Source organism: Takifugu flavidus, chromosome 5 (genome assembly GCF_003711565.1).
Source record: "Takifugu flavidus isolate HTHZ2018 chromosome 5, ASM371156v2, whole genome shotgun sequence".
In the NCBI taxonomy this organism is placed as follows: domain Eukaryota; kingdom Metazoa; phylum Chordata; class Actinopteri; order Tetraodontiformes; family Tetraodontidae; genus Takifugu; species Takifugu flavidus.
The window spans coordinates 3,085,274-3,364,677 of record NC_079524.1 but is presented as its reverse complement, the minus strand read 5'-3'; the positions used below and the strand labels follow the sequence as shown (position 1 = coordinate 3,364,677).

Sequence of the window (279,404 nt, the reverse complement as noted above, 5' to 3'; positions counted from 1 at the left end):
TCGATAGTTCAAAAGCCAATGAGAGCCCCGCATGTGAGGCGCCTGGTAACTGAAAGAGAACGTCATTCCCAGACGTCGGCAGAGAAACACGTTCGGCCGTGTTCTTGGCCCTTTGGGGACAAACGCTGCAAAGGAGTGACTGCTGTGCTTTGAAAGCATCACCACAAATAGGATTTAACCATCTGCTTAGAATAAAATTCTTGCCTCAACAGTCAGAATCCTGTAAGAGCCAATTGAATAATGTCTCTAATCCCATTACAACATGTTACTGATCTCAGACACTGGTTTATTTTCAGTAAATAACAAACAACCTCCTGCGGCGCCTTAAAGTGCTGTAAACACAACCAAAGCTGATCTCATTATAACCTCCCTCGACAACCCTCAGTTCTTTGGTTGTCTGCTCTGTATTTGCGAACGTGCACATTTACCTTATCACAGTGGAGCTCAATGTTCAGATCTCCTTTGTTTGTGTGCAGACGGACGTAACCCTTTTTCTTCACATACTGGTAACGGACAGTGTCATCCGCAATGGCATCTATTATACAGAACAAACAAAGACAAAAATGAATTCTCTTAATTTGCTAGCAAGACTTATGTTTAAGAAAAAACGCTAATAATTTATTGGGAACCCGACGACCATTATTCTCGGTAACAAACAAAAAGTGATGAAAAGCCATTGAAGATACTTGGGATGCCACCCTTTCAGGAAGAATGAACTAGGTTATTGAATCCGACACTGCTGCCCTCTCCGCTGACGAGCACTGAAACAGTACAACGCAGTTGCGTAACAGCGAATGTCATCCGTGGAGCAGCTCAGACACTGACAGGGGAAGACAACGGAGCTGAACCGAGCAGCTCATTTCAACTGTGCAGCCTCGGAGCTGCGGAAGCACAGGCGTGACTTGACAGTTTAGCGGTGGGGAAAAAAAGGGGGGGTTGAAGTAAAAGGCAAAGAGATAAGGTGAACGTTTCCATCTGCTGGGAGCCGGGCAGTCTTTTGAGTGAGACGTCCACTTGCCTGCTTCGTGTACTGTGATGGGGGTCATAGCTGTGGAGGTGAAGGATGCACAGACTCTGCCTGTGGAATAGTGAGCCTGGAGGAGGAAATAAACATTTTATTGGTATTTCACTCAATTCTTAATAGATACATTTATAGTGTTGTATAGCATTTTAAAGAAATATGCTCCCAAAACAACCTTGACACAAGTATTATAATAAGTCAGAAATTATTCTTAATATACTGCGCATCTCGACCTAATCAGCCGAGGCAGATGGCAGTGCAGCCAGTGCCAGGGTCTGCTCGGTGCAGTCGGAGGTTTTTTTACTTGGCAATGATGTTTGTAGGGGGAATTTGGGCCCCCTGCTAAACATATTAATCAAATGAATTTCAATGAGAGCTAGTCTGCCCTAGACCTGCTCTGGGGTGAGTTATGAATTTATTTCTGGCTCCTTTCATTCTATACAAGTAAATTGGACCTTAAAATATTGACTAAGCACATAAACACATACAATGATTCAGTATGTGAATACTTGGATATTCATTTGGGACAAATAAGTAAAGGTTGAATGAGGGCTGACAGCTAAAGGAGTAAGTATCATCTTCTGGGTGAAAAGATATCTCTTCCTTAGAACCCAACCACACCTCTGCCCAGCCACATACTTGGCTGATCTTCTTGTTTGTGTCAACTGGCGCATGAAGTGCAAACTGGCTTAATGAAAGCTTCTGCAGAAACTGTGAGCATAAGGGATAAGTGAGAAGAGAGCGGGATCTTCTCATACTTAACAGGGAATATTGGCTATTTAACAGATATATAAGCTTAAATTACAATACAGTACCATCAATGAATATTACAACCGTTGGCATGTGGCTGGCATTCATTTATTCCAGGGAGATTAAAAGGGAGGAAAATACCTTTGAGAAGCTTAATCCTCTACTCTACAGTCCTGGCTGGACATTCTTCTGCTCCAGTTCTTTATGAAGGCTCATTGAGGCACAGGGTTTACCTTGTGTGCTCTGTCTGACCTAAATTTCCCTGACTCTCTTAGACGATGTCAAAGCATCACTTTAACGGTGAATTCCAGAGAGAGAGAGAAACCATCTAAAGGTTCTGGAGTAACGAGAAAGCATCTCAAAGCAAGCTCATGAGAAAGATTTAAATGCCACTGAAATTCAATCAATGCCATTTTGCCAAGTATTTACATCCCCAACTGTTAAACTCAATCCAAAGTAACTGACACCATAACATGAGCAATTTGGATTTTACCATGAAGACAACAGTCTGAGTTATAAAATGGCCTTTGTAGGTAATCTGTCCTTAGTTAACAAGCATGGCATGGACCATTGATATAATAACTGTAAAATATTTGTCTTACCTTTAAAAATCATCAAAAAGGCCGTTTGAACAATTTTGGTTGGTATTATTTTCTCAATCACGCCACCAAATTATTACAGTCTTTGGCGCCCTCTTGTGTGCTTAAAGTAAAATACACCTCACAATTGAGCCTGGCAATAATTTCTAAATATAATAAATTAAATAGCACTATGAAAATCGTATTTTTGACTGTAACACTGTCCCCCAAATTTTCTGTATACTGCAGTCATTAGTCAAGAGATAAGAAGAACAATACTTCAACACAGGGTACACTATTCATTCCAAGGGGCAATTTAGAGGCTCTTATTAACCTTTTGTGAATGTTTTACGTCGATAAAATGCTCTAAATACACCGCCATGATAATGTGTTTGCTTACGGCATTTAATTTGTCTGTCTTCTTGGCCTCTGGTTCCTTTGAGGTGGAAGCCAAAAGCTGATCCCCCTTGTAGTCTCTGTACAGTTCAGCTAAGGTCTCCCTGGTCTCCATATTTGTGGTCTTCAGGTGGTATCCTGGGTCCAGCTTGGCCTTTTCTTCATCTAAAAATGCCATGATAATAACAAGGGGTGGGATTAGCAGGCTTTGTAACACTTAATGTGTTTTGACCTTCAATTTCAGCGACTGTTTAACAAAATATTTCACCTTCATCCAGTACTTTCAAGTCATTTTTAACATGAAAGAAACTGGACACATTGAATTTATCCAGGTTTGTAGGGTCCTGTAGGGAAACAAAATTAAACTCACATTAATTTTTCCAGATTTAGAGAAAAATTTATAAATATAAGCAAAGGCTCACTTGAAGCGTTATAATGTCCTTTTTGGTAAAAGGCTCATCAGTCAGAAGATCTTTGAAACTTTTTGTTTTGAAGTTCAGTTGCTCAACAGCCTGAAGAGAAAGAAATATATGCAAGGATATAAAAGACTTTCTTCACAACACAACATATGAATCGTACTGGTGGCTTGATAACACAAAGTCATGTGAATATGGATTCTACGCTGTGTGGGCTGAGCTCGTGAGGTCACCTACCTCATGAGAAAATACATTGCCCGTCACCTTGTTGGCAACAATATGAGAGTTATTTGTGAAGACGTTGTACAGAACAGGGCAGTGATACTTTCCTACAGCAAAACAAAAGGACAAACAAACCGAGCGTCACAGAGCATTATGTACATTTTTCACATATCCTCGATACAAGAGTGAATATTGAGTGCTCGTAAAGGTACCATCGTTGTTCTTGGCAATGTTCAGTTTGAGTAGAGACTTTGCTTCCAGTTTCTGGGGTCAAGAGTGGGAAAAAAAATAGTATTAATAATCACATTTAATACACAACATATAAGGATGGCAGCAGATAAACACGGCACTAGAAACACACCTCTCCAGAGATAGGATTAGTACCATATTTCTTGATCCACGGGATAATACTCCTAAAAAAAAAAATTAGGAGAAATTTACCTTTGGGGAAAACCAGATGTTTCTGTAGATGCCAAAATTGCATATTGTGACTAAATTAGGGCTAATACCCCGACAATACACCGGTTGCATGGTGGAGTGGTTTTGCTGCACATCCACTCCGTCCTCAGTGGCTGCATCAGCATCATATTAAAGTAATTTTTCCCCATCTAGAGTTGGACAAACTTGTTTTCGAGCAGATTTAGGCACCTCTGTCATGACTAATTCCAATAGCTCCAATCAAATGTTGAATCGATAAATGTATTATATAAATTTTATTGTTTAGTGTCAATTTGACATGCACGCAATGATCTAAATAGAAACGCATCAGCTCTGCTGTCACTGCAGAGCAGGCACAACGCAACCTGTGTATTATCAGGGTTACATATCCTTGTTCACTAGATATGTGTGCCAACAATTTGACAAAAGTCCTTTTCTGTTGAATTATCAGTGACAATTGACAACCAACAGAGTATAAATACTTGACGTTTACATATTAAAGCTCATCTCAAGTCAGTTGAAATATTTGTTATCAAGAACTTACATCAAGTCAAAAATGACCCCCTCCTTAGTACACACAGGATACTCAAATGGTTGAAGGGACAAGCTGAAATAATTCAGAAAATTTAAATGATTGTATGATTCAAATATTACAATACTTCAAGCATTAGACTGAGCCAGAGTTAAAGAGTTTGCACAACTTAAATGTAAAAATGATGAACAGCAGTGTGGCAGACTTTAAAACCTTTAAGTATTAAACAATAATGACATCTCCTCTTACCTACAGTGGTCAAATGGAAGCCGCCGGAAATTTGTTCGAGGGACTTCTGTAAAAGCAAAATACGAAATGAAAAACAACCAAAATCATTTTAAAAAAACCCATTTGTTTCCATAGGCTTACTTTTCTTTTTTTAAATTTTAAACTATCCTACAAATAGTTGTGGATAGTGATGATTAAACTAGTGGATATTACTGTTTTGATTTCATCTAACTTTATGAATCTTTTCCACCATTCTAAAGAACTTGTGACCTCAAATCTACAGGCTACAAAAATGATATTGTTCAAATTATAACGGTAAAAAAATACCTGCTCGCTTTCCTCCATAAAAGTTTGTGTACTCTGTACATGTGATGTACCTGTATGGAAGAAAAAAACCACATAAACAAAGTTAGAGACACATTAAACTGGAGGGGCAGCAACTAGATTGCGTACTCTTAACTCTTAATCGGTGTGTGGGTATTTGTGTTTTTTTTATTAGGCTATCATTATTTTTTTTAATAAAACAGGACCCATACAACGTTTTCCACAAATTTTAACTAAAGGTAACCTAATAATTGCCGAATTTAGACTAGATTAAACAAAACAAAAGTGGCTGGATCGACAACGTTAGCACATAATTTAAACTCACGTTAGCTTAGCACATGTTTCATTTCCATAGTAATCGCCGAAACTAGGCTCACAGTGATACTTACATTTTATCTTTTTGATGTTGTCGCTTCCCCATTTTGCAGTTCTGTTTGATTTTTTTAAATGTTACTTGGATTAATAGACAGATTTAAAACGGGAGAATCCGCTAACGCTCTTGGACTTCCTGTTTATGCGCTTTATCTTCTTCTTTTATGGTGGTTATGAAACTGCTTGATGGCGCATTACTGCCACCTTCTGGACTGGAGGGTGGAGCCAAATTATGGGCGTTCTTGTCTTCTTCTTTACTTTTTATTGCGGTTGGACAACTGTCTTCGAGGTGCGTTACCGCCACAGACTGGACTAGAGTGAGAAACGAGATATTCAACATTAAAGAAAAAAATCCGAAAATGGGTTTCTTCATTTGAAAAAGAATATAAAAATTAAAATATGAAACTTAGACTTTAGATTCTGTTGTTGAAATGAAAGTGTCATGTATTTTTGAAAAATCATTTTCCATAAATTGTTTCCAGATTTAATTTCTATATGTCCACCCACACCCAATCAAGGATAAGTTTTTTGTTTCAGCAGGTTTCTACATCATTTACGACACCTTCACAGAATTCAAATCTAGAATATTTTAAATTATTGCATCTGCATTAATTCTACATTATTCTTTGAAATGATACACCTATAATTTTAACTTCTCAAATTGTCAATATGGGTAAATAAGACAACTGAACAATTTACATACATGTTTATTTAGTATTTTTGTCACTAAAGCTTATTCTCACATTTATGGCTAATTGTTTACTTCAAAAAGACTAAAACAGAGGCATTATCCAAGACCATGGAATTCATACTGTGTAGCAGGAGGTACATTCAGATTGCCTGTTGCAGGCACGTCCTCACGTGCGCATCTGCATGGACACATTTCACGAGTGAACACGTACCACCATTCGACAATGGAAAAAAAAAAATAATAAAAAGAAAATAACACAAATAATTAAGAAATAACAACATGACAACACATTAAAGGGGATCCACACCAAGAAAGTGATTATATTGCAAACAAATCAACTTTAAGATATTCGGGAGTGTTAGTGTTTGTATATAAAAATATAACATACAGAACACTGCTTGCATACCTGAGTTACAACTGGCTTTCCTTCCTCTGTTTGTTTCCATGGCTAACAGAACTTCTGCGGGCTAATGAAGGAAACCAATCAACAGAACGAAGACACAGACACGCTTCACGATGTGCGATGCACACATTGTAACATTCCTAAAACCTTCCTTGGCACTTTGTCTGTCAGGCAGAGACGAACTGTGATTGCAAACTTGACAGGATGAGTTTCAGGAAGCCATCACTGACAAACAGATTTTATATTAATGCCAGAACGTGAAACAACAAAGCCACACATTAACAGAAAGAATAAGGTTGAAGAGTCAGAGCTGTAATTGTCCGTCAAGCAGATAGGTTTTTTTGTTGTTTTTTTTTTACCTCTGATGTATTTTTTTCTGAAAGGGCAAAAAGCAGGAAAAGATTCACAATGTTGTTCCCTTTGAGAACAATTCAAATCCATTTAAACGGTAAACCTGTGGGCGGCATTCACTTATTACCGCTTATTATTTAGAAAGTAAATAGAGCGTTTCCTCCATAAAAATATCTGCACTTTGCAAAAAAGCAGTCTGATTGATCGAATGACCCCAAAACAAAAAATCATCGCAAGTCTACCACTGCCACAGTGCCTTCGGTGATGGAGACGTGTCCCGCATGCTGAGGAGCAGAGAGACGCACATTAGCAAATATGGACGCAGACTGAAAACAATGTGAACTGGAGTTAAATAAGCCCTGCTCTTTTTGTATAAAGCAATAATGTATAAAGATATAACGAGAGCAAGAGCTAAAAATGTAAGAATTTCTTCAACAAAAGCAGCTTCATAATAGTAGCACAGTTCTGTTGTCAGTGGATTAGCAAAAGTAGATAACTTCCAGCCCTGATGTTCCAGTGAAACATCATGTATATTTGCATCTATAAATATGAGCAGAATAAACAGTTTGTCATCACCTTTTCAAGGAAATCACACAGAGACTCATACTGACCGTAAAGAGAGGTGGATCTTTGCTGTGAGGGTGAAAACCTTTCTGTTTACACGTGGATATTTCCTTTGTTCCCCGATCTGTTAACTTGAAGTACCCAATTCTGATAGAACAAGCAAACAACGAACACAGACATAATCACATCTTTGAAACAATTAGAAGAAAATCAACAGCATTTGGTCAAACATGCCACAACGAGACTGTAAATGAGACACCATTCCCGGTGACCTGGACCAACTCACTCGTTGAACTTTGGCGAGCAGACGATAGCGATAGCCTCTGGCAGCATGATCTGGTAGGAGCAGTGTGTGTGTAGGTCAACGCTGGACAGGAAGGCCGTCTGTGTCGGGTGAGTCTGGGAAATTCGAAATACGACGAGTCAGGTTTACACACACACACACACACACACAGATTAGATTAGATTCGATTAGATTCAACTTTATTGTTATTGCACATGTAAAGGTACAGAGCAACAAAATGCAGTTTAGCATCTAACCAGAAGTGCAAAAAGAAGCAGCAAGTGAGGATAATAACTTAATAAATACAGTATGTGCGGTTATTTTTATAGTCGTTTACCAGGTTGTGCTATAAACATATTTTACAGAAGGTGTTTTACATTAAATGCCTTAGACTATAAGTGCAGGAGCTATTTAGCTATTTACATAAGATAGAGAGATGTGCAAATCATAAATTACATGTATACTGATGATAGACAGAAGCATACACACCGTTAAACGTCATCTGCGTGTGAGAGATTTCTATGCTTCATAAAAAAAAAGAAAAACCTTCCTGAAAGCTTTAATTTACTCGAATTGTATTATATCAGGCAATTAATTCTGCAACTTTGTTCATTTTATCATCTTGCAAGTGATCGTTTACAAAATTCTGATGCCTAAAACACATACTTGTAAAATCTTAGTTATTCCAAGCTCTAAGTGTCAGAATTATACTTATTTACATGGAAAAACAATCTTTATGACTCCATATTGCATGATTTAAAAGAAAAAGCTTGGATTTCCCAACTCCATTCTAAACGTATTGACGCAGCAAGAATCTAAGCTATATAGGTACATTTCAGCAAAATTACGATTATTTGCCAGCAATGGTAAGAATATTCCATCTTTACTCACATGTATCCAGCCCAAGGTGATGAGATCATACTGGTCCTGTATGAGGAAGAGTTCTTCCTCATTTTCGGTGTCACAATAATCCGGCCCACCGCACTGCTTCGGTACGATGACGTGCGTCACTGTAAACGCGTTTCTGGTCTGCAACAGAAACAAGTTATTGCATTTGATTTTAAAAAACAACTCAGAGACAATTAGGGGAGACGTGGGGTTGGACGTCAGTCAAAGAAGACATTTTTCAGACAGTCATAGGAGAGAAAAAGGAATTTCTTATAATGTTATTGGAACTGCAATACAAATATTAACTCCATTCTGAACTCTTACCAGTTTGCCACACAAGATGCCGCATGTTTCTACAGCCCGGCTTGTGTTGGCTTCAGCCAACCTCAGAAAGCTTCTGCACAGCTCAGAGGGCACGGACAGCTGCCGAAGGGCATCCACCATTGTATCTGAGGAAAAAAAGGATGAAGGAGTAAACAAAAGCTGAAAGCAAAGTGGGATTCTTGTAATGTTTTGGAACAAGGCATGGTGTTAATAGGTAATAAAGTAGGTCAGGGGGAAAGAAATGAGCTCCCAAGTATAAATACTTTAAAGCAGGAGTAGGGCAGTATTTAAATCCTCTGGAGTCCTGCCCACTGTATCAGAGAAAGATTAACTCACTGTTGTTCCCCGGGCTGAATAAGGAACCGGGCTTGAGTGATCGGTCGAAATTGGGTGGGCCAGCGCTTTGGGGAGGGCGATTGTATTGGTGGTTGGTGGAAAGGTCCCCTGGGCCCTGTGGGGCGCTGGGAGAGACGAGCGAGGGGGGCTGTATGCCTGGGATGAGCGGGGCGTCGGGGGAAGGCGTCGCAGGCTTGGGAAACTCCAGGAGTACTCGCTGGCGTTCCTTCTCCAGCTCCTGACGGCGGATCATCTCCTCAAAGGCACTGAACTGCTCCTGCTCCCGCTGACGCCGCTGCATCTCGGCCACGCGCTCCCGCTCCACATCCAGTGCTCGCTGCCTGGACTGCTCCCGTGCCAACACCTCCTCCTCTGCTTTCTGAGCACGCAGCAAAAGTGATACAAGCAACAAGTTTAAACTACTGAAGGATTGTTTTGAGCAGTGTTGGTGCATTGTGTATTTATGTATATGTCCCATGCTGCTTATGGTATTGACAGTCTACTGTCACGGTGCCTATTTTAGTCCAGCATTCACTAATGTAAACTATTATGTCACTTCCACATTGACACAATGCATTATTCTATATAGTAAGAATAAGGGAATATCAGTATTAGCCTAATTTTATCTACAATACCAAACAGGTGTCATTAATATGTTATATTGTGTAGGTATAAGTAGTTAATACGTTTGTGTGTGGAGTTTACCTTTTTGGAAAGATATTGTGCATACTCTTGATCAAATCTCTTCAAAAGAGCTTTTTTTAGGATCTCCGCTTGAGGAAAGGCAACGTCCTTCAGTTTCTGGAGGAAAGAAAGAAAATTTGAGAAAAACATGCTTTTTCTTGTTTATTTTATGTCACCTGTACATACTTTTAGTGTTTCCTTCTTTTCAGGAATGTTAGCCGTCTTGTAGTCAGGATGCTTTGGAAGTTTTTCTATAAAAAGTCTTTAAACAAATAGAAATTGATTACCTGGTTAATATTTGTGCCCATTTCAGGGAATTACAACCACAATTCTAAAGGTAATGATGTCTTACAGACATACATTATGGATCCGTATGATATATTTGTAATTACGCAGCACTGCCCAGGAAAGAACCCAGCCACATCCTTGCAAACACGTACGTGATGTATTTGTTGTACAGTAAAAAGGCGTGCTCGATGTTGCCCTCCTCCGTGTAGATGCTGGCCATACGGATCATTTCCATGCCAGAACGGAAGTAGCGGCGTGGGGGCACATCATCATTGACATCCACAGAGCTTCCTTTCTTGGTCAGCGCACGGACTCTCTCCTCTGGCGGCATTGTGACGTCATTGTGGTCCGCCATCACAACAGCTCAACCTGGAACGCTGATACATAAAAAATAAATACATTTAAAAAGCTCCTAAAACATTTGCATGCATTATATCCAATAATATATGTGACGCCAAACTAATGGCGTTTGATGTCATTACAACTCAAAAAGAATAGTAACAAGTGAAGTGATAATAGCAGTACTATGGGTTTAGAGTGATGATCTTAAATATCAGCTTTATTCACCAACGGTTATGTTTATCATACATCTGCAGAGAAGCAGAAAAGGGCTGTGTCTCCCAGCCCATTCTGAACACACCTGAATAGCTGTGACTGAGTGTATTTAGAAGAAACAATGGGAATGTCAGTGACACATGGCTTTTTGAATTCAAATATGCTTTACTCATGTGTGGGAAGACAAAAGCATGAGGACTAATGCGTCAGTAGTGCTTTAATCCTTTGTCCAACAGAAAGACAGTATGTCAAAAGTCAAGCTGTGATTAAGACGTGAGGCGGTGTTATAAAGTCACAAAGCAATAATCCTTCACAAATTTCACTTTTACTTCCAAGATTTAGTCCGAAATGCTATATTACCTTTGTCTTAAAATAGACCCATTAAGTTATCTTCCAACTGGTTCGGATTCCTCTATAAATTTAAGATACAAAACCTACATTAATGAAGCAGCAGGCAATTAGTCTGCTGTCTGCTTATTGCAATCTAATGTTGCAGAATACAAAAAACGCTTTGCACCCTAATTTCCCTTAATATTTCTCCAATTGTGACCCAACGAAGGTCCATTAGCTAAAGACATAATACAACAATTTAGGCCTTACGGGAAGCGGGGGATGGCATGCTTTGAATTTTGCCTCATTCAAAAATAGAATCATTCAGAATGTTGGCTTATAGCCGGTGTGGTGAAAAGAGCGTATTATACCCTTCACATCCTTTAGATATTTGTCTGGGAAGTGATCGATGATGGCAACCACTTCGCGTTAGCCGCGCTAACTTAGCCAAGCCCGGGGACTCCACGGAACGATTTAGAAATGATCAAACTGCACACAATGGTCATCAATATGTATCTTCTTTCTTACCGTATCGACCACAAAACTGAAGTTCGCAGAGGCCTACATACAGGTAGACAAAATAGTGCTCAATTAGAGTCCTAAAACCAGATTGGTTGAGCAGGCTGCACCTACAACGTCTAGTTACTTCCGCAATCACAGAAACTTATGCCTGACATCGCGGTACTACAAACCTGGACACATTTGTTTGCCTTTTGAGTAAGTATAATGTAGCGTTTAAGTTGTATACGTTTTAATTTACCTATTTTTGCCTTCTACTCAAGGTGTAAGTCTTTTATCTGACTACGTTATTGACGTTATGACAGCTGGACTTCAGTTGGAATAAGACTCACTCCCGATCGTTCGGTGTGGCTCGTTGGTCTAGGGGTATGATTCTCGCTTTGGGTGCGAGAGGTCCCGGGTTCAAATCCCGGACGAGCCCTACTTTTACAATTCAACTGTAACCCGTAATCCACAACGAAATACAATTTTCTTTAGTTGATAAATAATAACTTAATTCATCGTAAAAAAAATAATGTAATCAGCATAATATGTATTTATTGGTTTATTCCGTTGGTGAAAGAGAAATAGTCCAGCTCTGGCAGTACCGGCTGTGTACCGCATGAGGGAGACACTGATATTTTGAAACGAGCAAACCGGCAACGTCACTGAACCTGATCTTACACATCCTCCACGCTGGTCTGAATGGAGAAAAAGGACGTAAAGGGTGAAAAAAAGTCATCTCCATTTGTGAATGACTCCACGCAACGCTGTCGCGGCCATCCGACTGCTCGTTTCTGACACTCACCCCTCTCATAGCCGTCGTTGGGAACACGACATAAATCCCACGTTTGCTCCCAACATCATCATCCGGTAAGCTAAGTGTCAAAGCTAACGTTCCAGGCTTTAGATAGCGTAGCCACGGCAACACAATCGTCTACTTCAACAAGAATTCAGGCGCAATTGTTTCTCTTATTAGGCGAAAAAAAACCCTTAATAATCCATTTTAACTTAACGCAGGCGAATGAAGCAAAGAAAACGCTGAGGAAGCTACTTTGCTAAATTAATCTTAAGTTTGACAGCGTAAGTGTTCTTTAGGTGGAAGGAGATGTGACATAAATAAACACGAACATGAAACTACTTTGCCCAGTATTGCATCATGTTGCTCTTTTAGCATCTTCTGAAAGGACATTATCATACACCTTGCTTTTAATTCAGTATTCAACCAACCGTGTAAGTCCTCCACACAGGGACAGGATTTCTTTTGTGTGTGTGTGTGTGTGTGTGTGTGTGTGTGTGTGTGTGGTGGATCACCTGCTGACCTGACCTCTAAGCTCGCCTCGGGGTACAGGAAAGAGGTGGTGACCAGTCCTCATTTAATGGTGAGGAGTTCTTGTCTGGATCAGTGGAGCACTTCGGTCCTGTCTGTGGTAAAATAGCAGCATTGTGGCCAGATAATGACAGACGTGGTTAATGAGTTCAGCCCCAGGATCGTTACAAGCTATAATTAAGATGTCTGAGGAAGGGTGATGAGCCAGACCTCGGGTTATTATAAAGTCAGCCAGGCTGAGCAGGTAGGTGTCCATAACTGAGACAACAACCTCTGAAGTGCCTGAACTTTGTGTCGCTACACAACGGTACTGTACAAGTCCTTTTATTACATCGTCTTCTTAATGCTTTTGATTTTTCAAGGATGGCACTTAAGGCACATTTTTCTCATATTCACTTTGTTATATTAAGGAATATATGCAGTGTATATTTACTAAATGTGTTTGCTGGCATTTGCAAATATGGGACGCACAAATGGATAAATGTTATATATATTCAATGTTAGAAGCACTTGTACAGTCGAAGCACTTGTTAATATAGCCCTTGGTTTTGAAATAGTTTTCTCTTTATCAGTTTTCAGGTGTACCTACATTTTATAACCTTCATTTGAGTAGATTTATTCTTAATTCAGTGGCTGTTTTTTCTGGTCATGTGCTTTTTTTGTGTACTTTTCACTGTTTGTCTGTAAACAGTCAATAGGAGATATTTTCCTCTTAGTCAGCTGTCAGGAAAGATGATGGCAAGGGAAATTTCTCAGGTAGCTGTGGGGAGGAGGGAGGAGTTGTCTGGGGGGGCTGATTGGACACCTGAGGGGTGACAGTATCATATTTTTTTAATATTTAATTATTATTTTTGGGACAAATTATGTAGTATTTTTGGTGGGGGGTGGAGTGTGAGTGAAGCTGATTCTTTTGCATCTTCCTCCTCTTCAGTTTGTTAATAATGCTGTGTCTGAAGCCTTATCATCTCTGGTAAAGATAGCTTGTCTCTCTCCAAAATGCCATTGTCATTATAGCTACAGCTAGGCCTTGGACTCTTAAAGCAGACACTCCGAATGACCTAGTGATGATTATTCTGGCATTTGAAAGCAGGTTTTTCTTTAGAGATGATGCCAAAGACCTGTGAGCTGGAAAAGCTCATGCATTTAAAGTGTTTATTCAACATTATGTGCCATGAAGTGCTTACCAGGGTGAATGAATACTGATGGGTTTTATTTCTACACTGTAATAACAATTATTTAAATCTTAGGTAAGGACAAAATCTTTTCAGATGGCAAATTTTGTGTTAATTTTGAGCACTTTCTAATCAAACACTCAATGAGATATAGTTTGCTGTTCCCTCTCGTCTTTGACAGCTTTGGGCCTCACATCAACATAATCTAACCAATCCATCCAACCACTCGACAGGAGCGCGGCCCATATTGTTGGCCAAGGGTGTGCGTTTCCACTCACTGTTATTTTTGTACTTCATATATAAACTGCGACTCTACACTTGGCTTCTTGTAACGTCCATGAAGGTCTTTTCCAGTGCTGAGCCACAACTTCATATTACCCTTCTTTCCTCTGCAGTCCAGGGCCCCCCTGACGAGCTGGCTCCTCTCTGCTTGGTTTTCAACCTCCTCCTGACACATGCAATAGGAGCCGCTACAGGGAAAAGGGTAAGTTTTTTTTTTTATCATCTTGTTTGTGCACATGTGACCTTGCTGTACTGAAATGAATCTTGCTCTGTGTGGAGGAAGAGATTGTTGATGGTAGACCTTGTTCTGCTTGTGTTATGTTTGCTTAAAACCTTGGCGCGGTGGGGGGTTTAGTGCACGTGAATAACTCTTCTCTCACACTAACTGGATTTTTGTTGCGTGCAAGTGCTTCTTTTAGACACTGTATCTGTTTTGATAGCAAATATTTAATTTGAGACTGGTAAATACAGTGTTGCCACTGTCTGTTTGTATTAAACAAAGATCTGTAATTATTCAGGATGGTCCATAAATATTGGGAGTATCGGTATCCTCCTTCTCCTCTTTGGCTCTATACACCCCCACAAAGGATTAAAATGAAACAAACAAGATGTGCTTCAATTGCAGACTTTCTGCTATAATTTTAAGGTTATTTACATTCAAATCAGGTGTAGGAATTACAACCGTTTAAACATGTGCCTCCCACTTTCTGAGGGACCAAAGTAATGGGACAAAGAAAAGAATCATAAATTGAACTTGTTTTTCTTGCTATTTGGTACCAAATCCTTTGCAGCTAACTACAACCTGAAGTTTGGAATGTATGAATTCATCCACTCATTTCAACAATTCATCCATTTTTGTCAGCAGTCACACACAATAATAATATGTTAATCTGGTCTTCCTGTTTTAAAGGTTCACGGATGTTTTCTCTCTTGTGGTGCGCTCTCTGTATTTTCTGTGGTGAAGTCTTCTCTTGATTGGTGACTCTGACGCACATGTCCCTATCTCCTGGAGAGTGTTCTTGGTCTGGCCAACTGTTGCTGAGGCGGTTTTCTTCATGAATACTTCTGTCATCCAGCATTCCTTTTTAAAGAATGCTCTAAACAGTTGATTTGGCCACGTGTAATCTTTCTTTTTTTGCCTTCCGCCCGACGATGGCTTGCTTTATTGATGGTAACAGCTCTTTGCATCTCATCCTGACCATTGTCAGCAACAGATTCCAAGTGCAAATGTCAGCCCTGGAATCAGCTCCAGACCTTTTGTCTGTTTAATCGATGATGAAATAATGAGGGATTAAAATATGTCCATAAAATAGCTTTCGAGGTGATTGTCCCATTCTTTTTGAGCCCTTAACAAGTGGGAATTCTAATTCTTACACTTAGACATTCTTAATTCTTCACATTTGGATGTAAATGTCCTCAAATTAAAGCAGCGAGTCTGCAGTTAAAACACATCTCGTCAGTTAATGTTAAATCCATTGTGGTGGTGTGTAGAGCCAAATAGATGAGAATTCTATCGATGTCCCAGTATTTATGGAGCTGATTGTATGTGTTTTGGTATTTTTTCCCTGTGTGGTTGATGCTTACGGCATCACCCAGGCCTACATGTGTTCCAAATGTCAGGTCATGCCAACTTTGGGTTTACAAAGTGCACAATACAGACCTTCTGCAGTGCACATCTGAAAATGGATTTAAATAAACTAACAAGAGAGATATCAGTTTTAAGTCGTCTTCTTTATGTCATCTTGCTACAGATTTGCATCTCCCTGTCTCTGAAGAAACATGCCTCTCATGTCCTCTCATGGCTGGGCCATTAATGCATTCAGGCTTATCCAGATGGTCATCGTCCTCTGCCCTTTGAGCCAAGTCACAGGGCAGGAAGAAAGCGAGACACAGTCGGCGGCTCAGGTGCTCCAGGACCTGCTCATCCGTCATGGAGACAATAGCACTATTACAGTGCCACAGTTGCGTGCTCTGCTGGAGCTCCTCAGCCAGGGTCAGAAAAAAGGGGATGGTGATGGCAGCACCACACAAAGTCCTGCAACTACTTCTACAAGAGCTAACATTTCCAGGGTGAGACTTCTGAAAAAACTTCATATTTACCCATCAAGACCCCTAAGGGACCCAAGTTATATGGAATACCAATTACACTGCAAATGAAGACCCATATTTATGTAACATTGATGAGTCCAGATTGAAGTTTTTCACATCATGTCAAGTGTGCTTGACTAAGGAAGTTTTAAGCACCCCATCCCAGTTTCCTGACTAATATGGTTGTTTTGTGAAATGCAAATTCTTTGACCAACTGACCTTCAGGTTTGGTCTCTTTTCCAGTGTTTGCCAGCAGACAAGCTGGCGATTTACAGCATCAGCGAACAGTCGCACTTGGATGGACAGGGCTTTCTGGAGTTGTGCCCCACCATGCTGCAGCAGTTAGAGGCAGGAAGCTGCAGGGTGCCAAGGAAAGAGGAGCTGAGTGGCGACGCCTCCCCCAGGCCCACCGATTCAGAAGGTAATCTACGACTTCTTACAAATGTAAACTGTAAATTAATGACTCTTTGTGGTACTAATAAAGATTCTGTCTGAATGACGCCCTAAAATTCAGTGATTTAATATTTACCAGTGAGAAGCTCATCTCAAGGATGAATACATCCTGATGCTGAACACATTACGCAAACATTGTAACCACTGCTTCTCCCAACAAAAGGCTTTTTAACCTCTTAGTACCTTTAAATGCTGATTTGTATCGTTTGGGCATGTTAGAATAAAGTAATATTCATGTTTTTTGGTTTTAGATTAGATCAGAAAGTGTCAGATCACTCTGAAATGGAGTTGGATTTGATCATTTACCTAGTATATTTTAAATTGACAGCGGTCACATGTCATCTGTTGCTCTTAGACGAATTGTTTGAAAATATTTCCTTTATGAAGCACCTCTTTGTCATGCTGTTATCCACCGCTGCCCTGCAGCTCATCCTAAGGGCTTGTCATCCATTCATACATCTTTATACCTAAACTCTGTGGCATTTATCAGGGGCAGAAGTAAATCTGACTTAAGAGAACCTATTGTCAGCAGAGCTACTTTTGTCACAGTTCGACCTTTTAAAGTTCATTTTCCGCCTTTGTATCAACGCAAATTTACCGTGTGTTTCCTCAAGATATGGAAGTTGTGCAGGTACACCTGAGTAGACCAGGACAAAGCCCCCTATGTTTGAATGCATCTGGCCGTGAGGTTTCAGTAAACTGTCATTGTGGCTTAATCGCCTCCTCTTTTAGCAACACAAATGCGTGACGTTTGAGAACTGCTATAAAGGACACGCTATCTTTGAATGCAAATAAAAGGCAGTAGTATTTGTCTGTCTTTCAGTAGACAAATGAGTCTTTTGTTCCTGGAGAGACTTGTTCAATCCACTGGTCGGTATTCTTTTAGGCTTTAAAAAAAAAGAACCCCAGTGATTATTCCAATATCTAGATAATCGAATAATTCTCAATGCATCACTCCCTCCCTCCTTTCTCACCTCCTCCCCTCTTTCCTCTGCCTTCCCTCTGCTCATCAGTTTGGGGCTACGGGATCCTGTGTGTGACGCTGATCTCCTTGTGTTCCCTGGCCGGGGCCAGCGTGGTGCCGTTCATGAAGAAGACCTTTTACAAACGGCTGCTGCTCTTCTTCATAGCCCTGGCCATTGGCACCCTGTACTCCAACGCCCTGTTTCAGCTCATTCCTGAGGTAACATCCTAGACTCCTTCACAATGAAAGGAGAAATACTTAATATCTCTTTTTAAAAGAAAATGGGGGTAAAACAGATTGATGAAGGCACTGCCTAGTAATAGTAATTTCAATAGTAATTTCACATCTTCCTATTTGTTGTTATGTGGCGTCTCCTCTGTCCTTCTTGACAGGCCTTTGGTTTTGACCCAATGGATAACTTCTATGTCTCCAAGTCTGCAGTGGTATTCGGAGGTTTTTACCTCTTCTTCTTTACTGAAAAAGTCCTCAAAGTCCTACTCAAACAGAAACACGGAGTAAGCTCTTATCGATTATTCCACTTGTTATATAATTTACCTGTACAATACAGATGATGATTATGATATGATAATCCTACTCTTTTGTGAATCATGACAGTTCTATTTAAAGATGTCTGGGCGGTTTCCTTTACAATGAATAACTGATTTAACTTTTTTGCCCTCAGGGCCACAGTCATGGTCAGTATCCCAGTGAAGACTGTTACTCCACCCCACACCATGATGTGGAGGGAGAGGAAACGGAGAAGCTGCCGCAAAATGGAGAAGCCAGCAATCTGGCTTTGGGCAAGGTGGATGCAGGCGAGGGTGAGCTGATGCTCAGTCCTGCACAGACGCCTCAGGTAAAGATTCTATGCTGTCTGCTCATTACTATCGGTTACTATCTCTTGTTTGAGATGGGCTATTGCATTAGCTTGGTATTAAACTGTTTGTGTCTTTGACTCTGGTCTTGCCAGGACTCCCAGCGACCAGATGGTGCAAGGAGATCGAGCACCAGGACCGGTGGCTGCTACTGGATAAAAGGGACATCCTACAGTGATATAGGCACGCTGGCCTGGATGATCACATTGAGCGATGGCCTGCACAACTTCATCGATGGCTTGGCCATTGGTGCTTCCTTCACTGCCTCCGTTTTTCAAGGCGTCAGCACCTCCGTAGCCATCCTGTGTGAGGAGTTCCCTCACGAATTGGGTGAGTCGTGATGGGATTTGGTAGCTGTGAATTCTGCCTGCCAACTGTTGCAACAACAAATCTGGCCTAAATCCATGTTTTGGTTATTGAAATCTTTTTGTCCTATTGCTAATGCAAAATATGTTAGGACCTGGATAACAGCTAATGCATAACTCCAGGATTTTTATGAATCCCTCCTTTTCTGTTACCAGGAGACTTTGTTATCCTGCTGAATGCTGGCATGAGCATACAGCAGGCGCTGTTCTTTAACTTCCTGTCAGCCTGCTGCTGTTATCTGGGTATGGGCTTTGGCATCCTGGCTGGGAACAGCTTCTCACCTAACTGGATCTTTGCACTGGCGGGGGGAATGTTCCTCTACATTGCTTTGGCAGACATGGTCAGTATGTGCAGAGGACAGTGAAGTGCACACACCATATATTGTAAGGCTGCGTGTGTTGCACTGATGGAAACATAATGACTCACAATTACAATAATGACGTTGAAAGTCTAAAATTTCCCCCCATTTTTGTGCTTCTCAGTTTCCAGAAATGAATGAGGTGAGTCGTGAAGAAGAGAATGCAGGCGGCAGACGCTTCCTACTCACCTTTGCCATCCAGAATGCTGGCCTTCTGACAGGCTTTTCCATCATGCTCCTCCTCACCATCTTCTCTGGCCAGATCCAGCTGGGCTAAGTAAAGGATCGCTTAGAATCCACCAAATGGTGCGATGTGAAATTCAGCTGATTTGTGCTGGTGTGATCAGAGGAACTCTTTAATCTTTCTTCCATCCTGATTTTGAGGAGTCTTGACTTCCGTGCGGCCGGGTCGCACGCTCCTGTGTGGGAAAAAAATACTCAAGTAGCTGCTGATGCACAGTTCCCTTATGCAGTAGATTCCAGGCAGTGTTGGTGGCAGCCTTCTTCTGTTAGTGTTTGAGGAACATTTGCCTATTAGCTGCTCCCTCAAAGAGTTCAGAAAACATGAGCCACCAGTGTGCAATACTCTTTTTCTACTACTGCTCAGTAACTTGGGTCTTCATGTTATCGTTTCCTCCTGCATCATTCCCTCTGTGAAGGTGATTTAACCTTTGATGAATTCCATCTAAAACAGCTAGAATCTCCTGGGCAGCCCTTGTTCATGAAGTGAGAGTCATGGTCAGGCTTCCACACTCTTGCTTCCCCCTCTGACATTTCAGTGCAAGTAGAAATTAAACTGGAATCTTGGTTAAGAAACTGACCTCCAATTTTACTTTTCAGAAATGTTTCACACAGGACTCAAGAGATGTTCATGTTTCGAGACCAAATCGGGCTGAAAATTATGAAGGGCTACAAAGAGATGCATTTATTTTTGGTTCTTATTGTCATCTTTAACATTCAATTTTAATTTCTGTTCTTTCTTTTTTTCCTCAAAAAGCAAAAGATAAAATCGTTGGCTTCATGCAGACTAGATGTGATGACATCTGTGGGATCTTCTTATTCAGACACATGTCTGTCCACTTCATTTATATAGCAGTTAATGATCTTTTCTATTTACTCACTCAATCGGTATTCAATCCAAAGGTTGTTTTTTGTTTGTTTGTTTTTTAATTGAAATGATCTCTTCTTTTAGTGCCACATGTTGGTTGAACGCAGTAATGTCAACTCAGCCGTGTAAACACGCACACTTTAGTTACCGTTGTAGATTACTACTGTTCGTGATCAATGATGTAGCTGAAAAATCAGGAAAAGATTTGACGGATGAATCATAAATTAAAGGGTTTTGTTAAGTGTTATAATACCCCTGCCTGTAATATCACATTTATGAAAATGTGGCTTTTTAATCTGAATGTAAACAGTAGATTTATGCTATAGCGGTTTCTATTTAGATAGATTTTGTCAAGACAGGAACGGTTTAGATTTTAACATCTTATGCTGTATATGTTGACCTGTGTTTACAGACTTCTTGCTGCAGTGTTGAGATTTTTGTTTATGTGACGTTTTAAATAAATCACATGTGAAGTGATATGTTACCAGATATTACATATAGATTATAGCTATAACTTATTTGTCATGAATGCTACAAACTGGAAGTTTTGATGGGCTGTCCTATTCTATATGTTCTTGATTTATGGTGTTAAAAACACCTGTCTCTTGTTCGTCAATAGACAAAACAAGCCATAAGCATAAGCACCAAACCTATTTTGCTTCATTAAATGTCTGGTTATTTATTATTTCTGGCATACGTTATTTATTTACTTCTTCAGTTTAAAAAAAGAAATCCATTCACATTTTTTTTTTAAAAAAACGTCTTTGCTGTTTGTCTGAGTTTTAATTTAATTTTTTTTTTTTTTTAATTGAAGGCTGCTGAAATACCTGATGAAATGTTTGCATTTTGGTATATGTGACAGTAAATTTAGTTCTGATACTGTATATAGAGCATTACCAGACAACCTGAAAATTCAAATGTACTAGAAAATGACTTTATGGGGATTTGAGTATGTCATTGATATGCTTTCGTGAAAATTGTTTCATATACTTAAAAAAAAAGTTCCTTGATGTATTTTTGGATCTTTGTTCATTTCCTCTCCATCATGGACTCTTTCTTTTTATAAACACTATTTTCCAAGAACAGTTTGTCAGACACCTTTGTTTCTTTATACACTTTAAAACAAGTTAAATATGGACAGGTAATGAGCAACTGCAGAATATTCCAAATGACAGAAAAACAATATGAAAAATGTCTCATGTTTAATCCTCTTTCACCGTATTACTCCTGCATCAAAGCCATGTGATTTAGATGAATATACTTTAGCACAGCAGGTGGACTCGGATCAAAAGAAAAATGTAATTGGATATAAATGGATTAAAAGATTCTTTGAAGTTTGCATGCCCGACTGCACCTACGTGGAATTGTTATAATACAACTTTCAGGAACCCTGTTACACAAGTTAACAAATTACCCTAGTCTATTTAGAATACATCTCAGAGTTGTTGAGTATATAAACAAACTTATTTGCCGCTTAAAAATACCTACGGTTATTGTAAAAAAAATATAAATATAAATGAAATAACATGTTTTTATTTCAAACGTTACATCCACGCAACTGAGCCCAGAGGATTTCTCCAGCGACACACGTCACGACGTGGCAACGTCTGGGTTGTTACGTCCATCCACCACTAGGTGGCGGTAGAGGCCTTTTCCAGGCTACGTAATGTCAGGTATTCTACGTCACTTCCTGTCCGACACAGGTGGAAAAGAAACCTAAAAATCTTTGAAGACTGATTAAATGGCTTGAGAGTTGTTACGGACATTCACGGTGAGCAAAGATATATTATTTTGGGTCGCTTTCCCAAGTTTGTAAAGCCATGAAATGATTTAGCCACAGCACATTAGTGTCTCAATTCATCGACATGCTGTCAGATTTGCTCAACGCTAAGAGTAATAGCAAATAGCTAGCAAATTCTGTTGTGCGTTGAGCTAAATATTACACCTACATATGAACTTTAGTGACATTTCTGAAACAACCCTTTAGATTTAGACCTAATATGTCGACGTTCTTTGTAGGGAGCCATAGCTATAGTTCATGAATGTATTGTGAAAGTTTATTTTGTCTACTAGAAAAAAAGTTATACCGTTAACTGTAGTTCATATAGGTTATATTTGCGTCAGTACTTTGGGCGATTGTAGTTTTAATACTCGGGACTTAACATTGGATGGCAGAATAGTTTGTTCCATGTAGTGATTATTAAAACAGCTTAAAGGACGATAAATGCTGAAACAAGCACGAGCAATACATTTCTAAGATGCTGACATTCACACTTTTTACACAAATGCAGTCATGGTTATTTGTTGCTTCTGTCGTGGAGTGTTGAACATTGTTGATACAGCAGCGTCTTAATATATCATATAAAACACGTCAGGATGTTTAATACCAGGGTTAAAAGCTGGTCCTAGAATGGAAGGTCATGATCGTAGTCGTCTCTTTCACATCAAAAGTGAAAGACCATGTGTTTGTTTTGCATCTTCTAACCACTTGTGTTAATCTGGGGATTTCCAATAAATTCTTTATCAGCAGTCCAGATCTTGACCATGTAACCATTTAAACCATCCACGGTTTACAGAAAGAAGAACTGACTGGGCAAAGCTATGGCCTGTGCTCGAGTGCCACTGGACGAGCAGCAAGTGACTGAACCTGGCCCATCGGGACAGGAGCACACCCTGCCAGCACTGGTGAGAGAGTGTACTGTCCCTTTTCATACAGATATTTTGACATTAAGAGGTCGGCTTTACTCTTTTTAAAAGAAACCCTGTTGATAACAACCCTTGTACTGTCTGTTGAAAATCAGCACCCGGTCAGGAAGGAGGAGCGCTGTTTTGTGCCTTATAAGCCCCCACCAGAAGATGGTTCCCCTGCACAGTTGGAGGAGTTTCTGGAACATGCCAAATTCATCACAGAGGACCTTGATTGGCTGCTCACATTACCTCATGATAAGTTCTGGTGTCAGGTAGGAGAACGACAACGCAGTAGATGAATTAGTAGCAATTAGCTCAGGTTTTCTTTGAACATTTGTGCTGTCTCTTGGATCAGGTGGTGTTTGACGAGTCTTTGCAAAAGTGTCTGGATTCATACCTCCATCATGCCCCCCGGAGTTTGGACCTTACCACGCTTCCATCCTCCTCAGTGGCTGACATGCAGCGTTCTATTCACAGAGCAGTCTTCTTGACCTTCCTAAGAATGGCCACGCACAAAGAGTCTAAAGTAGGAGCCTCTATAGAAAAACTATGGGCTGCTACTCTACCAATATATCGACTGGTCACTAACAATAAGTTTCCACAGGATAACTTCATCACCCCTGCTGTGTTTGGAGAAATTATCTATGACAACTTCCTGTTTGACATTCCCAAAATTCTGGATCTGTGTGTTCTGTTTGGAAAGGGCAACGGTCAGCTGCTGCATAAAATGATTGGTAAGGCAATTGTGAAAGTTTTGGATTTGGTCATAGCTTCATAAAGGATCATGTAGGATTTTTGTTGTTCGGCCTACAAATTGCCTGACTCGTGGACCCCTAAATCACAGAATTCCAAGAAAAGATGCTTTTTTTTCTGCTACAAATTGGTTTCTATTTAGAGATAGTTAAATATTTAAAGTATTGGTGCGTGGCTCTAACAAAACTGTGATAAGCCCCGTGTCTGTCCTGATAGGAGGGAGCTTGTTTCTAGTCTTTAAATATCCTTACCTTGATTTTCAGAAAACATTTTTACACAGCAGCCATCATACTACAGTGACCTGGAAGAGACGGTTCCCACTGTCTTACAGGTAAGATCAGCTTTCCAGACAGCTTTAAAATTAAATTCCGAGCAGCTCGACACTTTCTATTCACTTCAACTCAAAGTTAGTCAGATATATGCCCTTGTTTTGTTGTCAACTTCAGGTGTTTGAGACCATCCTGGAAAAATGTGGCCTCCGCTGTGAAGGAGCCACTGCCCTGGAGCCCATGAAACTAAGCACACAACAGCCTACTTCCCTAACCATGAGCCAGCAGGTCAGATAAAACCCATGTGCACTTGACCCAGTGCAGAATTAATGAGATTGATGGTAGTAGTTTGAACATTTTGCACAGTTTTGCACAAACATTCAATCTGCTGGTTTATTAAAGGCTGAAATGACCTGTGCATAATTGACCAATTGCCAAAGGGTGACAGTACGTCTACCTGAGGATTCACACTTTCTGTCCTGCTGTAGGAACTTGCAGATCTTATTCTGTACCTTTGCGACTCAACCACTACCATTCATGCTTTCCTGGACATCTTCCCAGCTGCTTGCTCTACCTTCCACTCCTACAGTTTCCTCAGCAGGTAAACAGGTGACAGGTGAACAGGTGACAGAAGCTGGCTGAGTTTCTGGAAAGGCTTTTGGTGATCACTTTGTTCAATGTTCTACCAGATTGTCATCATTTTATGAAACTGTCGTGCCTGAACTTGAGAAGGCAGTGAGGAAGAGAAACTTTGACGACAAAAGGTGAATTCCTGCTGCTTTTTTTTTTTTTTAACTCCTTAAATGTAATTCAAGGTGTTGAGACAAAATAAGCAAGTGTGAATAATTATTTTTAAATGGCCTTTAGCCTTAGGGAGGACTTGTGGAAGAGGTTGTCCCATTCCTGTCGCAAGATGGTGGAGATGGCTCACCTGCTGCTGCATCACACCTGTTTACAGCCAATTCTAGAAGGGTGAAATACCAAATCCTTTAATATCTGTAGCCTGGCAAATAAACACGAGATGCAACGATCTAAATGCTGTCGCTGTGCTGTAGGGGAGAGAACGTGCAGACATGTGCGGAGGAAGTCCTGCAACATTTCACTTCTTTTTTAACGGAGAAAAGGTAATCGGAGAGATAAGAATACATCATAGATTTTACTCTCCTGGCTTTATAAGGGTGACAGAGGAAATGAGATGATTGTTTTTCTTCTTTCAGATTCATGTGTGACTATGATGAGCAGTTCAACATAGCAGATGATGTCAGCCTCCTACAGCAGGCCGTCCCTGTCATGTAGTTTGATCAGCTTTTCATAATTCTATTTGTTGTAGCCAACTATATTTGATGCATAACCTTTCTACCTAAACAAACATTGCTAATTGAATCATTATCATTAATGGAAAACGATACACCAGGTGCCAACAGTGGGCGACGTAACTGGAAGTTTCAGTGCATTACTATTTCCTCCATTAGTGATGAGACGCGCACGTCCTACCTGCTCCAGGGGGTCCAAAGTGCCTGGGACAGCGTGGGCCGACGGAAGCCCCAGAACCATGTGGGGCATGAACATGTAGCCAATCAGGGAGGAGCAGATTTTGCATCTGCTGCGGCTTCGAGTTTTAAACCTCACAAGGATCAAGTCCCAAGGGAGGAGGAGGTGATGGGAGCAGAAGCTCTGGTCTGTGTTCCCCAAAGAGGAAACAATGTGAGTTCCCAAACTATTTAGGATCATTTATTAGGAAGTGTTTATATCTCGATACTGGTCATAGGCTTGTTTCTAGATTACACAAAGTGTTCCAAACTCGTTAAATGAGGGGGGTGGGAAGAAAAATCAAATTCTTCAATTAAAATATGGATTTTAGAAGTAGACCCACGGTGTATACCAAAGAAACCAATCTAAATAAGAATCCTTCCTCTCTTGGGAACACCTCAGGGCACGGTGTGTTCCCTGAGCGGGGCAGAGGTGGATTCTCTACTCTCCGCTATCAAGGACCTGCTGCCTGATTTGGGCGACGGCTTCTTGCTGGCCTGCCTACAGGAATACAACTACAACTCTGAGATGGTCATCAACAACATACTGGAGGACCGTTTGCCCGCCGCTCTAAATAAACTGGACCGGGCTATGCCAAGGTACTCTTTCAGTGTGGGGCTCATCTTACTATAAAAATATTAATCTGAACTCCAGCTTTGGGGTTAACAAATATTATGCCTTTTTTTCCTTTTTAGACCAGTGACAGAGGATCTTCCTGATCTTCTGAACAACAGATCCAGTGTGTTCGATGATGATGAGTTTGACGTGTTCCGCAGGGACCAGGTGGACATGTCTCGCATCTGGAAAGGCAAGAGGTAGGAGCATCCGGGCGATCCTCACGACTCAAACACCAGCGAGCGCGTGCTGCATTTTAATTGTAACATAAATGGCTAATATACAGACTTTTGCTTCATTTCTAATCATTTAAATTCTTTCTCAGGAGGTTCTAAATACATCGGTGCTGCCTCCTCCCTTGTGTTTAAGATTTTGCTGTTTTCTCCCACCCAGGAAAGGCGAAAGCACTCAAGAGATGCTAAATGACAAGCAGCACATAGCAGAGCAGAGAGCTCGTTATCAGACCTACGAGACGGTGGTGGACGAGATCCTCATTGAACCTGGTGAAAGCTCAGCCGCCTATGGCCTGGATGACTATGACGACGAGTACGATGACACCTACGACATGAACCAAGTTGGCGCTAATGACCTCGACAGAGACAGTTTACTGAACAGGAGGTAAGTTCCAGTTCTAGTTCTGCCGTCATAATTAACACAAGTGTAGCAGGACCTGAAAGGAAGCCACCGATGTACCTGAGACGTTTCACCTCTGGGGTTCAACAGGCCGTTCACGGTGCCTCAGGTCCTGAGGAAAGGAACCCAGGTAGAAGATGATGAAGAGGAAGAAGATGAAGAGGAACCTATACCAGTACTGACATCCTGAATTAGCTTTCCATTTGAGTTACCCCGATATGATGCCTAATTCATTGTGTTTGTTTCAGAATAATGTAAACAGGGACCAGTTTGTGCAGGACCCAGCCTTGCTGAGAGAGAGGGCTGAAGCTAGAAGAGCTGCCATGCACCAAAGGAAGGGGTAAATTCAAATTGGAAAAGCTCTGTCACTCACTCACGAGTGGGCTCCTTTAGTTGCTAATGCAAAGCAAACGCCGGCCTGGAGTTATATATATGGACATATATGATTCCCAGTTTGTGGCTACTTTGTTGCTCATTAAATTAGATCTTTCCTGGGATAAAACATTATCCTCCCTGTCTTCCAGTTTCCGACCGGAGCGCCCCAGTAACGTGGTGGGCAAACCTAAAGGCCAAGGCCAAACCCTGGAGACGGCACTGGACCGACGCAAAAAGGAGGCCAACAAGAGCCGCACGTCCAACCACAGTCGTCGAACGATGGCGGACCGAAAGAGGAATAAAGGCATGATTCCGTCCTGACCACCGCAGCCCCAGCCTGCTGCTTGAAACAGACGGATGATGTTTATGGAGGGTGGCAAAACTATGACCATAGTTTTATGTGGTAGATGAATCTCCAGAGACGCTTTAGTTCACATTCTCATAGTTCTTCACAAAGAGCTCATCCAGCATTTTGTCAAAATGTTGACTTTTTGCAGTGACATTGCAAAATCCACCAAATAAATACAATTATAATAGTTTGATATTACCAAATGTGATTTATTGTTGACAGTAATTACACACTGGAGTGTAGTTTGTTTTTGTTAAATGTCTTAAATACGTGCGGGCAGTTAGTTTGATAACACTGGGGAACAATTTAAAAAAAATCCGTTGTGTTAGATTTTTATGCTGATCAGAACTAAAATTGGCTTGCTGATTCCAAAATTGCAATCCGTATTTTTCTAGCACTTTTTTCTCCACAACTTCCCCTCCAGATAAGCAAAATTCCACTGATTCGCTGCAGTCAGACTTGCTAGCTAATCACGAGTGGCCTCATCTACACAGCGATGTGACAACTTGTTGGTACAGTCACAGCTACACAAACGTGAGGCAAGAGTTACGGCTTATTCCTCACCGATCAAATGAAGTGGGGCCCTCCATTTGGAGAGGGTCACGTTCATTCTTACTGAGGTACAACCTCAAGTATTTTCAGTTTTACGTATACTGACAACATCCACTTGGCGCTAATTCTTGCCTCACCACTTGCTCGTCGTTTCACGCTTCTTTTCTGATGTGAAAACATCCTGAAATAATGTGACAGGTTCTCGTTACTGATACTGAGCATCGCTCATAAAAAAGAGCGATACGGTTCTGTGATTTAGCAACAATCTGTTCGCAAAATGTTGAATCCAATCGAGCCATTTAACATGCAACACGTTGCAAATACAACTAAATCAAATGCACAGGCTTTTAAAGCCCAAATAAGGAAGCGCTTGTGGTTCAGTCGGCTGCATTTAGTTGTGGACATCACATCTACAGACAGGAGAACCCATTTAAATAAATTAATCATTAATTCTAAAAGTTGACTATTTCCTCACTTTGGACTTCAATATTTAAAACCATACATCAACTAATTTTGGGATTATTTTTGTTTGATAAAAACCAAATTTTTAGTAGTGCAGCACCTTAAATCAACATCAGTCAAGTAACTGGGGATAAAGAAAAGAACCCAACAGTACAGTAACAGTACTCCAGTACAGTAACAGTACTCCAGTACAGTAACAGTACTCCACAGTACCGTATTTACAGTGTCAGCGAACATGCCAGACCTGGAACACCAACCTGAACATCGGACATTAACCCTGGCTCCAGTACAGTCCAGCTGCAGTTAGATGGTTGTTTAGTTTTGCTCCCATAATCCTCAACATGAATCCGGACGTCTGAGGTAACAAACAAGAGGGCGATCGGAGTGTCACCAAGGAAGAGGGGGTGTCGGAGATGGTCCGAAAGAGCAGCGGCAGAGCGAGCCGACGCCAGCGTTAACTGTCTTTGTAGACGCTGCCTGGAGAGGATTAGAGAAAGTCAATTCAAATGTATAAAAAAAACCTGGCGGTTCAAACATCTCGGATTCCAGCTCTTCAGATATAGTTGGAGCTAAATACTTTTGACTTTTAAACTGCCACGGGATGTCAGCTGAGCTTGGATTCGACTGCTGTGACTCACTGAAGATGCTGCGTTTGCACAGAGGACAGGTGTGCTGCAGCAGGAGCCAGGGGTCCACGCACTCCCTGTGGTACTCGTGAAGGCACGGCAGCACCCGCAGACACTGAGAACAGACCAGGACGCAACAGGACCGTGCAGTGAATCACCCGTGGAACAGCCGTCGCATCTGATTCTGCAGCAAGCGCTGACCTGGTTGTTGTGGAACGGCTCCAGACACACGGCGCAGTTGTCCGCCTCGAGGGGCTGGGACGAGTCGCGCCACAGTTTGGGTTGACGATACACTTTGGTCCTGAGGGACGACATTCTCTTGAGGATATCCTGTTTAGGGAGAAGCTGAGGAAAATAGAAGAGCAGAATATCACAGAGATGTTAGAGTTGGTTAACAAAGGGTGTCCAGAAATGTAGGTATGTCACGATGAAACATGGATATTCTACTAGATGACCTTCATAGAGGGAGTCGACTGGTTCAATAAAAAAAAACAGGTGAGACCAGCTAAAGTATCACCTGTAGCTCTAAGTCATCGTTCAGCTGGGGGCCCTGGTGCTGCCAGCGAGCCTGAACGATGACGCCGGTGCTGAGGATGAGCGCCACGAGGAGGACGGTGTCCCACAGCTGCTGCAGATACTTCTACGAACACACAGGCCGGAGCGACACAACTTTATCGTCCGATTCCCTCACCCGGGCCAAAACGCAACACAGAACACGGCGGCATCGCGCCGCTCCTGCTCCACCTGTACTGGCGAGTTGGTCTCTCCCGTGCAGATGACCCCCTGCCACTCTCCGTAGCGACCACCTCGCGATCGACCACAGCTGGACCAAAGTGTGAGAGTGGCTCCCTGCTCGGACACACATCAGCAGTCACTGACAGCTCAGAATGTCGTGCGTTCGGCCACCAGCAGATGGAGCCAAAACGCGAGACAAACGCGGGGCTCACCAGGTTCTCCTGCAGGATCGTCTTGTATGTGATCTTTGCTGTTGCTTCCAGACCCCTGTAGAGACAAACCCGGTGTATTTTGAAAACTGGCTGGAATTAAACCCAGAACCTTCTTGCTACGAGGTACCTGTGCTAACCGCAAATATATCCTTTACCTTAACAGGGCTCCGATCAGCTTGGTGACATTTTCCGATGTCTGAATCACAATTATCGGTTTGGACAACACCTGAGACAGATCCGTCTGCAGCAAAAAAGTAACCTTAGAACCTAAAGGGTTCCGTTAAGCGACTGATGTTCAGTTTAGAGAGTACCTGTGGGGCATTACCTCACTCATGGTGTTTTGGTTGAGCGCCAGGATGATCAGTGCAGATGCTCCAAGGACAAGTGCTCGCTTCATCTTTAACAGAGAGGATGTATCTGCAGTTTGTACGTGCCACTCTGCACCACATTAACTCCAGCTCCACTCTCAGTTGACTTTCTTACTTTATTAACCATTGTGTCTGCAAATGACTCCTGGTTTCCAGTGGAGGCTTTGCTGTCATCCATATCCACGGGAACCACCCCGATCCACGGCTCCTGGTCTTTCCCTCCGTTCGACTCCATTTCTTCATCCTGAACCTGAGGGAAATGAAATACCTGATGTAGCACCTCAAGTCTTCCCTTACAGATGTTTACTCAAAATGGAAGTTTTTTCTCAATAAAAGTCACAAGTGTAAAAATAATGCAGCACAATAAGTAAATTATAAAAGGTCTAAATTTCAATCTTTGGTGTGTTGCTGTTCTTGATGTCTTCCTTTTCAATAAATTTCTCAATTTCACAGACATTTAGTGTTTTATTAGCGTTTATGACTAACAACAGCACAAATTCTACATTTGACAGACTGACCAGGACGAGCTCTCCCTCCAGCGTCTCTCTGTCGTGGTCTTGATGCTCGATACTGCCGCTGTCCCTGTCCCTGCTGGATTCCACCACCTGTCCGTGCAGCAAGGCACTGACATGGGGCGGCTGTTCCAGATAAACCTCCACCAGAGCCACCTCCTCCGCCTCTAGCAACAGTAACGTTAGCCCCGGACACCGCAGCAACAGAAGTGACAATGTTACCCACAGAAGGTACAGGGCCCGCGTTGAAGACATCTTCCGGACACTAACACTGACAAAATACCCCGGGAAACTGGTCAAAATATAAAAAAATCTCATCACATCTTAATCACCAGTTTCGATGCATTCTTTACAATTTTGGTCACCAAAGCCATCTTGACCCTGAATGTAAACAAGGAAGGAAGTTTCCGGCTCCAACCGGAAATGGCGGTGGGATTATTATCTTGACTACAAGAGCCAAACTGGTTGCGTTTACAATTTTTAAATGCCTATTTAAACTACACCAGCGATTATGAATAATTGATTTGTTTGGATAAAATATCACTTCCGTATAATAAAAGAGTTTTTTTATATCAACGTAAAGCTTGTTTGTAGTTTTTTTTAAATATTCAGTTAAACAGAGACGAACAACTTTTCTCAATAATCCACGAACACTTCCTTCTTCGTTTTTAAACTGTCAGACGATTACTAAACCCAAGGACGCAATGTTACGTACAGCAGTCAAACAGCATAGTCGGAGTTAATGTTTTTACATCAGGAACTAAAAAAATAAATATTCAAAAATCAAATTTATATATTTGTGCATAATCAAAGATCGTCTATGTACAACCAATGTTGAATTAATGTACAACATAAACAGAGCATTCAGAGTTTGCTGCAAAAAAATGAATCTTTTTGTTACTTGGTTCCTAATTCAAAAATAGTTTGTTACTTTTTGTTTTATTGACATATTGCTATAATGTCAGTCGAATTTTTCAGAAGCGCTTGTCAACGAACTCGTCTGCTGCGCGCGATGCCTCGCGGAGTCCTCGCTGGAGATTTAATGAAAAGGGGCGGGGTTTCAGTCTGCACTTCCTCTTTCTCGCACCGAGTGATCCTCCTGTCATTCTTTTTAAATCTGTTTGCAAAAGGCTCTGGTTGGACGAGATACCTGCGCGTCTGGCGTGTCTCCACATGTTTTTCGGGAGGAGGCACCTGACAGAGCAGATAGCAAAACCCTGAAGCCGTCAGTGAGCATCTCGGGGAGGTACCAGACACTGGATCCTTCCTGTCAGGGACAGAGCGAGCTTTCTTCCTCTTCTGATGGTGTGTCTTTTTAAACGGACCTCGAAGAAACCTCGTGTTAATCCCGCGTCCTCTGACCGGAGACATGAGCGGAAGAGTCGGAGACCTGAGTCCTAAACAGGCTGAAGCACTGGAACAGGTACATGATCAGGCTTTTTTTTGCGTGTGTGTGCGCGCAGTGAGATGCATCAAAATATTTATTTATTTTGTATTTCATATTCTAGAACGTCAGCTGATTAAGTAGGACTATGATGCAGCCCAACAAATAATTTTGAAAGGTCCTCAGAGAAGTGCTGCAGCAACTTTTAAAAAGACACTACTCATTAGCAAGCAACTAGGAAGAAGATGTTTGCAGGTTTTCAAAGATCAAATCAAAAGTCCCACATTTTCTTGTGAAAAAAAAATCAAGGAACCGCCAGTAAGTTATCATTGGAACGCGTTGATCTTCGCACACTACAGGAGGCAGCTCAGCAACCATTGAGGGTTCCAGTGTGATGACTTTGGCATAAATTTAAATTTTTATTGGTGATCACTATCTTTTTTTCCTTGTCTGCTTTATTGCTGAACACCAGCATATCAGCAAGCAGGACACACCCTTGGAAAAAGTCGGCAGCTACTCACAGGGAGCATTTCGGGGTTCAACACCTTGCTCAATGGTCCCTGGGTAGTGCTCTCCATAGATGATCTCCCCCTGCTACAAGAACACCTCCCACGTTTTGGCCACACCGGGACTTTAAACCGAGATCCCTCTGCTTCTCAGCCCAGTTATGAATATAGATGCATAAAGAGGTCTTCATAAACCTAATTGTTGCTTCCAGTAGCCTATAAGATAAATAGTAACCACATCCCAAGTTATTGGGTTTTAGGTTTGTTTTTTTTACCTCTAGGGTCAGAATTGAATTTGTTATATCAGTTGAGTTATAGATGCTCTGATAAGAACCAACCACGTGTCTTTTCTTCGCCGTTTCTATAGTTTCGACAGAGGATACAAGACATTCTTCCTCAACTGCCTGCACAACATGACCACTTCCTGTTACGTTGGCTCAGGGGTGAGTTGGAAAACCAGGGTCACTGTAAAACCTGTCTTCTGCGTTATTTATATACATTTATGTTATTTGCACTTTCCACACATGCATGGAAAATGCAAATAAACGTAGAAAATAGAATCTCAGTGGGGTTTTATTTTTTTATTTCTTCTGAAGCAGCACATGTAATCACCCCTTGATATGAGCGTGTAACGTGGAGCCTCACATGGTTTTCATGCCTTGTTATGATTCTAAAACAAGATTTTTGAAGTTGCTTTTAAAAAATCTACATAATGAAGTAAAACCTTGCTTCATGGCTGTGGATTGAGTGCATGTTGGATTACATTAGCCACATTAATTCACCCTTTTTATGAATGTCACTCCTACAACAGTCCACAGATTATCCAGAGTTGAATGGATTCATTATTTTCAGCTTAACCTATAAATCAATTCTTTCTGCCAGTCTTGTGTCCAGTTAAAAGTCCTTTCAATTTCATTACCAGAATGAATCATCACTATAAATAGAGTGTATTTATGGACAGTAATTAGGTGGTAATTACTGATGAAATGTGATGGAAAAAAGAAAATGCTGTGAAACATCACTTTGATTGGACCTGGATGACAGATAATTCATCAATAACATGATAATAAATATCAAATACTGCAGGACAAAGGGAGTTTTATACTGATTATGTGTTGTATTGAACCTTAATCAACCCTTGTTGTGCAAGCTTAATCTGGCGCTAATCGCATTAGACGGGCTGTACAATGGACGAGCCTCTTCCTCCAGACACTGTGCTTGCTTCATTCTCCCCAGGGCCAACAGATTTCATAACAGCATTTCCAAATGTTAATAGTGATGGTGCAACGATTGCTCATTAAATAATGGCAGACGTTATAAAACAGCCCAGAAAGTCCGGTGCCTGAAAGGTCCGAGTGGGTGAAAAAACGGATCCAAAGGTGATGTGGCGTTTAGAAGGTGTGATAAGTTTCGTATCTCCCTTTGCTCATGACGCGCTGCTGTACCTCCACCTGAGCGGAAGCCTAATCTGATATGAGTCACAGTCCAACCTGGAGGAGGATTTAAACCTGAGAGTAAATGACACTACTGCTTACTTCATGATGTCATCGTCACATACTGATCCGCTGTCATTTCTATCTGACTTTAGAGAGTAAAATCTTGTAATAAGTGACATTTGAGACATCAGCGGTTTGTTTTTGTTGGCTAAGGATGCTGCATGTTTGTTGAGAGGCTGTGGTTGTAGATTCTGAAGACATCTGAAAGCTTCAATGTGGTTTTCATTTCTAATCCCTTTAATCTCTTCTTAATATTTGGCCTGCCAACACTGTATTAAGTCTACCCTGAGTTTATATATGGGTTTTTAAACTTTCTTTATGTTTTTCAGCTAGAAATTTTAATGTCCAGAAGTCTGAGGCCATGCTGCGAAAGGTAAAATCCTTCATCTACTGTAATAATCTGGCCCTCAATACAACATAAATCAGACAATACTTGCAGTTCCTGTCAAGGTTGAGCCTCCATGTCCACAGTGTGTGAAAGTTCAGGCAGAACCAGGACAAGCTGTCCAGCCCATCAGCTCAGTGGCTCCAGATTACAGGAAGCCTGTTGTAACGGTTCTGTGGGCAAACTGAGTCACGGCGAATGCCTGCAGAGATAAGATATTGATAAGAGGGTTTCAAGGAGCATTCAGAGATTTAAAAACCACTTAAACATCCCACGACTTAATTAATCTGCGTGTATAAATTTGATAATCTAATGTCAGGAATCCAATTTAATATTCACAAGTGTACTTTATTGGAACTATAATAATTACTGTTACTTTTATATTAATGATGATTTTCAGCCTCAATTTCTCAAATATTTCTCTTTCAACAAAGGACCGCTGGAGGAAAAAAACACCTGTAAATGTAAATGCTTTTTGTTCCTCTGCAGCTACCGTAGGTTGTCCAACTACAGGTGTCCTAAACTTAATGTTAATCAAATTCAAATAAAAACACACATAAGGTATCTGGCCATTATTTCTACATAAGCAATGAATTAGTAGTAAATCTGCTACAATATGTGAGAGGTCAAAGATCAAAATTGAAAAAATGACACACTGGAACTCTGTATATATTTTTTAGACATTTACTTCCGCCTCTCCAGCGCTGTTGTATTTCACAACAGACACATGCGTGTTTAGATGGCGGTTCATAACTGATCCCTTATCTGCTGACGGGAGGATTTACTTCACCTCTTAAACCACTTAATCCGCCACTCTGCTGCTGCCCAAACAGCCTGTGAACATGATGAATCTGGCCCTGATCACTTCTGTCTCTTCTTGCAGCACCTGGAGTTCAGGAAACAGATGAAAGTAGATATTATAATCACCGACTGGCGCCCGCCGGAGGTAAAAGCCCCCTCTAACCTGAACCAGCGTCAGCCAACCTGTTCTGACCCACGGACTCATTTACAGGTGATAGAGAAGTATCTGTCAGGAGGGATGTGCGGTTATGACCGCGAGGGCAGTCCCATCTGGTACGATGTCATCGGACCTATGGATCCCAAAGGTCTCTTCCTGTCGGCCCCCAAGCAGGATTTCATAAAATCCAAGATCAGGGACTGTGAAATGCTCAGCAAGGAGTGTAGCCTGCAGTCACAGAGGGTACAGAACACAGCACGCACATCACCTCACCTTATTATCTAGTGATAAGCTAAAAAGAACTGCTCCACATCACATATTACAGCTTTATACGTTTCTTCCACTGTGACGCTAACCTGCCCCATTAATAAAGTTTTCATTATATCCGAGCAGCTGGGGAGGATTGTGGAGGGGATCACGATGATCTACGATGTTGACGGTCTTGGTCTGAAACACTTATGGAAGCCTGCTATAGAAACGTTTGGAGAGGTACACAGACCTGGCAACCGACCTGTTGTTGGTCGACACCATCCAGTAATGTTCTTCTGCGTCACCAGATCCTCCAGATGTTTGAGGAAAACTACCCCGAAGGCTTGAAAAGACTGTTTGTCATCAAAGGTGAATCTGGCATCTACCGTTATTGGTTTCAAATCTCAGTGTTCTATAGAGTTTTTTCCCTCCCGCAGCCCCTAAAATCTTTCCCGTGGCCTACAACCTGGTCAAGCATTTCCTGAGCGAGAACACGCGACAGAAGATCTTTGTCCTCGGGGGTGAGATGCTTTGAACCTTTCTGTCCTTCAAAAATTATCTTTCTCTGACTGTTGTGCGTGTGGCTGACAGCCAACTGGCAGGAGGTTTTACTGAAGCACATCGATGCCGAGGAGCTGCCTGTGGTCTACGGGGGTACACTGACGGATCCTGATGGAGATCCTCGCTGTCGAACCAGGGTGAGTCGGCGTACGGGCGCGACGAGCTGGCCTTGGATAGGTCCAGAGCAAAGATGGGCTGATGAGCTGGCAAAGTTCCCTTTAACAATAGAACACTTTTAACCGGGCACAAATGGAGCAAATCAGAAATGTTTGCGAAATAATTTGAATAAAAACGATTTAGGAAAGTGTTTGTGTCATATGACCAAAATCAGCATTATTTCCTCTACGAACAGAACCCGAACATACACCTACCGGCCACTTAATTAGGTAAAACTGCTCAGTTTAGCCTTTACCAAGTCCCCCCCCCCCAATTGGTTAGGCCCATTAACACAAATAGCTAATCAGCCAATCACGTGACCACAACTCAGTGCATTTAGTCACTTGGTCTTAACCTGAGCATCAGAATGGGAAATAAACGAGATCGGCGTGACTGTGAACGTGGCAGGGTTGCTGGTTCCAGACAGGCTGGTCTGAGGATTTCAGAAACTACCGATCTACTGGGATTTACACAGAAGGGTCCAAAAAGAGAAACTATCCAGTGAGATCGACTTGTTGACGTGAGTGGTCAGAGGAGAATGTGCAGCCTAGTTCCAGATGATAGAAAGGCAACAGTCACTGCAACAGCAACTCGTTACAACCCAGGAATGCAGAATAGAAGAAGATGAAGAAGAAGATGGGCTGCAGCAGAAGAGCACGCTGGGTGTCACTCCTGTCAGCAGGGAACAGGAAAGTGAGGCTCTGATTCACCACAATTGGACAGTAGAAGCTTGGAAAAACGTTGCTGGTCTGAAGAGTCTCGAGTTCAGCTGGAACATTCAGACGGTCGGGCCAGAACTTTGGCATAAATAACATGAAAGCCTGGATCATCCTGCCTTGTATCAATGGTTCAGACTATTACTGTGTAGTGGAGTGGATGATATTTTCTTGGCATACTTTGTGCCCTTGTTGCTGAGCATGTCCATCCCTTTATGACCACCATGAACCATCTTCTGATGGCTGCGACCAGCAGGAGAATTCACCAGAGCTCACATCATATTATATCTCAAACTGGTCTGGAGAAGATGACAATGGTGGTGCAACAGGAGATTCTCATCATAGATGAGCAGCTGACAAATCTGCGTGATGTCAACATGTCATGAAGGACCAAAATCTCCGAGGAACGTACACCACGAAGAATTAAAGCAGTTCTGAAGGCAAAAGGGGTCCAACCTTTTACTAGCACGGTGTAATAAAGTGGCCGGTGAGTGTATACATTTAATGTTAAACAGAATTTTACTGTTATTGTCATGATGACGACGTAACATTGATAATCGGCCAAGATAAGACCTCTAATATCAGGTCTGATTTCAGGAACAGCTCATCAGCCCTCTTCCAGTATAATTACAACACCAAATGAATTTCCTCAGAGTATATTTATATCCTTTTTTTTCATGTATTTGTATTTCCTGTCCTGTGTTTGTTCACTCAATTGCCCCCTGCTCACATAGTTTGGTGGCTTTACTTTAGAAGCGCTTAATGCACAGCATAAAGGAATATTTATATATATTGTATATTATATATGTATTGTAATTAGCCCCTCCATAGTATAGGTCATGCTGGAAGGCACCGTGGATGTGTGAAAGAGGTACTCTGACTCCACAAATAAATAATAACACTGCTACAGTGGCTAATCAAATGACCTGTTACGCATGAACACCCTGGTTTAACCACAACAGGTCGATGACCTGCTGAAGGCAGGCTGCTCATGGCAGAATACCTTCAGTAAAGCTGCAGACATCAACCGTAAAAATCAGTAATCCAACGTCAAAGGAGGCACATTTCCGCCCATCGAGCTTCCCACATCCTCCTCGCTGCACTACAATGCTTCGCTGCATAGAAACGGCCTGAGAGCAAAGGTCGGCGCCGCGCTTCAGCCTGCAGCGTACAGTAGAATCACACAGCGATCCGGCCTGACCCTGCGTCTGTCACTGTCTCTGTAGATAAAAAATTGGGCCCAGGACAGATGAGCAGAATTTTTGGCCTCAAGATTCAAGAAATTGAGCTGCCCCAGCCTCTTAAGTGTTTTCTATCTCTGTAACCAGAACTAATAAAAGTGTAGCTAGCTAGCTGTGTGTCTTTGAAATCCTCGGTACTGTTCTTAATTTAAATGTAGCATGTGGGTGTTTCACTAGACAAATGTTTATTGAAATTCTGAGGGCTCAGATCATGTTTCATGTTTGCAGTGTTTAGCCAATAGGTTGATGTAGTTTGACTCAAAGCACTGTGACCTAAAGTGAACAGAATAACCAAATAATGCTCTTGTGTTCATCCAAATAAAATAAAGAGAAAACAACCCCCCTCAAATATTGCTTTGTTATTACACGAGTCCAGAAAGTCAGAGTAAGTTATTCACTCTTTCCTTTATTTCTCTTCCCTCTTTTAATATTCTTATTAGACGGTTTTTCTGACACAACATCCTGATTTGTTTCTGCTGTTGTGGGCTGCAGATCAACCACGTCGGCCCGGTTCCCCCCTCTTACTACGTGCGGGACCACGTTAACGTGGATTACGAGCAGTGCACCGTCGTCAAACGTGGGTCCTCCCAGCAGCTGGACTATGAGATCCTGTTCCCGGGCTGTGTTCTGAGGTCAGTCCAGCGTCGGGAGTTCAGATTAACGGAGCTCTCACCTGTATCTTAGTGGATCCTCTTCGTTCTCCCCTGTGCAGGTGGCAGTTCGCCACGGAGAGCGCCGACATCGGTTTCGGGGTGTTTCTGAAGGACAGAAAGGGCGAATGGAGGAAGGCCGCTCAGATGCAGGAAGTGTTGCCCAGCCAGCGATACAACGCTCACCTGGTGCCGGAGGATGGATCGCTGACCTGCGAACAGCCAGGAGTCTGTGAGTGAGCCCATCAGGCCCGAAACGCCGATCTTTGGTGCTGACGCCGCTTTTGGTTTTGCACAGATGTTCTGAGATTCGACAACACTTACAGCATCTTCCAAGCTAAAAGAGTCAGCTTCACCGTTGACGTACTGCTGCCCGACCACATGACTTCTCCGGAGGCCGGTGGAGGGGTTCAAAGACGCACGAGCTGCGTCCACCCGGAACCGTGACGACGTCATGTGTCAGATCTGCTGCTGCTCCTGAACGCAACTTAAAATACTTGATTTATATTTACATGCTGGTCAATGTGGCGTCCTTAATGTAGCATATACTGTAAGTATTAAGACATTTTATCTTATCTTTGCCCCATCGTTTGTGGCCAAGCCTCTTAATTGTAAACGCGCACTGTACTCATTATGAAACGGGACAAACCTTCCTTTATATGCTGTCCATGAATCAGTTCTACCTCACCGATGCTCCTAATGAAGCTGTTACAAGAGTCAGTGGTGTCCACAGAAGTAGGTGCAGCCTGCTCATTGTCAGAACAATTCAAACTACAGCTGTTTCTACAGCACAAGGAGTCCGATAATGACGCACCGGTCTTACATTTGATCTTCGGCCAAAAATTAATTAACTCTCATTCACTTTTGACAAATTTGCCAATGTTTGAGTGGGGTCAGAGTTAAACCGAGAGGACCTCAAAAAGTGAGACGTAAGGTGCAAATTCCCTTTATCGTGATCAATATCTGAGCAGGGCTTCATTATTAGATCACTTGGGTTGAGAATATCTGCCTTAAGGATGTGCTTCAAAGGAAGTTTATTTATGTCTTCTTTTCTAATTTATTGCCACAGAATGTGGATATTGGCTTTTAATATATTCAGTCATGTATTTACATTTGTGCTCTTTTATTACTGAATGTAGAAAAAATGAATGAATGGACTTCCTGCATCTTGTCTGTCTTCCAAAGCAAAATTAGCACTAATGTTCTGGCACTGCTAACTGGACTCTATAGATTATGTGTCCATATGAAGAGTAAAGCATTCTGCTGATAACAGCTGAAGTGTCGGCCTGCATGTGTTACAATTACAGGAACGCTAAAACATGAAGTCAAGTTCCTCTGAAAGTGTCATCAGTCCTGCACCTGGCACCCCTGCATGCGGAGGGGAAACGGACCCATTTGGGGCTTGAATGCTGCCGACGTCTCTCCCGGCGGATCATGAAACCAATACCCACAACATTCAAAGCTCTCATGTAACCGCGGGGCCCTTTTAATTGCAACAATAAAGTGAGAGAGAATAATTTAGTGAAAGGAACTCACCAGAGTCGCGGGGACACAGGCGGATGTCTCTTTGTACCCTGACGACAGACCCCGGTAAGATCAGGGCTTTGATGGGAGCCAAACCATCCCTCCCAGGACCTTTACTGGTGCTGAATGACTTAGACACGCATGTTTCCCTGGTGACGGCGTTAACGACGCACCCATGATCACCTTGTAATCCATAATTGATTACGTTTACTTTCCATACAAGCAAGAAGGTCGTTTGCAGGCATTCAGTTACTCTAAATATGGATTAGATCTCACCACCGAGGGGAAAAATGCCAACACAAACGAGTGTTTGATTAATAAATATTTTATATACAAAATACCGTTACAAGTAAATTCAACATATGTCACATTTGAGTCATGATAACTAGTATACATAGATTTGATCTCCATATTTCACAGTACATATATGAAAAAAGTCACACTTCTAGCTATTTATTTTATACAATAGATACATGCTCTTGTTATTGGCATTTAGATTTAAATACAAACATGGTGCCAGAGCTCACGACAGCTGTGGCCATGTTGGATCCCCTGGCTGCAGAATATATGAAACCAAAGACTTGAAGTCGTTTCTAGACTAACAATTGGACGTGTGGAGTGTAGAAAAGTGCAGCTAGTTTTGGCAAACGTGCAGACCGGGATGCAACACGGCCACGGATCTGCGCACGCCGGCTCCAGCGAGTCAGTTGGCTCCCTGAACTCTTGCGTTCCTTGGCACGTGGTAAACGGGCAGGAGCACGGCTCGCTCAGACCACCTGCGCCGGAATGTTCCTTTCCATTTGTGGTGCATTTAATGCAAAAGGTTAATCAGAAGAATCGAGCAGAGCCACACGTGCACGCGTGTCACCGTTTCTAAAAGCAGAATTGTGACAGTGGAACTGTGAGTTCTACCGCTGGTGCGTCGTAAAGGTGTTTTAACCCACGAAAACAACGGATGTTACTTGATTAAAGCGGTGTTAATTTATAAATTAAATTAAAAACCTCTGACTTCTCAGAGCCTCAAACTATTACATTCTTTGATTTAAAAAAAGAAAAACCTTTTCCTGTACAGACATTACTGTAAAATTACATTTTTGGGTCGAGCACATTTCAGATAAAGCCAGCTTTTTGTCGATGATGTGATGTCACGATGTGATTTTGACTTAAATCTAGAAAATCTATGAACTCTTTACAGTGTGTCATGAGTTCGGTCACACTGATACAGGCGTTGCACAACATCTGCGAGGCTGTCTGAGGCGCAAAGGAAATCACGTTGATGCTCAGTGTGGATATTTGGTCTTCCCGGTTTTTCTCACGCTAAATTTAAATCATCTTTCCTTCAGCGATGATGAGAAATAACGCATGTGCTTGTGTCTTTAGAGTCTCTTACTGAATTATCATCCTGATCTTTTACCGTGTGTGTTGGTGGTGCTGATGAGCACCGGACAAAGACCTGAATCAGCATCGAGCGGCCGGTGTCGAGGCTCATCTGCCCTCCTCCGCGGGACGGATTTCGGACTTCAGCTTGACCAGCTCCTTCGCCACCTCGTCGGCGGGCCGCTGGGACAGGATCCGCATCACCGTCATGCCGGTCTCATCGGTGTGAACGCGCGGGCCGAGCGGGCACCAGCACACGCAGCTCTTGCGGTCGGCAACGTCTCTCAGCTGGACCACGGCCATGCCGACCACCCGGTCCGCCCGGCCGAAGCAGTAGTCCTTCACCATCACCTGGAGCTCGTAGCAGTCGGGGGACTCCTTCCCCAGGACGCTGCGGGGGGAGGGGGGGGGGGGGGGGGGCATTTAAAAAACAACCAGCTGCCATTTCACAGCGCCGAATCATGGGACTCAAACTCACAACTGAAAGGCTTCGTTGAACTTGGCCGACCAGCTGTTGTTCTTGGATTTTGTAGTGAACTTGCGCTTCTTGTCGGCCAGGAAGGGACCAATCAGGCAGACTTCGACAAACGGCCGGAACATGCCCGAAGTCTGCCACTTCATGTCGTTCACTGCAATGACTGATGGAGGCACCGCGGACAGTTACAGTGATGCAGAGCTTCACAGGGTGGCAGCAGAAGCAAAGCTCAGATTACAGGCTGATCCCAGAAGGGCTTCTCACCTCTGACGGCGATTTTGCGCTCCTTCCCGGCCAGCATGTCGATCTGCACAACAGCTTCCCCGATGGGTTTCTCAATCCCCGAGCCTGCGGATCACAACCATCCCTGAGCTCGCTAACAGCTTCTTGAAAGCGCTCTCGTGTGAGGTTTTCTTGGGTGGGTCACAATTTTTTCCACATCTTTTTGCAAATAAAGCAGTATAATGCTAAAAGTCTCCTGTTTCCCAGCACCGACTTACCCCTGTCGGGTCGGATCTTCTCATTCCCAGTGATCCTGATGCCCATCCCATTATGCACTGAGAGGGGAAATCAAAGTACAGACGTTGTAGAACAAGATGGGGCTCAAACTGAGAGTGTAAATACTGAACGGCATGCGTTTCACCACCTTGGGAGTGCTGCGTGGTGACAAACGTCTTGATGAGGGCATCGGTGCTCTGGGAGTACAACGAGAGGGCGTAACGCAGAGAAGCCAGCTCGGGACTTTTCTCGACAAACGCCTTCTTCAGGCCATTTCCTCCCGCGTGGAAGTATTGCTGGGAGGAAGACAGACCAACGGAATTAAGGGGTCAATAACTGCTCGGTGAAACACAGTGTGGTGCTCCTCACCCACCTTAATGGACTCCAGCCCCGCATCCATGATTATGCACTGTTTGGGTGTCAAAGTCTTGGCTTCACCGCCTCCCTATGGAAGCAGAGTTCACAGAGTTAAGCTCTCATGTAACAAGCTCACAGATGCAGCAGAAGCAGGAAAAAAAAACCATGACACTCGTGAATCCATATTTATGAATGAGCACAACACAACAGCGACTGAGCAGCTAATTAAAAAACCCATTTTAGCAGCACCAGAACAACAATCAAAACAGTCCGACGCGAAGCTTCAGATTACGTTATTGAGCTTTTACGGCCTTAAAAAGTAAATTTTCTCTTAAACGTTTCAACAAAGACACAATAATCTATTTCTAATATTCATATTCTCTGTGTGTTACCTTGAGATTAGACAATCCTTTAGCTGCTGTCAGGAGCTGTGCACCCTGCAGATTAAACAGATAAACACCTAAGTTCATATTGTACTTCACTACTGTTGATATTCAAAATCTAAAATCCAGCATTATGAAATGTACTGTATAGCAGAAATGAGTGGAAACTAGTGAGGGGAAATTCAAAGGCTTTCCTAACATTCACCGCTAGGCGGCAGCAGCTCACCAGACGTCACACTGAAAACTCACGAGCGTGCACATTCCACGATTTAAGGATTTTTTCATTCTAAAACTAAAAATAAATGTCATCCCAGACACCATCTATAACATTAGATTCATTACCAATTTAGTAGCGAGTTAAATGAACAAATGTGTTCAATATACAACATAAATCTATATACGATTGCCATATTTATGCATTTTGCTGTGTAGATGTGGTCTTTATTTCTAAGTTTACCAGGCTGTCATTGCTTTGTGGTAACACAATGGTCTTCTCCAGGCTGCTCAGGACGATCTTCCACAAATCCTTCAGGATTCTCTTCAGCACTGTCTTCTCACAGATGTCAGCAAAGATACTGAGACTGGATCAAACCCAAACACAAAAAGTCGTGAGCCAAAAACTCCAGTAGGGTTCACTGAACATTCACAGTCATTCGAATCTCTCCAGAGGATTGATAGAAATGCTCCAAGTGAGTCACAAAGAGAACATAAATAAACAACAATAAGGAGAAAACATCAAATTTTGACTTTCTTAAATGTCTGTTTTTCCAGAATTCAAATCATTTCCAGTAAAAAAAAAAAAAAAAAAAGGCACTAGCGAAAGACTCACTTTGGTAATTTGGTTGCGGAAAAAAAAAAATCGATGCAGAAATGATAAATGTACCCAGCACCGTGATGTGACTGTAAATTTGGCCTAATAAAAGCGTCTTTGTTATTGTCGCATAACGACGCTCTCTCCTTCCCACCAATAAAATGGGGGGAAAAAACAGTACATATTAAAAATACAAACCAATAAAACAGCAATGTCAATCAAAAATAAACGATTTCCTGATGCTTCTAAAGCACTAGACCACATTTCCAGCCACGCAGAGTTTGAGTTTGGGCGAATGTTCCGACAGATGCAGCGGTCTTGTTCTTACTTCCCATCCAGGAACTCCATGAGGGGCCTCAGCATGGTGTCGGCATCTGCCTCTGCAGTGTTGTGGTTGGGTGGCCCTTTGATCTGGTACAGGAGCTCAGCCATCTGACGCATGCAGCCGTTAATGCGAGTCTGAAAACTGGGGGGGGATGAGAGGTTGGATGAGGAAACCTCTGCAAGGTTAGCTCCAAAAATAAGCCATGGATGCCTGTGTGTGTGTGTGTGTGTGTACCTCTTAGCGAATACAGTGCTAAAGTTGTCCAGGTAGGTGCTAAGCTTCACCTGCAGCTCATTGAGGATGTCAGCTGCCTCCGTATCCAGCTGCAGAACACACAGGAGGTGATGTGTGTGTGTGTGTGTGTGTGTGTGAGGGGGAGGTTACATATATCAGAAAAAGAATAAATATGAATTTCAAAGTGAGTGATGATATTATGATGGAAAAATAGGATATTGATGATTCTTCAAAACCGTTTGGTCTTAAAAAGTATTTCAAAGCTGCCGTGTTTCCTGAAGAACGGCGTCTTTCTAAAACACCCCACAGGGCTGAAGTCACTTTTTCCTGTATTGGCTGAGGCCATTTTAACAGCAGGTTGCTGTCAATCCTTAACGGACCCCCCCCCCCCCCCCCCCACACACACACACACACACACTTTGAAACAGTGGCGACTGACACGTTTTCAGCCCACAGAAGTCAGTCAATCAAGTGAGATCCTCTGTAACCCAAAGCCAGCTCCCATTCATTATGTAAAAGTCTAAATTACATCTAATCTTTGTTTCATTTGCATACCAGGGAAGAAGCCTCTTTACATTTGACATTTGTACATTTGTACTTTCTTTGGCGTTAAAAAATAAAAACCTCCTTCACTCCATTTTTAATTGAAGCCATTGCAGTCATTAAACTTTCAATGGATGGCTAAAACATAGAATTCCAAGTAAGCCATTAAAGTGATTTAATATATATTTTGTCAGTTTCTAAAAGTGCAGTCTGCAGAAGGATCCAGCCTGGAAAACTCTATTACAATGGCTCATTATTACGCTGGGCCCCTGTTATGAACCACATATTTCACCAGTAAAAGGGCTGGAAGCTAGATGGATATTAAAGTGCATTCTAGAAAGTCCACCATTAATAACTGTGCATCTTGGTTATTAGTGAGAGGACACTGGGAGATCTGCTGCAACACGCCGTGTTATTGGACAAAAAGAACATTTGTGACAGTTTTCAAATAAAATCATGGAAGACTTGTTGCCTCCAAAGGTCAACCTGTCCACTCTGGACAAATCTGCCCTTAGGCCCAAATCCAACACCAGAACGTGGAGCCGTGTTTGTTTCAACTGTGCATGTGGAGCTCAGTCAAACATCTGAAAGTGTCGAGAGATGAATAAAAATCCCCTGTGTCCCCGGAACATGAATAGAAGAGCAAAGTGAGCGAACATACAGTTATGTCTGAAAAATGAGTGTAAGCTGTGACCCATAATGCCTGAAATTGTTTAGAATCTAAAGAAAGACCGTTATTCTTCAGACCTGAAATGTTCCTTTGTCACTTATTTCACTATACCGAGCACAGATTCTGCATATTTTACAGGAACTATGTAAAGTTACAGTTAGACTTCATTAATAGTTGTCGATGTGTGAATAACAAAACACCAATAAGGAGCTTTGTATTAATGCTTCAATGTCTGACCTATCACACAACTGTACCTTATTTGTAGCAGCAGTGGCTTCAGTCTTCCCAGAAAGGAAAAAAATAGTAGGAAAACATAAAAAAGAGGAAATAAAAGTCACACAATAAGGTCAAGCGATAATTAAAACATTTCTGGCAGCTTGTTGATGAAATGGCGCCCAGGTCTAAGGGGATATGCTCGTTATTTTAACTGATGCTACACAGTAATCACTGAATCTAATGTAGCTACAGCTTCTTTTATAGATCACCAATATATTAAAGCTGTAGGACTCATCAATAATCAATGGTTTAGGGTCATTAACTGCAATAGAAAAAGGCACTAACTGATCATAAACAACATTCAATTAGCAGAACGTCCACTCGCGATCACTCCAAATGCACAGAGATTTAGTGCTGGATTTGATTCTTATTGTTTAGAATCACCAAAGCCCCCCAGCAACAGGCCGCCCAGCACAGCATCACTTCTACCCAGCAGCCATCGGCGCCATTAGGACCTTCCCGCAGTCTGACATTTGCTAATAGTTGCCAACAACGATGCTAAATTATATCTCTGAACCCTCGAAGGTGAAAGAAAATTCAGTTTTGGTGCGATAATTCAGTGAGGAATTTCTGCTTCATTACAAATGACCTCAATCAGCTCATCAAAAACATCTAATTAGCCTCCATTTTTGCCAGAATACAGTCAAGAGAGGTGGAAACTGCACAAAGCAAGAAAAGAGACTGAGCAAACCTTGTTTTCTTCTTCCTTTAACTGAGAAAAAAAATATAAAAACAAATCAGAGAGCTGAATTCGACCCTCACAAAGTTCTCTTTTTAGATTTTAACAAAGCACCAAGGAGAAAACAACATTCTTAAACTTAAACTAATTCAACTCTATCTGCATATAAATCAGCACAGGGTTGAAAACATTCTCCATCTGTAGATACTTTACACTTTAATGCTAAAACTTTAACAGAAAATGAATTTAAAGGACACAAACTGGTCCTCTGTGGAGACTGTCTGCTCTGAAGGAGACCAACCCACCTCTTTGCTCTTAATGTCCTCCTTCAGGCAAAATGAAACAAAACAGAAATCAAATTAAAAACAATAATGTTTACAACAAGATTCAAGATTAGAACAACTAAACTGGCGAGGGGGGGGAGGGGGGACGCTCCCCTAGAGGTCTGGAGCTTCCCAGAGGTTCGTGAAGAGGCAGCAAAGCCAGGAGGAAATGGTGGAAGTGACAAACAAACCTGCTTCTCTTCGTCTTTCTTTTCAGCCTGCAAGGACAGACATCCGTGAGAACGCCGCGCACAAACGAGGCGTCAACACGTGCACATCTCCTCGCAGCTTTATCAAGTTTGAGCGTTTCGCTCCCTCAGACGTACACGCGCATGTTAATGAGACGCTTTCAGATGAGACGGGACCATAGTGACGAACACATCGTGAATATTATCAGGCTTGTATTGTGTTAGGAGCCTCTGGGGGGGGAATATTTAATAATGTAGGACTTCAGATGGTGCCACAGTAAACATAATCAGGTGATTGACTGGTTTTAAACTAAGAGGTACACACACACACACACACACACACACACACATTTGGAATAAATTAATGTTTGTTTGTTTTTTACTAAAGTTCTGACAGCACATGTTCCTGCATCCACCACAAATACTAGTGGGAAGAAAATTATTATATTGAGTAAAAGAATGAATAAAACCACCGTAAACAACCGTACTGTGGGTTAACACGTCAGGTAACCGGAATCTACAGCTTTACAGTCACCATTAGACACTGTTACAGCACCACTCACCTTCTCCTTATCAATAAGCTTTTTGGCAAAGAAAAGATAAAAAAAACAACAATAAGACAGAAAAATCATGAATAAAATGCACGAGAATGACACAAAACCAAGGCTTTTATATGGAAAGTTGCATTAAATTTAGGAGAGATTTCCGTCTGGGAAGGAGAGATGAGAACTCTCACGAACTTGAATATTCCTCCACATCTGTCCATCGCTCACCTCGACACAACTGAACACTTCGTGTCAGAAATATTCCTCACTTTTGGTGGAAATGAGCTTTTAGCATCCAACAAAAGTAGAGAGCACTCAACACTTCCTGGAAGGCTCCTTCAAACGCTATAAAAGAGGCGTTCACAGGAAATTGTAGAGTTATCAAACTAAATGTCACACATGGCAGGAGCACAGGGAGTGGGGGGGCAGTATGAACCTGAGATGAGCATGTCCATGTTGAGCTAAATCAGACCTTTTATTAATTCTAAAGGTTTCTCTAATCTAAAACACTGACTGGGTTTTAGCACAACGCACACGAGTGGAGCCACAAACACACCACAATGCAGGAAACACTAAATCCTGGCTCACTGGGTCGCAAACAACCAACCTTTTCCTCTTTCTCTTTGTTGTCAACCTACATGGACGATTCCAGAAAAGGTGAAAAAAATCAAAGCAGCATTAGTTTCCTCTAAATGCACGACAACATTGCCGATATCCGAATTGTCACTTAGAGACACTGTCAAACATCCAGACTCTTTATTATAAAAAAAATGCTAAGATAAAGCAAATATCTTCCAATTGTTCTATTTGGTTGCAGAATTTCCCTTATAGCAGCCTCAGCTGTAACCTTAATAACACATGTTAAATGGTTCATACTTTACCATTAATGGTTAAAAATGTAACCACTTGTTGAGCTGCAACAGCAAAACAAAATCCAAAACACCACCGTACGTACACACAACCCTCCCCGCCTCCACATTTTATTGCGACCCATTAATTCCGACTGCCTCAGCCCATTTAACACCAGTTCAACGTCTCCATTAACCACAACAGATGCCACACTGTCTTCATCCTCATCTACCCGACCTGCAGCACCCCTCTGCCAACCACCACACACACGCTGTAAAGACTTTGGGATGTTTAGGCACCATCAGATTCAATTATCAGGCGGGCCACCACCTTCTGGCCTAATGAGGATTCACTGGGGGAGAAGGGCCGTTCGCACGCGGCTCCTAATGGGTAGCGAGCGTGGCCCCAAGCAGGGACAGACTAACTACGAAAGGAGTGAAGAAGCAGCTCATTTAAAGGTGTTAGAACGGTTTCCTGTGGTTTTGAACCAGTTAATGGTGTCATCATTCAGCTTTAAAAGGTGGATTTAATCTCGTTGGCTAGTTTTAGCTTTTGCCATCTTACCTCAGATCCTTCAGAGTCTGAGTTAACAGACTGTTTTTAAATGAACAAAGGAAAAAAAAAACACAGAACAGGAAAATGTTAGAAAAGAAGAAAAAGACAAAGATTTCATGGCATGGAGGGAAACTCTGCAGGATTGACCCACGGTCGCTCTCACCTTGGATTCTTCTGACTGCCAGGCGTAAAGACGGTAGCAAACAGATTACAAGTTATACATCCAGGGTTAATCAGACCAAATGAAAGTGATTATTTTGTGCTTCTGCAGACAGTTTATGGCCATTCAGCCTACCCACCATGTCATCCTCCCCTGCATTGCTAGTGATAGCCTGATGAACATGATAAAAAAAAATATTAGGAAAAAAGGACAGAAAAATAGACATAGAAGGCCTTAAGCAAATGGGCTGAACTATCTTGTTACAAAGAGCTCGGAAGTACTGTAAATCCAGCAGCAGCGGCTGCATTAGCAGGAAGAACCAGAATAAAAAGAGATGATTTTTATCTAAACTGAGCAAAGAGGATTGGCATCATTGACCCACCTCTTCATCCTCCTCAGGCTCCTCCTCGTTCTCAAGCTTTCGGTAAAAAGCAACACAAAAGATTTTTTTTTCCATCCACAGGGCTTGTATTTAAAAATGAAACTTTTAGGAGTGGAAACTGGGACAGAGGGGGAGAGAGAGGAGGGTTGTTGAAAGCTGAAACTAGAGCTAAAAACCACTGGGTAGGAGGAGAAGCAGACGAGGTTCAGGGAAGGTTTCTGAATGAACAAGTGGGTTTATGGTGGATTCTTTTGTGTTTCACGAACATGAGGGGGAAATAAGAGCCAAAGAAACCTGGACATACCATTTCCTCCTCAGCAGTGAACTGGTGAGATAAAGAACAGACACAGTGACTATGACGAGGACAACGTCTCCACCCGCCACTGCTCGGCTTTTAACAGTATTCTGAATTCATTTTAAGAGCCGCGAAACACGTTCGCTCGAACAAATGAACCCAAACATGCGCTGGCACGAGCCACTGCACTGCCGTCACATCTGGAGTGACATCTGGGGTGTCCTATCTCTCACTCGGTGGGGGGGCGAAGAGCCTCAGCAACAGTGAAGAGCAACACTTGAGCGACCCAAACGATTCAGCAGGGATCTTTGGACCGGGAGCTCGGACTGTGGTTAATACTGGAGTAGAGTCACGCTATTACCCACCTGTTTGGCCCCCATTGATTCAAACATCTTCTCCAACAGCACCCTCATCTGCTGGATGTTGTTCATCAGCACGCACGGCTGGAGAAAGACACACAGGAGTCAAAGAAGCCCAAAAGGCCGAAAAGATGTTGAACAGTGGGCAGCAGTGGCAGATCAAATGTTCATCCGCTCCACCGGAGCTTTCAAAGCGCTTTAAAGCTGCGAGGAGCTCAGAGTGGAGGAGGAAGCACTCACTATCTTCTCCTTCTCGCAGTAGGACGGGAAGCTCTTGGCCAGCAGGGCACAGTACTGCAGCAGGACTTTGGTGATGGTCTGGGAGGAGGGAAAAATAGACAGAGTTACTGGAACCCTGAACGCACCACTGGTCAACAATCAAGTCTGTCTTGGGGTTTGAATAAGCTGTCACACTTATGTGTAAATAAATCATGTTAAACCTCCGTCTGTCTGTCTGTCTGTCGGGGGAATTAGGAGCCTTCAATTAACCTACTATGCATTTTTATACATTTTAAACATTAAAAACAAACCGTGGAAGGTCCTTTACATTACAACTTTACTGAATTTTCCCCATCTCATGGGGAAGGAAACTCTCGTGTTTCTCGGACATTAGGGATAAGCAGAATTCCTCTAGTTTCCAAAAAGACAAATAGGATCTCCGCGGGCTAACACTTCTATCATGAGTCACCGAGTTAATTTATCAGTCTAAACGACAAAAGTCACCCCCGTGTGAGAGATTTTCTGTGCGTCGCGCTGAGTCAGCCAGACGGCTCCTTCACACTGCTGCATTAAGCATGCTGTCTGATGGCAGCCTGCATTAGTTAGCATGCCGTGACTCAGTTCTTCTGCTTCTCCACTGCCGTGGGCCTTAATGTGCACCGCTAACAAAAGATGGAGAGGATACACAGGCGGAAATCTGGAGTGTGTATCAATAAACGGTCTTAGAAGAGAGTACAAAAGGAAAGATAAGAGGGCAAAGAGATCAAACGGCCGAAAAACAGGGAGTGGAGAGAGGACGGAAATGGACGTCAACGACTGACGGCTCACATTCGCTTTCCTGATCTAACCATAACACCCACACCCACACTCACACTCACACTCACACACACACGCTGGCACAAGCTCAGCCATGTCTCGGAGAACCCAATTCCTTTCTCAGAGAAAGGCTTATTATATTTAATGGCTCTTCCTAAAAGCAACTGCCTCACAAGAAATTGAAAGAAAAAAAAGTGATTTTCATAAAATGCTGTGTGCAGCCGGCTGGAATGTTTACAGATCAAAGGAAGGGAGAGTTCGATCGAGTTGTTTGAACAAAGCCTCATATGTGACTCACGTGTGCGTGTTTCGAGCATTTCAGCGTTCACCACGGCGAAGCTGTGCTCGCGTGCAGTGAAGACAGAAAAGCAACTAGAGCAACTGAGCTTCGTAAACGCGTGGAGCGGCTCATTCAGCGGTCTGACCTTGGCGAAGCGGCGGTTGTACTGGCCCACCACGGCGGGGTCGGGACAGTCCAGCTTCTTGATGATCTCAAAGCTCTGATTGAGCTGCGTGAAGATGTCCACCACCGAGCTGGAGAACAGCGCGTGCTCCGACGTCGGCTGGAACTGCAAACGTCAATAAGTTCTCATTTAATGGCGGCGTTGCTGCTCATTTCATTACCGGTCTCAGCGTACTCTCAGTACGGCAGACATGGCCACAGATTTGAAATGGTAACGTCAGGGTGTGGGAATCAATCACATACTGGATCACTGCACTCATATTTTACTCCCAATGAATTCATCTGGAAATGAAAGCGGTGCCCTGAGGTGCTGTTTGTTTATTCGATTATGGTGGCTGAATTCTTCCCTGGAATCCTGAAGCTGGGCTATTTCTTTACTCTTAGAATCCTTCCTATCGGTACTTTAGGCCAGAGCCCTCCAACAACTGTAATGTCAAGGTAGGAATACGTCTCCATTTATTAATAAAACTCCAATTTGAAGCATCTGTTGTTCCTGTCAACATTTCCTGCACATGATTTCCTTCTGTTGGTGGGTGCACTGCTAGCATCAGCCACGTGCTTGACTTTACTGCCTATAACTGCTGTGAGGAGGACAAGAGCTCGTCGTTAACAATATCCTCAGTTACGGCTCCCTCAGAGACGACACGTGACTTGTGGCAGGTGAAATCCAGGCAGCGGACATCTGCAGCAGTCAAGCTGCTGTTGAACAAAAGGCCATAAGGGTGTCACCGTCTCTCAGTCTGGATTATAGGACACACACTTTTACACTTAGAGTTTTTGCTTCAGTTTCTGGTGCAAAGACCTTCAGGCAGTAATAAACTGACCCTAAAGTTACATAAGAGTCAGTTTAACAGATGATTAGTAGAAAATGCATTCAACACTTATAGAATCCGCCTCTTTTGAAGGTCTGTTTCCTGCAGACAAACAAGCCAGTGCAATTAACTGTCAGCTATGATGTGTTGCTTAGAAACAAGATGCTGTAGAGTGTCACAGCGGCAGCTCCACACGCTGAATCAATATTAAACAGGCATTGACTGAAGCCTTCACGTGTGTTCCGACTCACTCCTTCTCTCTTGTCCCGCTCCAGCGCCCCGTGCATGAACTCCACGGACACCTCCTCGTTCTCAGCCAGCCAGGCCAGGACGAACTGGAGGAACCAGCTGGAGAACACAATATAGCCCATTTCAGTTCTGATTCCTTTGTCTTGCGTTACATTTATTTAGTCTGGAACTGAGGGAAGAGTAAAAAATGCAATGTTTCCTTACACGGGGTACTCAGGTACAGTGTCTGTGAAGGGGGGCAGCTCCTTAACATACTCATTGTAGAGCCACTTGACCTTGAAGTGCAGGTTCATGTAGTCGGCGGTCTTGCACAGTTTATGCTTCTCGTGTTCTGGACACACAGAAAGCGACAATAAAAGACAGAACAAAGACTCAAGGGGTTGGAAACTGTTCACACCTCTTTCCAGGTCAACTCAGATCAGGGTTGTTTTAGATTGTGATCAATAAAATAGTGAGAGTTCAGATAGTTCGAGTTCTTAACGAACTCAGCGGAATGTGGATTGGAAACGACGTAATAGCAGAATATTACTAATATTAAAACTGAATCCAGATGGCGGATTGAAAATCGCTGCGAGAGATGATGAAACGCAGACAGACAAACGGACAGAGGCGCACACGCAGTCTTACCGGCACAGAAATCAACTCTGCGGATGCGGAATGTGGTGGGAGCTGAGATGACAACAGACGTAACAAATCAATCAGACAGAGGACAGTTTAAAGCATGAGGAGACAAAGACTTACAGATGAAAAGAAAAGTAAACGCCCGACTGAGACAGACACGCAGTCAAAGAACTACAAGTGATTCAACTACAGTCTAAAGGAGTTGGTTGAAGAGGTTTCAACACAATAACGAGGAGCTAAGCAGCATTCTAAGGCCACAAAGAGACATGATAAAGGGGTTGTTCAAGTCCAGACAGCAGATCATATACATATTTTAAGGAGCCTGTGATTTGGGCCCCGATTTTATTGTTAGTAGATGTAATACTGGTGGGTTGGAACAGGTGGGTTTCGTAGTAAATCCTGCCGTCACCTGACACCTGATGTCAAAGACTTTGGGTTGTTTTTGGACTTTACGCGTTCTAAATTGTTTCTATTGTGTCTACAGTCTCACCATTGTTCCAGCGGTAGTGACCGGTTTTATGCAAAACTGAAGATGATGGCAAAGAGAAGAGAGAAGTTGGTGGGCAACAAATCTGGGCTTTAGTTACCTCACACACACACACACACCCACGCACACACACACACACACGTGCCAGTGGCGTGTATCCCTACCCTCTAAGGCATATTTAATGTCCTGGGCAAACAGCATCCACATGACCTCAGCGCTGACTTTTCCGACACTGAGCTCCTGAGGAAATCTGAAAGTTGAGACAACAGAAACAGGAAACTTTATGATTATTTCTGCATGTCAACAGTCGACACCTTTAAGTCTTGCTAACAGATGGAGCGTCGGTGCATGTTTAGAATGAAAACAGTGTGTTTTCATTTAAAAAAATAAATAAATAAATTCTCGAGGGGAAACTTGATTTTAAAATTTACAGCAATGTAGATGTTGATATTTTCAACAAAAATTACAGCTGGAAATAATATTAGACAACTCATTTAACAGAAGTGAAATCAAAATCAATTAAAATATATTAAACATAAGCAGTGAAACCTGTACTTTCTTCTACATTCTAACTGTGATATCAGGGAAGTGATTCATCTTAGAAACTGACTGGTTGATAATGGGTGTGTAGGAGTTCTTGTCCTCCTCAATGATGGAGACGATGAGTGTGATGAGTTTAGGCCAGAAGTCCAGATTCTGGATGCTGGGGCCCTGCTCCTCTGGTTGGCCCTCCTCTTTCTGTTCCTCCTCCTCCTCAGCTTCATCTTCCTCATCATCCTCCTCCTCTCCTTCTACTTTTTCCTTCTTTTTCTGCTCTGGTTCCGACTTAGGTAAAGAAAACAGAATAGGTGTAAGTAAATATTTGTGAATGCTGCAGTTATTAGTAGGATAAAAGAAACAAGAGAAAAAGCCCATTTACAGTAAATGTGTCAAACATGGGGATAACAGGGTATTATGCAGGCCTGAATGGCACCAAGAGGGAATTAGAGAGGCAAATTGGCCTGTTTTGTTTTATTCAGATTTGCTAAAACACTCCTTATCTCTGGAACTCTAAAACCATGGTGACAGTTGGTAAAGCCTAGTTCCTGGTTGACTTAACCTTTCCGGTCTGCATGAGCAGCATTGTAATGGGATGTATATGCACCAGTGAAGGTAATTAAGTTGAAAATGTTTTAGTTTTAAACTAAGTTACACATTCTATTTTATTTCAAAACAAAACAAAGACAACACCCTGGAAGACCTACTCTTGTCTCATGGGTGGTACAGAACCTGCCACAAGGGAATTTGTGTTGCAGTACCAGGTGTGGCCACTAGACGCTGTTGAGTTTGGGTCGTCTTTACAGGGTTAACTAAACCAATATTAGCTCATAGTATTTAAAATAATCCATGATTCGGGATAAATCTCTGCTCCCCTTGTAGTCTGGCAGCATGTGATCTGTAGCCGGCTGCAAAAGTTAAAACTCACTTGGCCAGTCGGCTGGAACTGGCGGTTGAAGAGTTCCAGGCAGTTGTTAAAGATGTACTCATAGGTGGAGTTCAGACAGGCCTTGATGCAGTCCCGAACCACATTGGCAGCTCGGGGAGGACTCTGCAGCTCCAAGACCTGCAGAGCAGGCAGACATGAGGGCAGTGTCAGATTCTGACCCTCATACATTCATTCATAACAGTGCGAAAGCCCCCATTTGAAATATTAAGGGAAAATATTTCAGATTTGCTGGCTCGGCAGATGTGCTTGAATACAGATATTGATGAAAAAATACCTCTCCGGTGAGGGTTGAAGATGAAAATGGGGGTGGGTAGAGTATAGGAACACTATTTGCATGTGGACAGGGTTACAGGAAACAGGAGGGTGGATTTTTAATAGGGAGGGCATGTGTGTATTAAATTATTGGGCACAATTTCTAGCCTTAACGGATGGACAAAACCCAACTCATTCAAAAGTAACTATGAAGTTGATGTTAAATATCCGTCTGGCTTCAGGAATTCCATAAACAAAGCTTTGTTGCCTTCATTCTGAAGAAGGTGATGCTGGTCAGAAGATCCACCGTTGACTTCAGGTCATGCAGTCGAGCTTTGTTGCTGGCTGGGAAATTGTTCTGCAGGCAGATACAAAGACGTGAAGCTGTTAAACGTTTCATGTCGGCGGATCGTGACAAGAGTTTAGCTTTGAAATGTCTGTCAAACAGCCAACTGACTCGCGTTTGGATTCATCGCTATAAAAACGAGGACAGGCCGAAAAGTGGGGAAAATCTGATCCACCGCGTTCTGGCGAGGATAAAAAGAGGACTCACTCGGTACATGGAAAGGTCTATTCGCAGGGAGTTGTGCAGCTGATCCAGGAGCTTGACGAAACGATCCCTCTGAAAAAGACAGGAGCCGAGAAGTTTCACTCGTCTTTGCACGTGTTCATAGAACAGGGGAGACGGAGAGCGGAGCCACCGGAGCCGGCCCGAGTGGAATGCAGAAGACGTCCCCGCTAAAATTCCCTACGCTGACGTGCACGCCGACACGCCAGGGATCAAATTGTGCTCCGTGTTTCGCTCAGAGACACCTGGACGAGAGCGGCGAGGGAAAGAAGCAGTGAGTGTTAAAATGCCACCTGATCAGCAGCCAGCGGAGGCATCCCCATTGTTTATTTTTGCCCACAGACACGGGGGAAATGAGGAGGCGCGGTGGGAGCTCTGGCACGGCGCGAGTCACGACGTGCATGATCGTCCAGTGGGGTTACATTTTTCATCGGACAGCGAGAGCAAAGTCGAGATAGAAAGAGGCGCGGCGTGTCCAGCCTGTGTAAAGGACTATAAATGCATTACTACACACAGGAACTGGGCAGCTGAGTGCAATTTGACTAAAACCACTGTTAATGTCTCGGACATCTGTTCATATCGAACATCGATATTAATTCATTATTATCATCCCTCACAAAAGCAGCCAGCAGTGGTTTCATAGCTGGAGCTTTTAAGTGGATTAGAAAGGGTTTCTCTTTCTTTTAAGCTCCAGATTAAAGTGTGAATGCTGGCTGGTTTTACGTGGCGCCAAAATCGACTTTCCCTTTCATTTGTGTCTTTTCCAGGGTGCAACACCCTCCAGCTGGTGTGGAAGAGAAAGCAAAGTGTGAAAGAACCAAACTAATTTCATTAATACAATTCTGTTCCTCTGAATACTAAACTGTCTTCAGATATTACAATATTAAATTAAATAATTAAACAGACAGAAGCAGATACGATGCGAATATCTGCAAAATGCAGCTTCCCAGCACTTTCACTTCGATATCTGCCAGTGCCAATGATCAGAGCTCTTTTCCCACATACATATTAATGTGTGGTAACCTGAGTCGGGGGGGGTTCGTCTGTGCTGAGTTTGCAGCCTTGGTGTGGTGGCTGAGCATCTCCTAATGCATTTGTGAGCACAAAACTCAGAAAGTTTGCTAGGTTTTATCATAGATTTGTCCATATCAGAACACTGGCCCAATCTAAAGTATCATCTGAATCTCTGGTTCACTCCACTTGGAGAAACTTCATTCTTACGTTCACTAAACTACGAATTAAATTGCTTTGCATTTTTAGTGAAATGGAGAGAAAAACAAAATAAAATACACATGTGCAACGGCTGTTCCTTCACCTTCTACCTTACCCTTTAAAAATTACACACCTCTCCTCAAACACCTGACCTAAAAAGACTGATGGAAGCTGTGACCTTTGAAAAAGAGCACATTGGCCTTCCCAAGAGCAGGTCTATACTCAACCTTTTTATCACGCTCAGAGAGGGGAAGAACGAAAGACAAGGGGGAAATAATCACAATCTGTGCTCTGCACACCGTGATGGGTAGCTTACTACCCCTGCGACATCATTAATGGAACCGCTACAATATTTAACGATCGTTTTAACTGAGTGAAGTGGTGACGCTTTAAGATGGAAGAAGCTGCCCTGCACCTGTTTTCAAATTCAAATTCAACTCAGTTACAGGGATTGATTGTTAATATTGAGGGCTTGTCCTGGCAGTAATTCCATTAACGATGACCTGTCTTCTAACTATACGCAGCGGTAGAGCCGAGTCCAAACTGAGTCACCGTCCAGCTGAAAATAATTCCCTCTCACAGCGGTGACAGCTGTAGGCCACGTGGAGCAGGTGCAGAATCACTGCACGCTAATAAAAGCTACCTGAAGCAGGTTACAAAAGCCGTGGCATTAAATTATGGTGAGAGGAGACGGCATGGTATGTTTTAGCCCGGAGCATGAGAAGATTTGATCAATGAACCAATAGCCAATAAGAAGTAGGTGACAGAATGAGTTAGCCAGGAGACACAGCCTCATCATTACCTTGAAAGTGGATCAGTGGAAGAAATAAAACTTTTTTGCAGTACTGAACTGTATTTAATGGAAAAATAAAGTTATGGAGTGGATAAGTGCTGCAATCCAGGGTGACCTTCCCATTCTGTTGTTTGGAGGTGTTTCTCCTGCCATTCAAAAGGCTTTTTCCCTTAAACACGCACATAAAAACCTACCTTTGCTGCTGCATGTGATGTATGGAGCTAACCTGCTCCCCTCTGACTACTACACACAGTAACTGTGGAACTTTTGCAGCTGGAAGATATAATCATGAGCCTTTTTCCTCTGGTCCACACAGCAGCATTGGCTGCTGGCAGGCTGCACCAGTGTACATTTAAACACTTTACAACTCCAAAACAAAAGCAAAATTTCCCTGAGATGTTTAGTCATTACCAACACCCACAGTACTACGCCTCCTCTCCCACTCAGGTGTAGTCACGTTCAGGGCAACGCAGCAGCATACACAGCAGGAACGAGGCCCTTTGATGAGAAGCATTTTCTGCTGAGGTAAAGCAGCTATTTGGTGTCAAACCACGACCGAACGGGCAAATGAGTCAGCTTGGTGACCTTCCAGTCATGACCACTGAATGAGCAGCAGGTAGAGAGAGAGGGGGGGGATGGGGGGAGAGGTCAAACCGTTGAGTTCAGTTTTTCACGCAAATGAGAAAATTCTTTCGTTACTTTAAAAAAACAAAAAAACGCAAAATGTCAAAAATCATGTGCCTTGTGTTAATTTGACCCCTTTTATTTTAGTATGAATGATATGAATTTGTGACACAGGTGTGGCAATGTGAAGCATTCTGTCATTTAAAGGTCACTGTACAATTCCCCCAAGGTTTACTTGAGTTATTTGTGAAGCCATTAGCTAATAGTGTGCTGTGCCATGCATCAAGTCTTGCTTGACTCAACCAGTCGGTTTAAATTATTGACAAGCGAAGCGGTGCCGACATGGTGCTCAAACAGGAAGAACATCCCGCAATTCAGTTAAATTTAATGAGTGGAATCAACTTATGCTCCTCTCATTCAGGGCCTTTTACAAAGCTGCTAATCTCAGAAGTGGAGCCACGCAGCTGTAGCTCATGGTGAGAGGAAAGCGGCCTGCATCCCCTGACCCATTAAAACGGGACCGTGCACGCTGCTGATGCTCGTATATCAGTTCATTCTAAGCCCGACACGTAGCAAACGTGAGTCAGCCCCGCTGGCAGAGATCCCAGGAGCCTCTTAGCCCAGCCTCGAACTGTCATTGCGCTATCATTGGTGGCTCCTGTGGGGCCCATGATTTTAATATTAGGCCACTGCACAGTTGAGAGACGTTTCATAATCAAATAACGGGAGGACACTTTTTAAGGCTTAAAATTATTAGCAGTAGCAGCAACAGCCTCCTCACTGTTCACATTTTTATGAAATAACAATAATAACATGAGTCACTTTCTGTGAAACTGTAGCTTTTAGATTTATATTTGAGGCTCTTAATGGAAAGAGTCCTTTCCTTGTCCAAGTATCCTGCAGACTGTCCTCGAAGACAACAGGCAGGCTTGAACAAGCCATCAGCAGAATCAGGAGGAACACATGTCTGTGTAACACCTCACCCATTCTAAAGGCCAACCTATAGGAAGGATTGTGCTGGTCATTTTCCAGAAAAATCCTATAGTTGTAAGAACTAGAGGGTCAGTCCCTTTAGCCGTGTGTACTGTGGGACATACAAGGTCCATCTTTGATTAAACAAGGACAGAATCTGCTTTCAGGCCTAACACAATGCAGAATAAAGAGCTTGGGAACCAGTGGTTTCATTCAGCGGATACAGAATTCCTGTAAAAAACTTATTTTTTAAGTTATATGGGTCGTGAACAGTTTAGTTGTTTCCACCACAACACACACAAACTGGCGTGTTTAAATCTGGTGGTCACTTACCCCAAAGTTAGAGGCTGCAAATCTGGCTGGAGCAGAGACGTTGGTGGAGGCGGTGGGGTGGGCGTAGAAGGCATTGATGTTTGCCAGCAGTGTGCTCATCACCGCGGGCAACCCTGACAGCATGTACTTAGAGGACAGGCAAGAGAAATGGCTGCAAAGGAAAGGAAAGACGAATAGTTGGAGGGAAAAATGGAGGTCCCGTTGGTTGGGAAGGAGGGAAGTCAGAGACGAAGGGGGCAGACAGAGACATCAGGAGGGGATAAATCACACAGGAGGAGGAGGAGGAGGAGGAGGAGGAAGAGGAGGATGTGCAATTGGAGAGGAGCAAGAGTTGGGAAGTACTTCAACAAAGAGCAATTACTGTTAAGTGGAGATTAAATGAATCATCCTTTTTCAAGAGGTAACATTAAGACTGTGTTTGCCACATCTACCAGGAAGCTGCTCATTCATTCATTTACTTTTGTAAATGTAAGACAATGTGTCTCTCTACCGTCCAGCTGGTGCTCTCACTCTGCTGTACTCCTCACTCCATCCACCTCCATTTCCACGCCACCACCTTCTCTGGTCCATATCACACTGCTGATCCATCCATTGAGCCTATTCTTTCGCCTCGCTCTGATTTCTTACTCACACTTTTCTCCATCCTGCCATCACCTGCTCCTTCTTCTCTAATCTACACCCCCCCAGTGCTCTAGATACCTGAGCCTCATGTACCTTTTTCCTCCTCTGCTCCCAAATTCTACCCATCCTCCTCAATAAAACATTGAAACAGACACATTTCAAAGGTTTAACTACAACAGAAGATCTCTCCCTCCTTTCTTGTGATTACTTTTTATGTGCCCTGGGTTCACTCCAAAATGGACCTTAATTGGCTTCTACTGCAACTCTGATACACCCCAGTATAACCCATTACAATTAACATTTCAGTGATGTGAACACACTGAATCATCGTTTTGATCAGCTTTCACTCCTGCAGGCAAAGAACCAGTACCAGCAGCACCAAGTGTGGATTCCAGAGTAAAAACAGGACAAAATGTTATATCTATCAGCTTCTGTGTGTCAGCCCAGTGCATTTAACTGTGTGGACTGGCTCATTATGTTAAACCCACTGGGTCATATCTGTTTACAGTGTCTTGTGTGTTTGCACATCTACTCGCAGAGCTCCTCTGCACCTTTAAGGACGAATTACGACATTATTAAGATAATCAAAACCGGGTTTGTGCTCAATGATCCAATCGGACTGCCTGGAAATCTCAGAGGTGACAGGCCATCTTTTCTCATTACGTGATATAAACTAATTTGCATGCTGTTTATAGATCATGAAATCTCCACCCTCTGCTCATCATATCCACAAACACATGTGTGTGTGTCATGTACACACACACACACACACACACACACACAGACACACACAGCGAGGGGAAAAGGTATTCAGACGGCACAGCTTACGTCATGGCCTGGTATATGGGCTCGATGCCGTAGCGCATGGCAAACTCGTCCACGATTTCCTGATGCACCTCATCGAAGTAAACCTTCCATGCGTCGTCTCCCTGGGCGCCCGGGATTTTGACCATGCCGCCTCCCTCGACATCGGTCGAGAAGTGAAAGATGTTCTGTGGGGGGAAAATGTGGAATGAGCAAACATCAGCACCAGAAAATGTAAAAAAAAACAGTTCCCCGGTGGTGCGGTGTGCATGGGCCACCTCATGGAGACACGTGTACTGCACGTGGTACGGCGCCCCCTTCTCCTCTCCTTCAATCTCGACACTAATCTGAAGGCGAATGGCGCCCGACACCGCTGACTTGTCTGTTCTCTTTTCTGTAACACAAGAAATAAATATAGTGTAGAAGTTAGCCAAATTGTAACTATACTTTATTACCAGCCCTCTCCCTCCAAATTTCATCTTGCATATTTGATGTTTTCCTACCCAGGTTGTACCAGACGTCCATCTCTCCACTCAGGTTCGGACCTCGATGATGCTCTGACCCAAAAAGTCGTCGGACTCCCTCTTCAAGCGCTGCTTCACCCGTGACTTGATGTCGTCGTCTTCATCCCAGACCCGCAGCTTGATGCGATCTGACGAGTTGTGGCACTCGCTGTGGCGACAGGGGGCACACCGTCTCAAAACCACCCTGTGATTAACTCCTTCCCGCCTCCACAAACTCAACTTACAAGCTGAACTTCTCCTCCCAGACTGGGTTCAGGTTGCCGTAGATGGTCTTGGTCCTCTTCTTGGTCTTTCCCACCTGGATGGTGACGTAAGGGTCGCTGGAACCAGTTCTGTCCTTGGCCTGGAGACCCTGAGCGCTCACAACTGGAAGAACACACAAAATGGAATGACTGAGCGTCTTGCGTAACAATAACAAACACCTACTTAGTCTAATCTTTTTAACTCATTCAGCACATCAAAACACAAGGTATCACCCACGCGGTACCCAGTAACGCAAAACCAGTGACTCACTGGCAGCGGAATAAACATTTCACCTCGTGTTCAACGCAACACGAAAAGATCTATTTTAAAAATAAGGTGATGGTGAAGACAGGTAAAACTTGCAGCCTTTTAGAATCTGGCCAAAAGACAAAATGAGGCTAAGCTGCGGGGAAGGGGCGAGGGATTGATATGATAAACGGTCAGTCCAGCGTGATGGCTCGTTCGTTGTCTCTAATCACATTTACACAAAACTGGCGGATGGGTTTCAACAGGCTTGGCAGGCAGACGGGGCTCATTCAAAGTTGGAGCCGAACCAGGGGTTTAAATTCAATGGTCTGAAGTGTGTGATTTAGTGGCTGGGAGTGATGAGAATACAGGCTGCACGAACAGTCTGCTAACAGGTAGACATTTAGAGGTCTGAGCTTGATTTTTAGATGGCAAAAGTGATGGTGCTGATGAGTAGAGCTGAAGGACAGAAGGTCTTGGGAGAGATTTCCCAGAAAAAGAATGGATCAAGAGAATAAAATCCTGCTCATTTTATCCATTTTCACACTGATGCACAAAGAAAAACACCTTTGTTGTCATGTGGGAACAACAGAAATCCTTTTAGCTTTAAAGTCAACATCAGTCCATGTTGCAGCTCACCCAGTCTTTGGAAATGGGCCATTTAATCTCCGCTAAAGGGAATTATGAATATTAAATGTCAGAAAACCTCTAATGAATCCAACAGATTCTTCAAAGAGTTCCCTGTAGAGCTCCTCCTGTCAGTCCGTGAAACAACTAAGCTCAAAGACTTGACTGTTAAAATCTGTCAGAATGAGCTGGATATGTTGAAAAATATGACCAAATTTAATATAAAACATGTCTTCAAAATACTGCCTACACACTTTAAGATTACTTATTGATTTATTACTGCCTTACAAATGTAAATAGCATCAATCTCAGCCTTTTCCTATCACATTTACACCTGGGATGAACAAAAATATGCTAGTTTACAACAAAGACACATCATGAAAGCAACAACGAGGTTTCCATCAATTCAACATCTGAAATTTTTCCATTTTTATGGAGCTAAATCCATCAGCGAACGACCGCATTTGTCAGTAATGACGATCTCAACCCGAAACTCAACCTGAATTTCAGAATTGCAGCGGCTAATTGTCGGCGTCTCCACCTCGAAATAGAGCTCATCACTTGTGATGGGGAAGACAAGGTGTGATGATCACCATGGCAACACAGCTGACACTATATGTAGCAATTAGTCTGGTTGCTTTGGCACCGGTGGCGGTCACGATAGCGTCGAAGAGGAAGGAAAGGGGATAAATTCATCATTTTGCCTGCTGTTAATCTTAACTGTTCACCTCTCAGACCACCTAAACCACCTTTAATAGAGTTTGAAAACTAAAGTAAGAATTCCACTTAGCGCACCATTGATGGCAATCTTAGCCGACCACTTGGACGAGCCGTCGAGGACATTTTGTTTGATGCTCTTCATGTGTTGGACGTGGATCATCTTGGTGATGTTGAAGATCCTCCGGATCTCCTCGAAGATCTCCGGCTTGTTCCTCTCGCGGATCTTCATCCTGTCCTTCATGGCCATGATGATGTGCTGTGTCCGGTCCTCAGCCCCCGTCTTGGAACTCTTCTCAGCAGCTCCTGAGGACGAAAAGCGGCAAAAAAAATGAATCGGGCAAATCAGAGAAATGATTTTTTCTTTAACGGTTTATGATTGAATCGATGTTTTTCTGACAAACCTTTGTCATAGTCACCCGAGCGCTTATTCAGCTAAACAAATACACAGCCTACTCTTGTCTGTTTTAACCTTTCCAGTGGCGGGGGCAAAGCTGCAGACATTCTAATGCTTTAGCCGAAACATCTTGGAATGGAACTGAGAGTTAAAATCCAAAAACCAAACGTTTGAAAGTCACCTGTTTACCATTTGGGGGTGAGGGTGAGAAATTGCCCCCTGGCCATCTTTAGCCTGTGGCTGGTAATTAGAACCTACATTTAAGTACTGAAGAGCTTCACTCACTCTGCAGGCAGTCGGCGTTCAGAAGCTCTTGGCACTTCTCGTGCACTTTGACCCCACACTCCGCGCAGCGCATACCCTGCCGAGCGATGCCCCACAGCAGACCCTCGCACTCGTAGCAGTAAGTCGGCGTGGTGGCGGTCCAGACCTCAAAATTGTGCGGCGTGGTGCAGGAGATGGGGTAGATGAGAGCCTGCAGGGTTTTCTTGTACACGTGGTTTTTCTGTTGGGTTAAAAAAAACCAAAAAAAACAGGGTGCAATGAAATGATGGTAAAGAAGAGAAGAGATTTTTGGTTTTCCCGGAGCATTTTAGCAGGAAATGATCTTTCTATATTGAAGCAAAGCAGTGAGCCGACAGAACAAACAAAGAAGCTAAAAAAAAAAGAAAAGAAAAAGGAGAAAATCAAGTGTATTTGTCTCTGCACCAATTTTTCTACCAGGTGATTTCACAGGTTTGGGACTGCAGCGTTTCATTGGAATTAAAGAAAAAATAGTTGAAATTAAACATTAATCTACTTATTTTACTAATATGTGAGAGGTTGTGTATGAAGGTTGTGTATGATGCTGCTAATTAATGTTTAAATAATTCTTGGCTTCAGTGATGAGCTCATCTCTGCTGTTTTGCAGTGTAGGAGGAATGTGGGATGAGATGAACACTTTTTTGAAGGGTGGGATCCTGAATGATTTATTTTATTTATTATCATCTCTGCTATTACTATTATCTTTGCTTTTGATTTTAATATGCATGTTTCAAGGACACTTTCCAGAACATCTGTTGATTGCAAACATGTGTCCATTGTCTAAGAGTACAATTCAAAATCAAAACATTTCACTGTATTACACGATGGTGCAATAATGGGGGGGGGGGTATTTAGGATGGGTAAGGTTGGCGTGTTTGTGGACACTTACAAGCTCTTCGTCATTCAGGGAGGACCGGGTGGCCAACGTGTGGGCAAGGCCAGCTTTCCTGGACTGTATCATTGACTGAAAACAAAGAGAAGCATCCTTCATAAAAAATGACGAAACAAGAACAAAACAGATAAAATCAGGTGAAGAGAAAATCAAAAGAAAAAAAAGTAAAACTTCCAGCTCCACATATAGCATTCCAGGCACTGTAAAGGTTGATAACGCAACACAAACCTTTCCTGTTCCCCCACCATTACTTAAATGTCAGCATGAACATCAGGCACCGGAGTGATGAGGAGAACACATAAATGCACCAAAATACATGATGTCAGGTATCAAACACGCTCACAGCTGCGCTGATGCTTTGGTGTTATTAAAGTAAACGCAGTATAAACCTTCCAGAGCTTCGTAAATGGCCCCCACCTGCATGTGAGGAGCCGCCGCCCTTCAGTGTGATGTCACTGGAGCCGCCTGCATCAGCTGAGCAGTAAAAGTTCAACTGAAGCCTTTTGGTCCAAAACTGTCACACAATCAGTCCACACTGTCCAATACAAGAATCTGGATTTTTTTTTTTTTTTTGAGGACTGTAGATTTAGAACAACGTGACCAGATCAGACTACTTGAACTGAAGACTTTCATGCTCCAGACGTTTTAATTTGTCCCAGTGACAGCAACAGGACCACAAGTGACATGACGAGACGGTTTATTTGAGCAAAAAAAAGATCTTAATTTTCAGAAGAGCTGTGCTCATTTGAAACACGGTCACGAAATTCAAGAACTTGGTGGTGGTGCGTGAGATCATGTAGCTCATCCAGGGCTCGTGTTCTGGGAAACTTTCATTTAGGGTGGCATAAGTGACTCGGCAAGAATGTCTGTAACTTATTCTAATTGCAGTTTTCTCTTTTATGACGATCCCTGCGCTGATACTTCTGTGATATTACGGACTTCTGCCCGGATTTTGCATAAATTGAATATAGTGGTGTCAAAATGAAAGTTATCATTTTGATGAGACGTAGAAAACAGTGAAATCATCACTCAGATGGGTTTTTTCGCCTGATTTGGGAGGCAAACTGCTGCAAACCAACCACAGCAGAATGATGATCTTCCAACTAATCTGAGTGGTAAAATCACAAAATGAATCGGAAACAAAATCATCAATAAGTGAAAGAAGAAACAGCAGCAACTGTAAATGATGCTTTAATTTTACTCACCATAGCCTGAAGGCCAGTGAGGAGCAAATATGAACAGACAGAGAAAGAAAAAAAGAATGTTAGAGACAAATAATTTTGTAATATTTCCATTTGGTACTCTGTGGCACCTTTAAGTGTCACCCCAAACGGAAGCATTTATTCTTTAATGCTACTATCAGCCTGACAACTGACTTCATTTGGCTGAGAAACTGCATTTTCTATTTGTGAGGGGAGAAAATCGTGAGTTTAAAGGTTAAAATCATTCGCAAATGTTGAGGGACGTCAACCTACCAGCTCGCTAACCAGGGGAATGGGCCTCCTCTTCCGCATATCTGGCATACTGTCAATGCCAAACGGTGTGCTTCCACTAGGTGAAGATAGTAAATAATACAATTATTGTAAAATTGCTGCTGTTGTTTTGTAACCACAGGTTGGATTATAACACCCCCCCTCACACACACACACACAGAGTCTGTATGACACATGCATAGAAAGCGTATTGCGTATGTTTTCTGTATCATGCAGCCCAGACAGACATTGAATTAAACCTTTACTGACCCTGGCTTGGCCCAGGGCTGTTTTTTGGGGTCGCCATCAAGATCTCGGTTCTACAATAGAAAGTCAGAGGTCACTGGTTTAGTCACAGGGAGACGGGACTTCCTGACATTGGAGTGTGCACACGTATATATTCACAAGATAAACATTTAAAAAAGAGGCAGAAAGAGGAGAGAGATGGTTAGCTAGATTGGAGTCAACTAGATTGGTTGAATTTCAAACCAGCGTGCCAAAGCTGACATTCCATTCAATTATCCCCCCACCCCCGTTCGTGACACAGGCAACATAAATGTAAGATACCACCTTGTAAATGCCTTTCAGACCTCACAAGCTATCAATAAACACACAGATATTGACTTTTGCTTCCTGAGTGTGTTTTCTGTGTGTGTATGTGACAGCTAGTAAAGCAAAACATGCTGGTCTAATGAAAGAACATCAATAGTATTTTCAATCAATTTGGTGACCCTCTGTTCTGACCTGCTGTATTGCATTCTTACATTTATGAATGAATCGGCTTATTTTAGGTGTAAAACACTTTCAGGCCTGTAAATCTTGCAACCATTTCAAAGTCAACTGACAGAATATGGAGAGGACATAATTGAAAAGAGGAATTTGTCATGCGACACTGAGAAGAGGAAGGATGTAACCTGCTCTCCATCTTGACTTCCATCTGTAAAACAAGATCAAAAGAGAAGAAAATCACAGTCGTCACAGCAAATAAAAAGCCTCGCCACCACCCGGATACAAGTTATTCTGAAATTAGAAAACTGATGACAATTCATAATTTATATGGCGAATGATTCAATGTTATTCATTTTTAATTGTACACATGTTTTCCGATGACATAATTTATGCTTTTAATTAACTGGCAAATGGCTGCTGGAGCCTTAAAGGGGAGGAACAGATTCATGAGCAGCGGGTGATTATTCTCAAAAAGGACCAAAAGAATCATGTTAAAATAAAACTGGCCTTCTCAATGTTTACCATATCTAATAATCCCCAACACTCCACTGTAGCGAGGGTTAAAATCATAACTTTATCGATATCTACCTGGTTCAAAGGCCTCCTGAGAGAAGCTCGACATTGTCACACTAGCCAGGAGGCGTCTTGACTCCCTTTTCTCCCGCAAAATCTGTTGGAAGGTTCTCAGACACCGCAGCTTTCGTTCATCCATTTGGCTCAGATCTGCAGGATGCTCTCCAGCATCTCCTTCCTCTTCTTCGAGCGGGGCCACGGTTTCAACTACAGGCTGTTGTAGAACCTCACTCTGCACAGGTTCCTCCTCCAGCTTGCTGGGTGCACCAGTGCATTCTGGAGGCTGTGATGCTACAGTTTTAATCCCGGTCATTTCTGCAGGGCCTTCGGTTGGATGTCCTGTAAGATCATCAGGTGGAGGCAGTACGGCAGTGCTACTGGAAATCGGTTCTGGGACAGATGACAGAACATCTGGAATCTGGTCGGAAAATTGGTCGGCCCCTGTAAACTCAGAGGAAGTAAGGCTTTTGTTGGCTTCTTCAAGGATTGGTTCTTCAGAGAATCTATCTAATTCATTTAGAGTGTTGTTTTTTCTCAGTTCCCCAACATAATGATCATAATCCTTTACATTGCTTTTCAAAAGGTTGTCAGAAGGTTGTTGAAATTGTACCTCCTCCTTCTCTTGAAGGTCATAAGGCATCGACAGTTCAAAGTCTGCCCCTTCTTCAGGATTCTGGGCCGCAGGTACATCAAGTTTGCGCAATGCTCCACGCAAAGCAGAGCTGAAGTCAAATACAGCCCGGCTGATGCGCTTGACGTTGAAACCACCTGCTTGGATGTCGGCACCATCAGGGTAAAAGGCTCTATCTTCCAGACTTTGGCTACCTTCTTGGACACATCCCACATCCACTCCGGCGGTACACAGCGATGCTTCAGCCCAAGTCAAGTGTGTCGAGTCTTCATAAGGTGGATAACTTTCCCGGTAACTATCAAACTGGGAGTGGGAGTAGCTCAGCGCATCTGACTGAGCATAGTTAAAGACCTCCGTTTCTCTACTTGAATGGTAATCAGGACTTTCACGGTAGGACAAATCTGCATTACATTCCACAGAGGAGGCTTCGAAGCTGGTATCTCTTGGAACAAGGACGCCAGGTTGGCTTTGGGGCCTTCTCCGCCGTGTTTGCCAGTCCTCCCTGCTGGAAGTGCTGGCAGGTGAGTTGTAGCGTATTCCTGAACGAACAGACAGACGTTCTGAACTCCCTGTAGAGCCCTGCCTCGATATAGGATAGCCAGCAGAATCTCTGTAATAGTCCCAAGGTCCAGTTTCTTTACAGCAAAGAGTGCCTTTACCCCCATGCTCCTCTAGGGACCTGGCTCTGAAGTAAGTGGGTTCTCTATGCCACACTGATTCCCCGGTGCTAACGTGAAGTAGTTCTCTGTTAGTCCAGTGTTTGCCTCCATCTTCAGGCATTTCCTGCTTGCATTTTTCTGAGCAGCATGGACCTTCCAAGTCTACCTCAGATTTGGAACTGTGGCCAGAGGACAAAGAACTTGTGCTCAGGCATTCTTGGCCATCTTGGTACCCAAAGGTAGGTTTTCTTGCTGAAGCACCTACTGGGATATCTGAGCTGTGCTCCGAGATCTCTTCTTGATCATCCAGCTCCTCATGATCCAGTGGTTCAGCAGTGGGAGGTGCAGTCGGCTCTTTTACCCTTGGTAACACTGATTCTGCATGGAAGCCGTGACTTTTATTGTAGTCATGAGATAAAAAATTTGAATGGGACTTTGGTATTGCACTTTCAAGACTGCCATATGCACTGATGGGCCTTTTGCGGGGTGATTGTCGATCTTTGCAGCCTACACCCGACCAGGTTCCTGGATGTACCCCTGAAACAGCCCTGTTGTTAGAACGAATGCCCTCAATCTCTAACAACACGGCATCCACACAGGATGACACTTCCTCAACTGAGCCTCTAACTGAGGAGAGGTAATCCCTGAGGTCAGATATTTCCTCCTGGATCTTGTTGATGCCTCTCAGTTCCTTAAGTATGTGCTCAATAACAGCACTCGACTCCTCCTCCTTATCTTCATCGTCCTCCAGCAGCATACCGGGGGCAGTTTTATTGAAATTGTAGTCCACACAGTCACCAGTGGAATACGGTCTCTTTGGGCGAATGCAAGGTGTAGGAAAACCTCTTTTAGATGGGCCTGTGGGCTGAGAACCATTCATGTCTGGACCTACAGTTCTGTAGTGCAGGGGCACTCGCCTCTGTTCAGGGGACGTCTGAATCTCTCCCTTGAATGAGATTCGTTTAAGACTTGCTGGCGCGCCATGGCTTTTGCTTTGCAAAGTGCAGGGTATTCTTATACATCCCTCTCTATTCAGCTCCACCTCTCCTACACAGGGTGGCCCCGGTGGTGCTCTGTGTCCTTTACCGTTGGACACAGAGAAGGCTTCAGCCCTCGGGCTGTGATCCTGGTAGACACTTCTGTGCCCCCTTTTTCCCTCATGCATTTCTCCCTCTGTCTCCTCAGGACCTGCATAATAGAGGTGGGATTCTGGGACATGGTGGTCCGTGGAACCTTGCAAGAGGCGATGTATTTTACCCCGAATCACTAGTGCTACTTTAGGGTTTGGAGCCCTTTTTTTGGGAGAGTGAACTTTGGACTTGGTGGCTGTTTTCGGGGTGACGCCTGTTCCGTGTTGTCCATTGAAGCGATTTCTTGAGAACATATTATCAAAGGATGTCTCTTCATCTACATTTTTGGTGGGGGGTTATCAAAAAAACGCTCAAACCTTCACCGTTCATCACTGAAGCCCGTGAAAACATTATTATAACCGACCGCTTAAAGCCTGTGGTCCATGACTGAAAGGGGAATACAAAGACAAAAAAGTGTGTAAGTCATATATGAAATAAAGCTTGAAGAGACTTGAAGACAACCATCATCAGAAATGTTCATACTTTTAGAATTTCAATTAGGAAATTATAAAAAGGGACTTGAATATCCTGTATTACACTAAATAATTCATAAAAAAAATAATGAAATGTTGAAGTTACCAACACATTTCCTCTCCTTTCTACACCACATTGACCATGCCAGAGTAGAGGAATCTTATAGATTCAATTTACAGCTCTCGCTGAACAACCAAAGGAAAGTTGATTATTATGCTAAAATCTGAATCAGTTCAAAGAACTTCAAATACACCGGAGTCTCTTTCCAAACAGATCCATTCCACATGTAATAGATTAAAACACCAATGAATGGTGAAACTAATTTGCCAGTCATACAAATCATGCAATTACTTATTTCTTGATCTACTGCTGCAGATTTACAACGTGCGCAGGTACCAGACAACAAATAAAGACTCGTATTAATGCTCACGTTCACGTGTGTTTCCAAAGGAAAAACATCAGCACCAGTGTTTATTCTGCCCACAAATCATGACTTTTACTAAGAGTATAACAAATTATATTATCTATATTATTCACTTCCTATTGTTCCCACCTTTGCTGAAGGTTTTAAGATGAAGACGAGACGTAATTGAACTTTATTAGTCCTCATTAACGCTGTGTGCAGGTCGATTTGTCTTATTCTTTCATACTTGTGTTCATTCAAAGCGTCACCATGGCTGCTCCAGTTCAGCCTCTGTTTTCTTTGGGAGCTGCTGGAGAGCAGCTGGCTGATGGCAGATTAGGAAGTCCCATCATCCCCCTCCTGCCCTCCTAATTAATGAGGAAGCTTGACCAGGTGCAACGCCCTCTTAACCATGACAGAACCACTATAATATGATGCTGATTTTGTGGACCCATTTATGTTAAAGATGTTATTATCAAGACCTGCAATTTGCATAACATCACACAAGCTAGCCTAGTTAACTTGTATCTCCACTCTTAGGTTGCACTCTTCTCATTATTCATCTCTTTTTTTGTTTTGCTTTCCCTTTCCTTTCAAATTGGGAATAACCATGGAGAATACTACATGCTGTTGCTAAAAGGGGACATTTTTGTGTGATAATTGTCTGCGTCAGTGTGTGAAACATGTGTTTTGTGAGAGAAAGGAACAAGAACTGAACTGAATCTGGAAACTACATCAGAATAATTGAAGTTTTTCTTTAATGATTTTGCTTCCCCAATTATTTATGAATCATCATAGATTTATGTGCATAATTAAGACCTGGTTTTACATCCCATTAGCACCCTACATGACACACTCAATCTGGGACATGAGACAGAATTTTATGTAAATATTAAACTCTTCTTTTATCAGAAATTGCTACAGTTGGGTAATTTGTGTGTGAGTTCATGATTCAAGACTTCATGGGAGGAATTAACTGAGGACTTGCAGAAAGGTTCTCATGCTGGTGCTGCATTCATCAAATAAAAGGAGTCGCTGCTGCTGAAATCATACAATGTTTCTCCCCCAGCAGGACAAAAATGTCACTGTTGTTTCCCGAATCAGAGACTGTAACACTGCAAAAATAAATGAATAAATAAAATGTGTTTTTTTGCATTTTACAGTTCAACACGTTGCTGTTTTTTTTGTGGTATAATGAAGCAGTCACATTTTTTAGCGAGCAGGCTTGGAACAGCCTATAAACCTCAGTCCGCATAATAAAACCCTCTTTTTCTACATGTTGGCTCACAAACTGAAGAGTCTGTACGTTTATGTACATCAGCTTGCCATTCCTTTTACATATTGAACATCCACTTTTCTCAATGGTTTTAGGTTTATGTGGTCATTTTCATTCATTAAAAAGGTACAAACAAATGGTAAAATCATGCTCCGAATGACAGATGCAGACTTTGTTGTGCCAGGATTCAGAAAAAGCTCATCACATTAATCAGAGCCTCTTGGTAAATGGATTTCTTCACGACTGGTCCAAAGGGCCTGTAAAAGCTCCTCAGACCGTTTCCGTTTCAGAGGCCATGAAATTATTGATCAGCATTTTTGCCTGCTCTTGCGTAACCAAGCAATCACCACTTTACATCAGGCCACAGACTCCCAAACACAAGACAGCATTATTGGCTAACAAGGTTCAGCGCGAGCATCATGCCTCATTTCCAGGACCAACACAATATGCTGCCAAAGAAGACCAAGTAACACTTTCACTTTATATAAAAATATTTCAGGAAAAGAAAACAGTCTCACGGGCACATGGTGATAATAAAAGAAGAAATCAGACACACATTCATCTACGACTGAAGAATATCCAGTTCATCTCTCTGAAGTCTGTGGGATGCTTATTAAAAAGCTGCTAAATCATAATACACTTACTGGATTTGTCACTTTAGGCTGAACCCAATGCTGCGTTTACTAGTCCGAGAGGTTGAGAGTCAACCCTGCATGGCTGTAAAAACACTCAATTCTGCTCCATTGACTATTACACTAATTGTTAAACTGCCATTGACATTGTTGGGAGGATCTGAATGTGTCTCCATGAGATGAGCAAAGTGTTCATCAACCTCACACGAACGTGTGTGTGTGTGTGTGTGTGTGTGTGTGTAGCAGCTATTCTCTTGATGATAAAAAGTGCCTGACAGAAAGCAAATACCACTATTAGGAGGGTGTTTGAATCCTGAAGAAAAGATGGAGGGCTGGGGAACAGTGAGCTGCTGGCTGAGAGAATGGAGGAGAATATATGAGAAAAGATGCTGTGAGAGAGAGCGACAATAGAGGTAATTTCAGACATAGATGGAGCGATTATGAGAGCGATGATGTCAATTCTGTTCGTGATTTTGCCAATCAAAAAAAAAAAATCAATGCAAAAAAAAAAGATAAAAGTGACAGATTTTAATGTAGCAGCAAAGATATTAAAAACCAACCTATGCTGGAGTTTGAGTTTAATAGACTTTGAACCTTCTTTGCTGCCCATCAAGAATAAAACCACCTATCCTTGTGCTGAAGTGAACTTTGGTCCTCCACTGACAGAAAACTGCTGTCAAGGTCTTTAATTCATTTCAATTCTGTTTAGTCTGTGTTGACTTTGAAGGGGAGAGTTTCTGTTTTAATTTCTGTGTGTGGTTTAGTGTTAGACTGTTTTCCTTAATGTGCCATCCCTCCAACCCTCACCTCGGTGTCTCCTACGTCCACTCTCTCCTTCGCTTCCTCGTTAATGTCTACAAGTTCTTCTCTTCTTCCCATCTGAGCCAGTCGTCTGGTGTGGCTGCGGCTTAAATACATTAAAAACTGCAACAGCAGAGTGGAGGCTGGGTGGGACGCTGGCCCTGCCATCATTAGCATGAATCTGTTCCGCAATCTAATTGATTTATCATCGGCATTCTAACTCCATCTAATCCCATCAGTCGCACACAGAAGACCAAAGACCTGCTTTCACATAGATTAAGTCCATCATATCAGTGACAGATGTATCCATGATGCCTTCCTGCTAATTTCTGACCCAACCATGGATGAACTTGGCCATCGTCCATTCGCTCTGATCATGGCAGTGAGTGATCCTGCTTGAAGGCTCTGTTGCACCAACTCTGCAGCAAAGTTACCAAAGGAGGAACGAGCGTGACAGGGCGTCGTCCCGTCAGTTAGCAGCTAACGCGCAGAGAAAAAGGGAGGGACGGTTGTCGCACAGCGCAGGGTGTAATCACTTTCCTGAGAAAATCCAATAAGCTGCGCCCACTGCTTCTCCATCCACTCCAGCCTCTTTCCGTGAGTGAGCGTCTGTTCCTTGAGCCACAGTTGGCCGCTTGCCACACTAACCTAAAGCAAACAATAAAGTACGGCCTCCTGGGGCTAATTAATTTAGCTTTCAGCAAACAATTTCAGAGATGCCAACAACTGAAGTGGCTGGCTGTGTTTACCACTGATGAGAAAATATGTATATACTGACGGTTTACATGGTCTGGGGCTCAAACTGGTGAGGTAACCGTTACCCCTATTTCAATGAAAGGGTATATTATAATTAACCTCTTCAGGCAGTTGTGGAGTAATCTATGCCCTGGTCACTAGTGATGATTTAAGGTAGCTCCAAACCACCCTTCAAATGTCAAGGTGGTCCCATTTCTGTAATCTTCATCGTCCTTGGCTCTGTCCCAACAGGAAACAGCCATCCCTCCAGCCCTCATTAATGTTGATGTACTGCTGGTTTCACCGACCCTTTTTTTGCATCCACGTCCCGGATTTGCCTGCTTTCAGGCATGCGCCCCATCCTTCACCTGTCATGGTTTCTGTCCGAGTCTACACACACGCTGCAGCACACACCTGCCTAAAGTCCATCCCTGCAAGGACACTGCTGTTGGCTCCTCGGGTTTCAACCCAAACACACGGCACAGCTCCGTTTAAAAAAAACATGACTTTTACTGCTGAAAAGGTTTCTCTATTATGTCTCAGCCTGATATTTTCCATTCGTCATGCCTTTTTAAATCTCGCTATAGATCTTAGAATTATGTCTTAGCGCCCACAAAGTTTGGATTTAAGGAAACAAATGTTTATATGAACTTTGACGCCCTGACAAACCCAGTAGTCTTTCAGCACCTCTGCATGGGTTGTTGTTGGTGTGAGATAATAATTGTCCTCATCTGTCACTCAGAAGAGCAAACAAAGACCTTCACTTTGTTGCAAACACAAAGAAATGCCAAACGTCAAGTTGATTGTGTCTACACGCTATGAATATGCAGCCACCAGTCTCACAACAGCAAGGGTTCAAAATAATGAACCCCGACTTTTCCATATTCATTTTATTTCGCTGCACACGACTCACTCAGCCTTTTAAAGTGTTTAAATGCTTTATCAAATGTCCATCTGTTGGTGCAAAGCATTCCGATCGTGCTGCAGTGTTTAAATGGTGTTTGCTTTTTGCATTAGTCACAAACGTCAGGACTACTTGTGCTTTTAGACATTGACTTATTTCTATAAAGACAGTAGCAAACAGTAGCAACAGTAGCAAAAAAAATAAATATGATGATATACTGTATCAAACTATCCAGTTAGAAAGAAATAATGATTGATAATCAATCAATTTTCTGTCCCAAACAGCAGGTGGGAGGTCATTCGCAACATACAGTATCATTAAGGAATGTTGCATATTGTTATGGAGCATTTTTTCCCGATCTTCCTGTTTCTTGGCTAGTTTTGTGTTTCGTGGCAGCTTAAGGAGGTACCTGAAGTCTCCAAAGGTTGTGCATGTAGTCGTGCCACATATGGATGTCTATCCAGGAGGAGCAGGACTACATGTCATGCATCCCAGCATGTCATGTGCATAGAAGAGGTACCAGGAGACAGGACCAGGAGAAGTGAGGGGGGTGTTAACACAGCTGCATGACCACTATCTGGAGGACGATCAGGAACCATACAAACTGAGCTCCAACAGGCTACTCATGTGCTTGTTTCTGCTCAAACTGTCAGAAACCGACTCCGTGGGGGGTGGAATTAGCCAGAAAACACCAGTTTTGGCAGATTCGCCATTGTTTTCTTCACAAACGAGGAGGATCACAGACACAGATAATGACAGCAGTAGGTGGGTCTGGAGATGCTGTGGAGGATGTTCTGCCACCTGCTGCATCCCCCAGCGTGACCAGTTTGGTGGTGGGTCAGTGATAGTCTAAAACGGGGGGGACATCGATGGAGGGCTGCCATCCATGTGCTAATCTACTGCAATTCTGCTCCAAATCTGTTCCATTTTATAAACACACTTTAGCTCACGGGCCTTCTCTGACTGTAGAATGCTTCCCGGTGGGTAGTTAGCATTAGCATTGTAGCTTTCATGACGCGTAGTGAAGCGTCGCTCCACATTGTGCTTCTTCGCCGTCATCACAGTCGCCCCACAAATGCAACATACACACCTTCCTTTCACAGTAGTAAAAAATTACTCTTCCTCCCACTCACTTTGAAAATGATAAATTTACTGTCTTCTTTTTGCCATGTTTTTGGGGTAGAAAATTGCCCTCCACCCACCATCTTCACTGCCCGCTAGTTTATTCTCCACAAGTGCAAAGGTTCTTTCATGCGCTCAATACTGACCTTTGAACTAGGTCAGAGTTCACCTTCACTTTATTTATATTTTTATTTATTTTTAAGACATTGTCATTTTAAAATCTATGTAAATGTAGGTGGTGTGATTTTAAAAAAAATAGCGGTAGAAAACATTTTCTTAGACGCACCTCACTTGCGAGTTTTGCTATTTTTAGAACAGGCTTGCGGGCGACTCATGTGGTCATTGCGGGCGACTTGGTGCCCACAGGCACTGAGTTGGTGACCCCTGATTTAAAACAACCCACTGATTCATCATAAAGACTAAGAAGATTATTATTGAGGAGAAATACAGGAAACTTTGGTCACCGTGAGCAGAAAATTTCCCTTTTTAAAAAAAAAAAAATCAGACAAAACACAAATCCACATTTATGATAATTCACTGTTTGTTTACCCACGAATGGTGAACTGGGATTTGCATTCAACCTTCACACCATCTGATTAAAGCTGAATCATTTTAGCAACCTGGAGATCCTTCAGACACAAGCAAAGACCCAAGAAAACACAACACCTTCAGAAATGTCAAATTTAGCCAAATTTAAAAAGAAACAAAAAAAGCTGCAGGACAAACATTCATTCTCGGTTTAAACATCCTCGACACCTTTACAACAGAGCTGGCAGAGACACAAGTGCTCAATACGCCGGTGGAATACAGTCAGATCTTGAGGGGAAGAGTGAGACACGTTCAGCAGAACTTTGATATGTTATTAGCGGCTTTTATCTGACACAGTCGTGTTGAAGAAGAGAGGAAATGTTTTTTCTATGGTGCTTCGTGCATCACATTTAGAAGCCGTAAAGATAAGAGGTTCACCAGGAGGTCTCCTTAGATCCTAAGGGACCAATTTGCCCATTAGAGCTCTTTGCATGGTGAAAGTCCCCTGATTTACTATGTACTATAACTGATCTGCAAGAATCCTCAAATGTCTTCATTTAGCTGTTGCAGTTTACTTAAAATATCGACATTTATGCACCTCAGCTGAGAAGCACAGAAAACCTACCTGGTGGCGGGAAGAGCTGAGCCACGGGGGCAAAACAAGAACCAAGTTTGACAGCACAATCCAGCCAGACGGCGTCTATGATGCACGAACCACCCTCAGGGAACCGTTGCACCTCTTTACATCACTTTTCAGCCGACACAGACGGAGAGCTTTGAAGTGACTGGCCGGGAGATCTCATGAGCTCTCCCAGCTCCGCGAAAAAAGGAGAAAATGTTACTGGATCCTTCACAAAGGAAGAAAAAAGCCGTGATTTTCCCCCAATGACCAGCGCCACAATCGCGGGAGTCACTTTGGACCGTGTTTCCTGTACTCCTCTTTGCCTTGATCTCAGCGCTCGCTCAGACGCTTCCCCGTGGACTCTTTCACTTGTGCGCACCACACAGACACCCCCTCCTCCTCCTCACTTGCTCTCTCTCCCCAGCTCTGTTTGACATCTTCCCATCCCAGACCTTTTCCCGATCCCTTCCAGGGTTTTACTTCTCCTCCCCTGTCCTCCTCTCAGCAGCTCCTCCTGCTGCAGCTTGTTGCACAGCCGTCGGACGCGGCTCCTCTCGTACTCAACGCCGCTCTCTCGCCGCCTCGCTCTCTTTTCCTCACCCACCTCTGCAGCTCGCTTTCTCACATTCTTACACTTTCACACACTCTGGCTCTCCAGCAACAGCAACACATATGCTGCAGGCTACAGCAGAACCTATGTCCTTGATACATATTAATAACAATTACCATCTCTATTTAGGCTACAAGTGACTACTTGCAATTGAAATATTCTATTAGTCACATTAATATTATTGAAGCGGAAAGTGGAAAGAAACCAAAGTCACACCTTTAACTAGAGGATACTCTATACATTATAAGGCAAAATAAAAACCCTTTCAACTTCAAAATGAGTTAAAATTTGACTAAACAAAGTAGTCTTCTAGCTTATAAATGTACCTTTTCAGAGATCTACAAATCATTTAAGTAATAATCATTTTTTGTTTCGTCCTCTAAATCTATTACGATTCTTTGATGCCTGATGACATTTCCTAATGAGTGCAACTAAAGAGGCAAATCACTAACGAGGAAAGAAAAAGGATTGATTGTTTTACCAATAACGATTAACAAACCAATAAAATAAAAGAAACCAGTAGCTTTTGTTCTGATATTAATATGGTGTATGAATGGCAAAAACATGCAAGAATCGCAAATATCAATGTCAGAATTGCATGAATGGGATTTTTCGAGTGTGCATGAGGTAAATGAAGAGGCACTCTGAGTAGAGCACCTCTCCAGCGTGAATGGCCATCGATGCAACTGCTGAACCGACATTGTCCAAATTAGGATGAAATATTTTTATTGCAAAATTGCCGGAAACGTTTGCTTTGAAGTGCGGATGCATCTGTTTGCTTTTGGCCAGTGGAACTAAACCCTTCGGTATGAACCAACAGCGGATGTGAGTAATGTCTCATTATAATGCTGTTAGGAGAATAGTGCATAAGAGCTACAGTCCCAAAGCTAAACAATCATCACTAAGGATAAAGCTCGTTCTGATGACAACACTAATATTACGTATTGCTGCTATGAGACATGAAGGGGTGTAATTAAGGACAATGATCAGCATACAACTGATGCTTACCAGCAGAGACAACTCAACATCAGGGTTTATTTTGTGCTACTTCCCAGATGAGGAAATGTGACACCTCAATTTAAAAAGAAGGTTTCCATGCTAAAACTGTAACATGACTAGAGTGTGAATAAAAGCCATATATTTATTTCTAAGAATAATTTAACATGCCGCAGAGAGCACACATAAGCGATGCCCACTGGCTGAAAGAGGGAATATTCCAGCATGGCTATCGCAGTAGAAAATGTAGAAAAAGACTCAGGCGCTAACAGCAATAATTCCAGGCGGGTGTTATTTTACCACAGTAGCTCCACACTGGCTACTTCCAGAGGCGACCTTCAGTGTCATTAAAACGGTCCTACTCTGTATTAAAAGGTCAAAAATGCTGAACTTTGAAATGTATCCAATTGCTAACAGCATTATTCCACCTTATATTCTAAAATCTCAACAGGAGTTTCTGGCATTTGAGAACGAGACACTGATATTTATCTGCCGCAGAGACCAGCCGAGCAGACACACAGATCCCACATCCTGCTGTTGACTGGAACTAATCTAATCTCTGGGAGCAATTAAAAGTTGACATATGTAATGAGATTGCAGATCATTTTTGCAAGATCCATTTTCCTCCAATACACAAAATCTCATGTAACCTGTTTAAATGAAATATGAGAAGAAAATATCCCCTCCTTTTCAATCCATACTTTTTCCATCTTTATTAAAAAAATGTTTCCCTCTTTCGTTTTACTCTTTTCGGACATCTTAAATTGAGCACTTAAACTGCAGTTTAGCTGTGAAACCGATTATAATTGAAATGCTTTAAGAGTTTTAAATATATGTTGCTAATCAAGCTGTGGGAGATTAAAGTAGGCCCTTGAAATGTACATTTCCTCCTCATAATTAAGAGGCAGGTGTGTTTAATACAGGGAGTGCAGAATTATTAGGCAAAAGAGTATTTTGACCACATCATCCTCTATATGCACGTTGTCTTACTCCAAGCTGTATAGGCTCGAAAGCCCACTACCAATTAAGCATATCAGGTGATGTGCATCTCTGTAATGAGAAGTGGTGTGGTCTCATGACATCAACACCCCGTATCAGGTATGCATAATTATTAGGCAACTTCCTTTCCTTTGGCAAAATGGGTCAGAAGAGGGACTTTACAGGCTCCGAAAAGTCAAAAATAGTGAGATATCTTGCAGAGGGATGCAGCACTCCTAAAATAGCCAAGCTTCTGAAGCATGATCAGCGAACAATCAAGCGTTTCCTTCAAAATAGTCAACAGGGTCGCAAGAAGCGTGTGGAAAAACCAAGGCGCAAAATAACTGCCCATGAACTGAGAAGAGTCAAGCGTGCAGCTGCCAAGATGCCACTTGCCACCAGTTTTGCCATATTTCAGAGCTGCAACATCACTGGAGTGCCCAAAAGCACAAGTGAGCAATACTCAGAGACATGGCCAAGGTAAGAAAGGCTAAAAAACGACCACCACTGAACAAGACACAAGCTGAAAAGTCAAGACTGGGCCAAGAAATATCTCAAGACTGATTTTTCTAGGGTTTTATGGACTGATGAAATGAGAGTGAGTCTTGATGGGCCGTGGCTGGATCGGCAAAGGGCAGACAGCTCCAGTCCGACTCAGACGCCAGCAAGGTGGAGGTGGGGTACTGATATGGGCTGGTATCATCAAAGATGAGCTTGTGGGGCCTTTTCATCCCTTTTTCGGGATGGATTAAAGCTCAACTCCCAGTCCTCCTGCCAGTTTCTGGAAGACACCTTCTTTAAGCAGTGGTACAGGAAGAAGTCTGCATCCTTCAAGAAAAACATGATTTTCATGCAGGACAATGTTCCATCACACGCATCCAAGTGCTCCACAGCCTGGCTGGCAAGAAAGGGCCTAAAAGAAGAAAAACTAATGACATGGCCTCCTTGTTCACCTGATCTGAACCCCACAGAGAACCTGTGGTCCCTCATCAAATGTGAGATTTCCAAGGAGGGAAAACAGTCCACCTCTCTGAACAGTGTCTGGGAGGCTGTGGTTGCTGCTGCACGCAATGTTGATCGGGAACAGATCAAAACACTCACAGAATCCATGGATGGCAGGCCTTTGAGTGTGTTTGCAAAGAAATGTGGCTATATTGGTCACTGATTTGTTTTTGAATGTCAGAAATGTATATTTGTGATTATTGAGCTGTTATATTGGTTTCCCTGGTGAAAATAAATAATTGAAATGGGTATATATTTGTTTTTTGTTAAGTTGCCTAATAATTATGCACAAAGTAATAGTCACCTGCACACAGATATCCTCCTAAAATAGCTAAAACTAAAAAAGCCCCACTCCAACTCCCAAAAATATTCAGCTTTGATATTAATGAGTCTTTTGGGTTCATTAAGAACATGGCTGTTGTTCAATAGTAAAATTAATCCTCAAAATTACAACTTGCCTAAAAATTCTGCACTCCCTGTATTTGGCTCTGAGGCCTGAGGTGTCATGTGGGACTGAAGTAAAAACCTTCATCACAACTGCAATAATTTCAAACGTCTTAAAAAAAAAAAAAAATCTTGCTTTTACAAAGTGACAGTCATTTTCCCCCATCAACCTAATTTCTTCCCATTTGTACAGTTTGCTCATTTCTCAACATTTGAGAAAAAGCCTGTGAATATCTCTTCGAATTCGTATCTGCGGGATCACGTCCTGGGTCTGGGTAACTATGACAACACCCTGAGGAGCTGGAGGAGCTGACTCCTGTGAGCCTCCATACCTACTCCTGCTGTTCATGTTCTCCCCCTACTGCCCTTTCTACCCCCCATCTTCTCATCTCCCTTCCCATAATCCTCTCTGGCTGCCCCTCATTCACTGTACATGGTACTGGGCATGTGCAGCGATGCATCTGGACAGGATGAGTCCCGGCCATGGGCAGGTTTATTGGGCCGCTACAGAAGGAAAACCTGGAGCTGCCAGCCTTCTATAAAACAGATAGTTTTAGAGCTGCCTTTGATTGAAGCACTTACATTTAAAGTAAAGATTTTCTCAGGCCTAATGGACAGAAATACTCTGAAGGCAGCACTTTGTAATCACTGCCATGACTCAACACAGGGAGAATGATTCTCTTAAGTGGCCTGTTGTTCCAAAATCAGCTAACTTAACCATTCAGCCGTTTCTTCGAGGCAACCTTGTTGATTTTTTATTTTTTTTAAAAAGTAATTTTAGGGTTAGTTTGAGTAAAACTGCACTCTCGTGTGGAGTGGTTACAGAGCTGAGATCTTCTTTTGTCAGATTAAACAAAATCTCCATGTTTTTCTGCCAAATGTTTAAAAATTGGAGTAATATCGATCATAAAGCCTCTGAAGCTCGTTAAGACACATCATTTCTCACGGGCATAAAAGAAATCATGTGGGTGTGATTTTTCTCAGCATCTGTCAGCAGAATTTGAAAAAACCCTGTTTTATTTGTTTGCTGTTTGCATTTTTTAAATCTTATTCGATTTTTTTTTTTAATTTTTCATGCTACTTGGCAAAATATTGACTAATCAGACAAATAATGAGAACAAGAAGGGTGTGATCTTATTAAATATTTAATTGTAGCTTACTTTTAGAAAGTAAGCTTTTTTTCGGGGGGGGGGGTATTTTTATATGTCGAGGGGATGAAAAACAGTTTCTGTTGACCTCATTTGAGTTTAATATGCTTTATTTGTCTGTTCCATTAAATTGCTCCAGTTCTGTCACACATGCATGAAACCAGAAACACAACTGACACCAAACAGATCCTTGAATTCTCAGAAAAGGAGACAAAGACACATTTATGAGACGTGGATGTGTTTAATCCTGCTTTGTTTAACCCATCTGGGTAGGCCTCTGACATGCGTGAGGACATCAAGCAGATCTGGACTTTTGTACTGATGTAACTCTGTCTCAGTCTTACCAGAGAACAGCAAGGTGAGAGGGAAAGGCAGAAAGTAGACGCCCGCTGAATCTGATGGGTTTAAGACCACGTCTCCTCCTCGTGCCACGTCAGGCATGTGCATGTGCCACATCAGATGATCTCTTCTAGGCACCACAATGGCCCCAGAAACCTTCCTGCTACTCAACGAACGCTTCACCAGGAGTTTAAACTCTTTGCACCACATTGTTTGTCAGTGCACACAGACCCTGAATGTAGCACCAGTTGTTGCAATGACACCCAAACCATAAATAAATACGGGGTAGTGTCTCCATAGAAATGTCACATTGTTGCCATGATACAACACTCGCAGCCTATTTTTGTCCATCTGATGCATCTGCTGACCAGTGGCGAACCTGCACCTTTCAGCTCAATCACTTTTTCTTTGTTATTGTGAGAGGAGACAGGCTAAATAATCCTAATGCTGCTAATCTTGCAGTTATTTATTCACACACCAAACACCCTCCTCGTCTGGGCAGTGAGGATGACAGCTGTCACATCTGCCTCAGAACTGATCATCACTGCTCAGATCACCAGATCCTACTGTGCCCAAAACAGTTGCGTTTGTTGCACCAATGCCCCAAAATCGTTTTGATGCATTCAATGGCCAAAGAGAGGCAGAGGCTAATGAGGAGGAAGCTGAAGAACTTCTGTCTATTTAGGCGTCTGACATGAGTGATGTGCTTTAGGTTCCTCCACAGGCTGTGATGAAGATCAAACGTTTATCAGAGCCAACTATTGTTGATCCGCTACGCTAATTCAGACTCCAGGACACTGAATCTACAAACTAACTGTATATTAACTGCACACGAGGTTGCCTGTCAAAAGAGAAAAAGTAAAGCAACTTTTTTCTCTCGACAGGCAACCTCATAAATCCTGACGCTCAGATATTCGCCTGCATGTCGAAAAGGCACCAGGGGTCTCCTTTCAGTGGCACTAGCCAGAAGGAGAGGCCCAGAAGAAAAATGTCAATGTTTTGGCATGATTTGAAATTCAACCAACCATACAGAGGGAGAGTGGAGAGAGAGAGAGAAAGAAAGAGAAAGCGAAAAGGATAGAATCAAAAGTGTGACTCTTTCTACCTCGAGGAGCTGTGATCTGACTTTGTTGTACGCTTTCAGCCAGCGGACTCTGGAGGGGGAGCAGGGCGGCGGGCCTTCTTCAAATAACCTGCAGAAACAATCTTATCAGTTCATCCTGAAGTGACTAAAGCCTGTAGCTGCACAACGTTTATGACTGGATTATTTAAATCCCTGGGAAACAAACAGCTATTTAGTGTCTCAACACCTCGTGTATGTTTTTTGCAATATTTTGACTAAACACAATTTTCACAATGATCACGTGAATCTTTATATCATACCAGGTTGAAGGCGGAGGTTTAGTGTCCAACACTGGTTCAGGCTGGATGACTGAAGAATCCCTAACATCTCTGTTGGAGTCAGGCTCTGGTCCAGGATGTGGTTCTTTCTCAAACTCTTCCTCCTGATGCTCTTGTTCCTCCCAAGTGGTCGGCTGGCTGTTGAGAGAAGGTCGGCGCTCACTTGGATCTCGGTGCTCTTCAGGTTCCGAGCTGAGCTGGGAGCTGGCCAGGCTGAGGTTGCCTGACGAATCAAAGTGACTGCTGTCTGGTGGACTGTAGGACATTAAGAGTTTATTTATTGGGGGCTTTTAATTTAGATAAAGAAGAAATTAATTTACTCACTGCGAAACTCAGGATAGTAACAAAGGGGGGGGGGGAACTAACAGGATGAGAAGTGGAATAAACTGAAGGAATGAAGCAGAATATTTGTTGCACGGACACATATTTCATAATATATTAAACGGAGGGTTGAACTCTTAATTTGAGTAACACATTCTTGGGACAAATATAAGCGGCTGAGTAATTGTACCATTAGCTTAGTGGACGACTGAAACTGCAGAGGCAAAGGGACTAAAGTGCGCCTTTTGTCTTGGATGTAGGCCACATAACATATCACGGCTCCTTTTATTTAAGTGTCCAGCCTGCCTCCACGGTGTTCACTGCCACACAGCCATAAATCTTGCAGCGTTTGGTTCAATTAAACTAATTCGCAAAGTCATAGAGCTATTCAGGGAATTTAGGTGCAGGAGTTCATTTACACCTATTTATATTTATATGGAAATAAAAAAAAACTCTTTTGGAAAATTGTTTCAGTGCCAGGGAAAGGAAAAATATAAAAAACCTGGAAAACTACTGGATTAATGTGCACACAAAACACTAAAGGTTGAAGGAAATGTTGGAGAGGTTCTAGACCATTATTGACATCAGCATGATAAATGAACAGGCCATTTATCATACAAATTGTACTAGCCTTTTGGCAGCCTCTTGTTTCAATAAATCCTTTGGCTGATCTCTGACTTCTGCATTCGTAGTGTCAGTCGTATTCTCGGCTTTCCCTGCTATATCACATGAAACAACTTTGGGTTGAGGTTTGTCCAAGGCTTCGGTAAGAGAACCTGAGAGAGAGGGGAGCCCAGACTGCGGCGACTGAGCTAAAGTATCACAACTTCCTGTCTTTGAAGTTTCTGTTGGTCCCTCTGTATCACTGCCATCTGCACTTTCAGTCCCTCCAGATCCTGGAGAAGGTTTCTCAGACTCTGGTTGGCAGGTTTCTTCTTTGTGTTCTGCCTGAGGTTGGACAGTGACTGCTGCAGGAGGGGATTCTGCTTTGGGAGGCTCATTGCTTCCAAAGATTGATCCAAGTTTCATGCCAAACATGGAAGAGGCAGTTGATTGTTCATCCTTTCCACTTGGTTTTTCATCCTGTAAAATACTAGCTGAAAGGTTTTTAAAGCCAGAAAAGAAACCACTGTCAGTCTGCTCAGGTTGTGATGACTTCACAGTAGATGAGGGAATGGCGGAGAAAAGGGAGCCAATTGACGGTGTTCCTTCAGTTGCTGCAGACATAAAGCCAAATTTAGGTGCGGTCAGGCTTGGTAATTCAAAGATTCCCTTGGTTTCATGAGCTTGTGGTGGATCTTTGTCAGGCACCGACGAACAAGGCATGTTTATGTTATCAGTGTGTGTTTTATCGTCTGGCTCCGCTTGGGTTTCACTTGGGGATTTTGTCAGGGAAGCTTCGTCTTCCTCAATTTTGTCTGCCTTTTCTGCCTCTTCTATTAATCCCTTTTCAGGAACACCCTGGTCTTGGATTATTTGAACATCACCCTGGGGTGATGAAGGTGTATTGTCTTTCTCTGTCTTCTCAGAGTCCTCAAAGGGTTTTCCAGGTTGAGTACTTTTCTCTGACTCAGATCGTTGATGTTCCTCACATTTTGTAGTTTCAGAGCCCTTAAATATACCAAATAGATCAGTGGTTATTGATTCAGTTGCAATGTTACTTGGAAGTCCAAAAAACGAGCTTTTCTGCTGTTGCTTTTGTTGTTGCTGGTGTTGTGAACGAGGAGTAGATGATGACCCAAAGATTGAGCCAGGTGAGCTTGAAAAAAATCCACCCATCGATGGCTGCCTGTTAGACACATTTGGGGTTGAAAACATAGACATAAAACCAGAAAATGGAGCTGGTTCAGGTGGCTTCTGTGGTCCTGGATGTCTTGGTCCAGGCATTCTTGGCCCAGGCATTCTTGGGACTCTCATTTGAGGTCCTCCAAAACCTGGTCCTGCCATTCTTTGCCCCGGCTGAGGTGGTCTGGCTCTTCCTTGCATAGGCTGTTGCTGTGGTTGATGAACAGCAGGTTCTGATGGTAAACCTTTCAGAGAACCTGGAATGGTTGTGATTTTTTCTGAATCAGGATCAACACTTTTCTTTTCATCTGAAATGAGCACATCAGAATTACTATCAGGTCTCATCAGTCCACAATCAGATTCTGTACTGGCTCCTTCCTGCTCCACTTTAGGCTCAGGAGGTTCTGTTGCAGGCTTGACAGGTGAGGTTTTCACTTCCACATCAGTTGTTTGTTCTGACTCTGAAACAGCTGTAACTGCATCTAACCCAGTTTCTGTAGAAGGCTTCTCTTCTGCGGCTCCTGCAGAGCTCTCTAAAGTAGAATCTTCAGGTTTCTCAGTATCTGTAATAGATCCTCGTTCGTCACCTACAACTTCTGAAGGGCTCTCAGTTAATTTTTCCATATCTCCACCTTCTGCCTGTCCTTGAGGCTCTTTGTTTGACTCAGCAAGAACCTCTGTCTGTTCTTCATTCAGAACTCTCAGAGCATCCTTGTTTTGCTGTCCTTCTAGACTCTCTTCCTGTGCTTCAGCAACAGTTGTCACCTCTTCAACTACAGATGCTTCTGGGCTCTTGTCTTTGCCAGTAACGTCAATAACAACTTGTGACCCTGGTGTTGAGTCCATTTTTTCGACTGCGCTTTGGGTGACAGCAGTCTCAGTTACATCGTCGGTCCTCTGGATTTCCAAAGTCTCAGATTTTGATATGGTATCATCTTTGCATGCATCTTCTTCTTCTCCCGGTATTTTGGACTGTGGTTGGAAGTCAGATTGTTCCTCATCCTTCACTGTTGCATCTACTTGTTCTTTCCCTGCTACTTGCTCTTTCTCTGGTGCAATAATGGTGACACTTTCCGATTCTGCTGCAGATGTTTCAATGGAATCATTTTCATTAGAAGTGAGATCTGGTTTTGCTGCCACTCCGGCGTTGCTCCCAAGATGGGAATCCTGACTCGATATTTCATTTGTTTTACCATTGTGCAACTTTGAATCTGTGCATGACTGGTCAATTTGACATTCCCTTTCGACTGATGATGAAGGCTCAGGTAATTTAGTATCAGTGAACTCATTGCCATGAGCCGCTGCTACCGTTGAAAGATCTGTTGTTTCCGGTGGTTTTTCTGATTGTCCTGAGGCAATCACCTTCTTCACAGGAACAGTTGTTTCGGGCTCTTTCATGGTTTCATCCTTGAGAGCTATACCAAAAAGGCTGAATGCAGTCTTGCCTTTATTGCTGTCAGTTCCTCCAACAAGTGAAAACACAGAGGCCCCTTTGAAAACATTGTCTGATTCAGGTGCCTTGGAGGGAGTGGGCTGTGCTTCTGATGACTGCTGATTTTGTCTGCCAAACATGGAGAAAACACTTTTTACAGTGGGCTCTTGGTCTTTGGGTGTGGGTGGACCTTTTGATCCAGGTGAGGTTGTAACTGGTCCACTCTGAGGCTGGGCACTTAAGCTTCCAAGCTTGGAAAACAAACCTACACCTGGTGTTTCTTTTTGTGAAGTTGAACCTGGGAGGATTGTCCCAAATATAGAGGAGCCAGATGAAGGTACCTTTGGTGTTGCACCTCCTCCAGATTGAACTTTAGAACTGTTTTGCTGCTGGGGTCCAGGCGTACCAGCACTAAACATTGAAAACAAACCTTTACCAGGGGGTTCTTTGGTTGGCAATCCTCTAGGTCGCACAGTGTCATTGGTTGAATCTCCGCCAAAGTTGGAACCACCAAACAAAGAGAATTTGCCTTTTGATTGGGTCTCTAGTGGCTCTCTAGGGGTGGGTGGTGGCGGCTGTTCTTTGGATATAGGTGAAGATGACACATTTGACCCAAACATCGAGAGAAACCCTGTGCCTGATGTGGCTTTTGCAGATGAGCCTGGAATAATACCACCTAGTATTGACAATCCAGCTTGGGGAGATGTTTGCTCTGTTTTTGCAGAAGAACCACTAAGCATGGAAAATAAGCCCCTTCCTGGTTGCTCTTCTGAATTTTCAGTCTCAGGTTGATTAACTTGGTCAACAGAACTTTTCTCTTTGGAGCTTTTGGTTATTTCTGTGGAAGGTTCCATAACAGTAGATTCAGACTTTGACAGTGCATCCTTCGAATCCTTAATGCTATCTGGTATTTTTCCATTCAACTCTGTTTTTAACTCATCAAGGGACTGAGCTTGTCCGGGCACTATCACATCAGAGGTCTTATTCTCATGGACTGGTTCTTTTGGAGGTTCAGAAACATCTGGAAAGGCCAGCTCTGAAATTATGTCCTTGTTGACATTGGAATCCAGTTCAGTGGTTTGCTCACTGCTGTCTTCAGTGATCTCGTCAATGGTGGTTGGACTTATCTTATTTGTGGTGAGCTCTGAATCAGCCTCATCCTTACGATCTGCAGTCACTGAAACTGCCATCTCTGTTGAGTCGATCTTGACCTGCTCTGAAATATTTAACACCCCTGTCTTAATGGTTTCTATATCCCCAGCATCACTTGTTATGTTTGACTGTGCAACAATACCAGAGGGTAAAGAATTTTTGCAATCAGAGGTCACTGTAATTTCATTGTTATCTTGTAAAGTACAGATATTTGGATCTTCTGGTTTGTCAAACTTGTGGTCACCTGTCTCTTCTTCTGGTGAAGAGGCTGTTGTGACAAAAATATGAGGTAGTCTAATAAAAGGTTGTGGCTCATTGGGGTCAAGAGGAGGTTTTTCTGAGGAATTAATGCCTATGTACATAGATCTGGGTGGAGTCATTTCTATTTTTGTTGAGGCAGCTACGATTTCGGGGGATGTCACCTGCTTGTCTTCCTCTACTCTGTGTAGCTGTGACATGCATGTTTGAGATGTAACGTCTAATGTCTTTTCGTTAGGTGCTACAGAACTATTTTTAGCAGCAGCAAGTGTCACAGTAACTGGTGATTTGGAGAAAGATTCAGGGGGTGGGAATTCATTACCAGATGTTGCTTGTTGAAGGCTTTCATTTAATGTCGACTGTGGTTGTTGAGAGTCTTGAGAAATATACGGAGAGTGGTATCCTTGCAGTGGTGTCCCAGAGCACGAGATGTCAGCTGGAAATGGTCTTTGTTCTTTGTGTGTATCGGTGACTGATGAGGGTCCTGGGGCCAACCCTACAGGATGATCTACTGATGGTGTGGATACGCATGTCTGTGAGCTACTACTGTCCTCCTGGTTACTAACTGATGCTGAAATGCAAGTCACAGAACTTGATTCAACAGGGGTTTTTTGGCATAATTCATCATTTTCAACAATGGAGGTTGCAGGGACATCAATTTCTTCACAGTGCTCAAGAGATGAGCTTGCAACAGATGTTTGAGGAGGAACTGTTGTATGTTCTAAAGCAGCAACTTCAGCTTTAATTTCAGTCCTCATATTCTGTGTGTCTTGGGGTGTCATTGCAACAGCTTTGGTAGTGCCTGGTGGATGTGCACTTAAACCACTAAATAATGAAACTAAACCTTTAACAGAGGTAGTATCTGCAGAGGCTGGCAACACCTCCGGTCCTTGTACTTTAGCTCCAGAAGTCTGTGTCACAGGCATTTGGGCATGGATTGCAGAGGACTGGGATGTAGGTACATGTCTTAACGCTGGTGAAAACTGATTCGAAGGCACAGAATTCTGGTGTAACGTGGGGGCATGACATTGCTGATATGTGACAGGGGCTGGATATGAATCGGGCTGTTTTGGTTGTTGAGAGTGTCCATTTGCGTTGCTCTGTACAGGCTGAGTACCAAAGGATGTTAGAGAAGGATCTGCTCGATGAGGTTGCTCAACAGTTGAGAGAGGCTGTGACTGTGGTGATGACACTGAATTAAATTTATTGTGCAGTTGCCAGGTAGAAGTGAGAGGTGGCACATGGTCATTCTTTGCCATTTCTTCATTATCAAATAGGGTTTCCTCTGTACTCCCATAGCTATCCACACTTGGCTGCTTAATTAAAATTTTGGGTTTAACATATGTGTCTTGTACATTTGTAGATTGTCTTTGTAACTTTGGGGCATTTGGCTGACATTTAGCACTGAATGAAGACATTCCAATTTCTACAGCTGGTGGCTTGCATCCTTGTTGTGCAAATGACCCCTGTGGCAATTGCACAGACATTTTGGATTCAGGATATCCAATGTGTGGCTGATTTATGGTGTTTAGAGGACTTGCTGATTCACCCTTCAGCATATCCTGTGAAGATTGTATTTTTTGACCAGACACCAAGAAGGAACCAATGGTCTTCATTGTCGGCGGGTTTACTACCGTTCCATGCATTCTGTAAGGCACACCGGGTTCACTATTTTGCAGTGTATTCCGACTACATAGAGATGGTGAAGACACGTTGGGAGAGGTGAGATCTGTTGCATCTTGAAGCTCAGTAACTGTGGATTTGATTTGGTCCACACTTAGGTCAACAATACCTTGCAATGGCTTCATTATTGATTCGTTTCTAGTTAACTTTCGTTCACACCATTCTTTCTTTGCTTTGTCATGAGTGAAATCCATGGGCTGTCCATCCACGTGTTCACTTTTAGTAAAGGGAATATTTACTGTATCTAAACTGTCTTTTGAGAAGTTTACAGGCTTGCCGCGTTGGTATATGTCGCCGTTGGCTGCCACTGAGGGAGAAAAGCCATCTTTGGGTTGGTGGGTTGATATCTGTCCATTCATCGTCTCAGTTATCCCTCCACTCAAGGATTGTCTTCTGCATTCAAAAGCCCATTGATCCACTCTAGTGTTCTTGATATTGGCTGCAACTGTTTCATTTTGCTCCACCATTTCTTCCAATTCAGCCATTGCCTGCTGCCTGTCTTTGGGGGGATGTGCTTCTACGATAAGAGGAAGACCAGCAGAATCAGCCAAGCTTGGTCGTCTTGTCCGAACCAGTGATACTGGATCAGAGTAGTCAAGTTCGGGCTGTGGTTTGTATACTCTTGTTGACATATCTATTGTGCCTTTAACAGAATTTGCTGGGGCTGTAGAGAGTGAACTTTGGAGACTGGATTGTGCTATTCCTCTCATCTCACCCTGACCAAGGAACTGTTTTTCATTGGAGCTGGTAATTGGGTGATGAACAACAGGGGCAATTTTTGCATCAAATGAAGGTGGTTTTTGCATATGAATTGAGTCTTGGAATCCTGTTTTTGCTTTTGATTCAATCACCAAGGAAACACCAGCAGACTCTTGACCATGAAGAGCTTGCTCAGTTTGCTTATTAACAAGTGCAATTACCTCATTTTGGGAGGTCACATGCTCTGATAATACTTCTACTGCACATTGCTGTGGCCTTGGTGACATATCCAGTGCTGCAGTGATAACAGGCTGAGTTGATGCTGACATGTGATGCCCCTGAACGATGACTGATGGGTGATGCGGTGAGTGAGTTGACATGGGTTTAACACAAGGTTTGCTTTGCTGAAATTGGTGTAAAACAGATTCTGGAGGCAACTGATCTTGATGCTTTTGTTGCATATTTGCAGGAGCACTGCTTTTGACCTGGCTGTGAGGTTCTTGAGCAGGTAAATCTACAATTAATGGTACGCCGGCATTATTTTTCAGAGCAGTCTTAGATGGCTTGCTTTTGATGAGCGGTATGACTTCATTATGAGTGTCATCTGCTTTTACTTCTGGAATTATATCCTTCAGGCTGACGTTAGATTTGCATGTCATATCCAATGTGGCAATAATTATGCTTGTTGGTGCTGCAATTTTCTGCTGTGATAGTGAAGACTGGCCTGAAAGGGATTCTTGTCTCATTATCTTTGCCCTAACGCGAGAAGATGGAATCTCCCCATTAATATCAGGACATTTAACCATCTTACTTGAATAGTCTTCACCCTGTGTTGAATCTGGATACTTGGTTGTGTCTATCTGAATCTCTGTTGATTTCACTTTATATGACAAGTCAAGGGATTCATTAGGACAAGAAATGGTGTCAGCCTTTTCAAAAGATACTGCCTTTTTCTTTGTCAATGCCAGAACGTCAGACAGAGGATCCTTCAATGGTACAACAACTTGTGGAACCTCCTGGTTGGTTTTCTTGGTTGACATATCCAATATAGCTTTAACTGAGTTTGCTGGTGCCGTCTCTTTAAGATGCTGCATTTGTCCACTAACTGTAAAGCAAAGACTCTGAGTTTGAATATTCATTGAAGGACCTTGCTTCATTTCCTGGTGCTGTAATATTTGAGACTTAATTTGTGCTCCGACCACAGGGCGCGCAAGTGGCGAGGTACCTACAGGTGACAGAGGTGCAGTTTTAGATAATTTCAGATTGTCATTCATGGTTGATGCTTTGCTGTATATATGAGCGGTGGAAGAACTTATTGTTGTTGAAATCATTATACCAGTGTCAGATATCTTTGATACTCTTCCAGATGATGTAGCAGATGGTTTGGATGCCTTTTCTGTTTCACCTTTGGTGGTGGTGGTGGTGGTGGTGACATTAGTTTGGACTGTCACAGCAGTTGAGGTCCTCAGTGACACATGCATTTTTTGGCTTGGCCTTTCAGAAGAGATATCTGGGTCGGTCGGTCGGGCCTGTGATGGCTTTTGTTGATTAAGTGGTACACATTTAGTTTGAGAAGGTGCTGTTAGAATTGTATACATGTCCATTGTGGGGTTTTCTAAATGAGGTAATTCAACATCTTCCTCATTCTTTTGAGTAAGATCGACAGCAACTGTGGCCGCATCAGTTAGTTTCACATTTGCCTCAGCGTCCTTCACTTGTTTTTCCTTTAATCTTTTCAACTTGTATTTTGTAAAGTCGACTACTTCGTCATCTTTCTTTGTGCATTCTGTATTCGTATTTGCTGCACCTCCCTGTTTGATCGTTTCTTTTTTAGTAACTGTGGTGGAAAAATCCAGAACTTTATTGACACTCGGAGATCCAATGGGAGTGCCAAAGTTGCTGTTTTTTTTGTAAAGGTGGGCTTCATTTGATGAAACAGAGTTGGCGTTCAGTATATGTAACTGGGGTCTACATTCCTGAGGAGATTTTTGTTGCTGGTTGTGGTCTATTTTACTCATGACACTCATCTCTGTGACTGTAGTCTTACTTGCTTGTTCTCTATTTTTCTCTGCCTGAGATGGTTGCTTCACAAGCCGAGGTCTTTGCGCAGAAAGGGAAGGCACAGTAGTAGAAATTACAGGTGAGCTCTTGATAGTCCCATGTGATGCAGAAGAAGTCTGAGTAACAGCTGGCATTGTGGGTAATTTTCTTCCCATCTGTACAGAGCCAGAGGATTTTGAAGCTGATGGTACTCTGGCAGTATCAGAAGATTTGTTGGACACTGATGGTGATGTAGAAGGTCTTGTGGATGACAAGTTATCAGATTTATTTATACCTGTGGTTCCTTTAATAGGTGACAACGTTGATGTTGGCTTTTGCGTTAGTTTGTCTGCCGGCTCATGATCAACATGTGCAATCCTGATTTCAGGAATTGGGTGACGTCTATTTGACGACATTTGTACCAAACGACCATTTGAAAGAGATGTCGATGGTGATGTGTGCACATCTTTTAACTGCTGATTTTTCCAGTATGGCCCTCCATGCCCTTCTTTCAAGGACTTTAAAGTAAGATCCGACGCCTCAATGGGCTCCTCCTGGCAGCAATAATTACTTTTGACTGATTCCACATTAATCTTTTTAAGCTTGTATACACTGAAGTCTACAGGGTGATCTGGAGAAGACATGGATTCTTGAAACATTTGGGAGAAGCTGTCGAAATTCATATTCATTATTTTTTCACCTTTATGAAGTGCAGAAGTAAGGTTCATGGGTGCTTGTAAAGGTGCTTGTAAACTGTCTCCTGGAACCCAGAAGTCTTCACTGCATAGGGGAATTTTAAAACCACAAAGGGTTAATTTGTCCCTTTCTTTCTGTTTTAGAATATTAGCAACATTTTCAGTTATATTTCCTAGAGCTTGGACATCCTCTGGTGCAGCACAAGAATAAAGGTGTCTACCTGCTCTGTCAGTTAAAAGGGAGTAAATATATTCTTCATCTGTATAAACATAATATCCACAGTCGCCAACCTCAGCTGGCCACCATAACCCTTGCTCCAAAAGGGACAGCCATTGTTGGTACCATTCAGCATCCTGACAGGCCATTAAATCATCCTCATCTCCTGTGGCCCCCGCAGACCTGCTTAAATCCATTGCACCACGTGTTAAGTCCATTGGACCCATTTTTTTGGAAAGTTGCTTTAAAAACTCCGTTGCTGATTTCAAGTTGAAGCCTTCAACTGTCAGATCACTTCCCGCACCACTTCTATTCACAATTTTGTTGAATTCCTGTGTACTGCATTCCGTAAGTGACTGGCATCTACTTAATCGCATCTTTGGTTTTTCCATGGAGAGATTAAGAGGTGTGCCCCGAACTATCCACGTTTTTTTATTCCTATCCAGATCATCTAAATAGTCACAGCTACTCCAGTGTTTCTTGTCCCTGCAGCTCATGTCAAACAAAACAAGATCTTCATTTGGTTCAAGGAAACGGTTTCTACTTTCAAACAGGTCCTTTGCAGCATCCTTCCATGGATGTGAAGGTATATGGAAGTCACTGATGTCCATTTCTATAGGATTTAACCTCATATGAGTTTCCAGCTCGTGTTCTCTGGCTGTTGGTGGTACAAATCCTTGGCATGTTTTGGGGCGCTCCTGAACCTGATTGGCAAAGGCTTCTGCAAGAGCATAATCGTTGAGTTGGTGCCACAGAAGGGCTTCTATCAGACATTGGTGCTCATAGAGTTCTGGTGGAATAACACCGTGTTCTGTAAAATTATATAAAAGATCCTTGTAACCATACTCATGTTCTGTCCCATACAAAAGCCGTTCAATTTCCTCAAGATAACGTTGGGTTGGGGAAATTGTCGCTTCTTGTAATACTTGAGCTTGCAGAGCCTCTCTGTCATTAACAACTGTGGTGGCTGAAGTTGTACTTGAAACAGTATCCTCCTTACTCTTTGGTAGTAAACGATCCAAAACACCGTTTTGTGTTTCTTTGCCAGGTGTTAAAGCGCGACTGTCGCTCACACCTGTTTTGAAAAGGCTAGACAATAAACTAGGAGATGTACCACTTTCACTGGTCTTTGGCTCTTCCTTCTCAGGTTGAGGAGCAGGTGTTTGACTCGTCTTTGAGGACACTTCATCCTTGACATTAAAAAGGCCAGAAAGGAAACTTTTTTGAGTTGAATCTTTTCCATCTTTTTCTGTGACACTGTCACAACCAGAATGCATTTCTACTGGTTTGGTCCTCTGAATCTGTGGTCTCCCCTGTCCTGCACGAGGCTGATGTTGCTGCTGGGCAGCCTGATCAGAGTTGGAAGACTGGTCTACAGAAGCTGATATTTTATTCATCAGGCCAGATAAAATGCCCCCTGATTCAGACTGTTCTGGAGTCTTTCCTGAATTCATGGATGGTTTACTTGTACCAGGCAGATGTTGTTGTGGTTCCTGTGGGGCATTTTCACCAGATGCAAGCTTCATAATTCCTGAAAACAAGCCTCCACTTTGATTAGGCTGCTTGGTTGTTGTGTGTTGAGGACTTGCCACTTTGCCAGACTGTGTCTGGGTTGGTTGAGGGGATGTTTGACCAAACAGACCGGACAGGAATCCCCCTTGCTGATTAGCTTGAGATGACTCTTCCCTGGGTCCAACACTGTCTGATTTATTCTGTTGTTGTACACTAGTCTGTGGCGTAGACTGTTGGGGTGGATTGTCCGTAGATGTTAATTTATTAAAAAGCCCTGATAAAAGACCTCCCTGCTGCTGTGGTTCTGGTTGAGAGGTTGCAGATTGCGGAGGTATCTGATTTTGTCTCCGTAGAGGCTGTCTGATAGCTTGCTGGGGTTGCTGGGGGGTTGGGTGGGTAACAGGTGGAGTAGAGTTTCCAGAAAATAACCCAGAGAGGAACCCCCCCTGTTGGTTTGGTGGTTGCTGTATTCTTGTTTTGTCTGCTTGTTGCTGGTCTGGCTGACTCCCCATTGCAGGTTGTGGGTTCCCTGCATCAGCAATCTTGTTTAACAAACCACTAAACATGCCTCCAGCCGTGTTTGAGGGCTGTTGTGGAGGAATATGTTTTTGCCGCTGGAGGTTTTGTCTGTTACCTGTTGGTTGACTGGGTTGGGGCCCAGACGAGCCACTCTTTTGCTGGTTTTGAGAAGCCGGTCCAGTGCTCGCTGAAGGTGAATCTGTGCCAATTCCAAATAGGCCAGAGAGGAAGCCGCCTTGTTGAGGGGCTGCTGCCTGTGATTGGTTTTGATTAGTCACCTGAGCACCAGGCTCTGATGGCCGCTGAGGTTGTGAAGGATTTGAATCCACAATCTTGTTGAAAAAACCTGATAGCACGTTACCGGATTGTGGTTGAGTTGGCTGTGGAGGTTGTGTGGCCTGGGGTTCTTTTGGAGCCTGAGAAACAGCTTCCGTAAGTTTCATCAGACCACTAAACAACCCACTAGATTGGGATGAGTCCGTTGCTGCTTTTGGGTGTTCCTTTACTGGTCCTGGATCGAGCTGCTTCAGTGGTTTATCAGAGTCTGCAGGTTGTTTTACCTCTTGTCCAGATTGATCTTTGTCAGGCAAAGATACAACTGAAGAACTGTTCCCTTGTCTTACATTTGGCAAGGCTTCGGTGGTTTTCATACTATCATCTGCTGCGTCTTGCTGTAATTCTGGAGTTGGCTGGCTTGGCTGAGGTCCCGTCACTGTGTCCGTCGCTTTTTTTAAGAGCCCAGACAACAGTCCTCCCATGGGTGTCTGTGGAGCAGCTGGTTGTGAAGCTTGTTGAACGGGACTTTTTCCTATTGGGGTTGAGTTGTCTGTAGAAGCTGAGGCACTATCAGCTCCAAGTTTTAAAAACCCAGACAAAAGTCCTCCTGACTGTTGTGCTCCAGAAGTTTGTTGCATTTGTGAAGAAGACTGGGAGGCTGACAGAAACAGGCCAGAAAATATCCCACCTTGTTGTGGTTGTGAATTGCCTCCCTGTGGTTTCTTTTCTGGAGATGGGGCATCTGCTGACCCCAGTTTCAGTAACCCAGAGAGAATTCCTTGAGCCTGGGGGCCTTGTGTTTGGGTTTTGGCTTTTTCATCAAGCTTAGAGGGACACTGATCTTTAGAATCGTCTGATTTAGGCTGAACGTCTGATGTGATGTGGAGATTGTTGTCAGATTGCTGCTTTTGAGAAGATTCCGTTCTGGGTTCGGTGCTCTCGGTGACGTCAGAGCAAAGCTCTTCGCAGCGCGGTTCGTTTTGATTATTAGGTTCAGTCAGTATCACCGTAGGGGTCACCGGAGGTTTAACTGGCTCATTTAAAGGGACCTTAAACAGATTTGAAAACCACCCAGTTTCAGTATTCGCCTTTGGTACACTTTCAAGGAGTGCGGCACGGCTCGGGGAGGGAGTTCTAGCCGGGCTGGAGGATGAATCATTTTGGGAAACGCTCGATGTTTCACCAGATGCAAATTTAAGAATCCCTGAGAGCATACCTCCTTCTGCCTTTGGTGTGGCTGAAACATTTTCTGAGGAGAAAAATGGAATTTTGACCTTGCCGCCTAAAAATGACTCATCCTGAGTCTTGTTGTCAGTGTGCGTGGGGTTTTCTAGAGGAGCTGCTGAGATGAGGCTGGAAAGAGATTTCTTGAAAGGGCTGAAGAATCCAGTTTCCTCTGAGCTGCTTTCAGGCTTCGGCTCAGACAATGGAGATGGTCTCCTCTGCTGAATTTCAGGAAGCTCACCAGATGACTCCGTTTCTGGGAGAAGTTCCACTGATCCACTTCCTATGTCTGACAAAAGCTCAACTGATCCACTTCCTGAATCCGGTCTGGTCTCACTTGATACCCGCTGCTCTGATCGTGAGCACTCTCTGCTAAGATTTGTGGGTGTGTCAACAGACGCTTCCTGGGATTCACCGGTTACAGATGATGCACGTTCCTGCTCTGTTGGTTGAGGTGAGGTCTCTCTTGATGGTGGTGCACTGGAAAAGAGTCTCATCGGACTAAGTCTTCCCAGCACAGATTCAAACGCTGATGTGGACTGGTTACCAGTTGTTCTGCTACCTTCTGCTCCAGAAGGTGGAACCTGATTAGTCTCAGTCTGCTGGACTGCTTCAGCAGACTGAAAAGGTAAAAGACTCTGAATAGAAAACTTCTTCTCTGTGCTGGGTTCCTGAGAAGCCGGAGGAACTACAGCGACAGGGGGAGAAGTACCACTGCTTTTAGGAATGAAGGAAAGCAACTTTGAAATTCCAGAGTCTGGTTGAGGTGAAGCGTGAGATGTTGGTGGGTCAGCGGCAGTGGCACTTGAAGGTTCTTTGGCTCCTGCGTTTGACTTAGGGATCAAATTCAGGAGTTTTGAAATACCGGATTCTTCATGTGGTGGTTGGGGTGATGGAGTTTTGGTAGTTTCTACTTCGCCAGTGGCAGCTTTCGCACCTGTGATTGTGCTAAATATATTGCTCATGGCATTCTTGACTCCAGCAATACCCTGTTCTACTGCACTGTCCTCCTTAACATCAGGTTTGACCTCACTCTTTTCAGTGTCTGTGGGTTCTACAACTTGAGCATCAGTGGGGAGTGCTGGAAGTTTCCTTTTTTCTGATTTAGGCATTGATTCGTACTGGTTGATCTCCTCCTCTTTGACAGCCAGGTATTCGGACACAGAATTAATTAGGATCTTCAGTTCACCCATTGCATCTACATACTCATCACCTGGCTCCTCTACAGGAGACACCACAGCATCGTCTCCATGGCCCGAGGTGTCATGGTAGTAATAATTTTCATATTCATAACCAACATCCCCTTCAGTAAATGTCAGGTCATCTAGTTCCTCCTCAGATCCAAAAGAGAACTGCATCTCATCAGAGCCAACGGAGCCATAGTCAATCCTCTCTCTGATCCTTGCAGCCTCTTCTCGGGCCGCTTCTTCTTCACAAAAAGCTGCATAGTTCTCAAGCGTGTCCTCTAAGGCAGTTTTGGCCCACAGTCTGGTCCTGTAAAGCAGACCGTCTCTGTTGATTGGCTGACATTGCTGCTTAGCAGAGGGAATGATATCAATTTCAGGTGGGGAAGATTCGTCCTCAAAGCTGCCAGCTTCCTTGTACACTAAACGTACTTCGCCGCTGCCAAAACCAGGCCTTTGTCCACGTGAGCGGTCCTTTGTTCCACCCATATCCTCAGGAGACAACGCATCACACTCCACAACCTGATAGAACCTGCTGCCTTTGGACTCACTCTGGGTGTCACCGATTCGGTAAATGATGCTTCTATCTTCTTCCTCCCAAGTTTTTTGCTCAGCGTCCAGGTAATCATCCAAGACGGCCGAGTCAGGAATTTTATATTTACTCTCCCATTCCTCGACACCCATACCTGAGTCGACGGGGATTATTCTAACGCCAGCTTTACCGTTTGACCGCCTGAGATTGAGATGGAAACAAAGCGCCATGCAGGAAGCATCGAAGCGTAATGCAAAGACAGAAAGAAAAGAAAGACAATTAAAGTGGGAAAATAACCCAAAAAAAGCTTTAAGGCATGTAAAGAAAAGAGAATAGCAAATGAAAGACAGGTGCCGCATTGATGAAACAAAGTGTGTTTAAAACCAGATGTGTCAGTTCCTTTAACTGCGTGCAGATAATAGGAATTTGTTGAGGGCATCTGTATTTGTAGACATGTCTTTACCTTGGACCTCTCATTTCCCTCATTTCCCTATAGTCTAGTTCATAGCTCTGGATGGAGCCGGGCTCCCTGGACATCATTTGGTGCTGGACCCTGCGTCCCACTGGGTACTGGTGCACTGATGAGTTTGTCTGGGAGGTGCTGTGGTACCGTGGAGGCCTGTTGCCAGTTTCACTGCGGTAATCACTGTCACGGTCATCCACCGCACTATCATGATCATCGAACGCTGTTTGTTAAAACACAAGCAAAATGATTCAGAGTGTGAAGAGATCACTTCTCTCTGGTTAGAAAAAGAGGTTTGAATTCAAATGTCACATCCGTGTCATTATTAAACAATCTTTATCTTCGTTCACGTTATACGAAATGTTTGCTTAAACATATAAAATATTTCTGAACAAAACGCTCCATCTTGTGGAAGCAGGATATCATTACAGAAAGCACAAACACCATGGTGACGTCCTGACAAACAACAAGAGTTTAGTGGAGGCGCAGAACAAGAGAAAGGCAGAGAAGCCCAAATACGACGAAGACGTACAAAGACCAGACCAAACAAACAGTGAGAGGGCACTTCCTGACCATGCATGTCTGGAGTTAATGACAAATCACAGAGGGGAAATAAAATCATCACATACTCTGTTGGTCGCTCCATCCGAAATAACTCCAATTGCCTGGTGGCACGGAGGCAAACATTAGGTTAAAATTAAGGTCAAAAACTAAACCAGTGACTGCAAAGAGTAATGTTATAACCAGGCAGTAAATCCAGATGTTTACTGGTGTTGACTGTGATGTCACATTGGACTCAAAAACAAGAAGAAAAAAAACAAACTAAAATCGAGTTTAGAACCACATTATTATTAGAATAAATCCACAGATTTGTGTACACATAAAAGGCTAATGATGATTATTGTTATCATTATATTTGAATTTAAACTCACAGCACTGAGAGGGAGCTGATGCCAACCTCCCCCGAGGAACGTCTTCCTGCAATGGATACTGTTGAGAGAAAACTCATTTAGAAATAATTACAATTATTTATTTATTTATTACTATGTTTGCGTGTGTGGGCGTGAGAATACATCGGTACAGTACAGCTTGGTGGTGTAGTAACACCAATGCCCCGTTAGGGGGCAGTAGAGTGTCGTGAAATGCAAAAATCACTGCAGTCACACAATATTTGGTAAATACAATAATGATGCAAGAATCTTAACCTAGGGGGTAATCATGTTACCAAATGACTTTTATATATATAAAAAGCAGCACTTTTAACAATACACCTTTGTTGACATTAAATAAAATTCCTGTTTATAGTTTTTTCCCCAATTGCTTTCCTCTTTTCTACATATTTTTTTTACGCATTTTTCAGTTGATTGTTTAGCATATTTTTGTTCAGTGTAAATAAATCTGATGTGCATATGTTGCACTGACTTGTTTGGTACAGAATAACAAAAATGAATATTTCAACAGCACGTCTGTATCTGCAATTATGTCCGTGCATGTGAACAATCTGAAGAATTTTCCTCTTGTTACGAAAGAAATTTCAGGATACGAAGGTCAAAAATACGCTACCGCTGCTACTCGCAGCTCGCGGAGTTTAGCAAACATAAACTTGCTTGTAGCTGCTCTGCCATTGGCTATCGCCTAGCATCTTCCTGTCATCCCATTGGCTGGGAGGGACGTCAATATGTACAAGTTTGTGTGTATCCCAGCGTCGCCTTCGTTTAACTTTTATTTATTGTGGGTGTTTGTCTGTTTGTCCATTAGATGGCGGTGTAACAACAAGTCTTAACGTTCGTTGCTAGTAGTGACGGCTAATGTAAGATTAGCCTGTAATAAAGTTCATTTTGTTGCTGGAGAAGCTTTGCACTGAATTCCTACATTTATTGTGCGGTAATCTAATTGTTACATGTATTTGTTACGTATGTATTTGTTTGTTTTGATGCATTTTTATGATTTATAAAAAAATTATGTCCGAATTTTTGGGGGTTTGGAACGGATTAGGGCATTTACATGGAAAACGCGTCTTAATTTACGTAATTTCCAGGTTAAGAAACAACTTCCGGAACCAATTAATTTCGTAAGTAGAGGTCCCGCTGTATTGTCAACCGTCCATTTTCAAGTTCATCAACGAGACTTGCACATTTGTCTTTTAAAATCATCTTCTCACCTCATCGTGTATCTGCATGGTGTTGATGCGCTCCAGTTTGCTGGTCCAGTACTGCGCCTCGTCGTCGGGGATGTCTGGACGGGAGAGTCAAAAGTGAAAGAAATCAACGATGTAGCAATTAAAAAAAAGGTTTGAACGGATGTGAGAGACGTACAGACGCACGAGGGCGGACCTCTGTTTCTGGGAGGGTTAAAAGTGGGGAAATAAATAATGGAAGTGTTAAAGAGAGCAGAAAAACAGAGACAGAAGAGCTAGAAGGGATGGGAAATCTACAGCGGGCGCGCCCTCTCCCTCACGGTCGCGTTGATGAGGAGGAACAGAAATAACATCAGCTACTGTCCCGTCTCTGCGCCCACACAGGCAGAAAAAAGTGAAAGAAATTGGTCAAGAAAAGAGTCCTGGAGTTAATATCAAGGAAAATACTGGATATTTTCTTCTAAAGACCTTTAAAATGGATAGAAAATTCCAAAATGTTCTCCCAGAGGACATCAGGCCGATGCAAATAGAGACATTACTAGTTACTCAATACTAGTTCGGATCCACAAAAGCAAAAGTCTATTATAAACAGTCCTGTAATAAACCAAAATCACTCCTATTAATATCAAACTAAAGTATGCAACTCACTGATTCAGACTCCGGTGCTGAACGTCAGGTCCTTTCGGCTTCAGATTAGGGAGAATTTATCTTATCTGAATCTTGAGACGCTGCCGTTTGTGTCTGGACACACCAGCAGCATCTCCTCCACCAGCAGCCTGTCGATATCGAGAGTGGCAGGAAATTCGATTGGAGATGAGGGGCGGCTGAAAGGCAGACCCTCGAGGCAGCCCTGAGATTAGGAGCCCTCGACCCAATCTGAAGACACCTCGCTTCTACGGCCGCGGCCGAGAAAGGCGAGGAGTGGGGAGCGGAAGGAAGTGAGCTGAGGAATATTTAGAACGACCAGGACTGCCCTGAAGAACCTCCTCATGAAAACTTCATGAACCTTAGTGGTGCTTCACGAGAACTCCTGGGGACGCGACTACCGTGGTTCCAGAGAATTGGGATTTGCAACATTTAGAAAGGACTCACTGTGTGTGTGTGTGTGTGTGTGTGTGTGTGTGTGTGTGTGTGTGTGTGTGTGTGTGTGTGTGTGTGTGTGTGTGTTTCATACCAAAGGGCAGCTCAAAGCGAGCATCCAGCAGCACCTGATGAGGGGTCGGGTTGGTGGTGCCGCAGATCTCCCCTTCTTTCATCAGGACCTCAGAGTCCAGGGACACCCAGTGTCCCGGACCCTCCTGGGACAGAGAAGAGAAGGACGAGGACGGGACCACAGCAAATGAAGACAAGAGACAAGAAAAGGGGGGACTTGGTGAAGTGCAAATGAATGATTCCTTTGCTCTCAGTCCAGGGATGTCTGAACCCGGGGCCGTGACCACGTCTTCCAGGGCCCTGATCCACCCCGGGTTTTCTGAACTACCAGGTGGACAACCACTTCACCCGAGTTCCCACCGTCTTGAAAGGACAGAAAACCCGGGGAACTCACAGACTGGGCTCAGACACACACCTGCTGTAAACTGTGAGTGGAGGCAATTAAAAAATAAAAATTTGGTTATGAAGTGAATTCTGTTCTTCAAAAAAATAAAGGGGAGCCCAACTTCTGTGTTCTGGAGAACCATATCAGACACTGGGCAGGTGTGTTACCTGTGCACGTGCCTCACCTCGTCAGACTGCTGAATGGTGTTCAGGGGTATCAGAGCCGTGCCGATCAGGGTGTCCCAGATCAGACCTTTGTTCCACAGCTCCACCACCAGACCCGATTCCAAATGATTGATCTCGCTACAGGAACAGAAAAGAACACATTCGCTGCTCAACCTGCAGGTGGCGCTGTTCACCTACCCGTTAGAATGGGATACTGCACCCCGTTTGCTCTCTTAAGTTTTAATTTTCAAGTTGAAACTGAATATACAGTAAATATGCGTTTGTTGTGGGTCATGGGCCACTTCTGAGGAGCGGCATCCGACATGGACAGGACTCAATTTGTAACACACACACACACACACACGCACACACACACACACAGCAGTTTTTATACAGGCAGGCCAGGAAGTGGACACGTCTTATTCTCCAAAGGCAGCGAGGGTGAGGAATGACAGCTGTCATTTTTGACAGATCCATCTGAGGAGAGAAGACAGCGGGCAGACTGTCTGCTTCCTTCATCTGCATATTCATAATCATACGGGGCTCAGTTTGGCTGTCAGTCATCTCTGATGACACTTCACAGCTGGGATGATGAGAGGAAGACGGGTGGGAGAACCTCTCTGTGTGTCCCTGTGTGTGTGTGTGTGTGTGTGTGTGTGTGTGTGTGTGTGTGTGTGTGTGTGTGTGTGTGTCCTGTGCATGAAAGAACACTGAAATTCAACAGGCAGAGCGACTGTCAACAAAGCTCTCGACTTGTGTCGCTCAAGAGCTCCTAAAGTGAAACCAGAAAACAACGAGAAGGTTAATTTATTTTTTTAAATGACCCGTTGCAGCATTTACAGCGTAATACTGGTCAGAATGCTAAAAATTAGGAGTCACAGCTCAACGGGATCTGAAACACTTTCCAAACTCTCTTGTGGATTTAAAAAAAAAAGTACTGAGTGGATTAGACCCAAAATCCATTTCCAAAAAATTCTAAATCACAGAGATCATCAAGGGTCACATCTGTGTGTGTGTGTACAGAATTCCATTCACTGTATGTCACAAACCATTCCATCAGTTATGGATACACACACACACACACACACACACACACACACACACACACACACACACACACACACACACACACACACACACACACACACACACACACAGAGTTCACTATGACATCCAAATCAGTCAAATAGAAAGAACACTGCGAGGCCCCGATCAAGGAATCCTTCCTGTCATTTTAACCAGATAATACATGCTGCTTTACCTGTTCCACAATTGAGGAACAAGAAATGAGAGATTCAAACCAAGGAGGTGAGAGTTTTTGGTTGTGTTTTTTTCTTCTCTTGATTTCCTCTTAATATGGTCCAAACTGAACACAAGACAGCTGCACTGATGCATTCAGGAGAGTGGGAGACTGACTAATTTTAGTATCAGTGTTGATATTTGACACATCGTGTGAAAAATGTAGCAATATATTTGGAATCACATGACTCACATTTAAATGAGTTGATTTCAGAAACATATTATGTGACCATAAATTAAATTCAACATTGTCTCTTGCTATGGTTTTAGCAATGCTAATCTGATGCTAACCTATGAGTCCAAATGTTCCAGCACGTCTAAATGTCCCATTTCCAATACGACCTGCAATTTTCTAATGTTTAAATGAGACTCATCACATCAATCTTTTCCCAAAATTGTAGCATAGCTCCAACGCTGCTGCTGATTAAAGCACATACTTTATTTTTTAAAAACCATTTAAAGCGCAGCTTGCTTTCACTTGGATTTATTCACAGAAGCGAAGGCTCCTCCAACCTCCAGCAGAGCACTTCGCACCATCAGGACCAACCGCTGTTAACGAGATTCGGCGGCTAATTAGCAGTTTAGCATTAGCGGGTGTGGGATTTTATCAGGGTATGATAATCACTTGCACCTCTGTTTCCATCAAGAGTCAGGAAAGCACAGACCTGGGGTGCTATTTACTTTTTTTTTGCGAGTTATTTTTCAGGGAGCCATGATGAAAGTAAAAAGCAGTCTGAGTGGACCTGATGGAGGACAGCGTAATGGCAGAGATTATGAGCAGCACAGAGGACGGGAGGCCAGGGGAGGAGAGGGGAGGACAGTCTTATGTAATCATGTGGATCCGTGGCGTCTCTCTTCTATCCCTCTAATCAAGTCTGGGGGAGGATCTCTCTGTAGGGGGGGATCTCTGTCTGTTTCTACCGACGATGCAAAGGCGACCTTACAGGCTGTTTGGATGCAAACCCCACAGATAAAAAAGCCCCCAGTGCCAACGACAGATGTGATTTTCAGCCATCAGTCGGAACCATGAACTAGAACGATCCCATGCACCTGTCATTAACCTGGATTAGACGCCATATGGTTTCTGTCTGTCTCGCAAGCATTCCCCACACATTTGAGAGTGCAGCATGTGCACACACTTGAGATCTGAAAACAGCTATAAAGATTATCTTAATATGGTTTGTACAGACCAGGAACTTTGATGGTGGATAAGAGAGGGCAGATGTGCATTAAAACAGTCATTAAACCGTATTTTGGATGATGAAAGGAAGGGCACATCAAACGTTATCTTTATTGTTCCCTCCAGGTCCGATTTGTTCTGTTCCACTTGGTTTCCTACTGTTGTGCTGCATTTGCCCAGGTGGGGGCGAGGGCCAGTCACCTCAGGACCGCCTGAGATTCAGCAACCTCCTCCAGGACAACAAACCTGAGACTCCAGGGCTACATGGGGAGTCTGATCCCACCAGGTCGTACTGGGTCTGGGTCTCGCCCCAGGCGGATGTGCCCAGAACTCCTGACCTGGAGGCTCTGGGATGTCTGAGCTCCTCACCAACAGCTCAGGGCTAAAGGTGAGGGTCCAGCTCTAGATCGCCCGGTTAATGGAAGGCTTCGCCTCTCGTTCCAGCAACAAGAGATGGGTCCAACACCAATCTGTCTAATTTGTGATGTTTTAGAAAGAGAACGTCTGCTGTTAACACAGAATTATTAAACAAATACTGCTTCTCTTCAGTTAAACAGCACGTTCAAGGTGAAAAGGGAAAGACCACTTTGTCCTCTCAGACGCTTCAGTTTTCCCCAAACAATTTCACTCTGGTCCAAAAAGACAGGTGCAGTTCTGCACACGTGTCGAGGAGAGAAAGCGCCACTTTTCTTTTCATCCTGTGGCCTTTTCAGCCCAGATGCACAGGGTCGAACACAAGACTCAGCAGAATGAAGAGCAGAAAAGTGAATCCCCATCAAGCACATCTGTACCTGCGCCAGACTGGGTTGGAGAATTCATTCAATTCCACAGACTCATCCACTTATCTGAACTGGCCATGTAATTTCACTTTCCATCCATCCAACCTGCTCCTGCCACAAATTCTCATTTAGCAGCCCGGCCCAGCCCAGTCGGGCAGCGGTCTCGTGCGGCTGATGTTTCCTTCAAACCCCAGCAAGGCCCATTAATCCCAGCTCCCGAGTCAGCTAGCGCGGGTCTTTTTCTATCGTTTAAGGGCTGACACATGCCCCGACGCTTCAATTCCTCTTTGCATCTGTCGCGTTACCTCCCAGGAGGGAGGGGGCGAACTTGCAATCGCAGCTGGTGGATGTGACAGTGAGCCACCGAGGCAGAAACACAAAGAAGCAATTAGGAGGCCGAGAGCCATTTCAGACGCACAAATGCGCCGTTAACATGTGCTACACAATGTCCGCCTTGTGTATTATATTCAAATTCTCCTGTGTGTTGTTAGCAGTTCCTCTGGGATCAATAAAACCCCCATTTATCTACCAAACTGGAGGAATACCCTCACCCCACGTGTAAATGTAGTCAAAAATAAACATTATCTAACATAAAGTCACTACAGTACACACCCAGAGCTGATGAGATACGAGTCACAAGCACACACGCCGGTGACACTGGTGCGATAACACTCACAACATGAAGTCCTGTTCCCAACATGGCTGGTCCCCACGGACGTTGATGGTGGTGCTCTTCACATTTTGCACCTTTAAGGTTACGTAGGCGTTGAACTTGTCTGCAAAAGTAAAAAAAATAAGACGAGAAATCACTGTGTGAGGAGGCTGTTTGTGTAAAAAAAACACCACAATAGTTCTGTATTCTCTGGTATTTCTTCACGATGGTGAGATGAAACGGTCCCACTTTGAAAACTTCACCGTCTTTAATTGACGCTCGTTCGCAGCGAGAAAGCGTTGAACTGAACATTTTGTAGAGAAAAGTGGCCACCTCAGAGCCCCATTCCGCTCTTATCGTGGACGACTCTAAAGAGGACCATATGACCCTCGCCGTTCTTTCCTGTGATTCTGCTCCATTTATAGTAACTCAGGTGCTCACATCAGGATCACCTCATGCAGGGATAATCTCTCCTGAACATGCTTCTTTCTTAGTGCAAAATTATCATATTTATTCTACTTTAGACACTTTAGATTTATTAATTCACTTTTTACAGGTCCTGATTTCCATTACTGTACAAGGTGAGTTGGGGTCACGGGGGGTCAAGGCAAAAGTCACCTTTCTGTTTCTTTATATTTTTAGTAATGACATACAAAAGTAGGAGCTCCAAAGGGTTAATCAGTCATAAAGAGGGGCTGCAGCCATCTAATCCCTCCTTGATTAACAGCCTCAAGTAGCCCGCTGCGTTCACAGAGGGCAGGAGCGTGCTCAGGGTTCTTGAGTTGAGGGGGTGAGGACAACTTCAGGGGAGAGCAGATGTGGTGGGAAAGATGGAAAAGGATCGACTTCATGCACCCAAGTTTTCACTCAAGGAAAAAAAAATGATCACAAAAGTCCTGTGTGCTTAAAAATGCCCACCCCCCCCCAAAAAAAATGTTAATGTAAAATTACACAGGCAGGAGAGGTTCAAACACATCTCCACTGTAGAGTCCAGTTTCTATGTGTCGATCCCCTGGAGCCTTGGTGTTGATCGGCGCTCTGCGCTCCAGCAAAGAGAGCCAATTTAGCGGCGCTCAACTAATGGAACCTCAGCGGGGAGGAGAAACATTCCAACTCAGTGAGCGCAGGAGGCCCCGCACCCACATTTCTTTATCCTTATTTATGCAGAGATGGTTAACAAAGCACGTGACCTGCTCATATTCAAACACGGACAGCGTTGTACTGCACGGCTCCGCTAAAGGAACCGCTCAGCCGAGGAGCGCAACAGGAAAATGCTCCTTCATACATCATCAGGCCGCTGAGTCGCATTCCTTCCTCTCTTGGGTGAAAGGATGCTAAAAGATATGCTAAATTAGGCTAAATTAGGTTGTTTTGTTTTACAGATTTTATCTTTTCCAGTGTTGAAACAGTGACATAAATTGTTAACCAGGGCTGCTATGTGAGAGCTTTTGCATCCTAAGATAGACACACATTATCTTTAATAGGATAAATCACAGTTGGGAAATTTTAGCCCGGAGAAAGGCAGGAAAATGTCACCTGCAACGTGGCAGCGCTCCATGAAACAGTGGGTGAAAGGGTTAACCTGCAATAATCCATCATTCACTTAAGGAAGCTGCCAGGGCTGTGATTAGGGGGCAGGAGGGACCTGACGGGGGTGAGACGCCAACATTTACCACCCTGGCGAACAGCCGCAAGACGGCGTCACAAGAGCGCAAGAAACGTGCAACAGACGAAAGAAAATAGCGAAACAATGAAGAAACCTTTGAAGGTATTTGCCCGTTGTTATTTGTTCCCTTTGATAGCATCTCGAGGGTTGCTATGAAATCCAGACACACCAACAAAGGCGTCCTTTCAGTAAGACTGGCCGCGGTGGCCGCGGTGGCCGTGGTGGCCGTGGTGGCCGTGGTGGCCGTGGTGGCCGTGGCGGCCTGGGCGGCGGCTGGGGGGTCTGCAGTGTCTGCGCGCTGCTGGACCCTCTCGGCGAGCAGCCATCGGCGTCATTTATAATTAAGCGGCCGTGACTGATGAAACTACGTCCTATTCAGTTGTGCAGAGAAGTGCACAGCTTGGCCGGGAGAGATGACATTTAGTCTCCACAGTAATAAACGCTCCGTTACGGGAGGAGGGGCAGGGGAGGGAGGGAGGCGGAGGAGCCTTTGTTGGACGGGGGGCACGTTCAGGTAATGAGCTGAGGACGCATTGGTCTGCTCTCACAAACTCCGGAGGGTTCATTTGGATCGCAGTGCCCTGTGACATTTACGTATTGTCCTGTGCGGCGGTTCTACTCCCACAACTGGGCCGAAGACGCCATCTTTTCCTCCAACAATGGCGGCGTTCCTCCCACTCACACAATTGAGAAAAATAAAACAGTGGCTTCCAAAAAACAAACAAAAAAAACATGATTTGACGCAGCAGGGAACGTTGCAGCCACCTATAAGCAACCGTCAGAACCAGGGGACAGAGCTCAGCGGGTCAGCTACGCCGGGACAGGACGGTCTCATTGTGGCAACAAAATTGCCTCATTAGGAATTCCTCTGCATTCATTAGTGAACAATCTCAGCGAAATAAGAACTCTGGCGGAGAGGCAACGCGTCCGCTCGTAAATGTGACATCCCAGCGGAGAATTGCCCGTTTGCGTGCACGTGGAGACAGGCCTGCTGTTCCAGGTAAACGATTCATTATTACAAAGCTATTTTTCCTTCCTTTTTCGTCGCCGCCTGCACGCGGACCGCCAAAGAGGAATGACGGTGACCCAAAATAACAGGAAGTTCAATCCAATCTTCTCCAACAGAGCCAGTCATCTATTATTTAAAATGAAGACGTTCCGGCGAGGAAATAGTTTCACGGATTCTTTGCTTAATACTCTTGCTTTAGTTTTGCTCGCTCCGCCTGAAATTCCCCTCCCAAACCTCTAATCCAGGGATTTACACGCACAGCAGTCGGTGTCATGATCCAGATACTCATTTTATCCAAGTCCTAATACTTGAAACCAAAATCAGCCAAATCGTTAAAGATATAGTCTGTTGATATTCCTCCTATATTTCTGCTGACATCAAGTGGGCGGGGCTTATCGAGCTCCTTTCTCCAATAAGAAACCACCAAACACAAAATCCAAAACCAGCCTGCCCTCTTGTGTGGTACGAGTGAGACAAAGAACACTGAACAAACTTTTTTTTAAACTAAAAAAATGACACACATAACGGCCGGCGTCTCCCATGGGGGCGTCTACCAGAGGGGACTGAAGAGAGTCCTGGGACGTCCACCAAACACCCCGGGCCAATAATTGATTGCTTCCTACTATTAAGATAAATCAGAACCCGTTTCCAAAAACTGGGGCATCGGAGTGGGACAAATGACACCAGTTGATAATTAAGACACTTGAGTGTCCAAACAGCTCAGATTCCAAAGTGTTTAAGAGACACGCTTAAGATGGACGAGCAGCACTTAAATGTCTCTATAAGATTGTGAGTGGGTTTATAAGTAGAGTCAGGACTCTCCAAACAAGAGTTTCAGGGTAGCCGGAGGGTCTGGTGGGGCTACAAAATCACTCCAGCCACTTTTGATGGTTCATTTGCCTGATAATAACATTTGCTCAACTGTAAGACATTCAAAGAGGCCATTGCTGGCAGCAGTGATCCAACAGAAGGACTCAACAAATGAATTAAAGGACATCTCTACTGTATCAATCTCATCCCTCATGTCCCATTTTATCAACCCTGAGGGAGCCAATCAAATCTCCTCCTTCCGTTCTGAAAAGCTGCCCTGCAATTGGAGGCCGGAGGCAGACAGTGACAAATCGTCTCCTGGATCTGGAGTCTGTCTCCGTCTCCTAAAGACACGGAGGGATTTGTCTCCATCTTATCCTTCATGTCTGGCTGACAAGTTGTCATTTGCAGCTAGCAGGTGGCCCTTTGTCTCTGATGATCTATTGATTTTGTTCTCTCCTCCTCTGCCTTGACTTTTCATTTCCCTCCTCGTGGCTGTTGTTCTCCCCTCATCATCGCCCGGAGAGACGGAGGAGAGAACAGCTGCAGCCAGCAGAGTCGGCGAAAAAAGAATCACCAAAGACAAAAGAATGGATGGAGACACTCGGTTCCACTTAGGAGGGGCTGACTGGTTTTTCTCCTCTCGCTTGTTAATTCATTACACTCATCTACAGGCATGCAGCCATATACAGTAGACTACTGTAGAAGACTGAAGCAGAAAAACCAGTTGCTAAATTATCTGATAGTTTTTCTGGACCCAACACTGCACACTATAGCGCGTAATGTACGTAATGTTTTGGGTTCGCGTAAAGAAATGCTGTTAGCTCTTACCTGGGGGCCCATGCAGTTTGGCTTTTTTCACTGAAAAAGAAGATGGAAGAAACATTAGACAGTAAATAATAATAAATAAACAGTAAAGAATTCGTTTAACGGTAAATGTTGTTCATTGTGCACCCTCCCCGTGACCCTGAGGGGTTGGATTATCCTGGAGAATAATCTCACACCCAAAACAAAACATCCGGTTTCAAAATGTCAGAGTGTCTTGGAATGTCACCGTGTGTTAGGATTTAGGCCAAAAAGCAAGCGACTAATATTGATCAACATCCCCGAGGAGACGTGCGCTCATGACTTTAATCATTTTACTATCCACAGGTATAAAAGTTCACTGCTTCTTTAGGGGCATTTACTTACCAAACAGGGTTTAAATGCATAAACAAATCATTGGAGATCAATATGCTTATTCAGTTAGCACAAGAATGGGATCACAGAGAGAGAGAGAGAGACATAGAGAGACAGAGAGAGAGACACAGAGAGACAGAGAGAGAGAGAGAGAGACAGACAGAGAGAGAGACAGACAGAGAGACAGACAGAGAGAGAGAGACAAAGAGACAGACAGACAGAGAGACAGACAGAGAGAGAGAGACATAGAGACAGACAGAGAGAGAGACAGAGAGACAGACAGAGAGAGACAGACAGAGAGAGAGAGATGGGACAGCTCTTATTTTAATTTGGTATCCAAGGACACCTGAAAAACTGTTAGTCTAAAAACTAGTCTAAAAACTAGAATTCTTATGGTTTGTTTTTTTTTTTTAAATCTGGGATGCTGAGCTATCAGTTTATCACCCAGTCTGACTGACACTGATGTCATGATTTAAATTAAACTCCCCTGGATGAAAACAAGATTCATTCTGTAGAAGAAAACAGCTCAAAGGTCAAGGTCCAAGCAGCGGAGGTCAGTGTCCCTCCGGGCCAGAGAGCAGATACTGTAGTAAAGCAGGTCAGATATCAGACACGTGTCAGCGTGACTGTATGAGAGGATGCGTGCGGCTGATGACTGATGGTGGGATAATCTCTGCCGGCTAAAGCCGTTAGCGATGCTGAATGCTACCAGCCCCTGCTGCATTGTGCTCTGGATGAATCACAAAGAGGACGTTTAGTGGACAAAAGAATTAAAATCACGCCGACTTCTGACCTTTTGGAGAGAGCGTCGGGAGGTTTTTAATATATATGGGAGAGACTGAAGTGCAGAAATGAAAGGATGATGACGATGATATTCTCATGATGAGTCACGCAGATTAAGATCTGCCCTGAATGAGAATTATGTCATAAATATGCCCCCATTGAGGAAAAGCTGCAGCAGATTTGGGTTTTTAAGAAGAACTATAAAACTAAAGAGTTTCCCTTCTTCATTATTTACATTAAAAACTAAAAGATCATCGCCGCTCATGCACACACCACCAGTTCCTTTCTTTTTACTTGGCTTCCTCATCAGGTGACACTTAAAATCCCACCACAGCAGCAGGTGACCGATTCCAATTCTGACCCCGTCTAATCCCAGCCGTCACTGGGAGGGAGGCAGGAAACAACCAGGACAGGTCATTAGTCCATCACAGGACACACACGGGAAATTCAGAGTGCTGTAGAACTGCATTTATCCTTCGCTTCACTTGGATCCACCCCTTAAACCCAAACCCACGGCGATTCAAATATAAAGACGCCAGAGCGCTGGTTTTTGTTAGACTGCTGCTTGGTCTGCCGGGCACTTCAAACGCTCATTAAAGTCATCGGGATTAAAATCTTACTTATAAAACCTCTCAATAAATCCTGCAGAACACAGATAACGAAAGAAAGTCGCTCAGTGTGAGCAACATGTTCATTTACCCACAGATGTGGACCACAGCGGGCCAGACACTGATTCTATTTTTAGCCGCAGTCCTTTGACTCACAGTAGGTCTGAGTGTGTGGAGGTTGGCAACCTGATGGTCATGTCATTAAAACTCTCTCACTACCATTAAGCAAGAGCCAGCCGACTGTGCCAATCCATCATAATAAATATGTGTCTGACACTCAAACGTCCCCCTGTTGTGGTCACAGCGTCATTACTGGAACACTGCTGGGCTCCACGGGAGTTCTGAAAACCTCCTGCACAGGTAAACGGATCAGATGTATTACGCAGGCACGTCACACGAGGGCTGAATTGACAAAATCTTTGAATTATTGGCGGAAATAAAAGAACTGTGTGTGTGAAATAAACAATTCCTCATTTTTCCGGAACGATCTTCTTGTGCTGCGAGTGGTTGTCACGGTGAGTCGGAGGATCCTGTCCTTTCATATTTACTATAGATTTAGAACACTGCTGACGCCCAGCATGGCCTGTAGCTGCGGGGACGTTCTGAGCCTCATAAGTCTATTTGCATTGATTCTCGTAGCATAAGGAATTCCATCATGCAAGTGGAAAACCGCAAATTATCCAAACATGGATCTCGCCCAAGATGGTGTTCAATCTCAGCGTTCTTCAGTCTCATCTACCTTAGACCTTATTTTCACCTGAAAACCAGCAGCGTCTCCATAGCAATTATCCTGTAATGGCACGAAAATTGATAAATAATCCTTCAGCTGGGTGTCCTGGGGAGATTAGCATACACAGGAGCACATACACACCACTTCCCCTCACATAATCAGAAATTAACCGAGTTCCAGCCCTGCTTCACTGGGAAAATGAGCTCATTAGAGACCCATCAAGTGCTGTAGTTCAACTACAAACCAGGAGGGAGTTCAGAAAGGACACATCAAAGATGAGGTGGCGGCACCAATACACGTTCCCCAGAGCACACATGCACGCACGCCGATCGATGCTGAAGTCTAGACGCTGGTTTGTAAATACATAAAACCCCAAGGATGCGATTTTAGCGGCAGACGGAACTTTAGTTGTGCACCTTGGAGCAGCTGTCTGGAGCTCACCGGGCGACCTGAGGGGTCGTGGCTCCCCCCTTCCTGCCATAGAGCCAACATGTGTGAAGAGTCGCGTGTCAGGGTGCGACACCATTTTAAAGGGCCACACATGGAAAAGGCTCATTTCTTGACATTTTGTTCCTTTGTGCCAAATGTTGGGATGTCTGAAGATCCCACAGCGGGAAGCAGCGTATCACGATTTTCCTGTCCCACGTGAGCCGGCCCGACGAGCATGAACACACAGTTTCAGCGGCAGATGGCCAGGGGATTATTCCCCCTCCATCCCCACCCCCACCCGCTGCGGACCTGCCACTGAAGCTATACTTGGATCCCTGGCGTTCCTGCACGGCACCGGCGTTTACGGACCTGGGGCGTTCCCACCTACCCTACTAACCTGCGGCCGCAGGTGGCCCACAGAACCACTTTACCTTCCCCTCCCCGTTACCCTGACACGACCGCCCGCCTGTGTGTGCTGCCGCCAACACTGACGGAGAGATTTAAACCGGCGGGCTGACTCAAACCCTTGCAAATGTCTCAATGCCATCACTGTATGTATTAAACGTGCTAAACGCCGTCCAGTAATAGCTGCAGTGTGGGATCCGAGCGAGCTGTTGGACCCCGTCCTCAGCTTCCCATCCTGCAGACATGTTTCTTAGAGCTGTCAGTCACAAGCACCGGCTGGACCTCAACGCCGCCACGGAGAAAACAGGGAAAATTCTGAAAAGGGGGACCGACGACGGGAGTGTGGCCGCTTTTCCAAGCTCAACTCGATTGAGATCTAAACTACGAGGGAGGCATCCGAAGCAGGCGGCGCCGTCAGCTCATGAAAGGCTTCCACGCCTCACGTCAACGGGCGTCGTGGTTAAGGTTAAAATGATCCCAATCAGAAATAAGGAAGCGCCTTTGACCCGGCGGGCTGTGGTGTCAAAGCCAGATGCTCTGAGCAGCCGTAACCTGGGTCACACACACACACACACACACACACACACACACACACACACACACACACACAATCACAAAAGAGATGCAGATTTAGAGGTTCATTAATGAAGTAAATACCAATCTAACATTTTACCATAACATTTACCATGTTTCTATGTTGCCTAACATTTTCTAGAGGGACAAACTGTTTTGAGGTCATTTATTTAAACCACACAAAAAAAGTGGGATATTTATTATTCAAGCTGATTTCACTTGGCTGAAGATAATTTGTTAAATATTTTTACTAGCCACACTTTTGAGATCCAGTTATATAACGCCTTTGTTTATTTCTTTTTAATTTTAAACAGCTTTTAACATTGTTAGATTTTTAAATATTCATGGCCAATGAGATCTGCTTTTCTAATGGCTTTGAGAACGCTTTTACAGAAGCACAATGGCAATACTGAGCAAAAGAATGACTATTGTGGTTTTCCAATAACCTAAAACTCCAATTGCAACACATCTTCAAATTTCTGCAAAACTTTTCTAGTGAAACCTCAGCCCAAGTATGTAAACACTTGTTTACAGATTCAAGCCTGTAAATCCGAATAAAATAAGATTTGAGCTCATGTTTAGTGGTTTTACTGACGAGACCAAGCAAGTGTTACAGTAAAAATGTTGGTCTTTTGTCAAGTTGCAGCCTAAAGTCAGCGCTCATTCAGGCGGACGTGGGGTGGCGATGAAGCCCCCCCCCAGCCAGGAGAAGATGACAAATGGTCCAAAACCATCAGTTTTAAACAGTGCGCCACAGACCCAGACAGGCGTGTGACGGTGTGGAAATGGTACCGTGTGCCAGTAAAAGAAGTCTCATTTGAAATCTGGAGGGGAGCCAAAGTGGTAAATGGAGTGCCCCCCTCCCGAACCCCTTTAATTGCCCAAACTATCTGACGGCACACACGCGCCTGTCTGGCTGTGGACAGGCTCCCAGCAACAGTCTGCAGACATCGGCGAGTTTGTGCAACCAACCGTCTCAACTGGATCCATGCACACGGTGATATTTAAATTAAATCCGTTTTCCACCACACGACAGTCAAATTAAGCTTGATATCAAATAAGTTGACGCCACATAAACAGGCGTCTTAAATTCCTGTTTTATCCTGTGTGGGGCATTCTTGTGATGTCGGATGCTTCTAATTACACCGAGACTCCATTTCTATCTGAATAAATTAGCTACTTTGAATTAATTAGCCTTGGTGTTTGATTATGTGCTGGTCTGCATGCACAAACAAGGAGTTTAAATCGAACCGTTCAAACAATGAACAGGTGGATTTAACTTTAAATTTCACTTTACCCCCCAGACTTAATTCCTAGGCCCCCCTCCTGTCACCGCTGGTTTCCAACATGGACCGAGCAGCAGAAGTAACTCGCAGCTTACCTCGGACACACAGCAGGGACATCGCTGCAGGATTTGGAGCAACAGTTCCTCCAAAGTCGACGAGCCCTGACGGAGTTCACAGCCGAGTTGCCTGTTGCACAGCAATCTCAGAGGGGGCGACGTAGACGGCGTTTCCCACCGGCTTCATCACACCGTGTCATCTCAAAACTGGTGCGACCCAGGTGGAGCGCACCGGGGGGATGGGGGTGGGGGGGTCCTGTCACCGAAGAGCGAACACGCACCGGCTGAAATCCGGTACAACTGGGCGGCTCTTGTGGCGAGTTCACGGACCGCACGGAGATGGGGATTTTGGACACCGACTCAGGGATAATTTTGTTCCACGATGCGCACATTTGTTTCTACTACTAAGGCGTTTCATCAAATCTAAAACTAGGGTTTCTACAGCCAGAGTCAAATTAAATAAGGATAAAATGACGTTTGATGCACCGAGTCGTAAATATTTTACGATCCTTTTGAAGTACGAGGAGTCTTCAGCAACTTGAGCGCCCTCTGCTGGTGAATGGCAACAGTTCATTTAGTGAGGAGAGGCACCAAGTTTTGGGGTTGTGCATCAAGTCCTGGACTCGGCTGGCGTCACCTTCATGTCATTTGCAAACAGATAGAGATTCAGTTTTAGTCTTCACATGTGCATACACATGTTTTGAAGTGTAAGCAGCTCACAGCACGTGGACACCAGATGTCCTACTCATGCAGTCGATGTATCAAGAAACATTTCCACAGCAGTGTACAGATTAGGTCATTTATTTCTCTCAGAGGAAACAATTTTAGCTCCATTTCAAGGAAACCCTCCATCTCGTACACCAAACTCTGGAAAAACAAAACACATTTGTTTAAAGTGAAGAGTGCTTGAACTAGTCTAGGAGAAAAAAATAATAAAAATAAAAACATACCTTGATGAAATAAAGACCCATTTCAGGATTTCAAGACCAGGACTTTGGCCATTTGTGGCTCTGCTTTGTGTTGACGCCAGATGTGAGATAATGGAGAGACTCCTGCTGCTCGGGATGGTGCCAAGGAAGGCCCTTCACAGACCGGAGGAAGGGGATTTTCTTGCTTGCCGGAACCTGGGGATGGGACCTAGGGATCTGCATCTGACTTGGGTTAACCCAGGGAAGTGCAGGGCCATGGGATCTGGGGCCAGGGAATCCTGGGGACGGCCCAGGGAATCCTGGGGACGTGCGGGGCCCTGGATCTGGGGCCCAGGGAATCCTGGGGCCGGCCCAGGGAATCCTGGGGACGTGCGGGGCCCTGGGATCTGGGGCCCAGGGAATCCTGGGGACGTGCGGGGCCCTGGGATCTGGGGCCCAGGGAATCCTGGGGACGTGCGGGGCCCTGGGATCTGGGGCCCAGGGAATCCTGGGGACGTGCGGGGCCCTGGATCTGGGGCCCAGGGATCCTGGGGACGTGCGGGGCCCTGGGATCTGGGGCCCAGGGAATCCTGGGGACGTGCGGGGCCCTGGGATCTGGGGCCCAGGGAATCCTGGGGACGTGCGGGGCCCTGGGATCTGGGGCCCAGGGAATCCTGGGGACGTGCGGGGCCCTGGGATCTGGGGCCCAGGGAATCCTGGGGACGTGCGGGGCCCTGGGATCTGGGGCCCAGGGAATCCTGGGGACGTGCGGGGCCCTGGGATCTGGGGCCCAGGGAATCCTGGGGGCGTAGAAGGCCCTGGGGCCATCTCGGGGAGACTTGGGGCCGGCCCAGGGAATCCTGGGGACGTAGAAGGCCCTGGGGCCATCTCGGGGGGCCCTGGGGCCAGCTCAGGGAATCCTGGGGACGTGCGGGGCCCTGGGATCTGGGGCCCAGGGATCTGGGGCCCAGGGATCCTGGGGACGTGCGGGGCCCTGGGGCCAGCTCAGGGAGCCCTGGGGCCGGCTCAGGGAATCCTGGGGATGTGCGGGGCCCTGGGGCCGGCTCAGGGAGTCCTGGGGACGTGCGAGGTCCTGAGTCCCTGGATAAAACACAGTATTCCAGGGAGCCTTGCCCAGGTAACTGGCATCCTGGGGCTGAGGCTTATTTCCAGCCACCTCACGCCCAGAGTTGGTGTCCCACCTGCCACGTTCGGTAGAAGCTATTGACGAGATGTTTACTCAATTAGTACTTGATTTACTGATTGCGTCAAAAACACGGTTGTAAAGACGTCTTACGTTTCATGCTTGCCCCAATTTCTTGGATTGACAACAGCCGAAGCAGCAACAAACTGCAAATACAAAAAAATAAGTTCGCACCCGTGTTAAACTCTAAAACATCAACTCAGAAACCTACCAGAAAACAGGCTGCATGGCTTCAGAGAGAGGATCAACTGCAAACAGAAAACACCCCAAATTCGACTTCAGTTGACCCAACACAAGCACAAATTAGGCTCCTACTCTGAGTGGTGAGCAGGTGCGCCATCATTGGACTTTATATTCTCATGAGAGCCAATCACAAGCGTCGATGTCTAAATGGTTCATTGGGCTCAGGTGTAGGCCAGAAGACTGGTCTGTTCAGACAATCATCAAGATCGGGAAAAGCCGTTAATCTTCCAGTTTATGCTGTATTGATATTAATCGTGTGGCAAAAAATTATTTGTAATGGCTACTTTTGGAACAGACGTCGAATTCCGTACCCTACCCTAGTAAATACTGCTATCTAGTGGTGTAAATACGAATATCCCACCATGATTTATCCAGTTTATTTATTTTTAAACTATATCAATCAATAGTTACATTTTTCAGGACAAAGACTTGCAGTAATTTATTTATTTTTTATGTATTTGCTGCTAATTGAATGTAATTTACACCAACACAACTGCACAACTGTCATTTTATGCAACGTAGGTAATAAACGTTTATACGTGTAGTAACACAATCCAACCAGCAGGTGGCGCCCACATCATACAAGCATTAGAGAATCTACTTTGTCTTAAAAGAAATACTGTTATGTACGTTTAATTTATAAAATTTACACAACGGCGTCTTCCTGCTTCAAGGTAAAAGAAAACTAAACTTTAAAAAAATTGTTATGTGATGTTTAGACTTTATTTTTTGGTTTTAACACCTCCATTGTGCATCGTATTATTCTTCCAAGAAGGCCATCTTGACGTGGACGGAACTATTATTTACTGGCTTTATTAATTTAGATTGTATAATCTACCCACTATTGGCTTTAATTGACTCCCTTTTCTAAAGTCTTCCCTCGTTTTTGTCCACAAAGGTGCCCTCAGCGCACGGTGCTGTTTGTGGACGGCAGTGTGTGTAGTTCTGGTCATTCCTCTGAAGTCTTTAGAGCTAAATTGGATTCTAGGCGAGGATAATGGTTCAACGAGTGGCGGCCGTCCCACCCAGGTTTAGATAATCCGGTGTGGGACCAGAGTGTGACCTCAGGCTGACGCACGGCTCCACTCCGCCCATCCGGCGACGCACCGCCGCGCTTGGTCCCGCAGTCGCTCCCAACAACGATATTCCCGCACGTCAAGGAATACCACCAGCTCTGCCATCTGTAGCCACTTTGGCCTTTTTAAAAATCGGGACGAGGCGTGTTGTCGACAGGCGGGGACAAGGTGAGTGAGAGGAATCGGGATTTTCTTGGCGTCGTTTGGGCGAAGCGGGATGCGAAGCGACGGAGGCGGGCGGAGAGAAGGAGAAAAGATGCCTCCTCGCTCGGTCATGACGGGAAGCACGCAGCCTCATCTTGTGCGGGATACTGTCTTCTCCTCGGCCCATTTCCGTCTTAAACGCCCAGATGCTTTTCGTCCAAAGTAAGGAATGAAGAAAAAGGCAGCCAGACTGGCGGTGGTCGTGATTTTATTATAGCGGCGGTGGCACAAAAGCGGAGATGTTTTCATCATGGAGAGGGTAAAAAGACGTGCACGTTTGATGGATACAGGCGACACTTTTCTTTTTACTGATCTTATTTAATGCTGGACTGCGTTGACTGTTCAATATGCAGCCTTAGCAGCTGTTGTTTTTAAAAATAATGGACAAAAAACAGATACACCATCAGCGTCAATGGCCGCAGACTAGACGCTACTTCCGCTGACCGAAATCAAAAAATAAAAGCATAACTACTCTGCGACACGCTTGAACTATTCAGTGTCTAGGAATTCTAGCATGTTAGTCAGCATTGAAACGAAAACGCTGGGAAAACAACGCAGATACTAACTTTCAAGGTAAAATGTTGTAATAGGTGATAGTGGGGACTAGTTGTCTCTGCAGCAACCGCAGTGCGGATTGAGATTTAGAGCACGTCACCCGTCATTGGGACGTGAGCTCACACCCGACCTTTATTGTGTAGGGGTAGTTTGATTGTTTTCAGCTACAATTTGCAGCTTGGTCTGCTGCAAACAACACTGCCTTGTTCCCCTCAACATTTTTTATTGACAACTTAAAATTGTAGGAGAGGAATAACAATAAAAGCACCATTGTGCTGTTTTTCCTCGTGCTTATTGCAATAATACAATTACTTTAATTTAAAAAAACAAAACACCAAACACATACTGTTATGTATGACTGGCAGTAATTGAATAGGACAGAAAGAGTCATGCTGGAGAAGTTGCATTAGGTCAGATGGATGGTTTTTAAGCCCTTTGTCTCCCAGGAAGATTCTTGGCTGGAGCCTTTCTGCGTAATGTTTGCATGTTTTATTGTCTGTGTGTTTTCTCCAGGCGCTACAGTTTCCTCCCACAAATCAAAAACATGCTCATTAGGCTGATGGGAGACTCCGGACTGTCCATGAGTGTGTGTGTGTGTGTGTGTGTGTGAATGGTCTCAGCTGTGTAGAGTGTATCCCTGCCTGCAGCGCTCCATGTATAGGAGTTAATTCAATTCCAGGCTTTGCCTGTATAAATCGGAGCCTTTTCTCGCATCAGCTTAAATTAATGAAGGTTTGCTGGGTCCAGTTTTCAACCGGGCTCAGCAGCAGTCAGAAACACCACCGTCTCAGCCTGTCAGGCGACAGGCTTGTTCTGTATTCCGCTGCCCTTCTCACGCCTGGAATCTGTCCCGTGTTACATAACCGAGGCCTGTGGGCCTGCCGGATGTGGATATTTACTGTCTTTTCATGTGCTGTATAGTTCAAAGTGTTTTAGAGCTCCCACAAAGTTTAAAGATAATAATTTTAGTGCCAGTTTTCTATCATCCAGTTTCCATTTAATAGAGAATATCTGTCTAGTTCTCTAAGCAAGCTAGCAAGACGCAACAGTTACAAATGTAGTTTATTAATTGGCTTTGATGCCTGTGTTTTTCCCTCTTGGATGCAGGATTAATTGATCAGCTATAGAATCGATTGTCAGATGAATCAGTCGTGATCGTATCAGTGACCAGGAGATCCTTTGTGTCATTTCGGTGAACATAATGAGTGTTTTCTCTCAGGGTTCATGATGGATTCAGCCAAACTGAGACTTTAGTTTGCTTTGCTGTCATTGCCAGCGATGGTTCCCATCAAATACTTGGCTTTGATTGGCTTTGTTATCAGAGGGATGTCACAGTGTCGGGCCTTGGCTCTGACCCACTAGGTCTGGCCAGAAATAAATAGGGGCATTGTCTGTGTGGAGCTTTCTTTTTGCAGGTCTATCACACACACACACACACACACACACACACACACACACACACACACACACACACACACACACACACAGCTCCCTGCCTGCAGCGCCTCCCTGATTAACATCCACTGATGCGACTGCTTGAGAGCACAGTATGTGCAAAATGCTGTGCTGATGAATGTCGCCTGTGTCTGGAATCTGTGCACATTTATTTGAGTATTAAAGAGCAGCGAGAGCCGCAGGGACACGATCGATATGTGGGCCACGGATCACTGAGGCCAGCCTTGTGAAACCAGTCGGTGAGGACCGGAACCACTTTGGAAATTATAGGGAGAGCGAAGCAAACTACTATGTATGAAAATCCAAGTTTGGACCTGAAGATGAACTAACGTCAACACTGCCTCCATCTTTAGTATGAGCAGACTTTAAGTCTGATGCAACCGAGGATGATTTCTGTGCTTCCAGAGGTGCTGGCAGAAATATTCATCTTGATGAAGAAGATCTACCAGATAAATGGTCCATTGTAGCAGCAACAGGCCCTGCATATACGCTGGGGGGGGGGGGGGGGGGGGGCATCACCGAGCTGTCCCAAAGGGATTAGCGTTATAGAATGTTGAGTCAGCCTGGATCCATCTGCCTCCAACAATGAACAGCAAAGAGCAGCAGAGACAGTGATGGAGGCAGAAGGGAGTAAAGATGTGTGACGCCGAATACGTACGTAGAACGGTGATGGGGGGGGCGCTGGATCATGATGGCTAACATCAGTAGCTCTGAGTGGCGGCAGCGTACAGGTTAACTGTTACGCAAGAGCCTTCACGCTCGGGTCAGGCTGGAGGACAGGTGAGGGGAAAAGGGGAGCGACTCTCTAAATCTACTGCAATCAAGGTCAAGGTTAGAATCACTCCTAATTTAATTAAGCGTAATTACCTCCACAGCCGGCCGCTGGAGGGTCAGTCTACAGTTGGTAACTCACCGGCCGTCATTCCAGTAGCATAATTAATATAATATATAAGCATAATTAATGACATTCATTTCCAGTTTTGTACACATTGATTCCAGTGTGTTGTTTATCAGTTTAAAGCCCTGCTGAATGTGTGTAAATCAAAAGGAGCTGTTATTTCCTGAGCAACATGCACACACACGCTTCACTGGAACTGCAGGTCAACAAGTCAGCCGTCAGTCGTGATAAAATAAGATGGAGGAAGTCCTTTGTTACGCTCTTCCTTCCCCTTTCCCCCACGTTTTGTGTGTGAGGTTTATAAATAGTTCCCTTTTCTCGCCCCCTGTCAGATGGAAGCGGACAGCGCTGTCAAGGAACCCGGTTTCTTTCCCTCATCTGGGTTTTCTCTGGGTTCATCTGCGTCCCATCCTTCTGTTTACCTGTTATTTGGAGCCAGGTTGCCTGGACTACTGATTTTGCTCGGATCACTTCCCTGCTGGCTCCTTCATCTGATTCCTCCTGATTCCTCCTGCAGCATGGCTCTCCCTGACTGGCTGATGCTGTAGCTATGGTTTCTGATGTTGCGTGGGAAAGGAAACGTGATTGGCTCAGCCGCTGGTTCTTGTTAACCCCTCGCCTGCTGCCGTCTCCTGCAGACCTGCTAATAACAGGTCTCAGTGGTGGGTGTTGGTGAGCGCCCTCTCTGGAAGCCGACCTACTTAGACAAAGCAGAAGAGCCCAATCTTTACATCTTTCTGTGTGCGGTTCCTTCAGGGAAGTGTGTAATAAATGTTCAGGAACAAGTCTGATTATTCCTCTGCGTCTTCAGAAGATGGAATGTTTCTCACAGGGTGGTTGGACATAATGGGAGGGGGGGGCATACTGGCTATTCAGTGGTCCCATTCAAGTTTGGAGTTTCCCAGTTTAAATCTCTGTGTGTCTTGAATACTAATATCTGGTCCGCAGTCATACAGCTTGGGATCTAGACAATGAAGTAAACGGTGATCTCGTGGTTAAAGAATGTAAAGTGCCGAACGAGGAAATAAAAAACTAGGGCTTAAAAGAAACCCAACATCTTTTGAGGTTGTGTCCTTTTATTTATTAATTGCCAGATCTGACTGAGGTTCAGCTGAAGCCAGTTAGCTTTGCAGCTTCTGCTCTGCAGTCATAATAGTGCAGCAATATCAGGACAATATGTATTTAAAAAAACCAAAGCCAGCTGTAACATCAGCTGTTTGGTCTGAGCATAGGTTACATAACCCAGCCAGCCTGACCCTGTGGCTAATCTCTTAAACTAATTTTAGTTTCCCTTGTCTGGCTTTAATTCTGGCTAAACGTCATTGGGACTCTCTGTGGAATCTTTTTCTTGCACGTTGCACTTTCGGGAACCATCAGACTTTCAGGATTTGTTTTAGTCTTACAAGTATTTACCTTTTACCACCTCTTCACAGTCAAAGCAGCAGATGAGCCACAGAAACCGCCTTTATTTGAGTCGTTTTAGCTTATTTTGCCTAACATGACGTCATTGACGTCCTCCATGATGTCACTTTGATATATGAGTTGAATCTCTTTCTGTTAAATGACAAAAAACGGGCGAGAGCTTTACAGCTACGTCAGGGTTACTTTAGATTGGGCCGTTTTTGATCTGAAAGGTTGAGAGTTACGGTTTGTAACCTTCCACAGAGGGAAATCTGCCCCCCCTTAATGGGTCACTTGTCTGTGTATTTGCAATCCTGTTGCATCGTACAAGTGTTTGCGTTTGCACCCAGTCAGTGGCCTCAGATGGCCCTTATCTATATTGGCAAAAAAAAGATGTAATATTGATCATGGAGCAACACTTCTAAGTGTGCTTGTTGGCCGCTTGGCTTCTTGTTATTTGTGGTTGCATTTGTTGTTTTCTCAGGCTCATTTTCTGCCAATTTTTCCACTTTTATGCTCGTGTCTGGAAATCTTTCCTCGCCTTTCTTTCTCTCTCCCCTCTGGCCATTTACAGAAATATTTGAGGTAAAAGTACAAGTAAAGAAGAGCTTTCATCAGCCAAATCCATGGAGAATTATCTTTGATAAGGATCCATAATACAGGGATTACACCAAGTCTTTGTCAGCGCTAGTCTGGTCGAGGTCATCAGCCACTGAGAAGAGGATGTGAGGCCAATTGCACTGCTAATCCAGCTCCTTTTATCATTCTTAAAATGATTTTCTCTGCAGATTAAAGTGGCTACAATTGCTTATACCGAGTCTGTTTCCTTCTGTTTGTGAGAAACAGCCAGATTTGCTTACAACGAACCTGCTAATTGTCTGGGTAATTTTTACTGCACCCTGACACATCATGCAGGGTTTCTGGGTTTTATCAGTATGCTGCATACGGTCGTTTTAACTGCCTAAATTACAGACCACAGTGTGATGCATGAGCAGATGGTGATTCCTCATCTGCAGGTTGTGTGTTATATTTGGACAGTGCATGAATCAAGCATGTGTGTGAGAGCAGTTGCTGGTGTCTTGTGGCTCTGTGATTCTTTTATTTTGGGTTAGGTATGACGATGAGCTCAGAGTCTTGTTTAAGTGTCAGCTGTAGCGTGTTTGTGTGTGTGTGTGTGGGGGTGGGGGGGGCAGGGAATAAAAGTAGCACGTCATTTCAAGTTACTCGATGCTTAATAAGAAACTTTTCCTGCCTGATTTTAATAACACCCCGCCTCTCTGTCTGCTCCTATTTTGCAGATGTACCGCTCCGATCATGGCGTCGACTTTCCCGACCTTTCCTTCCACATCCCCGGCAGCCCTGCAGCGCTAGACCCAGCAAGCACAGCGTGAATACGTCCAGCAGCACAAGGCCCGTCGTCCTCCACCCACGCAGGGCATCCCTCTGCTCTGGTCTCACCCACCCGCTTCTTCTGGACAATGGACAGCCCCACAAAGTTGTCTGGCGAGACCTTGATCGTGCATCATATCCCCCTGGTGCATTGCCAGGTCTCAGCTGCTCGAAATGCTGAAGCCAGAGCCTCTCTGAAGAGGAGCAACCCGTTTAGCCCACCTGGGAACCTCGGACTGAGCCGCACCACCTCCCTTCCCGAGAGAGATGTCCTCCAACGAGAGGCTCCGCTGTACGGCAGCCTGATTCAGACCTCCGGTGAAGTTTGGGCCCCTTTCAGCAGAGATCGAGGGAAGAAGAGCGGCGGGAGAGGTGGCAGCACTACAAGCGATGATTCTTCTTTCGCCTCGAGTAATTCAGAGGACCAGCTGCTTACAGCTCACACGTTACCCAGAGCCAAGCCGAGGAACAGGAACCCTTTCCGTCACAATCCGTTCCTGCTGAGTCATGATGATGATGGGGGCGAAGAGGAAGATGCAGATGGTGACAACCTCAGCGGTTACCTTGAAGACTCCTCCTTTCACCTCCACAGTGACGCTAGCTCAGCTCTTGAGGATGGGATGGCTTCTTTTCACTTACATGATCTCAGGTTTACACCTGAGCCCTTTCTTTTGCACAGTTCACTGAGTGGAAGAAGTCGGGAGTCCCTCAGAGGCCTTTCCTCTGCTCTGTCCAACCACTTTGAGGACCTAGAGGACATCGCGGAGATCGATGTCCAGCGGCGCCACGGCAGCAGCGGCTCGAACATGTCCATGGATTGCGCGGAGCACGACTGGGGCGATTACGAAGAAGATGAAGATCATTCCATCAGGTGTGGAAGAAGCAGCAAGATGGACTCGTACTCCTCAAGCTCGTCCACCCAGCACTGCTCCTGCTGCGCTCTGTCTCAGAACTACCCTCAGCACTTCCCCGAGACCTTCTCTGAGCCCTTTTCAGAAAGCCAGCAGGACTACGCCAGCGACTCCTCTTGCAACAGCTCTGACGGCGTGCTCGTGAACTTCAGTGCCATTTACAGCAAAATGAACAACAGCGTCCCGGAGAAGGCGCCAGCGTCGGGGCTCACCAACCTCAACAGCTCCACTGACCCCTCCTGCACCTCTTCCATCTCTGATCTACCTGGAAATCAGCAACACACAACCAAAGGGGCTTTCTATTTGGACCTGCACACCTCTCCAACCGAACCCCCCCACGTACAACAACACACAACCTTCCCGGTCATTAACGAACCCCATTTGTCCACCTCCTCCACCTGCTCCTGTGCCGCGGAGCACCAAGGCGCTCTTGACCTGGATGCCAACTGTAACTCCTACCACCCTCTGTGTTCGGAGTCCTCTGGAGACCTGGCGTCGTGTCTGCAGAGTCAGGCTCGCCTGGTCGTCGCCACGCAGAACTACTACAAGCTCGTCACCTGCGATCTTTCATCCCAGTCTTCTCCGAGTCCCGCCGGCTCGTCGGTCAACAGCTGCTCGGATGAACACAGCAAAAGCAGCCCCACACCGACGCAGCCCAGTGAGTACTTCCTGTTTAGGCAGCAGGCTGACGAGGACGAGGAGGAAAGTGGAAACCGAGGCTCCATTAGGGTGAGTAAGGAGCCCCGCCTTCCACGGAGTAAAATAAACTCACACGGCATTTCATTTTCAGACAATGCATTAAAAATGTTTGCATAGACCAGATATGAAACAAATATAATAATCTAGGTAGGAAGTGGAGATGCAAATGCATCACAGGGAAGTCGGTCACGGCGGGGTTAAGGATCCCGTGATGCTGACGGCGAGGGTGGATTCATCTGTGGTGCGGGATCGTTTCTGACCCCAGTCACTGTCTGGTGGTATCTGATATCACGCAGCGGGATTATTTTTGTCATCAGACCTCGTGACCGTTTCCATCCCTCAGCAAGTGTCCCCTGAAATGAACGAAGGTTTTTGTTTCAGTGCAGGTCTGAAGGTTCTTTTCAATACTTGGACCTCTACGATTCGGGGGGTGTGGAGAGTTTTGCTATTTAATTTTGCCCTGGTTTCTCTTTATGCAGTCTGATGATGACGACAACGGTGATGGAGAAAATGAAGAGGAGGAGGAGAAGAACAGGAAAGGTCAACAGCAGTTAGCCGCTGGGACTGAAGCTGCTCCTGCTGTGATGAAAGGTCAGGTGTACGTCAACATCTCGCCACCTCTGGTCGGCCGCTGTGCCGTCGGAGAAGGGACCTCTTCTGGAAGTCGTCCTCGCTCTCGCAGCTACGACCGCAACCTGGACAAGTCTCCGTCGCCTCGGCTGGGATCTCTGGAGCGGATGTTGAGCTGCCCCGTGCGGCTCAGCGAGGGCGCCGCTCAGGCCCCGCCTCCGCCCCCGCGGGTCACCTCTTTCGCAGAGATTGCGAGGAGCAAACGCAGGAACGGAGGGGCCCCGGCATCCCCGTCAATGAAGGCGGCGGCAGACCCTTTCTCCTCCACTTTTTCCGCCCAGTCACACTCCTCCGCTGATTTCTCGCCGATCCTGGAGCAACACGTGGAGGCTGAAGGTCACAGCGTGACGCCCACACCCTTTACCAGATGTTACAGTCAGGGCAGCATCGAGAGACAGCGCGATGTGGAGAACAGGGCCGAAGGTACACGTCCTATTTAACCAGAGTACAGTCTCAAGATGTTGGGTAGAGGATGGATAAATTAATAAATGAGTACATTAACAAAAAGTAGTGTGTCGGGAGATCCTGCAGTCAAGCGCGTGCCTTTTTGGGGCTGTAAGCTTATGACCTGCAGTCTTCCACATATACAAAAAACAGTTTGTTGGGTCGCTTCGAAGCACACAAGTATGGTCTTTGGTGATGCAGAGGGCCCGTCTTTACATGGTATGTAAGGATAGAAGTAGGTCAAGCATGTTCTGAATAACAATCGGCCTAGAGAAGACATAAAGGTGCAGAGAAACCTCCCGCTGAGCCCTGCATCGCCATGAAGAACGCCGTATTGTTGATTAAAACAGGGACAGGGAGCCGTGAACATACGCTGTCACCTTGTTTTTAATTCATTACTTCACTGAAAGGTGCTGTGAATAGGAACGATTCTCAGCCGTATATAGCTACATCTATAGAAATATGATTGACATTCAGTGTGTAGAGACATGCCCACCAGGAACTTGAGGTCAGTCTCCAGCTGCTTGCTGTGTATCTGCAAAGGCCGACAGACACAGGGACACACACCTATAAGAAGGGAATGTTTGGAATTCCAATGGATTAAGACCAGGAACAGGGAAAACTGTGTTTACTATAGTGGACAATCCCAGAAAGCTCCAGCTGTTTCCCTGACCCTAAATCCCAGAGAAAATCTCCTTGCACAGATGTCGTTAAACTAATTATTTCGGCTAAACAGCCTAAAATGGGAATCGGCTCTGCATCAGTTAATGCTTCTGAAACGTGACAAGTGAAAGGTTTGGACTAAATCTAAACCACACAGATCAATGTTTTAAGTGATGGTAATTAGGGACAATTATTCATTTACTCAACCGTAACTATTAATGACATAGTAACATAGCTATTGTAACTTTTTCCCACACAGAAATACAAAACTTGCGTGTTTTTTTTTTACAACTGCTAAGGACTGACTGTTATGATTATAATGAGAGGTTATCCAGCTTCTCTCTTCATGTATTATTCATCATATTTGACTCAAGTCAGCTGCTTCACTGCAGTGTACAAGCTCCCTTTAAAGCAGTGAGAAAGCCGCTCTCTCACTAATGCTGCTAGCTTGGAGCAGCAGAGATGCACAGAAAAGGCCTAATGGATTTCTGTGTGAAAGGAGAAAAAGAGGAGGCAGGATGAGAGAAGCGCATAGTAAATGGGGAGAGGAGAAAATAATGGGTGGAGGGCAGGGAACATTACTGGGATGATGATGCACATATAGCAGAGAAACAGCTTCCAACGATCCTTGTCTGGTTTACAGTAGCCGTACGTCGCCCCCTGCTGGTGAAACAGCATCACTGCACCCAGCTCAGGTGACTTTGGTGGGCATGGCTCAGGGTGACAAACAGCTTGTGCAACACCGCCGACGTCACCCAGGCTTCTGCATGTCATGCGCTGCTCTGGATCTTTACACACACTCACACACACACACACACACACACACACACACACACACACACACACACACAGAAAACGACACATGGAACAGCAGAAATGGATTCTCCCTGCTGGGGTCCATCTTGACGCATTGCCTCAGGTCTAATATGTGTCTGTGTGCGTGTGTCTTTGTACGCGTGTGTACTTGTTTTTGTGTGGGCGCGTGTGTGCACACGTGCACATGGGCCTGTATGCCTGTCAGTGCTGTTTACCAGTCGGTTGCTTGTCTGAGATAAAGATGGACGGCTTTTATGGCTCATGACTGTGCAGTTTTATGTTTATCCATAATCATTCTTCCTGTAGTTTAAGACTAAAAGGTTTAACCCTGGATGAATTAGTTAATCGGGCATAACAAGAAATAATCATGGTTAAACAGTTGCTCATTCAATTTTAAAATTCTCTGCTCACTTATTATTAAATTGCCCTCATTTTAACTCATTAGAGATTAATTCAATATGTCATTTTGTAGCAAACTGAAAAAAAATGCCTTAAATGTTTTTCTAAAGGTTGATTTTAATCTTGGTTTCAATTCAGTTAAATCTATTGCTTATTAAGTATAACAGCTCTTCAGTAACTACCCCACTGCTTTTTACAGTGTTGAGGCAGTAGTAGTTTAGTAGAGTATTTTTAATCATATTTATAAACCCTCATTGCATTGATTGCACTTGTTCTACAGTCTTGTATGTATTCTCTCTATCCAGGTGTTCTTTCGAGCTCATCTGACACCCACCTGACAGTGGTCCGCTACAGGAAGGACCAGCGGCCGACCACTCTCCCCATCCAACCTTTCACTTTCCACCATCAGTTTGCCACCAAGCCTCCACAGCCAAAGCCTCTTCCTCCCCAGCCCACAGGCCAGGTCTCTGGGATGCAGGTCCAATCCAGCTCAAGCTCTGACCCCAGAGCTCCTATTGGGACGGACAGTGTGGACGTCACAGAAAATATGCACAAGTGTCAGGAATCTGCCGCTACAGCAGCGCCCCCTCCTGGCTCAGTTCGTCCTTCCCCTCTCGGAAGCTACTCTCCCGAGCGGCTCCAGGGGGGAACCGGCTCTTCGACGTGCTCAACCTGCACCCCGAGTCCTCAGGCGTCACATGCGCTCTCCTGCCCACTGCAGACCCCAGTGACGGGGAAGCATGCAAGGGGCCCATCCCAGTTACCAGCCACCCCTCCACCTCCATCACTGGGGGTTAAAAGAGGGATGGTGCCGCCGACGCTGCCAGCTGTGCACGGACACTGCTTCCACCATGGCTCCCTGACCAATTTGCCTGCGCTCGACAGTGATACACTCAGCCCGCTGGCTTGTCTGGACTCTGGAACTCACATGGGGGGAAATTCAGGACCAGGGGGGAGAACACATAATGGTAGGTCGTGAAAAGCAACTGGATTTTTCTCCGCTAATGCTAATATCAACATTATGTTGATAATCACTACATGAATCAAAGAGCACCGCTCAAAGTTTCAACTATCTGTGTTCATTCCGTCATTTTGAGTGCAAAACCCGGCGTTAGGTGAAAACATCAGGAGAATTCTGTTCTTATTTTTGTGGTTTGTTTCCCTTTTAATCGAAATGACTCTGGATCAATCTGAAACAGTTTTTTCCTGCTTTGATTAGAGAGCAAAAGCTGCATTTGTGTGAGCTGTTGAGGGGAACCTCCTGCACATTCTCACTGTTGTCTTTTCTCTTTCTTCCCTCCCTTCTTGCATGGACTCATCCTTTCCGCTCACCTTGTGTTCTCACCTCTCTCGTCTCCTCTCTGTTGCCATTTCCTCCGCCACCCCCAACACGGCCCGTGACCTTAACCCTAATACCTCCCTTCCCCAACAGCACACCACCTCTCTCCACAGGCTCTCAAATGGAGGGAGTACCGTCGCAGGAACCCTCTGGGGGTAGAGAGGGTCCCAGGGGGTCACAGTAGTAGCCTGGAACACAGAAGCGGAGGTTTTCCACGACCGCCAAGACGGAATGTGTTTGATTTTCCTCCAGCCCCTCTTGGCCAAGGTGTCGGCCAGTTCAATGGTGCCTATAATTTGAGTGTTGAGACAGATGTGTGGTTGTGAGGGGACATGATGTGAAACCACGCTGCTGTGCTTCCGTGTGGGGCTGATGCTGGTTTTGTCTCACCAGTGGGCCAGTCGGGGAGGCTGCAGCAGAGCCTAGGCGACTTCCAGCCGGACTACTTCTCTCTGACTGAAAAACCTCCGGAGGAGTTCTGCCTTTCCCCTAACGCTTCAACTTCTTCCTCCTCCGGCGGTTCTTCGAAGACCCACATATCTGTGGACCTGGCACAGAAGAGAGGTGAGGCTCGCTCTGGAGGTTTCACCAGTTCACGGTCCGATTTGGGATTGATTGGAATTGTGGCGACATGAAGCAGAAAGGCATTTTCTTCTGTCGGGCCTATTTTATTTCTTTGTATTTTCTCAACTCAGGTTTGGTGAAAGCCGTGAACACAGCTGTGGATTTGATTGTGGCACATTTTGGCACCAGCAGAGACCCAGATGTGAAGGTAGGAGCTCTCAGCGGATTTGATGGATGGCTGATAATCTTTTTAACGTTTTATTGGGGATTTGTACTGATTTGTACTGAATGTTAAACTGGAAAAGAGTCATGAAGAGTCCGTTTTGTGGTTTTCCACATCACAGATTCCTGATTTGTTGATTACTATTATGTCACGTTTTCTAGGCTAAACTAGGGAACAGCTGGGTGAGTCCCAATGTGGGCCATCTCATCCTAAAGTACCTGTGCCCGGCCCTCCATGAGGTCCTGCAGGACGGCCTGAAACCATATGTTCTGGACCTAATCATTGGCCAGAGGCGATGTCAGCCCTGGAGCCTGGTGGAGGCCTCCACGCAGCTGGGTGAGAGCACGGTTGATGTTTACTGTGGTGTCAGATCTCAGCTTCATACCACCTTTTCTCTTTATATCTTTATTTTCTATTTTATAAGAATGATGTTTGTCTCTTCCAGGTCCTTCCACGCGTACTCTCCACAGCCTGTTCTCTAAAGTGAGCCAGTACTCTGAGCTCACAAACCACAGCATGAGACTCAACTCCTTTATCTTCGGCCTGCTCAAGTGAGCCATTGTTTCCTCATCCCATTTTTTTTTCTGCTGTTGTCCTTCTTGTAATCATAACCACAGTGTTAAAATTGTTCTTGTGTTTTCAGCTTAAAGGCTTTGGAATTCTGGTTTAGTCATCTCTACACGCACGATGGTAAGACTTATTCTTTTTGCTTCTTCAGAGTAACATGGAGTGTTTTTAAGTGCGATTTTTGAGAGTTTGCCTTTTTGTAACGCGGCATTTTTGTCTCACACAGATATTATTGCAGCACACTACAATTTATGGGGTTTCCTCCCCCTGTCACAGGGGGGGTGTCACCCCCTATTTGAGGAGCTCCTCCTTCTCCTCCAGCCTCTGTCGCTCCTTCCGTTTGACCTGGACCTGCTCTTCGAACCGCACCTCCTCCAAAATTGCCAGGAGCAGCTCCGTCGTAAGGAGCAGCTTTGCTCGGCAGGTCAGAGGTCGGACCAGTCCGCTCGCTCCACCTTCCAACTCATGAGAGGATGGAGCGCCACCGTGAGCGAAATAGTGAGAGTCCCGAGCAGTGAGGTGAAGAAAGAGAGGGCAGGGCTGAGACGAGAGGGAACATGGCCGAGGATGGAAGGCGTTGGGTCGAGGGGAGGTGGAGCCTCAGGGAATCCAGTCAAGCCTGTTAGCAGAGAAACACTGATGGAGGCGGGGATTAGTAACCTCTGGAAGGAGAGGGGGGCGAGTGCACAGAGAGTGAAAGGTGTTGGGCAAGAGAGCCAAGGAGAAGGTGGTGATGGGCAGAACAAAGAGGTCGCTGTGGCTCGGGAAGGACGGCAGCGACAAGAGAAACAGGCAGGATGGTGGTACCAGCTCATGCAGTCTTCCCAGGTTTACATCGACCAGTCCACAGACGGCGCAAAGTTTGTGAGGAACGAGAAGAGGAAGAAGTCACTGGAGAGACGGCACAGCCAGCTGCCACCCACCAGAGAGGGAGTAGTGGAGGGGGCTGAATCAAGCCAAAAAGAGGAGGGGTATAGAAGCAGCAGCAGCAGCAGCTCCAGCGCTGAGTCTGCTGGATCCAGAGCGAGGTTGTCCTGGATGGGCAGCCCTCCAGAATCCATCATCCACCAGGAGAAGGAGAGCAAACCACCGAAGGCTTCAGACACAGGGGATCAAGCTCCGGCACAGGAGCAGAACCACCTGAAGGGACAGGGTCTGCGCTGGGGCAGGCTCTTTGGAGCAGTTGGTGGTTCTCCTTCAAGAGTGGATGGAGCTGAAGAGAAGACTAAATGTCCCTCAGCCAGGTAAACTCAGGGTTTTAAGTTAAAGGTTGGTGATGGTGTCATAACAAGCAAAACATTGATCCAGTATAGAAAACATTTTAGCCTGAATACTGTAGTGCCTCACATATTATACATTTCACCAAAAGCACCCGCTGAGCTCAACAATGTCATGAGAAGAAAGAACATGTGAAAAAACATTATCGCGTGATTACGTTCCTCTTTCTCAGAGCACCGTCAGGCTGGCTCTCGCTGGATCGCTCCGTTCTTGACTATGTGGCCCAGACAATTGGAGTTGGAAAAAAGACAGAGCCTTCAAGCACACCGACGGCTCCGGTGCCAGCCACACCACCAGCCAAAGCTAAAGCCCGGTATGCTAATATTTTACGTAGGACCATTCAGCCAGCAGGTGGCACTGTTGACTGACTTTTCTTCCATATCATCTATCTTCAGTGACGTCCGAGCATTGTGCCACCACATCGCCACTGAACCAGGACAGCTGAGCTTTAGCAAAGGGGACGTCATGCAGGTTCTCCACAAAGCCGACCCGGACTGGCTGCTCTGCTCCCGGGGCTCCGTAAAGGGATTAGTTCCTATCGTCTATGTCACCCTCAACAGCATGGAGGAGAGCCAGGACTCTGCTGGACACGGACAGTGATGAGAAAGCTAATCCTCCAAAGGGACACAAACCAAGACATGATACAGAAAGATAACATGATGAAGATGTATAGACACAAAATGCACTCGGCTTCAAGGAGACATCCAGAAAGGTGTGCATGCATCCATTCCAAAACCAAAAAACTGACCAGAGACAAACCCAAAGACACTCCTACATGCGCTTACGTGAAGCTGTGGTCTTTGCTTACATGTGTGAATATGGCCCGTCTGCGTAAGAGAGGTCTGTTCACAGAGGGACAGGTTAGTTGTACAGTATTTACCGTCGTTAGCTGCACCTTGCTTTTATGTAACCTCGCTAGCGTCTCCTCTGCAGTTGTGTTTGAGTACATTCTTAATGAGGACACACTCATGCACGTGGCTGCACCTGTGCGCATCGGTCTTTTGGTACCTCCTGTAAATGCTTACCCGTGCCGAGCTCTTTTGTTACTGACCCGTCTAACAGGGAAACATTTCCAACGAAAGCAAAGGCTAGCCAGGAAAAGCCAACAGCGTGAATGGCTATTTATCAGTATTGCATTGCATTTTGACGGATCTATGCCTTGAACTCAGCATAAATTCGACAATTATGCCGTTGGACACTTGAGGCATAGTGACCTAATATTTGTCTGCACATTGAATTTTATTATGCTATCCATTTTATTCAGGTTTACATCCTCGGAGCTTCTTGAATTGTTGTTAAGAAAGAGATATAACAATGATATTTTTTGTGGTTTAAAGGTGAAGACCAACATGTGGACAGTGCTGTGATATGTCCTGATATGAAATGTGGCCTTAGATTCAAAACGATCTAGTTTAATCGGTGTTATGCGTATCTACTGTAGGTGCCAGATCCAAATATCGCAGTTTATGAAAATGCTAATGGAAATGTACATTTATTATATAAATGAATGCTTGTGTACTTTTGAAAAAAATGCACATAGGAAAGAATTATAATTTTCTTTTTGTTGCATTATTGTACAGCATGTACAGTCATTTTATTTCATTTAAATGATCTAATACCTTGCTTTCATTGAACTGTAAATATATTTAAAAGCTTCAATGATTGATTTCTGTCAGAGAGTTCTATACATAAATATTACCGAGATGTACGACAGCAGGCCGCGTCAGCGGGTGGAGGGTTCGCTGCTCATTGGTTAGAACGAAACATCAAATCTAAACTCAGAGTAACCGAGGTTCACGGCTTTGATGACAGATTCGCCTTTGATTTGATCCGCTGAAATTTGCTTCAGGAACGACAAGGAGAAAGAAGAAGGTGTGGTCCCTCTTCCTCTCCTCATGCCTGTACATGCCATCGACATCCGTGACACTGCTCCTCTGTGTCCAGACTAAGTGAAGTGTATGTACAACACTGTCAAAATCTACTATGGATGTTAATTAACAAATGTGGTCACAAATGAAAACGGCTCACGTGTCTTTTGTTCCTCCATCAAAGAACATCTGGAGAGCAGTCAGCAGCACTTAAGTCGCCCCTCAGCAGTGCCACAGACCAGCAGCTGTTCATCGTCTGACACATCTTCTTTCTGCCAGCAGGTGGCGCTAAAGCCTTAAAGGTGGAGGCCAGACACACCATCCAAGGGTCACGTTGCGTTCACAGCGTGAAAGGATCCTCATGAGCGAGCTCAGACACAACTGTCACCCCCCAGAATTGGTTCCCTGGGACATTTCTGACCTCAAATATTGGTCTTCAAGCAACATAATGATAAACAGAAGAGTCCCACTACTCATTTCAAATGAAGAGAAAGAGAAGGAATCGGCTCATTTCTGCCGACATAACAGTGAGAGATGATGCTGGACTCAACATTTGGAGGGAAAAGACTTTATTTGAAGTTCACAGGAAAAGAAACAAATCCTACAAAATGATTTTTCCTCAGTTTAACATTTAAATATATATTTCAGCAGCGCTTTAACTTCAGTGAATCAACTCAGAATCAATTTTTACCACAAATTAAAAATCAAATACAAAACACACTTCTGATATCGGATACATATGAGGATATATTTGTGACTGGATTATTCTGTCTTGGTTTGTTCGTTAGACTTCCAAAGGTGCATTTGTGCTTTCTGGACTTCACAGTTTCAGTTCCTGGGCATCATTTTGCTGCAGAGTGGGTTCTGTGGACACACAATCACATCAATGTTGGCTCCTTCACAGCATCAAAGAAAGCTCTTTGATGCTGAAATGTAAAGAAAAGCTACCTTGTATTTGTTTTTCCTGCAATGCTCCCTCAGCTTCTCCACGTGCTTCACTATTTTCTCGACCCACTGCTCGTTGGCGGGAACACACAGCTGCATTTGACGCCTGGTCACCAAACTGCAATGGGCACCAAATCACAGGTGAGGAGCTGTGAGTTTACGACTGGGACGGTTGCTGGGACCCACGGGGCGCTGTGGGGACTTACATGGTGGCGTTAAGGCTGCAGCCCTGTCCGGCCACCTGCCGGCGGTAGTCCACGATCGCATGTTTCAACACTTGTTGTTTTGCCACCGACAAGCAGCAGTCCACCGGTACCTCTGCCAGTGTCACTGGAGGACGGAGGAGATCACCATCAGGTTTGTGACGTCACACTCAAAATTAGCCCAAAACGTAAGAACTACAAGCTACAGTCGTGGATTTTTTGGAACATTTAGAGCATTTTGTTGAGGCCTGTTTTCAGCTTGGCAGAGAGCCTTACTACATGCTGCAATGACAACACACAGACACACACTCAGACAGTTGTGAGTCATAACCGGCTGTAAGAATTGCGTCACGTCGCCTTTTGGAATTCACGGTGGTTGCCAGCGGTAAACCTTTAACTTTAGCAGACAATAGCAGGCGGAGCGTCCACCGACAGGAAAGGAACCGCACTGAACTTCCAGACCCTCCCAGTCCACTAAAGACGGACTGGAAGCGATTCTCACTGATATGTGGAGCACATTTCCCTTTTTGGCTACTTTCACCAAACGCACATCTTGTTTTGCACAGTGCTGGAAGAGGCCGTTATTAGAAGAAAATAAAGAACTGCAGAAGCAATGATGTCCTTGTGTGAGCTCACCTGTGAGACAGCAGCAGGAGATGAAGAAGATGCAGAAGAGGAGCTTAGCATCACCAGATGGAGCCATGTCTTTTCCTTAGCTGCCTGGACAGACGCGCTTTAGATGCCTGTTCTGTTCTGTGCTCTGTCACTCGGCCCTGCCGGCTTTTGTACACAGAGCTTGTCCAGCCCACTTCCGGTCTCCTCATTTTCACTCCATTCTAGCAACAGTTGGAATTGGAAAGTGAAACAGGTTTTGCACCCAGCTGGAAACCCCCTTTGTATTAACTTATCTTTGAAAGGGAGCCTCAGTTAGCTTTTGGGAAGCAACCAGAAGAGTTCAACAACCTCCTGGTCAGATCACTTTCCCACCTCAGGAGCATGTGTCTAATCTCTGAACTCATCCTGTAGCTACTGAATTAACCCTCAGAAGCACCAAACAACCATATACTGATATAAACGGCATCATTGCAGATGAAATGATGACCTTTTTAACCCCGTGACCCCAGAGCTCTCTCTACGCCTTGACCATACCTTCCATATTCACATTAATTTTCACTGCTATGCAGATGGCACCCTGCGGTGTCTCTCCAGCAGGCCCAGCTTCACCCTCAGGCTGAATCTCCAGATTTTCTTTAAAATCCTGGTGTCCCTGCACGCCTTCACCACTCTACACCCGTCTGACCTTTCTGTTAGTCACCTCACTGTGTGGAAAAAAAACCCACAAAAAATGCATCACTTAAAAGGAATCACTCTAATTTCTACAGAAGTTGGAAGTGTTTCTTAGTGAATTCCGTGGAATGTAAACCTAAGAGATTCTCACTTTCTCTTCCCGCCACACATGGAGAAATCAGGAAGTTGTTAACAAGCTGACTCTTTTTCTTTAACATTCCTTGTGAATATGTATTTGCTTGCAGTTCCTATTGCCTCCGCTAAGATGGCTCACATTTACAGAGAGGGATTCAGATTCCTGTAAATGCTTGGCTCTTCTCCATTTTTCTTCACTGGGTTCATCCCGGTCCTGCAGGAAAAGCAGAGGCTCTTGTCAGACTTGAAATATTGTCTGGAGTGGAAAACTGGGCAGGAATCCTGTACACAGAGGACAGTTTTACCGGAATTAACATGCTATTGCAGATCCGAGCACTGAGCTGCCTGAAGGGCATCATTTCCCTTCCCTGAAGAGCATTAGAAGAGTAATCCAAATCATCCTCCGTAGTAACAGCTACATTGGCTTTTTAAATAATGTCGACTGAAGGCTTGTCAGTTCTTTCTTTGTGTGTGTTCCAGTTGTTACTTATACATTTACTTATTTCCTATACTTATTACTGTAACCTTCCGGTCTGTGTCCAATAATGTTTAACCGGCCTATGTTTATCTTTTGGCATGTGCAGGTTAGCCTCACTTGCTAACACTTGTTAACACTTCACAGCAAATAATAAAAAAGAGCAAATTATTTCTTGCTCATGTTATATTTCTGCGTGTAGAGTGTGACTGAGTCAATATAGGGAGCGTCAGTCAAGCACAAATTTTCTTACCCTAGATGCCCTTGGGCGATGTTATCTTATCCACTTTTAAGCTCTATGTTTGTTCAGTTCAGGTGCAACAGGTACTGGTGTTGGCATTCAAACTTTCTAATTAATGTATGCAAAAGTAGATCATTGAACAAAAATAAAATAGCTCTACAGTGGCGTTGCTTTGGCTGTAGAGCCATGTGACTTCTGGGAAACTCTGAATTCTCCCTGGGAAACGACAGCATGACCTTTGGCAGCTGCGTTTTTGACCTTGCCCAGACTCTGCTGCTGCTGCTGTAAGGACAAAGGGTCCAGCAGAGCTGCTGCAGACATTACATAAGGAACTACATTCAGCACTTCTCCTTCTCAGATTCTCAGAGATGCCAGCTTTCAACTCTCTGTTTGCACTCACAACAGCAGTTCACTGTTAAACTTTATCAAATGGAGTGGACATGAAGAGTCAAATACTTATTTACTTACTTATTTATTTATTTATTTATTTATTTATTTATTTATTTATTTATTTATTTATTTTACCTCGTGTCTCTCCAGCAGTGACACAAGTGCCAGACCGATATTTGCTTTGTCACAATGAGTCTGTTGATCCTGTATCATGATAAAGCTTAAAAATTAAAAGCCAGAGCGCCTGACCAGGAAACTACCAACTCACAAACACACCCAAACAGCAGCCATCGAGGTAAATAAAAGCAAACACATTTTTTCCCCAACTCATCAAACAGCATCGCAGCTAAACTGCACCGTTTTGTGAAATAACATCTCAAGATCTTTGTAATAAAAAAATGTATATTTCAGTTTCAGCTGTATTAAAAAAGCGCACGATAAAGGATCAACATTGTTTTAACTGCCAGTCAGTTCATACGTGCACAAACATCCTATAAAAACACATTGAGTATTATAAAACTCCAGCTTCTACTGGTGTGTTACTTAAAAACAGTTTTACTTTCACCATTGATCCCAGTTAGCAATACACTAGCTGAGGTAATTTAGGTAACACATTATTGATTTAGAGTTTTGCGTAATGTCTGAGTGTCTCGGAAATGAAAATATTGTGCATTTCAGTTTTGTCGTAACAAAAAGTTGCCACTTCAGTTTACAATGCATCAAACGTTTATTGTCACTCATGTCAGCTCATACATACAAAATACCTCCAGTAAAAGAGATTATCTGGAAAACAGCAGCTTTGGTTTATTTAAATAAACAGTGAGACTTTCACTGTTCGTCCCTGTCAGCAATAAATGGCCTAAACGAACTTGGAAGAGGGACAAAGTCACAGTTGGATTTGGGATTCACACCATTTGTCAGCACAAATGAGATGAGATCATGACGACAGCCAATGGTGTTCCAGTTGTCATCTTCTGAAACGCTCTCCAGCTCTTCCTCCATCACTCACTCCACCTGCAAATATAGCAAACCAGGTATTAGATGCTAATCTGAAGCAGTTCTCCTCAACGCTGGGACAGAAACAGAGCTATTTAGGCTGGTTGTGTACCTCAGCCTGTTTCTGTTTCCTCTTCTCCAGAGCATCAATGTGTTTCTTCACCCACTTCTCTTCACTGGGATGGGAGACACACAGGTGGCGTTCATTCTTTGTCACAAAGCTGGTGATGCAGAAGAGAAACACAATTAGAAGAAAGAATGCAAAGAAGAGTTCCACCCAATGACCTCCGATTGATGGACGGAGGGTTTTTTTGATGTTTGACCCTCACACAGTAGCGTCGATGTCACAGCCGGTCCCAGAATCCTGAATCCTGTAGCTTTGGATTCTCTGAAGTGGGAAGAATTTGGAGGTTTTGGTCTTACAGCAGTCCAGCACAACTTCAGCTGCAGCAGGACAAATGCAGAACGTGTCAGAGCCAGTGGCGAGGACGTGCACACACACCTGCCCCCAATGCACCCAGGAGACTGAAATCCCCCTTCCTGCTTACCTGCTGCAAACTCAATGCAGACGAGAGCCAGGAGGAGCAGCGCTGCAGCCCGGGAGGCCATGTCTCTGGTTCTTTCTGGGGTTGTGAGTTGGGCTCCTTCTGCAGGTGTGTGAGGACGACAGGCTGCAGCTGCTTTTATAGCCGTGCACGCGAAAGTGAAAGTTAAATCAGCTCTCTTTGACTGGAAATGGGGAAAGCGTTGGCACGATCCAGCACACCTCCGCTCTGTCATGCGAGCCAATACTCTCTCCTTCAGGCATGTTTGATCTGGTGCTGGTTTAGCTTGAAAGGCGCACATGTGCATTAATCACAGCCGCGGCAGAGCAAAGTATTTAACGAAAGAAGGTTTTCTTCTGCGGTCAGAGAGCATCTTTCAGGAATATTAAATGTCAGTTAATGTGTAATGTTAAATTGTAACTGAAGTCCAAATAATTTCATCAGCTGTGGTGTCAGTTGGCTTCTTTCCCCAAGACACTGAGGGTTCGATTACCGTAAGAGGAGCGTGCAGGAGTGTTTGCACACGTACCTGCATCAACCCAAGCATTCCAAAAAAATCACTGGGAAATGTTGAGCAACAGTCAGAGTTGCCCCTTTCCAGGTAACAGGAAGAGCTCTAAACCATGAGAAGTGGTTTAACTACTCAGAGTGAGGGTCAAGATTAGTCACCTTTGCTGGATATTAGCTTCATTTTACACGTTTTTACAGCTGCTGGTTTTATTCAGGTGAAATGGAGGTGACCTGAGAGGAGGGGATGTGCCACAGGTGATTTAGGGTACAGATGTGTGGAGAAAATAATCACTCCAAGCTTTGAAAGTGTCAGTCAGGAAAACTCTGGAGTTTGGTTTAATCAGTCAGTAATGTGACATGTGTAAATCTGCCCAGGATGTTCTCACAGAAAGGGAGGAGAGAGGCTTCCAAGACACTTCAGACCACTCAGAACTTCAACCTGCAGCAGGTGTCATATCTTCAAAAATCACAGCAACAGCAGAAAGTAAAGCCCCAACAGAGTTTGGAGACCTTCTCAGGTCATCAGGAAGATGCTTTATTTTGGCAAAAGCAAAGAAGAACAGTCTCAAACACGCCGCCCCACTTTCCCACATGTCTCATCTCTTACTGGCACTTTCCTCAGCAAAGCTTGGAGTGATTATTTTTTATTGACCCTCACTCTGAGTAGTTAAACCACTTCTGGTTTAGAGCACTTCCTGTTGCCTGGAAAGGGGCAACTCTGACTGTTGCTCAACATTTCCCAGTGATTTTTTGGAATGCTTGGGTTGATGCAGGTACGTGTGCGAACACTCCCGCACGCTCCTCTTACGGTAATCGAACCCTCAGTTTCTTGGGGAAAGAAGCCAACTGACACCACAGCTGATGAAATTATTTGGACTTCAGTTACAATTTAACATTACACATTAACTGACATTTAATATTCCTGAAAGATGCTCTCTGACCGCAGAAGAAAACCTTCTTTCGTTAAATACTTTGCTCTGCCGCGGCTGTGATTAATGCACACGTGCGCCTTTCAAGCTAAACCAGCACCAGATCAAACATGCCTGAAGGAGAGAGTATTGGCTCGCATGACAGAGCGGCGGTGTGCTGGATCGTGCCAACGCTTTCCCCATTTCCAATCAAAGAGAGCTGATTTAACTTTCACTTTCGCTGTTACGATCCCAGTTATGTGGTTTAGTTTGCTTTTACTGTGCGCTCTGCGCACCTTTGCGCGTTTGGTTCCGTTTTGTCCCGCCACCGTGTTTTGTGTTTCTCTGTGTCAATAGGTCAGGGGTCGGCAACCCAAAATGTTGAAAGAGCCATATTGGACCAAAAAAACAAGAAACAAATCTGTCTGGAGCCGCAAAAAATTAAAAGCCTTATATAGGGCTTATAATAAAGGCAACACATGCTGTAAGTGTCTATATTAACTGTATTAGCCTACTTTCCAAACGATAAGTAGGCGACAAATACATGATGAGCATTCTTGATGAAATGTTTATTTTCCCTGCAGCATCCTGGAGAGAATGACGCACCACATGGCCACTCTAAGTTTAACTTCCATTATAATGAGATGTTGAAATTAAATATTTATTATACGCATTTATACAGCATTGGAAAACTTTAAGAATGTTTGTCACGTTTTTCTTCCTACAGAAATTTTCATATTTTTGAAAAAGCTCCAGGGAGCCACTAGGGCGACGCCAAAGAGCCGCATGGGGCTCCAGAGCCGCGGGTTGCCGACCCCTGCAATAGGTGCTGCGCCATGGTCTGTGATTGGCTGGTTCGAGATTGGCGTCCTTTTAAAAACCCTGGGGTGCCACCCAACGAATCCTGCTGGCTCCGTTTTCGTTCTGTTCCGTGACTCGCCACGTCAGCGCCACCAGTTTCCACTTCGTTTTGTGATACGCAGCCCGTCGGCTGCAGTTGGCCTGCTTCTGTGGAGAAGCCACTTTTGTCTACTTTTGTAATGTTTGCCATGCAACGTGCCTGTAACTATTGATTAGACCTCTATAATTTAAGTGCTCATTTATTTTTGTATCAACCCCACTTTTGCCATTAAATCTATAATTCACTCATTGATCTTGCGTTATTCCTCGTGCCACCTTCACTTTTCCCTGGTTCACAATTCCATACCCTAGACTGGAACGTGACAAATGGGGGAAGTCCACGATAGCGGATACTTTAGCTTCCACTGGGCGCACTTGGCCTTGGCCAACCTGTTTTCCCAAGTAGGTTACGGTTGCTTTGGCGAATTCACATTTAGCTAGGTTGAGGGTCAGAGACGCATCTCCCAAGCGCGTGAATACCAAGCGAATGTTATCAATATGCTCAGACCAGGAGGATGAGTAAATGACCACATCATCCAAGTACGACTCACAGTTTGGGACACCAGCGAGAACTTTATTCATAAGCCGTTGGAAGCTTGATGGGGCATTTTTAAGACCAAACGCCATAACCTTGTATTGCATGAAGCTGTCAGGTGTAACGAAGGCAGAAACTTCAGAGGCTCTGGGCGTTAATCCCACTTGCCAGTAGCCCTTGAGAAGATCTAACTTCGTAACGAAGTGGGCGGAGCCAACACGATCAACGCAATCCTCCATACGAGGTAAGGGGAAAGAGTCGGTTTTCTGTAGTCTGTACAGAATCTAAACGTGCCATCTGGTTTGGGAACCAGGAGACATGGTGAACTCCACGCGCTAGCACTGGGCTCGGCCAGTCCATGATTGAGGAGATAGGCTACCTCCGATTGCATAATTGCTCTTTTTGTTGGACTGACACAATATGCGTGCTGTTTTATTGGTGCCTGGTCACCTACATCAATGTCATGGCGAAGTACATTGGTTAATGTCGGAACGTCGGAAAACAAACCTGGAAACTCATTAATCAAGGCACATATATCATTAGATTGTTCCTCCCTTAAGTGCGACAAATTGTTTCTTAGTTCATGAAGCATCTCTGAATTTGGAAGCCTAGCAGAGGACACTGGGACATCACGCAGGTTTAGGTCATCCTTTTTGGAATGTTTGGGTTGATGCAGGTACGTGTGCAAACACTCCTGCACGCTCCTCTTACGGTAATCGAACCCTCAGTGTCTTGGGGAAAGAAGCCAACTGACACCACAGCTGATGAAATTATTTGGACTTCAGTTACAATTTAACATTACACATTAACTGACATTTAATATTCCTGAAAGATGCTCTCTGACCGCAGAAGAAAACCTTCTTTCGTTAAATACTTTGCTCTGCCGCGGCTGTGATTAATGCACATGTGCGCCTTTCAAGCTAAACCAGCACCAGATCAAACATGCCTGAAGGAGAGAGTATTGGCTCGCATGACAGAGCGGAGGTGTGCTGGATCGTGCCAACGCTTTCCCCATTTCCAGTCAAAGAGAGCTGATTTAACTTTCACTTTCGCGTGCACGGCTATAAAAGCAGCTGCAGCCTGTCGTCCTCACACACCTGCAGAAGGAGCCCAACTCACAACCCCAGAAAGAACCAGAGACATGGCCTCCCGGGCTGCAGCGCTGCTCCTCCTGGCTCTCGTCTGCATTGAGTTTGCAGCAGGTAAGCAGGAAGGGGGATTTCAGTCTCCTGGGTGCATTGGGGGCAGGTGTGTGTGCACGTCCTCGCCACTGGCTCTGACACGTTCTGCATTTGTCCTGCTGCAGCTGAAGTTGTGCTGGACTGCTGTAAGACCAAAACCTCCAAATTCTTCCCACTTCAGAGAATCCAAAGCTACAGGATTCAGGATTCTGGGACCGGCTGTGACATCGACGCTACTGTGTGAGGGTCAAACATCAAAAAAACCCTCCGTCCATCAATCGGAGGTCATTGGGTGGAACTCTTCTTTGCATTCTTTCTTCTAATTGTGTTTCTCTTCTGCATCACCAGCTTTGTGACAAAGAATGAACGCCACCTGTGTGTCTCCCATCCCAGTGAAGAGAAGTGGGTGAAGAAACACATTGATGCTCTGGAGAAGAGGAAACAGAAACAGGCTGAGGTACACAACCAGCCTAAATAGCTCTGTTTCTGTCCCAGCGTTGAGGAGAACTGCTTCAGATTAGCATCTAATACCTGGTTTGCTATATTTGCAGGTGGAGTGAGTGATGGAGGAAGAGCTGGAGAGCGTTTCAGAAGATGACAACTGGAACATCATTGGCTGTCGTCATGATCTCATCTCATTTGTGCTGACAAATGGTGTGAATCCCAAATCCAACTGTGACTTTGTCCCTCTTCCAAGTTCGTTTAGGCCATTTATTGCTGACAGGGACGAACAGTGAAAGTCTCACTGTTTATTTAAATAAACCAAAGCTGCTGTTTTCCAGATAATCTCTTTTACTGGAGGTATTTTGTATGTATGAGCTGACATGAGTGACAATAAACGTTTGATGCATTGTAAACTGAAGTGGCAACTTTTTGTTACGACAAAACTGAAATGCACAATATTTTCATTTCACACTCAGACATTACACAAAACATAAATAAACATAATGTAGCTTTTGACATGGAAAAATGTTTCATTCTAAAGTCAGTGGGAAGGACTTTAGAGCTTCATGATCTTCTGGTGGTTCTGGTGTCACAGAAAGACACATCTTTACACATTTTTCATAAAATCCCAACACAATCTTGTGTCATAAACCTGAACTTGGGGTAGCCGCTGCCAGACGTTATTAAGCCCCGCCCACCAGGTGGGAGCTGGTCGTTCTAGCAACCATGAAGCCCAACAGGTCAATGATCCTGTTCCAGGACTTTCTCCAAGTTACAAACGGCCTACAACAGTGACTGTGGCCTTCTGACATGAAGAACGACAACACTCTCCTTAGAAACATCAATTCCAGGTGTCCTTTACCTGCATCTTTACCTGCAGGCCCGTTCCATCACTCTTTGGCTGCATGTATCAGCTTCTATCAGCGCTCTTTCACAGCCCAAACTCAACTTCTCCATCTGACTGAGCCGTCAACTCATGGTTCTGCAGGACCTGCTGCAGGAGGGCCTCGGTTCCTCGCGGAATGATGCTGCCGCCATTGTGATGTAGCAAGGGGACGGCGTGTTTGAGATGGTTCTTCTTTGCTTTTGACAAAATAGAGACTGTTTACGGTCTGCACTGTTGGCGTAAACTTATTGTTTACTTTTCAGACGATGCAGCTGTGTTCCCAGAACGGGTGTCAGGTTGAAACTCGATGTTTATCGGACACTTTCATTTTTATGTTAAGTTACTGGAAAAATTACTCCTTTATCTGTGCTGCATCAGATCCCCGAAACACCCAGATGGGATCTGTTTACATTTTAAGACGGTCTTCACGCTGGAGATGCATTTCTGGGGAATTGGGGCGGAGTTCTCAGCATTTAGTTCCAGGAACTGACTTTATCTTCTGCAATTCAACCCCATTGGCTGTCAACGGTTGAGAATACCCGTTGACAGTCAATGTTTCCGCGCCTCTTAGTCCGGTCAAAGTGAGCAGATCTTTGTCCGTTAATCTTTATTCACAGACAACAATGGCCGTAAAGCTCGTGTTCAGGCTTGTTGGTGATTGAATTGCTTCCAGTGGAGTGTCTGCTGTTTATGGCGGCGTTGTTGTTCATTTTGATGTTTACACGGCTATTGGGAAAGTTGGGAATTTCCACCGACTACAAAACTTGTCATGTAACCAGTCCATCAAGACACACACACACACACACACACACGCGCACGCACGTGCACACAGGAGGTTGCCTTTGTCTTGGTAATCCCCCCTTCAGAGTCTCCAATCAAGCTAATGTGTATGTTTCTGCAGACAAGAGGCACTGGGAAAACATGCAAATATACCTATAAAAGCCAGAAAGATCATATAGGAAGTAGCATGTGGGAACTCAGCCTCTGCAGAAAAAGAGAGAAATCATAAAAAGATCTAACCACTAAAAGTACCACTGATACCCGCTGAGGTTTGAGGTTTGTAACAAATGTGCAACCAAACCAACCACCGTCCACACGGGGATTTCCTGTCTGATCACGTTCTGCCATCTAGTGCTGCGCAATCAATGTTGCAGCTTGTTCAGATGGCGCGCAAAATGTGTTCAAATGGTGTTCCCGCCTTCATCAAAAGTTACTTTTTACATTTCATTTTACGCTTTTTACCCACCTTTAATTTCATTTGCATGGTTAAAAGCCTGTGAAAATGGAGAATCTCCTTTGAGATGCACCTTTCTGCTTATTTACTGTTGACCATCCAGTGTCATATAGATCTTTGTCCCAATAACAAACAAATAACAAACATGTGTTACAAATTCATATCAACCCCCCCCCCCCCCAGCAGCATAATAAATATATATATATATCCATGCTGAGACATGTATTAAAAGTATACTACAGATACCGCTAAATGAGATATCATGAGTTTTATAAATCAACACGATGGAGCCAAGAACATTTCACACACTTTTAATTACATTTAAAATGTTTGTTGCTCCTGCTGAGAGAAATGTTGATGGTGAATTTTAATAGACTGTCCCAGAGCACCCTCCACACCTTTACTGCAACACTAATGCACATTTAGTCCTCAAATTGTGCTGCAGAAATAGAGGCATTGTGGCCTCCCAGTGTCTTCCAGCGTGGATCCAGCAGATGTCAGGGTTCCCTCGCAGATGTGGTCCGGAGCCCAGAGGAGGATGCTGTGTGCTGGGAGGAAAAATCAGCACTGGGACGACTTAAATGTTCAGCAAAAAATGGCCACCGGGTGGAAAGAGGGGACGCTGTGAGCACCTTTGGAGTAAAACATGGTCCGCGACTTATGGAGACGCCCGGAGTGCCCCACGTAGCTGACACACCGGGGGATAACGTTAACAATATCGCCGAAGGAATCCACTGCTTACTGGTGAGTGAATGGCGGATCCGCGGTGGTCTCTGGAGGGGCTAGCTAGCACCTCGCTAGCATGCGAGTTAGCTAACGTTGACAACAATTTGCATCTCGGCTCGGTAGTTTTTTGTTTGTTTGTTTGTTTGTTTGTCCAATCTTCCACGGCGATACAAGCGAATAATGTACGACAGTAGGGAGAGTCGTAATGACGACGCACATCCGTGTGGAATGAAATCTAAACCGGCTCCTTATTTTCGTGTTGTATTTACTTGAGGCCAGCGTTTAGCCTGACAGTTGTCGTTCAGATGCGGCGATGTCAGCTGGCCGCTAGCTCGCTGGCGGTGGTGGCAGAAGCTAACGTAGGTGGCAGAATCTCGGGCACAGAGAGCAAGTTTTGGCTTCCTCGGCTGCGCCTAAATCTGTGTTCCGCCACTCTGGCGCTCGGGGGGAGGGATGAGTTAAAACAGACGAGCAGTCAGACCGGTGGAATTTGAACCGTCGCCCCAGGATCTGGTGCTACGGTGCGGGCTGGCTGAGGTTTGCGTTAACCTCGGGAGGGGGGGGGGGGGAGTCTGTTTGCAGGCGGTGCAATGACTGGCAAAAACTGGCGTTACTTTGACCTTATTTCGTGCGTGAGACTGCGCTTCACCTGCGTGAACCGCCCCTCGGTTTGTGCATTGTTCCCGGTGACATGGCTGCTGGCTCCCACCCCGAGGAGCACCGACCACGTTAGCATGGGCTTCGATCATATGTTCATATGTTCATTTAACATATGATGGAAGCGCGTTCACGCCTCCACGGTGGTCACGCAGGCTCTGTTTCATCCCATAATAATTTCCAGTCCGCTTTGATTGCAATGCTGTTGAAATGACAGCTCAGTTGTGATCGCCCTCCCTAAATCTGTCATATTTGCTGCATGTGTAGAGTCAATAATGATTGTGTTTGTGCTTCATGACAGTGCAGAAATGTACATATTTCTCATGGAATATTGTGATTTGGACCAAACTTCATGCAACCACCACCACCCTGGATCTGCTCTGCATCACTGTTTACCGCCTATTAAACATCTGCTGGGCAGTTTCTTGTCCCAAACCGCCAGTTTTTACACCGGTGACGTGTTTCTGGGGCTCTGCTGGCACCAGAACTGCTCCTGTTTGTGCAGCGCTCCGATTAAATCCCACTCCTTTTGCAGAGCTCTCCGTGTTTGCACGCTGAGCCAGTTCTCTAGCTTTATCCCCGATCTCGTTAATACAGGTTGCGGAGACACAGATGCTGCGGTTGACATACGTGGAGCAGTGATGGGAAATATTTGGTTAGTGCCGCACCTTTGGTTACACACTCGAATATTAAAGATGGAGTAGGATGTGACAGTAAACACGTGCTGTTGAATGTGGAATGGAGCTACGGAGGCCTGTTTGGGCCAGGTGCACGACACAGAGAGCTGCCAGGCGTCTCCGATTTCAACCTTTCCGTTGCTGCATATCCTGAAGACAATGCACCATTTCCTCCGCTCTGTGGTTCGTTCCAAACAAGGATTTTTAAAGCTATTTTTAAAACATTAACGAGCTGTTGTTGAAACTGACCCAACGGTGGAGGGATGTTGGTACCCTGTGAGATGTTGCAGCTCTCTGACGGGTTTATGCCGGTCCAGACCTGTGAAGAGCACTTCCTGCTCCCCAGAACCCCCCCCCAGGCTCCTAAACCACGGCACCTCTCTCCAACTGTTGATTCTTTTCACTTTCTCGTGTGTATCCAGCGTTGCTGCCGGCATCGCCAGTGTTGGGCAGATGCCGTTCAGCTCCCCGCGGCCTCATATCCACGCAACAGCCGTTTAAAAACAGACTAGTCAGCTCTGGTGATATTTAGAGTGAACAGTGAACCAAAGTAAACCAAAGGAAGTCATATAACCATAAACTAGTCTTAAAATACAACCTGCATTAGCAGCTAATGTGGTCATGAGCAGCACTGACTTCTGTTTGTTGTAATCGTTATTTATGCAACATTAATGTGACTCCTGTAGGTGATGCGCCCCCCCCCCCCCCCCCCTTTCTTATCTAAATGGTATATTCCATTCCCACCCCACCTCCGCTCGTCTTCCTCCACAGCCCTGTGTACCCCGCCCGGTGTCAGGGGGGGATCAGCTGTGCCAGTCCCGGCAGGCCACACACACACACACACACACACTCACACACACACACGCTCACGCGCAGACAAAGCTGCCGGCGCCGCCAATGAACCCGTTCCTCCGCCGCGCTCGGCCTCTCTTTCCCGTCCCCGGTAAGGCGAAGGCATGACACCATTGTTGCGGCGCCCCCCACCAGGACAGCGGGTTTTCGGGGGGTGAGGAGCCCGTCCTCGTACCTACACACTTATCTCCATCGTCTCTGCTGCTGAGGAGTTGAAATGCTGGCGGAGCGCAGAGAGAAGAGCAGGTAGGGAGAATTAAGAGCTGGGATTGTTTCCACGGTGACCAAGAGTTTGTTTACTGTTGAGCCTGACCTCGGGGGGATATATTTGAATGCTGTAAGTGGTATTAATAATTTTAGATCGCCCTGGTTACCACGGCTCATCGGTGAGGGATGCAACAGTCGCATGCGATCAGATATCCTGACGCCTCCCGAGCCAACATTTGATGAATTAGACCCTATTTTTACCACAAAAACAGAGCAGAATGTTAATTACCTTCCGTAAAACATGTCGTGACTTTAAAGAAAGTGGAGGCAACCTCTGAGGCGCGGCGTGCTCTCCATTTTGGAAGGAAGGGATGCTTCTGTTGGCCACATCGGTTGTTTTTTCGTCATCTTCGGAGGCGTCATGGTCATTTTCTGTGAAATTGCAGTAAAATGGAGGCGAGCCACAGGTAGGAAATGAAGGCGCTGCAGGCCTCGTTTACCTTCACACAGCGTGACAACGTTGCTCGTGTGTGTGTGGTCATTTCCAGGCCTGTTTCCTGGGTGTTTCACCTGGTTTTTTTTAGAGGTTGTTATTCAAAATCAGCCGGTCCTGTTTCCATGTGTGATTGTGCAAGCGGAGGCCATTTTTCTGCTCCCACATTTCCCCTCCTCGAATTAGCATTTGTAAAGTTTGATTTTTACCTCCAAAACTACTCGCTAACACACAACTGTCAGACGGGCCGCATTCCTGCGATGACATCACCGTCACCAGAGGAACCGCCTCCCGAGCCTTTGAGGAGCCGGGCTGTTCCGGGGCATTGGCTGGCTCCTTCTCCCAGGAGTTAGCGCTAACTCGGAGACGCTCATTGAAGCTGGCGTCCGCTTAAAAGACCGCTTCAAGGAAAAGAGTGCAGGGCCAAGAAAGCCAGTCCAGTTTCCCACCACACAAGAGTGGAAGTTCCATCCGTCCTTTCAGCGTCTTAAACAGTGGCTGTCGACACCATCAGGGATGCCTTATCTTAAAGTCTGGTTCCTTTAATTCCTCACATCTTAATCCTCCTGATTTATGTTTCTCTTCCCAAATGTTGAGTAAGTGTGCACGAAGCTCCTGTTCCGTGAGAATCGCTGGGCAGGTTGCGTAACTCTGGAGGAAAGCTAAGAGAGTCGCTTGTTTTGTTATATAAAAATGTGTCACCCAGAAGGTCCTTCAGCTCTTTCTGAACATTTTGTGGCGTGCAAACGCTGGACGCGTGCTTGTGTAAAGTGTCGCTTATCCCTGAAATAATCAACTGCAGGGCTTCATTCAGCCTTTAATTAATAATTCTGCTGCGTCCCATTGTGATGCAAATCGCCCGGTCTCAATGCTGTCCTTGCAGTTTTTACCATTTTTACCAGAATTAGTCCTTATTTCTTAGCTCGCGTCCATATTTCAGTTACAGATCTGGTGTTCAGGGAGGGAAACGCAGCCTTAGCACCTCTAGCATGAGTGTTTACCTACAATAGTGCTACAGTCGAACAAGTTATTGACCAAATTTGAAGCAAGACTGATCAAAAAAGCCAGTCACATTTAAAATGATAAATTAAACATCCACCCTCAGACTCAAGTATTCCACAGAAACCTTTGTCCCAGTCCTCGGCTCGCTGCTGTGGTTTTGGGACGTTCGTTGCTTGCAGAAGGGGTGGAGTGATCTGTAATTTGTCAGTGGATCTCTTTCTGTCCTTGTTGATTTTTCCAGTTCCACCTTATGGTGAGTCTCGTGACATGTGTTTGCCCCAGTTTGTGGTCCTGGTCCTGCTGCTCTCAGATGCTGCCCATCTACCAATGACAACAGCCTGAGAACCCATGTCATAAATAAATGCGAGGCTAGGTTACAACATTGAATTAATTCGGCCTTTTAGGTCATTTCTGAATTCAAAAAAACCTTCTGTTATTTATTTTGTTTGTTTTACTAATTGTGGAGCGTGAAACTGGCCATGGGTTGATGTTTATCTGTTCAGTAGACCTCAGTCAGACACTCTTTGGCCAAATATGAATTGATTTTGAATGTTTAAGCTGACAGATTCCAAGTGCTGGACTAGGTTAATGTCATTAATGCACAGATAATTGATGGAGGAGGGAGCATCATCCTCTGGGAGGTGAACGTAAGGATTGGGGTCATGCAGAATCCCCATTTTCAAGATGTTGTCCCAGTTTTCAGGTGCAGCGAGGAACAGACTCGACTCATCATCCACGTCTGTGGCTGGGTTTCCTTTGAAGAGCAGCTTTTCTGCTGATGCTGTTGATACTCGTCCATCTTTATCCCCTCACAGCTGAGGTCTCCTGGCTCAGTGCGACTGTGGCCTGTACTGGTGTTTTATTAATGGGAACGGTATTTATTAATTCATCACGGAATACGTGTTTGTGTCCACACAGGAAGAGGAACATTGTCAGCAAGATTTCTCCTCCCACTTTGTTAAGAGTGTATGTGTGTATTGGTTACAGCTGTAATCATAATAATACACCACCAAGGAAAAAGAAATTGGTTCTTATTTGTTCCATGAAAATAGGGTCACACTGCATAATCATGAAATTGCTTGGTGAAAGTAGTATTTCCAACCATAAAATAGTTTCCTTTTCAACCAACAATGTCTGGAAATAGTGCATGTTGGTTGCAGAAGTGTGTTTATGGCCGTAATATAGGTGCAGTTAATAGCTGACTCAGATGAACCTTTCTGTGATTGTTGTTTTTGACCTTTCGGTTGCACACAGAAGCATAAATCAGCACAACTCTTTGCTAACGTCTCAGCAGCGTTGCTCGTCAGACAACTTCCTCTTGTCGCGGAACACCACGTTCAGCCGCCTGTTCCTCATTTAAACGAGAAATTAAAGCTGGTACAAGAAAGGCTGAGGTTTGTTTGCTGTTTTAGCGTTCGGCTAGCTTTGTTGGCTTCTTTACATTAAACCCATTCATCTCTACATTTGGGTAACGCGCAATTAAATAGACTGAAAACAGCCGTGCAAGTTAAAAGTTCATGGTGCTTTATCAGTCTGCAGCAGGAAACAGTTTCCACCCTGGAACATGGTTTAATCTCTTATCTCAGAACCGCAGGGATGGTGGACAGTAAAACCAGAACCGGGCTCTCTATTGTGAGAGGCCGCCTTTAAATGTCTTGTGTCAATTGATCCTCATCGTGCCTGTGATTACACCACTGTCACACTCGTGCGCTGTGTGTGTGTGTTTTTTTTTAGGAATGACTATTACAGGATTTGCCTGTCAAAAACACTCAGCACTGATACGAGTGAAGTACTCAATCCCTGGAGTTTCATGGACAGTGCCAGGCACTTGGGATAAAAGTGAGTGAAATTGTGGATGGTAAATGGATTTGTTTGAGTGGAGGTTCATGCAGAGGACAGCACGGTACAGTAATGTTTTAATGCCCCGGTGCCATGTTGCTGAATACAACAGAATAAGGCGTGGAAGCCTTTAACGCCTTGTTTGTCTGCTATCAGGATTTTTAAAGAAGGAAACGGGAAAGACAAAATTGGCTGGAAGTGGTGGAGATGACCTGTAGTCTGAGCTGCCTTATGAAAGTACAGGGAGACAGCGGTCGTTCCTCACCAAACTGCTGAGACTTAAATTCTCCGGAGGTTTTCAGATCAGTAAGGTTCTTCCTGTCAGAGATGAGTTCTTTATTCTTGTGTAGAAGCAAAAGGAGAACATTGGTGGATGTTTGCGTCCGTGTGCAAAGGAGAAGTTGTCTGAAACTGCTGATCCCAAAGACCTCACCATCGTGGATTTTACCAGCAACTGTAACAATATAATCAGGTTTCGATACAACCGTCAGATGGAGAAGCTTGCCAAGAGTGAATTAGCCTGCTTGGATGGGTCTTTTAGCCCGGGGGTGGCTGGTTTGAGTCCAGATTTGTTTAGATCTCGCATAAGTGGCTCAAGCAATTTAATCCTTCATTAGCTGCTTCTGAGTTGCCTGTGGTGGAAAATACTGTTATGGCAGGTTGTAAATGTGAGGCCTTCCTCATTATATGACTGAGGCAGCAGTTCAAGATGACGAGTTTCATCATTTAATTTATTCAAATCAAACCTTTAAGAAGTTTAAGCTTGCATATAAACAAGATTCCAGCTGGAAAATAGCATCCTTAGCTCAAAACATTTGTAACCATATGTGATGTGCGGCTTGAAAACATTTAAGACTGGCAGACAGACTTTTAGGATGTTCCTCTGGTTATCTGCAGCTTCTGCATGTGTGTGTTCTGAGCAGTGGTTGACTGACCTCCGCTAGTTTAGGAGGTGTCGGCCCATCAAGAATTTAAAATCACTTCTATAAAGGGCAGAAAAGAGTGGAGAGAGGGCAGCACGGGCGGATATAAGCTTATTTAACTAATTGTAGATGTTACATAAGCAATTGATCTATGTGTACCTGCTATGAATTCATGTAAAGACATTTCAAAACCATACCCAGTCCTCTTATCTTTAAGGTGTGTAAACCATACCCTACAGGCTACATATGTCAACTAAAGCCGTGTCATGAGAAACATGCAGCCTGTTTACAGACTCCTGAGGAGAGAATATTAAAGGCTGGAGGGTCAAGATAACCCTTCAGAACCAGAGAATGGATCTGGAATGTAATAAACTGTGCTAGCGGCTCACTTGTACAAGACTAGAGAACAGAAAGATGATCCATTGGTTAATGTCTCGTTAACCAACAGCACGCGTTGTTCCTCAGTGTATGTAATTCCACGTATGGCCCAAGGCTCATAATTTATAACATGGAGAACTTTCCTTTAACCAGCACTGTTAGTGCGCCTTATAACGAGCCACAGGTTGTCAGACCCATGGGTGCCTGTTGCAAATGTTCCAGGTCATTAAGTCCATGTTATCAGCTGATATTTGTGTGTCTCGTGTAGGCTTTGCACTGTGGTGAAGTATCCTAGCAACCATCTCAAAGATAGACTGGAAAGAATGGAACTTGTAAAAATAATAGTTAGTCATACAGCAATGTTGCTGCAAAGACAAGAGATGAATCGTTTATTTAAAAAGTCTCCATCACTCAGGAACATAAAAGTTCGTCATCGACAGTTTACTTAGTCATTGTTGTTGATAAAGTGCGGATTCTTTTTTGCGTGGTCCTGTTTTTAACACTAACTCGCGGCCGCTTCCTCCCGCCCGCAGGGCCACCTTTGGTCTGACAAAGCCTCTAAAGATGAACATGGTGAAGAGGATCATGGGGCGGCCGAGGCAGGAGGAGTGCAGCCCCCAGGACAACGCCCTGGGTCTAATGCATCTGCGCCGCCTCTTCTCCGAGCTGTGCCACCCTCCTCGCCACATGACCCAGAAGGAGCAGGAGGAGAAGCTGTACATGATGCTCCCAGTATTCAACAGGGTGAGTCAAATCTACAGGACGCACGGAGGTCTGGAGTTGGAGGTGAACCCGAGCGCCACTAATCCTGATCACGAGCTCATTTGTCTGTGGGGAACGCAGACGAAGAGAGGCCGGGCTTATTTGTGATGAGGTTGGGGCAGACCCTTCCAACTTTGTAGAAAACTTTACACTAATCGTCTACTCCTGTTGGGGAGGAAGATCTGTGAACACCAGCACTTTATACCAGCCCAAAGGCTGATGGGTAACAAAGACTGGGTTGCTCTTTTTAGACTTTGGGCAGGTCTGTTTGCTCTTAGTGCCCTGTTCTTGCCTCACATTTGTCAGATAATTGTTGAGTTATGGTGATTTGCTTTGATGGTGTATTTTTGTCAGATTCCTGCAGTAGTTTTCCCTGTGCACCAGGAGCTCTGGGCCTACTTACGTCTTAGATTTGCTGGGTAAATAAGGACAGGCGGATGAAACAGTCGTGCCGGTACTCTGCTCTCCCATCGGCCCAGTGTGCAACATGCTAATGGATGAAAAATTAGGGCACGTCTGCCAGGTAGAACCCAGAGAGAAGCCGGTGTTTTCCGGGGTGAAATTATTAATTTTTTAACATTATTGTGTTTCACTTTCTCACCTGAATGTATTTGAACCAAACCAAAATCAAGAAAAGGTCAATATTCTGTGGCTTCATACATGTTGTCTTTATTGTGTCTGCAGCTTTTAATGTGCTTTTCTGACTGTTGCAGGTTTTTGGAAATGCGCCGCCCAGCACCATGACGGAGAAATTCTCTGACCTGCTGCAGTTTACCACCCAGGTCTCGCGCCTAATGGTGACCGAGATTAGGCGAAGAGCTTCAAACAAATCCACCGGTAAACCCTTCGGTTCATACATTATGTCAATGATTGCCACTAATTAACAGCAGCCATAAACAACCCGTTTTAAAATAATAACAATCATGATAATAATAACAAGACTCATGGCTCTTTGGCTTCTTACCCCGGAGACAGCTTCCTGTGTGACCTTGTCAAAAGGAGACCCAGTGGACAGGGAATGAGACGCGGCCTTCACGGTCATTTATCTGCTTTTCAGCTGCTTCTCGGCAGCCATGTTATTGGGTGTTAGACCGCACGCATCTTTCACAAGTGCAGCGTTCTGAGCTGCCCTCTATTGTGTGACGTGTCCCTGTAAATACACATTAACCAAATACACAACGTCTACTTAATAAGTAAACGTTAGCATTGCTCGTCTACTTAACTGCTTTAACCCTTTCGGGGTCACGGGGAGGGTGCACAGTGGGCAAAGGCAGGTCCACCCCTGGATTGGTCCCCAGTTCATCGCAGGGCCCTATATGAGCATTTGTGGGTTCGATGCCTTGCTCAAGGCTACCTGGCAGTGCTCCGAAGGTGTTCAGGCGCCGTCCCCTACGACCAGAACACTTTCCATGGTTTGTCTGCACTGGGGCTTGAACCACAGTAATTCTTTAATGGGGCACTTTTTTATGTAAAGAATTAGGGATTACTGCGCTGTCAGCAGCATCTCCCCAGTGATTTAATAATGCTGACAGCTTTTACTGCAGCTTCCCTGCAGTCTAACAGTAGACGCACGCTTCTAGTAGTTCCTGAAGTTTAAGCTTCTTGTCTCTTTCTTTCCTCTGTCTCTCCTTGGGTCTCAGCATGTGTCATTTTCAAAGAAAAAAGAAAAAACCCTGATTTTGCAACTCTAGTCTCAGCTCCCTCGGCCATCTGGTCACAAGGCCGCAGTAAAATTGAGTCAGCTTGACTCAGACGCTCCACTCACCCGTTTATCATCAAAAATAAATTATTCCTCCTGTAATCGATTAGAAATGATGACTTTTTACATTTCTTTCACACTTTTCCAGCCATCAAATTTACATAAATCACAGTCCTGACTCAGATTTTGTAGGAGTGCTTTGTTACATGGTGCTACTCAAACATATGTTGAGTTTGAGAGGAACTATAGCTTTATGGAGAGCATCAGATGTTTGTACTGACATGGAGAAGTGAACATTGCTTCATATACACCAATATATTACGTTTTTGATCATCCTTCATGTTCTTGATTACCATAGCTTCCAAGTGTGGACAGTACAGGCTCATCTTAATGTGTTTATAGCATTTAAAATGTAAAAATGAATCCCATGTTCCCTCAGACACCATTGGACAGGCTCATTTATTCTCTGGGGTGATTTATTGCTTAACTGATGATTCTAACAGCCCATCTGTGTGCAACAATGAGCTGTCACTTTTCATCCAGTAATTTGTCTCTTTATGTATGCGTTTCCAGAGGCAGCCAGTCGAGCTATTGTCCAGTTCCTGGAGGTGAACCAGAGTGAGGAGACGAGTCGTGGGTGGATGCTGCTGACCACCATTAATCTTTTGGCCTCTTCTGGACAGGTTGGTAGAAGGAAGGGCGTAGCTTTTAACAGGCCGTGTGTTCTGGCTCTTTTTGAGCCCCTATCCCCGTTGATACCCCAGCAATGAGAATAGTGTTTGGGTTAAAACCTTTTTTACCCCTCTCTACCTCATATTCTACCTCATACCTCATTAATGTGAAAAGGTCAGGGCGGTGTGTGCAGTGTTTCATGTGACGTGCTAAGTATTTTCTCATTGAATTAACTTCGAAATTATATCCCCCCTGCAGCCGGTCATTACGCAATACACCATCTTCTTCAGCTAATGCTTCGACTCCAAGTCATTTCAGCTCACACGGATGTCTTGAATTTATTTTATGCCATTGCCCTCTGGCCCGCACACATCTTTTGAACTATTCACTCGACATTCCTGGGGAGATTTTAGGGTTTTTGGGAGAGGGCATCCCTGTCAGCTGGCTGGCTGGTTTTCCTGCTCCACTGCACATGAGAAATTCACTGGTGTTGTGAAGTCAGACATTTCCTCTGTCCAGGAGCAGACGCACATCTTAAGACATCTTATTTATTACTTTACATATAAACTTTTTGGAAATAAGAGAATGGGCTGAGTCTGAACAGGAAGGCCTAATGTTGTCTATGTGTGAGTGGTGAGGTTTGCTAGATTTGTATTCTCTGATATCTCAGACATTAAAACAGAGGAGCTTCCTGCCAGCTGGCCTCCCAAATAACTGACGCCATGCTCGTCTATTTATTGCGACTCCTATTTAACCTCCACTTTTTCTCTTCAGATAATAAAACTGCTTTATTTTTGTTTTTTGCTTTGTTGCCGATCTGCTGACTTCTTTTACGGGACACCATCACAATTTTGCAGTGTAACTGTCCGCCTGCTTTAAACACATGCCGTCACCCTCTCGGGGAAATGTCTGGTTTCGCCCTGATCGACTGGGCCCATTAACCCTGACCCTCAAGTCACAGCCTGGAAATACACACACTTCATTGCTGGGTGTACCACATATGCTGCTCCAGTTTTCCATTACAGTCACTCTCTATTAGCTGAGGCCTCTTCTTAAATCCTGCTTCCGCTGTCTGTGCCTGCTGTTTTCCTCTCCCTACCCCCTCTACCTTTATCGATCTGCCAAGAGATTGAATTTGAGCCTGTGTGTGCACCCCCGTGTGCACTGGGTGGGTTCAGTTATTAATCCGATAGATTCTTTGAACAAACTGGAGTATCATTTTAATCTACTGTGTGTGGTCATTGTCTTCTGTCACAACTTGCATCTAATTGGGGGGGTGTGGGGGGTAAATGATCAGGCTGGGATTCATTTAGTGTGGGAGTGTGTGTAGGGGCAATGTTTGATTATCTGACTCATTCCCCTCAGAGGACACACACATCTCATATCTTTCTCGAATCATTTTCAGTGGCGCGCACTTGTTCTTACACTCCCACACACACAAATCCCTTGAAGCTATTATAGTTTTTTACTCACTGAAAAGTTGTTGTGAATCATCGCACAAAAGTGATCAATTTTCCAACCACCAAAGACCAAAGACGCCTTATTCTGTTTTCCAGACTGGTCCTATAAGTATTTGAAAAATCGTGATGTGGATTAATTGTGAGGATCTTGTTTCTGTTTCCTCTTGAATTGTCAGAAAACTGTGGACTGCATGACCACCATGTCCGTACCATCCACACTGGTCAAATGCCTCTACCTGTTCTTCGACCTGCCTCACATGACCGAGGCACCAGTAGGTCCCACGTCTCAGCCACCGCCGCCACCTCCACCTCCAACACCCATCCAGGAGAAGACCCCAGGTCAGGTTCAAACCCAGCAAGAGCTGGCTCCTGCGGACCGGCGGGCACTCCTGCAAAAAGTCTTTGTGCAGGTACAAAATCCAAAACACCAACATTTTCTTTCTCTGCCTCTGTGGGGACGGTGCTGTCTGCAGGAGTATAGTTCCTGTTCTCTTGTTTTACAGATCCTGGTAAAACTCTGCACATTTGTGTCTCCTGCTGAGGAGCTGGCCCAAAAAGATGACCTCCAGCTCCTGTTCAGTGCCATCACCTCTTGGTGCCCCCCCCACAACCTGCCTTGGAGGAGGAGTGCGGGGGAGGTGCTCACCACCATCTCCAGACACGGCCTCAGTGTCAACGTGGTCAAATATATCCACGGTACGGATATTTGCCTGGCATGTGTGTGTCTTTGAGTGAAGGTTTTAACCCCATCTGATGTACATTTGAACATGAAAAGTGGAGGTAATTCACACATAAAGGTGAACCTTTGCCTGAATAAAATATGAACAATGATTGTATGATACAAATGTATTATTTGAGATCATGAACCTAAAATTACCACCAAATTTATTTGTATTTGAATATCAGTATTGGTAGACTTGCCATTGCGATGCAGAGAACAGTGGGGGATAATTTGGACATCTAGGTCGCTATATATTTATAGGAAGTGTGAAATGTTGAGATGACGCAGAAGAACAACCTGTAAACTTCCACAAAACAGTCTTTCAGTTCTCGAGAAAAAGAAACTGAGAGTTCCTGAAGTCATCATTTCCATGCCCAGTTTTTCACATCAGCAATCTCTTTGTCTCCCTGCAGAGAAGGAATGTCTGGCAACGTGCGTTCAGAACATGCAGCAGTCTGATGACCTGTCCCCACTTGAGATTGTGGACATGTTTGCCGGCCTGTCCTGCTTCCTCAAAGACTCCAGTGACGTGTCGCAAACGCTGCTGGATGATTTTCGAATGTGCCAGGGTTACGCCTTCCTCTGCGACCTCATGCTCAGGTGCAATTTTAACTTCGTAGGACATGCTGCGTCAGCACAGGTTCCGGAATGTGTCCAACAAGCTTTTTTTGCATGTTTCCAGGTTGGAGCAGGCCAAGGAGGATGAGTCAAAAGACGCACTGAAGGACCTTGTGAACCTCGTTACCTGCCTGACCACATATGGTGTAACAGAGCTGAAACCGGCTGGTCTCACAACTGGGGCGCCCTTCCTGCTCCCCGGCTTTGTTCTCCCCCAACCTTCTGGGAAAGGTGTGTTATTAACGTTTCAAAAGGAGCTTGACTCGTTTGCTTGATGCTGATACCGTAGAGCACATTTTAGTTTGAGAAGATGGTAGGATTTTAGGTTGGGAAGGGCACAAATATGTTATGATAATGCTTTTTTTTACTGTAATTTTGCTTTGATTGTGTTTATTTTGACCTTATATATGTACGTAATGTGTGTTAACTGGAAGTCAGGTCAGACTGGAGTGCATCTTAAGGAAGTACAGATGCTTTTACTCTGCTCCTTCCAGGATTCGTCCTAGTTTTTATATCTTCTGCTAGCATGACATCATAAATCTGTAGACTCCCACCACCTTGGCCAGCCTAAAGCCATGAAACGAAGGACAGAAATGACTTGGAAAAACTCTCCTTGTATGCCCCAGCTGGTGTGTCTTCCCAGTCAGACCCTAATCCCTGAAATGACTTTGATGCCTGACTGATCCCAGTAGGCCAAACCTGTTGTTGACACACACCATGCAGAAAACACGGCTGCCCGTCACACTGCTGGAGCTCAGCGCCTGAAGCCTCCTGCATACAAATGAGCACGATGGAGTCCAGAGATGCTTTAGTGGTTCGGAGAATTGTCTCTTACCACATGCTTGGGTTGATTCTGTCCCCCTTGACCTTCTGTCATTTTATTGGGCGCCAGTAAAGAAAGTGGCTTCGCCTCCTGTGAAGAGTTTTAATGCACTTACGCTTGCTTAGAAATCAAACTAATTCACCAAAGGAAGAGAATGATCCCACTGAGACAAGGGCAACCGACACAATCTAATCGCCACAGTTTTATTATCATATAAAATCTCTGGTTTGACATCCACCAGCAACCTTCACTGTCAAAACATTTCTGGTCTTATCGTAAAAAAAACCCTGAATTGTAAATGCAGATATTTCAATAACTTAATAAAATTAAACACCAAATAGTAAATAAATCTTTTGTAAACACCTATAGGTAGTAATGCAGAGATATGTCCACAGACCATGTTGGAACGCTTCTGTGATCTCTGCTTTGAAAAGATAACGACTTCCTGCCCTCCTTGACGAGTGTCTCTGCACAGGAATGTACATATACACAAGGGTGTTTATCCAGCTAATGATAGTGCCAGCAGTGTGCAGTCATTACCAGAAGCCATCACGGTGTGAGGGTCCACTAATAAGTCTAATTAAACCACCACATTTGTGTGTGTAATGGCACATTACTGTAACGGCTTTAGGTGATGCTTCTTTAATAACACCCAGATTGTGTGATCTGTAAAACGATGTGAAATGCACATTATCAGAATTAAAACATGTTACCCAGCACTCACTGAAAAAAACATTTTCAAAGCTTTTGTATTCCTGCAGAGTCGCACTTAGTCGGTCTCACTGCGACTGACTGAGCTCCATTTTCTCTAATTATGTTCTTCTGTTTGCCATTTCTCCATCTTCTGCTTGTCACATATGTTCTTTTTGACTCATTTAAAAATAGAGCCAGGACTACAGTTTGAGCTCAGAGTAATTTGCTAATGCTAATCACAAATATTAGAAGGATAAAATGCAGCTAGTGCACTGCAAATAATTTATTTTTATATACAACCTAAAATGGATTGAATTGAATATTAGTTCATTTGAAGACAGAATAAAAGAAGAAAACACACCAAAAGCAATAAACACAAGACAACAAATCAAAATCAAACAACAAAACTTGACACATTTTTATGTTCAAAAAGGGAGTAAGAAGAGGCCAGAGTTCATTCTGAAAATGAAAAACCTCTTATGTATACGTTCACTTTAACTGGCTCTATTTATTGGACCTGTTGAATGAGTCATTTGTATTTTAGATGTTTAGTTGGTAAGACTGGACTCATAAAGTAGGAAGTTAAGTGCTAAAGTCACAAAAATATATCACCTCAGCTGTGATATTATTTCTCTCAGTCACACTCAGTCAAACTTCTCTTCCTGTTCTCAGGTGGTCTGTTGTGTTTTGTTGTCACCTCCTGGTGAGGTTTCAATACTTTCTATATTGCTTCCTTAAGAACCAACTAATTTCCTGAACTTTTTCTAATAACTTGTCATGAGTTGCTGCTATGATGATAAATGTGTAATCATTAGAAGCAAATCAATGACCCTGCTATAAATACAGCATGCAAATGGAGAATGTGTACATTGCAAATCTTACTGTGTGACCTCACTGTGTTCCTCGTTATCTCCTTTGTCTTCAGGCCACACGGTGCGTAACATCCAGGCGTTTTCAGTACTCCAGAACGCCTTCCTGAGGGCAAAAACCAGCCGTCTGGCTTGCATGCTTCTGGACGCCATTGGGAACATATACGCGGCAGACTCGGCCAACTACTTCATCCTGGAGTCACAGCATACACTGTCACAGTTCGCGGAGCGTGTGGCCAAGCTCCCCGAGGCTCAGGCAAAGTACTTTGAGCTTCTGGAGTTTGTCGTCTTCAGCCTCAATTATGTGCCATGCAAAGAGCTGTTCAGCGTCAGCGTGCTGCTGAAGTCGAGCACATCGCACGCCTGCAGCATCACTGCTGTGAGGACGCTGCTGAAGCTGGCCCATCACGACCCGGTGTTCAGTGATGTGCTGAGGGAAGTGGGCCTGCTGGAGGTACTGGTTAACCTGCTGCACAAGTATGCTGCCCTGCTTAAAGAGCCCACACAGCAGCACCCCCACAATAATGACCAAGGTGAAGTGAAGCTTTGGTGTTGTTTTTCCTGCATTTGACACATAGTAAAGATAAAAGAATATATTATTAACCTTTATAACCTCGATGAAAGCATCCGTCTAGTCATGGCAGGACTCCAGTTCTTCACTACTGGGACTGGAGTATTAAGGACAGTGTAGCTGTGGGGATTATTATACCCAAGAAAGTGGTTTAGCTGCTTGTTCATTTTACCTTTCATGCAGGTGAATTCAAACATTTTTGAAACTTCTGTTCCCCAAGCGGTGGCACCTGAAGAGGTGGGGCAACGGACCTGCTTTTTGATGGTGGGGGGACCCGGAGCCGCTGTTAGAAACCCCCACAGACACAGGGAGGGCATATTAACTTCTAAGTGGCGATTGAACCCAAAACCTTCTTGCAGTGAGGCACTAGTGCCAGCCGCTACGCTGCTGTAGCTGTATTGACTCAAGTATTGAACAAACACTACTGATGAGAAAAGAGCCTCCAGACTGTTTAACTCATTTAGCCCCTGGCTGACTGGATCTTAACAGCCTTTAGCTTAAAATGCAGTGATTTGAATCAACGGCAGATTTTTACACTCATCAAGCTTATTCCTTCAGATGCAGATGCTTGACTCGTCTTGTTTTTTGTGGTTGAAGTATTTCTCATCTTTATTTTGGAGACATGTTTCAGTGTTACATCATCAATGTTGCACATGCTTTGTTGCTAATGCGTTCATAATGATGGTTTGATCAAATCTCTCCTCCTTTTTGCCTCCACCTGTAGGTGACTGTAAAAACAACACAGCAGCAGAAGAGCAGAAGCAGTTGGCGTTGCTAGTCATGGAAACACTAACCGTGCTCCTGCAAGGCTTTAACAACACTAATGCAGGTAAAGCAAAGGCGCGGTACCTGGCTCCCTTTAAGTTACTATGCTGCAGTCTTAATAAAAGCAAAATGGAGCAGAAAGTTTAAGAGCAATGCAGCAAAAGTCAACCAAGAAGTTGCAGAGAAACAGCTTAGGGCTGACTTTGACCTTGATAAGGCCTTGCTGCTTTTATCAAGTTAAATCAAGATTGTGTCGGAGTGTGTACGTGTGTGTTTTATATATTTACATTCAATGCTTGAGGCTCTTGAGTGGTTCTCCGCTTTTCTAGTGGTGCAAATGCAGTGTTTATTGAGTGAAATGGCAAGAAATGAATTTCTACATTTGTTCTTCTTTGTGTGTTCCTCTCAGCCCTCTTCAGAGAGTTTGGCGGCGCTCGCTGTGTTCACAACATTGTAAAGTACCGGCAGTGTCGGGAGCACGCGCTGCTCATCATCCAACAGCTGGTCCTGTCGCCCAGCGGGGATGATGACATGGGTACACTGCTGGGCCTCATGCACTCTGCACCTTCTACTGAGCTGCAGCTGAAGACCGACGTATTGCGGGTACGCCCACACACACACACACACCAACACGTGCGTGCACACACACTGACGTCAATATGCAATTTAAGCTTAGCACACACAATTACAGTAAAGCTCGCGTGGTGAAGAGAGGAAGGCACAGCGAAGATGAGGGGCTGGATTTTTGAAAAATGACTGCCTTGGTGGGATTAACCTGGCACTAAGTTGTGTATTTTTAAATCACGGATTTAAATTCTCCCCGTCTTAAAAAAACACCTTTGTGACTACAAAATAGTGCCATGATTCTTCCTTTTGTACCGCTGACAGGAACACAGAGACGATGTGTAAACAGAACTCAGACTTAAGCTCATTAGCCTGGTGAATATGCCTTTAATCTCTGACAGACACACGTTGTGTCTGAAAATGATCAAGTTCAAAAACACGGTTAAATTTGGTCATTTTTCCAGTTCAGATGGGAGGAAGAGATTGTCTTAGTGCTGCATTTTAACTGAAAGTATTTTAATGCAACAAGGCACTTTTTAAAACCTAATTTTTACTCTTTTTTTCAAAAGTACGTGTGCTTTTAACTTTGAAGTTTGGATTTAGTTACTTTACACTACAAGTCTTATTAGTACTATTGATGATGATATTGGTGATGCTGCCATAAGTTATACTGTAATTTTACTAATATTTATTACAGTGTGATGTCGTATAATGCAGACATAATACAGATAGATCATACACTGTCGTTTTGATGGTTTGTGTCATCTTGAGACTGAAAGGAATAACTTTTATTCATATGTTTAATTTGTTATTTCTACCTCTGCATCTATTTTAATGATCAAAATTAGGGTTCAGTGTGGGGTATTCCCAATGTCAAAGCATCGATTCACGTCACCGATTTTTAAAAATAAAAATAAAAGAGCAATTCAACCTTAAACTTTAACGCCTCTCCCGTTCAGGCTCTGTTAGCCGTGCTACGCGAGAGTCACCGCACTCGAACCGTGTTCCGCAAGGTGGGCGGCTTCGTCTACGTCACCTCCCTGCTGGTAGCCATGGAGCGCTCGCTGTGCCAGCCGCCGCGGCAAGGCTGGGACCGGGTGAACCAGAACCAGGTCTTTGAGCTTCTGCACACCGTCATCTGCACGCTCACCGCTGCCATGCGCTACGAGCCCGCCAACTCCCACTTCTTCCGTACGGAGATCCAGTATGAGAAGCTTGCCGATGCAGTGAGGTAAGACTCGTTTACGAAGGAGAACTGAAACACGTATTTATTGAATCCAGCTGTATAGGATGTGTAATAATATTAATAATCCAACATTTAGGCCGTCAGGAATAAAGTTATTTAACTATTAATTAATCAGCCCTCTTGTTTTCTCATATTACAAATCTCTTCCTCCCACCAGGCTGCTGGGGTGTTTCTCAGACACAAAGAAGCTGGGTCCAACAAGTGTGTTCCCCTCCAATGCTCAGCCTTTCCAAAGGCTGCTGGAGGAGGAGGCCACCACAGGGGGCTGTGCCGGAGACAGCGTCTGCCCCACACTCAAACACTGCAGCAAGCTGTTCATCTACCTGTACAAGATGGCCACTGATTCATTTGATAGGTCAGTACGTCAAAAAGGAAACTGAGGTATTTTTACCCGTTTAGTTCTGCAGGGACACGATTACGCTGTTGTCCGAAACGCTGATTTTAATCGTAATATTTTGAATTCAAGTTGTTCAAGGAGTGAAGAGGACATTCTGAGGTCAAAATTATTCAGGCAGCTGGTTCGCTAATAGAAAGGCGGGGGGGGGGGGGGGACACAGCTGTGTGTTCCTCACTCAGACGATTGTGTGCAGTGAAAAGTCCAGCAGCATCAGTCTGGTCAGCTGTGACATTCTGCAAGTGTCAGCTGATGACGCTGCGTTCCCATCGGGCTAAAACGAAGGAACCATCTTGTGACGCTGCAGAAAAGAAGACGGAAAGCAAAACTGTGAGCAGCAACTGAGCTGCACAAATTTTGGAACAGCTTAATATTTGGTTTGGTAAAGTTCAGCCCAATAATTTGAGCTGTTAAACGTTTAAATGTTTCCTCTTCTGTGCACGTTTGAACACCTGAAGATTTCGTTGATCTCTCTTTAGAACACTTTTGCTGAAAACTAGGGTCACTGTGATGACATTCTCCTGCTCTTGTGGACCTCTAGCTGGTTCCATGCATGTGCTCCAGCTGTAGCTCTTTTCTTGTTGCACCTTTTCATCTTCCACTAACAGCTTTTTTCTTCTTTTCCTTCCTTTCTCTTTTTTCCTCCTCTAACCTCTGGCACTGTCTGGCTGTCCATCCCCGGCCCGGTCCATCTGCACGGCTCTGTCTGTCTGTTTGTGTGCGTGCGTGCGTGTGTGTGTGTGTGTAAACCTGCTTCCATGCAGCCGAGCGGAGCAGGTGCCTCCCTGCCTGACTCATGAGACCTCGCTGCCCTCGCCATGGGGCACGCCAGCACTCGCCAGGAAGAGGTAGCTACGGTGCTCCGCCACTCCTTTTACCATCATCCTCTCCTTTCCACATATCCATCTGTAGATCTGTAGTTAGTGTGTTAAATTCCTTACAACACCACACGGATCAGAAAGTGTCAGGAAGAAATCATTTATGCTGCGTGACGTGTAGTTCTCATTTGGCAACATGGGATAAATATACACCCTTATGGATTTAACACTGAAACCATTTAGTGTCTTTGATTCTTTGGCTTGATCTCCTGCTTTTTTTTATTCTTCTCTGTAATTTTGCTGGTCCAATTTCTTTTTTCCTTAGTTACAATTGTCAAGGTTAGGGTGGGGGTCTCAGGCTGTCTGCCTGGATCAGGGCCAAGGCTGCATATTCATGAGGAGGCTACTTGTAGAAGCAGCAGTGATGGGACATTTGTCCTTGTTTCCTGTCTCTGCTAATGTCGTTCCCCTTTACTATTTGTTTTTTTACCCTTGTAATCTTTAGATCTTATTTTCTTTACTTTAAAAGTTGCAAAATCAGTTGCAGAAATCTGCGCTTCATTTTTCGGTGTTGTTTAGTTTTACATGAGTAATATAAACCTGCTTTGGACTAAGCAGTGTATGGTGTTTTTAACTGTTTAAAAATGTTCATGTTGCCTCTGAAATGCCCACCAGCAGCCAAATGAGTGAACTGTTACTCCTCTGAAGAACTATTCAAAGTGGTTGCCATCTGCCACGTCCCAGTCTCTGCCTAGTAACCAGTCTTCAGTAACCAGTTTGTGCTGACTCTAGACTTCTCCAGCTCAGCAGCTCTCCCGAGATGGTGAAAAGTCTCTAATTTACACTTCAGCAAAGCTGCCATTTTGTGTAATTGACCAGCAGCAACCTTCATCTCTTGTTATGTGTTGTGTATGAAGACTGCTTTAGCTGGATCCAGTGATGATAGTTAATGTTTCTGTCCTCAGTTTAAGAATGTGTAATCTGTAATTGACCCATTCATGAGCAGGTCACATTGATTTTAAATAGAATATCATTAATATCTCCTACAACCAAAATGTTCTTAAAAACTATCTTATTCTTATGTAATTTCTAGAGCAAAATCCCCAGGATTCTCTTCAGCTGAACCAACTATGTAACTATTCATTTTAACTCTATGCCTGTGTTCCTGTCCTCTCAGACATGGCTACTATGGGGCCACTGGTCCATCTGCCCCAGTCAAAGCCCTCTCAGACCTTAAGCTCCACATAGCCAACCCCTCCCATCCCATTTCTTCTTCGTCTTCATCTGACACGGTGGTCATCCACCCAGGAGCTGTCCTGGCCATGCTCGACCTGCTGCCCTCTGTGTCCTCGGACAGCCAGCCTGAGGTGAGGAGTTGCATAAAGAAAGTGAAGTAACAAGTGATTCTAGTGACAGCTGGTGACACAAGGTCACTAGCAGGGTGGAAAAGTTACTTATTCATCTATTTTAACCTTGGAGTTTACCTTGATATGACAGTGCCTTTTGTTTTGCTAATTAAACATGTAAAAAAGGAATGCTGCTCCCTTTCCCGTGTCCCTTCCAGCACGCTCTGGACCTGCAGCTGGCCGTGGCCAACATCCTCCAGCTTCTGGTGAACAGTGACAGGAACCAACAGGTGCTGTGTGAAGCTTGTCTCCACCAACGGCTACTGCTGCGCTGCAGCCATGCCCTGGGCGACGAAGACCACCCTCTGCACCCCCCCCTGCAGAGGATGTTTGAGAGGCTGGCTTCACAGGCCCTGCAGCCAATGGCACTCAGGTACTTGAGTAGGAAAACGTTTCCTCCTGTACTTTAATAATGTAAAGGTGGTTTTAGTTTTGACCGGTTATGCTGGTGTTAGTGCCCTTATATAAAAGAGGGCGCTGGAGCAGAAACAAAGGTTGTTGCCCTGGTGAAGACTCGACAGCTTCATCCCTAGTATGCATGTTCTGGTCAGTGCATCCGGAGAGCCTTTTTGCTAGCTCACCGTCGAGGTGCAAGTTCTGTTTTGGGAGGCGTAATCCGTCTTGGCAGTTTTGGATGCGTGAGGCAGAGCTGCATTCAGACAAAATGAGATTTTCATTTCCCGCTTGACTAGTTAAGTAAGCTGGGAGCATTGGGGTCGTGGAATTGGGAGCAAAGTTATTTGACATGCACATGGCGGGTTTCTTTTTATATGCTAATGTTGTCTCTCCTTGGCTGATGTTCTCCCCCCTGTAATTGTGCTAAGGGTGAACTGTCGGTAGCTGTGGGTCTGGTTCCTGTTTGCCTCTCCTGCCTACCCGTCTCCTTGTGTTCTCAGTCTCTTTCTGCTTCCTTCTTGTTCTACGTCTGGTTTCAGCCTCCTCCGGCTCTCGGCAACTGCTGACATTTTTCTGGAAAATGAATTTCTTTCAGATATGAAGCTGTAATTTCTGATCCCCTTTTAAATTTTGATTAAGAGCCCTAAAGCAAGATAACGTGTCTGTAATATTCAATATAGCTTAAATAATGAGCTATCCGTTCATCAACAATAATCCTAAAAAAGAACATAACATTGTTTTTTTTCTTCTTTTCCCCATTTGTTGGATGTTTTAACACTTTGCTCCTCTGCTTCTCCAGGGAGTTCTTGCGCCTTGGAAACCCTCTGAACTGTGGTGCCTGGGATAAGAAGCTGCTGAAGCAGTACCGGGTTCACAAGCCCAGCTCTCTCGGCTATGATGCAGAGACGAGAAGTAAGTGTAAAATCAGAATCACAGGGGGCACAACGACAGGCTTCTGTGTTGTATCGTAACCCCGGAGAGCGTTTTAAAAAAGTCACATTACTTTCTTAATTGTTCTTTCATCAGTTAAGCATATGGTCCCGGTCTCGGTTTCAGTTCATTTTAGTTTAAAAAGTAATCCTCTAACAATGACACATGTGTTAACAATGATAAAGCACCATTGGGACGCAGAAAAAAAATGCCTCCACAATTTATAATACTTAAAAACTAATATGGACAATGATTTTCTCCCAGCACAAACAATTCTTTACACCAACATGCTTGTTGCTGTAAATTGTAGCAGCTCTCCAGTGGAGTTATGAATTGACTATTTTATTTTAGAGCTATTCCCATCCGCTGCAGTAATATCAGCTTCTTCCTGGGGAAAAAGGGTTGTTGAGCTTGTCGAAGCTCTGCTCCTTTTGCTCAATGGAAGGGTGAGAAGTCTGAGGACTTTACATTGGCCACATTCATAAAGAAATGATGTAAATTATTGCTAAGAAGAAGAAATCTAAAGTAAAACTCATTAATTCCCAGTTGCTCTGTAAACACCCTGTTAAACACAGTGTTCTGTCAGAGTGAGTCCAATTTAAATGGTTTGTTTTCTATTAGCAGCGGCTAATGTTTGTAATTTTGTGGGCTCCTCAGCATGCTCTAATTGCTCATTGTCTGCTCACAACTAAGAATGGATATTAAGTCTCTGCTAATTATTGCTCTTTACGAGAAGCCACTGCCTGATAGCACAGTGTTTTATTTTTATTTTTTTCTCTAAAAGGATACGCTAGTGAGAGTTATTGGCTACATTAAATTGTCTTAGGCAACTAGCATCAGCTTCAGCTGGCTACTTAAATGTTTGCTCCTCCTAAAATTGAACTCTCTGTTGTGATTTTCCAGACAGTATGACCCTGTCCATGGAGGGCTTCGGCCCAGACAGCGTCTTTACCACTCCAGCCGAGGACAATGGTCAGTATCGCATTAGCCGCAGCCTCGTGCGCTCACCTGAAGGCAGCACCGTACCACTAACCCGAGTCAAGTGCCTGGTATCCATGACGACGCCCCACGATATCCGCTTGAATGGGTCGGCCGTTACGCCTGCATTTGTGGAGTTTGACAACTCGCTGGAAGGCTTCGGGTTAGTTCGCATGAACAATAACAATCAATCGTCGGTCTGTCAGTTTGCACTTTTTAAATCTAAATTTCATTAACTGCCTCCCCTCAGGTTTAGCTCAGCCATTGCCACGGAAACCATTGGCTGTTAAGCTGTTTATTCTTGTACTACATCCATAAAGTTGATCTATTTACCCATTTTTGAAAGGGGTGATGGATTTCATAGTCTCCCGATTCCATAATGTTGTGTCTTTCATTACATGCTTTTACTACAGCTGCTGTAGCAACAAACGATTCTACAACGCCACAATCTTTTAAATTATTTTCTGAGTGGAAAACCATTCGCTTCACCAGTGACACACACCTGAGGGCACGATGCTATTTTCCTCTTCCATTATTTACTTTTTTCTTTGAACAGCAACCACAACTGTCTCAGCAGGGGGCTGTTATTCACCTCCAGCAGTGGAGCCATGCATATAAATGAGCTTATTTTTCAGTTTTATTCTTTTGATTATCGCACACATTAGTCCAGGGCTGCAGATAAGTATAATATATTTATTTTGAGGTGCGCTTATTTAGTTATTTTGTGATATCAAAGGTCTGGAATGAATTCACAGTGTGAAACAGTCTGTGTGTGTGAGCCCTGTTCAATATGCATTGATCTGGAGGCATGTAAGATTTCCTTCTTTGAAGTCCACTTGTTTTAAATTATATTAATTAATACATCTTTAAATCCCCAAGATTAAGCATCAAGGCCAGTTGTCTTTGACTCCTTAGTTTTAGAACCTCGCTTTCCAGCCCTCGTATTGATTCCAGTGTGGTGGTTTGAAAATCCTCAGCTTCCCTTTTCCTTTGAACGGCAGCAACCCCTCTGACTTGTTGCAGCAGTTGCCTCAGAATAGAACATGGAGTTTCTCTTGGAAATCCAGCAAAGCGACGCAGAGGCGATAAGGCAGTGGCCCAGTTTTCCTCAGCATAAACAGAGGAAGCTCGCAGCAAGACTACCCCTCCTTCCTCTCCCATCTGTCAGCATGAAATATTGATCACCCTCCTGCTATTAGGAATCGCACATACATGTACATCCATCCTGGATTGGGCTCAACATACTTACACAGACTCGGGCACCACCAGTGCACACTCCCATCCATCTGTCATACAAGGGGCATGGGGCACTGAGCCTCTATCTATAACATTTTTAGAGCATTTACAAAGGGTAAATTTGAATGCTGCTAAAAACAAAATAGAAAAAATAGCATTTTGGCAGTGTTTTTACTAATCAACTGATTGAGCAGCAGGGAAATAAAAACAGGACTCGTTGAATTATTCTGAAGATAAATGCCCACAGAAAAGCAGAGCGCCTGCACTTGAGCAGGTCTTTGAGTGAGTCCAGAAATCCCAGAGCTGTCAAGAAGCTTACCTCGATGACTGACGGACTTGTCAGGTTCAAGTCATTACGAAGTGTCTCTTTCAGAAGGCATCGATAAAAAGAGCAAGAGAAAACAGGAAGCTACTAGGCCGTGCCAAAGGCTAGGGGACTGGGGCAGGGTCCCTCCACCGGGAAAGGCTCCGTCCTTCAAAGACTCCAGTCCCTTAAATAAAACATGTCAAACATTTTTTGAATTGACAGACTTGTATTGTGGTGTGGTTTAGTCTGGGGCTTTTAGGGTACAAAAGAATTTCCTAGCAAGGTGAAATTGTAAAAAGTCTCCGTCAACATCAGGAAACCGCTGCTGATTTAGAATGAAGAGGGAGGATAAAAACTGACACATTCAGGAGAGGGCAGGGATTCGGCAAACAGAATGACAGCTCACAATTGCCATTCTCTGTCCAATCATTTTGTCATTAGAAGTCCCTGAAAAGAGGACACTTTTAACACTCATTATGTCCAAGAACACTGTGCAGTCCCATTTTTTTACAGCTAATTGAGATATTATCATCAGAAATGACATTAGCCTGAGCTAAAACATAAAAAACGCACTGATTAGGTGCACAGTTCTTTCAAAATCAGCCAAAATGTACGCTTTCATCCTCCAAAAGCTTAGTCTCATGCATAATTACTCATTGATCTTTTGAGGCTAGACATTTCCATACACATATGTTCATTTTTTCTAACCTGCTTGATTTTTCTCTTATCTTATGAATCTCTTATAAGGTGTGTGTTTTGTGTTTGTTGCATCTGTTGGCACTGATTAAAGTCCTGAATCTGTTCTCTGTCCTGGCCAGGTGCCTGTTTCTGCCCAGTCTGGCGCCCCACAACGCCCCCACCAACAACACTAATGCCTCAGGTGTCAGTGACGGAGCGGTGCTGAGTGGAATGGGTACAGGTAAAAATAGCTTCAGTGGTCCTTCATTTCCTTACAGGATTTTAGAGTAAAGCTGTTTTTGTGGGGTTTTCGTAATTTCATTTCATTCCGGTGTAGCACCCTGAGCTAGAGTAAGCAACATTAATTTTGTCTATTGACGCTACAGTTATTGTGTCAGAGAAAGGGGCTGAAAAACATCTTGTATGAAACAGACGCATCTTCACAGGTGCAGTTTTGAGGGTTTGCTCCGGGATTTTATGGTTCAAAACAAGATGATATATTATGGGAGAAAAATGCTCCTCTGCTTTGCACCCACCCCATGCTGTCCTCTTCTGCAGCCAAACCCTATTTATAGACTATGAACACATTTCCTTATTTCCTCTTGTCACTCACATCTTCTCTCTCGCTCTCTCTCCATTTTCTTCCGACCGCCCATCTGACATTTTTCTGCTTCCCTTTCCCTCCATCCTTCTCCCCATACCGTCTGCAACTCTGCTCTCTTCATGCCTCACTTGACTCGATCCTGTTTCCTTCCCTCCCTCCCTCCTTCCTTCCTTGCTTCTCTTTCCAAACCCACTCCTGCCTGACCCATATCCTTGATGACATCATCTAGAATACTCAGTCATGCTAACAATGACAGCAGAAATCCAGTCAGCCTGCGTTTTGCTCGTGGCTGGAGCTCTCCAGAAAGAGCTAATAGAAAAATCAATCACTGCTCATGGGGCTTACAGAAAATGGTGTGCCAGCAGACAATGATGACAGTATTTTAACCGACTGTAATTCGATCCAGTCTTATAATGTGCCCAGTAACTCTGATCCTGCTTTGCTGCGCATTGACTGTTTACTGAGCAGCTAAGTGACATGTTTCAGAGACTTATCTCTGCACTTTTTCAGATTTATTTTGGTTGTAATCCATGTTTTTTATGTTTGGTCGTAAATGTAATCTCTACAGTGACTGTAACACTTTTTAAATAAACATACTAAGAAAAATATTCTTTGTACTTCCAGGAGAGCGCTTGTTCCCTCCTCCTTCAGGTCTGAGTTACTCCACCTGGTTCTGTGTGGAGCGGTTCAGCTCGGCTCCGCAGGCGCACCCGGTGAGGCTGCTGACCATCGTCCGCCGGGCCACAACCTCAGAACAGCACTATGTCTGCCTGGCTGTGGTCCTGTCTGCCAAAGATCGCTCCGTCACCGTCTCCACCAAGGAAGAGCTGCTTCAGACGTACTGTGAGTAGAGGAGCAACAATACAAGAATATATCGTAAAGATGAAATTAGCTTTGGACCACAGAAAAAAGAGGAACAGTGTTTAAAAAAAAAAGGCTTGGTCTCTCTTGTAGAATTCAGAATGTTACCAAAAATGCTGTTTGTGTGTCCTCAAACACACTGAATGATTAGCATTGAGACACATTTAATTTGCTTCTCCCCTCTCTCAAGCAGCGGATGAGTCGAGTGAAGAAGCCTCCTTCTATGAGATCTTGCCCTGCTGCGCCCGTTTCCGCTGCGGTGAAGTCATCGCGGAGGGCCAGTGGCACCACCTGGTGCTGGTGATGAGTAAAGGCATGCTAAAGAACAGCATGGCCACGCTCTACCTCGATGGTCAGCTGATTAACACTGTCAAGGTAAGGTTACGTGCCACTAAGACCAAAGATGCATTCTTGATGGAATAAATGATATTATCATTGTTGTGGTCATTCTCTTTATTATTATTCCGAACTAAAATGTTTAGTAAGGACAAAAACTGTGGCAGGTTATTAAATGTGCAAACCACAAAATAAATGGTAATCCTACAGCTTCAGTCTGGCCTGGTTTGTGGTCAAGCGACGTCAGAATCCCCTGAGATTAGATATCTGAGCAGGGAACGCTGCTGACCACAAGGCAGTCTCCCCTCAGCCCCGCTGATAACAGCAGCTTGGTTTTCAACAAGCTGCTTGGTTGTGTGTCTCTCTGTGCATGTAAGAGTCCTCTTGTGGTTTACCTCTAAAAATGTTGTAGTCTCAAGAACGCTTGTGATACATACACTAATGTCTTGTCCCAGTCATGTTTTAGAAACCAAGCAATCCTTATTTATTGCTCAATTTTCTTCTGCTTCCTCCCTTTTCCCCAGCTTCACTACATCCACACTGCACCAGGTGGCTCCGGGTCCACCAACCCACCTGTGGTGAGCACTGTGTATGGGTACGTGGGAACCCCACCTGCCCAGCGGCAGCTTTCCAATCTGGTCTGGCGTCTGGGGTCCAGTTATTTTCTGGAGGAGGTCCTGCCAGCCACCAGCGTGGCTGCCATCTTTGAGCTAGGACCGAACTACGTGGGCAGCTTTCAGGCTGTCTACCTACCTTGTGAGTAGTTAACTTGTTTTCAGATTGCACTGGCGTGTTTTGTTTTAATCTTTGCTCAACACGTTGTCCCAGGTAAAGACTCAAAGGCGGAAGTATCCCCTGCCTCCCCCGTCGCACTAGTACCAGAGGAGAAGGTGTCCTTCAGTCTCTGTTCACTCTCTGTCTCCACTCTCACCGTGGCCAAGATCAGAAAAGTCTACAACAAACTTGACAGCAAAGCTATTGCCAAACAGGTCAGATCTGGTACTGAGGTGTTCACCAACAGTATCTTTTTAAAGAATTGTAGTGTTTTGACCATGTCACTTTGTCTTAACTTGAAAGAAAGTGTGTTGAAAGAAAGCTGAAGGCTTCACCAACAAGGATGTGGGAGTGTTGGCTAAACTAAAATTACGTCATGTCCAATTGATGCAACGTGCTGAAACAGAAAGGACCAACACAGAAAAATCCCTCCGCTCGATGCTTCCAGTGTAGGCTTTAATTGAAAGGGTGATAAATAACGGGTGAAAGCTCAGAAAGGTTGAGGACCTGTTTGTTATATTTGTGCCTACAAGGACACGTTTATGGAATTATGCAGAGATGTTTATTTCTCATGCTGACGGGTGAGGACATGTGTGAATGCAAGTAGATCATAGGTCAAACACCCCAACAGAAAACAGACAGAAATTCTGAGAGATTAACACCCAAAATGTTCTCCCTCTTCTGGCCTTATCTCTATCCCCACATGTCAAGTTAATTTCCACCCTTAACCCCTAATTGACTCACAGGAAGCAAGAGAATTAAAGCGGCAGCATTTCTCCCACTGTGACTTTTTGCTTTGAAATGGAAAGAAAGTAGCTTCAGATTTCTTTAAGAAAAAGCTCAGTGAAACATTCACACATTTTTCTGGCTTTTTCTGGCTTTTATTTGATTTAAAAAAAAAAAAAAGACTTCTGCAGATTGGATGAATAAATTGACACCAGATGGAAGCTTTCATTTTTTAAAGCTAAAGGGTTCTTTATGTTCCTCCCTCTCGCCATAGCTCGCTGTGTCGTCTCATGAAAACGCCACTCCAGTCAAGCTGATCCACAACGCTGCTGGCCACCTCAACGGCCCCGCCAGGACCATCGGCGCAGCAGTCGTTGGATATTTAGGTAAACCTTGTGAAGGCAGCCATATTATTACTATCAAATCTTGTTTTTGCACTATCTCATTGTTGATTTTACACCTCGACATCTTCAGGGGTCCGTGCGTTTGTGACCAAACCTGTGGCCACCAACCTGCAATATGTGGGTGGGGCGGCTGCCATTTTGGGCTTGGTTGCCATGGCTTCAGATGTGGAGGGGCTGTATGCAGCGGTCAAGGCTTTGGTGTGTGTTGTTAAGAGTAACCCGCTGGCCAGTAAGGAAATGGAGCGCATCAAAGGCTACCAGGTCGGACATGATTCAACTGCGAGCACAATTTATTATTCAACTGTTTAATGTTTTCTTGTTCCATAATCTCAGAAATGAAATGGATTTTGAAATGCAGTGAAACATTCACACATTTTTCTGGCTTCACAGCTTCTGGCCATGCTGCTAAAGAAGAAGCGCTCACTCCTCAACAGCCACATCCTCCATCTCACCTTCTCTTTAGTAGGAACAGTGGATAGCGGCCATGAGACAGCCATCATTCCCAACTCCACTGCTTTCCAGGACCTGCTCTGTGACTTTGAGGTAGAGGCCTGGGGGATTATTTCCATATTTCTGTTAACCTGTATGTGAACATTTACCTAGAGGTGTGATGAGGATTTTCTTTTAAAGCATTTTCCATTAACATTATTCAGCATATTTGCAGTCAAACTCCAATAAGGATATCAGTCCAGCTAGAGCCTGAAATTCTGAGATGGCAATAAAGGTTGTAGTAAGGAATTCTGCTCCTTCTGCTTCTCAGGTCTGGCTCCACGCTCCCTACGAGCTCCATCTCTCTCTGTTTGAGCACTTCATCGAACTCCTGACAGAATCAAGGTTACTGTCCAAAATTTCATTATGTATTTTTACTTCCATAAAATTATTCTCGGTATTAAAATGGATAGAGAATTTCCTCCTGAAGTAATTTCCTGATTTTAGATGTTGTGATTTCCAACACAAATCTGAGCGGTGTGTACTAATTGTATTAAACAGTGAGGCTGCTAAGAATGCCAAACTGCTGAGAGAGTTTCAGCTGATCCCCAGACTGCTCCTGACTCTGAGAGACACGTCACTCTCCCAGCCAACCATAGCTGCCATCTGCAACGTCCTCAGTTTGCTGCTACAGGCCTTCCCGAATCCATACGATCTACTGCGGTAATAACATCTATTCATCTATATCTGTATACTCAGCTATTCTTTTTACTTCTTTGATGAATCATGGCCATACAGGATGCATGAAACTGCGCTAAAGCTTGGTGTTCTCATTGACTTCACAGTTTTGGCCAGTTCATCTCTTCCACTCTCCCCACGTTTGCTGTGTGTGAGAAGTTTGTTGTCATGGAAATTAACAATGAGGAGAAGCTGGATGGAGGTAACAACAACTAGAGAGTGGCAGTGTTATTATGTGGTAAACTGCTGATGATTAAGAAAAGGATCAACTTTAATTCACTCTCTTGTTTATCATGGTGTGTCCAGGTAATGACGATGATTTTGGTGGTCTCCTGTCAGCCAACCTCATTCTGCTGAGGAATCGACTGCTGGATAACCTGCTCAGACTGCTTTTCACCACCAAAGAAAAATGTTCCATCAGTGCCCAGTAAGTCAGGAAATTCTCTAAACATTATCTCATACAGCAAAAGCAAAGATGTTCCTTATTATTCATTCTGATAATGCTCATTGCAAACTACGGTCTTGGACTACAACACATTATCTGACACTGTTGGGCTCCATCTCTGCAGAGCGTGTGAGGAGCTGGTTCGGACACTTGGTTTTGATTGGCTCCTGATGTTCATGGAGGAACATCTACACTCGAGCACAGTCACGGCCGCTCTGTGGATCCTGGTGGTGCTGCTCTCCAATCAGTCTATACTCAACCGCTTCAGAGAGGGCCTGTGTGGTGGCGGCTGGCTGGACCACACCGACTCTGTCCTGACCAATAAGATCGGCACCGTGCTGGGTGAGTCGGGTTGGCTCGTGACAGTCTTGTTTGTCGACAACATGTAGCCCAGAAATGTGATTCCATCGTTCATGTTTACTGCTGGAGTCAGACACAGGCAGTCATAATGTCCCGTGTGTGTGTATATATATATACAGTATATACTGTATGTTGTAATATGGCTCAGCAGACAACTCTCCTCATTCTGGCAACGTTTTCCGTCGGAGTTGGCCTTCGATTGGTAAACACAAAGCTGCGCAGTTTGCGCGCCGCACAGCCAAGGGTTTGTTGTTTTACTTCTTGCCTCCCTGCTCCCCCTGCTGCTGTGAACATAGACTGGGCTCAATGGTTTTCAACCTGTCTCCTTGTTTTATTTATTTGTTTTTGCACCATCTTAGGCTCAAATGATTCAGAAAATCGGTTTATTAGAGAATCTCCTTTTATCTTTCTCTTCACTCCGTTGGAGAGTGTTCCAGCAGCGCTCCAGACTGAGAACCATTGATCTTGCTTTTGGAAATCATGCTGAGTAGTACCTGGCCTAACAGAAGTACCGCTGTTGTAGCATGCGCTCCCAGGTTAAGCCCTTAGAATTATGCAGATTCAGATTTGTCATCCAGCCCTCTGATTTCAAACTTGTACTCATTCTGTTCCCCAAGTAGCTCAAAAGATTACTTAAATGGAAATTGACGGTAGTTAATTCCTTAATAGATTTGCCTTTTAAATGTAGAGTTGTTATTCTGTATCAGAGAATGTGTGATGATGATGTCACCAGTCCGAGGATTAATGGAATTTTTCTCCATATTAAATATCCTCTCCTCTTTTAGGCTTTAATGTGGGTCGCAGCGCTGGCGGACGCTCCACAGTGCGCGAGATCAACCGGGAAGCTTGCCACTTCCAAGGATTCCCAGTGTTACAGACTCTGCTGCCCAAACACACAAATGTGCCAGAGCTTTACTTCCTGCTCATGGCCCTGTTCTTGCAACAGCCGGTTACTGAGCTGCCAGACAGTCTACACATACATGTCAGTATATCGTACTTTCTGTTGCTTTTCACTCTTTGGCTCATGAATTGTATCATTTATGTTCCTATTTTACTGAGCATTTGAGGTTTGTATTTAATATTCACTCAATACATGTTTGCCACCTTAGTTTGACCTGGACTCAATCTGGACCTTCATCTTTGGAATGCCAGCCTCTAGTGCAACAGTAGTTGGCTCCATCCACAATGTCTGTACCGAGGCTGCCTTCCTGCTTCTGGCCATGCTGCGCAGCATGCTCAACCTGGTGAGCGCTATCTTTAATGATGATGATAAGAATCAGGTGGAAAGATAAGTCAAGTTCTCTTTCCAATGTTTTTTTTCTGATCATTTTTAGATATATCATAACAGTTTGTTAACTAAGGCAAGTTACATTTTAGCCACTTTAGATTTCCCAAATTTATCTTTTTGTTTTACATAAGTAATATTAAAAAATGATTATGAGCACTGGCATTTAACATTCAGTTTGCATATCATCTACCTACTTCAGGTATCTATTTAAGCAGCCCCTGTATTCATACATTAAAATACTTATTTAAATAATTTCTATAGTAGTAGCAATGTGTCCACTGCTGGTAGTTTACAAGCTTCTTCTGACCCTCTGGTATTAATGACTGGTCAAGTTGATAAAGAACTCGTAGTTCAGCTCAAGTTAGTGTGATATTTTACCAGCTCAGTGTCTTCTGTGTCTTGGCAGCCATGGCAGTCAGAGGAGGAAGGGTCCTGGCTGAGGGAGTATCCAGTCACCCTCATGCAATTCTTTAGGTATCTTTACCATAATGTGACCGACCTTTCACCGATGTGGCACAGTGCTGACTTCCTGTGTGCTCTGGCAGCAGCCGTGTTTCCTTTCAACATACGGCCCTATTCTGAGATGGTGAGATGGCTCTACCTAAAGGAAATGTGTTTTCTGCTGAACAAATATGAGGCACAATGAAAACATAACTGGCCTAAACTCTGTTTAAATCAGTATAATGTCTTTGTTATTGCAGATGTTCTCAAAAGCTAAATCAGTTTGTAAATACTTCAGTCTGTTTGTGACTGAATTATTGATTGTTAAATTAAAATCGAGGGAAGTCAAGTTTGAAGTATATCATTGAAAGATTTCATTTAAATCTTCTTTTATGAAGTAGCAGGATAAAGGGAATCAGTCTGTTGTTCAAACGTCCCTGTCCACTGTGTTTCAGGTCACTGATTTAGATGATGAGGCAGGTTCTCCCATTGAGGAGTTCAAGGCTTTTGCTGGCGACTCCTGTATGAATCGCAGCCAATCGGAATACTGTAACGTGGGCTCCAAGACTTCCCTGACCAACCACCCAGCCAAAAAATACGTCTTTGACTTCATGAGGGTCCTCATCATGGACAACCTCTGTATGACCCCAGCCAGCAAGCAGACACCCATCGTTGACCTACTGTTGGAGGTAATGGGTTACCTGATTAAAGGAATTTTAAGATAATTATTGCTATTTTTTTAAATCCGATTTCCATGTTAATGTGTATCTAAATGGATGTTTCCCGGTACCAGGCCTCCCCAGAGCGCTCCACCAGAACACAGCAGAAGGAATTTCAATCAAACATCTTGGATGGGGTCATGGAACATCTTTTGGCCGCTGATGTCCTTTTAGGTCAGCACAAACTCTCATTGTTTCCAAGCAAACTTGGTAGTTGATGGTTTTAGAATGATCCATAAAATAATGGTGTTGTCTCCGTTGCTGCGCTTGTCCATTCAGGTGAAGATGCCTCTCTGCCCCTCAGCAGTGGAGGCAGTTATCAGATCCTGGTCAACAATGTCTTTTACTTCACGCAACGGGTGGTGGACAAGCTGTGGCAGGGCATGTTCAACAAGGACTCCAAACTAGTGGTGGACTTCATTGTTCAGCTCATAGGACAGGTATGAATGACAGCACGTTACCCTCTATGGGGTGGAAAAACTGACTTGTACTTTCATTCAGACGTGCTACTGCTTCTTGAAATAATTTTAGTAAATCCTTCTCCAGGGCAAATCACAGGTGCATAAAGCCTACCAACATTTGCAATAGAACTGATGTCTGGCTGTGTACCAGGTTTTCCACTGGTACTTTTGATAGTCACTCTCTTCCAGAGCGGCCGGAGGCAAACAGATGGCATCTGTGTGCCATTTAAAATGGTCCTTCATTGAAATGTCTTCCAGTTAATGTTACCAATGAAAATTCTAAGGAATGAGTTAGATAAGTAACATCTGTGTTGCTGCAGGCATCATTTATTCATATTTGACACGGCTGAGCCCGACTGATCGGCAGGTGTATTCATCGAGGAACATAACATCATTTTATATGGATTCGTAAAAAATGGATCATTTGTTCCTTTAATGTTCCACTTAATCAACTGAAAAAACCTAATCTTGGCTGTAAATACTGAATTGAGGTCATGCCTGTAGGAGATAAGAGATTAGGCCCCCCAAAAGGTCATTTTTATCTATTTTTATCATTTTATGGCTACTTATTCAAATGTTATACACACACTCCAGTTGTGTATTGTAATGTGACACATTTAAAGAGGCATCCACACTTTTTCTTCCTTATTTATTCATAGCATTTTGCATTTAAACACCTCTTCCTGTGTGAGAGTACTGTGTTTATTTTCTTATTTCTACTTCCAGCTAAATCTCCCCTAACAATTTAGTGCGAAAGAAAAGAAAAACCCAAAGCCACATTCACAGCTGCTTAGACCAGTTCAGCCCAGTTGCTTTAACATCTCAGCTGAACTATTAACACAGAATCTAGAATCCAGAACAGTGTGACAGCCACACAGAGGATTCCAATTTAACCTGCATCTACCTCTCTGTCTCCACCTCATCTTCTCTTGTTTCAGTCTAAGAGACGCTCCCAGGGTCTCTCCCTCGACACCATCTACCACTGTCTGAACCGGACGGTGCTCTACCAGCTCTGTCGACCCCACAAGACGGTCGCTCAGCAGGTGGCACTGCTGGACGCTCTGAGGGTACTGACGGTCAACCGCAACCTGGTGCTCGGCCCCGGCAACCACGACCAAGACTTTGCGGCCTGTCTGGCTCACTGCTTCATCTGCCTGCATAGTGGGAGGTGAGCTAATAAAGCCTGCTCTGTGGGGGGTACTGTAGTGAGATGGCTTCTGTAAATCCCTGGAATATTTCTGGAAAGTTTCTCAGAACCAATATGTATGCAAGGTGAGTGCTATTTACATGCATGAATCATTTTGCAGATTGGCTTAAATCCTGCTGCAACACAGGAGATTTGGGGCTAAAGCTTTACAAATATTGAGAGTGCAGCTATAAATAACAGCTCCAAGCTTGTCCCTGTTTATTTACTTCAGACTAAAATCTGACTGTGATATTTGGTAGTGAGGAGCACGCATGTTTTACCCTCTCATCAGAGACCTTTACATGCATGGAGGGTGAGATAATGTGCAACCATACGTTGAGCTAATGAGCCCCGCTTGTAAGATTTACCTCTGAGATTAATCCTCAGCAACCTTGCCTCTGAGGATAGTTGTAATAGTAAAACTTGTTTACCTTTTGTCTCAAACATTATTTTACACTTCTGCCTCTCCTATTTTCAATACTGTACTGCATTGAATTAAAGCACAACAGTGGGATAGGCTTTAACAGACCGCGCAGCAGCATAGTGTAACATCATTTATTCCACAAAACAAACACATAGAGCTCCCTGTGGCACCCTCCTCGGCTGGTTGCTACTGTCTCTGTGTTTGTTTCTGCAGCAGCGTGGAGGGATTTGGCCTGGAGGCCGAGGCTAGGATGACAACCTGGCACGTCATGATGCCGACAGAGAATGAAGCTGATGCTACACACAGCCATGATGTCAGCGAGGGTGAGACAATGCCCTATAAGAGAGTTGTTTAGTTTGTGTTCCTATCATATTTATACCATACACACATGTCATAAATGTATTAGAAGCAACAACATGAAATAATTCAGTTATTGCTCTGTGTCTGTAGGCCGGCAGCTGCTGTTAAAGGCCGTAAACAGAGTGTGGACGGAGCTGATGCACAGCAAACGTCAGATGCTGGAGGACATATTCAAAGTGTCTCTACCCTGCAATGATAGGGGCCATGTGGACATCACCACGGCCAAGCCAGCTCTGGAAGAGCCAGCCCTGAAGAGCTGGCAGAACCACCTCGGTGAGGAACGCACACGCGTGTTAATACACGGGTTTGCTTTGCATGTGTTTTTCTTTTTTCTGAGGCATGTCCATCTTTGACTTAAGCTCCTTCAGTTGTGTGGGAGCTCTCCTTGGTGCTGCATTCAGGAACTACTTTAATTGGGTGACCTGCCAGTAGAGCATGTTAATGATGTTATACTTTGTTTTCTCTCTCACCTTTCATCAGTGTTGTACTAACCTGAAATCCCTGCCAATGATTTCTTTTGGCATGCAGAAGAAACACATTATTTCCTTGTCATCTGAAGGGATTTAGATTAATTTTCAATGCATTGAGTTCTATAAAACTGGAATTTGCCTTCAATTGACAATCGTTACCTGAACTGCAATCTGCGCGGAATTAGAAAAGTACATATTGGACCAATTTTTCCTGCTTTATTTCATATTTAATAAATAAAGTGAAGCAACAAAATATTAAACATGTAATTACATTCTAGCATCAATGGCACAAAGACCACAGCAAAACCTAACTACCTAACACTAAGAACAATGAGGCCTTTGTTGCAACCATTGGTCAAATTTTCTGCTGTTGTTTTAGTGTACGAGAAGAAGTGTGTGGGTCGAGGGGAGGCTCTGGCGCCGGCAAGCCAGTCCAAACTGTCCAGGGTGAGCAGCAACTTCGGCCTCTCAAAGCTAACGGGCGTCCGCCGCAACAAAAAGGAGAACAGCCTGAACAAGAACAGCCTCTCTGCACAGGTGACCAGCTAACACAGTGCTACACAGATGCAGTGGCTGTGAAGCGTGTGTTGGTGAGCATTGTGTCAGTAGAGCCTTTTATTTTTCACCGACAGGAGACGTTCCAGTGGATGTTCACTCACATCGCTGTCGTCCGAGACCTGGTGGCTATGCAGTACAAAGAGCATCAAGAGGTACCATACGGGCGTTATTAGCGGACGGAAAAAGTCAGCTAAGTCAGCTGAGCAGAGAAAGTAACTGCAGAAACAAACATGAGACATTTGTAACAAGATTATTGCGTCACGGTTTGCCAAATCAAAAATACATGGGACCTGTTCCATCAGGCTGAAGCAGCAGTTGTGAGAGCAAGAGTCCATTTCTTCGGTGCTAACTTTTTACAGTGAGTCACACCTCGTCTGTCCAAACATCTTTCAGCGGCAGCAGAACTCCCTGAAGTACGTGACCGAGGAGTGGGCGTCCATTGAGTACGAGCTCCTGCGCGAAAGGGGCCTCTGGGGTCCTCCCATAGGTTCCCACCTGGACAAGTTCATGCTGGAGATGACAGAGGGTCCCTGTAGAATGCGAAAGAAGATGGTTCGCAATGACATGTTCTACATCCACTATCCGTACATCCCTGAAATAGAGCCAAACACGAACTCGGCCCAGGTAATTAACTTTGATCTGCCGTGACCTTAAGTTTGAGGGGGTCTCTAAGTTCATTTACTTTTGTAGATGGCATGAGATATATATAAATAATTACAGTTTTATAAAGTGACAACGGACAGTGAGTCTAAATATGGAACAGTCGTCACTCTACATCTTTTTACATCCTCCAGCCCTCCCCCCCACCTCTGGTGCCCTTGTTACCTTCAGCCCTGTCTGGGGTCCTTTTCCATTGTCAGGTACCACCCCGAAGACAACAGCAGTTTGAGTGACTGCATGTTCAAAGCATCAGAGACAAAATTATCCTAATCAAAGTGCTACATATGAGATAACATTGGATGTGAAGATCCTGTGTGGTTCAGACATGTTTTGAAGCCTGCGTGTGTGTGTGAGTGTGTGTGTGTGTGAGTGTGTGCGTGCGCTTTTGAGGAAAAATCCCTTTTGTGGTAAATGACAAGCATTTATACTTTTTTACTTGGCCTGGACTTACCAAACCTAAAATATGCAGCGTGGCTGCTCTCTTAGCTGGTTGTTATTCTGAGGGGAGACTCAGTTCCCGTCTGTTTAATTTCAGCAGAAGCCTCTTCGTTATCGACGAGCCATCAGCTATGACAGTAAAGAGTACTACATGCGTTTGCTGTCTGGAAATCCTGGCATGTATCAGCACTCTGTAGAGCATAGCACAGAAGGAGAGACCACGCCGCACGAACCCGAGCATGGAGAGGACACCATTGCGAGAGTCAAGGGTACAGACACCATTTTAGACTATTTAGAGTTCAAATAGATACATATTTTAAAAAATCCGAATGTTGCTTCTCTTATTTCATCTGAGATTTCTCTGTGTGTCTCTCAGGTCTGGTGAAGGCTCCTCTGAAGAGATCCAGGTCAACCGCAGACGGGGCAGATGAAGACGGTCAGGATCAGCTTCAGGAGCAGCTGCTGGAGTCAGGAGGGCCTGAGGAAGAGCAGCGGACCGACAACACGTCCCTGCTGCGCCTCCTGGAGGAGGGAGAGAAGGTGAGAGAGCCAGAACCACCAGACTGTGCAGTGAGGGAAGTGTGGTGTAGTGCAGTCCTTTTTTAAAATATCACCTTTAAGAGGGTTGAAGATGATTAAGATAAGGATTAACTTTGGGTGCTCTCTACCCGGTTAAAAATGTTGAATTGTTTGAAATCTTATTTTGAAAATTTATATTTCTTTCTAGTTAGAATTAGCATATACGGGTAGATAGGATTTCAGTCAGGGAGGTCAATTCACTTGACTTTTCATTCCAACTCTATGCCCTATCTTTTTTTGTTATTTGGCTTTTTCAGATCCAGCACATGTACCGCTGTGCCAGGGTCCAGGGGCTCGATACGAGCGAGGGGCTGCTTCTGTTTGGGAAAGAGCACTTTTATGTCATCGACGGCTACACCATGACTGTGTCCCGGGAGATCAGGGACATTGACACATTGCCCACCAAGTATGCCCGAGTTTCTCTTGCTGCTGTAAAAACATTGATGAATTATTTCGAATGATTAATTCAGGGCTACAGATTTTGAAGGTACGTCGTTCCTTGAATAAAAGGTGACATCATTCTTATGGAGACTGCAGTGGGAGCTTGTGCTGCATGGGATGATGTCATGCTGCTGCTACAGAACACGCTGACTTTGGAGGGATATTACATAGTTCCCCACAAAATGAAATGCATTCAAGCCATCATTTCTAGGCCAAGGTTGTTAGTGAGACCCCAGAACAATCAGTTATTTATCTATCTTATCTCACTACTTGTTTTCTGCTTCCAGTTTGCATGAAGCCATAATCCCCCAAGGAGCACGACAAGGACAGAGTCAGCTGAAGAGAACCTGCAGCATCTTTGCCTATGAAGATATCAAGGAGGTGCACAAGAGACGATACCTGCTGCAGGTCATTATGCTCTACCTGTGTTCGGAAAATCTGCAGTACCGCTTATCGCTAATGAGAATTTATTTAGAGTGCTTTAAGTTATTTATTGGTAGTTTTTAATGTATGGAGTATGTCTGTGGGATTTCAAATCTCACTCTGCAGTGTTATTCTCACTATCGCCTTTTTTTTTATTGCCTTTCAGCCCATTGCAGTGGAAGTTTTCTCAGCGGACGGCAGGAACTATTTGTTAGCCTTCCAGAAAGGAGTCCGCAACAAAGTTTACCAAAGGTGCTGAATGCAAACACACATATAGATCCTGGATGTATGCTGTTGCTGCTTTAACACCGCATTAAACACGATATCGTCACCGTAGCATTTCTGTTTAGAGTAGCTCACAACTCTTAATGATTGTAACTCCTGACAGGTTTCTGGCCGTGGTGCCTTCACTGGCAGACAGTTCAGAATCAGTTTCAGGCCAGCGACCCAACACCAGCGTGGAGCAAGGGTGAGCTGATCTCTGTTGTGTATTTACATTTGAGAAATACCTCTTTGTTAATGAATCTTCCCCCGTGTAATTCTTTTGAATTTCTGCTTTAATAATGATCAAATGAAGTACCTGCTATGCTGCGTTCCATCCAACCTATGTGCTGAAGCATGACATTGAGACCTTTTCTATTCAACATTCTGTTTGTTTGTCAGCTCGGGCCTCCTCAGCACTCTGGTCGGTGAAAAGTCAGTGACTCAGAGGTGGGAGGTAAGAATTTCCGATCCCTCTGATCCACCTGATCTTTCCAGATTAGCAACTCAGAGCAATGTGTCATATTTCAAACTCCTTTTTATCCTCTGTTATTCAGCGGGGAGAGATCAGTAATTTCCAGTACCTGATGCATCTGAACACACTGGCAGGACGATCCTACAACGATCTCATGCAGTATCCTGTCTTCCCCTGGATTCTGGCCGATTATGACTCGGAGGTGTTTGCAGAGTTAATCACAAAAAGTGCTCGTTTTTTCCAGATTTATTCTACTAGTAACCATGTTTTGTTGATCAGGAACTGGACCTAAGCAATCCCAAGACATTCCGTAATCTGGCCAAACCCATGGGTGCGCAGACTGATGACAGACTGGCGCAGTACAAGAAGAGATACAAGGACTGGGAAGACCCCAACGGTAAGACTTTTAGCTTGCGTGTCGTATTTTGACTTTTTGGAGGCTTCTTTTATCCAAAATATGTGGGTTAGAGGAGCCTTTCTAAATTTGACTGGACTGAAAGTAAATGTCCCCAACATAAAAGGTGTGTTCTGTGTTCTTTGAGTCCTCCTAATGTTGGAAATGAATGTTGTTCAGGTGAAACCCCAGCGTACCACTATGGCACCCACTACTCATCAGCCATGATTGTTGCTTCTTACCTGGTCCGGATGGAACCCTTCACACAGATTTTCCTCAGACTTCAGGTCCGATCAAGACCTTTTCTGTTCTAGATGTCTGACTCCTTAATTTAATTTTCTGCCTGTACAGAAGTTTGTCTACTCTTAATTAATTCACAACAGTAAATCAGCATAGAGTCCCAGTTGGCTTCCCATAAATGTTTTTATCTGGAGTGTAAAACCTTCTTTCTGTGTGCTCGTGTGAATGCCAGGGAGGTCATTTTGACCTGGCGGACAGGATGTTCCACAGTGTGCGTGAAGCCTGGTTCTCTGCCTCCAAACACAACATGGCTGACGTCAAAGAGCTCATACCAGAGTTCTTCTACCTGCCCGAGTTCCTGCTCAACTCCAACAACTTTGACTTGGGTCAGTAAAGGGAGTCATCCCCAGAAATGTCAATTTTCTATCTTTGTCTCATCTTTCCTGTCTCTGTCTCTCAGGTGCCAAACAGAATGGCATTAAGCTGGCTGACGTCATCCTGCCACCTTGGGCAAAGGGAGACCCACGAGAGTTTATCAGGGTCCACAGAGAGGTAAGACAAACCCACCAAAGATGTGTCCCAGTGGCAGTGAGTAGACATCTGCATTGTATTTCACAGGCGCTGGAGTGTGATTACGTCTCAGCTCACCTCCACGAATGGATCGACCTCATTTTTGGCTACAAGCAACAGGGTCCACCGGCTGTAGAGGCAGTCAACGTCTTTCATCACCTGTTTTATGAGGGACAGGTGGACATTTACAACATCAATGACCCTCTGAAGGAGACGGCCACCATCGGGTTCATTAATAATTTTGGACAAATCCCAAAACAGGTGAGACTGACTGAACCCCTAAAGCTTCTCTGGCTGTGCTACTGCATCAGACAGCTGTGCCAGTGTTTACCTTGATCATCATTCACAAAAAAATCTACTCAACATGTAAGAAAATCTGCACAAATAAATATTTGTTCTGTCTGTGTGGTTCAGCTGTTTAAGAAACCTCATCCACCCAAACGGGTGCGCAGCAAAGCGAACGGTGACATAATGAGTGTTCCTCCAAGCTCCAACACTGACAAGATCTTCTTCCATCATCTGGACAATCTCAGACCCTCTCTAGCACCGGTCAAAGGTACAAAAACAGAATGACAGACTAATATGTTTGGTCACCAACGAACCTCGAAGGCTTCAGTTCTTTGTAGACTTCAACGTGGCCTTTACAGACTTGTCATTGTTACTCTGTTTAGAGCTGAAGGAGCCTGTTGGACAGATCGTGTGCACTGACAAGGGCATACTGGCTGTGGAGCAGAATAAAGTTCTGGTTCCACCTACATGGAGTAAGACCTTTGCCTGGGGCTACGCTGACCTGAGCTGTCGTCTGGCTAACTATGACTCTGACAAGGTAGCTTCACTAGAATTCTACTGTGATTCCTCTACATCTGTTCATGTGGTCATATTCTGTCGCTGAGCCCCATCTTTGTTTTCTTGGTATGTAACTTAATGTGTTATGATCTCAGAACGTCTCTTTTGTTGTAAATAGAGTTTTATTAAAGCGTTTATAGTGTTTTTTTAAGCTAGGTCATTTAGTTCTGGCCATTAGCTACTGCTAAAGTCAATAGTTCCCTCTGCTGGTGAATCAATCGCAACGCACTTTTACTCACCCCCCCCAAGCAACAATTAATGGTCCTCAGTGGTTTGGTCATGACCCAGCAACTTTTCACATATGACTGGCCGATCATCAGATATTGCTACTGATCATTTACACAATTTGGCCTTGTTGCATTTATCAGTTTATCTTAAAAAACACATACTTTATCTGAATCATTCAGCTTGTTGGAATTTATCTGGAGTCTCGAAGACGTCCAACAGATGTCTTCAACTGCTACTTTTCTCTACCTGTATATAAACTTTTGCGTTTAGCAGAAAATAAGAGTAGAATTAAATCCATTTAAATCCAGGCGTGGACAAAAGGACGCTCCTGTGAAGAGCTTTCAGAGCCTGTGGCAGAATGGTCTTTTCCTGTATCTTCTACCTTCCTAACCTCATGTCTAATTCTGGTCTTTAGGCACTAGTGGTGTATGAATGTCTGTCAGAATGGGGCCAGATCCTTTGTGCCATATGCCCAAACCCAAAGCTGGTCATCACCGGTGGCACCAGCACCGCCATCTGCGTGTGGGAGACGGGAACCTCCAAGGAGAGGGCAAAATCAATTACACTCAAACAGGTAAAGTCACGGCCGCCCAAAACAACCATGAAGACGCAAAGTCAGAATCTTTGTTACGCTACCTGACAGAGAGAAGCAGCTTTACGTTTGACGGTCTGTGTTCTGGAACGGCAGGCACTACTGGGTCACACAGACGCTGTAACGTGTCTGACGGCGTCATCGGCGTACCGCATCGTTGTGAGCGGCTCCCGGGATCGAACCTGCATCATCTGGGACCTCAACAAACTTTCCTTTGTTACTCAACTCAGGGGGCATCGGGCACCCGTCTCAGCTCTGTGCATCAATGAACTGACGGTGAGTCAGAGAACGCTGGTTCCCCACAAGAGTTCTAAAAGTCACACAGCGGCGATAGTAATAAATTGTGTGTGTTTGCGCCTGTGTAGGGGGATATCGTATCCTGCGCAGGCACGTACATTCACGTGTGGAGCATTAACGGCAGCCCCATTTCCAGCGCCAACACCTTCACAGGGCGCAGTCAGCAGATCCTGTGCTGCTGCGTGTCAGAGATGAACGAGTGGGACATGCAGAACGTCATCGTCACTGGGCACTCCGATGGAGTAGTCAGGGTATCCACCTCGCTTAATTATGCCCCTTTTTAAAAAATTCTGCTATTAAGGAGCCAAATGTTGATCACCTAAATTTGTGAATGTGATTTTGATACGTGTTAAATGAATTATTTTTTGTTTTGTAGTTTTGGAGAATGGAGTTCCTCCAAGTCCCAGAAACCCCTGCCCCACAACCAGTGGAACCAGATGTGCCCGACTGCTGTGGGGAGGAGAAAATTGGTGAGTGACGAAGAAAAACTGCCTGGAGGTGTTTTTAATTTTCAAAGGATCCTATTGTAATTCAAAGGATTTTATTAATACTCGTGTTGTGGTACAGAGGGCGGGGAGGCCCAAAATGGCGACGATGACAGCAGTGACTCGGATGCAGATGAGCCCGGTTCGAATCAAGAGCCCAAAGCACCACGGAATCCATCAGCCGGTGGCGGCAGCCAACCTGGCAGCACCGTCCACAGACCCAGAGGTAAACCGCTCCTTCTGTGGATGTTTGGAGACTTCAGCTGACCTCTTACTACACGGATGCTTTATCTTGAAGGGCCTTCAGCCCGAGCAGGGGCCTCCTGGTCCATGGACAGCAGCTCTGACGACTCTCACCGCTGGTCAGACACGCTCAGCGTCGACGAGAAGGACGGCTTTGTGTTTGTCAACTACTCAGAGGGCCAAGCTAAAGTTCCTCACCCTCACCCATGTAACCCAGGCCAGAGCTCTGCGCCACAGCCTTTCCAGCCCCCCAACACGGACGCACGCACCTACAACCAGCTCAGAACAGGTGCGCTGAGAGCAACTGTCAAAGATGTTTTCCCCTAATTATTCTGATCGGCTCTGGCTTCACAGAAAACACCACACACACGATTGCTGTGTGCTCCAGTTGTTTGATTCGGCTTGTTTGAGTGTGTATTTGTGGGTGCCTCCAGGGTACAGATGGGAGCGCCAGCTGGTCTTCAGGAGCAAACTCACCATGCACACTGCGTTTGACCGCAAGGACAACGCTCACCCGGCTGAGATCACCTCTCTTGCCATCTCCAAGTAAGCAATATCCCAAATAACAAATCAAAAAAAGCTTCTTTCTTTATAATCCCGCCCCTTTTTACCCCCCTCACAGGGACCACAGTAAGATCCTGGTGGGTGACGGACGCGGTCGAGTCTTCAGCTGGTCCGTCAGCGACCAGCCGGGCCGCTCGGCGGCCGACCACTGGGTGAAGGACGAGGTGGTGGACAGCTGCTCGGGCTGCACGGTGCGCTTCTCCCTCACCGAGCGGCGCCACCACTGCAGGAACTGCGGGCAGCTCTTCTGCCAAAAGTAAATCCTTACTTTTCGAAATGATCGACGCCGTCGGCCCGACCCGGAAGCGGTCGCCGTTTTGTCTAAATGTCCTCACGCTCTCCACCCTCGCCTCACTTTCCAGGTGCAGTCGCTTCCAGTCCGAGATCAAGCGACTGAAGATCTCGTCTCCGGTGCGGGTCTGTCAGAACTGTTACTACAACCTGCAGCACGAGCTCGGCACCGAGGGCAGAAACTGAGCGCCGCCCCCGCCCCCCCGAGGACCAGAGCGTCTCGACCACGTTCTACAGGCCTCCACACATCCTTCAGTCATCTCACGTGTCTGATAACCACATGTACAGTATCGGTTTTATCACCACTGGCATAAAACAGAAGTGAACGGAAACTCTTTCGCTGCTTTGACCACCTGCACTCATCACCCAGAGCTGAAAAGAGAGGAAAGAAAAGCATCGACTGGGCGCGTTCCAATCGATCACCTGCCACCGCAAGACTTTACAAACTTGTTTATATTGTAAATATCGACCATGGCCTTTTTAACAGAACAAAAAAACAAAACAAAACAAGAGGTCAGTGAGTAAAAAAACAACTTGCCTGTAAGATAGCGATGTGACTAACCACTCTTGGCTTTAAAAAACAAAATGATGTGTAGTCTGTGTGAAGATTCACGAGTCCAGAGTAACATGGAGGGGATGAAGGGATCATGAATGTCCATAGTTAATGTCCGCGGGTTGACCAGTAGGTCTAGTTATGCAAAATGACCTGTCTTCTTCCGTATTTCTTTTTCTTTTTTTTTAAGTTTAAAACATTTCTAATTTATATTTTGTCTGTGACCACAATCTCCAGCCAGAGAGGCTCTTTTACCACCGTTGCCAAATTAATTTGATCTCTGCGCTGCAGTTTTTTTTAAACGCTACCTTCGTGTTCCTTCTCTACTTGTGTAGATCCCCATCGGGATCATTTTTGTTGCTGCTCCCAGAAAACTGGACGCGTGATCGCTTCAGGTGTTCTTTTTAAACCATATCGCTCCATCGGTTATGAGGTTCTTCATCTGTGAAAAAAGATTGGTTTTTTTCCATTTAAAATAAGGGCACACGTGTCATTTAGCTGCGCGTGAATGTGTGGGCGAGCCTCTTCAATGTGCCCGTTCTTGGGTTTCTGTCCGGCCTCCGGGGGCTCGTGGAGCGTGCACACAAAAAAAGGGACATCGCGCAGCGGCGTCTCTTCTGTTTTTGGCGTTTTCTTGTTGGTGTTTATCCGGCTGCTTTGTTTTGCGGCATTACCGAAGCGGCGAGTGAACATTTTCCTCTACGGGAACACTCAAAGATGCTTCTCAGCACCAACACGTGCACTGAATGCTGGAACTCGGTTAACCACCACAACAAAAAACTGGCAAAAGTCCGTATGTTTCAGTTCAGGTCAACGCACCTTTACACTGATACTGTCATTATTTCGTAGGGTGGCTGTTGCTCGTCCATATTCAGTCATTTCACTTTAATTTGCCAGGTCGTGTCCCGTGTCAGTCATTCTCCTCCATAAATGTGATCCTCCTGTATTTCCCCTTCACGGTGCGTTCACGGTCCGCTTGATTGTCAAGAGAATGCGCTGCTTCTGCTTTTCCACCAGATGTCACCAAGTCTCAAACACGTCGAAATATGAAATGCCATTCCGAACAGTAGCGTAATACTCACTTCCCCATGTAAAGTTCTTTAACATGAGCTCTTTCTTTTATCCATCTTGTGTCATTTGGAGCTGGTGTAATTTAGCGTGCAATCATGCCGTCTTGCTGACTCGGCTTCTTTCAATCGTGTACAAAAACACGGGGAAATCACTGTTTTTAATGAATGCAGTTTTATGTTGTCATTTTAATAGAAAGGTGCATTTCACAGCTGATTAATGAACTGTACAAAGTATTTATGCAAAAGTGGTTATAGATTTTTTTTTTAACGATCGTTGCAATTTCAGCAAGTTTTGTTACTTGTTGCATGTCTATTAACACAGCTGACTTTCTGTGTCAGTGAATTGTACATGTTCTTGGCATTATATTATTGTTGTTGTTTTTTTAAAATTGTTTTTTGGGGGGGGTTTGGAAGTAGTATCTGAATTGTCCCGACCAACAGGTTTGTGTACAGAGCCGGAGATTGTGTCCTCACCTCTGAGCAGACTTTTGTATTCATCGTGGGGAAAAAATGAACTAATACGAGAAGAAGAAGAGAAAAACGAAATCCTGGATTATTTTGATGGTCTTGTATTAGACTACATTACTAAACTTTCTGGTGTGCAATCTGTGATAGCTGAATGTTCCTTGTATATTTGTGTTCACTCCATCCTACAAGAGAAAAAGAGCAGTAGATTAACTAAATACTACAATAATGCAATAGATCTGGTACTTATTCTTTTTAATATCATTTCAATAAATAAGTGCTGTTTACCACCAAGGACAGACGTTATCTTTTTGTTTAAAAGTTTGGGATGAATTCAATTTTAAGTAGACGATGAAAGGATGGATTTTTATTTAGAGGAAGTAATCTGTCCAATTAAGAAAGTCATGCGGTACAGCGTGAAAAACTGGTCGAGCGAGTATTCTGACAGCGAGGACCGAAACCGGAAGGGTTTCACACAAAATGCTCAACATTGTTAACAAAACTCGTAAATTCCACAATAGAGTGTTTTTGTCACTACCTGAATGTCTTGCTTAAAACTGTTAAATTACACCAGTCGAGTAAAAAGTGTATTCACAAACTAAATAGACAAGTGTTTTTTTTGTTTTTGTTTTTAAACCTTTTATTTTGAAGGAACACCGGAAGTGTGTGTTGTTATTTTGCGCACTGTGACGAAACGGGGGGGAGACTGCAGTGATACACAAACACACGCAGTCAGGCTCAGTTCTGCTGCGGCTCTTCGGTACCACCGGCCGACTGAAGGGAATCCGACCTGCGTCAACTTCAGAAATAAACCAGCAGTTTCTCCGGACTGAAAAGAAATCCACCGGCGTTCTACCCTCCTCCCTCCCCCCCTCCGTGTCCAGGATTCGGCTTATGTGACTCTGTAACGTCCGGTGGCGAAACGAGCCAAACATGACGGAGTTGAGGAAGCGCGGTGGAGGCGGAGGAAACCCGGACAGCGGCGACAATATCAGCGACAAGGTAAAGCGACCCGTACCGAGGCGACAGCGGCCGGTTCCCCCTTCAGACCCCGCCCTCGGAACAAGTTTCTCCGGTTGCTGCCAGTCGCTGTCGCCGGGCTCTGTGCGCGTTTAGCGCCCGAGCTAATGAGCTAGTTAGCTGCTGTAATCCTGCAACAACATCAACACAAACAACTGTTTACGTGGGCTGACAACAACCACAAGTCCTGACTTTTGGTCCACACCAAAAGGCTCGTAATGTCGACATGTCGGGGAGCATTTTTGGCATTTTCGTCATGTTCGTCAGTACATATTTGTGCGTTTTAAATTCACTTAATGTGGACATATTGGTTAGAAGCAGCTAGTTTGCCTCTAAAGTGCGTGGATGGTTACTACTAAAAGTCTGCAGAGGTTCTCACTGTGACATAAGAACCTGATCTGATGGAGGGCTGAAGATGGGGGTCATAGGTCAAGTTGTTTCTGATGACACACGTGTTGGAACCGAGGAAAGGTCAAAAGGTCAACGCGGTTCTCTAAATTCTCTCTTGTAGATAAGTGAATTCGGGGTTGTTGACTGTTTTGGGTCCATCAAGAAGCTGGTCGGAGGTTTTGGAAAGGATTTAAATATGGACTAGTTTCTACCATTTGTCAGCTGGTGACAATATTGCTAAAATAGCCTGTTTAAAAAAAAAAAATCCAGCTGTTCAGGTCAATCATATGAGATGAACCGACACACTGGCTTCAGTATCTGGGTAGAGCCCAAACTCAGGCTCCAGATCCAGAGAAAAGATCCTTTGTTTGCCATTAGGAACTGGAGATGATGAAACGTCCCATCATTCCGGGAGGTTCTGGCCCCGTTGGGCCCGGTTATGCAAGCTTGGATTTTATATTCTCATCTCTGGAGACAGTGTGTAATTGTGGGGGCTGGTTCATTGGTTCTGTCAGACTGGAGAACTGGGCCCGTGTCTGATATCGGATCACTACCACTAGTGGTGGAATTCTAACCACTCAGGGTTAATCTATAAATTACTCTGTGTTCTAACGAACCACAGGAAGTTATTAATAAAGAGCCACGCTGGAATTAGGTCATCAGGTTGGTCTTTTAATACTAGTTGAATCATATTCATTAAATCTTAACGAATTAAGCTAAAAAGGGAAGCTTAAAAAATGGGCATACATGATCTTTAATAGTTTACAATAGTTTACAATCTCTGAGCTGTTCCTCTATTAGCCCGCTCTTATTTTACGCTCAAATCCATTAAATTCACCACGCACAGTTATTATTACAGTTATTATTATTATATTATTCTTTAACCAAACGTGGGCGATGTGATCAGAGATTGCTGTGTTTAAAACAGAATTTCCCTCATGACCTCTGACCTTTTCTCCTCCAGTAGAGTCACACCCGACGTGAACTGAAAGCAAAACCTTAATGTTGTCGTCTTTGTTAATATTTCTAGTCTTGGCCCTGCTCACACACGGGGTCGCGCACGTTCCTTTATGACTGTTCCGACCCGACGGCCTCGCCCTCGTCAGAGTCGTTTAGTCAAGGTTTCACAGCTAACTTTAGACACCGAGCAGAAAACCAAACACAAACGGGCTAATTTATGCGACGCTCCCCGAGCAGCAGCTACTCATTAACTAATTAGTTACATAGTGTCATGGGATCGTGACCTCGAGTCAGCCGGCTTCCTGGCGTGATCACAGGTCGGTGGGTTATGGTTATGCAAATGTGCCCCTGAATGATTGTCCTCAACAGTTCGGAGGCGCACGCTTGAGTCTAAACTGTCTCAACCCGTCTGTGGCCGGTCTATTTGGAGCCGGCGCTCATGTCCAGCCGTGTTTCCAAACGTGCTGGGATGCTCTGCAGCCCCTTGGCTCTAATTCCCCTGATATTTGCTCATGATCTCAGCTGATTACGACCTCCTGGAGCAGCGTCCTCCCCTCTGCCCCAACACTGCATGTTAATGCACACGTGAAGAAACGGACAAATGTCAGGATGTTTCTACTCCTGCCTGTCTGCCTCCCTGCCTGCCTGTCTGCCTGCCTGCCTCCCTACCTGCCTGCCTGTCTGCCTCCCTGCCTGTCTGCCTCCCTGCCTGTCTGCCTGCCTGCCTCCCTGTCTGCCTGCCTGCCTGCCTGTCTCTCTACCTGCCTGCCTGCCTGCCTGCCTGCCTGCCTGTCTGCCTCCCAGCCTGCCTGTCTACCTGCCTCCCTGTCTGCCTGCCTGCCTCCCTGTCTGCCTGCCTGCCTGCCTGTCTGCCTGCCTGCCTCCCTGTCTGCCTGCCTGCCTCCCTGTCTGCCTGCCTGCCTCCCTGCCTCCCTGTCTACCTGCCTCCCTGTCTACCTGCCTGTCTGCCTGTCTGCCTGCCTGCCTGTCTGCCTCCCTGTCTGCCTGCCTCCCTGTCTACCTGCCTCCCTGTCTACCTGCCTGTCTGCCTGTCTGCCTCCCTACCTGTCTGTCTGCCTCCCTGTCTGCCTGCCTGCCTGTCTCTGAGTCCACAGCGTCCCCAGACGCCACCTGCCAGTTGACCTTGGGCTGTGCTGGCGTGCCGCCCCCTGCATGGAGCCACCAGCAGCAGCGGCGTCCTGACGGTAGCGACGGGCCGTTTCACGCTCTGCTGCTCACCGTCTGGTTCTGAACAGCTCGCTCAGAAATCTTCACTGCGTCACATCGGGGCTGCAGAATTCATCAGAGGGGTTAAGAATGGCGACGAGGCGGTGGACAGACGTGACGGTTTAGTGTTAACGTCAGAAGGTTGTGGGTTCAGTTCCACCTCAGAGCTTTACACATTTTACACATTTTCTCCAGTTTCCTTCCCCAGTCCAAAGACTTGGGCGTCTCACCTTCTGTTTGAATTATGAGAAATGAACCTCGTGTTTGTGGTGTCGTGCACATTTGCCACATAAATGTCATAAAATGTGTAAAACTCTTTGCATGTCATTTATTTTCCTGTGTTTATCACACGTCTGGGATCATGTGGCTATGATGAGTAGCTTTTATGACCCTTTGGCATGATGGAGGCTCACTCAGAAAGCTCCTAACCCCCCCAGCATTTCCACACATTCGCTGTTCCCCTCATTTGGAATGACTTGACCTCATATCCCTTCTTGTTTAATTATGACGTTTGACAGCAAAATTAAAAACAACATTACATTGACTTTGCTTATGTTGCCCAACGTGTGCCACAACTGTGTTTAAACCATAGTGACAAAGCCACGCAGGCCTCGGGGGATTAAAATTCCTCGTTTCAGAACGAGTTGCCGTGCAAGATGCTGTGAGATCTGTGGCTGATTCTGCTAGAAGATGGAACGAGACAATAGAGGCAGTTGTTCCAAGTTTTAGCTCTCTCAGGGAATTAAATCCACATTTTTAAAACGCACCCTTCTGCGTTCTAGTGCCTCAACGAGCTTTCTGTCCATCTTGATTTTCTCTTCCAACCAGCAGTTTGAACCATCCTGCTTTAATCCCGCTGCCCCCCCCCGCTCACCATATTTAGTGCTGGTCCAGATAAAGTGACCATGAAAGGGGAACAAATGGTGTCCAGGAACCTCTCGAGTGCAGAACAAGCTGTAATCACCCGAACGTGGGACGTAATCTTACTGGGATTTATAAATAGCTCCTTGTTTGAGACCTTTAATTACGCTGTTCTTTTGTTGGATCCAAGTGGGCTGCGCTGCTTTGTGTTCCCCCTACAAGATGTGTGTGTTAAATCCAGATTAAAAGTTCATTAAGACCAGTAAAGATTGTTGCCTCCTGGGCAGCAGCCAGTTAGCCTGGTGACCCCAGAGCTGCGTTCCTCCTCACACCGCCGTATCCAGCTGAAATCAAAGAATACTTTCATGATCTGCTCATGGATTTAGATCAGAATCTGAAGCCAGAAGTGTGGAATATTTGTATGTTTGCCTTTGAGCTCCCAAAACCAGTTTAGAGAAATTACAAAAACATTTGACAAGCCTTTGCGTGTGTGTAGTTGTGTTCTTAAAAGGTGTGTCTGTGTGTGACGGCAGGAGGCTGATGGCGACGACAGACTGGGCCTGCAGGTCGATTTAGACGGAGAATGTGACGGCGACCCAAAAGGCGACACTCCAGATGTTCCTCTCTCCACCTCAGACACCGATAACACTCCAGAATGCCTGAACAAAGCCCTGGAAGGCCTCCCGCCCAGGTGCCCGCCGCCGCCGCCGCCGCCGCCGCCGCCGACCTTTAATATGTTACTGACAGTTTAGCTCACTAATCCAGCTGTTTAGGCCCAGAGTAGCAGAGGGGAGAAGGCTTCTGCCAGTCATCAGGAGCTAATGGGTAGTATTTTAGTCTGTCGCACAGAACCAAAATAGTTCCAGCTCCTCCACGTGAGATGTGGAGGGTGTGGCCAATGAGTGGCGGCCAGGTCACAGGACTTAAAGGCTCAGGCGGAGGGAGGCTCTAATCCCAAGGAGACGGTGCCGTAGGAAGGCGATGTAAGGGGAGGACGACAACCAGGTGGATGCTGTTAGATAAGGGGGGGGGGGGGTGGAGGGAGGCCTCGGTGCAGAATGGCCCGGGCAGCATCTTTTATTCCCCTGATGCAGCTGCTTTTCACCCCCATTCATCCAGCAGCCTCTGGCTCCTGTGCAGCGTTTGCTGCCCCTCTTTTGTGTCGCCCGCTCTAATGTCCTGGGACGAGGCCTCGTTTTAGTGTTCCAGAGGCAGCGCCCCGCATAAATCAAACCCCTGTGTTTTATTCTAGGGTCTGTGGTTGCTGGAGCCTCTGACCTCCCAGCATGAACACGGTGCAGGCTCTTATTTGCCTCTGCACACCTGTGACAGCAGGATACAGGTCACCTGACTTACGGCAGCCATGTCCTGATCGGGACTCGTTACCGGCGCTCTGTACCCGCTCAGGGGTGGCGACGCCCGTTCTTTCACGCCATCAGCCAGCAGCAGGGTTGTGAGCTCAGGAGAGATCATTGATATTTCTGGTCTTTTACTCTATGAAGTATTTGTTTTGGTTCTTTGAGCGCTGCCACCAGATCCTTATATTAATCTGTTGTGGATCACACGTCACCCATGTGTAAACAATCGTTTGATCCTCCGGGGAAAAGCCTAAACATGTACAGTAAATGCCATATTTATCAGGTACATGCAGGTTTAAGGATAAACGTTGAAGGTTTTTCTTCTTGACAGATGGAAGAACTACTGGATACGAGGAGTTCTGTCTTTAGCCATGATCTCTGGCTTCTTCCTCATCATCTGTATGGGACCTATTGCTCTCCTGTTAATTGTAAGTGCTGAAACTTTCATGTTTGCATCTTCTTGTTCCAGATTCATTTTTTTAATGTAATTCTATTTTTCCAATGATATGACACAGGTCATGACTATCCAGATTAAGTGCTTCGAAGAAATTATTACCATCGGCTACAGGGTGTATCGCTCCTACGACCTGCCGTGGTTCAGGACTCTCAGCTGGTAAGGACGGATTGAACACAGTTTATCCCCAAGCTGTGAGTCCAGGGGTGAATGAGCAGCTCTAATCAAACTCCAGGCACCTTCCACTAGGAAACACTCAAGTAATCGCTGAAAATTACGACTCCAATATGGTTAAACAGCAGCACAAATGCAAAATGAGCATCTCTTGCTCATTAAAGCTCCCGTGCTGCAGCTACTCCACCAGTCAGGTGTTGGCGCTAGCGGTTGCATGTGGTCAGCAGTCTGAGCAGCAACGTCCAGGCAGCTTGTGTGTCGGCTGTGCGCTCTCTCCCAGCCCAGCGGATGGATGAGTCCAGCCTCCTGCTGCTCTGAGCGCTCCTGTTTCAGTGGCCATGTTCTCACTCACAGGTCACCTTTGCATACACACACATAACACGCAGCTCCGAGCAAAGATCACTGCCATGCTGGAGGCCAAGGGAGGCTCATTGAAACTTGCCCTTTTCTCCAAGGCCACCCTTCAAAACAACACACACACACACACACACACACAGCGGCTCAGTGCACAGCTCCAGTCCTCAGAGTAATAAGAGCACCAGTGGGGAAATGCAGACTTTAAAGCGTGCCATCTCTCTTCCTCAGGTACTTCCTGATTTGTGTCAACTATTTCTTCTATGGTGAAACTCTAGCAGATTACTTTGGGGCTCTGGTGCAGAGAGAAGAACCTCTTCAGTTCCTCGCTCGCTATCACCGCTTCATCTCTTTCGCTCTGTACCTGGCAGGTGAGTGCTGTAGCGCTCATCGCACACACGACCTTTGGACCTTTCGCACCCTCTCACTCCGGAGGTGGATTAGGTTTCTCCAGAAACAGGGGGTGTGGTTGAGAGAGCCATAAAAACACAAGAAAATCCTCAAAGTGACATAAAAGTTAAAAAAAACTCACCGTATTGCCCCAATAACGATAACCACCATAAATGAGGAAACACTCAGCAGCTTTAGTTTAGCGGGCACATCTGTGGGTGAGGATTATTACAGCTTCTGTCTGACCTCCACTGCTTGGTCTTCACCTTAAGAGCCATTTCTTAGAGTTGCTGTTTACTTTAATCAGCCAGGCATTTATTTTATCACTTGTTATACTTCTGAAGTTGTCAGCGTCTTCATCCAAGTGTCGGAGCTTCCCAGATGTTAAGATCTGAAGTGTTTAATAGAGGGATTTATTCAGTGAATACATACTGGTTGTGTGTTTTTATCCTGTAAAACTGACTGCATGTTGTCTACTCTTTCACAGGTTTCTGCATGTTTGTGCTGAGTTTAGTGAAGAAACATTATCGCCTGCAGTTTTATATGGTGTGTATCAGCCAAGTAACCCTCTCCCCCGCCGCTCACTTACCCCCCCCCCCCAACTGCTCTCTTCATCCATCCCACTGCTGACTTTCCTTCTCTTCTGCCCCTCGGAGAAGGTTCTGAAATCTGCTCCTGGGCTCTGATTGCGCCATGTTTGTAGGACTTAAATCTGGTTAACATGATTGTGTTAACCAAACACTTCCTGGCTTAGATTTGATCACTTCCCAAATGCTGAAGCTCCTCCACCTGCTGCCTGCTCTCCCCCCACTACCACCGATGCATATTTTTAACCTGTGTTTCATCTCCGCCCGCCTCGCTGCTCGTCAGTGTTGCTCATGGCGTCCATCTGTTCACTCTGACCATTGTTGCGTGACGCGAGCCGGCTTCAGAGCGGGCGTGGCTACATTCCAGTGCAGTGACGCTGTGGTGTTTGTGTTTGTGTTTGCCATTCCAGTTTGCTTGGACCCATGTGACCCTGTTGATTGTGGTTACTCAGTCCCACCTTGTAATTCAGAACCTATTTGAAGGGATGATCTGGTAAGCAGATGCAGAGGACCCCTGCTGTGGTTTCTCTGAGCAGGCAAACTTTGTGTTGAATATTAGCTGCAGATTTAAACACATTCTCATATATTTAAAGGCTCAAGAGGCCGAAACATTGATAGTAAATTAGTTGGATCCACCCACGTTAGTTCTGTTCTTTACTAAAGTCCTCATCGGATGTGTTCCCGCTGACCGTTGTCATGGTAACCCCTTGTTTCAGGTTCATCGTCCCCATCTCGATCGTGATCTGTAACGACATCATGGCCTATCTGTTTGGGTTCTTCTTCGGAAGAACCCCACTGATCAAGGTAAGCGGAGCGTAATAAATAAAGCTGAAAACCTCAGTTTTCCTCTTGAATCCCAGCGATTTCCTCCCTTTTTTCCCTTCCAATGCTCCTGCAGCTCTCCCCAAAGAAGACCTGGGAGGGTTTTATTGGCGGTTTCTTCTCCACGGTGGTGTTCGGCTTCCTGGTGAGGACACTTCCTCCTGCATTGATCTCTCGTTCAGTAGTTGTGACCTAGACTAGAAGCCGGTTGTGAGCTCGTTTCCACACATGCTGCCAACCGTCGCACTGCTTCCACAACCCTCAGTCACGTGGTTCTTCTCGGTAAAGAACGTTGACCTTGCACAGCAGCATCGGATCCCTGGAACCCTTCAGAGCAGGGTCCCTGGGCAGCACCGTCCACCATTTTTAGAAGTCTAGAATTCCAGTCTGGACTTTTCTCTGTGCCCCCAGCTGGCCTATCTGCTGTCCCAGTTCCAGTACTTTGTGTGTCCTGTGGGCTTCAACAGCGAGACCAACGGGTTCACGGTGGAGTGCGAACCTTCCGACATCTTCGTGATGCAGGAGTACACTGTTCCCGCCGTGTTCCAGAAAACACTGGGGCTGGTAAGAATCCGGAGGACGTTCGGAAAAGTCCGTTTAGGAGCAGGAAAAGCTCATCAAGTCCAATTTTAAAACATGTCTGTCGATTTCCTCTTTCAGAAAAGGGTCAACATGTACCCCTTTCAGATCCACAGCATCTTCCTCTCATCGTTCGCGTCCCTCATCGGGCCTTTTGGTGGCTTCTTTGCCAGTGGCTTTAAGAGGGCCTTCAAAATAAAGGTAATCCCGGCTAATCCCGATACACCCGACGTGTTTTACACTGGATTTTCCTCCATGTGGACAGTTTGATTGTTTGGCTGGTTGAAGAATCATCAGACTCCTCAATGTTCTAGTTCCCCTGGTCCTATTGGGGGGGGGTTGAGCAGCATTTCTAACTTCCCCTCTCCTTTCCTGAAGGACTTTGCCAGCACTATCCCCGGCCACGGCGGCATCATGGATCGCTTTGACTGTCAGTACCTGATGGCCACGTTCACGCACGTCTACATCGCCAGTTTCATCCGGTGAGTGGAGGCCGCGGGTCGTTCTTAAAGCGGGTGGTGGGAGGAGCTCAGATGTTCAACCGCTGTCTTGCAGGGGCCCGAACCCGAGCAAGCTGCTGCAACAGCTGCTGCTGCTTCAGCCCGAGCAGCAGCTCAGCATCTTCCACACGCTGCAGTACCACCTGAGAGAGAGGAACATACTGCCCCCTGCTGCCGAGTGACAGGTGCAGGCGCCGCGGGGGTGGCGGGGGCGGGGGCGGGGGTGGCGGCGACGCTGTGGAAGTTGAACGTGAGCATGCACAAACACACAGGCACGCACACACATTAGGGAAGGCTCAGCGTGTGAGCTGGGGCCTCCTGCAGAGATTCCATCATCCTCCAGCTGGATGTTCACTCCACTCCAGCCAATAATGCGGCCGTGACCCTGAAGGGACGACATGGAACAACTTCAACCACAAAATACAAGCTAGAGCAACAACAAGGCGGTCTTGTTGCTGTCCACGTGGACCTTGACATGACTAACAGAACGCTTCTCCAGAGAAACCACCTCCATCATACTTCATATGTCTTACTGAACAAAATGAGCTAAAGCACATGACCTTCTCAGCGCATGTGGATGGGAACATTCCTCTGTGGATGGCAACTATTGCACTGACTTTATCTGAATACCGACATTTAAGAAGCTTTTACCAGCAGAAAATGAGCCCCGGGTGTTTGAGCTGCGCCGGTTTGGGTGACGCTAAAGACTTTTCTGGAATATTCTTTGTTTTACGCCAACATCACGGTGTAGCTGATCTCCTATATCCAAGTTATTGCTAAGGCTACTGCGACAGAAACATCCTGTTTGTCCTTCCACAATGTGAACTTTTAGCTTTTAGAGACCTAAACGTAAATAACTGGCACAATAACAGTCAGTAAAGAGTGACTGTTGGCATGGTAACTCTGAAACTAGAGCTTGGACACTGGAGTTAGCGTAGTGTAGATGAATATACTGAATATACTGTATTTAACTCTAACCACGTGTGTGACATAGTGGCAGAAAAACTCCGCTTTTTAACTGGTTTTAGCTTTCAGCATGCACAAATTCACTTTTAAGGAGTGGACTCGGTCTGAGTGTGATGCGTTTGAGGGTGGGTCTTGTCAAATCAAAGGAATAGTTTCACATTTCTCCTGCATTAATCAGAGAACTTGAATGTCTCCAGTTCCGGTCTCGAATGATGGCGACAGAAGTGGTGGAACAGGTTTAAAACACGAACACGGCAGCAACTTCTGGCTCCACTTTAGCGTCCCAAATTGGGGAATTATTCCTTTAAAAAGGGAGCAAGTGCTTCTTTTTACAGATGATCTCAGTCCTCTGGAAACTGCTACTGCTGATAACTGTGAACTCCTGAATGTAGCCTGTGCTGGAGGGCGCCATCACGAGTGTCTGAGTGTACATACTGGATGAAGTATTTACAGTCCGCCAGCACCGTATGGACACAGATCTATAGTGTCACACGTATACTGCTGTAGCTGTGTTAGCAATACTTTCATCTTAAGCTTCTAGTTTGAGTCCTTATTCTGAATCTGATTATCTCTGGCGTGATAAATGACAAAATATTGATTCTGAATACTTTCTGGGGAGTTTATTGCTGGTAGAGCAGACGGGTTTTCCCCATTGATGCTACATTTTCTGTTTTTTTTCTCCTTTTTTTTAACCAAAGCACTGTCTGATCAACACGGATCTGATTAAGTTGGAGGCCCAGATCCAAACACGCGTCTCCTTCCCTTCCCCCTTTTACTCTGAACAGATTTTAAAATGAAGGAAAAGGCCGGACGTGGGTCTGGTCTTTGCCTCGCTCTTCTCTTTACGCCCGAGATGTCGGGACGACAAGAATGTTGTAATTTATTTGTTCATTTATCTTTATTTTATTTGACGTGGACGAGGTCGCGGCGTGGATTTTAACGGGACCAGCTGTGTTGTACTGTACGAATTTATCACACAAGCAAGTGTCCTCCAGACCTGCTCAAACCTGAGCGACTTTAAATTTCTTCTGTCTTTAAGGTAACTTTATTTAGAACCTGCCACTAATTTAAAATCAGAAAAAGTGCACGATTTATCGATCACCTAAAGTTCCATTCATACGGATGCTGCTGTGTGGGCTAATTTATATTTTATTTGTTACGAGGTTTATTAAAATCCACGGTCCGTGACTACAAAAAGGTAAAGGAAAGATGGGAGTAGTTTCAGTAGCTCAAACATCAGGTAAGGGGATTCTGCACGTTTGCTCGCATCTTTTTAATTTATCATTTTTGTTCTTTGTTTTGTGTTTTTTTTCTTGCTGCAGAACTGTTTCTGTATGGAAATGTGTGGCTATCAGAGTGGATGGATTTAAATATGGTTATTATAGAGGACAAAAGAGTCAGGTCCAAACTTGATACTGATATCTTGTTCGGGATATTGTTGTTTACTGTACGGAGGTGAATAAAGTTTCCTTTTTCTTGCAATGACTGATGAGTTGACACTTGGGGGTCAATTAATGTTTTTAATTGGCAAAAACAAAGGCTGGTTGCAGTTCTAGGATTAGAATAATGTAATATTTACACAAGTGACTTACACACATCTGCAGCAGCATCACATCTGTCAACAAACCTCCCACCCCGTCGGGTTTCTGTTCTAGTGCATCTCAGAATTCCATTTTAGTCAGTGTCAAACACACAAAATCACAAACTAACGTTCTTCAAATGATAATAAAATAATAGACGATAACGGCAGGTTTCAGGAGCTGAGGCGGTCAAACAGCGACCCCACCTGGACAAATGTCACATGACACACGGGAGCCGGAACGGATTTTCCTCACAGTAACATGTAAAATAAAACTCACCTCAGTCGCTTAAAACATAAAAACGGTCAACAATAATACATATTTTTAAATAACACAAGATGGACGTATTTAAATGTAGTGCATCTGATTGTGGACGTAGCCATGAGTGGGTTAATGCTACAGATAAGGCAAAGAAAAACCTCCAATGTCAGCCTCCGTAGGGACTTTTAGAACCATCTTAGCATATTTGCAGCAAAATATTAGCCAAACGAGTTTACTAGGTGGGTGGGTGGAGATAGCTCAGTCTGTTGGGACCTGAACTGGCAAGCAGAGGGTTCTCAGTTCAAGTCCCAGTGCAGACAAACCATGTAAGGAATGAACACTGATGAGCACTAAGGTACCCTTGAGCAAGGTGTGCTCATATACAACTCATCCAGGGGTGGACCCTGCCTGTACCCTCCCCATGAGAATGATAATCTAGTATTTGGAGGGTCTTTGAGTTATCTGGCACATGGCTGTCTGGATATTTTGACATCTAGCTAAGTAAAGCATTCAGCGTCCCCCTCACCTCCTCATCCTCCTGCTCAATAATGGATCTCAGCACAGGTCTGTCTGGACAGAAAATTAGCCGCAGCAAAGCTAAAACAACTCGCACCAAGAGCCTCAACACGAGGAAAGCAAAAGGCACTGTGATTTCCATCAAGTGGAAAATCGGGGCACTAAATTTACTCAAGATACATGTGAGGAAAAATGTTCCTAGAGCCACACAAGGGTACAGAGAGAGCTTAGCTAGCATAAAGACATGCTCCTGACCACCATAACGCACATAAGGGTGCAGGCTCTCTTGCTCACTGTAAAGAGCAACTACCCAGATAGCAAGCTGAAAAATACTGGCAAAGAAAATAATGACACAGCTGATCTGAATGGCTTCCAACTCGTTGTGAGAGTTTTGAGGGAACTCGTGCGTTAGCTGGTAGGCTAAAGGAAGACCTCCCACGAACGCCAGCGAAAAGGTGTTGAGCAGGCCCATGAAGCGCGTTGCCTTGGTGACATGGAGGAAGAGGGAGTGGTGGACAAACCAGAGGAGGCCGACCGTGACGAAGGAACCAAAATAGGCGAGGTACTCTGGGCCGTAGACCTGCAGAGCTGCCGTCAAGCTGCCTCCAAACTGCTTCTGCACCACGGACGGGTCTGGAACGTTGTCCTCACTGAAAGGGATTAAAACACTCCTGAGATTTTTGGTAATTTTAGCTAAATCCCCTGAACTGTTAACTTAAATAACGATGCCGTCTGCAGCCACTCTGGTCCAACGACGAGGAAACAAACTGCTACCAAACATTACGAAGAAGAGCAGATTAGTCCATTACCACAACCCGCCACTAGGTGGGGATCGAGGCTGTACCTGCAGTGTTACAGGAAAGGAGAGAAGAAGTGGAACAAACCAGATGTCCAGGATGAGAAGCGTTGCTACGATGGCGTAAACGCCGTCGCTGAAAGCCTCCACCCGATCTTTGCTGAGCGGTTCATTGGGCAGGTACGTGTAAAACAGCACGGAGTCCGGACTCTCCTCCACCGGGCCTGAGGCACAGAACAGAGCGGTTTAGGAGGACATTATTATTATTATTATTATTATTATTGTTATTATTATTATTATTATCCAGCAGCACGAGCCACATCTCACCAATTATCTTGTCACGACACCACTTCAAAAACTGGGAGATGTAGGGCAGGAAGATGACGATGGCCAACAGGGCGTAAGACTGGAAAATCAGACATCAGCAACGATGACAAACCGATCCGACAGCTCCCAACAACTGTTGAATCTAATCTAACGTCAGCAAATGTCACCGACGAGCTGGAAGAAGATGAAGGAGAAGACGCTGGCGATGAAGCACATGAGCGGCACCCGCATGATGACTTTGAGGATGTGGTGCTTGTAGAAGGTCCGGTTCTCCGAGATCTGGATCTGCTGGTTCAGCAGGAAGGGGCGGCTGAAGGCGTAGACCACGATCAGCGACTGGAGGAGACAGGCGCCGGGTTATCAGGAGCCAGGTGGGAAGGGACGAGACAAAAGACGGCCGCCGCCTCACCTGGATGACGCCGATCACCATCACGCAGCCGCAGAAGAGCAAAATCCCCAGCACGTTCTCGGGGAAGGTCGCCATCAGCGAGAACTGCCGCCGCAAAGGGTTAAAGGTCAGTGCGGGACAGATTTTCTTTTTTTGATTTAGTGCCGCGGCGACTCACCGTGTACGGTAGGAAGGTTATCAGCATCATGCAGGCCTGAAAGAAAAGATTCATTAGCAAATGTCTGAGCCTTCTCATTACATCTAACGTCAGGTGACAGGTCAGTCCCAGACATTCAGAGCTCTCTTGCATGTGTGGGACATTCAAAATGAAGCCAAAAACAGAAGAAAAAGAAAGGAAATTTCCCTTTGGCGCCATCACAACCCCCCGTGACGTCACGCGGACGTCACCGACCCCTCTACTCACGAGGTTCAGCAGTGCCAGGCAGTCGTCGATGCGCACGATCACTTGGAATAATCTGGGGAACAGGGGCAGGTGTACATGATTCACCTTGAATCGGCTGCTGTCGCGGCTAATGGTCGTAATAATCACCGGATGTGAGCGGCCCAGGCAACGGTCACAATCAGAAACGTCATCAGGTAAACGGCGATTTTTGTCGTCAGCAGGAGCTGGACGCTCTCCCGCAGCTCCTGCGTGTCAGAAAGAAGCATTTAGGACGTATTCGCCTCGAAAAAAAAAAAAAAGAAGTTCAAATATAAAATGTAACTACACTTTGTACCGTTACCGTATCGCATACAGTTCACAACCGTTTACCTCAGTGTCTTCCATCTTTGTGTGAGCAACAGGTAATATCTGTAAATTTAAAAACAAATAATCATAGTAAAATGTTTGCGGGAGTAACATGTTTAGCTTGTGGACCGGGGCCAGAGCCTCTCGGTATGTTACCATGACGGTGGCGATGATGGAGATGAGGGCGTCGCTGTAGGCCAGCAGCCGGTGGGAGGACTGGGTGCCGCTGTGGGCGTCTCTGTCGGACGGAGCGACGCTGTCCAGGAACGAGGACGAGGCCGCGTGGCTCCTCGGTTCTTTCTTCTCCATGTCCTCCTCGACGTGGTGTTCTATAATGTCGCTGTCGTCGTTTCCCTCCATCGTGGAGGAGCTACAGGGCCGCAGGTGACGCAGCGGGTACCATGCACGCTCCCCGCGGACTGTTTGCAAACAGTCGCAATCAGCTGGTGGAGGAAGCGGAAGCCGGAAGTAGATACAATGGAGGACTTCCGGTACTCTCCACAGATAGGTAAAATATGAAGATGCTCACTCCGGATACAGACTCCTCGGCCATCGGCCTATCTTGTATTTGGGAGACTTTTAGCTCGGTAGATGTTAAAATGTAATTTAAGAGACTCCAGTCGGTTAATAGATATTACATATATTCCATCTGTTTCAAACTGAGTATATTTCTGTCCAATTTCAAGACAATGTTGATCAATAGATCTAAATCAATAAGCTTTTTTAAACATTTAAGCTCAAACAATATAACAATATTAATTGGAAAAATACAAGTCATGAAAACAGTGATTCTGTGTAGAATGACAGAAAAATAGATTGTGATTTTTCAGATTGTGATCATCAGTCTGACAGCATCACATTTTTCTCAATGGGACATTGTTATCTTCACTATATGTTCCGTTCATCTGGAAGTTAAACTCAATGGTTTTATGGGTTTTTTGTTTTAAAATTTCGGGTTCTTAGAAAAAACATCCTCCCTTCTAACATTGTTGAGCGAACTTTCAAACTTTCAAGATCAATGCATGTCTTTAAAACCTCTAAACTTAACTGAAACATAATTTTAAGATAATTGTGTATTTGATATGTAACATATCAAGTTGCAGCTATAGGAAAACACTGAGGGTAAACGCATCCTTCTCTGCCATCTGCGTGAAAATAATGAGTGTATGTAATTACTTTTCGTAAACCAAAACTAGTCGGTTGGGCAGTTTATTACGTCGACTCCTCGTTAACATTCTGATGAGGCTGATTCAAGGTCACTGGTCCCGCTTAATGTTGACAGATAAGACTTGTGAGGACTAAGACAGCTCAGGTATTTGACAATTTAAAATGAAACCTCAGCAGTTTCATTTATTTTCTGTGCTGAAACCACGGAAAACAATTTAACTGGGGGGAAAAAAGCTTATTTCAAGAGTAAAGTGATTTACAATAAAATAAAGTGACCGAGAGCCGCTTTTATAAACGGAACATTTATTGACTTATTTATTTTGGACTGAACCAATGAATACAACAAGATTTGAACTGGTATAAGTATTTACAAATGCATTATCTACACACGAGATTTGAAAAATGCTTCCTTCAAATTGGGCAGAAATAGAGAATGCGGAGCAAAAAAGTGCTGAACTTTCCACTGGGGCTGTTAGGAGCACGGAGGTCTGCTGACTCAACTGAAGCTTCCACGCTATTCCAGAGGATCCTTGATAGAAGTTGACACGCATCTCCCACTGTTGCTCATGTTAGAGGAAGAGTTCCAGCCCTACAAGATGACCTCAATCATCTGATCACCAAGGATCTCCAACCGCCTGCACTTCTCTATGTCCCCCAGTTTAGGGCCACCTTAAGCATTCTCTTCATCAATCTTGGGTGCCAGGTAGTACTTCACGTGTCCCATATCAGCAATCTTGTACTCAACGACTGAAAAAGACAAAGACGGAAGCCATTGACAACACTATTATAGCACTATAAGACTATTAAAGCTATTGAAACATACTCTAACCAAATGCTGTTCATCTCGTCTTACCGAGGGGGATATCAGCCGACATGCTGAGGATGACTGTCTTGGACAACGGAGTTGCTTTGGTGAAGAAGTTCAGATAGTTGAGGGCAAAAATCAGCTGAACTGGTTCATTCATCTCAACTGTAACCTACAGAAAAGGGAGACAAGTGATAAAGGGTCTAACGTTGCCAAAGCTGGACCGAAACCAAAGTCTTTGGTTTGAACATTACATGGTTGGTAAACTGTGTAAACTAAGAGACGGTCTCCGTCGTCTCCAGCCAACTCACCGCCTCATCCTCTTTGTCTATGTTGCTGGTCTGGGAGAGTTTGATATTTCCGGTCCCCAGCTCTCCTGACGCAGAGAACTTGACTCCGTCTTTGGCGCAGGAGATCACGACCGCGTCCCCTATCTGGGACAGGTCGCGGCAGATACGGGCAAACTCCCCGGAGGGCATCTTCACCACGCAGCTGTACTCCTGCTCCTGAACAGCGTGTAGACAGGACAGATCAGAAACGGGGACGCACATAAAAGTGACAGCAAATACAAGCAGTCTTTTGCTTACTGGGATTCCAAGTTGCTCAACATCAAGGTCCATCAGTTTCATCTCATAGTCAGACACCTTCTCCTGATCTGGGAGACCAAACAAAGAGTTTGTTAAAGGATTAAAAATACAGAAAGTGTCCGTAACACTAAAAACTTACTGATGGTCTCAAAGACAAGAGCAAGTGTGTCTGCGTTGTCTTCTGCTCTGAGTGTGATGATGTCCTCGTTCCCAGCACATTTCAGGATCTTTGACATGCTGCATAATGACAAAAAAGGGAAATTCAGCATGATTTAACACAAAAGAAACACTTTGACTAAATATCTATCAACACTGCAATTCACATATTACGTACACAACTGCAAATCATTTATTTTTTCGGATTTTATTCCAGGGGTGTTTAGTTACAAAGCGGGAGACCGATGAGGAGGAAGCGGAAGTCGCCCAATTCCCGCCAAGACCCCTTACGATCTGGCGCTCAAGTGACGTCATGGCGCGGTCACAAAACCCTTTCAAAGTTTATTTCTCAAACCGTGAAACTACAGTAAATCACGATTTTCATGCGTACATACAAGGGCGGGCAGCTCCCGTCGTTTCCCCACTTATTTAAGGATAACGATGGGAACTCAGAAGGGACATGCCCGGACAGAACCGCCAAAATGGCCACTCTTTGTGAGCTGCAGCCACTCGAAACGAAATACTTTCTTGTTACCAGGAGATAATATACAGAACCAACGACCCAAAACACGCGGAACGCTGGACCAAAGCAAACATTTAAACATAAAGTTCTGCAGTGGGTCAAACTACGACAACTTGCCCCGTCAAATACGCTTGTTGCATTAGTCAACAGATCCTCCATTATTAAGCCAAACGACATCACGACAGAACACATCGACGTAGGCTGACCTGTAGTAAAGCAATATTAGAACATGAAAGCGATGTGTAACGTTAGTCCCACCTGCTGAGGTTCACCCCCATGGCGAGGTTTCTGTCACAGCGGTACGAGTCGAAGCCATCGTGCCTGAGGGTGAGCTGGACCAGGGAGACGTGAGACGAGTCCATGCTCTGCAGAGAGATGCCGGACGAGCTTACATCCCAGCAGGCTTCCGTGATCAGATCCTTCAGAGCATCCAACAACTTCTTGAGGATAGAACCCTGGACCAGGCGAGCTTCAAACATGGTGTCTGTTGAGTGTTCCTACTGCCGAATAAAACGAAGAACCTCTGTCGCTTTTCTTCACCCCTTCGAAACGGGAAGTCTCGCTTGCGATGTCACCAAGTGGAACAGTGACGAAGATGCAGGTAGAACTTGGTTCTTTGTGTGATACGAGTTGACAGAGTAAGAAGAGAAGAAGGACAGGAGGCAGCGGAGTGAGGTTTAAGCGGGGAGCGCGCGCAAACTATACCTTTTAATGGGTTGCTCAATGGCGTCATTTCCGTATCCGTTCACCCGCTAAAAGATAACTGCGTCACGGCCATATTTAAAAATTATTTAGCAAAGAGAGCAATATAACTGTTGCATTATTCGGTAATGGATTTGTGTGAATAATCACAAATATTAAACACATTTTGGAGGCATATACAAAACGTCGAGTGTAATTATCATTTATGTTCTTTATGAAAACATCTTATGCGCAACGCAAGGCCCTCTGGGTAACGCTTGTTCATAACTGAAGAGCAGATTTTAAATCTGGAAACAACATTTGATTGTTTATAGGTGCACCGATTGTGGCAGGCGGAACACAACTGCTTATTTTTTTTATTCAGCTATTCTAATTAGATAAAAAGTCAGTCCTTTTGCAAATGTAGTTTCCTTTATTTGTCACCGAGGAGCTCGTAGTTTAAGACATACACTGAACCATATCAGCAAGTCATTCCCATTCTGTTACACGTACATTTCAACAAAGATTTTTAAAATTTCCCATTTAACCCCTGAGTATCATACGTATTCAGGCCACTAAAGCAGAAGACAGGGTGTGGTGGACCAAATGATGTAAAACCTTATGATTGACAATATGTTTGTGAAAATGAATCATGTCTAACGTAACTGGAAATATGAAGGGGGAAAAAAGCTGATTTGTTAGTAGCAGGTAACCGAAATTAGTTGCCACCGACCGCTGACACTAGGATGTTTATATCTGAGCGATTCATTTAGACCTCCCCAGACATGATGTATTTAGTTGCCATGGTGATGACCGGGGCTCCTGTTGGGACACCGGGAAAAGGACCACTGGACCCAGCGATGTCAATGTGGGAATATGGCAGTGGTGCCGTAGAGTCCACGCCGTGCTGCATTGGAGTTTGTGAAAAAATACAAAAAGGAATTTAAGTACAGAAAGGACCAAGTTAATTTACATAAGTTATTTTGATAACGTGTTCCCACCTTGTCAAGTCCTGAGGCCATGATGAGGAAAGCTGCAGGGGTCTGATGTCCTCGGGGTGTAGCCGAGGACGGCAGGTTGTTGCACTGCAAAATGTCCTCATACTCAGACTTGCCCTTGTGGAACTCGTAGTCCTCTCGTCTGATTCTGGACACCTCAAAAACATCTCCCAACACCTCACCAGCTGCACTCAGGATGGTCACACACACACACACACACACACACACACACACACACGGAAACACACAACAACAATGCTATTGAATGAGAGGAGTAACAATCGAGAACCACTGACCGTGAACTGAATTTAAACATTTACTGTAAAAAAATTGATTGAAAATATGTCTCAAATTTTTTTGAATGTAAAAACATTCCTTGTAAAAATACATTAAAGTTATTTGAAGGGAAGCAGGCTGCAGCTAACAGCTGTTGCAGATGGTTCTTTTTTTGCACTTCCTTTTTTCCCTTCACCTTTTTGCCAGTCAGCAGCATTTTGGTTGCGATGGGCCGGTCCGTTATCCATAATGATCTATAAAGGAGTGATTTAGGAAAAAAAGAGATAGATGCTTTGCTTAATCTTTGCGCGTGAAAAAATCCCCAAATCATTGAAAGCGTTGCGTTTCTATGGTACTCACGGAGTAGTGGGGGCCCATTGCTCTGATAGCATGACCAGTCAGAGTAGCAATGGTAAAGAGCTCAGGAGCAGTCACACTCAATGCCTGCACACACACACACACACACACGCACATAGATAAGTGAGGGAGGCAAATTATGGAGAGTATGACCGAAGTACTGAAGGCCTGGGATTATTACAAACCTTCTCTTTCATCTCACAGAGCAGGTCAACCATCACCATCCGTCCCTCAGCGTCGGTGTTTCCAACTCTTACTCTGCGACCCGCGCGAGACACCACCAGCTCGTCGGCCACGTAACAGTCTGAGAAAAAACACCCGCACACACACCGACGTCAGGAAAATATGAAAATGTGAATGAAAACGTGGTGAAAAGAAGATCCCGCTGACCTGCACCGACACTGTTCCTCACCATGGCCATCGATCCCACGACCTTCAGATGTTTAGGCTTCAGCTTGGCTAAAACCTAGCAAGAAAGATAGTGAGCTTCCACGATGCGTCTTATGCCCTCACAGCAGTCGCCTTGTAACATGTGACCTCGCTTCTCCTTTATTTTAGGAATTACCTGGAAGAAGCCAGCAACGGCCGCAGCGCCACACTTGTCCCTGTGCATGCCGGCCATGCAGCCTCCGGCCTTGATGTCGGCCCCGCCGGTGTCGTAGGTGATGCCCTGCAGGAAACCAGAGCGACACGAGCGGTGAGATCCGGACACGCTCAGATCCGCGCTCGGCAGAAGATCTCGAACCCTTCTCACCTTTCCCACCAGCATGAGTGTCTTCTGGATGGGTCCATCTCCGCAGTACTGCAGTTTGATAACTCTGGCCTGATGACGTGGCACAGCTGCAGGAGGAAGAATTAATCGCACCAGGAAGTGCAGAACGTGTGAAGAGAGTTATAATCAGGGGTCCAAACAACGTCCTACCGTTGGCACAACGGTTGACGGCAGCCAGGCATGGATATTCCTTCTCCAGAACCTTCAGGTCACTCACGATATCTACCTAAAAATTAACTAATTATTCAAGCATTTGAGGAAGTAACTGACTTTTTTTTTTTTTTGTTTGCACACATTAGAATACTTCGTGCTACCTTCACAGGGCTGTTCTTAAAGAGTTCCTCCACATATTCAGCCACACGCGGAGCAGCCATTCGCTCCGGGTCTGAGCCTCCAATGTCACGACACGCGAGTCTGCAGACGGGACAAAGCACAGAGGCTGAGGCGAGACAAGATCGGGCGTCCTAAGCAGGGCACCGGTCATCCCACCCACCTTCCACTCTCCAGAGCATCAGCCAGCTTCACAAGGCTTTTCCCCTCTTTCTCCTGTGCTGCCCACAGCCCCAAAACACACACCTTGTATTCACTGGATTTTATATGGGCCTCTCTAATCTCCAGGGGCTTTTGTGGAAGAAGAAAAAAAACAAGAGTATGAGGACATTATTACTGGCTAATCCAAATTCAAATACAATCCAGACAGCTGAATAACTTTGATTTTTTTTTTTTACCATGTAGAGTGCTTGGAGAGCCCCGAGTGCAGCCACCAGACTGCTGTTTTTATAGTCCTTGTGTGGGGGGCAGACCAACAGTGGCCGCTGCATTCCAGCTTTCAGGGCCCTGGAAGTCAAAAAATGAAAGAAACACGACTTGAACCGTAAATGTGAAGCTCTAAAAGGTAGAATGGACAATAGAAAATGGGCCTGCCATTGCAGACCTTTTGATGCCGTTGATTGCCGCGTCACTAAAACGTCTGATATCGTCATAGTCACGGTTTAGAGGGCCAGTGGAGGCAAAGACCAGGCGGTTTCCAGGGAGACCTGGGACCTTCAAGACCACCACATCCTCTCCCAGCCCGCTGTCCACCTAGAAAGAGACAGAACCAAGTCTATCAGGAGATCAGGTCTCTTCCTGTGCAATTCTGAGACAGAGCCATGACGAAGATGGTTGAAGGTATAGAAAAAATGTACATGTTTGTGTATTTTACAGGGAAATGACTTACAGAGCTGTAGTCCTGCAGGGGCGCTTTCAGACTCTCCAGCTCAGCTGGCAGTGTGTCATGGCTCTGGGTCACCAACACAATGCCATCAAAACTGAAAAGAAAAGTAACACCATCCTCTCACTAACCATACAAATGACCAGAATGCAAAACAATCTCTCTGCGTGCTTACTTTTGGTTCTTGAAGTCAGTGGTCCACTCAGTAGGCTGGACGCTGGACACAGAAATACAAAAAGGGAATGTGTATTTTCTCCAGGAATGTCAAATAGTGGCATTTCTAGCCAGGAAGACACATCGGTTTGAACAGAGATGGTTCCTGATTGTACATTAACCTCTAAGACCTTTGAGATCTATGCTAATTCAAGGTGTTGACGGAGTGTGAAGGGTCAGTTTCTTGTCTCACTACAAAATGAATAAAAAATCGTGCTAGTAAGCATTTCTGCAGAGCAATGTCCACTGTAGCAGCAGAAAATAAGATTACACGACACGGAAACGAACTAATAATAGACAGGCAGTACGAAGTATTAAGTGAAAGAGAAACAAAATATTTTGTGGGAATTAGGAGGAAACTGACTCCACAAGAAATCAGACCTGAACTGCTACATCAAGAGATCATTTCTCCCCCACTCACCAATTCAAACCATGTTTTCCTATAATAAAACAAAGAGCCGTGTGCATAATAATCACACATTTAAATAGTCCAGTTGACACTAGCAATTTCGAATACACGTCACAATAAAACTCCGCCAAAAAGTGTGTCATAAAATGAGACCAGCAATCAACCAAATAAATTCGGCATGAAAGAATTCGTGTTTAAGCAGCCGTTTGGTCTCACCTGGTGCACATCGTGGACTTGTTCCACCGGCGTCTCTTCGAAGAAAGAGACAGACAACAGCAGCCAACTGCAAACCTTTCCTCCGCCTCGGCTGATCACATGACATCCAAGTGCCACTCGTGCTGCATTCGCGTCTTTGTCGTGATCGTAATTATCGCCATTCTGTTTTAAACGTTATATTTTGCCACGTTTGACGAGGGTCTTTGCCACAAAAACAGAAAAATATCAGTTTTGTCCTCTAGATTGATTAGCACATTTTCATCATACGTCAATATGTGTTAAATATAATGATATAATGATTTCAAAGGACGAAACGCTAAATGGATTCATAACATTCCTATTGTACGGGAACGCATCTTTTAAGATACAGGAGGGAATTGTAGTTTCTTGGAGGAATAGAAAAAATCAAATTTAATAAATATATCTATAAAGGCAATCGAGTTTAATCACTGACGTAATAATTGTAATAAAAATGACTAGTTTATGCATAAAAATCTTTCACTTAGTTGAATTATCTCGACTGACCTAATGAAACTGTGAGCTACAAACCGGAAGTAGTATTATTTGCGTTTTCGGTGCAGAGTAAGAGGTAAATATTAACCCACAAGTTAAGTGACATTTGTGCTGGTTGTTCAGTGCTTGTTACCGTGTGGAGATCGTCTTTAAATGCCTTAGAAAAACACTGACACTGCAAATATACAGGTCGAGCAGCAGGTAGGCAGAAGTTAGCAGCTGTGTTTTACTGTTTCCATGCGTGTTTGGGTGCGCGGTCCAACGCCGCTTCAACTTTTGGGTCAGTCGATAACGTCTGATAACAGTGTTCTCTGGCTCCCGCGATGATGCAATCTCTGTCTGTAGCTATAGATATATCTGTACACGTATACGCAGGGGAGATGCAACCTTTTTAAAGTGTGGGGGATGTGGTCCAGAGGTCACTCTGCTCTTCTTGACTTTTCCTTCCTCTTTTCTGACCTACTCAGTCTTGGCCAAATCTTCACAACGACACTAAAAATGAATTTAGGATTTTGTATAAACGCATGCGTGCTTATGGGATATAATATAGGACACCTGTGACACACACGTATGCAGCTTCTCTTCCCTTAATATACCTCTTTCACAAACGCTACACAAACAGAATGTAGTTATTTTAATCCTAAATTTATGCCACTGCTCACCTCAGAGAGCCCCCCCCCTAAGTGATGCCTCCGAATGTCTATCCTGGAGAAGCAGAGCTCAGGAGGCTCCAAATGAAGCTCCCTCAACCTCACTATAGATTACACCACAATACCATGAAACTATATCTAAATGAAATATTGAATGCTAATAGAAATGTGCATTTTACATTAGCATATCTACCAAAACAGTATTTAGGCTTTGAATAAGCGAGCTTTGGGTTCACACTTGCTGGCGTGTGGACTGTGGATCCAGTTAGTTCCGCCCTACTCAACAAATTGTGTACTTTGTGCTTCTGTCATTTTTTTGTACTGTTGAACCTTCCAGCCTTTGTCATTGCCCGATGCTCCTTCGTCCTCACTGTTGCGGCATCGTCAGGAGTTTATTTAATCATAAGAAACCGAGGAAGCTGCTGTGGCGATTTGTGAGCAGTGCGGCGATGCGTCTGGTACAGTTTCATCGTCTCGGTGACGGCGGGGGCATCAGAGTGGGAGTGGAGCAAGGTGAGGGGCTCGGCGTGGTGGACCTGAAGGCCTTTGACCCCTCCATGCCATCAACAATGAAAGAGCTACTGGAGCTGGGAGACCAGGGTCTGGAGTGTGCAGAGAGGTATCTGGAATGAAGGTTTATTCTCAGTGGATACGCAGCGTCTCCTCACATGGGTTCGTGCTTCCTTAGGGCCTTGTCGTCTGGGCAGTTTGTGTTGGAGCGATCACACATCCAGCTGCTGGCTCCTGTTTTGGCCCCAGAGAAGGTGGTGTGTGTGGGGATGAACTACCGGGATCACTGCTTGGAGCAGAATGCCCCAATTCCCAAAGAGCCAATTATCTTCAGCAAATTCCCCAGTGCCATCACAGGCCCGTACGATGACATTATCCTGCCCTCAGAGAGCGAGGTGAGGCCAAGAGCGGCTCGATGGGGGGCTTTGTGGGCGGGACCCTTTAAAATCCGGGCCTAAAATCACTTAAAATTTGTTTTCCGGGATTGATCCAGCAGCTGATGCAAATCGGCGGTATCGGGGCTGGAGCGCCACCCAGTGGTGAAAAGGCAAAACAACGCCTTTGGTTTGAACTTTAACGCTTTGTAAAACTTATCCAAAAACCCAGAGGGCCAGAGAAAATCTCCAAGCCATTAAAGCGTGGAAATTTAATTAACATTTGACTTTAAATGACCCAAATTTGTGGTTAAAATAGCATTAATATGACTGAATGTAAAAATGTGAAGCTTGATTTACGCTCAATAGGTGCACCAGACATGCATGCGCACATTTGCAGGTGATTTTATTTGAAACAATTTGCTTAACTTTTCTTTTACTGCCACATTGTGCAAATAGTCAATATTTCCCAGTTGTATCTCTTCACGTTGGCAGAAATGTAAATTTTCACATATACTGCACCACATAGTTGTCACACACCTCCCGACCAACTGCCGTGTGGTGTGTTGCCGGGATACCGATGTGCTCGCTGCTTCCTCTCATTGAAGGAGGTGGACTGGGAGGTGGAGTTGGCGTTTGTGATCGGACGAAGAGGAAAACACATCAAGGTCGGCATCGCCGCGCGACCTCTGACCCGCTCTTGTGAGGGGGGAGTGCTGCAGTCTTTCCATTCTCGCCCTTCAGGAGGAAGACGCCCTCTCCTACGTCGCCGGTTTCACGGTCGCCAACGACGTCAGCGCGCCCGCGACTGGCAGATGAAGCGCAACGGGAAGCAGTGGCTGCTGGGAAAAACCTTCGACAGCTTCTGTCCTCTCGGCCCCGCCGTTGGTGACCACCGACGCGATCAAAGGTGAGAGACCGCGGCGCTGTTCATGAATCTGCATCTCTGGTGTATGAGCTGTCGTTAATTTAAGCCTCTGAATATGATCCAAGTGAATTATGATGAATGATCAAGGTGGCGGTGGGGGTCCTGGAGCACTAGACAAGTAGACAGTGACAGGGATCATTTCACCCCCAGATCCTCACAATCTGGCTCTCCGCTGCCTCGTTAATGGAGAGTCGGTCCAGAGCAGCAACACCCATCAGATGATCTTCAAGACGGAAGCGCTGGTTTCCTGGGTCTCCAAGTAGGTTCTCTGGGGTTTGGTTTCACCCTCATTCAGACGATCGTGATATAAATCAAACTTTTCGTATCCCCGGGGAACTTTAGGTGACACCGCCAGTTTCCACTGAAGGGAATATGCAAATCGGTGTCTGGTGGCATTTTTCAAATTGTGCCAGCAAATGGCTGGAATGACATGCTTCATCGGAGGCCCTGCAGCGCTGTGACAGGCGGGGGCATTAGGTTTGGGATTAATGGCTGGAAGGCGTCTCCATCTCTCATCTGACTTCATGTTGACAATGTCAGACCTATGCACAATCAAAACTGCTGCCTCAAGCTCCAACCTGACTTTAAATGAGCATAAAATGCATAGGTTCCATGAACGGGGGAGAAATGAGCAGTTATGCACAGCCATTAGGGAGGCTCTGCAGGACAGGCTACTCTGTCCCTGAACTCTGGCCTCTGTTGTGTTTGGGCCCGTCAGGTTTGTCACGCTGACTCCCGGTGATGTTTTCCTAACGGGCACTCCTCCGGGTGTCGGCGTCTTCAGGAAACCTCCCGTCTATCTTAAGGTAATTTCACAAGTATTAATCTCAGAGTAATCTATAAAGCCTCTGAACAGCCCTTATAGAGAACACAAAAAGGCTTTTTTGTTCTTTCTTTCAGAAAGGAGACGTGGTGGAGTGCCAGATAGAGCACCTGGGCTCCATAATCAACAAAGTCGTTTAATCCCTGACCTGAAAATCTGTCTGAATACTAATAATCCCTGGGAGGACGTCGGCACTAAATAAATAAATAACAGTTACATGATTAAATGTGTTTTTGGCCTCACATTGCTTGTCAAGTATTCTGATCTCCAGACATTTTTCATGCGCACAATGACTTTTATTCCAGCTTGAATGGCCTGGAGCAGCTTCTCTGAGCTGTGGATTGAAGAAAAACATAGACAAAACCCACAAAGAATATAACATTTCAAAGAACTAAACTCACTTTTGAACTCCAAACCTGCTCTGATCTGGGAGCTTTAAATGAACATCCAGTTAGGAGTGAGAAAATACAACAGTACACGGATCCCGCCACTGGGTGGCAGCAAAGTTCCTTGATCGCAGTTAACTAGGAAAAAAAACTGAGCTGAGCTCAACATTCCCTTTACAAACATTTATGGCTCTAACTCAAAAACACAAAGTACACTTTTATAAATGCCTGAAAAACGAGTTTCAGCACTAAAAATACAAAATGTGCTGCTATTAACATAAATGCATTTCAGCCATTTGAATACGTAACACAAGTTTCTGACAGCGTTAGAGGCAAGACCGGAAAAAAAGCCTCAGGCTTTAATTGTAAAGGTACTGTGAGATGAAGCGGGTCAGTTTCAGCCTGTTTTCAGACTGATGGAACAGAGGACTGACCTCCAGCATGGCACCATCTCCTTCCCTAGCCTCCTCCAATAGGACCTAAAGGTAACAGAAACAGCCCTGTGAGGAGACGTCCATGCAACAACGCGTTGCATTCAGTAATTACGGCTCTAAACATTTATCTTTCAGGTGGGAGTTTGCTGCTCCAGGACATATAAAAGAGGGAGTATAGACATAAAAGCTAAAAACAAAGGAGCCCCCCCGTTGTCGTTTCTTCTTTATGGCGGTGGCGATGGCTACGCTGAAGTTTCCCAGGATTCGAGCCGAAAATCTTAACATTCAAGGCAGCCTGGCATCAGGGATTAGAACTAGCAACTGTTTCCAACTGCTGATGTTGAGAGGACACCCAGGAGGCTGCCTTCTGCTGAAAGACTTGTAAACCCGGAGCAGGATGTTTATTTCCGTACATACATATTTTAAAAAACAGCATCAAAGCGTATTTTCTCCAATATTCGATAAACAAGCTGCTTCTTAAAGTTCCCTGCAGGTCTTTGCCAATGAGATAAAAGAGAGGTTATCTCCGCTCTGGCACAAAGAAAAACCACTTGGGAACTTCTGCAGCCTGATGATCCATCACTGTACGGCTCTATCCGGCCTCATCACCTCTTTACGAGTGCTTTTCTCTTCGGGTCACCTCCAGAATCCCCAATCCGGCACCAAAACTGCTGTGAAAACAACTGCAGCTCCAATATTGTGGCTGCATCGTGCCCTTAAAAAGGCCTGACGAAGCAGAAGGGATCCACATCCGTTTCAAAAACCAGGCTCACGTTTCAAGGCCGCTGTCAGGACTTGATTTTATGCAGAAAGGCTCTTTAATGTTTTATGCATGGACCAACCACTGGTGTTGGCCACACTGGTGCACGCCTGGATCCACCGGGCACGGACGGATGGTTCTGCTGATGCCCCTCTGAGCATCTATTAAGGCTTACGAGCCTTTATGACGACAGGCGGGGGGCGTCGTTGGTTCTGGGTGCGGATTCTGACCTTTAGCTCCGTCTGTACTACATCGCGCTGTTCTGTTATTCTTCCAGAAGGATCAGGTCCGGTTCTGATCCCGGCGCGGTTGTGATCGGCAGCAGGGAACGGGACAAATGATCGATCCCCATCTGGGCTCTGTGATCCGTCACAGTTCTGACTGCTGGAACAGGCCCCCCATTTCTACTTGTTCAGCACTTGTCTGACAGGTTATTTAACATTTTCTGGGGAGATTTCTGGGAATTTAACGGTTTAATCTTGATTTCCATTCATCACATCGCTCCTCCTCCTCAGACGTCCCAACATCTGCTTTTATGTGACAGTTTTGGAATCAAACATAGACGTTAGCATGGATATTCTCCCCAGATCGGTGACTTTAAATAAGTCGCTCAAAATTACAAATAAAACTTTTATTTTATTATAATTAGAGCAAGTCCTTAAACTAATCTCATTTTAAAACTATATTACTTTTGACCCTCGCATCCTGCCACTTATTTCCATAAAAATCAGTTATTTCTATGAATATAATCTAATATTTATGGGGGTGGGATTGGTTCCAGCTTCAGTATTCCGGACGCTGACAGATTTACAAACACTCACACACTCACATAAAAGCTGCCACTCACCCCCAGGTCTATCAGAGTTCTTACAGCACTATGTGCCGCCTCCTCGGAGCAGCTCTCTGGGACATATTGCACAAAGTCAAACATATATCAAAGGAACAAACTGTACAGCTGGAAGAAAGGTTTGTTTTAGCAGAAGAGCCCTAACCAGCATGGCTGATGAAACTTTCCGCCAATACATTAGCAAAGGGGGTCATTTTAATTCAAAGGCTGTTTTCTATTAAATAGAAGGTGCTGGTCTGTTTGTCTCGAAGAAAGACTGAATCAGTGAGTAAAGTGACGAGATTCTGATGACACAAAGAAATGTGTGTGTGTGTGTGTGTGTGTGTGTGAGGGAGAGACAGTTTGAGGAGATGCCATGTTGAGCTCACCGTAGTGCTGTTGCTTTTTATTTGCCGTGTCACACAGGTGGGAGAGTACCTGAGCGACAAACTCTGCTCCTGCAGTGTAGGGAGAGAAAATGTGACCAAAACGTGCACTGGAAGCAGTCGCTGCAGCGGCAGAAAGTCCTGACAGTGAACGCCTCACGGTGTGACCGAAGCACCGGCGTTCACATGTGGTGCACGTACTCGGAAGAGGTGTGTGTGAAAGCTCCAGCCCAGCAGTGGTCCAGCACAGCGCCCTCAGATGAGCAGCGAGCATGTTGCAGAGGAAGAAGAGCATCTCCGGACATCGGCTTGGCTGACTTATCTGGGGAAGCGGAGGCAGAACAAAGTGATCGGAAATGGCACAAGGGCGGGAGCACCGAGGACAGAAGGTCAGGGATGAAAGGACAATCTGAGCAACCGAAGAGGTCGATCGGCCCCTTTTCAGGCCGTCCAAGCTTCGTCCTCGTGCCGCTGGACGCCGTGAACGGGGACATTCCAGCGTCTAATGAGTGCTCACTGACGGGCTAACTTAATTACTGTGAGCATGTTCAAGCCTCAACATACAGAATTTGAAAGCAGTGGAGAAAACCAGCGTGGAGGAAACAGCAGAAATGAACCAGCGTGGTGGAAGAGTCCAGCAGCAGCTAGAATTCAGAAGACTACGCTAAAACTACTGCTTGGATCTTAATAAAACTGGCGGATGGACAATCTGCCAAGAAGGAAAACAATTAAATGTTGGTGCTAGTCCAGGGATTTTAATTTATGGGCTGCTGGGGTTTGCCAGCGCTTTGCTCTCCGCTGCATGGAATTCTGCTCCAGGAGGAGACGGGTTCTGTCCAATTAACATCGAGGATATATGGGGCAAAATACCACTTCTATCAAAAGAGTTTTCTATGTCCAGGAGGAAATAAAGTTTCCAGACACTGTTCTAATATTACACATCGCCGAACTAAAATATTAATCATGCAACATTTGTGGGGGGAAATGATTTTGTTTCAAAAGGTGCAGTTACATAAGACACATTTTGTTGTTCATCATGTACAGTATCAAAGTCACAAAATAACACGTTAATGTGCTCAAAACCCACATGACATCATCCAATGAATAGTTAGGAGTCCTGGCATTAGCACGCAGGAGAGCTCGGATCCTGACTGAAACCTTTGGCCACCGTGATTTAAAAAGGAAACACAATTCTTCTGCAGGAAGCAAAATAAATAATAATGAAATACATCAGTCATGAGAGGAACAAGTCCTTCATTTGTCACATACGAGTCAATTAGCATTCAGGTTATGCTGCTCAACCTCGTAACTGCTTTTGTAATGGAGATTTAGCCATTTCAAAGTGCTTCTCATGTGATGTTTTTGATATTTTTGAAAATGCCTTGTGGGCTGTCACCCTGGATGCTTCTTTGGAAGGTCAACCAACATAAAGCTTATTTTGCTCTTGCGTAACATCCAGGCTTGGTCTAAAACTGCTATTCATGGCGGGACTGTTCCTATTTTGCAGCCTGCATACAGTTTAAAGAACAGTAATGAGAGATATAACTGTTCAATTGTTGCTCCTTAAGCTGGCGTAGTGGAATACTGTAACACCCTCTTATGAGCTACACGTGGCTCAGTGATCCTATGTGATCCACCCCTTAGCACTTTAGGGTGAAAGGCTTAGTTTTCAGATGAAAGTGCAAAACTTTTATTCCGTTTGGAAAATGGATCGTACTACAGCTGACGGGAAGTGAGCTTGCGCCAGTATTGGTAGATTATATGTAGGCATAGAAGAACGCCGCAGAGTAGAAGAAGAACCGTAGCAACAATCACTCCTAATCTACGTTCTCTGCTACTTTAAGTTTCGGTTGCTCCTCAGAGTAAGTTCATGGTCAACTGCAAAACTTTGCTTCTTGCCATTATAATGGTCATCGTTCTGCAAATGTTCCCTGCTGTGATCACGTGCCTAAATAAAGCTCCGAGGACGTTGCCGCCACCTACTGGCCGGCCACGCGTACTACAGCGTTTTGGTGGTCTGCACGGATCATTACGGGGAAGCGTTTAGCTACGGATTTGGAAGACCTTGTGCCTATGGGGCCTGCGTTAACATCGATGAACGTCTGTTGAGGACAAGACAGCAGAGATTTGCTGTGTACCTTGTAGGAATGCTGCTCCTGCTCGTCACAGTCAGTGTCACTCTGATAAGGGTCATCACTGGTGCTCCACTTCAGCATCCCGTCCTTATTCCAGGTGTCACAAATGGGAACACTCCTAGCGATCTAAACAGGAAACAATATTTCAACTTGTGTTTCTTTGCAAAACAAACGGCCTTCTTTTGAAAATCTAATTTAGACTCTGAAGCTAACTCATCCCCATGGGTGTATCTTCAGGACGAAGCTCATATTGTCTGCTTCATCTGGCAGAAAATGTTTATGGTGGCTGTCTCTTATTCAACTTGCCTGTTAAGAAAGTTCAATAAATTGAGAACTTATTTAACCTGTTTTCTGCGGGGGACTCAGACTGAATTTGCCCTTTTCTCACAAGTTTGTTGTGATTATAATCAACTATTTTGCTCCAATTGCTGCCATGATCAAAGAGAAGGGAATATTATTACTACAGACTGTGCAAAATTCAAAAAGTTTTCAGGTGAACTAAGAGCTAAACTCTTATTGTGCACATTCCAGCCTTTTTAAACCCATTTTAAAATACTTGTGAATATTTTTACAGTCCTTGGTCTGCACCTTGCTACATGTCAGACCTCTGAGCACAATGTCGTTGGGATGTACTTTGAGATTCTTGAGCTGAGGTCTTCTGTCAGGTTCTGAGGCCTGACTGAAAACTAAACAGAACACATTTGTAGTCAGAAGCCCGAGGCTCTGGAACAATCTGCCATTGGCAATGAGGGCAGCTCAGTCAGTGATTTCTTTTAAATCTGTCTTTCAAACATGGGATTACTGCAGAGCACCGCCCGACTTTAGGAAGTTTGACTTATTTTAGCTGTGGTTTTACACCTCCTGGTTGGTTTAAAGTGTTGAAGCTTTTTATGTGCATTATTTGCTTGCCTTCTTTCCCTTCTGATTTATTTTATAATGTTGAATTCGGAATGTTCTACTGTTTTGAGTGTTTCAGCTGAAATACAAATGGAAAAGACGTTGAACAGTGAACAACATTAAATTATGCAGTAACGTAGAGAAATAAATATAAATTTTTCCTACTTCCTCCATAACAAGGATTCCACAGCGGACCAAACTCTCAACAGCATCCAAAGCGAAACTTTGAGATGACTGACAGGGCTGAAGAGAGAGACAGAGGGGTGGAGATATTCACTGGTCAGACAAACAAACACTGTCAGCCCATCACATTTCTAAGAAGACTGCCGACAGCAGCCAGAAAGCATGTTGTAGTGAAGAATCTGAGGAGGAGAATAAGAACTTGGCAGCAGGAGTAAGGGGTAAAACCCATAGCTTTCAGCTACAGAGACAAGAAGGAGGAGCTGTTGAAACAAAAGGTAGACAAAGAGAGGCTGGATGAGATTTTGGGAGCTTAAAAGTCAGTCGGAGGACGTACTCTAGGTGCCCTTACACAGACATGGACAGATGAAGTACAAAGATCTGAACCCTCTTTCTTCCAAAGATACGGGCAGCAGAGCAGGATGAAGGGCCGTTCGGCTCTATTAAGCATCCACTGAGTGAGACACAAGGTTGTGTGTGGCTGCTGTGATAGGAATTCAAACCTACTGGCAAGAAGCCTGGAGGCAGGAGATGGCAGAGCTGCAGAGCTCTCTCTATCAGCTCCGACTGACAAAGCACCACATCAAAGTCCATGTCACCTTTCACCTTCTCCCCATCAACACCGCCGCTCTTCACGCTGCTGCTGACGCCACTAGCAACCACCTCGCACAGCATGGCTGACACCGCACATGCTAATAATAAACAGAGACACACAGAGAAAGAGGGGAAAAGCTCAAACCTCACCAGAATTTCTTTCAATTCTTGGTACTTTTAGGCCTATTTTTAAAAACGACCAATTCCACAACCCATGTTTGAAGCATTTGTGGAAGTAAATGGACTTCAGCCTGGGATCTGGGGTTCCAATTCATAGGCTGTTTTTATAACTATGGTAACAGATCAACTGATTCTACAAACATTTTTAATAAGCAGTCATGATTGTATATATGAGTAAAAGCCAAACATACAATGCATGAATTTGGGAAAAACAAGTATGTTGGGTGTTAGCAATAGTCGCCTGACCTTTTTCTTAAACTCTGTGTTAAATGTAATTAGCTGCAAAATGAAATGGGGCTGTGGTGCATTCAAGTCCTCATTTCACTTCACATATTTGTACCCAACACACTCGGTACCCCAGTGGCAGCCTGGCAACGTCATGTTCCCAGGAACACAGCACACTCTTAGAGGTCATTCTTTATATTCTGTTAGATCTCTCTTTAGCTATGGAGCATAAAATAAAAGAGATTCCTAATTCAAAACAATGGAAAATATAAGCTTGGTTTGTCATAGTAAAGACTGAATGAAGACAGCTTGCAAAAATTAAGATGTGGAATGTGGAAAGTTTGCTTGTCTGTGATTTAAATATTCAAACTGATCTTCACACTCGATGGCGAACATTTAAAGCCACAGTCAAGGCCGCCCACACAATATAGTCGCTCTGCCCATGCATGAAAAATCACTCACCACCCACAGCTTCCAAAATAAAGGTGTGGGTAATGATGTTAGCCTGGTTGCTGAGGTGCAGCGTGGCAGCGAGGGATGGATGACAAGCAATGAAAGGGTCTTTCCTGGGGGAGAGGAACCAAAAGAGAAAAAAGGAGGAAAGTGGAGTAGAGGTTTCACAGAATAAAGAGATTTTTTATGAGCAATATAGTAGAGCTCTCATGTTCTTAGAGAAAACCAACCAAGTAGGTGCTGCAGCGATGAGAAGGTGAGGGGCGAGCAGAGAGAGGGCATAATGGACAACGTGCGTCACGCTCCCTCCGAAACCAACGTCTTTGTTCCTGAACAAAACCTCCTCTGTGAGCCAGACCACATCACGGCACAGGACAGAAACACTCACGCCCTGAGGAGCACACGGACGTGAAAGGTAGTTGGTCCTCAAGTGAGATCTGGTGGTTTTAGACAGGTGGGCACGACTCATAAAATGACTGTTGCACTCCAAGAAACAAGCATGAAAACTCATTGTGTTTATGAGCCTCCTGATGGGGAGCAGAGGCGGGTTTAGCACTGAGGGGAGTAACTGCTGAGCAACCAAGCAAACGCGGGGACGGTTAAAACTTGCCTTGCGGTGTCTGTAGAGCAGAAGACTGGACACCAGACTGGTTGACATCACAGCCGTGCAGGAGGTTGCGGCTGAAGAGTGGATAACATGAATTTATCCACAGAAAAATCATTCAGAATGAATCACCAAACGAGATTTATGCTTCGGCGGATCTACACAATAAGACACACAAAAAATAAGATGGAGGATGATTGCGACGAGGCGGTCTCTCTCCAGCTCAGTGGGTTCTTGGAGTTCAGATGGATAATATGAAGAGGGCAGAAGCCATGACATCCTCCTCCGCCCAAACCCGCTATCAATCCTTGAGAAAAACAAAATGAAACAATGATGTCAGGGTAAATTAGATTTCCTGTTTCTCTACCCAACGAAACACCTTCAATCTGACTTCTTTTAATAACATTTAAATATGTTAAAACCATGTGAAAATATAATTTCATGTCAAGTCATTTTTATATTTGTCTGTTTAAAGCATGATTTTAATTTTAGTAAACTCTCTGAAATATTGGTTTATAATCAACCACAATTAGTCATTTACGATCCCATAAAAATTAATAAAAGAGGGACCAGCTAGTAGATTGGTGAGTGGTTGTAATCAACTTAATCCCACGTGCACAGATATTAAAACAATAGAGAAATGCTCTGACTATTCCACTGTTGATGATTAATTTGTTATTCCACACTGGAGCAGAAACAAAAGTTGTGTAGTGCTGTCGCTGGTCGATGCCTGGTTGTTTTTCCCGGAGGTCATTTTGTCTCAACGATACCTCTCAGAGCGAATAAACGACATGGCTCAGCTCCGCGTTGGAGAGGGGCTGTGTAATTTGTCTATGTGAGTACAAACTACCTTTCAGAGCTGAACGTCAAGCTGCTTCTCCCAACCAGCTCCTCTTATCTACTTTTGGGTCATTTAAAACAAAAGCAATTAAAAGCTTTTGCCAGAACAAATAACTGAGAATTACAAAGTAAAAAGAGACTCTAAGAACTCAGAAAAAGAATAAATACTGCACTAACATAGGTATTCAGACCATTTGCTATGAGCCGTGAACTTTAGCTCTGTTGTCCCCTATTTCTCTTGTTCTTTAAGGTGGTAAATGAAGGTCTTACAGTGCATGTCAGAGTGAATACGAAGCACAGGTGTAATCTGAGGGACTCTCAGACGATGGCAACAACCTTCTCTGGTCAGATGAAACCGAGATAGAAGGTTCTGATCTTAGTTCAAAGTGCCATATTTGAAGGAAACACTGTCCGCATGCCCACTATCAATCCCAAATTTTGTTCATTAACAGCGTCAGGGTAAGTGGAGACTCCGGACCTCCTCCGAGGTTCACTTTCCAACAAACAAACAATCCTAACGGTAAAGATGATAAAGAAGTGGCTTAGGGACCAATCTCTGGATGTCCTTGAGTAGGACAGCAAGATCCTCGATGTGAACCCAAATCAACTTCTCTGGAGAGAAATGGCCGTCCGCTGACATCCTCATCCAAACAGCTGGATCTCGAGGGAATGATGGAATAACCCCGAACTGCACCGTAAATCCGGACCTCCTCAAACTGATGAGCTGCACACTGTAAAGCGGATCCTCGCACTTCTTCAATACTGCACGTTCCACTAAAGCCTCAAGGAATCGTGTTAATCTAACAATGATCACAGTTGTAAAATTTTATTGACTATGTGTTTGTGTGCGTCTGTGTGTGTGTTGGAGGGGATTAAAAAAAACCCTGGGCTAGATGTGTTTCACAGTAACCTGAATTTGAAGGCAAGGTCTGGAACTAATTAAGTAAATCTCAGTTTACGCACCCGGAAAGGGCTCAAAAACTTCATTTTTCTTATGTGTTTCAAGGGTTTTAGTTATAAAGTGAGTCAGCATTTTAGTCGCTGTTTTCTTTGCCCTGAATCTCTGCTGTGCATGTGTACAGAGAAGCAGCAGCAGTGTAGCTGTAATAACCAAGACAGATGGTGACAGTGCTCACTGGAAATAAGTATAATCTCATTATTTTGCTCTTGGTATTGTATTGTAAGGCCAGTGATAGAGTTTCAAAGCTGAACCTCAAGCAGCAAAGAACAAAGAGAAAGAGGACTCACTGAGTACACACAATATTAAGAGCTGGAGCAAAATAATGCTGAGATACACATGCAAGTGCAGTTTGATTACAATCCAATCTCCATCTCTCTGACTGTCTCTTCATTTATCACCTCCCATCTCTTTTACTCAAGCTGTTTATCAGGATCCTCTTCTCAGAACGATTAAGACAGGCCTCTTTGCTTGTCAGATACTGTGCCGGGAGTGAGTGAGGATGTTATTTTCAATCTACTATCTTTTGTCACTGTGCGATGGTGATGGTAATTTAACCGAGTCTGAGAGGATCAAACCCTCATCAGAACTTGCACCCAGATTCAGGGTTTAGGGAAACTTTAAAAGAGGATAACTTTCCAATTTCACAGATGCCTGATAACACACAAATCAAACAGTAGTGTGGTTTGTTCATATACAAAATAAGAACTTGGGATGCAGGGGTTTGATTACCTTTTTTTGAGAACAACAGGCAGCAACACGTCCTGTAGGGGGCGCCATTTATCCACTGTCCACCTTTCTAATGTGCACATCTCCTACGCAGCAAAACATGCAAAAACATTGATCGCGAGATTATTTTCTGGATGCAAAAATGCATTTGAACAAAATGGGAACATATTGATCTACTCATGTGAACATCCAGCTGAAGCTAGCCTGTGTTAATTGTTGGTACTGACTAATAAAAGGGTTAACTAGCTAACACCCCAACTTCAGAGATCGTGGATCGTTCAGGTTAGGGATCATCAGCTAAAAGCTATTTTGTTTAATAACTAACTGTGCGAGCTGTTCATGCTTTGTGGTTAATAGTTTTAGTTTTAGTTGGTCAACGTTAGTTTGATCAAGGCTCGTCCTTGGTTTCTCTATTGATAAGAAAAGCGGCCAATATTTTTCTCTATTCCCCTACATAAATGGTGATTCTGAACATGATAAAATTTACATTATTTTAAGAGCTTAAGACATGTGGGAAAATAATTGATGCATCCATTCGATTACTGTAGATGTTCACCTTCAGCGAAAAAGGCTGAGCAAAGTGGATTCTCACGCTTCCTCTCGACTTCCTCCAAAGTGAAGAGCACAGCCAGAGCAGCACAGAGCCGAATCCAACCTGTGAGAGTTAACGTGAATCAAAGAAAAGCAGGCAGGGGAGGTGGACAGCATTTTATGGAAATTTAGTTAATGCACTGCCCACCATTATCATAACAGAGACTGACAGACACAATTTTAGGTGTTATTTCAGTAACTAGTCAAGAATGGAATAAATAATGTTTCAGATTTTTCATTATACGATAGAAACATGTGAGTGTTCTCATCCACCTGCTTGCTGGTCTTTGGCACGCAGTCATAGGAGATTCCAACAGGAACCACAGTGACGTCGGTGACAGATGATTCTCTGACAAGGTGTGTGACAGACGCCAGCCACTGACCTCCTTGGCCAGACTCGGGTGACAAGCCAACACTTATGGGCTGGCCTTCATGGAGCAGCTCACCCAGCAGCTGGAGAAGGTGGGAAGAGAAAAGGACAACACATATACAGACAGACATAGTGCTGTTATTCAATCATTCCAATCATCATTATTACTCAAAAATCATAATTTAGAAGACTCTTATAATACAGTTCTATAATATACACACTATAATAACACAGACCTTGGGGCAAATACAACTAAGCAGCATAAAGAGTGTGGAGGGCAGCAGAGGGAGAAGACAAAATGTAGCAAGCAAACACGATAAAGAGCAGAAATAAAAGGGACTGTGGGAGATACTTCATGACATCCAGAGACACTTTTCTTGCGTAAGTGGTGTTTTCCCCTTACAGAAAAGCAAAATTGAATTACCATTGGACAGCAGCCAAACAGGCCTATACTCCATAAACAGTAAAGGTCTATTAACATTGAAATACAACCAATAAACAAGTCTGCTTCTACATGCAGCCAATATGCTCGCTCACATAAATGCTCAACACAAAAGTCACTGCATCACTCATAAACAACCAGTTTATGTTCCACTGTAGCTGTAGTTTCGTAGATCAATGGCAAAGCCACATGTTTTACTGAACAGCACAGCAAAAAATTGATCTTAATAAAACACGTAACAGTCCCAAATGAATTACATCTTTAAACTCATGAGAAGATAAAAAAAAAGCTCCTGAGTGGTATAACTTACCATGGGAAATGATAAAACAACCCACAGGAAGTCATAACTAATAAAGACCATGACTATGTAAGTAGGAAGATACAGTATGAAGATGTCTAAAGGTTCCACTACGTGTTCTCAAGTTGAAACAATTAAAATATAGTCATGAAATGTTTTTCAACATTTCGATATAACATCATTTGTCTTCTTACAACTTCTGAAACATTCTGCCAAACTAATATGAGTGTTTTTTTGGTAACCCTGTAAGTAGTGAAGAGGAAACAATGATTTTAGAAATAAAAGCTTTGCAAATAAAGAGTTTATTGTTTTGTAACCATCATCTTGGCACAAATAAATAGTGATTACCAGTGTTAATATGGATTCAAGTATGTGTCATCTTACATCTGAATTTGTCAATCTAATATCTGAGATATTAAAAAAATGGTGACTGCTGGCAATGGAATTGCTTTCTTGCTTTAGAATCTAATCTTAGGTTTTGTCATTTCAACTAAAGCTGCAGGCACATTTACACTCTAGCTTCTCATGGTAGATCATTTCAGATTGAGTTAAACTGGGGCCGCCATGCAACAGAGAACACTTGAGAAGCAGGGAACTTTGTGACGCTCACAGAGTATAAAGGAGCCGACAGAAGCCATGTTCAACAGCAGTGACAGTGGATTTTACCATCATTTAAAAGGAAAATGTTCAACTTACAGCTTTCATGACGGCTGAGTACACACGGTCTTTTTCAGCATCTTGCTCAGTCAGTGCAGAAGGTGGCAGAAGTATGACGCCCACTTTCTGCAATACTGTTCTACAGGTTAAATAAAAGACATTAGACAGAGTCAAAATATGATTATCTCGTCAGACGTGAACAAGCTCATCAATTGAATGTGATCTCTGTAACTGTGGTTTACACCTTAAACAGTAGCTCTTTATCTGCAGGGGACAAACGACGTATGGCAGCTTCAGGTTGTGACAGAAAAGTACCAGAGGTATGAGGGCAGAGTCTACGAAGCTCTGGCGCACATGCACGTAAAGCAGCAGAGATCCCTGATGCCCCAAACATAGAAGATGCTTTAGAAAAACAGGATCTTTGACATTGCCAGTCATTATCACAAGGAAGTGAGGGGCTTGCATTGGTTGATGACATAAGAAAGTCTTTTTGGGGCCTTAATTTTTGCCATAACTCAAGTTTAAGCAAAATCTAAAAATGGAATTGATAAGGAGAAAAGATAGAGCGGAGGTGTGGCGATTATTACTGATTTCGGTTATATAATTAAGACACAAAAGAAAGAGGTCGAACACAAGGATAGTGAACAGAAGTGTTAATTAAAAGTAATAATGACTGAGTTTGACTTGAAATGCTGCTTTTGTCAACAGCTGAAACGGTCAGCTTCCCTGTCAGGGATGTGATCCATCCCAGGGTTGAGGCTGAGGATGTTATTCACATGATTTATGAAATAAAATAATTAGTGACAGTTAAAAAAAACCAAACTGAATGGACCTTTCAAACATTTCTGGTCAGATTATAGTGACTGAAAACATTTACAAGTTAAACACAGTGAACTCATTAATGTCTAGCTTAAACTACTGCACAACTTCAGCTTATTATTATTTTTATTTAGTCAACTATGTAATTACAGTTGTGTAGTAACTGGAGCTGTCGCGTTAAAACAAAGTATTAATCAAAAAAGTTAAAAATGCAACTCTGATCATTTTATTGACTTTACACAATATAAATGATCTCTTAAATACTTTCCTTTTTTAAATTCAATGACAGTGTTGAATGACAGAGCTGGTGCTTGGAGTCAAACCACAATTGTTAATCACAACATGTTCTCTCTATATTCTGCATAAAGACTTTATAGTGATGGTTTAGGGAACATTTGAACAGCTGCAAAACCAAAGATGTGTCATTAGAATATGTATGAGTGTGATACTTGTACCTCTTTGGAAGCTCTGTGCAAAGCTGCCAGATGGCTGAGGTTAACCTGAATATTGTCAAACGTGGAAGAAAACATCTTCAGCAGTGCCCAGCCCACAAATCTAGTCAGCAGAGGATAATGGTGGAAAGATGCAGAGAAGGAGAGGGGAGAGAAAAATAATGACAGGAGTTCTGGCAGCGAGGGCGACAATGTAGCAGGATTACTAACGTACGGAGATAACGAGGCTAAAAAGCAACAGGAGGCAGTAACGGCATCTTCGGGATCTAGAGTCTAACAACATGTAAATGTGATATATGGGAGCGGAGTAAAGAGGGAGGAAAAGGGATTAAAATGAGAAAAGAACTACAAGAACGACGCCGATAATGCTGCTAGTTAGAGCGAAAACGCAACAAAAAGACAGCACTGGTGGATTCTCATGGGGGATAAAAGAGGCTAAAATAAATACATTTTTAAAGCCAAAACATTTCAATGTTAAAAAAAATTTATTTGAAGAGCTTCCAATAAATTTTGCCGCACAGTCAAAATTAATGTTGCAGTGGCTGCTCAGAGCATCAGAGCAGCCGCTTGCAATTTAAATTCAAACCGCATCTTTTGGTGGGAGCAATTAAACCCTGCTGCATACATTGGTCAGGAATGTGCGCCTGGACGAGCCTTAAAAGCACACTAGGCTGAGTCATGGCGGACCGAGTCCGAGTAGACAGCAATATCTAAAATACATATCTGGTACATCGGTTTATGAAAGATTTCTATTTCTCTTCTGTACGGAGCAACAGTTTTATTAAATCAGGGTCTGATCTTTCTTTTCTTTCATTTTCAGTTCAGTGCTTCTACTCCCACAGAGTCAGCAAACGTCACATTATGTTGCAGGCAAAGGAGAGAAAATAGACGACATTCTGTGTTTTTTTATGGATGACCATGTTGCAAATATATAATAAAAAAGTTTGTCTTTTTCATCATTGAGGACGAGCACGCTCACTGAAATTTAGAACGTTTGATTTTGATTTCGTTCCAATATTCCTGTTGCAGAAAATGATTATTATGGGAGGCGAATTTAGCAGGACGCAGGTGTATTACAAGGCCATGGCTGAATCAAACCACACACCATCTTACTGCACGTTTACATCTGATTAACTAAAGATCTGTTGTATGCAAGTAAGTAATCAACCACAAGACCTTCAGACAGTGAGAGTACAGAGCTGTGGATATATGCCTATTATCTGAATCTTTAGAGAAAAGAGAGTTTATGCAACTCAAAACAAATTAAAATGCTGATATTCATTAAAATGCTCATGTTCATTAACAAACAAACATCTTACTCAGTATAATAGCGTGGCGCACTGAGGCTTTTAATAGATTTAGAAAAACCGGAGATGTAAAGCAGTCACACAATTAGGAACTAGTGATACAGAAAGTAATCGTTTTCAGATTTGTTAAATTCTTATTCCAAGTCTTTGCCAAGTAGAAGATGCATATTTAGAAAATCCCCACAAGCAGCACAACCTTTGTTATAGCTTGAGCATTTTTTTTTTCCAATTCTGTAAAACGTGGCTTCCATTACTCTTTACATGATAATGTCATATCTGTGTTTTGCCATCTAAAGTGAAGCGACACAAACATACATATACACACCGGAGGAGGGCAGGAATGACGCGGGTGTGAATGAGCGGGAGGAAAGATGAGAGGCTGTTCCTCTGCCCTTGGACGCCACCTTCCTCATTTTGCTCTGCTGCCAGAGTTTTCTGCACCCTGAAACACACGGTCACAAGTACCACGGCACAAAGCTTCTTCTCAGCTGCACGGGGAAAAAAAGGGCTCCTTGACAAAAGCCGCTTCTCTAAGTGAAGAGGTCATGCAAATGCTGAAGTCATTACGCTGGGGGAGTGAAAACAACGAAAACAAATTGCAAATAGAGACAAATATAGGCAATGTGTGACTTCATTCCAAACTTCGCCCCATTTCTCGCCCTTCTTCCTGCATGTGATCGTTGTATTTTCTATGCCTTTCTTTGTGCGGCTTATCTCCTCCCCACCGTTCTCAATCCTCCTTTCAGAACAGCAAGGCCTATTCAATTTTCAGTATCTCTGCCTATCATTTATTTACTCTGCTCTGGAATTTGCCTTTCTTTCCACTTAAGTTACCTGGTGTTCTGAAAGATTTTCTCCAGTCTGTTGCGAACAGGAGACGTGGGAACCCTGCGTCCCATCACAAACAGTAAGCAGCACACCCGTCGTACCAGCCAGCCTCGATATCTGCAATAATAAATGCATAAGGGGGGGGGGGGGCAGATGATTGGATACAGACTGAAAATGTTGGCATTTGTTAAAATACTGTAGATAGGATTAATACCTTGTTTGAGTCTCGTTAACACTTAGCAAGTTCAGGAAGCCCAGGACAGAGTTTTGCCTCAGCTTCTTTCTCTAAGCCATCACACAAAGAGATAAGAGCTCTGGCAAAAACATCCATCCAAGAGCCAAATCACACAGTATGAGAAGCACGCTGCGAAGTGATGAGAGAATCTTAAAGCATGAGAAAGAGCTGAGAAACACATGCACCTTCAGCCACTGAAATAGAAATCTAGGTTACAGTTTTTGTCATTTCGTTAAACAATCCCTCAAATAAACGTAGCACTCTTGTGTCCGTGTCCAGTTAACTGAGGCGAGAGGCTCACCAGACTGTCGGGGGTGCATTGTTGACAGCACTCTCCAACATTTGGTCTAAACCTGCCCAGACAAGGAGGCACTGTAATCAACTTTTTTTTAATCTTGAATCGCCAGGACAACTGAGGAGGAGAAGTGGAAAGAAACTGTTAAATAGCCTTCAATAACCGTCCTATCAGTGCAATAAGTCTCTTATAAGAGATCTGTAAGCTACTCTGCCCTGTTGGTAATAACGTTCACTTTATTCATTGGAAACAGACATGAATTTACATGAGTTTCACAAATATCCTTCCCTGTACATCACATACAGGCCTTGTCACTTTAGTAATCCAAATTTCAATGCTGGCTGCTTCAGAAACGTTGTTTTCAGACATAATTGATGGGTTGAGCGGAAATACTGAGCGTCAACATTTTTGTTATTTACAGATGTGATACAGTTAACTGAAGGATTTCTTCACCATGCAGGTTTTATTACATACCGACAAAGAATAAAAGCCATTTTTATACCTTGTGTCAAAACAGATTAAATGTGGGGACAGAATTTGATATGCTTTGTGTCTTTTAAATCTTGTTAATATTTTCCCATTTTATCTTTCTTGCATTTTTCCTTAGCATCCTTGTCTTGTCTGTTTTGGACTGAAATGCTAAGATGATGTGGTAAATAGGAAGAAAAACAGCCTTTTCTACTAAAAATGAATTGCTTCACAATCCACAAATGCGATATCAACTTGCAAATATTTTGTTGTGAATGACAAATGATTTTAAAGATGGAGGAGGATGGAGACGACAATAAGGCTCAGTCATGCAGGCAGTGCTCTCACAGCAGGTCTCTGTTGTGTTGGTGGGAGAACCATGTCTTTGTTTAGCCCATCACTGTTTCCCTGGACCATTGTGGGTTCAGCAGACGCTCTCAGGGCACCTGGTTCGAGACAAAAAAGGAAATTCTCATTTTCTCTTTGCATTGTGCAGGTGGCTTGTAAGCAAAAATACCCATGTAAACGCTATATATTTTTCAACTTTAGAATGGGAAATAAGTCCAAATCAAGCACATAAATAGATCCACTCACACAGAATCCGCGATACAACAATAAATCCATTTCTTGGCAGAGCAGGTTTGGCAGCAAATGTTGTCCTGCGCCCCAGTGGCCAGAGCTAAAAGTCCATTTTCTCCCCAAAAAAATGGTGCCGTGCATCATCCCAAATTCTTCCCTTCACTACACTCCTTTTAGATAAAGTACATTTTGGAAGTAAGCAAGTTTAAAACAAGGCCAGAGCTGACAGTATGAGGCACTGAGAGGAACTCAACTGGCTTGGATTAAAAATGGGCAGTTGCAATAGGGCAGATAAATTCTGGTGGGCTTTTAATCACAACAACCAAGGCCTTCAGCCATCAGCTGAGCAGCAGCTGCTCTAACTGATGCTTATATCTTTTCTCCCCTGCTCCACATGAAAATGAGTTGGCAGGATGCTCACCAAGCAGAACAATCTATAGTGGCTTTCTTCTTCCCCAACACGTTTTGTTTGCTTGTAGTTATTGCCTCATAATTCTGCTGTACCATTTACTGTATAATACACACACAAGCTATGCGTTTAGAATATTGGTGCTACGGCGACAATGTTTGAATTTAAAGAAAAGACTTAAGTTGCACAAAAAAGACTGAGCAAGAAAGTTTAAAGACAACACGCTGTAATCCAACCCATCGCAATTAGCCGTGATTAAAGTCATTGGGAAGTGTTTTAGTCTGATGTTGTCGCCCTTTACCTCATTAACCTTGCTAATTAAGAGTCAATCCCCCTGCATGCAGAGAGGCCACATCACTGACTGATGCTGCCCCATTATCACGTGCACTAAAACACTGATTGAGAATGTCAGGCGTGATGATACTTTATTGGGGCAGAACATGAAAGAAGACACCAGACAGAAGTGGAGAGAGGATTTCTAGAGCAACACAGACGCACAAAACAAAGATTAAGACAAAAACCAAAGCTTCACATGCATTCAAACTTCCACACTAAAATCTAGGAGTCCAGGAGATTTAAATGTGGACCAGATGCCACTCGTTACAACTGTGTTCACTTGTATAAATACATTTAGTAACTTTATCTTAATATATGCTGCTATTTGATCCTTTTTTTACCCCTTGTTTCCCATCTAAGAAGCTAAGAACTATTCCCTCATCCAAGAGGCTTCATCAGTTCTATCTTACCTTTGGGGAGTTCCAGATATTTCTACTAGTACTGGTATAAGTATGAAACGCCTTCATGGAACTCAACCAGTCCAGTTGCTATGATTCAACCTCTAGAATTACTAAGTCCAAATACTGTGGATTTCATTTTCTACTATTATAGCAAAACTGTCTCCTAATGGCCTCTATGCCCGTTAAAGAAATCGATGAATCAGTGAACAGTGGTGACCCAGCTCAGGTAGCAGTCACACGGTTTCATGTAATGGGAAGTGGGGAGAGCTTATGTGTGTCAAACATACATCTGGAATCTCCTACAGGCAATAAAAGCTGGAATACTTCCTGACCCATCACCACCCACCATAAAAACAGGTTCATTACAAGGACAGAGACACAAATGCAGCTGGGAAATGTGGAAGCGATGCAGTTCTGCATGAGGTGTTCAGACCAATCTCGAAGTGGCCGAATAAGTCGTATCAGCGCGTGTTATATAAGGAAATGAAATTTAAAATGAATATGTGAATGGAGTATAAAACCCCTTTAATGAACACGTTTGTTAAGAAGACAATCAAACTATTTGTGGGGACAAACTGCTTAGTTACATCCGTCAGGCCTGACTGGAGGCTCCATATTTTTTCTCAAACAGATCAGATAATTGTTTTTTGACGTATATTCTGCTGATGATAATCAGTCCCCCCCCCCCCGGCACTGTCAGAACAAAGTTTCCTACAGGAGGTTCATAAAAAGTGAGTGAAGCCCATTATCCCTCTCCCATAAAACACATTTTTTTCTGAACAGAAACGAACAGAAAAAGAAATAAAGATTTTCAGAGGTACTCTCTGTTGAACTGCCACAATGTTTTATTAACGACCATTCAAAGAACACATCTGAGGCGATGCTGGAAGAATGAGGTAAGAGAGAGAAAGGAGTTGCACGTCGGCATCTAGAGCTCAGGGGAGTTGAACTGGGAGAATATAGTCAGAGGTGTGTGGATCTATACCGTCACACAGATCTCATATTCAGGTATGGACCTGAGCCGACACCGATGCGTTTGGATACTGCCTGAAACAGTAACGTGAAGGCTGTCCAAGGCTTAATCAAGAAACGGAGAATAATTTAGTGGGCGTCAATTCAGCTTGACCCTACAGCTTCTATTTTGCTGAAGGAAAAACTGAGGCGCATTAGGAAAACGTATTTATTTACATTTTGTGGTCAGAATGTTAACAGATTAAATTTAAATCGATGAAGGGTGAAGGCGGTGCTGCGATGCGTATGTGAAACTAGCAAACATATGAAGGTTCTTAGGTGAGCTCAACAGGGCGCATGTGGAGTAACAAGCGAATGCCGCTTGAATAATATGGATGCTGGAGTCTATGCATTTCCCTCTGCAGCAAGAGCCATGTGGTTTATGGGCTGTGCATGCAGCACCAATAAATTTGTGCTCCCTATGATTGCTGCTGTTATCCCTCAGAATTCATTCAGACAGAAAAGCATTCACGAAAGTGTGACACGTCTGCTTAAACGGAGCATTGGCCGTGGTGTGACTATGCATTATTTTGCATATACTTTGAGTACCGTAGTATTGCACAATCCCACTTTTGCCTCACATAGGCTTCACTGTTGGCTGTCTTGAGAAGGTTTTTGTGATATGGAGAGTCCTATTATATATATATATATATCTTGAATTAAGTGGCTTGTTGTCTCGCTTCCTTTGCATGGTGTTTCTGCACTAGCTGGAGAATGCTGCTTTAAATGAGCTGTGACCAAGTGGCCAGAAGCAGGAAGTGTGACCCTTTGCATGTGCACTATCATACCATGTATAAATCCTTGAGGACTTGTGTTGCTTGTTCATTGCGGGAGAAGGACAACTCTGAAGGAGAGGCTTCTTACGATTTAAGAAAAGCAATATTGCCAGATTGCAGACAGAATCCGGCTCAACGGCGGCTGCCGCCGACCCTGTGTGTCGCACACATTATGGTTTTGCGCAACACACGGTGCCCATTGTGGTTGAATTATTAAAATAAACAAAATGGCCCAGGCCACGCATAAAGCCGTTGCTTTATTGAACAGGTGACATTTAATGCTGCTCAGAGGGCACTACTCATTTCCAGTCTAACAACAATTATGCCATTTTTGGCAAACGTGTCTAATTCGGATGAATCAACGGTCCCATTATAAAATAAATAACTGCACAATCTGTTTGCTGAGGCCCAGCCAGGTTTAAAGTGCCACTGGTTCTGCTTATACAGAAGATCCTGAATCAGTTCTGCAGATGAACTAATAGACTCTATACATGTAAACCCCACACTATCACTAAGGAAACAAAAGACAATAAACTAATGCAACTTTTTGCTATCACTAATATTTTAGACACACTCCTTTTTGGAAATAACTTCATCAATTTTCCTTGACCTTTCTGTGAAACAAATTGTAGCTCTGTCACTGCCACATGCAGGTTATCAGTCCTAAAAGAGCTAACCTCTAACCTCTACACCACTAAATCTGATGACACTAATAAAAATGAGCCAAATATGATCTGGGGGGCTGATTTAAGTAATGACACACAAGGCATTACTGATTCTCTCAATGCGACATTCAGGATAATCAACACAGTCCAGGTCAGGGTCAACGTTACTCCCATCATCATCATCATCATCATGAATGTAATTTACTCTCTGATAACAGAGTCAAAAGAAAACGCTTAGCTCCATTTCTCTTTCACTTGTAAAGTTCAGGTTTTCCATGTTGGCTCGGTAGATGATCAGATTTGCATACAATTTCACATTTAAATACAGCAGAGAGGCTATGACAGCCAAAAGTGCACTGCAGCATGGTGCCTTCCCAGTTCCTGAATAATTATGATCTATACCAGCTGGCTACACATACAAATCAGGGAGAGCTGAAGAAAAATCCCCAAATTATCAAATGCTCTGCTTCTCACAATACCAGCACACTGGTGCAGGGTCTGAATCCTGACAAATCATGCGTGCAATGAAAAATCGTGTGGCGGACAACACGCCCAGACTGCACGTTTTCATGCACAAAATACATTAAGCAATGTCAGTTTTCCCCCTTTAGTTATTGTCACCCCAGGCGTACACTGTACATCGCTAAAGCTAATGTTTCTGCCTGTACAGGACAGGGTCTTTCCGTCCCACTTCCATGGCTAGATTATGGTGAGATTAAACTGAATATCTACATCATCACCCTGGACACTAGCTGCTCTAGTAAACGCATTGACCAGTTACACCTTAGTCCTTTGCAGCTGTGGGATTCAGAGACAGAAAACCATCCCAAGGGCAGTTTAAAATAGCTAATTCACCTTTCCACCAAATGGGCTGTGAGAGGAAGCCAGAGTTCCTGGGACTCCCTTGGTGTGCGGTGGTAGTGCTGACCCCTGCTGCGGCCTACATAAGGAATTCAAATTAAATAAAATGCACAGATTCTCTTAAGTTCTGTTTCTCTTCATATTTCATTCCATTCATTGAAATATAGCTTAAAATACAGCTTAGAATTACAGAATTTAGCGGTTTCAATTAAAGCTGCAAACAATCCTTTCATGCAAAGAAACAACTTAGAACAAAAAATATTTTAATGATATAAATACACACACACACACACACATATAGTAGGATGTACCCTATGGTGATAAACTCCCAGCTCTCATTACAGAACTCATATTAGGAAAAACACTGGTCGTTCAAATAAGACCATAAAAAACAATGTTATTACTCAGTGAATAAAACCAGAGTGGGTGGACCCTTAGCCACTTAACCCAAGGGTGGGCATCATTGCACCCTGCTCTTCTGTTCAACCACTCTACGCTAAATAAAATTTCCAATGTATTTGTTTTCCCAAGCACTTGAGGGAGTTAGCCAGTTTAGCTTTGTCCATTTAATGCATTAAAGGCCAAACGCAGGCGCTTTATTTTTGATGGAAAACACGAGCCATCTGAGCAAAAATGGATTTAACTGTTGGAAACTGCGCATTTTACACGTAACCTCCTTTACCTCAATTTTTCCAAGCGTCTCTATTCCTGAAAGCCCATTCCATTTGTTTAGAGACCTCCTCTGACCCTCCCTACTGTCATGGAATAAAGCAAATGAATGAATGGTTATTTACCTTCACTCTAGACAAAGCATATTTGCACAACAAAGAACTGGGAAGTGTTCCAGCCGGTAATATGAAATATATCTGCTAACAGGACGAAATATGATGTATATATATATATATATATGATGTTACAAGCAAGGAACAACTATCATATTTAAAAGGCTTTGTTTCTCTGTTTTGATCTATTTATTAATAAAGTCGTATGGGTCTCTTTCTTCATGTCCTGTCTGTTTTTCCTATTTTTTTATGTCCTGTCTTTAACTTTAAAACCCTGCCTGATAAGAGGGGGAAAAATGTAATTCAGTTATGTCTGTTGCACCCACTAGTGTGTGTGTGCTTACGTGCAATAACGATTAAATCAATTACATTTCCACCAACTTTATATGTGAAACTGGTGATGCTGAGAAGTTAATTAAATCATTATTGCTGAATTGCCGTCATTGTCTGACTGTTGCTTTGATGTCTTTCACCAGCCACCAAGGAGTTTATGGTGTGCTCTTTTTATGCATCAAAAGTGTCTTAAAATCAACGTTTCAGGATTTTAATCTTCGCTCTACTGCGACTGCTGACCTTTTACTCATGAGTTCAGCTTTTCCTTTGTGTTTGAGTCTCTATTTCAGAGTCTATCTGTAAGCTTTGTAACTTTCAGGACATAAACCGTATTTTAAAGTGAGAATTAAGTAGGATTAGTCCATGGTCAAGTTGGAAATTATTATTATTTATTTAGCCAATGCAAATTTCCCAAACCAAGCAGTAGATATTTGCTTGGGATATCCTGGGATTTCACCTTGGCTGCAGTTCCTTTAATGACAGTGTCCTGTCCAAGGTTATTCCCAGGTGTGTTGGGTTGAGGCTGTGCCGGAGCTGCTGTCCTCATCTAATGTCCAATTGTTTTGCGGCACCTGCATTTCAAAGATGGTAGACGATGGAAAGTGTTTTTGCAGGACTTGGATAGAGAAGAATTGACCTTTGGCCAGGTGAATGAGCACCTGCCCCAGAGGCCAGGGCAGGTCAGGGGCCTGGGTTGCTAGGCACATGTCATCAGCATGGAAGAACTAGCGGGACTTGTTGCTGGGCTAATTTCGTGTATACGTTGGAACAGGGTTGGAAAGATAAATGAGCCATTTTTCTGCATTTTCCACGAGGTTAATTTTGTCCAACGTGTGCTCTGAACCTCCCGATATTAAGCAGAATTTGGCTGCTGGCCATTGACCAGGCAGGGAGCATTTTCCCGAGCTTCAGCAGGAGGCCTTGATGCCAGACCATAACGTAGGCTGATGTGAGAAGCCAGTCTCTGTTTTGAACTTGCTCTCCAGGCCATTTTCAATGTAGGCGGTTATGGCCAGGACCTGTCCCCTGTACTGTGTCCTTTGCAGAACCCAGCCTGATCTACATTTAGATATTTGCAATGAGGTGATAAAATGGCAGCCCACTGGGTTCGCCCTTTGATATCACGCTGCCAAGCATTGAACTTTCCCTCCGAGTAGGAAAAAAAACCTGTCGGGGTGACCTTTAATAAAGCAAGGTACTTCAATAAAGCTTTGAGTGTTTAAAGGTGAAGTGTTAAGGTGAAGTGTGTGAGAGTGATAGCAGTGGGGACCCGTTGGTCTGTCGCTGTGACCCCCCACACTTTCTAAAGACTTGGTTCCAGATAAAGATGGATGGGTACATTTACACTGCTGCTTTTAATGCCCAAATCTTTCGCTTATTTGCTTTTACGTGGTTTTGATCAGGCATGTCGTCGTGTCATTTTAATCATGAACTAGATCCCATGAATGTTTACACTGAAATGATGTGACGGACAAGATGTTGCAGCTGAAACATCTTCACAAAGGTCTTATTTCTAATCATTTTGCCATGTCCTCTATTTACAGGTCTAAAAAATAGATATACCCTAGAATAGAGCACTGGATATGCACCCAATCTCCATCCTTCACCATTCCTCTTTTATGCTTCCCATTTGTAACTTTTGGAAAGCAGACAAGCATAAAGGTGCATCATTACCACCTGTGACTGCAACAGTTGGTAAATTGCAAAACTAAACTACAGTTTTATAGTTTTAATGATCATTTGTTTGGACATTGACTGGAACAATTTCACCATAAATTGGATGAGGTATTTCGCTGCTAAGCTGTAAGCTCCACAACGCTCTGGTGCGCTGAGGATCTCACGGTTGACTTGATTAATGCTGATATGCATTGTTTGCTTTTTGCCAAATTGCGCGCAGCCACATTTGGCAAAATGTCTCTGCTTCAGTCTCATCCAGCAGAAGGAAACTGTTCCAGGGGTTGTGTGCTTCATCCCCATAAAACGCGTTGCATAAGTCATAAGTTGAGCTGTTCTTTCCAGAGTGGTTGGTGCCTGGCAGCCCCTGACTGACTGTTCCTGATTTTTTTAAATGATACTTTAATGAACATTCACTTTATGCTGCCATTGTTTTGGGTGGTTTACATTTTCTTAAGGGACCACCTGTTAACCCAACACAAAAATACAGGATCTGTAGTTGTTTTTCCTAGATCTGGCAGTCCAAGATCTGATCACATGAGCAGTCGGAATGATACAGAACGGTTTGATTCAATACGGAAATCAGGGCCGATCATGTCATACGCTGAGCTGTTCCCTTGGAACGCGCCTATGAAAAGCTGGCGAGATCACATCGAAGGGAACGGCAGCAACAGCAACATGAAATGTCTGCAAGATAAAAATCTGGTGTGCTCGGAAGCAGAAACGTGCACAACACAGCAAACAGGATTTGCCACCCGAGGAAGAAGAACCCAGCACAATTCTCCGAGTACGTAGCAACTCACGCAACGACACTAAGCTAAGCATTTCTCTCTGATATTGGATTTCAGAGACATATTTTAGTTCATTTAAAAATATATAGAGATTTAAATTTGAATTATTTATGTGGATATTTAGTACCCGATTATTGCGTGATATAAAATCTGTTTTGACATCGATATAATATTAACTCAAGCAGCTGGGATAGGCTCCAGTAGCCTCCCCAGAACCCCCAGAAGGGATACAGCAGTCAAGAAAGAAGACCATTGTTTCAATAATAATTCATGCTGCAAGCACTGGTGAGCAGCCCTCACGTGCACACCGGGCTGGGCACAGTTAAAGTGTCTGCTATTCCAGTTACCTATCTAACAGTATTGATCTTTTCACCCCTGCTGTCCTGTAACCAAGCATACGAGTACCTCAAAGCAGTGAACTTCCTGTCACCCGTAGGTGGTGCTATAAGCATGACTTCATAGTGACGCATACGTCCGCTACTGTTCCAATGACAGTAAAAAAAAAAAAAAGAGTGACAGCTTGGATGTGTCCTTTGCTTTATGCTGCATTGCCAAAGTGTTGAGACAACTAGACAACACTGGCATTTTACCAACTCTTTGGTTTAGAGTTGATCGAGACCGATGCACTTCAGAAGGTTGTTGGCAACGCGGAGGAAACGTACAAACCTCCCCGATAAAGCAGCAGACACGCTGAGCCAAAAAGACATTGCAAAGATAAGAGGAGACTCAATTCAACTCTCAACCAGATTTCCACCCGGTCTTAATTCCAACACAACGTGATGATCGACGGTGTGTCTGTACCGAGACGCTGGAGGGCGTCCAGATATTATAGAGCAAGCTCCATCTCTGGAATGTTCCGGGAGAACAACCAGACCGAAGGTTCCAGAATACGCTGCAGTTAAGCACCGGTCCGCTGCTCTAATAACAGATAAATAAACGGGGATGGATCAGGGTTCAGTAACCTAAGTAGAGGCTGAACGGCTGTTTATGATGGGACAGATAGATTCTATTACGCTGTGACTGACATAGAACAGACATGGATCTATAATTGAGTCTCAGCTTTAGATGTTATGTCATGAGAAAAGTGTTGTGAACGGGTGCTATGTTTGTAAAGATGATCACATTTTTAAATATCTGTCCATCATAGTAAAAAAAAAAGGATTTATCTGAACTTCAGTTGCATAATTATACAAATGGATCAACATTCCAACATTCTTTGTCTGAATATTTTAATTCTGTCCAGTTTATTCTCTGCCTCCTTTCTTTACATTTGTCACCTTTGATACAAACAGAAAAATTCAGTGGGAGAATCCCACGAAATTATTGCAGCAGATTTTAAATTGCAGCAATTTGGAGGTGCATTTTTTAGAATAAAATCAAAATGCTAATTTGATGAATGTCAACAGAAGGACAGCTGCAGTAGATGTTAATGATAGTGATGAAAAATGGCAAACGAATGAACAAAAACGTCCTATATTACATTTCTCAGCCAATTAACTTTCAACAGCACAAAGGGAGACCAAAGTCAACAAATTATTTATTGTATTTATGGATTCTATATATATGAGGAATGTAATATCCTGCCTAGCTTTGCCGCAACCCCATTGGCTACATTTTAAATATAATTCTGTGGTAACAGGACGCGTGAACCCTGTCGTCAATAACTGGGACCCACACGGTGGAAGCACCAGAGAAACTGGCTAAGGACCCCAAAGAATTTCGTTATCTTCACGGAGAATGCTTCAACAGGAATTTTCGGTTGGCTTCCCGATGGTGGGAAAATGTCCTCTATGTAGCATGATTAGCTAAAAACTGATAATGCGCTGAGAAAACCATCATTAAGCTAACACAACACAGGCTTTGGTCACGACAGGAAGATCATTGCACACCAGTAAAGAATGTGCACAAAAACCACCCAAAACACCCCAAACTGAGTAATCTGATGAGAATAACGCGATTCCACCATCAGGTTTAGACGTCTGAAGCTCTTTGTTTTTTTTTTATTAATCAGATAAAACAGCTATAAAACTCAGGACATAAACATAAAGAACATTTGAAAACTTTAAATTGACAATCGTTTGCTTGTATGTCCATAAAATTGCCCAGAATGGACTTTCAAATAAAGTCTAAAGTACCAATTTGGCAGCACGGAGACAGAAAGGAAGAAGATGAGATGATTTGTGCAGAAAACCGGAGATGGAGAGGAGGAAAACATGGACAGGACTACGAAAACTAAAATAAAAGAGCCAAGAGACCAACTAAAGATGCTGTCAGATCCACGTCATGTCAGGCAGATGTGACCCTCAACCCGACCATCCAGAACACCCCCCCAAACGTCCGACTCTATTCCAGCCTGGAAGATAAAGTCACCTGTGTCAAAGACAGCAGGTACAACATGAAGCAACACAAACTGGGAGCAGGAGTGTTGCTCAGGAAATTGTTCTCCTATGTCTCACAGCCTCTCTCAAGTTCTGTAATCATGTGTTTATTTAACATATAAGTCGCTCCGGAGTACAAGTCGCACCCCCTGACAAACTATGAAAAAAAGTGCGACTTTTTAAAAAAAATACGGTAATTACTTTTCCATCTTCTGGGGGGTGGAAGCCTGAATTCAAACCTTTCTCTGAGGCATTTCCTGCCTCTCCTAGTTTATGAGTATCCTTTATCTAATTATTTACAATATGCATGAACATAAATTTCCTCACAGGATGATGAAAGAATCATAAAAAAGACACAAGGACAGTCTAGAACCGCAGGAATTCAGAGCAATCAATCGAGGCATTTCCTGACTTTCAACACGGTCTGAGCTCATTTTCGGTAGGTTATTAAAGCAGCAGTGTTCAATTTTCACTTGTTCCATTTGTATTTTTATCCTCTGATCAAAAAAGGCAGCTTATTCTGAATCACAGTGGTTTGGGACACAATATTTATCAAGCATTTAATTGAGTGAACCAAAAATAACGGAAAATAACGATGTTTTTTAAATACCAAATGAAGGTGGAACCTGTATTTTTAAACATTGACGAGTCGTTTCTCGAAAATGATCATTTAATGCTTCGCCCTGGCACCGCGTGAGCGAGCACGAGGAATATTCGCCAAGGGGCAGAAACCCGAAAAGAGCTGTCGGGACTCAGAATCACTCCTTTGATTCTTTTTTCCCCGTTAACAAGACTTCCTGTTCTGACCTTAAACTTCCATCAAGCTACATACATGGGACATACGTGCAAACATATATGCATCTGTATATATGAAGCAGAGCGTATCGTAGATGTCCAAACCCAGATATGTGGATCAGTGAATCCCCGTTCATATCGGACCACCTTTGTCCTCTCAATGACTGACAGTACCAACACATCCAGCTCAGTGTTCAATCTCCAGAATTGTCGAATCCGCTAGCACAATAGCAACGAGCTACCCTGACAAACACACCTGTCCTCCTGGCCTCACCTGCACCCACATGTGTCACGCCTGTGTTTAACCGTCTCCCTATCAAAGCTGCTTCCTGCTCTCCTTCCGTGTTCGATCAACACTTGTTTAGCTTGACTCATTTGGATCCGCTCGGCCTGATCAATGAACGGGTCGTTAAATAGTGGCACCAGCTGTGTCGTTTCTACACGCGCGCGCCTCCAAATATGGGATCGACTGCACGGCGAGCACGCAAGACGTAGAATAAGAGACTGTGCTGCATTTGCATTCTCAAGACGCCCGCTATCCGTCTCCTGGCGGGCAAAAATGTGACACGATGTGCAGTTGGTGCGCATAATAACGGCTTTGTGAGCGTGGACGCTTGGGGAGACTGGAAAGAAAAAACAACGTAGACACTCTCCGTGCGCTTCTGTAGCAAACAACACCTCGGGAGGAGAGAGCAGCAGAAGGTAGGTGGGTGGGGGGGGGGGGCAGACTGTCAGTTGACCGTGACGCACCAACAACGAGCGCTTTGAATCCTCACCCGCGGAGGAACCGACACACAACATACCGACACAAGAGGTCCACAACCAGTTTCTCGTGGTATCACTTTAACCAGGCTTCTGTGACGGTGACATGGGAGGCGGGAAACATTCCCGTTAGTCAACGACCTGATCAGTTGGAGGGGGAAACCCATCCCTGATCCCTGTCAACTACCATCCCACATGTAGGTAAACCAGGAGCAGCCAGCTGAGTCCTGCACATCGAGCTTCAGCGCTGCAGTCTGCAACCACCTGATTAAATAAAAATACACTAATGGATATTTTATCAAACAGCCGCCCATGCATAAACCAGTAGCACTATTTCTTCTAGAGCATTCACGCAACGGGAGATATTGTCCGTAGTTTGGCCTCCTCAACACAAACCACAGTTGAATTACCACATAATGAACCTTGAAATAAACTTCAGAAAGGGGCCACAGTGCATTAACAGCTGAGGGGTGAGAGGAGGGCACAACAGCCCCCACAAAGCCTCCGATACAGGAGACAATACATTTATGATTTCAGGTGACTTAGAACTGGGAGAGATGGTCGGTAACCATTCATGACACCTCAACAACACAACGCCGCAGCCATGGCTTTAAGATTAATGCTGTTTGTTGGTTTATTTTCTTTATCATGGGCATCAAAAAACGTGTGAAATATGTTAATTCATTAATCAGCCACTGAATAATTGATGCTAATTAATTAGCCACTGATAATTAATAATGTAACTAAAGCTCAAAATCCTCAGAATAGCTTGGAATCTCACAGATGAGCAAACATTACCATAATCAAGAAATGAGGAGAGAAAAGCAATGAAATGTTATAATACAGGAAGAAACCAGGTATTCGGTGGTTCAAAATAATAATATCAGCCACCGAGTCCGTGAAAAAGAGGAGCAGAAATTGCTAAATGAGCGGAAATGCTACAAAATTGGCATCTGAAGCCAGAAAGACGAGAACGACGTGGAAGAAAATGGGAAACTATCATTTGAATAGATTGAATAAAAGCCCAAATATCAAGGACGGGGCCAACGATCTGCTCCTAAAGTGTTCTCAAAGTACTCAAACAAAAGTCCACCGTTGGAAAAATGAGTTTGACGGACCCGAAGATAAACAGAACAACATTTTAGGGAACAGAACAATCAAATCTGTTCTTTTGGGGTCAAGGGGCCTCAGAGTTTGTCCCTTATGACCCTCAAACAATGAATTCAAGCCATTGTGCAGCAGAAAGACGGTGGAGTTTGGTGTCAAACGTATCTTTTTAGTACGTACCTGGGGGTCAGGGGTCAATTTAATGCATAAAAATAGCTGCAAGTGTCATGTTGCATGATTCCAAAGCCATGATGATGATGATGATGATGATGGTCCCAAACACACCAATAAGTAGGTTCGGACCAAAAGAATTGATGTTATGGATCGGTCAGAGCGTCTCCAGATGCAAACCAATAGAAAACATGTGGGGTGGTATCAAAAAAATAATGTTTATCACAAATACTAGTTCAGTAATTCATAGAAAAGCTAAATCTTCAAGAATTTTTCAGTTTATACAGTATTCATGTGAGTTTGTAAAGAAAGAATGGATGCACTGCAATTATATTTAGCAGCAGACTATTCCATCTTTTCTGTAAAATAATACATGATTTGGTTTACATTTTATGTATCTTCTTTACACCTCGGTGACAGAAGACAATGACCTTCGAGACACTGACAACTTTAGCATGTTGTAGCTAGCCTGACCAAGCTAATCTGCGCTGCCCCGCTCTCTCAAAAAGGGAATCGGCGAAAGTACGCAACTGTAACACAATTTTTTAAGTAAAGGCCACACAACGAAATAGAAAACTTGACCCAAAAGTCGAAAAAGAAACGAGAGTGGCAAGAAACGAAGAGCCTGTATGGAGGCTAACGCTAAAGTTAGCTAGCATCATCGTTTTAGCCTCGATCACATACATTTGAATGATCCCAACCGATTCCCAATAACAGTCAACAAACAGAGTGGTTATCCAAATGTATATGGAAAACAACAATGTTTACATACCAACGAAAACTCGTAAATACGTGTCCGGCGTTGTCAGTGTCCAATGTCAACGTGGGTTCCTCAAGGCTCTTTCCCGTCTGTGGCTGCGCAAAAAAAGCGCAAGATTAAAGAACACAGCTTGTTATTTTATAATCCTATATTTTCACACTATTTACACAGTTTTGTTTTGTTTTTTGCTAGCACAATAGCAACGAGCTACCCTGACAAACATAGTGTTTTGCTCATAATAACTCACACAAGAAAAGTATTCAACTATTGACTTTTCGATCGATGTGAAAGATTGAAACGTATTTATTACTTAGCAATCATGCGCAGGTCAATGTTGAAGTTTTAAGGACGTTTTGATCGTCTTTGTCGCTGAATTACGCAGCGAGCTTTGCTCTGACGTGTCACGTGACTTATCCATCCATCCCGCACACCTCACAGGAGCAAAGCTGTCCAGACTGCAGCTTCTCTCACGATTTCATATTAAACTGATGCAGTGTGAACACTAGTGAGGAGAGACACGTGTGAAGATCTGAAACCAGTTAATCTGTTGTTTGAGTTCCCCTGGTGCTTCAAACGAGACCATCCAACCGTGAGAGATAAAACCAAAGATTTCAAAAGAGGAACCCGGTTAATTAATGAATAACAGATTACTGACGGGTATCACGTGCAACTGCAGAAGCTGCGAGGCCGAGACAGGCTGAGATTAGCGTCCAGAAGAATGCAAATAAAAGAAAATCTAATCTTTCTCATGGACGTGCCTCTGAATTGTTGTCTCGCTACAGTCTTTATGGGGGCAGAGCATAAGCATATTTCTGCACCGAACATTCGCAGCGATCTCTAAAGGGCGAATTTGCCATTCATGGAAGGTAATCCCACTGATTAGTTTCCACTCCCTGGATGAATGTATGTTAATCAGCGAAATCGCTCACCGCGAACCCAAAAGGCCCCAAAATCATTTCACTTTTTTTTTTTTTCCTCAGCGAAATGAAAGCTGATGTGCCTGTCAAGCCCTTTGGAGGACGCACAGGTGTTCCCTCACGGGAGGCTTTTCAGTTACAGACCAGGAGGCCTCGCGACACACACGTGCACACACAGCATAAAGCCCCTGACAGCACATGAGCCTCAGAGGAAGTAATCAAACCGCCATTATGGGCACGATAAATCGCGACGTGTTTAATCGATTGTTTATTTGGGCCATTTTTCCAGTCGTCTTCCTGTATTTGCTGTAAGCTGGTTTGGACCGACGCAGCGTCCATTTGGACTCATGGGAGGTGATGGGTGGCGTAAGGGGTTGATTTCGCCGCACTTTTTGATCCCCGCAGAGGAAAAGGAAAAATAAAAAATCTGTCCCTCGGCTTCCAGAGGCTCAACTCGATTTACCACCTAATCAGTTACTTTGACTGCCGGGCAAACACTAAACAGCAGGATCAGCATTTGCTGCTGGAAACATGGGGATGTGGAACCCAAACAACGAGGAGCCGGGGCTTAATGAGTGGCTGTGGCAAAGTGATATATATATATATATGGATATTTGTGCTTCATCATTAGGGGGAACCGGCCCATTCAGCCTATGCGCAGCACAAACGATCATTAAGTGTTAATTTTGCAGATTGAATTCATATTCAATGAAGACCGATGGGAAGGTCCTCGTGTATTGACTCCATTTTACTTTTTCATGATAGCTATTGACTCGAGAGGCCTTTTGGATGAAAAGAGATTACTTTTCGCCCAGAACTTTGGTCAGAGTAATTATTAGCTCGGCTTGTGTGGGCGATTCTTGTTTTTTTTTCTTGTTTAGTTTTCGATTGTGGCGCACCAAAACTTTCCAGGTCAGCTTCCCCTCGCCCCTCGGTTCGCTTTCTCATTTCATGTCTCATCTTATTCTTGCTTTTAAAGGAAAACCGTCCATGTGTGGAATTGGTAAAATCATCACCAAAGGCACACACACGGATACGAAATGACACCCCTTTTTGGAATTAATAACAAGCTTTTTAGTTGATGCCTTGATTAAAACTACTCTTCCACGTGAGGAAATTACACAGGTCGCTAATTCTTGTGATTTTGCTGACCTGCGGTTTGCTCTCATATCTGTGTCTGCTATTTATTTTAATTGAGGCAGAATACTGAGAAAATGAAGCACCTGCTCATGAATTACACATTAATTGAGACTGGTGCATGAGAAGCCTGAGAATGCACGTGTAGTAATGGAAACATGCCAAAAGCTTCCCTGTACCCAACCTCGAAGACCCAGCTCCGGTTCTGTCAGGCAATTAAATATGATTTTTTTTCAATTAATTTACATTCATCGTGGCAGAGCTCGTGCTACGCTTGGGCGGCTCATCGACAGGCAGCGCGGGCGGATTCCTTTATCCAGCACCATTCAGCGTCAGCCACTTCCCAGGTTTTATGTCCAAAAGATAAATAAAACAATAAAGCAAATGCCGCTCCGAGGCATCATCGCGTTGTTAAAAATAATAAATGAGATTTTTTTTAAAGTAAACCTAAAACTACACAGTAGGATTGGAAATTGGTGCTTAAATAGACATAGTAGATTTTCATTTATTTATTTGGGGCGTGGAAGCCAAAGGCAGCTTATTCTGGTGCAGTTCTATTTCTGGAGACAAAGACCATCTCTGACTTAGTTGACCTTTGTGCTTGGACAGTTCATATCACAGCAGAAGATCAGAATGTATGTGCTCCTTTATTTCCTATTCCTGTGAGGACACCGGCAGCTGCGCTTGTCAGATCAATTTTTTTAAAGGACTGCAGCAACATCACAGCTGTCCAGTCGACTAAAGCTTGGTGAGACGCCGTTCAAGTAGTTAATGAAACATTTTCGGCCGGACTTTGTTGTGGCTAAAATGGAACGCCAAGATATTGGACACTTGAATGGTCCTGTAATCGGAAACATGTAAAATGGAGCCCAATCACAAGCCTTGGGGAACTCCACGAGTGATTTCTACCCACCAAGACCTGTCATTACCTACTGGTGCTGCCTGTCCTTGTGACCAAGGCAATTTTTTCCAGGTTCTCCACTATTGTGTGTTGAACTCAGCACTCAGCCCCAGGATTACTGAGAGTAGAAAACTGCCATTCTTAGGGATAAAATGGCCACTGAAGGAGCCGTTTTCAGTGCTGCCGCTTCTGCTCCACAGCCTCTTTCATGAAGCTGAGGAGACTCAGAATGTGATCATGTTCGTCATGTTTGCAAGCTGGATTGTGACAAAATCTCTTTCACGGGAGCGCTCCTCCTGCCGTAAACACCAACAGATCGCCAGATAGCCAGGTGTCATCCTTCATTATTGTTCTTTCCATCACTCAAAGCCAGATACTTGATAAGCAATCTAGCGAATTTCTCTGCTGTCAGTCAGTAACTCCATTCCAAATTACCCTCTGCTCTCGCGGCTCCACTCTTGTTGCTGATCACATAGCAGCCTCTTTCTCGCCGCACCTCTGGTGTATATCTGCTTTCAGCAATCACACCAACTAAACCTCCTCATTTCCCACCGGGGTCGGGTTAGGAGAAGCTGGTTTTGGCGCACGGGCCTGCACTCGGAGGATGTAAATGTTAATCTGTGGCTTTAGACATGTGATCTAGTCTGGTTTGCTGCATGGATCCCCTCAGGTGTCATGAGGTGTAATGGGAAAAGTTTGCTGTGTAAAATATGTAAAGAAAAGTGCGTATGTGTGTGTGTGTGTGTGTGTTCTTGCTGGGAAAGTTGCAATTTAAGTAATAAAAGTGAACAGGTGCAAAGTTAATAAAGAACATGATAGAAAGACAGTAAAGCATAAAATCAATGGGAGATCAAAAATGACTTTCTTCAGGCCGGTAATCCAGAGGTCTGCAGCTCTATCGGCCAAGGCTGCGTCCTGCCTGCACATGACACAAAGCCAACAATAAATGATGCATTTGATGACCTCAAGGTGCACGGCGTGAGGAGTTAAAGAAGAGGCTAATAAATGACCGGACTCTGGGTAAACCAGCAAAGGGAGACGGTGTTTGTGCATCAAGGCCGTGTTCTTTCCTTCGAGCGGAGGAGACGGAGGAGAGAGTTGGTGCCAGACAGCGAGTTACAGACAATCACGTCTGTTGCGAGTTACTGCAACAGACATGATTGCTTGAACAAAGTCCCCTAATGTTCACTGCCGGAAATGATCAGATCTTGTTTTACGGTGGTCTTCGTGCTGAGGATGCGATTAAAGCTGCAACTAAAAATATCTTTCTAATTAGACCAGGATTTTGAGTGATATTACACTAAATGAGAGCAGTTTCAGGCTCCTCCACAAAAACTAAGTGGGTATATTAAAATGATGCATGTAAACATGTAGCAATTGAGTTAAATTACATAACGGAGCTCTCGTTGAAGAGTAGGATTCATTAATAAATGAGTAAAATGTTATTTCAGTGCAGTGATATACACGTGGGGATAGTTGAGCTTATGGGTTTAAGATGTTTGAAGAAGAACCCGGGTCCATTTTGTTTGCTGCTGGCCTGGTTTTCCAGAGCGGGCTAAAAGATACGTCAGCACTTAAAGAAAACAAAAAGAAAACACAGTGAAAGTCTTTGATACCCTAAAATAGATAATTGATACCAAATGTGAACAAAAGATTGAGTGTTGAGAATGTGATAAGAAATAAATGCCTCTTTCTCTGTGTTGGCCAGATGCTACCCTCCTGTTAGTCACATGGAGCGTGTCACCCACAGCCTTTCAAAGAAGAGGGGGAAAGCTTAGAGATATCAACCCCCCCTTAAAGACAACAGTGAGATGGTGAAATTATTCTTGCATAAGGACAGAAACCCAGTATCATCAATGTGCTTGATGAGTGGTCTCATATTAAGATGGAAGCAATTTTAGTCATTCAGTTCAATTGGACTATTATAAAATGCACCCGAGGATACGTGTAATATGAGGGCCTGCGCTCGTGCACTTATGGATGCTAAACTCAAGCTCTCGTACCTGTATTTTAATTGTGAACCTGGGGCAGCTACAGAAGCTCACATTATAGGACGAATGGAAGCCGCTGCTTTCTCCATACTCAGCACTGCATCCACTGAGAAATCAACTTATTGGCAGCTCCAGTTTGAGAAGTGTGAATGCAGCCACACCAGAGACACGGTTATATGCAGCTGGCACATTGTACCCACACAGTCAAGGAGACGGTAATTCACCTCAGCTCTTGTGACAGTCAGCAGTGCCAACAAGAAGAAAGTGAACTAAAAACTGTGTCTGTGCCCTGGAAACTCTGACCCAACCTTAAAGGTCTGCTGAGTAAATCCAAAATAATACAGAAGACAATAAACCTTATTCCCCTTTCATATTACATCAGCTGTGATATATTGTAATTTTGTAATACAAAAGGTACATTTCAGATTGTCATGTTGATGCCTAGATGAAATAATCCGTCTGTGAATGGAAAGACCACGAAGATCATGCTGGTATTTTTGGTTTTCTTTGATGCCCTCCAAGAGGAAGGGTTTGATGAAGGGTGTGCAAGTCCCTGTATTCTCTATATGTCATCAGATCCTATAGACCCTCGTTAAAAGTAATAAAAAGATAAGAGCTGTCTCACATAATAGCAAATCACCTGCGCTGGAAGTTAAATGTTCCAACATGGTGTATGCTGCTCTATCATGCAACCTGCTATGTTGCATACACAGATCAGTTTTTAAGTTTGCCTGACAAATGCCTGATTTGCAAAATTGGCTCAATCTAATTTGCTTATTGTCTGCATTTCCAGTGTCAGACCTAAATGCTGTGTTTGATACATCATCTGTCAGCGATGAGAACGTTTGTCGGGCGTTAATCAGATTGCATTAAACCAGCTTCCTGTTTATCGTGCTGATGAGTTAAAGGTTTTAAATGGCTGTTTTCCCGAGTGGCTTTACAGGTTCGCTCCTCTCATGTCTCACCTTTGTCTGCTACCTTTCTGCTTCCCTTTTATTTATCCAAAGACTGTTTGGGCCCGGCCATTTTTGCAATGTTCCCAGGACGCGCTGTAACAAAACCCTCTATGTACACTTTCCGTTAACCGGGGATTAAGTTATAATGTAACTATCTGCCCCAGCGGTTGCCAGGTGAGAGGCAGGAGTACACCCCCGACTGTCCGTCACAGGACACACGGGACACACAGGACACACAAGCATAGAGGCCATTTAGAGTCTCCAGTCAACCTAATGGGCATGTTTTTCAACTGGAGTAGGAAACAGAAGAAAAATCCATGCAGACCCTGGGAGGACATGAAAGACGGGGGGAGGCTGTCTGACTGAGCACCACTGAGTCATCCTTCAAAACGCTAAAACAAAAAGATCAAATTCTCCCCGTTCATCGTCTTGCTCGTAAAATCGGGGCTTTGAAATCCCCCTTTTGATCCCGAGTGCCATAAATCATCAGATTTCACAATTCGGAAGCCCGTATAATCGTCCATTATTACGGTGCGTCTCTGCCTCCGCTTCCTCAGAAGTGTTAACTGTAACCCTGCTAATCCCAGTCAATCTGGAGACATAAAGAGGGATGAAAGCGCAGCGTGTGTAATGTGCAGACTTATAAGCTGCTTGTTTTTACGAGTCTGCGCTGATATAACTGTGAAGAGTGTATGGTTGCAAATCACCACTTTGATATTCTTCTCTTTGACCCCATAAAATGCATTCTCAGCATGATTTATTCTATAAACTAATAAATTAGTCATTTCTACAGAGTTATTGTCCCTAGTGACTAAGAGGAGCCCATATAACTCCCTGAGCGACCTGAAAATTCATTGTTGGGTGGATATGAGCACAAGATGCTGTTTCCGTTGTATTTTATCATTTTATGACCCAACCCAATCCAGTTTTAAATCCTGGTGCACTTTCAATACGTGGTATTAGGAGTTCAGGAGGGAACTGAAGTTATTTAAGGTATAAACTTTGTCAGAGTGTGCGTGATCACCGCATTTGTTGAATCAAGTTCACCTAAAGTTCACTGGGGATTCTTTTGTGTGAAAAATGGAAGCGTGAACGTCATATAGGAGCCCAAACAGACTCCAAAAAAAGCCTTGTGATTATTTACAGAAGATTAATTCAAACGTCTCCCTACAATGAAGCAAAGAAAGTTCATGTCCACACGCACACACACACACACATACACACACACGCACACGCAGAGCAGCTACTCAAAGGCTGTGGGACGCTTGTGTGTGTAGCGTTTCTACCTTTGAGTCTGTGTCTTCCTGTGTGTTTGCTGTGGCCCTTTGAGTTGATTTATGCTGACCTCAGCGTGAGTTGGCATGTGTGTGAATGGACGTGCACGTCTGCGTGTTGAAGTCACCTCCTGACATTTCCTCGATTGAAATAAAGAAGCGGTTATCCTTCCGACCTCTTTCACTATAGGGCGATTAGACTCAGACATTTACAGCTAACGTACAGGGTCCTTGCATGTCGTGTGTTGCTCCGCCATTGATCCCAGGGCAGATTTTATTAGCACGTCATTGCCTGAGACGCTACTTTTCAATCAGACGATCCCGTCGTGATTTAAATTCACATCAGAAGACTCGGTTCCGATTTTTCAAGGAATTACAGCACTAATAGAGTTATTACAGCCGAGCTGGATGACGTCTGTGATAATAATGTGACAATTTTGCCTCTTGATTATTTATTTTACCAACACCAGAAGGCATAATAATGTGTCCTGATGTATTTCAATTTAAGTAATTGCATCCACAGGGAATGCAGAAATGAAGCACATTTTTTATTCAGTGCCGTTGTCCCCGTCCTGCAGATGTTTTTCCTCTCCAATCAGCAAAACTTTTATTTTATGGCTCTTAATAGTTTCTGTTTGCTGAGATTTCTTTTCCTTATTGTGTTACCAACTCTGTTGATCTCAGTGTCAGACGTCTATACCTGTGCTTCGCGCGGCGCAGTACACAATAATGTATTGAGTTCTTCCTACACATAAACAACATTCTTTAAGCTGGAGGCCAGAGTTATATTCCAAAGCAATTCAGCACGGCGATGTTTCATCCCTCCACTGATAGGCATTGACTGAAATTTTAAAAATGGCTCCAATGAATCCTTGTCAGGTTATATTAGGCCTCTAAAAGAGGCTGCATAGTTGCCAGATAACCTTTAGAGAATTTCAAATATTCGCATCATGATACATGTGCAACAGATAAGGTGGTGGGGTACTGCACATCACTATAATGAGGATTAAACCCAGTTGAAATCCATCAAGATTTTGATGATGTAGCTGATAGAATGAGACATTGACTGTACTTTTTAGGTTGTCAGCTGTTACTCAGGTAACGCCCTGTACCGTCCTAATCCACTATTTCAAAACAGATTCAAGACTGAGCACGTGTGCATAAACGTAATTAAACAGCCACAGATTATTCCTTTTTATCGAGGATTTCACAACATGGAGGGGCAATTCAATTCTTCCTGTTTGGCTGTGGAGTCGGAGCCTGCACGAGTGGCGTCTCTCCATTTTCATTCTGCCTCTTGGGCAGCCAAATTACAGAGAGGAGAAATCTATTTGGCACTGTTGTGCTGAAGATTGGAAATGGAAAACGCTCATCGCTGGAAACCCTTCCAAACACATACATATTCATATGGTGAAATGTTACATCCATCTCAAATTGGAAAATGAATGTTTTTTGGTGAGTCCACCCATGGTTGAGCGCATTGTTTATACATTTCAGGGTGCATTGATCTGTGTCTCTTTTAAATAAAATTAAAAAAAAACTCTAGTTTTGAGTATTGTGTGAGTAAGTAAGCAGCTAATCAAATTGTTGGGTCTGTGTTGGGGAGAGTAGCTTTCTACCACCTACTTTATATTCCAGCTGAGGCAAAAGAGCAAGGACCTCGGGGACGGTTGTCTGTATGAGCGTACAGTGCTGTGTACACAGGCCTCCTGGCTCCCTGGGCTCCCACAAGTTCTGTTTTCCCTTCCTTGTGCATCTCAAATCACAGCTTATATACAGGATAAATATGGAAATCAAAGAACAGGGACACGTGTGTGCATCCCTTCAGTGTTGTGGTATTCTTGTCGGTACAAGTATGCATGGACTTGATTCATTGCTGAGAAATCCCCAAACTGCCTGTCAGCATAAATCAATTACAATGCACAACGGGCCGGCTGACCTCAAATATAAGTGTCACAACAAGCACGTGTGTGTGTGTGTGTTTGCGTGTGCATCTTTAGCATGTTTCATGAATTGAATACCGATTGTGACACTTCTGTGCAGAACAGCACGTTCACGCATGCATTTGCCAACATGCTTTAAATCCCAACAGACTTATCTCGCCTTTGTTGGCAGGACGCAGCATTGCGCTGCTGTTGGTGCAGCCTACTTTTCACACCTCGCTGTGTAAACACATGCGGTCAAATCGGAAAATTGCAGGTGAAACATGCGCGTGTCGATATATAGGCTTCTTACCCCAGAAAAACAAAGAGGGCAGCGGAGCAGGAAATAAGTCATGCGTCTCCATTTAGCTTTATTTCCAAAGTGAATAGAAATGATGACAGGTGGTCAGATCGGATATCGCAAAGCTTTGTTCCAAACTCAGTAAGAGACGACATACAAGCAGTTTCAGGGAAAAAGATGACGCTCCCGAGGTCGATTATTGCACCTTTCACCTTTAAGCCTTATTTTAGAGGGTTCTTTTCAAAATAAAACTGTAATTTCAGCATGTGAAGCCGTTGTGTGCAACAACGCAACATTGCAAGAGTCTTAACGTCCTGCACAAAGTCTACTAAACATCCAGCTGAAACTGGCTTGGAGTGTAACGGCTGTTTTCACTCTTGAGTTCTTCCATGGGTTCTGGCTGCTGTAAAATGAACTGCATCTTCCACACACACTGTATATAACAATATAACTTAAAAACCATATTGAACATATCTATTATCTGTGTATCCTAATGAGACCAGTCCCACTTCGCCTGACGTGAACAAAATCATTGCTCGTCAACAATAAATAGGTAACAGATCATATAAAAGAGATTGAAATAAATAAGAAAGCATATATTGGGTGTTTGTTGTTTTTTTGTTGTTTTTTTTTTAACACCAAAGCACTTGAATAAACACGGGGACAGATTTCACTGAGTCAGTTTGATGTTCCGTAAGGCTCTTTGGTCCCTCAAGGGTGATCTCTAAAAAGCCATATACGCGGTATCATTGATAAACAAAGACTTTCAGTGAAATATCACTTTCTCAACATTGCGAAACTGAAGAGAACAGCCAAGCGTGACCTGCACCAAGAGCCCAGGTCTCCGCTGGTATCAGCACTACAAGTAGAATTGTAGCCTGTAGCAGCCGGACATGACAACACGTTCAACAGGAGAAAATAAATAATAAATACAATAGCACTCACCCTAAAGCAGGGTCACAGTGGTCAGCAGTCAAATAAGTCAATTGTGTTGCCGCTGACAGCCCTTATCTCAATGGGCCTGTATCACATCGATGGACACTTTTTTTCTCCTTAACATGAGGCAACAAACGACAGTCACTGATTCTCTCGGCGAGGAAACTACAATAAAGCAAACGTCCATGAAAAGAGTCTCTGCAGGAGTCAGTGAGCTGTGAGCAGAAAGAACTGACTCAAACAGCTGTTAGAACAACCATGAGTTACCATGTCATGACTATGTTGTTGTTCATGCAGCTTTACAGTCAGTACAAACGTCTGCTTGTTGAAGACCACTGCGCGCCCGGTTCTTAAAATGATCAGCCTATATTAAATCACCACAGTTCAGCTCTCTTTAAGTCCGCAGCAGATGCAGTTCCTCATTTGATTCTTACATTAAAATGCTGAGGCAGTTCATTTGAGGATTTTGCACAGTCCCAGAGTCCGGGGTACGTAAGAAACAAACAAAAAAAAAACAGGAAATGGGCTGACCAGCGTGTTTCTTTAAGTCAAAATCAAAAGTGTGCTCTCTCTCTCATCAAAGGTGAAGACCTGAGCGTCACGAGCCACGCAGGGAGCCGAGGGCGAGCAGTCTGTCGTGAGGGCTTCACACATAAAAGTCCACGAGTTCTTTTTGAATGAATGCCCTTGTTTGTGCACGGCATTCAGAAAGCCTCCTCTTCTTACACTTTTAGATTAGAAACAAGAAAATAAAGGAACACATGTTTGGCCTGCAGCTGGGCAAATTAAGACTGCAGACATGAGAAATCATCACCAACCTTGTGTGTTCCTCGTGGTCTGTATTGATAATTAAAGGGCCTTAGGCTCACATGAGTCAGTCTGAAGCCACTTTTCTTTCTTCCTGTGCTATACATATATATGTGTCAATACATATACATATATATATGTAGAGAGAGTTCTGATTTATAGAGTGAAATGATTTTGTGCCTTTCAGAATTATAGATTACACGTTTCTTTGACCTGCAGCTCTGATTTGGCATTCAGACGTCGGGACAAAAGTGCAAATTTGTACAGTCTCTTGCATCCCAGATGCATTTATGTGCCATTTTCAGATATCAAAGTCAGCAGTGAGGACGTATGGGTCAAAGTCTCTCGCTTCTAAATCTTGCATTTCCGTATATCACATGTTGTCCAAATCTGTAAATTGAGTGTTCTGAAAAATTCGCTCATGCACATTTGAAGGCTAAAAGAAAGTACCCTTGGTGCTTCCACACAGGATCTTTTTGAAGGCCTTTCGGAAGTCTTTGTTAAAGACGGTGTAAATGACTGGGTTGAGGGAGGAATTGCAGTACCCGATCCAGAAGAAAAAAGTAAAGAGTGGGTCAGGGATGGCGCACGTGTCTGGGCACACGGCCTTCAGAGAATAGGAGAAGAAGAACGGGAACCAGCAGACGACAAAGACGCCGATCACCACGGCCAGAACAAAGGTGAAGCGCTTCTCTCTGTTGACCATCGCTTTGCGTCTGGCCGCGCCGGGGTTGCTCTCCGGCTTTGACTTCCGTCCCGGCACCAGCTGAGCTCCCTTCGACGTGGCGATCATGTCTCGAAAGCGCTTCACTGAGCCTGGGGAGTGGATCCCGCCTCCAGCAGGTGACCCCGGGATGCTGGAGCTTCCTCTGCCGCCCCCGTGGCTGTGCTCCATGTCGCTTTCTGTGCTCGAACTGTCGCCGTTGTTGTTGTCGGCTTTTTTCTTCCCCCGACGCTTGCCTTTTTTCCCCTCCTCTTTAGCGTTGGGAGCGGGCACCGAAGTAGGGGTTGAGCTCTTGAGGGAGGCTGCGTTAGGGGTCGCGGCTGGCGAGGAGGACGGAGGTTGGAGGAGATTATTGGAGCAGGGATTGTTGGAGGTCTGATTTTCTCCAGGAGTTGGAGAAGGGGTGATGGCGAGGGTAGGTGGTCTGGCGTTGGAGGTTTTGCTAGACGAAGGGGGTGTGCTGTCTTCGTCCTTTCCATTGGCCTGTACGTGACGGGCGGGCTGATTCGGCGTAGCGCAGCTGGCCCCGTCTTTCCTGGGCTCGCCCGGCGGACGGCGAGATCGCTGCTTTGCAATTTGGTAGATTTTGATGTAGACGAGGATCATTATGAGGCATGGGGCAAAGAAGGAGCCGATGGTGGAGTACAGGATATACCACCTCTCGTCGTTCAGCTGGCACTGGGGTCCCCTCTGGTTCTCCTGGTCTTCTGCCTCGCTTTTGTTCAGGGAGAGCAGAGGAGGGAAGGAGATGATGGCAGAGATGAGCCACACCACCACAATGGCAGCTTTGATGCGCTTTGGGGTGCGCTGACGCCCATAAGTGACCCTGGAGATGGACAGGTAGCGGTCGAGCGAGATGGCACACAGGTGCACAATGGAAGAGGTGCAGAAGAGGACATCCAGGGCCAGGTAGATTTCACACCACAGCGACTTGAAGTACCAGTACCCGAGCAGTTCGTTAGCCAGAGAAAATGGGATGATGAGCGTCGCCACTAGAATGTCTGCAGCAGCCAGCGACACTAAAAAGAGGTTCTGTGGACCGCGGAGGGACCGACTGGTGAGGACGGCGATGATGACCATGATGTTCCCCACGATGGTGAAGACGACCATCAGGGTTATGGCGGTGGCGAAGGCTGCGGTGGCCTCCGGCGAGTAAGGGGCAGGTTTTATCACACTCTGGTTGCAGGGAACAGAGGCTCCCACGCTTGTGCTGATGTTCCAGCTGCTCAGCTCTAAGGAGCAGCTGCTGTCCAGAGTCGAGGCCATGCTAGATTTCTTTTCCAGGACTCTATAATTTAAACATATCAGCAAATAAGAATTTCATCCAGGAGGGGTCATAAGACTATTGTGTTTACTGAGAAAGCAACATATATGACGACAATGTGTGATTGTGTAATATAATAACCTTACTTGTTCTCGGTTCTCCTTGTGTTGATTGTTGATGTTAGCTCCCCTGCGTCCTCCACGGCCGATCGTCCAAGTCCATCATAGGCTGCGCGCACACAACAGTCCTGGACAGTGCGTCAAGACACGGATCAGTGCTTTTCAATTATGAAAACCTTACCAAACACCAAAGAAACTACATTATCTAATGGCTAAAGCGCTGGAAGACATAACAACCAGGGGGCTACCGACTTTATTGTTCCTTTTTCACACGACTCCAAAATGTTTAAATTGTTATAATGTGATGGGGAAAATCTGCAGCGCCGCGATTTGGAGAGAGCAGGCTGGACACTTGTGCGTTATCCGTGCGCCACGCATTGATGATTCCCCAACGTAACTAAAGTATCCGCCGCAGAAACGTTTGAATAAAGTTAAATTTCAAACTTTACTCACCAGAATGTGCGGAAGTTTCTCCGCGGAGCTGATTCCAGCGTTCCCGGTCAGGCGAGGAGCGCAAGAAGAGCCCAAGCGCTCTCCATCCCGGCGCACGGACTATGGTGTGGAGTCGCTACACGCTTTCCCTCCAGCCTTGGTCCCAGCTGGCTCAGTCTGTGGGGCCAGCTCTCTGTCCTTGTCCTCTGTCTAATCAAAGATTCTCATCCGATCCCGTGAATCTTCAGCCGAACAGCGGGAGCAGGACGCGCGGCGGCATCCCGAGTTGTGAACAGGACCTCACATCGAATTCTAATAAGTGCGGTGCCTCCCATCTCCCCCATGCGCCTCTTTTAGTCTCGCTGATGTCATTTTGGAGCTGTGGGCGTACTTGAACCTTTCTCTATGCCCCCGTAGCCCCACCCTTTTTTGTCACATTAAGTCCAAAATGATGCGCGACATGGAAATGTCCAGCTGGACGACTGCTCAAGTATCCAGGTGAGATCAGCAAGGGCGTCAGAAGGGGGTGTTCATTTCAATGGCTTAAAAAATAACAACTATCAGTGTTTTTAATGAGCACCCTTACTTGCACTACAAATATGCCTCTATGATTAAGCAGAGCTTTTCCTTTAAATAAGCGTGCGTGATAGTGATTAAATACAATTCTAAGGCACGTTTTTTTTTAAACTACCCACCCTGATGATCGACATCGCCTATTCTTTTATTTAATAGAGCATTTTCTAAGACCAACACTTGAGGGTGTACACGGCATTTAGAGGTAAGATATGACTGCATTCCAGTGTGTCACGTTGGCTGTCTGAAGCTTAATGTGGCCAGCAGAGATGGGTGATTATCCCGAGGCTTATTCACAGACCTTAAATAAAAACCCACACAAACAAAGTATTGTTTCCCTGAGAAAAAAATGAAATAAAATGTTGTAGGCATCATAAGTGGTCTCGCAAATTGGACATTTAAATCTCAGACAAAATTTCTTTTTGTTGTTGTTTTTTTGTATTCAGAAACCCAAATGTGTCCATGTGGGGGCTCTTAAATGGGTTTACAGGTCTGCACACAGGAGTTTTATTCCTTTTTAAAACTCATCTGCGGATCATTTCTGCTTTTCTGGCTGCCTGTCACAGGTCCGTCCGGGTTTGACTCAGTACTCAGGTCGATGTTGCTTTTAATCCATTTCTGTGAAAATACAGCCTGTACTTCTCTGGCAGGCTGAATGAGATTATCCTTCAGACTCTTCTCTTTGTTTTGCCCGACCACATTGGCAGAGTTCATCCACACATGCAGTGTGATGCTGCCTCCACCTTGATTTGTCCTTAAAACAACAGTACTCGATTGCCCAAAGCGCCCAGACGCTGTTTTGACGGCCAAACCTCCCTAAAGGTGACCTTGGAATATGTACGAAAGGAGAAATGAGACAACAGCAGCACCGTGCAGAGTCTCCACCTCTGACTACCCTCGCCTCCCTTAGTAGCCTCTCCTATGCAGACTCCCACACCTACCTGCCATTGGCTGATCATTCCTGTTCTGTGTGGACGGTTTGAGAGGACCTAGTGGTGGGAGAACCTCCCCTCATTTTCACGGGTGTTTAAGAGTGGCAGAGCTGCTGTGGCAACATGGCTGAAGGCCCCGTGGAGCTGGACCCATGTCAGTATGCGCGTAATAAACTGGTAATAAGCAGTCAGACGGCTGCACCACGTTCGGCAGGAACCCAAATTTCCCCTCAAAGGGGTGAATATTCATGCAAACACTTACGTTAGCTGCTGCATATTTTTACTTCCTTAAGTTGTGGTTGGTCAGTTTGGATCCATAATTTGAACGGTGTGGATCGGGATTCTAGAAGCGTTGTTAATATCTACTTAAATGGTGATGTAATGCAACAGTTTCCCACAGAAGGCTGCGTTCTCCACATGAACAGTGCACAAACACGGCTCGGCGAAGCTCAGCCGTCTCCGTGTCGCCTCCCACCTCCTCCACTTGTGCAGGGCAGGGACGCGGGGCCCCCTCCATCTCTGTGATTACGCACAGCGCGGCGTTCACTTCCTCTAAAAACCCTCTGCGTGATGCCCCCGGCGACACCTCCTCCCCTCCCCCCTCCACCAAAGTGCAGGCATCAACAGCTTCCCTCGCAGTTTGTTCCCCCACCTGAGTTCAAGTACCTAATTGTTCAATTACAGAGTAAAACAAATGTGTCCCGCTGACTGTTTTACTGTGTAAATGAAAGAAAAAAACCAACTCTGCCAGAGTTTATGGCGTCTCGCAACACAAACACACAGCTCACCGGTCCACACACACACAAACAATCTTATGAATGGTGTGTGGAGGAGGCAGGAGGTCCTGTTTACTTGTTTTTCTAGTGCCGTCTCCCACACATTGTAGCTTTAAAGAGTGGCTCAGAAATACAATTGGAAGCCCTGTGATTGTGTGACCTGAAGCCAGCAGCAGTAATGTTGTAGGGTTTTTTTCCCCCTCAACACCACACATTCTAAATATAAAGATAAAGGGTATAAAGCTTTTAGTCGGAGAGAGCACTTCAAACAAGTATCTCTGTTTCCTCTGCTTAGCAACATGCTGGAAATGCATTATGGGGGAGAGGGGTGTGTCACTGGCATCAAGGTTATGCAGAGAGGGAAACAGTGTTCTCATCACTCCTGAAGTGCTTGTTGTGTAAGAGGATGCGCTGAAAAGTTGAGGTAACACATGAGCAGGGAGGAAGTTTTGCCATCACTCCCAGTGGTCACAGCCACTGTCGCCACGCACTAACTGGAAACGTCTGCTCCGGGATTGAAAGGGCCACTCCGCCTCCAGATACGTTAATGCGCTTTGCAAAACCATTATGTTTAATTGCAAAAAAGTAGAAGAACGTTGGCGTGAGACGCCAGGAGAACTGTTCTTTAAAGACAAATGAGCGCCTGATCACTGCGAGTCAGCATAATGCGGGGCGGTGGGAGTCTGCTCACGTCACGCCGCTTGTCCAGATCAATAATAGCTCAGCACCTGCCCTTTGTAGGCTCGCAGTTTATACCTTTGTTGAATTATTGGCCTGTCTCTGCCTCCTGTTTTCTCTGGGTACTCGTGGACCATATGTAGTGCTTTGGAGAATGAAAGGGAAGAAGGATTTTGACAAGAGGAAATTACTTTAAGGGCCAGCTAGATGTTTTAAAGTCAAGAGCGACCTTGGCTCGTCTAGAACTACGGGTTGGGATTAGACACACGGGAGTGAGGCTCAAGGTAAAAAGTAAAACAAGTCAGTTCTTATTCTTCAAAACTGTGCTGACAAAACTTTCCCTTCTGCCCCGGAAGGTGCTGGAGCCTATCTCGCTGCAAATGGGCGAAGGCAGGTTGCTAATCTTTTATTTTTTAGTTATCTCTGGATAAGGAAGTGATGTAACTGCAGCTACAATGAGCGTTTGCTTCCGTCCTCGACACAGGACCCGTGTGGCCGTGAGATGTTTGAGAGGCGTCCTGCCAGCCCGCAGCACCTCAATGGGATCAGGGCTCCATTTCTTAATTTTCAACCAGTCTGTCCAGTTATTTGCAGATGGTCTCACACGGTCCTCCGGAACCCTCTGACTGGGGGTGCAGGCCAAGTCCTGCTGCGGCAAAGCATCTCCGAACCGCCATCCTTCCACCTCCTGCTTCACAGCTGCCATGAGCTTCTGTTCCTGGAAGACTGTATTCAGTTTACGCCGAACATGCCCTCTGTTCTGTCCAAATAATTCAATTTTAGACTCTTCTGTCCAGAGGACATCATTGCAGAAGTGCTGGTCTTTGTCTCAGTTCTCTCTGGCAAACGTCAGGCGGGGCCTTCATGTTTCTCCTAGAAAGCAAAGAGTTCCTCCTTGCACGCCTCCCATGTGCAGTCCCCTTCGGATTCACAGCAGCGGCAGCAGGAGCCTGCTGCAGGTCCTGCGGTGACGTTTTAGGGGTTTGGAAGACTTCTTTAAGCACCTTACTGGCTGCTCCCAGGGTGAAATGGCCTGGATGGCCAGACGTGAACATGTTGGAAGGTGTTTTAAATGTCCTCCGGTTATTTTCCAGCCAGTGAAAATGCTGATTTTAAATTCTTCTGAGATCTATTCAAATCCTTTTCCAGACACACAAGCTGCTCCCGTCTTCTGCCTGATGGCCTGAGACAGCTCTGTTTATCATGGTGTTGACTCTCACTTCACCAGTCCCTGGCACACTGAACTAAATGACATTTTAACAGGGAACATTTCCCTCAAAATGCAGAGGAACCTTGTTAACTAATGACCTCCACCACGGTAAAGTAGAATAAATGTGAGGGTGAATATATATTTGATCAAAAACAAAGAAAGAACATTTGAAGAAGGTTTTAAAAAGATCTTTAACTGTTTAGTTATAGTACTTAAATCTCTCAGCATTGTTACATCATGTAAATATCCGTGTGTACAAATGTAAAACAAACAAACAAAAACAGGCTTTCAAATGGTGTCTTAATTTTCCACATAACTGTATCTTCAGGGACACACAGGCGCACACACAGATGAAGCCTTGATGCACGCCAGCGTTGCCAGGCTAACGTAATCTGATTTTGTCTGTTTTTCGGTCGGGATGCGGAGCGTAAATAATGATTTTTGCACATTTTCACTGAGGCTGACTGATTCGCAAGAGCAAGTGGGATAGATGTGGAAATGAAGCTAAGTAGGAGAATACTATACTTTTCTATACTACTTCTATACTAGAAGTAGTATAGAAAAAGAAAACGTTTGGTTATGTGTATAAATAGTTGGAGTGTGTAAATAGCTAAGTAAGTAAGTAAGTAAGTAAGTAAGTCGTGAAACAGTCTGACAGCGCCCTCTACTGGATAGTGAATGTCCTCTCGTTATTCCAAATCTCACCGCCAGAGGGCACCGTGCTCCCGTAATAAAATAAGCGCCACAACATTAATGTGTCGAGTTTTATTCATTTTGAAATTAAGTAAAACAAGGTGATATTAGAGAATAATTTATATAAATCATATTGAAGGAGGGAAACTGTCGTGCATTCACACGTTAAAGAATGTAAAACACCGAAGCACGTCCGTTGTTTTGCTCAAAGGCCTGTACATGTACTGGCTCTGTTAAGACAGGAAGTATTAAAAGAATAGAACTGTGTTGTGTTTTGGAGGATTTGGAGAATCGGGGTTTTACAGTCCCGTGGATTTAATCAGCTACTAACACAGATTCAAGCAAAAGCTCAATGTGATTTTGAAAACACTTCAAGGAGGAATTGCCTGTAACAACAGAGAGTAACAACAGAGTAACAAGAGCAAAGGATTCACTAGTTATAATTTAATGTCAGGAGAATTACGAAGTTTGTTAAATTATATTTGGCAGATGCATTCGCAATCTATGCTTGATAAGTATGTATCATCGTTAAGGCCATAACTGCATAACTCTGACGTAGATTGTAGCTTATCTGATTGTAGAACAGCTACTAATAATGTGTAAAATGACAGAATTTTTAAAGCAGCACATGGTAACACACATCCACCATCTGTCACAACAACCTGACCACCTCTTCCTGTTTTTACTCACATGTTTCCATGATACGCACAGCTAAAATGATACCTCAAATATTTGCACATACAGTATATATATAGCTTTTTGCCTGCACGGTTCTTAGATCTGAATGACGGCGGCTCCCCTTCAGAGAACAGTTTAAGTTTTTACATGCGTTGATTTACACATCACATCCTGCAGTGTACAAAAATTCTCAGATAAGTTAAAGTGCTGCAATAAAAATTCCAGAGATTTCTGTTAAAAAAATATAAACTGTTCAGAGCAGAGCTCCACTGAATGACAGGAAAAGTAAATTCCTTGTGTTTGTCTTGTCATTTAATTATTAACTACTGTTCTCTTTACTGTAATTTTTCCAGGGTTTATGTAAAAGACTTGGGTAACTAAAAATTATGATAAACCACACAAGAGAGGTCAGGAAAGAAACACTACAAAAACATATGCCTTATTAAAATGAGTCACAAGTCATTATCTAATCATTATCAGGTGCTTTTAGAAACTACAATAACTTTTACCATCTGTTGTGGAATAAAAAGAGACATCAAACCAGTGTGCGGGTGCTCACCAGCAGGATTTATTGCAGTGAAATGAACTACAGGATCTCAGTTTTTGTCAGTGTAAAGTGCTCAAAGTCGTCATTATCAGAATTCTGATAAATATAATAAATATAAAAATAGGATTTCTATTTACATAATACAAGACAACAAAAGACCCGCTTCAGTTACTTTACATCTGCCCATCAGATAAAAGTAACCAACGCCATGTCGTCTGATACAAAAGCAAATATTACACCAGTGGTGAAGACTGAACAAACAGTGTCGAAGCAGAAGGAGCCCTGGCAACAGGTCAAACGTCACCCTTGGGTTTTCTCCGTACAAAACACGGAGGAAATAATCTCAGAGTGTCTCTGACTGCTCACATTTTGGTTTACGTTCCAAGCCGTGCACCCAGCAGACACGTTGCCAAGAGCAACCATCACCGGCTCTGCGAAGCGTGCGTGCTTTTTAAAACGCACACACTGCGCCGCTGATACCACTCCGGTACAGCCAACGCCTCCTCCGGGAGTCGAGCACGAGAGCAGAGCGAAGCGTAGCAGCAGACGCTCCCCGACCTTCACCCACGGCAGAGGACGTCGGTCTCGAACTGCAGCAGCTGGCCCATGAAGGCCAGGTTGGGGGAGATGACCTGGCGCCGCTGCTTGACGAAGTCGAAAGCCTCGTCCAGTTTGACGCGCTGCGTGTGCATCAGGTACGCCAGGCAGATGGTGGCAGAGCGGGAAATACCTGCCTGACAGTGGACCAGCACCCGACCTCCGCGCTGCTTCACCGAGTCTGCAAAAAGAGACAAAATGGGGGGGGGATGATCAGCAGAAGGTCAGCGAGTCCACAGGTTTGAGATTTAGACGCGAAAACACTGATTCAGCAGAAACTAGAGCTATATTTTACTGTTACTGGGATTAGTCAATATATATTAAACATCCATAAGGTCACAGCACATTGCAAAAACACACATTTTTAACCTTTTTGCCTCACAACTGTTGGTCCACAAGACGACTAAATGGGTTAAGGTGTAAAGCTGTTTAGAGAAACTTTTGCTTTAATTACTAGAGGACCCCAGCCTAACTAACACCAGGCATTAACTGGGGCTCACAAAGGAACCTCACCGATGAAGGCGATGGCTGTGGAGAAGCAGGCCCTGATGTCAGCGGCGAGGCTGTCCTCCACAGTGAGCCGCAGGTACTCAAAGTCCCCCTCGTAGAAATTGGGGCACGTGGAGGAAACGTTGAGCACG

At 44.3% G+C, this 279,404-nt stretch overlaps 20 protein-coding genes, 2 long non-coding RNA genes and 1 other non-coding gene across 51 annotated transcripts in view; 10 read left to right on the top strand and 13 right to left on the bottom strand.

Annotated features, from left to right (window-relative positions):
* Window positions 1-5,461, bottom strand: part of ppil2 (peptidylprolyl isomerase (cyclophilin)-like 2) — a 16,553-nt gene extending 11,092 nt beyond the window's left edge. For 3 of the 4 annotated variants that reach the window (XR_008950474.1, XR_008950472.1, XM_057032106.1), the window contains exons 1-12: window positions 5,295-5,460; window positions 4,909-4,958; window positions 4,603-4,648; window positions 4,366-4,428; window positions 3,745-3,796; window positions 3,596-3,647; window positions 3,399-3,490; window positions 3,168-3,257; window positions 3,014-3,089; window positions 2,750-2,910; window positions 1,019-1,094; window positions 429-535 (exon numbers count right to left, since the gene is read on the bottom strand). Coding sequence is in view for 1 of the 4 variants with exons in the window: in XM_057032106.1 (XP_056888086.1) it covers window positions 429-535; window positions 1,019-1,094; window positions 2,750-2,910; window positions 3,014-3,089; window positions 3,168-3,257; window positions 3,399-3,490; window positions 3,596-3,647; window positions 3,745-3,796; window positions 4,366-4,428; window positions 4,603-4,648; window positions 4,909-4,958; window positions 5,295-5,326 (897 nt within the window). In the remaining 3 variants the exon portion in view is untranslated. Of the gene's footprint in view, window positions 1-428; window positions 536-1,018; window positions 1,095-2,749; window positions 2,911-3,013; window positions 3,090-3,167; window positions 3,258-3,398; window positions 3,491-3,595; window positions 3,648-3,744; window positions 3,797-4,365; window positions 4,429-4,602; window positions 4,649-4,908; window positions 4,959-5,294 lie in introns of all 4 variants that reach the window. The other variant, XR_008950473.1, reaches the window with a different exon arrangement.
* A 507-nt stretch (window positions 5,462-5,968) lies between these two features.
* LOC130525384 (STAM-binding protein-like A) lies at window positions 5,969-11,863 on the bottom strand. 4 transcript variants are annotated; one of them, XM_057032120.1, is made up of 11 exons: window positions 11,503-11,637; window positions 11,005-11,056; window positions 10,242-10,466; window positions 9,988-10,063; window positions 9,823-9,918; window positions 9,118-9,496; window positions 8,782-8,906; window positions 8,461-8,598; window positions 7,573-7,685; window positions 7,334-7,433; window positions 5,969-7,006 (listed from the first exon to the last, which is right to left on the bottom strand). In XM_057032120.1, the coding sequence occupies exons 3-11, from the start codon at window positions 10,442-10,444 to the stop codon at window positions 6,950-6,952; spliced, it is 1,287 nt and encodes a 428-aa protein (XP_056888100.1). In that variant the 5' UTR covers window positions 10,445-10,466; window positions 11,005-11,056; window positions 11,503-11,637; the 3' UTR covers window positions 5,969-6,949. The 4 variants fall into 4 exon arrangements, with proteins under 4 accessions (XP_056888100.1, XP_056888099.1, XP_056888098.1 ...); XM_057032119.1 differs by lacking the exons at window positions 11,005-11,056; window positions 11,503-11,637 and adding an exon at window positions 11,735-11,863; XM_057032118.1 differs by lacking the exon at window positions 11,005-11,056 and having other exon boundaries at window positions 11,503-11,780.
* slc39a14 (solute carrier family 39 member 14) lies at window positions 11,604-21,551 on the top strand. 6 transcript variants are annotated; one of them, XM_057032113.1, is made up of 11 exons: window positions 12,126-12,345; window positions 14,370-14,458; window positions 16,008-16,326; window positions 16,588-16,765; window positions 17,811-17,980; window positions 18,154-18,276; window positions 18,444-18,617; window positions 18,732-18,966; window positions 19,158-19,342; window positions 19,485-19,666; window positions 20,201-21,551. In XM_057032113.1, the coding sequence occupies exons 3-10, from the start codon at window positions 16,036-16,038 to the stop codon at window positions 19,635-19,637; spliced, it is 1,509 nt and encodes a 502-aa protein (XP_056888093.1). In that variant the 5' UTR covers window positions 12,126-12,345; window positions 14,370-14,458; window positions 16,008-16,035; the 3' UTR covers window positions 19,638-19,666; window positions 20,201-21,551. The 6 variants fall into 6 exon arrangements, with proteins under 6 accessions (XP_056888089.1, XP_056888093.1, XP_056888088.1 ...); XM_057032109.1 differs by lacking the exon at window positions 12,126-12,345 and adding an exon at window positions 11,604-11,691 and having other exon boundaries at window positions 19,485-21,551; XM_057032108.1 differs by having other exon boundaries at window positions 19,485-21,551.
* Window positions 11,843-11,914, top strand: trnap-ugg (transfer RNA proline (anticodon UGG)). Its single transcript has one exon. It is a non-coding gene; the product is annotated as a tRNA-Pro (tRNA).
* Window positions 21,552-22,097: 546 nt separating the features above from the next.
* ascc2 (activating signal cointegrator 1 complex subunit 2) lies at window positions 22,098-27,870 on the top strand. The gene is made up of 19 exons (XM_057032105.1): window positions 22,098-22,239; window positions 23,045-23,153; window positions 23,270-23,428; window positions 23,512-23,682; window positions 23,761-23,890; window positions 24,173-24,240; window positions 24,356-24,466; window positions 24,667-24,779; window positions 24,868-24,942; window positions 25,046-25,150; window positions 25,234-25,302; window positions 25,396-25,470; window positions 25,651-25,882; window positions 26,111-26,307; window positions 26,404-26,523; window positions 26,717-26,941; window positions 27,047-27,131; window positions 27,205-27,296; window positions 27,481-27,870. The coding sequence occupies exons 2-19, from the start codon at window positions 23,070-23,072 to the stop codon at window positions 27,650-27,652; spliced, it is 2,283 nt and encodes a 760-aa protein (XP_056888085.1). The 5' UTR covers window positions 22,098-22,239; window positions 23,045-23,069; the 3' UTR covers window positions 27,653-27,870.
* Window positions 27,871-28,786: 916 nt separating this feature from the next.
* rnf215 (ring finger protein 215) lies at window positions 28,787-31,714 on the bottom strand. 3 transcript variants are annotated; one of them, XM_057032114.1, is made up of 10 exons: window positions 31,154-31,714; window positions 30,751-30,927; window positions 30,593-30,664; window positions 30,423-30,508; window positions 30,268-30,322; window positions 30,065-30,169; window positions 29,838-29,960; window positions 29,522-29,665; window positions 29,272-29,435; window positions 28,787-29,171 (listed from the first exon to the last, which is right to left on the bottom strand). In XM_057032114.1, the coding sequence occupies exons 1-10, from the start codon at window positions 31,463-31,465 to the stop codon at window positions 28,913-28,915; spliced, it is 1,497 nt and encodes a 498-aa protein (XP_056888094.1). In that variant the 5' UTR covers window positions 31,466-31,714; the 3' UTR covers window positions 28,787-28,912. The 3 variants fall into 3 exon arrangements, with proteins under 3 accessions (XP_056888094.1, XP_056888095.1, XP_056888096.1); XM_057032115.1 differs by having other exon boundaries at window positions 30,751-30,885; window positions 31,154-31,671; XM_057032116.1 differs by having other exon boundaries at window positions 28,885-29,171; window positions 29,333-29,435; window positions 31,154-31,673.
* A 513-nt stretch (window positions 31,715-32,227) lies between these two features.
* On the top strand, window positions 32,228-40,721 carry LOC130525321 (SEC14-like protein 2). The gene is made up of 12 exons (XM_057031958.1): window positions 32,228-32,570; window positions 33,405-33,480; window positions 34,863-34,906; window positions 35,802-35,864; window positions 35,931-36,119; window positions 36,270-36,365; window positions 36,434-36,494; window positions 36,563-36,646; window positions 36,717-36,823; window positions 39,292-39,431; window positions 39,512-39,681; window positions 39,748-40,721. Exons 1-12 carry the CDS (start codon window positions 32,517-32,519, stop codon window positions 39,894-39,896), a joined length of 1,233 nt encoding a protein of 410 aa, XP_056887938.1. The 5' UTR covers window positions 32,228-32,516; the 3' UTR covers window positions 39,897-40,721.
* Window positions 40,722-41,282: 561 nt separating this feature from the next.
* LOC130525323 (protein unc-13 homolog B-like) lies at window positions 41,283-119,752 on the bottom strand. Its single transcript, XM_057031961.1, is given in 42 exon segments — window positions 41,283-42,741; window positions 42,829-42,988; window positions 43,090-43,173; window positions 43,326-43,382; window positions 43,472-43,619; window positions 43,697-43,768; window positions 44,073-44,117; window positions 44,521-44,644; window positions 45,203-45,340; window positions 45,434-45,522; window positions 51,264-51,341; window positions 51,498-51,575; window positions 52,718-52,861; window positions 53,819-53,915; window positions 54,021-54,147; window positions 55,089-55,174; window positions 55,535-55,749; window positions 56,390-56,527; window positions 56,931-57,020; window positions 57,216-57,284; window positions 61,165-61,315; window positions 62,614-62,777; window positions 62,868-62,983; window positions 63,093-63,125; window positions 63,128-63,261; window positions 63,338-63,479; window positions 65,025-65,252; window positions 65,629-65,848; window positions 66,536-66,610; window positions 67,744-67,749; window positions 68,014-68,089; window positions 68,281-68,330; window positions 85,852-85,939; window positions 86,130-86,402; window positions 102,140-102,362; window positions 103,072-103,129; window positions 104,301-104,374; window positions 105,451-105,574; window positions 105,998-106,115; window positions 109,912-110,011; window positions 114,204-114,233; window positions 119,461-119,752. Coding segments are annotated over 42 exon segments (4,827 nt in total). The 5' UTR covers window positions 119,483-119,752; the 3' UTR covers window positions 41,283-42,458.
* A 454-nt stretch (window positions 119,753-120,206) lies between these two features.
* LOC130525324 (uncharacterized) lies at window positions 120,207-120,583 on the bottom strand. Its single transcript, XR_008950456.1, has 2 exons — window positions 120,372-120,583; window positions 120,207-120,288 (listed from the first exon to the last, which is right to left on the bottom strand). It is a non-coding gene; the product is annotated as an uncharacterized LOC130525324 (long non-coding RNA).
* A 2,189-nt stretch (window positions 120,584-122,772) lies between these two features.
* On the top strand, window positions 122,773-139,307 carry rusc2 (RUN and SH3 domain containing 2). 5 transcript variants are annotated; one of them, XM_057031956.1, is made up of 13 exons: window positions 122,773-123,020; window positions 128,664-130,394; window positions 130,844-131,417; window positions 133,622-134,284; window positions 134,749-134,922; window positions 135,049-135,219; window positions 135,351-135,427; window positions 135,604-135,778; window positions 135,888-135,993; window positions 136,086-136,132; window positions 136,236-137,253; window positions 137,460-137,600; window positions 137,683-139,307. In XM_057031956.1, exons 2-13 carry the CDS (start codon window positions 128,844-128,846, stop codon window positions 137,885-137,887), a joined length of 4,902 nt encoding a protein of 1,633 aa, XP_056887936.1. In that variant the 5' UTR covers window positions 122,773-123,020; window positions 128,664-128,843; the 3' UTR covers window positions 137,888-139,307. The 5 variants fall into 5 exon arrangements, with proteins under 5 accessions (XP_056887936.1, XP_056887932.1, XP_056887933.1 ...); XM_057031952.1 differs by having other exon boundaries at window positions 122,774-123,020; window positions 134,749-134,940; XM_057031953.1 differs by having other exon boundaries at window positions 122,774-123,218; window positions 134,749-134,940.
* A 400-nt stretch (window positions 139,308-139,707) lies between these two features.
* On the bottom strand, window positions 139,708-141,096 carry LOC130525322 (C-C motif chemokine 19-like). Of its 2 annotated transcripts, none has more exons than XM_057031960.1 (4): window positions 140,940-141,096; window positions 140,307-140,430; window positions 140,100-140,218; window positions 139,708-140,012 (listed from the first exon to the last, which is right to left on the bottom strand). In XM_057031960.1, exons 1-4 carry the CDS (start codon window positions 141,004-141,006, stop codon window positions 139,984-139,986), a joined length of 339 nt encoding a protein of 112 aa, XP_056887940.1. In that variant the 5' UTR covers window positions 141,007-141,096; the 3' UTR covers window positions 139,708-139,983. The 2 variants fall into 2 exon arrangements, with proteins under 2 accessions (XP_056887940.1, XP_056887939.1); XM_057031959.1 differs by having other exon boundaries at window positions 139,708-140,019; window positions 140,104-140,218.
* A 2,443-nt stretch (window positions 141,097-143,539) lies between these two features.
* LOC130525772 (C-C motif chemokine 13-like) lies at window positions 143,540-144,533 on the bottom strand. The gene is made up of 4 exons (XM_057032923.1): window positions 144,376-144,533; window positions 144,157-144,271; window positions 143,940-144,048; window positions 143,540-143,845 (listed from the first exon to the last, which is right to left on the bottom strand). Exons 1-4 carry the CDS (start codon window positions 144,434-144,436, stop codon window positions 143,837-143,839), a joined length of 294 nt encoding a protein of 97 aa, XP_056888903.1. The 5' UTR covers window positions 144,437-144,533; the 3' UTR covers window positions 143,540-143,836.
* Window positions 144,534-148,269: 3,736 nt separating this feature from the next.
* On the top strand, window positions 148,270-149,263 carry LOC130526374 (C-C motif chemokine 13-like). The gene is made up of 4 exons (XM_057033987.1): window positions 148,270-148,427; window positions 148,532-148,646; window positions 148,755-148,863; window positions 148,958-149,263. The coding sequence occupies exons 1-4, from the start codon at window positions 148,367-148,369 to the stop codon at window positions 148,964-148,966; spliced, it is 294 nt and encodes a 97-aa protein (XP_056889967.1). The 5' UTR covers window positions 148,270-148,366; the 3' UTR covers window positions 148,967-149,263.
* Window positions 149,264-151,425: 2,162 nt separating this feature from the next.
* Window positions 151,426-199,323, top strand: wdfy3 (WD repeat and FYVE domain containing 3). 8 transcript variants are annotated; one of them, XM_057033719.1, is made up of 67 exons: window positions 151,426-151,714; window positions 159,258-159,468; window positions 160,200-160,323; window positions 161,759-161,868; window positions 163,494-163,727; window positions 163,821-164,013; window positions 164,452-164,638; window positions 164,721-164,887; window positions 167,098-167,574; window positions 168,337-168,441; window positions 168,787-168,980; window positions 169,901-170,172; window positions 170,345-170,542; window positions 171,346-171,429; window positions 172,577-172,766; window positions 172,964-173,178; window positions 174,001-174,113; window positions 175,035-175,272; window positions 177,471-177,571; window positions 178,559-178,777; window positions 178,986-179,170; window positions 179,656-179,887; window positions 179,960-180,120; window positions 180,906-181,017; window positions 181,106-181,296; window positions 181,426-181,578; window positions 181,796-181,869; window positions 182,026-182,187; window positions 182,310-182,404; window positions 182,509-182,629; window positions 182,772-182,989; window positions 183,793-183,989; window positions 184,117-184,251; window positions 184,702-184,881; window positions 185,192-185,425; window positions 185,530-185,629; window positions 185,735-185,895; window positions 186,855-187,084; window positions 187,740-187,849; window positions 187,977-188,159; window positions 188,736-188,893; window positions 188,989-189,066; window positions 189,308-189,538; window positions 190,110-190,281; window positions 190,389-190,552; window positions 190,849-190,997; window positions 191,320-191,440; window positions 191,622-191,707; window positions 191,844-191,924; window positions 192,119-192,173; window positions 192,274-192,393; window positions 192,471-192,588; window positions 192,766-192,872; window positions 193,058-193,211; window positions 193,286-193,377; window positions 193,444-193,656; window positions 193,810-193,951; window positions 194,067-194,221; window positions 194,885-195,043; window positions 195,158-195,337; window positions 195,427-195,609; window positions 195,735-195,828; window positions 195,926-196,069; window positions 196,142-196,375; window positions 196,521-196,632; window positions 196,709-196,906; window positions 197,013-199,323. In XM_057033719.1, exons 2-67 carry the CDS (start codon window positions 159,289-159,291, stop codon window positions 197,125-197,127), a joined length of 10,650 nt encoding a protein of 3,549 aa, XP_056889699.1. In that variant the 5' UTR covers window positions 151,426-151,714; window positions 159,258-159,288; the 3' UTR covers window positions 197,128-199,323. The 8 variants fall into 8 exon arrangements, with proteins under 8 accessions (XP_056889699.1, XP_056889697.1, XP_056889696.1 ...); XM_057033717.1 differs by lacking the exon at window positions 151,426-151,714 and adding an exon at window positions 153,845-154,128 and having other exon boundaries at window positions 178,989-179,170; XM_057033716.1 differs by lacking the exon at window positions 151,426-151,714 and adding an exon at window positions 153,845-154,128 and having other exon boundaries at window positions 190,113-190,281.
* Window positions 199,324-199,722: 399 nt separating this feature from the next.
* Window positions 199,723-211,153, top strand: cds1 (CDP-diacylglycerol synthase (phosphatidate cytidylyltransferase) 1). The gene is made up of 13 exons (XM_057033728.1): window positions 199,723-200,031; window positions 204,021-204,178; window positions 205,177-205,273; window positions 205,361-205,458; window positions 206,059-206,198; window positions 206,705-206,763; window positions 207,215-207,297; window positions 207,521-207,608; window positions 207,703-207,771; window positions 208,038-208,190; window positions 208,287-208,406; window positions 208,584-208,687; window positions 208,761-211,153. Exons 1-13 carry the CDS (start codon window positions 199,963-199,965, stop codon window positions 208,885-208,887), a joined length of 1,365 nt encoding a protein of 454 aa, XP_056889708.1. The 5' UTR covers window positions 199,723-199,962; the 3' UTR covers window positions 208,888-211,153.
* A 24-nt stretch (window positions 211,154-211,177) lies between these two features.
* Window positions 211,178-214,751, bottom strand: tmem175 (transmembrane protein 175). 2 transcript variants are annotated; one of them, XM_057033725.1, is made up of 10 exons: window positions 214,444-214,751; window positions 214,312-214,350; window positions 214,090-214,187; window positions 213,964-214,015; window positions 213,718-213,753; window positions 213,561-213,644; window positions 213,323-213,487; window positions 213,152-213,230; window positions 212,913-213,048; window positions 211,178-212,678 (listed from the first exon to the last, which is right to left on the bottom strand). In XM_057033725.1, the coding sequence occupies exons 1-10, from the start codon at window positions 214,645-214,647 to the stop codon at window positions 212,006-212,008; spliced, it is 1,566 nt and encodes a 521-aa protein (XP_056889705.1). In that variant the 5' UTR covers window positions 214,648-214,751; the 3' UTR covers window positions 211,178-212,005. The 2 variants fall into 2 exon arrangements, with proteins under 2 accessions (XP_056889705.1, XP_056889706.1); XM_057033726.1 differs by lacking the exon at window positions 214,444-214,751 and having other exon boundaries at window positions 214,277-214,345.
* Window positions 214,752-215,740: 989 nt separating this feature from the next.
* Window positions 215,741-218,237, bottom strand: pcna (proliferating cell nuclear antigen). Its single transcript, XM_057033730.1, has 6 exons — window positions 217,784-218,237; window positions 216,986-217,083; window positions 216,847-216,914; window positions 216,571-216,765; window positions 216,308-216,431; window positions 215,741-216,201 (listed from the first exon to the last, which is right to left on the bottom strand). The coding sequence occupies exons 1-6, from the start codon at window positions 218,002-218,004 to the stop codon at window positions 216,125-216,127; spliced, it is 783 nt and encodes a 260-aa protein (XP_056889710.1). The 5' UTR covers window positions 218,005-218,237; the 3' UTR covers window positions 215,741-216,124.
* Window positions 218,238-218,619: 382 nt separating this feature from the next.
* zgc:152830 (uncharacterized protein LOC767682 homolog) lies at window positions 218,620-222,778 on the bottom strand. The gene is made up of 16 exons (XM_057033727.1): window positions 222,661-222,778; window positions 221,998-222,039; window positions 221,829-221,919; window positions 221,544-221,692; window positions 221,338-221,446; window positions 221,103-221,230; window positions 220,924-221,023; window positions 220,760-220,835; window positions 220,592-220,677; window positions 220,403-220,507; window positions 220,228-220,303; window positions 220,023-220,141; window positions 219,841-219,924; window positions 219,677-219,734; window positions 219,208-219,389; window positions 218,620-219,113 (listed from the first exon to the last, which is right to left on the bottom strand). Exons 1-16 carry the CDS (start codon window positions 222,669-222,671, stop codon window positions 218,976-218,978), a joined length of 1,554 nt encoding a protein of 517 aa, XP_056889707.1. The 5' UTR covers window positions 222,672-222,778; the 3' UTR covers window positions 218,620-218,975.
* A 471-nt stretch (window positions 222,779-223,249) lies between these two features.
* fahd2a (fumarylacetoacetate hydrolase domain containing 2A) lies at window positions 223,250-226,684 on the top strand. The gene is given in 10 exon segments (XM_057033729.1): window positions 223,250-223,374; window positions 224,161-224,442; window positions 224,512-224,728; window positions 225,316-225,375; window positions 225,452-225,505; window positions 225,508-225,591; window positions 225,593-225,617; window positions 225,786-225,894; window positions 226,354-226,441; window positions 226,536-226,684. Coding segments are annotated over 9 exon segments (966 nt in total). The 5' UTR covers window positions 223,250-223,374; window positions 224,161-224,176; the 3' UTR covers window positions 226,599-226,684.
* Window positions 226,685-226,732: 48 nt separating this feature from the next.
* gpat2 (glycerol-3-phosphate acyltransferase 2, mitochondrial) lies at window positions 226,733-258,940 on the bottom strand. Of its 2 annotated transcripts, XM_057033723.1 has the most exons (24): window positions 258,709-258,920; window positions 258,411-258,493; window positions 244,156-244,253; window positions 243,346-243,456; window positions 243,024-243,094; window positions 242,816-242,926; window positions 242,307-242,423; window positions 240,678-240,777; window positions 239,648-239,781; window positions 239,443-239,542; window positions 237,910-238,089; window positions 237,602-237,700; window positions 237,049-237,131; window positions 234,695-234,825; window positions 234,525-234,595; window positions 234,145-234,305; window positions 233,924-234,027; window positions 232,970-233,154; window positions 232,448-232,525; window positions 231,389-231,511; window positions 229,452-229,572; window positions 229,254-229,322; window positions 228,886-228,941; window positions 226,733-227,323 (listed from the first exon to the last, which is right to left on the bottom strand). In XM_057033723.1, exons 3-24 carry the CDS (start codon window positions 244,222-244,224, stop codon window positions 227,204-227,206), a joined length of 2,394 nt encoding a protein of 797 aa, XP_056889703.1. In that variant the 5' UTR covers window positions 244,225-244,253; window positions 258,411-258,493; window positions 258,709-258,920; the 3' UTR covers window positions 226,733-227,203. The 2 variants fall into 2 exon arrangements, with proteins under 2 accessions (XP_056889703.1, XP_056889704.1); XM_057033724.1 differs by lacking the exon at window positions 228,886-228,941 and having other exon boundaries at window positions 258,709-258,940.
* Window positions 258,941-267,843: 8,903 nt separating this feature from the next.
* On the bottom strand, window positions 267,844-272,402 carry adra2b (adrenoceptor alpha 2B). Of its 2 annotated transcripts, none has more exons than XM_057032777.1 (3): window positions 272,101-272,402; window positions 271,675-271,775; window positions 267,844-271,552 (listed from the first exon to the last, which is right to left on the bottom strand). In XM_057032777.1, exon 3 carries the CDS (start codon window positions 271,528-271,530, stop codon window positions 269,977-269,979), a length of 1,554 nt encoding a protein of 517 aa, XP_056888757.1. In that variant the 5' UTR covers window positions 271,531-271,552; window positions 271,675-271,775; window positions 272,101-272,402; the 3' UTR covers window positions 267,844-269,976. The 2 variants fall into 2 exon arrangements, with proteins under 2 accessions (XP_056888757.1, XP_056888756.1); XM_057032776.1 differs by having other exon boundaries at window positions 271,675-271,823; window positions 272,101-272,385.
* A 101-nt stretch (window positions 272,403-272,503) lies between these two features.
* Window positions 272,504-277,208, top strand: LOC130525721 (uncharacterized). Its single transcript, XR_008950553.1, has 2 exons — window positions 272,504-272,577; window positions 275,633-277,208. It is a non-coding gene; the product is annotated as an uncharacterized LOC130525721 (long non-coding RNA).
* A 957-nt stretch (window positions 277,209-278,165) lies between these two features.
* Window positions 278,166-279,404, bottom strand: part of dusp2 (dual specificity phosphatase 2) — a 2,339-nt gene continuing 1,100 nt past the window's right edge. Inside the window, exons 3-4 of the mRNA XM_057032778.1 lie at window positions 279,277-279,404; window positions 278,166-278,944 (exon numbers count right to left, since the gene is read on the bottom strand). The exon at window positions 279,277-279,404 is cut by the window's right edge and continues 92 nt beyond it. Of these exons, the coding sequence (XP_056888758.1) occupies window positions 278,727-278,944; window positions 279,277-279,404 (346 nt within the window). The 3' untranslated portion in view covers window positions 278,166-278,726. The remainder of the gene's footprint in view (window positions 278,945-279,276) is intronic.

Bases quoted from the DNA above. Each gene is read 5' to 3' on its own strand.
- LOC130525321 (XM_057031958.1), top strand. From the start codon at position 32,517: ATGAGCGGAAGAGTCGGAGACCTGAGTCCTAAACAGGCTGAAGCACTG. The intron at 33,481-34,862 runs GTGAGTTGGAAA...TATGTTTTTCAG, and splicing joins CCTGTTACGTTGGCTCAGGG to CTAGAAATTTTAATGTCCAG. The intron at 39,682-39,747 runs GTGAGTGAGCCC...GGTTTTGCACAG, and splicing joins CTGCGAACAGCCAGGAGTCT to ATGTTCTGAGATTCGACAAC.
- rusc2 (XM_057031952.1), top strand. From the start codon at position 128,844: ATGGACAGCCCCACAAAGTTGTCTGGCGAGACCTTGATCGTGCATCAT. The intron at 134,941-135,048 runs GTGCCTATAATT...TTGTCTCACCAG, and splicing joins AGGTGTCGGCCAGTTCAATG to TGGGCCAGTCGGGGAGGCTG. The intron at 135,779-135,887 runs GTGAGAGCACGG...TGTCTCTTCCAG, and splicing joins GGAGGCCTCCACGCAGCTGG to GTCCTTCCACGCGTACTCTC.
- slc39a14 (XM_057032109.1), top strand. From the start codon at position 16,036: ATGCCTCTCATGTCCTCTCATGGCTGGGCCATTAATGCATTCAGGCTT. The intron at 16,327-16,587 runs GTGAGACTTCTG...TCTCTTTTCCAG, and splicing joins CAAGAGCTAACATTTCCAGG to TGTTTGCCAGCAGACAAGCT. The intron at 17,981-18,153 runs GTAACATCCTAG...CCTTCTTGACAG, and splicing joins TGTTTCAGCTCATTCCTGAG to GCCTTTGGTTTTGACCCAAT.
- LOC130525772 (XM_057032923.1), bottom strand. From the start codon at position 144,436: ATGGCCTCCCGGGCTGCAGCGCTGCTCCTCCTGGCTCTCGTCTGCATT. The intron at 144,272-144,375 runs GTAAGCAGGAAG...GTCCTGCTGCAG, and splicing joins CTGCATTGAGTTTGCAGCAG to CTGAAGTTGTGCTGGACTGC. The intron at 144,049-144,156 runs GTGAGGGTCAAA...CTGCATCACCAG, and splicing joins TGTGACATCGACGCTACTGT to CTTTGTGACAAAGAATGAAC.
- gpat2 (XM_057033723.1), bottom strand. From the start codon at position 244,224: ATGGTCCAGGGAAACAGTGATGGGCTAAACAAAGACATGGTTCTCCCA. The intron at 237,701-237,909 runs GTGGATGAGAAC...TAACTCTCACAG, and splicing joins TGCCAAAGACCAGCAAGCAG to GTTGGATTCGGCTCTGTGCT. The intron at 234,028-234,144 runs GTTGGTTTTCTC...CCTCTCCCCCAG, and splicing joins ATCGCTGCAGCACCTACTTG to GAAAGACCCTTTCATTGCTT.
- LOC130525384 (XM_057032119.1), bottom strand. From the start codon at position 10,444: ATGGCGGACCACAATGACGTCACAATGCCGCCAGAGGAGAGAGTCCGT. The intron at 8,907-9,117 runs GTGAGTTAATCT...TTTTTTCCTCAG, and splicing joins ATTCAGCCCGGGGAACAACA to ATACAATGGTGGATGCCCTT. The intron at 7,434-7,572 runs GTGAGTTGGTCC...TTGTTCTATCAG, and splicing joins TGCTCGCCAAAGTTCAACGA to AATTGGGTACTTCAAGTTAA.
- tmem175 (XM_057033725.1), bottom strand. From the start codon at position 214,647: ATGGAGGGAAACGACGACAGCGACATTATAGAACACCACGTCGAGGAG. The intron at 213,231-213,322 runs GTCGGTGACATT...CTGATTTTCCAG, and splicing joins CCTTCATCTTCTTCCAGCTC to TCTTACGCCCTGTTGGCCAT. The intron at 212,679-212,912 runs GTTTGTTCCACT...AATCCCTTTCAG, and splicing joins CTTCTCATCCTGGACATCTG to TGAGGACAACGTTCCAGACC.
- ascc2 (XM_057032105.1), top strand. From the start codon at position 23,070: ATGGCCTGTGCTCGAGTGCCACTGGACGAGCAGCAAGTGACTGAACCT. The intron at 26,308-26,403 runs GTACTCTTTCAG...TTTCCTTTTTAG, and splicing joins CTGGACCGGGCTATGCCAAG to ACCAGTGACAGAGGATCTTC. The intron at 26,942-27,046 runs GTAAGTTCCAGT...GGGGTTCAACAG, and splicing joins GACAGTTTACTGAACAGGAG to GCCGTTCACGGTGCCTCAGG.
- LOC130525322 (XM_057031959.1), bottom strand. From the start codon at position 141,006: ATGGCTCCATCTGGTGATGCTAAGCTCCTCTTCTGCATCTTCTTCATC. The intron at 140,431-140,939 runs GTGAGCTCACAC...TCCGTCCTCCAG, and splicing joins CTCCTGCTGCTGTCTCACAG to TGACACTGGCAGAGGTACCG. The intron at 140,219-140,306 runs GTAAGTCCCCAC...TGCCCATTGCAG, and splicing joins TGCAGCCTTAACGCCACCAT to TTTGGTGACCAGGCGTCAAA.
- pcna (XM_057033730.1), bottom strand. From the start codon at position 218,004: ATGTTTGAAGCTCGCCTGGTCCAGGGTTCTATCCTCAAGAAGTTGTTG. The intron at 216,766-216,846 runs GTAAGCAAAAGA...CACGCTGTTCAG, and splicing joins TTGAGCAACTTGGAATCCCA to GAGCAGGAGTACAGCTGCGT. The intron at 216,432-216,570 runs GTGAGTTGGCTG...CCTTTTCTGTAG, and splicing joins TAGACAAAGAGGATGAGGCG to GTTACAGTTGAGATGAATGA.
- cds1 (XM_057033728.1), top strand. From the start codon at position 199,963: ATGACGGAGTTGAGGAAGCGCGGTGGAGGCGGAGGAAACCCGGACAGC. The intron at 205,274-205,360 runs GTAAGTGCTGAA...GATATGACACAG, and splicing joins CTATTGCTCTCCTGTTAATT to GTCATGACTATCCAGATTAA. The intron at 208,407-208,583 runs GTAATCCCGGCT...CCTTTCCTGAAG, and splicing joins AGAGGGCCTTCAAAATAAAG to GACTTTGCCAGCACTATCCC.
- rnf215 (XM_057032114.1), bottom strand. From the start codon at position 31,465: ATGAGATTTTTTTATATTTTGACCAGTTTCCCGGGGTATTTTGTCAGT. The intron at 30,928-31,153 runs GTCAGTCTGTCA...AACATCTGTAAG, and splicing joins TGGAGGGAGAGCTCGTCCTG to GGAAGACTTGAGGTGCTACA. The intron at 30,323-30,422 runs GTAAAGGATATA...TTGTCTCTACAG, and splicing joins CTGATCGGAGCCCTGTTAAG to GGGTCTGGAAGCAACAGCAA.
- wdfy3 (XM_057033715.1), top strand. From the start codon at position 154,100: ATGCTGGCGGAGCGCAGAGAGAAGAGCAG. The intron at 187,850-187,976 runs GTGAGACAATGC...CTGTGTCTGTAG, and splicing joins CAGCCATGATGTCAGCGAGG to GCCGGCAGCTGCTGTTAAAG. The intron at 190,998-191,319 runs GTATGCCCGAGT...TTCTGCTTCCAG, and splicing joins ATTGACACATTGCCCACCAA to TTTGCATGAAGCCATAATCC.
- adra2b (XM_057032777.1), bottom strand. From the start codon at position 271,530: ATGGCCTCGACTCTGGACAGCAGCTGCTCCTTAGAGCTGAGCAGCTGG.
- zgc:152830 (XM_057033727.1), bottom strand. The intron at 221,920-221,997 runs GTAAGCACGCAG...TTTTCTTTTCAG, and splicing joins ACTGACTTCAAGAACCAAAA to TTTTGATGGCATTGTGTTGG. The intron at 219,735-219,840 runs GTGAGTACCATA...ACTCCTTTATAG, and splicing joins CAATGGGCCCCCACTACTCC to ATCATTATGGATAACGGACC.
- LOC130526374 (XM_057033987.1), top strand. From the start codon at position 148,367: ATGGCCTCCCGGGCTGCAGCGCTGCTCCTCCTGGCTCTCGTCTGCATT. The intron at 148,428-148,531 runs GTAAGCAGGAAG...GTCCTGCTGCAG, and splicing joins CTGCATTGAGTTTGCAGCAG to CTGAAGTTGTGCTGGACTGC. The intron at 148,647-148,754 runs GTGAGGGTCAAA...CTGCATCACCAG, and splicing joins TGTGACATCGACGCTACTGT to CTTTGTGACAAAGAATGAAC.